Genomic DNA, 288,358 nt, shown 5'->3' on the forward strand with positions numbered 1-288,358 from the left:
CTTGCTCACTTTTTCCCCTTGAGTTTTGTTTCTTTTAGCTGTATGGCTCCAAGACAAGCCTCTGCAGGATGCCAACCAGCTGTACCAGCCAATCATTCTCTGGACCCTGCCTCAATGAAACCCTTGCTTTAATACATTCATCTCCAAATGGACTCTGAAAGACCCAGAAGAATCTGGGTCCTGAATAATTTTGAGGGGGGAATGATGCACTGGCAAGATGAAGAAAATTGTGAATGTAACAAAGAAAATTGGATGGAGATGTAAATTGACTAGAAGTAGAGAAGTATGATTGTAACAGAAACAATTTGTAATCTTAAAGGCTGCTCAAATTGGGTGGAGATCCCCATTCTTGATGTACTATTGATCATTGCTTAATGTAAAATTTGTATCCTGATTTCCTTGGGTTTTACCCTCTACCTAATTCTAGGTTCAGTATAGGAGAAGGGAGCACACCTTTTGCCCTCTGGATGAGAGACAAGACATAAAAACTTGGGTTTGGACCCCAGTTCAGGGCCACAGTCTTCTCTGACCATGACCCAGCCAACACTGCTTGGCTATTCTTTTATCAATCTCTCTCTCTCTGTCTCTGTCTCTCTCTGTCTCTCTGTCTCTCTGTCTCTCTGTCTCTCTCTCTCTCTCTCTCTCTCTCTCTCTCTCTCGCCCTTCCTGTGTCTTGTAACCTTTTAAATACATTTTTGTTTTATTTCCACCCTTGCTTTTCTGAGTCTGAATAATGATTCCTCATAGGCAGAACCGAACTCAAGTAGCCAGTGGCTACAATACCCTAAATTAAATAGTTATGAAGAACTAATACCTTTAATCTGGGACATAAAAGCTGAAAAGACCTAACTTAAACCTGAGTCTGTGAGCACTCTACCTGGTTTAACTGGGCATGGGGACTTATACTAAAGGGGTGACCATTTTTCTTTTCTTTTTTTAACTCAAATCCCACTTTTTAAATTGGTATTATTTTATTTTTCTAACTACATTTTATTAAAGTTTTTCAACATTCATCTACATGCATGTGCATATTTTTAAGTTACTTGATTTCCTTCCACCCTCCTTTCCCACCCCCGTTCCCTCAGCAGCAAACAGTTAGGTGAATATTGTACAAACACATTTGTGTTTAATATGTTTACAGATTAGTCATTTTCTGTATGAGGAATTAGAATTAAGGGAAAAGAAAGCAAACTATGAGATAGGAAACAAATACATATATATATATATATATATATATATATATATATATATATATATATATGATAAACTTTTTTTAAAAGTGAATGTGGGGGCAGCTAGGTGGCACAGTGGATAAAGCACCGGCCCTGAAGTTAGGAGTACCTGGGTTCAAATCCAGTCTCAGACACTTAATAATTACCTAGCTGTGTGGCCTTGGGCGAACCACTTAACCCCATTTGCCTTGCAAAAACCTAAAAAAAAAAAAAAAGTGAATGTGGTGTTCAACTTCTGAAGGGTTTTTGTTTTGATTTGTTTTCTTCCACTGGATGGGGATAACATTGTCCATAGCTGATCTAATAGGGTTGTCTTAGCTCTCCAAATTGCTGAGAGCAGCTGCATCCATCAAGGTGGATCAACTCACAATGTTGTTGATAATTCATTCCATGCTTCTCTGGAGTCTGACTGGTTTTGGTTTTTTATAGAATAGTACTTTATAACATTTATATATCAACTTGTTTAACCATTCCCCAATTAATGGGCATCACCTCAATTTCCAATTCCTTCCCACTACAAAAAGAACTGCTATGAATATTTTGGAACATGTAGGACCTTTCCATTTTTTATGATTTCTTCTGGATATAGGTCTAGTATTGGTATTGCTGTGTCAAAGGGTATGCTCAGTTTTATTGCTCTTTGGGGATAGTTCCATATTGCTCTCCAGAATGGTTGGATCTGGTCACAACTGAGGTGGCCATTTCCCCAGCAGAATTCTCTTTCTTTTCTGTTCAAGAGATGCCATACACATCAGGAACAGACCCAAAGGGAGTAACTTGATATTGCCAGGTTCTGGTTACAAATATTCCCTACGTGTCTCTGTAAGTCTCACCTTAGAGCCCATTACTTTTCTCACAGTTGGCTATTGATTATTCAATTCTCCATGGAGGGGATAGCATTGGTGTTAACAAGAGCTTGAGATCTCAGGAGAGATTTTCATCTGCTGGTTTACAGCTTTGAGGGAGAAGACAGATAGTTCCAGATTCTTTTTCAGAAACAGGTCCTTGAAGAGGAAGAAAGACTCTGAGAAGAAACCAAAATGGAAAGGAATTGGCACTTCAGGCATGCCCTTTTCCCCAGGAGATATTTTAGAAAACTTCTTGCCTAAGATCTGGGATACTCTTTGGGTTGAGTTGAGATATCTTGCTCCTGGTAGAACTTACTCATTTGGTGTATTGTCAGGGATATTCTCACCTTTTCTGATTTCTGTTTGCTATCAGTTTGTATATAATTTGGTATTTATTACTTGTTTTCATTATGAAATTGTCATTTTTGGGGAAGAGAGTTAAGCATCATATGTACAGCTTAGGGGCACTCCTTCTCCATTAAAGGGGATCACATCGGGAGTGCAGCTTGACTCAAAAAATTATTTTCCTTAGACGTAATACTAAGAGACAAAAAAGATATAATTCTAGCCCAGTACCTTTTCTCTAAAGAAAAAAAGAGTGGCCAACCTCCTGCTTTCCCTCTTGGCAGAAATCAAACTCTCCCTTGGAATAGAATAAGTGACTATAAAGATATACCTTTATCTCCCCCTGGGCAACCTAGTCAAGACACACACACACGGGCATATATAACTTCTATGGGCAAAACACACCCTTCTGAAATAAAGTTCATTATAAGTATCTATGGATTGATATCTACAACTATCTCTTAGATCTCATTAAAATTACTAGGACTTAGCTGTAGCAGCAACTTTAGCTAATCACATATGAAAAACTATATTGTAAAATAAGAATTATTCTAATGTGGGATGTCTCTGAAGACAATATTTGAAACAAAACAAGGGTGGCCAGATAGATGGCACAGTAGGCACAGTACCAGCCCTGGGGTCAGGAGGATCTGAATTCAGATTTGGCCTCAGACACTTAATAATTGTCTAGTTGTGTGACCCTGGGCAAGTTGTTTAACTCCATTGCCTGAAATGAAATAAAAAAAAAAAGCAACAAGGGCACACCATGTTTTAAAAAATCAATGTCTAGTGGGGCAGCGAGGTGGCACAAGTAGATAGAACACCTGCCCTGGAGTCAGGAGGACCTGAATTCAAATTCAGCTTCAGGCACTTAATAATTACTTGGTTGTATGCCCTTGGGTAAATCACTCTACCCCATTGCCTTGCAAAAACAGCAATAAAAAAAGATCAAAATCTAGATCATACCTGGATTATTTTGTTGAAATATTAGATAATGTGACATGGAAGTAACCAGGAAAAATGATTCTGGAATGGAATAATTATGGATCAATTTTCCTTGAAGCTAACTTTTTTTAGAGTGGTGACTTTATTGAATCGTTTAAAGCCATTTCACATTATCCATATGTATTTAGTCACAAATTCAATTAAGTTCATTAATCTTTTTCAGCCCTTTGTATTAATGGTTTTGTAACAATAATGAGAAAGGGGAAAACTGATGGGAGCTCAGCTCTGTTACTTAATCTCTGCTGTTCCCAATGGAGACTGTGGGGGTTTGTTAGCTAGGTCTCTCCTTCCAATACATTCCAGGACATTTCAAAGAAGCTTTTATTCAACTCATTCTGAGATCATTCACACCTGTGGGTTGTCCATTAGATCATTATTTAGTAGTTTAGCTTTCAATAAAAATAATAAATTGTCTGCCCTATATACATGCACATATAATGTTCTAGATTTTGCATTTCCAATGTCAGTTAATTCATGTAGGGTAGTCATCAAGATAGTAGGGGCATTTTGAGATAGTGAAATTTCCTCTGACATCTCCCTTGTCCACTTATGAGGTGGAGAGGGAGGCATGGATAACAGACAGGGAATATTTAGAGAAGCATTAGACACCACATCGTCACATTTTTTTCCCTGGGACATTCTTGTGATAAATCAAAAGGGGTGAGTAGGGTCTGGAGAGCAGCCATTTAAAATTTCTATTTCTGGTTGAATGAGCAGTCAATCAACATCAAGGCAGCCAGGGATGCTTTAACAACTAATTAGTTATCACTTTGTGACTGATAGCTCAACTAGCCAGTGAAATTGGTGGAAAAGTGAGTAAATTTTCATTCCTGTATAGTGAATTTTTGTTTTCGAAGAATGAGACTTGAAGCCTCAGTCTGACTTTAAATTCTGACATTTGTTAGCTATGAGTGATTATATTTGTGTGTTTCTCTTATCTATTATTTCTGGAGTTCAATTGGTTAAAAAAAAATTCCAGAGCTAATGTATGTAAAGTCTGCTAGAGGAACAGTATAAAAGTGCAAGACATTAAAATTAAATTTTAATACCTATTCTCTTTTAAAAATATATTTATTAAATATATTTTTTAAAATATAGAATTGGTTAGAAAAATTGAATGGATAGTAAACACCCATTTTTCCTGTTATTAAAAAATGAAATATATATATAATATAACTGAGATAAACATTAAAATGACTATTTTTAAAAATGAAAATGGAGAAAGGAAGAAGTTATTGTTTATTCTTTTTAGACAGCATACTGGCATTCCAACATCTTTCTTGCTTGAATCTTGTGTGAAACTGACTTATTTCCACTTCACTGAATCCCTCATTAGCAAGGTATTTGCCAAGTTCCTGAACTGACTTTGGCTTAATCACAGTGTCCTAGTATATTGGAAAAAACAAACTCTTGTTCATTATATCAATGTGTTTTAAAGGAAAACACAGAAAGGATTTTAGTAATTATATTTGATAATGGTCAGCAAAAAATGTTTCAATTGTAAGGTTTTTTTCCCTCCACAGGGTAATTCATAAGAGGAAACAAGACCTTAAACCATGGCAATTCAAACAAATTTCAATAAATTCATATACTATATCCACTAATCTCATTTTATTCTGTTTTCTTGGCTTATGTTCACATTTCTAAGGAAATTTCCAGAGATTAATAGCGCTGTCTATGCAACCATCTACTTTACATACTTTTTTTCCAGTTTCAATAGAAAGGTAGCATTTTACATTACTTATTTCTGGAGGTAATTGAATACTACTGAACTCTCTAAATGGTCCAATCTGAACAAATTCGACTAGACATCTACAACATTTTTTTCTCTCTTAATTAAAGAAAAAGGAAATCACAACACATGGTAGTCACTGGGGTGTGGCATTAAATGGTTTTGTTCCAAAGTAAGCAGGAACCACAGCAAAAAAGGCAAATAATAGGCTTAAATATAAACTAACATCAAACTTGCATGAAATATTATGCTTATGTCTGACAATGTAAGCTACATTAACCACCTATATTCTACCAATATAGTCTATATTTCCCTATCAAGAGAAAGACATTAAGTTTCTCTTTTGTACCTTTAGAGTCCATTGTAGTCACTGCATTGATTAGTGTTGTATATCAGTGTTGTTTCTTTTTATGTTCATTGATACCAGTAGAGTTTTTAGAGTTCCAGATTCACATTTTTCTATATCATCTGCTACTCACAACAACTCTAGAATATAAGTAATGTGGAAACTGAGTCTGAGTGCAGTGACTTGCTCAAAGTCACACAGCAGGCAGAAGAGTTGGGATTTAAAACCAAGTCTTGGTGACTAGGTGGCGTACTGGATAAAGCACCGGCCTTGGAGTCAGGAGTACCTGGGTTCAAATCTGGTCTCAGACACTTAATAATTACCTAGCTGTGTGGCCTTGGGCAAGCCACTTAACCCCATTTGCCTTGCAAAAAAAAAGTCTTCTGATTTCAGGTCCAAGGGGGGACTTTTGTGTCCTTTTTTAAAATAATTTTTTAAAAATTTTATTTATTTAAGGCAATGAGATTAAGTGATTTGCCCAGAGTCACACAGCTAGACAATTGCTAAGAGTCTGAAGTAAAATCTGAACTGAGGTCCTCCTGACTCCAGGGGTCAGTGCTCTATCCACTATGCCACCTAGCTGCACCTTTCTGCATCCTTTTGTTGAAGTTCAGTTTTGGGTTATGCAGAGTGAAGAACTCATGGGTTTAATTATCCAGAGTTATGAAGGACAGATAAGCTTATTTACATTAGAACAAGGTGTAGCTTCTCCAAGAGTTACAGTTCTAGTAAAGAAATGGAGAAAGGGAAAAAACTTTTAAAGGGAAAGCCAAGTAGGGGAGTGGGGTGGGGTGGGTTTGGGGAGAGATTAGGGAAGGATGCTTTTTGGACAAATGTGCTTTCAGGAATTGTTTCAGAAATATCCAAACATAATTCAGACCAAAGTATACAATTTTCTTTTTTTAAAACTTGTTCTCTTTTTTTCTTTGTCTCAAGTTCTTTTTGACCTTTAGTTCTGATTCTTCTATCACAATATGACTAATATGGAAATATATTAAACTCAACTGTACATGTATAATCTATATCAGATTATTTTTTGTCATGGGAGGGAAGGTAGAATGAAGGGAGGTAGAAAAATGTGGAATTCAAAAAACTCAGAAAAAGATGAATGTTGAAAACTATCTTTGCATGTAATTGAAAAAATAAAATAACATTTAGAAACAGTCAAAGATGATTTACTCATTACTTGGGCAACAAGTGGTACAGAGAGCATATGTTAGAAAAACATAGCATAGCTTTTGTAGGCATAAAGTCAAGAAAGAGATAAGTACAAGTAAACTATTTGCTTTTGTTCAGTATTTCCACAATGTCACTTTCATTGATTCCAGTTTTGTTGTAATTTTGTAGAGGTTAAGTCTATGAAAATCTATGAAGATAAGTTTCTCTTTTGAAGTGGACAGGGAATAAGGATTGAGGAAAATGATCAGAGTAAGTAGAACTAATACATAGTAGAGAGAAACACACACACACACACACACACACACACACACACACACACACACACACACACATCCCAAACCCTCAATACTTCTATAACATTGAAATTTTGTGGATTTGGGGTATGATTTATGAGTTTAAGTATAATTTTCCATCCAAGTAAGATTTGAAGGAATACATGATGTGAACAAAAGAGCTATGAAAAGTAGCATAGTGTACTAGAAAAAGAACAGTATAATTATCAAAAATAATTTTTAATTGCTTAGAATGTGCCAGTTGCTGAGTATACAAATATAACAAATCAAACAATATCTGTTTTTTAAAGATTTTATTTATTTTGAGTTTTACAATTTTTCCCCATCTTACTTCCCTCCCCCCACCCTCACAGAAAGCAATCTGTCAGTCTTTACTTTGTTTCCATGTTGTACATTGATCCAAATTGAGTGTGATGAGAAATTATATCCTTAAGGAAGAAACATAAAGTGTAAGAGATAACAAGATCAGACAATAAAATATCACAAACAATATCTATTCACAAGGAACTTTGAGTCTAATTGGGAAGAAAACAAACACACATAAGTATAAGGAGTGGAATGAAATCTGTGATTTTACAGATATAGGGAACCCTCGGAAATGAAAACTCCTTCCACCAAAGCACGTTGGCCCTAGGCTTAGAGAGTTGCCTAGAACCCTGCGATACTGTGCTTAGAGTTACATGGACAGAGGAGATCACATCAGATTTTGAACACAAGTCTTTCTGATTTGGAGGTCAGTTTTCCATCCCTTGTACCATAGTAGTTTCCTTGTTGTTTAGTTGTTTTTCAGTCTTTTTCAACTCTTTGTGACCCCCTTTGGGGTTTTCTTGGAAAAGATAATAGAATGCTTTGCCATTGCCTTCTCCTGCTCATTTTACAGATGAGAAAATTGGAGACTTGACCACAGTCACACAGCTAATAGGGTCTAAGGTTGGATTTGAACTTCTGACTCCAAGTCTGGTGTTCCAATGCACCACCTCATTGCTAAAGAGAATTATATGAATACAAATAAATACAAAGCACTGAAATACAAGGTAGTTTGAGTGGGAAGTCTAGCCATTGAGGGGATCAGGAAGGGTTCAGCAGCATTTTAAAGGAAGAGAGGAAATCTATGAAGCAGGGGTAAGAGGTGTAAGCCTGGGGAAAAATTTCTGGCTTTCAGGTTCTAGTTCTAGTCTTCAACTACCAGATGATTTCCAAGGTTCGTTCCAGAGAAATCATTTTAATTTTCATCTTCTTTCCTCCTTACTTACAGGTTAAATTTCATACTGAAATAAGTCAGAATTTTGTAAGCAGTTGATGTATCTTATATTGGGTTTTTTTAAATTAAGAAGATAAAAACTAAAAGTATTTACTATTCTGATGGATTCATTATAGAAAATTCACTCAAACCATGTCAACATGCTACCTTTAAAAATTTCTTCTCTGAATTCCCATAACATTTTAATTCTTATGACACTACATTTTTTGTGGTTTTTTGATTATATTTATTTTTTATTCATTTGTTCTTATTTTGTGTACATGTCCTCTAGTTGAATTTAAGTTCCTTGAGGGAAAGGACCATATTTTGTCTTAGTGTTTGTGAATGAAAACATGGCTGGGAAGATGAATATTTATTTAATCAGTTCTCCTGGCAATTAAAAAAAATAAAACAAGATTCTTTATTGCAATGATAAACTTGCCATATAGAGGAATTGCCATAGTTATTTGCATATTGAAACTGTTTTAAATCTTCAATAATAGTTTATAGAAGGGATTAAAAATACTTAAGAACATCTCACAGTGCAGTGGGTGGCTAATTATAAATCCAAAAAACTGAAGAGGAAACATGTTTCTTAACTTTTATCAGAGAATGGGCCAGAGGTATAGGTTGAGGCACATTTTTGGAAGTGGTCAATGAGTGGATTTATTTTGCTAGGCTAACCTTATTTGTCATAAGGCAGGGCTTTTATCATTTAGTGGGAAGAGAATTAAAAGGGAATAGCTGAAGTGCTATGATATCAATGCTAAAAAGAAAGATGAAAACAGACAAATATATAGAAAACAGGAAAGATCTGAAATGGACACTGATAAGCAGGGTAAGATGAGTATGACTGTGTGAAATTTTATACAATCCTCTTTTGCTTTTTCCTTTGTGAATAAAGTTATTTGTCAAGTTCATGATAAAAAAATTTTGAAAATTAAAAAAATAAAAACAGTATTAGATTGAGCAAAAAGATGCTGAAATGGGCTCTGAACTCAAGTGATTTGAAAGTTCCTTCAAATGATATGGATCACAATTTCAGTTCCTTCCCATCGTCTAACCAAGAAAATTCCTTTCTAGAGGCCTTCCTAGATTTCCTCTAACATCAGAAGTGTTGGAGGAGTACCCTGGAGTACCCTGGATATTAACCTGCACCTCTTGTCCTCACTATTTGACCAATTCATCTTATCTTATGTTTACAGGGTCATAGACTTAAATGATGAAAGAAACCTTAAAGGCCATAAAGTCTATTTTGTTCATTTTATAAATAAGGAAACTGAAGCACAGAGATGTCTCAAAATTTTCCCAGAGTTACACAGACAATAAATCTCAGAGCTAGAATTTAACCCAGGTCTTCCTGACTCCAAGTCTATTATTTTATACACTTCTTGTGCCTCAAGAACATAGAACAGCATCAGAAGCAGAATAACTCAGGAGTAAATTAGAGTTTGAAAAAGATAATTAAATACTCAATTCAAGTGAGTTGACATTGCTGCTGTTCCTCCAAATCTATTCTATGGAAGCAACTAATTACTACACACTGATGAACAAATTATTCCATGATGTTGCTTTTAGACAGCTCAATTTTTCATTCAGTTTAACAAGCATTTTTCCAGGACCTCCTATATTTGCAGAACTTTCTGTTGGTTATAAATTAACAATGAAAAAGTTTTTCTTGATGACTTTTTTTGTAAAATTCCTCATATGCTTCATCCTTTTCATATTCCTCGTGTACCTCTCCATTGCCTTAAATGTGATGTTAATTCTTAATTCTTTGGGAAACATTGTACTTCATGTCTTGCTGCTCCAGCAGGAGGTAAAGAATATTGATATTAAAAAGATGGGCCTTTGTTTCCATGGGCATCTTGGGAGTATTAAAAAAGTTTTACAATTTCCTGAAGGGAAGCCATTCTGCTCTTCTCTTCTTATTCAATCCTGAGCCCAATTATCCATTGGTAGTGCATTCCAGACATACATACTGATGGCCTAGCTCTGAAAAGCTGTCCATCCAAATGCATGACATGATCTGGGCAAGAGTAAGACAATCTACTTAGTGTCTTCTATTTGGTTCTACCAGTTAATAAGTATTTATTACTAAGAATAGTTTGATTTTACTCCTTTGCCTTTCTTCTCTTTAACCAACACACACATATAAATTACTGTCTTATAATTTATTTCTTTAATTTTAATTCCCTTTTCATAAATCATCCTTGAAATATGTTTTGCTTGTGACTAAATCTACCCTAAATCTAACCTTCCTCTTAAACTCTTTATTTTTCACTTTCCTTATCCTCATCTATTTTTTTCTATACTTAAAAAAAACCCCGGGGGTGGCTAGGTGGCATAGTGGATAAAGCACTGGCCCTGGAGTCAGGAGTACCTGGGTTCAAATCCGGTCTCAGACACTTAATAATTACCTAGCTGTGTGGCCTTGGGCAAGCCACTGAACCCCGTTTGTCTAAAACTTAAAAAAAACCCCAAACAAACCCTAAGAAACAAACTTTCAATATAAAACATAACACAGGAAATAAGATTATATATGAAATTAAGATTGTCTACTATGCATGTATTCCAAAGATGCTTCTCAGCTCTGGTTTTCTTAACAGGAATGCTTGAGAATTCTATTAAAGGTCCACTTTCTCTTTGTAAATTTTTACTCAATTTTGAGGGATAATTTATTTTTGTTTATAAAACTTTTTCTTTTTGATATATCATATGCCAAGATTTTCTTTCCTTTATAGGAGCTGTTATTAATGTTATGTGTACTGATTGTAATTATTATACTTGATATCTTTCTTATGTTTTGCATTATATTTTTTCTTTGACCTGAAAACTTTGAATATGATATTTAGGAATGTGTTCAGTCTGGTATTTCGTTTTTGTTGTTGTTGTTTCTGCAAGGCAATGGGGTTTAAGTGACTTGCTCATGGTCACACAGCTCAGTGAGTATTAAGTGTCTGAGATGGATTTGAACTCAGATCCTCCTGACTCCAGGACTGGAGTTCTATCCACTGTACCACCTAGCTTTCAATTTGGTGGGGTTTTTTTTAGGTTTTTTGGCAAGGCAATGGGGTTCAGTGGCTTGACCAAGGCCACACAGCTAGGTAATTATTAAGTATCTGAGACTGGATTTGAACCCAGGTACTCCTGATTCCAGGGCTGGTACACCACCTAGGCATCCCTGGTGTTTCTTTAAGATGTAACTGATGGGTTCTTTTTATTTTTACTTTGACCAATGACTCAAATAGTTCTGCTCAGTTTTCCTTTATGATATCTTAAAATATAATTCTAGATTTTTCAGTCGAATCATAGTTTTCAGGAAGTCTAATGTTTCTTAAATTATTTCCTTGATCTTTTTGTAGAACAGTTTTTTTAAAAAGTTAATTATTAAAATAAATAAATAAATGTCCATATACATTTCTTTCCTTTATTCAGGTATTTTTTTTTGCAAGGCAAGGGGTTAAGTGACTCGTCCAAGGCCACACAGCTAGGTAATTAGTGTCTGAGGCTGGATTTGAACTCAGGACCTCCTGACTCCAGGGCCAATGCTCTATTCACTGCACCACCTAACTGCCCCTATTTGGGTATTTTTTTTTATCTCTCCCTCTCATAGTCCCCCCACCCCCGAACTGGATATTAAAAAAAAAGAAAGAAAAATAAAAGCCTCATAATAAATATGATCTAACAAAAATTTTTTCCAATTTGGCCTTATCTAAAAATATTATGTCTCAATGGTCAAAGGATATGCAAAGGCAATTTACAGATAATGAGATCAAAGCAATCCATAGCCATATGAAAAATTGCTCTAAATCATTAATTATTAGAGAAATGCAAATTAAAGCTTCTCTGAGGTACCACCTCAAACCTCTCAGACTGCCCAATATGACTAGAAAGAATAATGATCACTGTTGGAAGGGTTGTGGGAAATCTGGGACACTATTACACTGTTGGTGGAGTTGTGAACTTATCCAACCTTTCTGGAGAGAAATTTGGAACTATGCCCAAAGGGCAACAAAAATGAGCATACTCTTTGATCCAGCAATACTACTACTGGGTCTCTACCCTGAGGAGATGAGGAAAAAGGACAAAAATATCACTTGTTCAAAAATATTCATAGCACAGAAAAACACCGTATACCCTAACAGCAACATGGGAGTGATGATCAACCTTGAAGGACTCGCTTATTCCATCAGTGCAACAATCGGGAGCAATTTTGGGCTGTGTGAAAAGGAGAGTGCCATCTGTATGTGGAGTTTGAACAAAGTTCAAGGACTATTCCCTTTAATTTAGGAAAAAACAGATATCGTATTGTCTGATCTTGTTACCTCTTAGACTTCTTGTCTCTTCTTTAAGGATATGATTTCTCTCTCATCACACCTAATTTGGATCAAGGTACAACATGGAAACAAAGTAAAGACTGACAGATTGCTTTCCGTGGGGGTTGGGGGGAGGGAAGTAAGATTTGGGGGAAAATTGTAAAACTCAATATCTTTAATAAAAATAAATTAAAAAATATTCATAGCAGCCCTGTTTGTGGTGGCAAAGAATTGAAAATCAAGTAAATGTCCTTCAATTGAGGAATGGCTTAGCAAACTGTGGTATATGTATGTCATGGAACACTATTATTCCATTAGAAACCATGAGGGATGGGATTTCAGAGAAGCCTGGAGGGATTTGCATGAACTGATGCTGAACGAGATGAGCAGAACCAGAAAAACACTGTATACTCTAACAGCAACATGGGGGTGACGATCAACCTTGATGGATTTGCTCATTCCATCAATACAACAATCAGGGACAATTTTGGGCTGTCTGCAAAGGAGAGTGCCATCTGTATCCAGATAAAGAGTCGTGGAGTTTGAACAAAGTTCAAGGACTATTCCCTTTAATTTAGGAAAAAAAACAGATATTTTATTGTCTGATCTTGTTATTTCTTAGACATTTTGTCCCTTCCTTAAGGATATGATTTCTCTCTTATCACACTCAATTCGGATCAATGTACAACATGGAAACAAAGCAAAGACTGACAGATTGCTTTCAGTGGGGAGGGGGGAAGTAAGATTGAGGGGAAAATTGTAAAACTCAAATAATATCTTTAATAAAAAATGGAAAAAATAAAATAAAAATATTATGTCTCATGCTGCATTTTAAATGTATCACCTCTATGGATGTTGGAAATATGCCTCATTCATCTTTAGTCCATCGAGCTCCTGGTTTATCATTACATTAATCAAAGTTCTTAAATCTTTCCATTTTGCTTTCCTCCATATAAAATTATTGTTCTAGTTCTATTTACTTTCCTTAAGCCTTCCCAGGTTCCTCTGAAACAATTATTTTTTATGGCAAAATATTATTCCATTGTATTCATGTCTTAATTTATCTAGCCATTCCTCAACAGGTGGGCACTTGGGGCGGCTAGGTAGCACAGTGGATAGAACACCTGTCCTGGAGTCAGGAGTACCTGAATTCAAATCTGGTCTCAGACACTTGTGTGGCCTTGGGCAAGCCACTTAACTCCATTTGTCTTGCAAACCCCCCAAAACAAAACAGGTGGGCATTCCCTTAGTTTCCAGCTTTTGGATAGTATGAAAATCCTGTTATAAATGTTTTTGCACACATGGGCCCTTTCCCTCTTGGATCCCCTTAAAGGGCATAAATTCACTGGTAGTATAATTGAGTTAAGAGATATGTACAATTTAGTAATCTGGGGGGCTCACCCAGGAGGTCAGTGATTTGAAGCACAAATTTGGTGGGTCATACCACTAACTCATTCCATAATGGTGATTAAATTACTGTAATATTTCAAGGAAATCTAATTTTCTTTGTGCATGGACTTCCTCCACTCACCTAAGAAGATTGCTCCTCCTTAAATGTGGGTCTTTAAGAATTGCTCTGGAAGAAAAATTCCTTATTCTGGGCTCATCTGATGGTGTTCCAATCTAAGGAAAGCAAGACACAGAACAGCAACAGAATCAGAATAACTCAGAAGGAATAAATTGGAGTTTGAAAGGGATAAGGAATTCTCAATTCAATTAAACTGAAGTTTGTAGCTTGTTCCCACCAAATCTATTCTGTGGACAACTGATTAACACAAACTGATGAACAAAATATTTCATGATGCTGTTTTTAGGCAGTGATTCAATTTAGTTCTATTCAATTCAACAAACATTTTTCAGGTACCTACTATTTGCAGAGCTCTGTGCTGGCTCCAAATTGAAAATGAAAAACTGTTCTTGATTCTCTTCAAGATTTCCAATAAATACAAAGATTCACATACATATATCTTTTCCCCACTGGACCTGGCAAGCCACTTAGCCCCATTGCCTTGCAAAAAAACTCTAAAAAATAAAGTTCTTAACCTGAGAACTGTGAACTCTTTCTGTGTGTGTGTGTGTGTGTGTGTGTGTGTATATAGGGTTAAATAGCTTGCCCAAGGTCACATGACTAGGTAATTATTAAGTGTCTGACGTCGAATTTGAACCCAGGTACTCCTGACTCCAAGGCCAGTGCTCTATCCACTGCACTACCTAGCCGCCCCTCCTGAGTACTTTTGAAGAAAAATGGTATTCACATTCAGAGAAAGAACTGATGGGAGTCTGAATGCTGGTCAAAGCACACTATTTTTCAGGGTGGCTATAGGTGGTGCAGTGAATAGAGCACTGGCCTTGGAGTCAGGAGTACCTGGGTTCAAATCCGACCTCAGACACTTAATAATTACCTAGCTGTGTGGCCTTGGGCAAGCCACTTAACTCCATTGCCTTGAAAAATCTAAAATGAAAAAAAAAGCATACTATTTTCACTTATTTTTGAGTGTGTGATTTTTTTTCTTCTTATGGTCTGTTTCTTCTTTCACAACATGAGTAATGTGGAAATATGTTTTACATGATTACATATATAACCTATAACAAATTGCTTGCTATTTAGGAAAAGAGAAAGTGAAGGAGGGATGAAAAGAGAAAATTTTCAACTCAAAATTTTTTTCCAAAAATGTTAAATTTTATCTTTACAATTAGAAAAAATGAAATATTTAAAATTTTAAAAATGATAAAGAATATCCATAGAAGATAAAATATGCAATAAAGGACAAATGAAGTGACAAAAAAAGCTTACTGACTTAAGGGTGAGAGCTACACTACTACAGACAGTAATCAATGTATCCTGTAGAATTCTTCCTCCTGTCTTTTCAAAGATTCTTCACAGAGCATCTATCTAAATTTCTGGAGGGCTTCCTCAGGTTCATTTACAAATATTGTGAATATGAGTACAATCATATGGTTCTCCATTCCAATGACTATCATCTCTCATTCTCAGTACATGGTCTGCCTATTTCCTTTTCCAGTTATGCATGTTTTTTTCTGCCTTTTATTATACATCATGCAGACAAATCATCAATGGTAATATTAGTATTTTAATAAATTTTTCTTTTAATGTTTTCTTTTAATAATTTGTATTGCCTCTCATTAGAATCATCAATATTTTAATATCTTTAAATCATAGCCTAGAAATATTCCTTTAATTTGACATGTCTGTTATTAAAAATGAACAGTCTAATCATTTTCTATACTTGAAATACCAAAGTTTGGTAGCTATGAAGAACATAAATTTTTTTCTTGCACTATTATCCCTCAAATATTCTTTTTTATTATTTTTTAGGAATCTTTCTTAAAATTTATTTTTTCTTAAATATAAAAACAATTTTTAAGTTTTTATCATCAAATTAACCAGAGTTTTTATCAATTTTATTGTTTTTTTCATAAAACTAACTCTTGGTTTTATCAGTTCAGCAGTTTTCTTGCTTTTGATTTTATTTCTCCTTTAATTTTTAGAATTTCTAATTGGGTATTTAATTTGTTCTTTCTCTAATTTTTTTAGTTGTATGTTTAGTTCATTGATTTCCTCTTTCTCCAATTTATTCATGTAAGCGTTTAAAGATATATATTCCTTGACACCTACCTTGCCTTGTCCCATAAGTTTTGATATTTTGTCTCATTGTCATTATCTAGGATGAAATCATTCTTTCTATAATTTGTTGCTTGATCCACTCATTCTTTAAAATTGGATTTTTAGTTTCCAACTAGTTTTAGGTCTGTCTCTCCCTGGCCCATTATTGCATGTTATTGCATTATGATCTGAGAAGGATGTATCCACAATTTCTGCATTTTATTATTAGGTTTTTGTGCCCTAGTACATGGGACAATTCTTGCATTTCATGTACTGCAAAAAAAAAAAGTATATTCCTCTCTATCCCCATTCAGCTTTCTCCAAAAGTCTATCATGTCTAGGTTTTCTAACATTCTATTTACCTCCTTAACTTCCTTCTTGTTTATTTTATGATTAGATTTGTCTAAATCTGAGAGTGGGGATTGAGGTCTCTATTCCCAGTAGTTATGCTATGTCTTCCTGTAACTCATCCAACTTCTCTTCTAAGAATTTGGAAGCTATACCACTTGTAGCATACATATTTAGTACTGAAATTGCTTCATTGTCTATGGTACCTTTTAGGAGGATATAGTTTCCTTCCATATCTCTCTCTTTTTTAAAGGTTTTTGCAAGGCAATGGAGTTAAGTGAATTGCCCAAGGCCACACGGCTAGGTAATTATTAAATGTCTGAGGCTGGATTTTAACTCAGGGTACTCTTGACTCCAGGGCCCGTGATCTATCCACTGAGCCATCTGGCTGCCCCCTTCCATATCTCTTTTAAAGAGATCTATTTTTGCAGTTACTTTGTTTGAGATAAGAATTGCTAACCCTGATTTTTTCACTTCAGCTGAAGCAAAATATATTTTGCTCCAACCTTTTACTTTTACTCTCTCTCTCTCTCTCTCTCTCTCTCTCTCTCTCTCTATATATATATATATATATATATATATATATATATATATATCTGCTTCAAATGATTCTTGTAAGCAGCATATTGTAGGATTCTGGTTTTTAATCCAATCTATTATTTGCTTAGATTTTATGGGAAAGTTCATCCCATTCATATTCAAAGTTACAATTACTAACTCTTTATTGCCCTCCATGCTATCTTCTTTCTGTTTATATTTTCCCCCTATTTCACTTTATCCATATTCCCCAGTATTTTGTTTTCTGAATATCACCCCATTCAGTGTTTTTGCCTCTTTGTATCCAACCTCCTCCCCTTTCTTTCCCCTTTCCTTTTGCCCCTTCTTCCTCCTGTTAATTACTCTTCCCCCCTCCCCCTTTCCATATGTGAAAAGTAAGATAAGTTTCTCAATTTAACTGAGTATGTGTATGTTAATTTTAGGCCTAATCTGATGAGAGTACAATTCAGGTGGTTCTCACCTCCTCCTTTCTTCCCCTTTATTGCAAAAAGGTCCTTTGTACCTCTTTATGTAATGTGATTCATTACAATTCATTACCATTCAGTCTCCTGCATCCTCTGGTCTCTTTACTGTCCCCCATTTAAAGGAGATATTATTTTCATTTATTTATTCATTTTTAAAAGTATGATTTTGGTTTATTTATTTTATAAAATTACAACGATCTTATTATAAGAGTAAACATAACCCCCCCCCCCCAGGAGATGACAAACCTCAAGAATAGTTAGAGAAAAAAATGTACTTCAGTCTGTGTTCAGATACCAATGGCTCTGTCTCTGGGGTGTTGCTTTCTTTATCATAAGTCCACCAGAGAAGTTGCTTCAATATTTTCCCACAGTTGTTATTACTAGCTGTGTTTTCCTCCACTCTATTCCTTCCCCACTCTCATTTATTCTATTCTCTTTCTCCTTTCATCCTGGCCCTGTCCAAAAGTGTGTTGAATCTGAGTTCCCTCAATCTTCCCTCTCTTCTATCACCTATTCCCCCCTTACCTCCCCCCCCCCCATTCCCTCTTATCTCATCCCTCTCTTCTCATTTTTCCTCTAGGGTAAGATAGATTTCTATACCCTATTTCCTCTCTGAGCCATTTCTGATGAGAATAAAGGCTCACTCATTCCCCTTTGCTTTTCCCCATTCCACTCCATTGAAAAAACTTTTTGACTCTTAAATGAAATTTCTTAGCTCCTTCTTTCTCTCCTTTCTCTTCCTCCCAGTACTTCTCTTTATCATCCACTGACTCCAGCTTTTTACTATATTATACCATTATATTCTGCTCCTTCCTGTCTATAAATGCTCTAACAGCTCTTATAAATGAGAAAGTTCATATGAGTTATCAATATCTTCTTTCCATGCAGGAATACAAACAGTTCAATATCATTAAGTTCCTCAAAGTTAGTCCTTCTCATCCACCCCCTCTGTGGTTCAACAGAGTCCTGTACTTGGAGTTCAAACTTTCTGTTAAGCCCTGGTTATTTCAATAGGAAAGTGTGAAAGTCCCCCGTTTCATTGAAAATCCATCTTTTCCCCTGAAAGAGGATGTTCAGTTTTGCTGGGTAGTTGACTCTTGGTTGCAAGCCAAGATCCTTTGCCTTCTGGAATATTATATTCCAATCCCTACAAACTACTGCTTTCACACCACCATCTTGGCTCCACCCCACCCCCCTGGAGATATTGTTTTTACATCATTCTATCAGAGTTATGGATAAGTCATGAATGTCCGTTACTTCTGGCTAAGTATACTCTCTCTAACAGAGTTACACTTCTTGGGAGTTCTGAGAATCTTTCTCCCAGGTGGGGATATAGCCAGTTTCATCTTATTGGAAGCAGTTTTTTCTTTTACCTTTTTTCTAACCTTGTCATGAGTTTCTTGACTCTTCTGTTTGATATCCAAATTTTCTATTTAGCTGCTCTTATCATCAGGAAAAGTTGTAAGTCTCCTATTTCATTAAATGTTCATCTTTCCCCCCTGGAAAAAAAAGGCTCAGTTTTGCCAGATAGTGGATTCTTGGCTGCATTCCAAACTCCCTTGCTCTTCAGAATATCGAATTCCAGGCCCTTCCATCCCTTAATGTTGATGCAGTCAGGTCCTGTGTAATTCTTACTGCTATTTTGCCCTCTGGTTCCATGATATCAAGGCAGTTTTCCCTCACTAAATCCTGTAATATTGAGTCCAGGCTTTTTTTTTTCTCTCCAGTATTTTCAGAAAGCCCAGTGATTCTTAAGTTGTCTCTTCTGGATCTGTTCTTCTGGTCAGTGGTTTTACTGATGAGGCATTTTACATTTTCTTCTAGTTTTTTTTTAATTTTTTTGGTTTTGTTTAACAGATTCTTGTTCTCATGAAATTACTGGTTTCCAGATTCCATTCTTTTTTTTAAGAGAAGAATTTTCATTTAATTTTTGTAATTTCTTTTCCAACTGATCAATTTTATTTTCGAAGTTTTCCATTTGCCTAATTGTAGGGTTGTTTCTTTTTTTTGTTTTTTTTGCAAGGCAATGGTTTTAAGTGGCTTGCTCAAGGCCACACAGCTAGGTAATTATTAAGTGTTTGAGGCTGGATTTGAACTCAGGTACTCCTGACTCCAAGGCTGGTGCTCTATCCACTATGCCACCTAGCCTCCCCTAATTGTAGTTTTGAGAGAATTATTTTCTTTTTGCATTTGCCCAATTCAAGTTTTGAGAGAATTATTTTCTTTTTGTATTTTTCCAGTTGTATTTTCCAAGGATTTGTTTTCTTGTTGTGAGATGTTAATTTTCTTTTGGGTTTCTTTTCCCAATTTTCCCAATTGTTTTTTTTAAACTGAGAAATTTTTTTTATTTTTAATTTTTTTAACTTTAATATTTATTCTCATTTTGTACAAATAATGTTTTTTTACATTAATAAAATATTCTTGTTTAAGAGTAAATGAAACCCCCCCCCCATAAACATAGACTTGCTTGAGCAATAAAGGGGAGAGAAAAAAATTAAATTAAAAAAATAATAGTAATAATTGTAGGTATGGCCAGGTGGCGCAATGGACGGAACACCAGCCCTGGAGCCACAAGCACCCGAGCCCACATCCGGCCCCATACCCCACAATTCATTTTTAAACTTCTTCCTGATTTCTTCCAGGAAATCTTTCTGGACTGGAGACCAATTTATATTCTCCTCAGAAGTTCGAGATCTCTCTGGGTTAGGCTCTTTGCCTTAAAAATAACTTTCAATGCCCCCCCCATTCTGCTGGCCTTTCTTCATTTTCCTAAGAGCTTGTGTTGGGGGGAGGGGCTGGTTCATAGACCTTTAGTATTGAATATTCTAGAGGCTTTGCTCAATGGGTTTAGTAACTCCAAGTGGGTCAGCCAATAGGAGGTACTAGAAGCTTTGTTCACTTGGCTTAGTAACTCCAAGTGGGCCAGGGGGTGCTTGTTGCTTTCTCTAGAGTGTCTGTGACCTTGATTTGAGACCCTCTCCCTAGTCCTGGAGGGGATGGGGGGGGTACAGCTGGATACTGTTATCCTTGAACAATGTGGGCTCTAGGTAATCTACCTATTCAGCTGAGGGAGCTCTGCTACTCACACCTTAGCCTTGGGAAAGTGAGGGGGTGGGAAGGCTGTTACTATGTTAGATCTGGGAAGAGGGCTCTGCTGAAAGTATGGAGCTCATGACCTGAGCAGAGCAGATTGATGCCCAGCCGCACTCTGCAACTCGCTGTGTTGGAACTCACCTTCCAGCCCCACTGGGGTTGCCCAGACCAAGCTCCCAAGTGAAAGACTCCATGGCTTAGGTTGGTTCTCTGGCTTTCACCCTGCTGCTGCCCCTGGGCTGGCTCTGCTCTCCGTTCCCGGTACACCCACAGCCCCTGAGATAGACATTGTTGGTAGATGTTCTTCTCCTAGCTTCTTTTTCTGGGTTTTGTCACTAGAATTTCTGTTAAGAGATTTCTTTCATATTATTTCTGAGGGGAAAATCAGGAGATCTTAGGACAGTGCCTGGTTTCTTTAAACCATCTTGGCTGGGAAGTCTCCAATTTTTAACTTTTAAAAAAATTTTGAGTACAGCAACATATATACTGTCACCTTATTTACTTAAAAGCAGAATACTTTTGTATTTAAAAAAAATTTTTTTTACCCTAGCTATATGCAAAACTAAGTTTCAACATTTACTTCCAAATCCTTGAGCTTCATATTTTCTCCCTTCCTCTCATCCCTTTTCCCCGCCATTAAGACTTGGCATAGGTTAAAACTTGGTATAGGTTAAAAATGAGTAGCCATGAAACACATTACCACAATAGTCATGTAAAAATAAAGATAATAATGTCTGTTCTTCATTTTTGAAGAAGATCAAGACATCAGGGAAGTGATGCCATAATAAGTACATGAATTGGATATGAGTGGGGGGGGGCTGTATTAAGTCACCAGCCTCATTTTCTCTTCCAGAGTCATATGGGTCCAGTGGCCAGACAGAAATTAGGATGACTGGATGGTCATCAATGCAAGGCAATCAGGGTTAAGTCACTTGCCCAAGTTTACACAGCTAGTAAGAGTCAAGTGTCTGAGGCTGTCCTCCTGTCCTCCTGACTCCCAAGACCAGTGCTCTATCCACTATACAACCCAGCTACCCCTAGCAGCAACATAATTCCTCTCCTTCCAAAAAAAGAGAAACCCCAAGAAAAATAAAGTGGAAAAAGAAAGTGTCCTTCAGTCTGTATTCAGATACCATCAGCTCTGTCTTTGGGATGGATAGCATTCTTTATCATAAGTGCATCAGAGGAACTACTTCAATTTTTTTTTATCTCACAATTGCTATTGCTAGCTATATTTCCTTCTGTCTTATTCCTCCCCATCCCCCATTTACTCTATTCACTCTCTCCTTTTACCCTCTGTCCTCAAAATTGTATGATATGGGGCGGCTAGGTGGTGCAGTGGATAGAGCACCAGCCCTGGAGTCAGGAGTACCTGAGTTCAAATCTGGCCTCAGACATTCAATAATTACCTAGCTGTGTGGCCTTAGGCAAGCCACTTAACCCCATTGCCTTCCAAAAACTAAAAAAAAAAAATTGTATCTGACCACTCTCTCACACCATCTTCTTGTATCACCTATACCTCCTTCCCCGTCCCTTCTCCCTATCCCTTTCCTCTCATATTTTCCTCTAGATGAAGATAGATTTCTATATTACCCAAATGAGTGTGTATTATTTCCTGAGTCATTTTTGTTGAGAATGAAGGCTCCCTCCTTACCTTCCCCCTCCCTCCACTCCATAGCAAAATCCTTTCCTTGCCTCTTTTATGTGAAATAACTCAGCCCATTCTATCTTTCCTTTCCCTTTCTCCCAGTACATTCCTTTCTCCCTGTACATTCCTTTCTCCCCTATTAACTCCATCTTAATATATTATTTATATATATTTGATATATTATAACTTGCAAATTAAACTCCCTCGTGAGCCTTGTCTATATATGGTCCTCCTAACTACCCTAATAGATGAAAAGGCCCATATAAATTATCAGTTATCATCTTCCCATGCAGGAATAAATGCAATTCAATATCATTAAATCCCTCATAATTTGCCCTTCTGGTCCACCCTCTTTATGCTTTATACCTGAGTCATGTACTTGAAGATCTAGTTTTCTGTCCAGCTCTGGTCATTTTGATGGGAAAGTATATTCATTGAATATACATCTTTTCCCCTGAAAGAATACATTTGAGTTTTACTGGGTAGATGATTCTCGGTTGCATTCCAAGCTCTTTTGCTTTCTGGAATATCATATTCTAAGCCCTATGAGCCCTTAATGTAGAGGCTACTAAATTTTATGTTATCCTGACTATAGCTCCATAACTGAATTGTTTCTTTATGAATGCTTGGTAATATTTTCTACTTGGCTTGGGAGTTCTGAAATCTGGCTATAATATTCCTGGAAGTTTTCATTTTGGGATCTCTTTCAGGAGGTGACTGGTGAATTTTTTCAATTTGTATTTTAGAGTGTTTCTTGCAAACTGCCAGGTTGGATGAATCAAAAGCCAGAATTATGGTTACTGGAAGAAATCTCAACAATCCCAGATATACAGACAGTACTACTCTGATAGCAGAAAGTGAAGAATTAAGAAGACTCTTGATGAGAGTGAAAAGCTGGTTTTTGAAGCTTAATATTAAAGAAACTAAAATCATGACAACTGATTCCATCATTTCCTGGCAAATAAAGGGAGAAGAAATAAAGCAGTGTCACATTTTACATTTTTGGGCGCAAAGATCACTGCAGAGAATGACTGCATCCATAAATTTAAAAGACAATAGTTCCTTGTAAGAAAAGCTATGGAAAAATCTGGATAGCATACTAAACAGCAGAGACATCATCTTGCTGACAAAGATCCACAGAGGCAAATCTGTGGTTTTGCCCAGTAATATATAAGGCTATGAGACCTGGCCTATTAAAGCTGTATAAGTAATCTTTTTGAAGTGTGATACTGGAGAAGACTTTTGAGAATCCCTTGGATGGAATGAAGATTAAATCAGTCAATACTTAAAGATATTAATTCAGCCTATTCAATGGAAAGGCAAATACCAATGTTGAAATTTAAATACCTTGACCACATAAGGAGAAGATAGGATTCATTGGAAAAGATCCTGGAAAAGATTGAAGGCAAAAGGAGAAAGGGAATGGCAGAGGATAAGAGTCATGGCAGAATGACATGAACTTAGTGAACATGAACCTACACAAACTTCAGAAGATAGTGAAGGATAGAAGGGTTTGGTGTGTTGTGCTCCACAAGGTCACGAAGACTATGTATAATCAATATATTATACAACAAAGATGCTTTTTGAATTGAATTGGTGGGACTTTAAATCTGAGATTCTTTGCTATTAAAAAATAATAATAGCCAGGATTTATACAGCTCTTTAAATTTTGCTCTCAGTGAATGATAGCAGTGATACTAATTTAAATATGAGGAGCTACATATAGTTTAATGCTACAATACCATAAAATAAAACATAATTTATATATACATATATATATATAAACACATGCTTATATATTTACACATACACATACATGTATCCAGCAGTTTCATTAAAGAAATTAGTAATTTTAAACTGTAAGGTAAAAAGAAAAGAATTTGTTTAGGACTTTATGGTACAAAGGATAAAATAAACAACTTAAGTGTATGTGATTCAACAATTATTTCTTTTAACTCTGTTTTTGCCTTGGGAAGCCATCATTTATTGTTAGTTTACAGGTTAGGGGGGAAAAAGGATCAATACTAGAAAATATTAGATTTGAGAATTCATCAGGAAAGAAAATCTGCAAGGTGAAATTTTTTTAAAAACATGAAATATTTTTATTTTAAAAAGACTGGGCTTAAAACTCACATTGGCATGGGAGTTGGTTTGAACATCAGACTATTTTTGGTAAACCCAGATTTGTTTTAAAGTCAGCAAGGTTTGCTATATAGGCATTCTCAATATTCCTTACTGATTGTACATTTGGAAATAGTTTTTCCTCACATAGAATGATTTTTTTTCTGGCAGTAAATCCTGGTTTAGAAATTCTCTCTAATGATGTTATACAATTAGCAATTATTTGCAGCCTTAGAGAATTTTTCTGAGGATCTTGGGAGGTGACTTGAGTTGTCCAGGGTCACTTGACTGATGTATACTAGAGGATAACTCTTCCTAACTCCCTGGCTAATTCTCTTTATTCACTGTCATGTGTTTTATTTAATAGTAAAGAAAATACATTTCTGCATTAACATTCTTATCATTGGGGGCAGCTAGGTGGCACAGTGGATAGAGTACCTGCCTGGAGTCAGGAGGACCTGAGTTCATATCCAGCTTCAGACACTTACTAATTACTTAGCTATGTGACCTTGGGCAAGTCACTTAGCCCCCACTGTCTTACAAAAAAAAATTCTTATGAATAATTAAAAAATATACATATCCCTGAAGTTACAGTCTATGGAAATATATAAGTTATTCATGATATCAATAACATTTTATTTGGGATATTGCCTGGTATTTACAAAATAATTTTTTTCTAAGAAATTCTCATATATAACAACATATTGTGGTATTTATACCTTTTTTGGTTGATCTATGAAAAAACAAATCATAACTTCCTAAAAGCATAAAATTAAAATTAACTTCAGAAGAGGCAATGGGTTAAATATGCAGAATGTGACATTGGACAAGGCCAATATGAAAATGTTTGAATTTGTTTTTCCAACTGTCCTTTGCATATTTATTACAAGTTTTGATCTGCTTTTTTTTTTTCCCAATGGGGAAGGGGAGGTAAACAGGAGAGAAAATAAATCTTGCTACTTGAAAAATGATTTAAAAATAAAATCAGCTACATATGTAATAGGTTTTATATTCTATCCTTTGAACCATAAAGACCTGAATAAATTCTATGCACTAACGGATTATGATTTAGTAGTATAAATTTGATAAATCTGTTGTACTAGTACTTACTCTGAAGTAGTTTATTTTTCATTCAGAAGATCAGGGTAACTGTTCGGCCATCCTGCTTCCACGAAAAATGTCATTTTTGTATATACTGATATGGTTGTTAATGTGTATTTACAACAAATCTCAAATTCACCCTGTAAAAATTAAAAATGGTGATATTCAATCTAGGCTCTTTCATCACAGCTCTAGCATGGGGGAAATCTTTCGGTTTTGAAGCAGCAATGGTGACATTGATAATATTTTTGATAATTATTTTAAAAAAAGATCTTGATTACCTCTCACCCAATCAATTCAATAGCTTGCTAACTAATCTTCCTGCATTGAGTTTTTCTTTCTAATTCCTCTTCCATACATGTGCCAAAGAAACATTCCTATGGCACAGGTTTGACCATGCCATTCCAATGCTCAAGACTCAGTGATTCCCCCTCACCCCTAGAAATAAATATATACTCCTTTGATGGTAAAATCCTTCAGAATCAATCATTAGGTTCTTTGAAATAAAGGCTTGGGATTTGTATGATGGGGTGATTCTCAAAAATAAAACTGTGCAGGGAGAGATAAAAAAGAGTAATCATCTCATACAAATGAGGCATGAAAGGAAGAACTGATAAAGAAGCAAGTGTATGTGGCAGTAGGGCTGGTAGGGCTAGAATTGTACTCATCAGAAATGGGCTAAAGAGGGTACAACATATACTTCTTGAAAGGTATAAAAGTCTTCTAAATTTAGAAAGAAACAAGAGGGTGAGGAAAGGCTAAGGGAGGGACTCTTAAGAGGGGCGGTGGGTTAAGGAATATGAGAACAAAATAGCAGGTAGAAGCAAATTAGACTTGTGAAGTGGAATAGTGTGAGAAAGAAAATGAAAAATAGAATGGCAGAAAATACACAAATATTTATAACTTAGAATGTGAATAGGATGAATTTACCCATAAAACAAAAGGAAAGTATAACATATAACTATGTGGTACTGGCTAAGAAATGGAGAGATGGATTAGTGGAATATATAGTAATAAAGGCCTATAATAGCTTTGTGTTTGACATTTAAGATTTAAGTTTTAGGATTTAGAATTCAATTTTTTGGTTAAAAATTGGTGGGAATGCTGTTAAGTAGTCTGGCAGAAATTGGGAACAGATCAGTGTATTAAACATGTACCAAGATAAGGTCAAAATGAATATATGACCTAAATATAAAAGGAACTGTCACAAGAAAATTAGAAGACTTTTGGATAGGAGAATAATATCTGAAGAAACAAGATATGTAGAGCATCGCTGAGGTATAAAATGGATAATTTTGATTATTTCAAATTTAAAAGTTCTAGTATGAATAAAACCAATGTAGGCAAGATTAAACAAATTAAGAAATTAAGGAAATTAGTATTTTCTCAAAAAAATAAAGAATGTTGGGAAACAGAACTCTCTCAGATAAAGATCTCTTTTCTCAAATATAAGAATTTTGTCAAATTTATAAAAATATGAGTCATACTCCAATTGGATAGGTCAAAAGTCAAAAGGACATGAACAGGCAAGTTTTTGAAGAAGTCAAATATATATATATATATATAAAATTAGGTGAGAAAATGCTCTAAATCATTTATAACAGAAATGAAAATTAAAATAACTATTAGATATCATTTATACCTATCAGACTGGTTCATAGATTCTCTTCAATTACATAATGACTAAATAAGCTGCTTTATGATTGTGATGGAATGCTGCTGTGACATAAGAAATGAATTGGTTGATTTAGAAAAACAAGGAAAAGATTTGGACTTATGATGAGAGAGAACTGACAAATAGAAATATGAGTAGTATGATCTGATATTTATGTATGTATGTTTATGTGTATGTCTATATATGCATACATATTTACAATTAATTGTAGTCTTCTCTAAGACAGGGTAGGGGATAAAAAAGTAAAAACAAAAAGTACACAGCAGAGAACAAAAAAAATCTAGAAGGAAACAGAAAAGCTAGGTTTCTTTGAAAAAACTGATTAGCTTTATTACTTAGATTTTCATGAAATGGAAATTTACTGTTTCATATTTAATTCTTTCATGTTCTACTTGTATAATGGAATTTTTTTTTTGTATTTAAGTTTAAAAATGAGTAAAAAAATTAAAAGTTTTCAACCTACCTTTTCAGACTTAATCCATGTATTCTTTAGTTCAGCCAAACTGGCCTTCTGGCTATTATTCCTTTTATGTCATTCCATTTGCCATCCTCATAACTTTGTACAGGTTGGCCCTGGGATCTTGAAATCACTTCCTTTTCACTTTTTAGAATCCTTGACTTCCTTCAAAACTCAGCTCAAGTCACTTCCTTTATTGGCCTTTCCAGAACCCCCTCCTGCTAATATTTTTCCACTGATACTCCATTAGATTTATTTTATACATATTTCATATATATGTACATGGGTGCTTCCTTTCAACAAAATGTAAACACATTGAGAGCAAGGATTTTTCTTTTTCCTTTACTCTCACAGTGTAATGTGTTTAAAACGTTGTAGGAATTAAAAAAAATGTTTGTTAACTGATTAGACTAACTGTACTAGAATGTTGTCTGGTCTTCTAGGTAATCTTTGAGGTCTACTGGTGACCACTGTGTGTGTCTGCAATATACATAAGTCAATAGTATCTTAGGTTTATGGGACTCCTTCGGAGAACTTATAATTCTGAAAAGGAAAGGATCCTGACCTGGAGGGACCTCTCAGCAAAGGGGGTATAAAGTACCGAAAAATGTCGCTTCCTGAAAGAGCTATTTTATGGCAGATTCTAAAGGAATGTTTAAGAATTAATGGATAGATGGTATGGCATTCTAGAAAGGGAGAGAACCCCTTGAGCAAAAATGAAATGAGAATTGTACCTACAGTTAACAGTGAAAAGATTTTCTGAGGAATGCAATGAAGCAGTGTGGCTCTGGCAAATGACAGAGGACTAAATGCTAGGGAGTAATTTCTATTTGATATTGTAAGAGCTCTTGGGTAATGTGACAGATGTCTGAGGATTTTGGTGATTTTGTGGAAGTTATAAACAATTAAGTGCTATTAGTCCAATGCAGGAGAGAAGTAATAAGGATTTGGACTAGGGTGATGAAATTATGAAAACAGAAAGGTAGAATGAGGTGATAGAAATACTTTCATGTTATTTTTTTAAAGCACTCTTTTTCTCTAGTAGTTGCTACAAATGGGATTTTCTTCAAATGATTTCATTCTAAGAGGGTTTGAGAATAGGGAATCTTTAATTACAGAGAAAGTAGTTCATAGACACTTTAACAGAAACTAATTGGCATTTTCTTTGCAATGAAGACATTTGGAACACAGTTAAAGGAGTTAGTAATTATCATGGATTTAGATTTGGTGGAATTTTTTAAAATTATAAAGAAAAATAATATCTAAGATTCATATATTTTAAGAATTGTGAAGTCCTTAACATATATTATCTTAACTTGATGGTAGGTGATGTGTTCTCATCCTCACTTTACAAATGAGGAGAAAGAAACTCTTTTAAGTTTAGTAACTTGTCTAGCAGACAGCTAGATCATGTTTGAGGGAGGATTCAACCTCAGGTCTTTCTGCTTCCAAGTCCAGCAATGATTACACTGTGCCACCTAGTTGATAATCCAAAAGGCAACCCTAAGAGCAGATAACTGACAAATAAAATACAAAACTTTGAAAACAAAAAAGAAGTGAAACCTCATTTTCTCTTATCTGTTGCTGATGTTGAAAATATTCAAATAAAGATGAATACAAATTGTAGCTTTCAAGTATTTCTCTTTAAGACCAACAGATAATTTAGTATGTTTGCTTGACTAAAGCAATGTTTAATACACTGAAAAAGCACTGCCTGAGTCAAATTTAAAGTCAAATTTTCCTTAGGGTAAGGAACCCTGCCACATTAATTTTTAGAAGAATTTATTTTAAAAGTCATAGGTTATATACTTTTAAAATGTATCTTGCAATTTAAAAAAGTTATGGACTTCAAATACTAAAGACATAACATTAAGATTTGGGTTTTTTTATGACTAAGTGCAGGGAAATGTTCTGCCTATGATCTCTTGCAGCTGCAACAACTATCATGCTGATCATAAGACTTTCAGAGATCTTGCCAGATATCACCAAACAATATAAACAGAATGCTACTGTAGTCTGAGTTTGTTATTTATTGGTCCAATTTGGTGAAGAGGTAAAGACCTAAATGGATTACCTTCCCCTGAGAGGCAGGCTATGGAAAGCTGTAAAATGCCTTGATGTCTGCAAAATACTACAATGGAAATCATAAAAATGTCAACCAAATGGGAAAATTCCCAAACCCCACTCATCAAGAATGTTTTGAATAAGATTTGTATAAAAAGAAGACAAAATTAGTATTTTATTCATGCTTTTAAGAAGTTTTAGAAAACAAGCTAGTGTTTAATTCACACATATATATTGTCAATCTGAAAGAAAAAAATTCATTAAAGGAAATTAAATACTGTAGAATTCATTGAGAATATAACTTTCAAAGTTTTTTTTAGGGGGGGGAGAACCTACTCCATAAAGCATTCAATGGGAAAATTTCACTAGTTATAAAAATTAACCAGAATAAAAGAAATTTCCCATTTGCCTAATCCAATACTGAGCATTTTTCCTTGAAAGTCAACTGTTACCTTCTAAAAATGTCTTATTTAAAATCACTGTATGAAACTACAGCTTGCCCTCAAACTATTAATGTAGTTTTAGAGTTTTAGTAGCTTTTAAGCTATGGATAAGCCATTAACATCAAGCTATTGAAACTTAAAACTGTACTAAGTCTTTTGGGATGCCCTAGGGGGGTTAAAGTTTGTAAGAAACTAGAGTTTCTTAGTTCTGCCACATTCTAGTTCGTATAAAATAGGTACTCAGAATATTCATTAGAACATCATTAGACACCAAGACTGGAATGGTCGTGAAGAACATATCTTTCATTTCATCTTTTGACCTTCAAGCACCAATCTACACCCAAATAAGCAAATTTAAGTCCTGGCCCTTATGTTAGTTAAATATAGTAATACAGTAATACATTTCAGCCTGCTGACATATTCAGAATATTTCCCCTGAGACCTGAAGCTCTTACACCACAGAATTGTTACTATTTCTTTTGTTTTTTGTTTTTTGTTTTTTTGCAAGGCAAATGGGGTTAAGTGGTTTGCCCAAGGCCACACAGCTAGGTAATTATTAAGTGTCTGAGACTGGATTTGAACCCAGGTACTCCTGACTCCAGGGCCGGTGCTTTATCCACTGCACCACCTAGCTGGCCCAATTGTTACTATTTCTTAACTCAACTATCAGAGTGCAAGAAAGAAGTATTTTCAGACGAAATAACAGGTATGCTCACGTATATAGAAATGGAGTAGCAGATTTGCTTTTCACATATTAAAAATAGCAGACACATAGCATCTTGAATTATGATGACATAATTAAGAAATTTAAGATATGAACACACTGCATAAACAATGCAACAGAGGACTCCCATTTTAAGAACAAAAATAGGATTCACATAAAAATAAAAAATATTTATTACAATTCACATCTAATACAACTTAGAATAAATCTACATCCTTAGTATCTAAATCATTAAAAACAAAAAAAATAGCTTACAAAGTTAGAAGTTCTTTTTGTCTAAATAGGTCCAAATGAGGTCAGATATTACTTTTGTATTAAATTAAAATTATTGATCACCTCCTCTTTGTCTTAAATTTCTAGATTTTCCATTATCAAATCTTCTCTTTTTGAAGACTGGGGCTACTCCTTCTGCCACATCTCCAAGAGAAGTGACTGTTTTTTCCTTAAATGTCACTTTTGGGTAACTCGTATCAGCAACCGGACCTCCTACGTATTCATCCTCTGTACTTGGAAGTTCCAAATCTATCTTCTCACTAGATTAGAAAGTAAACAAGAACTATTATGTTGCAAAGTAAGGTAGAAACTTTTTCAAATAATGTAATACCTTCAAATCAAGCCCCCAAACATTTATATCTATTAAAAATATACAGTTTGTTAAGAATGTTTTTTATCATATGGTTAATTTCACCAGTTATTTAAATTAACAGTTCTATCAAGTGGGCAGATATGGAAAAATGATCACTTTTTTTTTGCAAGGTAATGGTGGGGGGTAAAGTGACTTGTCCAAGTCATAAAGCTAGGTAATTATTAAGTGTCTGAGGCTGGATTTGAACTCAGGTAGGTCCTCTTGATTCCAGAGCCAATGCTCTATCAACTGTGCCACATAGCTGCCCCCCCCATTACTTCTTTTTTTTTTAAGGTTTTTGCAAGGCAAACGGGGTTAAGTGACTTGCCCAAGGCCACATAGCTAGGTAATTATTAAGTGTCTGAGATGGATTTGAATTGACTATACTTACTATTAGTGACTATAATCTGGCCCTGACTCCAGGGCCGGTGCATTATCCACTACACCATCTAGCCCCCCCATTACTTCTTAAATAATAAAAACAACAACAATACCAATTTTAATATATATTTATGGAACAGATTGTATGATCCAAATGGAAAATGGAGAACATAGTTTTTTTTAAAGGATGCAAGCAAAAACCCAGGGACATCACTCAAAGGCAACTATTGAAAGAATAATGCCTTCTTATCAAAAAGGAGGCAGAGAAATGACATTCTCAAAACTTGTAATAAACAGATTAAGGCACGTATCACTGCAATTATCAAATGTAAACAATTTACTCTGAGTGAAACCTATGAAATGGATCCAAAAACTGGAAAAACTGGAACCAAATGGCACTACCCCATGGAAAACAACCAAGAAAATAAATGACTAAGTAATGAGCATTTGTTTACAGAAATGGAGGGGTTTATTATATCAAGATCGGGTAACTACTACTAGAGATTATCAAAAGGTTACCCTTAAGAAGTCAAGGTGAAAATTTACTACTACTAAATACCAAAACACCTGAAGATTCAAGAATTATAAAGATAGAAACTCAATATATTTTATAAGCAGGCAATGAACCCTATAATACCAAAAAAAAAAAACCCAAACCCACAAAACATTCTTGACAATTTAACAAACTGTTTTGAAAATGAAAACTCATCAAAGGCAAAATTACTGTTTATGACTGCCCAAATAAAACAACCATAAAATATTAGAGCTTCAATATTTTTATTAATCCATATAGAGTCCAGAAGAGAACCTTCTAACTTCCAAATTTGAGTAATGAATTATCTCTCAAAATATAGAAACCTAGTAGAGGTTGAAAACCATGGGAAAGCAACTATTTACCATTCCTTTTGTTTCAAGGTTGGGAGTTGTACCAAAAATGTCCTCAATCTACAGAAGATGAGTTTATATCCCTGTATTTTATTTACAAAAAAGCTATAATTTTATCTTCTTGTATAAAAGACTGAATCTAAAAGATAACTTACTATTAGTGACTATAATTAGCTAAAAAAGACTGGGGGAAAAATAACCCATTTATATGATGTTTTAAGATTTATAAAGTTCTTACGCCCAAAGGGCAACAAAAAAATGTGCATACCCTTTGATCCAGCAATAGCACTACTGGGTCTATATACCCTGAAGAGATGAGGAAAAAGGGTAAAAACATCACTTGTACAAAAATATTCATAGCAGCCCTGTTTGTTGTGGCAAAGAACTGAAAATTAAGTAAACGTCCTTCAATTGGGAAATGGCTTAGCAAACTTTGGTATATGTATGTCATGCAACACTATTGTTCTATTAGAAACCAGGAGGGATGGGAATTCAGGGAAGCCTGGAGGGATTTCCATGAACTGATGCTGAGTGAGATGAGCAGAACCAGAAAAACACTGTACACCCTAACAGCAACATGGGGGTGAGGATCAACCTTGATGAATTTGCTCATTCCATCAGTGCAACAATCAGGGATGATTTGGTGCTGTCTGTAATGGAGAATACTGTCTGTTTCCAGATAAAGAACTGTGGAGTTTGAACAAAGACCAAGGACTATTACTTTTAATTTAGGAAAAAACCCTGATATCTAATTGTCTGATCTTGCTATCTCTTTTACTTTATGTTTCTTCCTTAAGGATATGATTTCTCTCTCATCACACTCAATTTGGATCAATGAACACCATGGAAACAATGTAAAGACTGACAAACTGCTTTTTGTAGTGGGGGAGGGAAGTAAGATTGGGGAAAAATTGTAACACTCAGAATAAATAAAATTTTTAATTTAAAAAAAAAGATTACAAAGTTCTTTTCTCATAACTATGTAGTAAGGCAGGTAGTTTAAATATTACTATTTCTATTTTATAGATGAGGAAACTGAAGCTCAGTTAGAGATAAAGCCATGGTCACAGAACTTATTAAATGTTCACGTCAGGACACAGACTTACGCTTGTTGGTTTCAAACACAAAACTATTTTCTAGTATACCACAGTGCATTGTGTTATAAATACATTAAAGAATACCTCTATCTCCAATGTGTTCAATGGCAATGTCTATGATTTTTTCAATCAAAAAAAATTTATTAATAACTATATATAATGCATTAAGTTGGCCATTAGATATATGTAAAGGTAAATGTAACCCATGTTCTTAATAGGCAAAATATAGTTGGGGTGATAAAATATTCACACAAAAAAACTACGAAGGACAGAATATGACAAAGTGAACAATGACAATAGATTTTAAGTTCAGATGAGAGATCATTTTTTAGTGAGCAAATCAGTAGTGAATTCATGAAATTGGGGGCATTTGAGATGAAAGGATTACAAAAAAAATTTGAGGGAGAAAAAATTACGTGATACAGGATGGAGTAAAGAGCTGGGGAGTCTGATTTGGATAAAATAATGTGATAAGACTGAGGAAAAATGTAGTGATTAGAGGTTATGATTGTCAAACTAGAGGATTTGTCAACATTTCTGTATTAAGGTATTTAAAATTTTTGATCAGTGGAACAACATGAGAACTGTGCATCAGGAAGATTAATTTGGCAGCTATGTATAGGATAAACTTGGGAGAGAGAGGGAAAAAATGGACAGACTGACTAGGCTATTTTCATAGTCCAATCTAGAGGTAAGGAGGCCCTGAACTACGGCATAGGAGGAGAGCAGTAAGACTGATAGGAAAGGGATGGGAAAGCTATTTCTTTTTCTTTTTCTTTTTATGAGCAAAAAGGAAAGTTTACTTTGCCCTTTCTCCAGAAAAGGGCACACTCCAAGTCTCACAAAGGTAGTGAAGATCAAGGAGCTGTCCCGAGGTGACAGTCAAGCAAGATTATGTGGCCTAGTGTGAATCCCCCCTCCCTAACCCCCTCTCTTTCAACCTGATTGGTTAAGGTTTTCAGAGTTACAATCTTTATGGGAAAAATCTACCCAACAACAAAGAGAAGAATAAAAGGTTTTCATAAAATCTTACCTCACCATCCAGATGGCGAGGGTATCAGAAGATTTCTAATGACCTTCTGTTAAATGAATTAATGTCTGAGTATGCAAGGTCTTCTTAGTTTAGCACTTAATCAAACAAGAGAAAGCAGGTTACTGTTCTCACAGTCTACTATCAAATAGGCGGCTAACTAAGACTGCAAGTTATCTGGAAATATTCCAGTATTTCCCTCCCTAACAGAATCAATGCAAGGTCTTTCTGGAAACTGTTTCACTCTCTAGTAGAATCGGGAGGGTGTCTGACTGGGAATGCAAGGTCTCTCTCCCTCTTCTAAGAATAGTCTGTCTTTGTTTTAATGATTTTTTAAAATTTATTTTTATTAAAGATATTATTTGAGTTTTTCAATTTCCCCCCAATCTTACTTCCCTCCCCTCACCCCCCCCCCCCATGGAAAGCAATCTGTTAGTCTTTACTTTGTTTCCATGTTGTACCTTGATCCAAATTGGGTTTGATGAGAGAGAAATCATATCCTTACAGAAGAGAGGAGAAGTCTAAGAGGTAACAAGATCAGACAATAAGATATCTGTTTTTTTCTAAATTAAAGGGAATAGTCCTTAAACTTTGTTCAAACTCCACAACTCCTTATCTGGATACAGCTGGCACTCTCCTTTGCAGACAGCCCAAAACTGTTCCCGATTGTTGCACTGATGGAATGAGTGAGTCCTTCAATATTGAACGTCACTCCCATGTTGCTGTTAGGGTATACAGTGTTTTTCTGGTTCTGCTCATCTCACTCAGCATCACTTCATGCAAATCCTGTTCCTCCTGGTTTCTAATAGAACAATAGTGTTCCATGACATACATATACCAGTTTGCTGAGCCATTCCCCAATTGAAGGACATTTACTTGATTTCCAATTCTTTGCAACCACAAACAGGGCTGCTATAAATATTTTTGTACAAGTAATGTTTTTACCCTTTTTCATCATCTCTTCAGGGTATAGACCCAGTAGTGGTATTGCTGGATCAAAGGGTATGTACATTTTTGTTGCCCTTTGGGCATAGTTCCAAATTTTTCTCCAGAAAGGTTGGATAAGTTCACAACTCCACCAACAGTGTAATAGTGTCCCAGATTTCCCACAACCCTTCCAACAATGATCATTATCCTTCCTGGTCATATTGGCCAATCTGAGAAGTGTGAGGGTGGTACCTCAGAGAAGCTTTAATTTGCATTTCTCTAATAATTAATGATTTAGAGCATTTTTTCATATGGCTTTGGATTGCTTTGATCTCCTCATCTGTAAATTGCCTTTGCATATCCTTTGACCATTTGTCAATTGGAGAATGGCTTTTTGTTTTAAAAATATGACTCAGTTCTCTGTATATTTTAGAAATGAGTCCTTTGTCAGAATCATTAGTTGTAAAGATTGTTTCCCAATTTACTACATTTCTTTTGATCTTGGTTACATTGGTTTTATCTGTGCAAAAGCTTTTTAATTTAATGTAATCGAAATCATCTAATTGGTTTTTGGTGATGTTCTCCAACTCTTTTTTAGTCATAAACTGCTCCCCTTTCCATAGATCTTACAGGTAAACTAGTCCTTGATCTTCTAATTTGCTTATGGTATTGTTTTGTATGTCTATGTCCTGTAACCATTTGGATCTTATCTTGGTAAAGGGTGTGAGGTGTTGGTCTAATCTAAGTTTCTTTCATACTAACTTCCAATTATCCCAGCAGTTTTTATCAAAGAGGGAGTTTTTATCCCGATGGCCGGACTCTTTGGGTTTATCAAACAGCAGATTACTATAATCATCTCCTGCTTTTACACCTAGTCTATTCCACTGGTCCACCACTCTATTTCTTAGCCAATACCAAACAGTTTAGATGACTGATGCTTTATAAGTTTAGATCAGGTAGGGCTAAGCCACCTTCTTTTGCACTTTTTTTTTCATTAAGCTCCTGGCAATTCTTGACTTTTTATTTCTCCATATGAATTTACTTACAATTTTTTCTAACTCATTAAAGTAAGTTTTTGGAAATTTGATTGGTAGGGCACTAAACAGATAGTTTAGTTTTGGTAGAATTGTCATTTTTATTATATTAGCTCTACCTATCCACGAGCAGTTGATATTTGCCCAATTATTTAAATCTGATTTAATTTGTGTGAAAAGTGTTTTATAATTGTTTTCAAAAAGATTCTGAGTCTGTCTTGGCAAATATACTCCCAACTATTTTATATTGTCTGAGGTTACTTTGAATGGGATTTCTCTTTCTAGCTCTTCCTGCTGTATCTTGCTAGAGATATATAGAAAAGTTGAGGATTTATGAGGGTTTATTTTATAACCTGCAACTTTGCTAATATTGCTAATTGTTCCCAGTAGATTTTTGGATGATTTCTTGGGATTCTCTAGGTAGACCATCATGTCATCTGCAAAGAGTGAGAGTTTTGTCTCTTCCTTCCCAATTCTAATTCCTTCAATTTCTTTTCCTTCTCTAATTGCTGAAGCTAACATTTCTAATATGATATTGAATAGTAGTGGTGATAATGGGCACCCTTGTTTCACCTCTGATCTTATTGGGAATGCCTCTAGCCTCACCCCATTGAATATAATGCTTGGAAGGAAGTGATGGGGCTTGGTGGTAACTGACTAGGTAGAAGTGTGGGCATAGAGGGAGGAAGAGATGGTCCATTAATGCTTCAAGGGTAGATAACTGAGAATATTATTAACAGAAATACGCAGGTAATTAAAGGGACAGGATTTAAAAAGGTAATGAAGTTAGATTTGGAAATGGAAGGGGTAAGGTTTATCTAAAAGGAGACAGGTAGAAATTAGGATTTAGACTTCAGGAGAGTGGTCAAAGCTTTCTTGAGTGATGGCAAAAGATTTAGGGGTGGTAAGAAGAGAGAAACAAAAAATGGCCAGGAAGACAGGTGGAAAAAACCAAGACAGTTGAAAGTTATAGTAGTTAAATAAAGAGATAATTTCAAGAAACAGAGGACAAATTCTGCAGAATTTAAGTAACCCCGAAATAGGAACCAAATAAGTGTACTACTACCATGTTCTTGCTCAAATGATAAGATTATACAATTTCAAACAAAATCCTATTTCTAGGCCTCAAGAAAAAGGAAAAAAAAAATGACACTTTCTTTTGCCTTAATTTTTCAACATTTGTAGAGCATACAGATAAATAAGGCTGCATCACAGACAGGGCTTATGATATATAAATATAGTACAATGGATTCAGAATGAAGAGCTATTAGGATGCTAACTTTTCATATGAACTGTGTATAAATAAATTTGTTACTTACTAGGGATCATCCTCTTGTTTAATTTCTTTCCATTCTCCATAAGGGTCTGGCTTTTTAGGAGATTTGGGTTTTTCTCCTAATGAACCTGATGAGTCTTGTTCCTGATTGTCATCACTTTTTTCCTCCTTTGATTTGGTTTCAGTTTCTTCGGCATGATCATTTTTACTTTTTTTCTGAATGAGAGAAAAGATGATTGGTAATTACAATAAAATAACCTTTAAAAAGTATGTACTTAAGTATGTAATTGCTTCAACAAAGGACTGAATAACCACTTGGGCAGATTACAGTACAGATTCTTTTTTTTTTGTGCATGGGGGCACTAGACAGTCAATGCTCTCTCTTCAGTTGTAAAATTCTGTGACTTAATATGCTCCTGGGGCATGGTTACTACTCTCTGGATCTTAGTTTCCTCATCTACAAGATGTAGATGTTAACACTAAAATTCTCTGAATATTAAGGATAGGTCAGTTTTCTTCAACATACATTAATTTCACATCTTGTCTATGGGAATACTAACACATCTGAGGAAGAAGCAAATAAACTCCTGAACTTTCAGGAATAGAAATTTGACAGTGACATGGTTATAACTTATGGACAATTCTGCCCTTATCACGAATACTGAAGGAACTGAAAGATCTTTTATACTAGGTAAATCTTAGTTATCTCCTGAATCCCAAGGAAATAAGGCAATATTATGATAGGGGCAGTAAATATCTAGACTTTATTTTCTTTTTGTCATACAATTTAAGAGAAGCTACACATTGGATTCAATAATGCTAGATATTAAAGAATGCATATTCTACTACTAAGTATAAGGCACAGGGAATTTTTCTGTTTAGAAAATCATGAGTCTACCTTCAGGAGAGGCAGAGGAGAGCATAAAGAATATCTTTCAAAAGGCATCTGAAGGTTTATTATACATCTAGTTCCCAAGGGACCTGAAAGTATAAACTGAAGCTTATACCCTGGTTAAGTAGTTGGGAGCTCCAAGCTCCAAGATATTCTCTTAGTTACTATGATTAATAACCACTCAAAGTACCTTAAAGCAGAGGAATCAAACACATGGCCTGCAGTTCACAAGGCCTACAAACTCAAGGGATTCTTATTCATGGTTCAGTGGCTCCTACATTTTTATTTGAGTCTGACATCACTACTTTAAGGTACTCTCAAAGAGAAGGGTCTGTGAATTCACTTCTGATATATTTTATTATCAGAGTCAAGGAATCAAGGGACTATGGCTTGGCTACTACATTATTCTCTTTTGCAGGCATACTGTTAGAGTAATAATCTAAATCAGTAGTATTGAACTCAGACAGAATTGGGAACCCCTAAACCATATATAAAGATTCCTATGGATGGTATGTTGACTTAGAAAACCCCATATTAATATCTATGTTTTACTGTATTTTATTCTGGTTTGGGCTGTACTTGAGAGAGTTATAGGCTATATGGGTCACATGTTTGACACCTCTCAGTTATCTGGATTTATAAATTCTACTTTCCTAAAGGAAAAACTTTCAGCATAGAGGTAAAGTAATTTATAGGAACCCAGCTTTAATCTTAGTACTGCTTAACTAATAATTCATTGATATGCTGCTTTAAGGTTTACAAAATAGTTTTCCCTCATAAAAACCCTGTTACACAGCACTAAGCAAGTCTTATCCTCATTCAGTAGATGAAGTGCTAGGGCTTAAAGAGCCTAAGTGAACTGCCTGTGGATATACTGCTGTGAAGTAGGATTCAAACCCAGGTCTTGGGAGTCAGGAAGACTTGGGATTCAAACTGTGTTCTTCTAAATCTAGCTCTCTTTTTATTCTAACCTGCTTTATCAACTAGATTATTTTCAAGGCAACATCAAGTCCTATTCTGGCTGCTCATGCTCTTCATTTCAAGACAAGAATTTCTTGAATACTCACATCCTACCAGCAGGGGTCAGGACTCATAATATCTGGTCTTTTCCTCTTTCTCTTTTAGGATTTCTTAATCTGATTATGTTTCCTGTGCTGGGATTTTTCTCCTTTTAGCTTTTACAAATCAATTTTCACAAAAATAAATGCATTTCCATTAGGACTGTTTTAGCCACACAGTAATATCATTAAGATATACAAATAATTGGTAAGAAACAATTGTGTATTCAAGATTTGTTCACATTTATATTATAATCTAGTGTACTAATCTGGACTTTTCATAAAACAAGAGGTGATGCAAAGAAAAACAAATCAAAAAAGCCGGGTTTAGGATGGGAAAATGAGTATGAAGATTTCCTAACGCTTTGGAATATCCTGAATATGGAAAAAATACATCTAGGGGAAAACTTGATTCCTAAAAGTTTGTTAACACTCATAACAGAAATGGAAATAATCCATTAGTAAGAATGCCAAATACAATAAAGTTGAGCCAACAGAAGGTTCTTCATTTTTGTTGTCATATCTACTTTTTTTTTTTAAGGTTTTTGCAAGACAATGGGGTTAAGTGGCTTTCCCAAAGCCACATAGCTAAGTAATTATTAAGTGTCTGAGGCTGGATTTAAACTCAGGTACTCCTGACTCCAGGGCCAGGTGCTCTATCCACTGTACTACCTAGCCACCCCTGTTGTCAAATCTTCTCAGTAATTCAATTCAAAACATTTCGTAGGGACAAAATATATTATACAAATGTATAATTAATAAATGAGGCAGGCCATTTGTAGCTATAAACAAAGGATAAGTATCAGGTAACCCAAGTATTGCACTAAGATGTCAAATATCAAAAGACCCAGAAGATGGTCTCCAGAGTATGGAGGTATAAGAAGGCAGAAAATAATCCCATGAGGGCATCTCTGGAAGGTCATAGGTCATAGTAAGAATTATGTAAGGGGTGGGGGGGTTATGGAGCCAAGATGGCAGCATGAGAACAGCCTTTCCTAGGGGGCTCTCTCAAAAATATTCCAAAAACCTTAAAATTATGGCTCTAACTAAATTTTTGAGAGATAAAACCCACAGAAAGATCCAGTGAGGCAATTCTCCAGTCCAAGATAACCTGGAAATTTGTAAGAAAGCTTTGCTCCTCAGGGGTGGAGGAGGCAGCAGCACAGCCAGGATTATCCCACCAGAGTGAAGGAGCTCCAGTCTTCTGGGAACAGCCCCCTGGGCACCTGGATGCCTGGGTGATGGGAACACTGGGTCATAGGAAGTGCCGGCTCTCAGAAGCAGAAGCAGTTTCCTGACCTGGCAACCCAGTAAACACCAAGCACAACTTGGAAGATCAGCGGGGAAACCTCTGCCAGAGTGAGTGGGAGCCAGCATGGCCCTCAGCGCAACCATGGCCATCAGCATAGCTGTGGCCCTCAGCACAGAACCAGATCCCAGGAAATGGAAGCAGGTGCACAGAGCCACCCAGCAGCTGCTCCCAGAGTGCTCAGCCCAGAAAGGTAAGGGGTAGGGGAAGACTATCAAGTTCTTTCCTCTGGTCCTAGGATAGGACTCTTGTACTTTCTCCATGTTCAGGACCTGGTCACAGTCAGAGCCTCCCATAAAACCTTGAAGAAACTAAGGTCCTTGCAGGGGTGTCCCAATAATACTCAAAAGCTCAGGAAGCACCCCCAAACCAGGGCACAGGCTGGGGAAATAAGTAGACAGAAAAAAAAAAAGGAACCTGACCACAGACAATTACTTTGGTCCCATGGAGGACCAAAACACACAATCAGAAGGTGAGAAAGTACAGCTTCTGCATCTAAATCCTCCAAGAAATATAGAAGTTGGTTTCAGACTATTTCAGAGCTCAAAAAAGACTCTGAAAATCAAGTAAGGGAGGTAGAGGAAAAAATAGGGAGAGAAAAATGAGGGAGATGCAGGAAAAACAAGAAAACCAAGTCAACAGCTTAGTCAACGAGATTCAAAAAATGCTGAAGAAAACAACATACTAAAATGTTATATGGTCAAATAAAAAAAAAAATCCAAAAAGTTAATGAGGAGAAAAATACCTTAAAAACTAGAACTGGGGTGGGGGGGCGGAGCCAAGATGGCGACAAGAAGGGATCGCTTCTTAGGAGCTCTCTGATAAAATTCATCAGCTAAGGACTCTAAACTTTCGAGAGACAGAACCCACAAAGGGACCCAGTGAGGCAGTTCGAGAGGCGGCCCACCAGAGCCAAAGAACCTCAGGCTCCCGGAGGCAGCCCCAGGGCACTGGGAGCCGAGCTGCAAGCCGCGGGGGAGTCTCCGGAGCTGCACCCCAAGGAGCACCAAAGTGGGGGAACAGCAGGGGACCTCTGCCAGAGGGAGCACATGGAGCCTAGCCCTCAGGGCACATAGCAAGCAGCATCTTCTTTCCCCAGACCTGATCCAGGAAACAGAAGCAGGTGGAGCTGGTAAGCAGGAGCCCCCAGGGCATGAGCCCATTGAGCTGAGGGAGGGGAGTGAAGAGAGACAGCAGAGCTCTGTCCTCTGCCCCTGAAACAGGACTCTGGGGCTCTGACCACATTCAGATCCTGATCGCAGTCTAGGCCCCCCATAGAACAGCAGGGCCCCCCCACCTCGGCCCCTTGGCAGAGGGGGGCGCTTATGGTCATTCATAGACAAGGAGGGAGGACAGAGCCGCACACACTGAGACCCTTGTGGGAATGTCCCAAAAGCTCAAGAAACACCCCATACCAGGCCCAGGCTGGGAAAATGAGCAAGCAGAGAAACAAAAAGAAGACTATTGAGAAATATTTTGCAAATGAGCTCAAGAAGGACCAAAATACTCAGTCTGAAGATGAGGAAGCACAAGCTCCTGCATCTAAAGACTCCAAGAAAAACAGAAATTGGAATCAGGCTATGATAGAGCTCAAAAAAGACTTTGAAAATCAAATGAGGGAGTTGGAAGAAAAACTGGGAAAAGAAAGGAGAGAGATGCAGGAAAAACATGAAGATGAAGTCAGCAGCTTAGTCAAGGAAATCCAAAAAAATGCTGAAGAAAAAAAATAGCATGCTAAAAACCAGCTTAGGTCAAATGGATAAAACAGTTCAAAAAGTTATTGAGGAGAAGAATGCTTTAAAAAGCAAAACTGGCCAGATGGAAAAAGAGATAAGAAAACTCTCTGAGGAGAACAAATCCTTCAGACAAAGAATAGAATTCAGGGAGATTGATGAATTTACCAGAAATCAGGAATCAATACTTCAAAACCAAAAAAATGAAAAATTAGAAAAAAATGTGAAATATCTCATTGAAAAAACAACTGATATGGAAAACAGACTTAGGAAAGATAATTTAAAAATTATTAGAATACCTGAAAGTCATGATCAGGAAAAGAGCCTTGACATCATTTTCAAAGAATTACTACAGGAAAATTGCCTTGATATTCTAGAAGCAGAGGGCAAAATAGAAATGGAGAGAATCCACCGATCCCCCAGAGAAAGAGATCCCAAAAAACCAACCCCTAGGAACATTATAGCCAAGTTCCAGAACTCCCAAGTCAAAGAGAAAATATTACAAGCAGCCAGAAGGACATAGTTCAAATATCGTGGAGCTGCAGTCAGGATCACACAGGACTTAGCAGCAGCTACATTGGAAGCTCATAGGGCTTGGAATAGGGCAAGAGAGCTTAGAATGCAGCCAAGAATGAACTACCCAGCAAGGCTGAATGTCCTCTTCCAGGGAAAAAGATGGACTTTCAATGAACCAGGGGAATTTCAAAGGTTCCTTCTGGAATGGCCAGAGCTGAACAGAAGGTTTGATCTTCAGATACAGGACTCAGGTGAAGCATGGAGATTGGAGAGGGGGGAAATATGAAGGACTTAATGATGATGAACTGCATGTATTCCTGCATAGAAAAATGACACTAATAATACTCATATGAACCTTCTCAGTTAATAGAGCAGGTAGAGAGAGAGCTTTTATAGTTGAAGCACAGGAGAAAGCTGAATTCGAAGATAAAATATGGTGTAAAAATGGAGTCAATAGAAAAAAAGGGAAATGGAATGGGAGAAAGAAAAAGGAGAGGGGGAATAGTCCAAGATATTTCACATAAGATTTTTTTTTTATTACATTGAGCTATTGCAATGATATGGAAGGGGGGAGGCAAGGGGGAATGAGGGAAACTTTGCTCTCATCAGAGATGGCTAGGAGAGGAAACAGCAAATATACTCAATGGGGTATAGAATCTGGAGTAAGAAGGAGGGGGGAGCAGGGGGAAGGGGTGGGGATATGAATAAAGGAGGAGAGGATGGACCATGAGGGGAGAGTGGCGAGATATAACACATTTTCTTTTTTACTTCTTGCAAGGGGCTGGGATTGGATGGCCTGCCCAGGACCATAGGGCCAGGTGGATTCTGGGCCTAAGGGGTGGTATGGGGGCTCAGGGCTTCTTGGCCCCAGGACCAGGGTTCTGTCTGCTGCACTACTCAGCAACCCTACAGCAGAGTCAGAGTGAAAGGAGAGAGAAAATAGAGTACATGGTAGTGGAGAAATAAGAAAGGAGGGAGTTGCGATCAGCAATGGCAACGGTGGAAAAATATGGAAATAACTTTTGTGATGGACTTATCATAAAGAATGAGATCCACCCATGACAGAGTTGTTGGTGTTGGAACAAAGACTCAAGCACATTTTCTGTCATGATTATTTGGGGGAGGGTGCAGGGCAAGTAGGGCTGGATGGCCTGCCTGGGGCCACATATCGGGGTGATCTTTGGGTGTCTGGGGCCGGATTTGGACCCAGGTGCTCCTGGCTCAAGGGCCAATGCTCTTTCTGCCACCCAGCCACCCCTACTATTATTACTATTTTATTTTATTTTGGGTCTTTTCTTTCTTTCTTTTTTATTTTTGGTTTTTGCAGGGCAGTGGGGATCGGGTGGCTTGCATGTCACACAGCTGGGTGATTGTTGGGTTTACGAGGCTGGATGTGGACTTGGGTGCTTGTGGCTCCAGGGCTGGTGCTTCGTCCATTGCGCCACCTGGCCATACCTACAATTATTACTATTATTATTTTTTATTTTAATTTTTTTCTCTCCCCTTTCCTTTTTTCGCCCAAACAAGTCTATCTATATTCATGGGGGAGGAGGGGTATTTTGCTTATTTATAAACAAGAATATTTTATTAATGTAAATAAACATTTGTACAAAATGAGAATAAAAAATAAATTTAAAAGAAAAAAAAACTAGAACTGGCCAGATGGAAAAGGAGATAAAAAAAGTTTTCTGAAGACAACAAATCCTTTAAATGTAGAATGGAGCTAAAGGAAGCTTTGCAAGGAATCAAGACACAATAAAACAATATCAAAAGAATGAAAAACCAGAAGAAAATGTGAAATATCTCATTGAAAAAAACATCTGATCTGGAAAACATCTAGGAGAGACAATTTAAAAATAATTGGGCTACCTCAAAGTCATGATCAGGAAAAGAACCTTGACTTCATTTTCAAAGAATTTCTACAGGAAAACTGTCTTGATATCCTAATCAGAGGGCAAAATAGATATTGAGAGAATCCACCTATCTCCTACTGAAAGAGATGCCCCCCCAAATAATACTTAGGAATATTATAGCCAAGTTCCAGAACTCCCAAGTCAAGGAGAAAATACTACAAGCAGACAGAAGAATTATGCAGGATGAAAAAGCAGGTGCATTGTCATCTGCACTGGTAAAGGGGGTACTTGTTTCAGTGAGTCAGTAGATGGTAGAAATCTCTGCAATTATTTAGGAATGGAAATATAGAAATTATTCTGTAGATATTGTTTCTATTTCTTGCAAATTAAAGCATCTCTGAGGTAACACCTCACAATTCTCAGACTGGCCAATATGACTAGAAACGACAACGATCAATGTTGGAAGGGATGTGGGAAATCTGGGACACTATTACACTGTTGGTGGAGCTGTGAACTCATCCAACCCTTCTGGAGAGCTATTTGGAATTATGCCCAAAGGACAACAAAAAATGTGCTTACCCTTTGATCCAGCAATACCACTACTGGGTCTATACCCCAAAGAGATTATAAAAGAGGGTAAAAACTTCACTCGTACAAAAATATTCATAGCAGTGGTGGCAAAGAATTGGAAGTTAAGTAAATGCCCTTCAATTGGGGAATGGCTTAACAAACTGTGGTATATGCATGTCATGGAACACTATCGTTCTATTAAGAAACCAGGAGGGACAGGAATTCAAGGAAGCCTGGAAGGATTTATGTGAACTGATGCTGAGCGAGATGAAAAGAACAGAAAAACATTGTACACCCTAACAGCAACATGGGGGTGATGATCAACCTTGATGGACTTGCTCATTCCATCAGTGCAACAATCAGCGACAATCTTGGGCTATCTGCGATGGAGAATACCATCTGTACCAGAGAAAGAACTGTGGAGTTTGAACAAAGACCAAAGACCTTTAATTTAGAAAGGAAAAAAACCCATGATCTAATTATGTAATTTTGCTACCTCTTATTCTCTATTTTTCTTCCTTAAGGATATGATTTCTCTCTCATCACATTCAACTTAGATCAATGTATACCAAGGAAACAATGTAAAGACTAACAGATTGCCTTCTGTGGAGGGTTGGGGGAGGGAAGCAAGATTGGGGGAAAATTGTAAAACTCAAAATAATTAAAATCTTCCTAAAAAAATAATAAATTGTTTCTATTTCTGTTTTCTAGTAAAGAGAGCCCTTAAATATAAGTCTAGACTTCTATCAATGTCTTAAAGTAGAACTACATCATAAGGTACTTGCTATCACTACACTTTGATTTTCTATCTACTATGAGGTGGAAGTAGCTCTGAGCCTTTATGAAATTTTTTAATATATTTGAGAAAAGTAAGGACCAAGACTTACCCTAAATTTTATTTTTGGCTTTTGTGCTTCTGTAGAGGTCTCTGATTTTTCCTCCTCTTCTGCTTCTTGTATTTCACTGGAATCACTATCTGAATCAGATGACTTTGATTCAACTGGGGCAGCAGGAGTTTCAGTACTATTACTAGAAAGGGGATCTCCAATTTGTGGAACAAAATCCTCAGGCTTCTCCCATTTGGACTCTGTTATGATACAATAATTAAAGAAATTAACTTACTTTGAAAATTTGTAACTATTTATTTAAATCCATCTATAAAAATGTATAAGGTAACTCCTTCCTTTTGAGTTTCTTTCCATTGTCTTGGGCCATTCATCGTGTTTTCTTTTTATATATTTACAGTTAGCGTATATCCTATTAATCAGGTTTGACTTCTTAATCTCACATTATTTTACTATTAAACCTTTCTATATTTCTTCATATTCCTTATAGCGCATTACTTGCATAACTGTGTTGTATTTACACTGATAAAGCATATTGTTGAGCTATTCAACCATAGTTAAGAGTTTTAGGTTGTTTCATACCAGTAACACTAACATCATTGAAATCACTAATTTTCTTCTTAAATAATTCCCAGAATAATATTTGAAATCATAATCATCATAAATGCCATTTTCAAATGACTGAATTATTTAAGCAACACTAATGGCAACAAAATGAAAATTAATTTGTTTTTCTCCTTACTGTTAGATACTATTTCTCCAACTAGCTTCTAAAGATATAGTATTAACATTAGTCAGTCTGTAGGCTCCACTGCTCTTTTTGGGCATCTTGCATTTATATCTTTTAGAAACTGGAAACCACGAGGCCCTGGAAACTAAACAGAGGAATTCAAGATCCTAGGAAAAACCAGGACTTCAATGTCACTTAATTCAACATACACACATTAATAAAGACCTATTATGAGCAAGGCAAATATGGAAAATAACAGTCCCTATCTTCAAGGAATTTTTACTCTATTGCTGGAAAGGCCTGTGATTTCTTCAATGGGAACTCCCTGCAATGATATATTTTAGTGATTCTCAAAGTATGGTGTGGGATCACTTAGAGGTCCCCAAGATCCTTTCAGGGAGTCTGCAAGGGCCAAAAAACTATTTTCATAATAATACTAAGATGCTTTCATTCCTAATATTGTAAATACTGAAATATTCTAAGTCTCTTTGGAATTACCTCAGTAATTTTTAAGAGTATAAAATTTATAAATAAAATTTTAAGAGTATAAATCAAAAAGTTTAGGCTGATTCAGCCTAGCTCATGTGCTAACAGTATTAAGCCCCTTTAGAAATCTCTTAACAGATGATCATTTAACCTCTCCTTGAAAGAGATCTAGTTATACAGATTCTCTCATTTCCCAAGGCTGCTAATTCTAATTTAGGCAAGCTTTGTTAGGAAATTTTCTTTACTTTATCCTATAATTTATCTCTCTGCAAATTTCACCCAATGTTTCTAATTATGCCATCTGGGGACATGTCTAACATTTATTCCATCTAACTATACATATTGGAAATTTAAACATAGCCATCATAATCCTCCTAAATCTTTTCTATATAAAATATCTTCAATCAAAACAACCTATCCTTGTATGGCAAGGTTTATAATTCTTTTACCCTCCTGGTTGTCCTTTTTTGGAAATGATTCAACTTTTTAAGTCCTTCATGATACGTGAGGCTAGGAAGTGAAAGGAGTTGGACTAGGTCAGATTGTTACTTCCTTTATTCTTATATACATTATCATTATGTAGCCTAAGTCAATTTTTTTGTTTATTTCTTTCCCTGCCTTTTTAAAAAAAAATATACTGAATTTGAAGTTAACTAAAATGCCCAGGATAATTTATTACATGACTGGGATGCAACATACACCAACAAAATAAGAGATTCATTGAAGCAGTGGAATTCTGAAAGTAATTTTGGAAAATGTTCTGTTGAAATTCAAGCATTTTGTATCCACAATATTCTCCTGATCTACCTTACTGAAAAAAAGGAAAAAAAAACATGTAGTTAAGAAGTTAGAGTTAAATATTTTTCGATTTTGAGAAAACAAAATAGAATGACTACTTCCAACTGTCTGGGGGCTTATTTCCTGAAAGATTTAAGTAGAGGGTCCATAGTTGAAATTTATATTTGAAATACAGAAAGAAAAGCTATCAATTGAGCTTAGCAAGTAACTTCATTTAGAATAATAGTAGTTCAGTTTGCAAAGTAGTTGAATTAGAGCCTCAATTCTGGTTCTGATGTAGATGTGCAATTGGTGCAAAACATACTGGTTTACACTAGAAAATTGGGAGAATAAGAAAAAATATTAACTGGTCCTTTATCTTTCACATTAAAAAATATGCCAAGTTTGACATTTGCCAGTTTTTATTAAAGTATTAATTTTAGTTAGTTGATCTACACTGACGCCTGGTGGTCCTTCTGATATTTAGCACACTTTAATAATTGGCAATTTTTTTCTTGCTTATTTTCAGATTTGTCAATATGGGGTTTATTCTATGTGTATATATAGATAATGCTAGAAACAATTTTATATATATAATTTTTGCTCCTCTAAACCAGAAATGAGAGGTAAAAATGAGAACTTTCTGTTAAGACAATATGGGGGGGCAGCTAGGTGACACAGTGGATAGAACAGTGGCCCTGGAGTCGGGAGCACCTGAGTTCAAATTCGACCTCAGAAACCTATCAATTGCCCAGCTGTGTGACCTTGGGCAAGTCATTTAAATCTCATTGGTCCATCCTGTTCTGTGCTTACCTGCAAAGTCTTCCCCAGAATAAACATCCCCAGGTGCCCAGTTTTTCAAATGAGTAATGCCATAACTTCCCTCACCAGTTTTGCTATTTTGCCCTGAAACCACTCCAATCCTAAGGCCTTTCCTAAAGGATCTGTAGTACTCAGACCTGAGCACATCTTGCTTTATGTGATTTAGCCCTAGTGAGCAGAATTCAATTCTCTTCATCATTCCGGACAATGCCCCTGTTAATGTAGCACAAGTCCTGCCCTGTATTACTTTTTCTTTTGGCTTCTTTGATCACCCTGTGTCTCACTGAGATTGAAGTTCACCAAAGTACTCAGACAGGTTTTATATGACCTACTTTCTATTCATGTTAACCCAATTCTTTTTATATAGTTTTTAAAATCCAAATGTAGAGTTTTCCACTTAGTTCATTTTTCTAGTTTGATGAAACCCTTTGGAACCTTGATACTGACATCCACATTGGTTTTCCTTCTAGTGTAATATCATCTGGACCAACGGGGTTTAAGTGACTTGCCCAAGGTCACACAGGATGTGGGATATGCTTGCTTGTCATTAAATATTTCCTTACAATCAGAACTATTCCCCCTCCCCCAAAAAGAAAAAAGAATGTCTAGAGAGAGATAATAAATCCTTTGGGGGGGGGTCTTTTTTCAGAAGCTGAGATCACATATTTAGAGTTGGAAGGGAGATTAGAAATAACTGTTCATGTTTTAGGTAGGGTTTGAACTTGACGATCACATGTCTCTTCCAATTCTTTATTGACTGGAACTATGACTTCATCAGTCTTGAGAACACTTTCATAAGGAAACTCCCTTTTATCAATGTACCTTTTCTACAAATGTATATCTTTAAGAGAATTTTTTACAGCAAAGGTCTCTGGTTTAAAACTGACCTCTGTTCTGCTGACCAGACTTGTTCCTGTTTTTAAAATGTTTTTTTTTAATTTAAGACAATGGGGTTAAGTGACTTGCCAAAAGTCATGCACCTAGGTAATTATTGTCTGAGGTCAGATTTGAACTCAGGTACTTCTGACTCCAGCCACCTAGCTGCCCCCAGACTTGTTCTAAGGCACTTGGACAGTTAAATGACTTGCCTGTGGTCATACAGTCAATGTGGTGGGGGCAGAATCTGAACCCTGGTCTTTCTGAGTTCAAGACCAGCCATATTATTTCTTTTGCTACTCTATAATTACATTTCCCCTCCAAGAAAAAAATTCACAGTGCTCACAAAAAGCTTAAAAGAATCTTTGGGAAAAATTGCTATACTATTTCGGTAATAGAATTAGAATGATTCTGTAAAATTAATTTAGAAGAAGCAAAAGTACTATTGTAAAAATATAATTAATTACTAAATCAAGTTTTTAACATTAAAAGGGTTTTTTTTAAAGTAAAACACTGCTGCTTTTTTCAGTATCAAATTTATTCCACCTTATATTTTTATATTGATTAACCAATGTTAGAGAAAGAAAGGTATGTATGGTGGATAGAGAGCCAGTTTAAGTCTCTAAGGTTATATAGTAACTATGCAGAGTAGGTGCATGTCTACATGAGTGGAGAGGGTTTCTCTCTGGGAGAACCTCTATCCTGATAGAAAGGAAGAAGGAAACACAACCAAAAACTTAATATAAGTTTCCACAACCTATGATCTATGATTCTTAATTGCTGGATGTACATTCTAAAAATATTTCACAAAGAATTAAGAGACTCTTAAGTATCACCTAAAAAATAATCTTTCTATAAGTTAGGGAATTTTAATCTTATAGACTTATAGGTTCTTAATGAGAAAATAAAGAAGCTAAACTAGATTAATCTTTTGAGTCCCTTCCAGCTCTAATGCTCTATTTTTATAACTAATAAACAGTGTAAAATAATAAAGACAAGAGTTTAAATGATTTTCTCTTCTCTCATTCTGCTGAGTCTGTTAGCTGGTGTGGGGTATGAGTATAACTATATATAGGAATAAATCACTGCTATAATATTTGATAAAAAGCTTAATATTCATAACCTATAAGTAATTCACTTAAGTTTTATAGGACTTGTTTACTTACAATACATGGACAAAGAATATAAATAGACAATTTTCAGATGAATAACAAATTAGTAATGAACACATAAAAAGATAATATCAGTGAAATATAAATTAATGAATTAATAATTAATGAATTAATAAAATTAAAACAATTCTGAGATGCTTCCTTACACCTATTACACTGGTAAAGATGTTAGTTAAAAATACCAAAATTCAATGTTAGAATGGATGTGAAAAAAAAGTGTACATTACTATAAACTTTTATTATTATAAACAATCTTTTAGGAAAGCAATAGGGAATAATATAGTGAGATCTACAAAATCTATGACCAGCTAAGGATAGGTTTCTTAAAAAAAAAAACAACACACATACATTTTCTTAATAATATTGTTTGTTATAGAAAAAAAGATGGAAATGACTCGCATTCAACCAAAAAAAGTTCACATGGAGGAAAAGTAGTAAAATAATTCAGTTACTACTTTTTAAAAAATTACACTAAGAATGTACATAACTTAAAATTTAGGATTTTATAACTTTGTTTGCCTGTGTATATATTTGAACATATGTGCTTATTAATGGTGAAGTTTATAAAAAACAGTAACCTCAACTTTAGCTAGAAAAATAGGAATTCATATCGTACAAACAAATTCCTTCTGGTAAACAGAGAAAAGACTTGATAATAGCAGGTATTACTTACCACCTGTTTCTGTATTATAATAATAAGTGTAACCATCTTCACTTAAACCTTCTACCCAAAGAGGTACTGCTGCTTTCTAACAAAAACAAACATATAAAATATTTTAAAAATGACTATATTAACAACAACAAGAACAAAAAAAAACCACCGAATAGTTTTAACAAAGGTCTATCAAGATAACTATTCTCTTGGCATACAAGTGTTAAGAATTAGTGGTTGGGATTAGGAAGCTGAAATGCTGAAAAGTGGAGGTTGGGAACAGAAAGGAAATTGAAAGACCAAATTTCTTGGGAGACAGATCACATTAACCACCACTTCTTGAATTAGATAGTAGCTCTTGTCAAACAGGAGATAAAATGGACATTTGGGCCCACACTGGTGTATGAGAAAAAGAAGAGTTATCTCTATGCCCCAGCTTACTGACTCTTGATCTAAGGAATTCATTCTATGAATAACTCTTGGGAGGATTTTGTCACAGAAAGGACAAAAACTTCAAATTGTTACTTGGTTGGTATAAAACAACGTTTAGAAGTACACTCTCTCTGCTGGGCTTTATTGGTAATATTTAGAAATGCTAATGATTTATGTGACATTTCTATATATTACCAACAAAGCCTAGCAGCAAGAGACAGAAAACATATTCCATTTAAAGTAACAGTAGACAACTTAAAATATTTGGGAGTCTACCTGCTAAGACAAACTCAGAAATTAAATGAAAATCAGGATCAAACACACTTTATACAAATAAAATCAGATCTAGCGGCAGCTAGGTGGCGCAGTGGATACAGCACCAGCCCTGGAGTCAGGAGTACCTGAGTTCAAATCTGGCCTCAGACACTAAATGATTACCTAGCTGTGTGGCATTGGGCAAGCCACTTAACCCCACTTGCCTTGCAAAAAAAAAAACCACCCCAAAGTAATCACAAAAAAGGGTAAAAAAAATCCACATGTATAAAAATATTTATTTCAGTTCTATTCCTAATGGCAAAAAATTGGAAATTGAGAGGATACTCATCAACTGGGAATGGCAGAACAACTGTGGTATATGAATGTGATGGAACTAGTGTTCTTTAAGAAATAATGAGGGATGGGATTTCAGAAAAGCCTGGAGATTTGCATGAATTGATGCTTGGTGAAATGAGAACATTGATAGCAACACTGTGTGATGATCAACTATGATGGATTTGCTCATTTCAGCAGTACAATAATCAAAGACAATTCTAAAGAACTTGTGATGGAAAATACCATTCACATTCAAAGAAAGAACTATGAAGACTAAATGTAAACTAAAGCTTACTATTTTCAATTTTTAAAACTGGTTTTATGTATTATTTTTCCCTCCTTTTTGATTTGATTTGATTCTTCTTTCACAGCATGATTAATATGGATATATATTTAACAAAAGCTATACATGGAAAAACTCAGAGTGCTTTCTGTTGGGAGAAGGGGAAGGAAAGGTAGGGAGGTCAAAAGCTTAACAGAAAATGATTGTTAAAAACCACCTTTGCATATAGTTGGAAAAACAAAAATAAAAAAAATTATATTCACACAAAAAATAAAGACATATACTCTATTGACAGATTAAGATTTCTACTGAATAGAAAATGAGTTCAATTACCTTACTATATTTTCCTTGGAATCCTTCAGGTTTCTCCCACTGAGATTCTAAAGGTAAAATCATATTCTAGTTATAGTTTTTCTGCTTCCTATAATTCATATTATTCTTTGGGGAATCACTAAAGAAAAAATCTCTTTCTTCAAAGACTTAAAATTGAAGGGGGAAGACCAACAAATACTTTAATATAACTATTAAATATACCATATTGGTCTACCTCCAGGTTCTTCTTGAACATTGTCTTCCCCCCCCCCCCCCACTAAAATACTCTGAATGGTGAAAAAATACAGGTAAATCCTGAAAAATAACAGTGATTATAAGCTGCCCCAGGTTTTATTCTAATTTTTTGGGGGAAAAAAGATTGTATATTACTACATTCAGACCAATACAGAATATAGAACACATTATGGCTGTATAAAGATAAAAATAAGTGTAACAAAAAGCAGTAAAGTTGAATTTTTTTTAAATGAGGAAATTACTGAAACTATTATGATTATTATAAGTTAGTGATTAAAAGAATCAAATCTTTATGGATTTAGAATTTCATCAATTTTGAAGTATTCAATGTGAAAGATGGAATACAAAACAATGAAATGTAAGAAAAAACTAGATTTCTCTGGAGCACAGGAAAAAGCTAAGGTGTAACATCCAATTACTGCATAACTATTAAAAAACTATAAAACCCAAGATAAATTATGAGTAAGAAGCAGTTTAAGAGTAAGCTATGTGAGAAATAAGATCTGTCACTGCTGTACTCTCTGGGCAGAATAAAGACTACTCAGAACATTTAGATGGTTCAGTGACAACCTACTTCACTGCTTTAGTGACTTCACTCCAGATTCAGATAGAGATTCTGGTATTTACTGGATAAAATTCTGGTATTTAATTCAAAATTGGAGTGATCAAGTGATCAAAGTAGCTATCTCTCTGATGACACAGATACATAGAAATATGACATTTCTATAGGATTTTAAGATTTACACATTGTATTTTATATATTATATATGTATATGTACATTTACACACATACACATATATACATGTTCTCTCATTGGGACAACAACTCTGTGAGACAAAGTTCTACAGGTGGCATCATCATCCATATTTTACAAATAATAAAAACTGAAGCTTGATGAGACTATGTGACCAATTCATGGTCACAAGACTAGAAATCATGAGATATGTGGGATTCCAATGTAGATCTCTCCTCAGTGCTAGATGTACTTATTACACCATGAAGTCTTCCAAGTGAATCAAAAGATCAACTGAAAAAAAAGTATTGTTTTTATCAACAGTATTGAAAGCATAATATACCACAAAAAGGATTTATTTGGTTTATGGTTCTCAGACAAAAAAATATTCCTCGGAATCTCTCACCATAGAAAACTTGCAATCTGAAGAAGTGTGAAATTGTTTATTTTCCTATTAGACTGGGAATTCATATTTTTACAAAGTTTATAAAGGAAAATTAAGCCAAGGGTTTTAATGGGTTCATTGTTAAGACTCAGTTAAATAAGTAAAATAAGTAAAGTAAAATACTAAGTAAAATACTCAGTTAAAGGTCAGACTTCTTTTTACTTAATTTTCTGGAGTCATTATTTATTTTTTGCTTTGTAGGCTCAAATATACTTTCTAGTCTTTTGGGTTGGTTAGAAAAATTTGAAAAGTGTTAGGTCTCAAAATTCAAATATATCACTTCTTCAAGTATACAGGATTTTATCATTGATTATGTTCTCATCAGAGTACAGATTATGTCCCTCCCATTCTTTCGTGCATAGTTCTTTTTCAGGTGCAGAAACTCAGAAAATTATCAGTTAGTGGACATCCTGGGGATAAGTCTCTCTAAACTGAAATAGGTAGGTCTTTAGATCAGAACCATACAGTGCAAGGACAAACTGATTACTTGAAACTTTTTTAGCCTGGTGAAATTTGCTAGAACCTGTCTTCCATTGGCATAGTCTTTGAGAACCCCTAGATAACCCCATGCCATGATGAAGCATCACAACAGACTTTATTAGAAAAAATAATCATTAAAAAAAACCTCAACAAATACAATCCTGCAAATTTTCTGTATTAGATATGGTCTTATATTTGTACCCAACTACTTACCTCCTGTGATGGTATTATAATAGTACTGATAACCCTCTGAAGATATACCTTCTGCCCATTTGGAAGCTCCTACTAAATCTATATTAGAAAGGTCTTTTTTCCTTTTTTTCCTTTCCTTCTTCTGATTTGCCAATGAGACATGTGGGACGGTGCTGGTTACTTGTGGTGAGCTAGATTCTGTATCATCTATAAACAAAATGAAAGAAGGATGACTAATCCAGTGGACCATTCTTAAAACAATGACCAGAACCTGTTTTAGGAAATTTCACTCTAAAAAATTTTTTTCTCTAGATTTAGAAAGTAAATTAAGAGGGTATAATTATTCAAGCCCAACTGGAATACAAATAGAATTATAATCCAGGATAGAAAGAATTTCTGGACAGAGAAATCTTCAAAAAATGACTAAAAGAAATGAGGAGGATGTTGTATTCTGTTGCTTCATTCTCAAAGATCATGCTACCAGGGAAGTGATAAGCATGTGACTTGGATTTGAGGTGGGGAGTAAAGGTCAAGTGTCTGGGGCCAGGATGAACTCAGATACTCCTGACTCCAAGGTCAGTGCTCTACCTACTGTATTACCTAGTTGCCCCATGTTCTATATTATATGATTATTATCTGTCACAGGACAGAATCATTCTTTTGTTACAGAATAAATTCCCACTTAGCCATTCACTACAATCCCCCCCCCTACATAAATAATATCCACAAGGTCAAAGGACTTATAGCTGGCATAGCCCTTAGAGATCCCTTTAGCAGAATGTAAGGTCCTTGAGGGCAAACTATTTCTTTTTTGCTCCAAATTCTCAACATAGAGTTCAGGACTTTCTCAAGAAATTGTTGAATGATCCAAGCCAATCTCCTCATTTTATAGATAAAGAAATTCATCTAAGATGAGAGAGGATAAAGTTTTGGCCTAAGGTCACATCTAGTGAAAAACAAAATACAGATTCTTCATCTCCAAATCTGAACCCAGTGTTCTTTCTATTATATGCAACACGGTATATTATATAACTCTTAGGTTGGTGATGGGAATACAAAAATAGATACAGCACAGTTTCTACTGTAGAAAGAACTTGATTAAAACATAATGAATACTATATTATAAAAGTGAAGTTGAGGGTTATTCACATTTATTGAGTAAACATCCTTTACCTTAACAACAGAGTCAATTAAGCAATTTAAGTTTCTGGTCATGGGTAGATTTAGAAAGTATTGTTACTTATATTGAATTGAGGCTTAAAAGAAGAGGAGATAAAATGGAAGGGCACAAAGTTCTATATCCTCACTTTAGAGAAAAGTTGTTAGCAAAAACAGTAAGAATGTCACTTTAGTGTATGAGCTCCATCAGGGAACCTCACCCATGGAAACAATAAAAGTTTACTCAATATTCTCTCTGATGTTACTTTTAAAGCATGTTGGCAGCTTTTCTACCTGAACTGATTCCAAGCCTTTTCAAATCCTCTTGGTATGCTTTAAGGGCAGCTGCCTCCATTGCTGCAAATTCCTTTGATGCTTTTTCTTCTTCTTTTGCCTTTTCGAGGCTTTTCTGTTTAATCTACAGAAGATATGGAAAGGTTAAAAACAAAGCAAAAAGGACCAAAATTAACATGAAAAATTTATTTAAAAAAATCTAAATTACCTCACTGATTCTTTTGGCCACATTTTCTTTGTGGTTCTTTCCCCGTTCATGAAATTCAACACTCTTGAAAAATGTTGGGAGGTAGAGGGAGAAGCAAAGAAAGAAATCATAAATTATATTTCTTACAATGAAGCAATAGGATCCAGGAGGGAAGAGAATCTAACTTAAAATTTAAACAATTTCTTCAAAGAAGGAAAAAAAAGTGAAAAATGATCAAATTTAAGGCAAATTGACTCTTCTTTCAAAATATTACCAAATAGTATTGCTTTAATTGTATCTTTAACATTCTGTTAAGAACAAGGTTTTACTTAAATTCTTAAAAATGCATGCTAGATCTGTAATGATTTTGTTAAAGAAAAACTATTAATTAAAATATTAAAAAAAAACTTTAGTACAGAGAGAAGTTGGAGGCTAAGAAAACTCTTGTTCATGGGGCAGCTAGGTGGCACAGTGGATAAAGCACCGACCTTGGAGTCAGGAGTACCTGGGTTCAAATCTGGTCTCAGACACGTAATAATTACCTAGCTGTGTGGCCTTGGGCAAGCCACTTAACCACATTTACCTTGCAAAAAAAAAAAACCAGAAAACTCTTGTTCAAATCAAGAACCTGACCAATTAACTTTAAGATACACTGTAAGTAACAAATTTCTAGAGGTTCCCCCCACCAGCCCTCATCCCTTCAAACTCATTTGTCCTTGTGGGAGAAATGAGGAATAAAGCAGATTCTAAGTTTATCCCTCAGGGGTGGCTAGGTGGCACAGTGGATAGAGCACTGGCCCTGGAGTCAAGAGTACCTGAGTTCAAATCCGGTCTCAGACACTTAATCATTACCTAGCTATGTGACCTTGGGCAAGTCACTTAACCCTGTTGCTTTGCAAAAAAAAAACCCTAAAAAAAACCAAAACTAAGTTTATCCCTCAAAACTGGGAGGAAACAAGGAGAATCATAAAATAAAAAATAAAAATTATAAAATAATTAAAAAAACTGCCTGTTCCTTTTTAAAAAAGAATATGTTCTTGATAGATACAATTACATCATAATCTCACAGATTAGATAAAATTACTATTAAAACAATTGTAGTTATTTTTTAAGGGAAGATTATAATGAAATAAATATTTTATTAGTTTTAAGAGTTTAATCTAAAATAGAATTACTTGTATGTGAAAACCACTGCAAACTAAAATAACATTAAAATGTAATTTCTTTTAAAAAATTATACCTTTAAAGTGTAAAGAATATATTTTGTGGTGGTTATCCTGAGAAGCATTTATTTACCATGTGTAGTTATCTGACTTATTTTCTTACATCTCATTTTGCAAACAGTCACCTGATCCGAGCTAAATGATAATTTGTTCTAGGTAAGTTAAAGGGGATACTGATCAATATATACTGCTATCTGGGTTAACTCCAAGAAGTTATATCAACAAATTTTGTGGCCTGGAAAATTGTTAGTAATGTTTGTAAGGATGCCTTGATCAAAACAAAATGGAACACAAAGTTAAGAACCTTAGTAAAGGATGTTTTGAACTTAAAAATTTTTAGAAAAGAATAATTTTTACCCATCTTTTCCAGAATTGACCTAAAATACAGTTCATTTTTAGGTTGATTAAGCAGATACCATTAAAAAGTTCTTTTAATAGTTTCAGAACTCAAAACTTTCAGTGAAAAAAAATCACTATAACCTTTTATTAAAATGGCACAAATTTTTTAACACTTGTTACACTGGTTTTCATCATCATAAAGTACTCCCTTTTAACAAAGTTTTATAGTATTTCAAATAGTAAATTCATCTGCGGTTGACTTAAAGAAATTTAATAGTAAACTGAACTTTGAAACAATTCCCTAAAGCACAGTAACAAAACACAAAAAGGAAGTCATAAAAACAGGTCTAGGCTTGTCAATACTTCAACTTGTAAATTTTGTCTTAGGGATTTTGAGAACAGAAGATGAGGTAAATGATAGTTTCCAATAGGTGGCATAAAATTTACTTAAATACACTATTTCTAGGATTGATTAAATGGATTTTGCCAGTATGCTTTGGAATGCATTACTAAATGTGAGTACAGGAAAAGAAGGAGGCACAAACATTCTTTTGGTCATTAGAAAAGAAGTACCAAGAGTCTCAGAACCAAATAGACAGATTGAAAATGAGTAAAAGAATCTATATCAATAACATCTTCTTGGAAAAGGAAGATACCTAAAAAAAATCTAAGGTATATATATATAGATCTTTCAAAGGTCTAAGTTACAACAAAATTTACGAATCACTTATTATAAAATCAGATTTTTGAGGTTATTTTTTCCCAAAAGACTAATCTGTGAAATGCACATGGGGATTCAGAAAAAAAAATGAAAAGCTGATAATTCTGTACTTTAGGGTTTGGCAGTTCAATCTAGAAGAAGTAACTCTCTTAAGATAGCTGCTACATTCTACCACAGTAAAGTTATGATATTACTCAAATCTGAATGTCTATTAATGGGGGATAAAGAGCTGTGAAATGACTGCTCTATCTTCCCATATAAACAGAACATATGGAGATGGCTAGGTGACACAGTGGATAGAGCACCGGCCCTGGAGTCAGAAGTACCTAAGTTCAATCTGACCTCAAACACTTAATAATAACCTAGCTGTGTGGCCTTGGGCAAGCCACTCAACCCCACTGCCTTGCAAAAAAAAATAAATAAAAGGAACATATGGAAGAGAGTTACTCAGTAATTATAAAATCCCTTTAAACTTTTTTTTTTAGGTTTTTTGCAAGGCAAATGGGGTTGAGTGGCTTGCCCAAAGTCACACAGCTAGGTATCCTTTAAACTTTTAATGTTTAACAGGAACATGTTACAGTGCTGCAATAGGGGTATATCTAATGAATCCTGAGACTGACTAGCCAATGATCTACTTTTAAAAAAATGTGAAATAGGCATCAATTTACATAAAATGTAGTTTAGAAAAACAAACAAAAAAAATCTACCGGTAACATTGCTCATGAGAAAATATGTAATTGAAAAATTCTTGTGTAAGGAATAACAAAAAACTAAAGAAACAACCTTGGATTTTAAGATTTTCTATAATCTGTCTTTTATCTATTTTGTTTGATAACCTTACTGTAACTGATATCTTACTGTCTGATCTTGCTACCTCTTATACTTTGTTTCTTCCTTAAGGATATGATTTGTGTTTCATCACATTCAATTTGGATCAATGGACACAATGTAAAGACTGGCAAATTGCCTTCTGTGGGGGGGAGGGAAGATTAGGGGAAAAATTGAAAATGCAAAATAAATAAAATCTTTAAGATAATCTTACTGTACAGTACTTCTCTTATGTTTTCTATTCTATGGGTTAACTGTCCTAATGGCAATTCTTCATCTCATCCTGATTTGCCTTTGAACTGTCCATTTTCCTAGTCCCTGAATAAACTCATTCCACATTATGAATGAAACTAGACCTGACCCTTCATCCTAAGGCAGCTAAGTGATACAGTGGATAGAGTAGCAGAACTTGAGTTCAAATCTGACCTTAGCCCAGGAACACTTTCTAGCCATGTGATATTAGACAAGTCCCTCAACCCTGACTGTCCCACATCCAGGGCCATCTCCGGTCACCCTGATTCAGATCTGGCCTCTGGACGGAGATGGCTCTGATGGAGAAAATGAGGCTGGGGACCGCGGGGGCAACCCGTCACTCAGATCTAGTTCACATCCAAATCCTGGCACCTCCTCCTCGACAAAACATCAAAACTGTCCAGACGCCACATCCGAGATTCCTCCAAAAGTCGTGGGAGTCCTTCAAACTATTTTGGAGCATTTTGTTCAGATTTCTCTTTTAAGTCCTTATCTCAAGGGATCATACCTCTTTGGATGGCAAACCTTAAAATGCTGTTTATAGGTTCACTCTATCTATATGTAGACACGCGAGTAACTGCTTGTCACAATCTCCTATTTATGCTATCCTTCCTCCAAACTGCATCCTCACACCTGGCAAAGTAACTGATAAAGGAGGGCTCGATAGGCCGGGCCGGGTTCAGCTCAGGAACCAGCCCCGGGGATTTGGTTCTAAGGTCGACACAAGCGGGATCGATGCGGGGCATCATCCCCCAGGTTTCACATTTCCGATAAGGGTGGGATCAGCGTACAGGCCTGTTGTCCGCTATCCAGCACTTGCAATAATCGCAGAACTTCTTGGGCTGTGATTTCCAGTAGTCGGCCCTGGAAGAGACAAGGGGGGACATTTAGGATTAGGATCCCCAACTTCTGCGCCCCTTCTTCACACCCAGGCCCGCCTGGGACCCTCGGCTACAGCGTGGTCAGGGGTCGCTGTGTTTCTGACTCCCCAGGCCCATCGCACGTGCGCTCGGCCTCCCCCCGGAGGCTTCCCCCGGGGCCCACTTCCGGCCTGCTTCGGGCTCCTCTTGGGGGGCGGCCGCCCGGGCCCTCCCCCGTGGGCCCCAGGCCGTGGGTCCGTGGCGGGCGACACTCACATGGCGGCGGCTCCGGCCTGGGCCGGGCGGGGTGCTGAGCGCGCGCCGGGCTCTCGGGGCCCCGGCCGCTTCCAGGCCGCGGGCAGCCGCCACTCTCGGGACCGGCATCCCCCGCTGCAGAGCTACGGGTGCCGAGAGCGCTCAGGCCGCGCGTCGCGGGCCGCTCCCCTCCCCCGCCCCGCGGCCAGGGGCGGCGCTCCGGCGGGGGAGGGGCGGATGGGGAGGTCCGAGGCAGCCCCGAAAGCCTGCAGCCATCGCCCCTCTGCCTTGGCCCCGAGCCGCCTTCGGAGGGGAGGGGGAGGCCCGGGGACGCGGGGCGTCCGCTGCAGAGCATCGCCCTCGGGCCGGGGAGGCGTGGGCCCGCCCCCTCCCCCTGACTCCTCCCCGCCCCGCCCACTCCGCCCTGACTCCGCCCCGCCCTCTCCCGCTGACTCCTCCCCTCCCCGCCCACTCCGCCCTGACTCCGCCCCGCCCTCTCCCGCTGACTCCTCCCCCTCCCTCTGACTCCTCCCCCTCCCGCTGACTCCTCCCGCCCTCTCCCGCTGACTCCTCCCCTCCCTCCCTCTGACTCCTCCCCCTCCCTCCCTCTGACTCCTCCCCGCCCCTCCCGCTGGCTCCTCCCACTCCCCGCCCCCTCCCTCTGACTCCTCTCCCTCCCCGCCCCTCCCGCTGGCTCCTCCCCCTCCCCGCCCCTCCCTCTGACTTCTCCCTCCCCGCCCCTCCCGCTGGCTCCTCCCCCTCCCCGCCCTCCCGCTGACTCCTCCCTCCCCGCCCCCTCCCGCTGGCCCCTCCCCCGCCCCCGCCCCTCCCGCTGACCCCGCCCCCGCCCTCCCGCTGGCTCCTCCCCCGGCCTCCGCGTGGTCCGGCTCCGTGCTGGGGCTGCAGAGCGTGTGGGCGGCGGCCTGGGCTCGGCAGACATAGCAGCTGCTCCTTGTTGGCGGCAGCGGGCGGCCGAGGTAGCGGCGGAGCGGGGAACGGCGACACGTACTTGTCAGGTGGGTCTTGGGAGCGCAGGAGAGTGTAGCTTCCCATATGGTCTAGCGGTTAGGATTCCTGGTTTTCACCCAGGCGGCCCGGGTTCGACTCCCGGTATGGGAAAGGCCAATTTTTTTTCTTAATTATCCAGAAACGTCTTTCCCACTTTCTTTAGTTCCCGAAAGCTCGGGTTCCCCGCCTTTTTCTAGTTTGAGAGCCCCAGTGCCGAGTTTTCCGTGGGAGGCAGAAGCGCGCCGGGCTGCCCCCGTCCCCTCCCTTGGGCCCTTCGGCGGTAGTTTTCCATGACTCGGGGAGGTGATTATTAACTGGGCTCGGCTCTTCTCTCCCCTCCTTCCGCTCCCGGCCAAGTGTTTCACAAGGGACGCTGGGCGTGTTTGCATCCCCACCCCTCGCCGTGACCCCTGCCGTGCCTTCTTGGGGAGAAGGCTTTCTCGAGGGTCTCCCTCCCTCCTTCTTTCTTGTTTTTAATTTTTAAAAAAAATCCCAGAGACAGACTAGGGCAAGGGTCGGCTGGCCTGCCCCTCTTCCCGCCCCCCGCCCGTGGGAGAGCGCCGTGTCCCCGGGGCTGGGGTTGCGGACTTTCCCAGGACTTCTCCCCGAACAGAAAGGGTGCTTGGATCGGGCCGGAGTCGGGGCGTCCCCCCGGGGCTGCCTTCCTGTAAATGCATCTACACGTCAGCCCCAGATTGGCTGCCGCGGGCCCGGGATGTGGATCACGTCCCGAGCAGCCCGGGCCGGCCGCCGCAGGCCGCCAGGGGCGCCCCTCCCACCTCTGCAACTTTGTTTCACTTAGTTGAACTTGACCTTGCCACTGAGCGCTGCGCCCGGGAGTTCCCGGGGGATCTTGTTTCGGCCGCGGGGGAGGAGGCTCGTCCAAATCTGAGGCTGGGAGGGGAAGGAAAACAGCAGGACGGGCAATCCTGGTTTCCAACCCATTCCAAGGGCCTGGAGAGTTTGGGGATCACATGTTTGAGACACACACACCACACACACACACACACACACACACACCAAAAACACATGGAGCGGGGGCGGGGCCCTGTCCTGGAAAGGAGAAAATTGGCAGAAGACTGGGGAGGGGATGTTAAAACAAAGTTTCACTGTATTTTTAAATATAGAGGCCCTGTGTTTATTACAAAGAAGGGGCAGCTGTGTCAGCATGTGAGCTGCGAGTGAAACAAAAGAGTGATCTTAAATTCGAGCTGCAATTACAGAATAGGGTTAGTTACCATGTTTAGTCTGAGGTCCCAAGGAACAGAAGGGAAAAAAGTGACTTTTCTCGTGGTAAGTGTCATCGCTAAGTGCGGGAGCTTTGCTCCTCAGCATTTGCGTTTCTTCAACATTTCTGCGTTGTTTGTATTTGCTCTTTAGGAGGACAGGTTTTTCAAATTGATTCTGAAGGGAATCTGATGGAACAATCGCAGTTTTAAAGTGATTTAATTCGTTTAACTTTTTAGTTTTCCATAAATAAAAAAATAGTTTTGAAACATTATTAAGTCTGAACTGAGGCAACCGTTGGATTAGAAAACATTTTGACTCATTACTTTGCCAAGTCTGGTTTTGAGGGAATCATCTCTGATGTAAGGATATAATACATATCACCTGCATAACTATTATTGCCAAAATTATTAAACTTCTGCTTCCAAAGTTACTGAAGGCAGCCTATCCTTGTTTGGAAATGAGCCCTGGGAACCATCAAAAAAAATAATTTTCCATAGAGTAATATTTCTGTTTTGTCATAGCAGCAATGAATTTATAAAATGGTGCTGAAAAAACTTGAAATACTTAACATTAAGTCTGAAAGCCTTTTGTTTCTAGTATGATAATAGCACAGTTGAAAAATGTTTCTAGAGGAACACAAAGGACAACCTAAAAGAATAAATCTAGTGAAAAACTTTAGCAGTGCTGTTTGTTTTCTTGATTGAAAGTGACCATTTGAAAGCTGCAGATCATTATTATCAGGAAATGTGTCTTTGAGTCTGATAGTATTTGTGATGATTCTGTAAGGGGTCATTCATACTTGCTTATATGGTTGTGTATGATCTGAATGGAATCAACCATTTTCTTTGATATTAGAAGTAGTCAGTAGTCTGCATACCCCTGATCCATCAATGATCCTTTACAAAGCAAAAGACACTGTGATGCAAAAGATAAAAATAAAACAACTCTTCATTCCCAGGAACTTATATAAATATGTTTACTCATATAAGTATGTAGAAGGCAATTTTTGTAGAAAGGTAGTAGTTAATGGGGGTGGATGCAAGAGGCTTCATCTAAAAGGTGATATTTGAGATGAACTGTGATGGAAACTAAGGATTTGGAGAGTGGGAGGTGAGAAGGGAGTACATTCCAGACTGTGGAGGGGAAGACTGTCCGTGCAAAGGCATATTGGCCTGCCTGTGGAATTTGTGTGGAGATTAGAAAGGCAAGTTTGGATGGACTGAAGAGTGTGAAGGGAAATACAAAAACCTGGAAAAAAAGTGCACTGGAGCCAGGCTGTGAAAGGCTTTAAATGCCAGAGAGGTTTCTATTTAATCCTAAAATGGATAGAGCCATTGGAGTTTATTGAGTGGAAGAGTGTTATGGTTACACCTGTATTAAAAAAAAAAATCACTTTGGCAGTTGTGTGTGGGATGAATTGGAAAGGTGTTAGAACTGATAATTAAAGGTTAAAAAGATGAAAGGCAAGAAAAAAGTATTAATAAAAAATAAAATATTGATTAAAAATATCTTTTATGCAAGATTTGAGGGTTTGACAAAAGAGAATTAACTGTCACAGTGTAACTCGACTTTTGACCCAGAATTCTTTGTCAATTCTCTTTATCTGGCTGTAGTTCTTATTCTGGTTCCTAGGTTCTGCCGCTTGGATTAGTCATGGACATCATCCCAGTTTATAGTGCTCTCCCTTTTTTGGTTTGCCAATAGAATATAGTGATTGACTTCTTGTTATTGTCTTCTCAAAAAAGACTGTGACATCAGGGAAGTGATGCTAAGACATGCAGATGAGTTGGATCTAAGTGAGGGGGTGCTCTGCAAATTCTCTAGCCTCACTTTATGAACTAGGATGACTGGCTTCTGATACAACAGGAGACCCTGACTTTTTAAAGCTAGGTCAATCCCAGGTCACAGTTTGACCAAGGCAATGTACATTCAGTCATTAAGGATAGAAAAGAAGAAAATCCAGTGTGTCTAAACTCATAATGTAAACTCTTCAAGAATAAATACGTTTTTAAAAAATTTGCATTTATGAAAAATAATTTCAGATTAGTTACTTATAGAAAAGTCTCTACTTTTGCTTTCTTTAAGTGTCATTTCCCCCATTTTAAGTTCTGTTTTACAGATTTAGTTTCATACAGTCAATTTTCACAGTGTATCTGTAAGGAAACTGTACTTGCTTGTTGAGCATAAGTAGAAGTAGAAAATAATCTACGTGAGGAGATAATTTATATCCTTGTGTGTCCATCAGTTCTTTTCATACACATTTATGCTGAATGATATAGGTATGAGATGCTGTAGGACTCTAGAAGAGGAGGAAATGCCTCTTTTTGGAGTCTTTGGTGGGAGAAACTTGTCACATCCATCAGGTAAGATTTGAACAGAACCTAGAGGAAAGGGTAGGATTTAAATGGAGGGAGGGAGATTGAGCAAATATGGTTGCAAAAAAAATACAGGGTTTCTATGGACAGAGCATTTCATTGAGTAAAGACTCTTCTTGCTTTCTGGGGAGAGAAACAAATGCTGTTCTATTCTCCTGCCTTCAGGAAAAGGGGAGAAAAGCCATTCTGTTAGCTCCCCAAATCTGACGCCTTTATATGAGGTCCCACTCTAGGGGACAGGTTAGATAACCTGTCTGAACTCATTTCTCAATATTGAACATTGGCATAAAACTTCATTCCAGTGATTCCCAGCTTCTCCCCATCATCATTCTCCCTTTCTCACCACCCACTGCCCCCTTATATTTGTTCCCTGCAATCTAGCTTCTCTCCTATCCCCATGCCATTCTGAGGGTACCTACTTCTTCAACAGTGCTTACTGGAATGCCTGCAACATAGGTTTTATATATATATATATATATATATATATATATATATATATACACACACACACACATACACATATATATTTGCTTTCATCTAAAATCTTTCCCTTTCTCACTCCTGGATGTTAATGATGTTTGATTTCCTCCAAATGACCCATTTTCCTTGTCTACCCTTTCTAGAACTAGTCCTTATACTCATTCCCCAGTTCACTGGTTGAGGTGGGAGAATTAGAATATTACATATTTCCCACTGCCCCTTCCAGACTCTCCCTCACCATCCATCCCCTAGTAACTTCACCATTTTTGAGGTTCACTCAATCCACTGCCTGGAGAATCATATCCTGGTAGCTGTTTGTCTTCTGACACTAATAGGGAAGATACGAGGTAGGGAGGGTTTAGGGAGAAAGATAATGAGTTCTTGTGTTTTTGACATATTGAGTTTAAGATGTCTACTGGACATCATCTGGTTGAAGATGTCTGAAAGTTGTTTTAAGAATTATTAGCATAGAAATGGTAATTAAATTCTTTGGACTGAAGTCCTATAGAGAGAGAAGAGAACCCAGGACAGAACCCTGAGCTATTCCCAGGGTGGTTGTCTAACTCTTTATGACCTCATTTGGGGTTTTCTTGGCAAAGATACTGGAATGTTTGTCATTTCCTTCTCTTATTCATTTTACCAATTAGGAAACTAAGGCAAACAGGATTAGCTGACTTGCCCAGAGTCACACAACTAGAGTGGTGTGTTGTATTTGAACTCAGATTTTCCTGACTCTAGACCCTGGGGGTCCCATCTAGCTGCCCACATAGGAAAAAGTAGTTAAAAAGAGTGCCCAAGACAGAACCCTGAGGGTGTGATCTGGAGGAGAATCCAGCAAAGGAGACAGAAGGAGCCATCCAAGGGGACAGTGATCCATGGTGCCAGAGGTGCTGGGAGGCCAGGTCTCAACTTGGATAAAAGTGAACTTCTCCCTGTTCACTATTGCCCTTGGTGATCTTCTCAGCTCCCACAATTCAGTAATCACCTTTATGTATCAGAGGGAGGAGGGAAGGAGAAAAATGAGAACCTCAAAAACCTTAAAAAAAATGACTGTTGAAAACTCTCTTTGCATTTATTAGTTGAAAAAATAAAATATTGGGGGCGGCTAGGTGGCTCAGTGGGTAGAGCACCAGCCCTGGAGTCAGGAGTACCTGAATTCAAATCCGACCTCAGACACTTAATAATTACCTAGCTGTGTGGCCTTGGGCAAGCCACTTAACCCCATTGCCTTAAAAAAACCTAATAAAAGAAAAAACAAAATATTATTAATATTTAAAAAAGGAAAGAAACCTTAAACAAAAAAAAGAAACCACTCCTATGTAGATGATAGTCTGCTTCATTTCTTCAGTCCTAACTTCCGAACCTCCAGTCCACTGTACATGCCTATTGTACATTTCAAACTTAGTATCTCCTCAACACTCAGTCTGTCCAAAACAACTCATTTTTCTCCCCAAGTCTTCCTCCCTTTTGAACTCTCCTATTAAAATCTATGGTTCCAACTTCCTCCCAGTCACCCAGAATCCAAGCATAATTGAGATAACCTGGATTCTTAACTTTTCCCCTCCCTCCATCCTAGGGCAGTCTGCCATTGTTACCTTTGAATTGTCTCCCACGTATCCCACCACCCCAGGGTCACTGCCCCTTTGAGTTGATGGTCTTTCTGTTGGTCTCAGTCTCTTCCCACTCTAGCCTGGCCTGCTCGGCTATTAATTCATCAAAAAGAGCAAGCTGATCATCTGATCCTCTCTGATGGTCACTCCCAAGATCAAATATAAAAATTCTCTGACATTCAAAACCTTTTATTAAACTGGCCCCCAAGAAGTTTACCATCTAATAGGAAAATAGCACACAGAAAGAAGCTGAAAAATAAAAATAGAGTCATGGTGAAGAGTCTGGGAAGTCCCAATGCAATGTAACCAGATGATAATGAGGGATGTCATGACCCAAGCTCTCTCCTTAAATGAGGTTTTTGGAATACATGAATCCACCCTCCAGTCAGGACAGTGCTGTGATGAGCAGGTAGGGCTGAGGATTGATAGGATCTAGCAGGATGATGTTTTTAATGAGCTTTCCCAGGTCCTTGAGGAAAAATGGTGAGGGAATCCAACCAGGCAAGAAATGAGGTGTTCTGAGCTGCTCCCTTTTGGGGGCTTTTGGCCTTCAATGGGAAGGAGGGAGGATAATGATGAGATGGGATACTAAAGGTTCTAGGATCTTGTTAAGACCCCACAGACAGTCCACTTGCTATCCCTGAGGTTTATAAGTGATTCTCATCTCCACCTCCTAGCTTCCGTGGCTTCCTCATTTAGTCTCAGCTAAAATTCCACCTTCTGCAAGAAGCCTTTCCTGACCCCCTCTCAATATCACTGCTTCCCCTCTGATCTTTCCGTATCTTGTTTGTACATAATCATATTCATCTCGTCTCTGCTGTCAGTATATCAAGGGGATGTAGCATAGTAAAGGTTTGTAAAGGAGAATAGAGGGAAATAAGGCTTGAAAGATAGGTGAAGCCAAATTTTGGGGATCCTTGTATCTGTGCTTTACAAAGTAGCACTTTATCCAGTAAGCAGGAGTCTGGGAAAATTTGTTTAAAGTGACATTTTGGGAAGGTTATTCTAGTAGGTAAATTTAATTCCTAATTCTCCTGAATGAATTAGAAGTTGGGACCATGAGGTCGGGAAACTCAACTTATTTCAATCCTTCAGGAAGGTGGTAGTAGACCTAAAGTGAGGGCAACAGAATTGTAAATTATGAGTGAATTGAGACTGAAAAGAGGGAAGTATTCTGACTTGACTGACTAGGAAAATGCTTTACTCCTAATATGTAACATAAAACATATATAATTATTAATTATATATTTTATATAAATTATATGTATAATTTATATACTTTAATATCATAAACAATATATTTATATAAATCATAATTATACAAATATTTGATCATCAATATTTAATTATTAAATTATATAAATAATGAATCATTAAATTACATAAATAAAAATTAATATATAATTTTAAGCCTAGGGGACCCCTTGGGTCCACATAATTCCCTCCTGTGCTGCTTAAATATATAAGAACAATCACAGTCATTGGGAGACCCCAGTTACAAAATTTCTAACACAGAGGTTTGTTTGTCTCTCTTACTTAATTCAAAGCAGTAGCTATCTCTTGTTGATCACAGGCATTTTTGTGAGGCAGAATTCAGGCTATTGGAAATATTTGGGTAATGAATTATATTACAGCATCTGTTGGTCGATAGGCAATGGAAATTGAGGAAAGTGCATAGCAGTCTTTGAGTTTTTTTTAAAAAAGGCCCAAGTCTTTTGTTTTTTGATGATTACAATGCTTGATGTTGCTTTTCTCTGCCACAGCTCAACTCTGCTTGCTCCTTTTGTGATGGTCTGTGCTGCTGCTTCATCCCAGTGGAGCCCAGAATTGCTTTTAGGTGGTAAAAATGGAAAAAAACAATTATAATTGAAGTACAGAGTTGAGACTGCCATCCAGTGGTCAGAATTATGTCTTAAATATTAAATTCTTTTATATTTACCTTCAATTCTGGATCTGTCCTCACTGTTATGTCATTATACATTGAAATTAACTTTTTCATTTCTCTGTTATGTTGTGAATTCTATCTTTGTCTTATGTATGACTCTTGAAAGCAAAAGTACATTTAATTTTTTTTTAAAAATTATCATTTTAGATCCAACATTTAAAATACTATTTAGCCAAGAATCAATGAACAAGAGTTTAACCTCCAGCCTAAACCCCTGTATTGGAGCCTTATATATATATTTTTCAATGAGAAAAAACTCCTTCTGATTGCTATATTTCTTTAATATTTCAGTTATGTATGGGGTGGGTAATGAATGAGGTTTGCAATCCCTAGGGCAGCATAGGTAAGGTCTGTCTATTGGTTACTGTGGCCAAAAAAAAATATTATCCATTGGTCATCTTGTTGGACTTGGTGGACTTTAAATTTAGGCATACTGGACATTGGACCTCTAAGATAAAAGCTTTTTCAGAAGGCTATATTACCATTTAAAGTTGACTGGTATAATCATGTCATGATGAGGCATTGGAGTAAGATTTTTTTTGGACAGGATAATATGTTATGAAATGTAAAAATCAAACTTAACAATGAAAGAAGTTTAAGTCTCTTTCTGAAATTATCTAAAACACTGCCTAATCCTATGACATCGTTTTCTTTTTCATAGAATTATATTTGTTTAAACAAGCCCATATTTCCTTGTTTTCTTCATATATCTTGTTTGTCTCTTATAAGACCATACAAATCAATTATGTTAACATACCTTTGGTTTGTTTTTTGATTTTACAGCTAATTAACATTTAGATTGAAAATTAATTTCTTTAAACATATTGTAATATTAATATATTTGCTAAGTCCAAGTAATCTCCCCTCTCAATTTATTTTGAATTAGGCCTGTTATGGTGCAAGTTGCCCCTGTATTGTTGCAGATGAGTAAAATAAACTGAGTCCAGATGGCACTTATTTGAGCCAACATAATTCAGTTTTGAAGGGCAATCTACTTGAACAAATTAATGGTAAACTTATTATTCAAAATTACAGTGATGGTAAAAACCTTAGTTGCTCTCTAACTGAAGAAATGATTAGTTATTCATCTTGCAAAATGAAATATTTGACATAGTAGATGAGTCATTTAGTAGCAGCTATAATGTTCCAACATGCTCTGTTAAATTCTTTGTTATGTGGAGACTTGATGAGGCATTTAGTTCTTGAGATGTATTCTACAAGTGCTAGGAAGGCTACAGAGACCCAAAGAAGCCGATATAATGGAGGAACATTCAGTATTTAGACATTGCCATTTCATTCAGAACCTGACATATGGAAGCAAGTGAAGAACAGAACAAATAAAATATTAATTGGCCCACCAGATACTTAAGATGTTAAAGGTAAGATAGCCTAGGTATCACATTTTTGATGCTAGTTTAAAACCACTCCATGTCTTGCTCCTGATGCTTTATTATTAGAAAGGTATGGAAATGACTCTGTTGGGCTCTTGAAGACTGCTTGCTAGTTGCAATCTCTGGCCTAGCCTTCCAAAGATCCTGAAAAGACTTGGAGACTGAGGAGGAGACCAGGTTACCCAGTGCTGCCAGTGTGATCTGCCACACAGCATTAACTTAGTTTTGGGGGGGGTCCTACTCCAAGAGCCTTGATCTGCATCTGTGGGGTGTGTGTGTGTGTGTGTGTGTGTGTGTGTGTGTGTGTGTATACACACACATATATATACACCAAGAGGCTTGAAAGAGCATTTCAGTTATGTTTCAAAGCAATCATTTACCACTGTTGAAGAAATCTAAATATTCCACTGAGGAATTTACTGCTCAATAAATTCTTCATAGTGTATGAAGATTGTCATATTGTCATACAATCATTCACTTAAATCAAAAGTTTTAGGATATAAAGAGTGAAAATTCAAATATTTATCTTTTGCCCATAAGCTACATTGTGGCTGTCTCTTAAATTTTAGTCATCAGTTCTTAGGTTAAGTGAATTTCAGGATACATTTTGTAAAATTTCTTTAAAAATACCAAAAAAAGTACTTTAAGAAATGATGCTAAAACATGGGGGCTATGATCATCCTTGATGGACTTGCTCATTCCATCAGTACAAAAGTTAGGGACAATTTGGGGCTCTCTGCAATGGACAATACCATCTGTATCCAGATAAAGAACCATGGAGTTTGAACAAAGACCAAGGACTATTACCTTTAATTTGGGGGAAAAAAAAACCTGATATCTTATTGTTTCATCTTGCTATCTCTTAATACTACTTTGTTTCTTCCTTAAGGATATGATTTCTCTCTCATCACATTCAATTTGGATCAATGTACAACATGGAAACAATGTAAAGACTGGCAAATTGCCTTCTGTGGGGGTGGGAAGTAAGATTAGGAGAAACATTGTAAAACTCAAAATAAATGAAACCCTTTAAAAAAAAGAAATGATACTAAGGACATATATCTTTTTGGGGTATGATTCTAAAGTGTCTTCTAGAATCGTTTGTTAAAATTCATAGCTACAAAAGTTGTGCATTAGGGCATCCTTTTCAACAATCACCTTTTTTGTCTTTTGTAGTTTTTGTCAATCCAGAGGGCATTTCATTTTATTTTTCTTCTATTTGTGATTTAGAGTAGAGATGTTGAAGTGTCCAAACCACATCCCTGATTTAGAGTCTTTTTGGTCCATGGTTTACCTTTCCTTGAGACTTGCCTATTCACATAAAACCTTTTGTTCCAATTAATGGTTTTGTTTCCTATTCTGCTTATTTTACTTGTGTTAGAAGCTTTTTAAAAACGATCATCTTTATGGTTCAACTTCCCTTAGTCATAGTAGTGAAAGAATAAATCTTTCTTCATCCCCTAATTTTATATGATGTCTTTGTGATTCTGATATTATAATAATTTATATTATTGTGATCCTTTATGCTTAAAATGATATGTTTATTTGTAGTTTATTGTGAAATCTGGTATAAGATTTTGTGTCTAAATAATTTCTGTCAGATTCCTTTTCAAATTTCCTGGTAGTTTTTGAGAAATATAGTCTTTCTCCTAATAATTGGTATCCTTAGGTATTGAATACTATGTTACTATGTTATATTGTTTCTGGATCTGTTCTATTGAGCATCTTTTCTGTTTTTTTTTAATCAGCATTTTTCAATTGTTTTTCATAAAGTTTTACTAATACATGTCTTAAAATGTCCAATAAATTATTGCTGTAAAATTTTATTTAACTTGTTCTTTTTTTGGTGGGAGGAAATGTGAAGTACAGAAGAGAAGATAAGATAGGGCAGATAGGATGAGATGAAGGCTAGCAGCCTCTGAAGTAAGTTTATTGGTACATAGTTATTTGATGTCTTTATAGTGATATGAATAAAATCCTAGCATTAGAGGTTAGCTTTACTTTGTCAGTTTCATAGTTTTGTTTATTTTGTCATAGACTTATGTATACAAGATTTTTGTTCTTCTGAAAAATAATTTGTTTTGATTTGACTCTTGTCAATAGAATGATATTTTTTCCTCATAAGACTTATTTTGTGAGTAGAAATTTAAATGTATCTGATTTTTAAAACTTAATTTTTAAATGGAGTTGTTTAGCAGGGAAGAAAATTTGTTTTTTTTTTTTTTATTATCAGATGTCCTTAAAGCAGAACTCTTTAGGATCAGAATTTTAGAATATTACTTGGCCACTTATTTTATCACTGGATTTAAAAAGAAAATTATATTTTCTCGACCATTATGGGAAATCACCTTCTATTTAGTTATTAGATTATTGTTGTCCCTATAAATTCTTACTTATGATTTAACTTAGTTCATTCTTTCATATTTGAATTCTTCTGTGGTGATCAAACTCTTAAACTATGTGGAATTCAGAGTCTCATGTTAAAGACACAATTCTTATCTTGGGTATATAAGCATATTGTTCCTTGTAAAGATTTTTTTTTCTTTTGGGAAAAAAACCTCTTTTAAATTTTAGCATTGATTAGCAGATTTGTTACATTGAATTCTCACAACATTGTATGTTTATTATTTTTCCTTCAGAAATTTTTCTTTTCTGTGTTCCCCTTGATTTTTTCTGAGATGACTAAAAATGTTTTTGCTAATTCTCTGCCTTATCTTTTTTTTTTTTTAGGTTTTTGCAAGGCAAATGGGGTTAAGTGGCTTGCCCAAGGCCACACGGCTAGGTAATTAACTGCCTTATCTTTTTGAAACTTGATTAGCAACAGTGGGCTTTTTTTTTGTTTGTATTTTTGTATTTTTTTTTGCAAGGCAATGGAATTAAGTGACTTGCCCAAGATCACCCATTTAGGTAATTATTAAGTATCCAAGGTCTGGACCAGTGCTTTATCCACTGTATCACCTAGCTGCCCCTGCAACACTGGTTAATAATGATAAAGTTCTCTTTAAATAATTGCTCTTTTGCTTAATGTATATGCTATATAAAATATTTTGCATTTGTCACTGTCTAATTATTTATGATCTTTCCAGTTACACTTTATTTAAGGCTTTTTGCAAGGCAAATGGGGTTAAGTGTCTTGCTCAAGGTCACACAGCTAGGTCATTATTAAATGTCTGAGGCTAGATTTGAACTCAGGTCCTCCTGACTCCAGGGTTGGTGCTCTATCCACTGCACTACCTATCCGCCACTTTCCATTTACACTTTTGTAGTCAGTTATGCATTGTTTTCTTTTATCTGCTTATTTCACTCAGTATTGAGTAATGTAGATTTTCCCATGCTTTATTCATCACATTTATCATTTCTTAAAACACAGTAATAATTCATTTTATTAATATACTACAATTTGTTTAGCCATTCCTCAAATGATTAACATAAACTTTCTTTTGAATTTCTTGTTACCACAAAAAGTGCTGCTATGACTAGTTTGGTATATATGAAAACTTAACTAGGTTGCAGAGTGGATAGAGCACCAGACCTGAGTCAGGAGGACCTGAGTTCAAATTTGACCTCAAATACTTGACTCTTATTAGCTGTTTGACTCCAGACTAGTCACTTAACCCTGATTGTGTTACATCCAGGATCATCTCCAGTCATCCTGATTCATATCTGGCCGCTGGACCCAGATGGCTCTGGAGTGGAGAGTGAGGTTTGGTGACTTAGCATAGCATCCCCCTCACTCAAATCCAATTCACATGCTTGTCATGGCATTACCTCCCTGAGGTCATCTTTGAGAATAAAGGACAGACATCAATCAATCGATATCATTGCTATAAACTGAATAGTGGAATCTCTCACTCCATGGATATGAATATGTTTGTCATTTTATTTGCATAATTCCAAATTTCTTTCCAAAATGGTGACACAGATTTTACACCTTTACTAACAAAGTGTCTGTATAACTCTGCAAAACCTTTATAACCTTGACTATTCCTATCTTTTATTAGCGTTACAATTTGCTAAATGTAAGGTGAAACTCAGGGTTATTTTGATTTGTATTTCTCTTAGTGATTTAGAGTATTTTTTCCTATGATCATTAATGGTTTGCAGTTCTTGTGAGAATTATTGGTTCATATCCTTGGACCACATTTTTAGAGGAATGGCTTTTGGTCTTCTATGTTGGTTCTTGTCCTTCACACATCACTAACATCACTATGTTTGAGACAAAGTAAAATATGTCGGATTGTGACTGATCAGACCAGCACGAGCTCGGGAATGCTTTACCACAGGTTGGGCACAAATAGTCAATGTGAACACCTGGGGTGGGTACTCTAAACTTAGGTATGTCGAGTTTCCTTTGAGCTGCTTCAATTCTGCCTTCCTTATAGAGTGCAGCACCTTCACTGATGGTAACCACTGATGGTGGTCCTGTGCCAGTGTCTCCCAGGTTGTACAATAAATTCTAAAGTTCTTCAATGAGACTTCAGGGTGTCTCCATTATCGCTTCTTCTGACTCCCTTGTGAGCACTTGCCCTGTGTGAGTTATCCCTAAAATAGGTTTTTTTTTTTTTTGCAAGCATACATCTGGCATTCTAGCAATGTGTCTAGCCCATCGTAGTTGTACTCTCTGTAGTAACGGTGGAATGCCAGGCAGTTTAGCTCAAGAAAGGACCTTAGTGTCTGGTATCTTCTCTTGCCAGTTGATGTTCAGAATCTTTCCAAGACAATTTAAATGGAAGCAATTCAGTTTCCTGACATGGTGTTGGTTGACTGTCCAGATTTCACAGGCATATAGCAATGAGGTCAGCACAATGACTCTGTAGACCTTCAGATAAAATATCTCTTCTTTCCTACAATTTTTTTTTGGATCCTCCCAAATACTGATCTATCTCTGGCAAAGTGAGTGTCAACCTCATGTCAATGTGAACTTCCTTGGAAAGGACACTGCCAAGGTAAGTAAACTTGTCCACAGTACTCAAGACATTTCCATTGACTGTAACTAATGGTTCTACATGTGGATGGTGTGGTGCTGGCTTAATGTAGTACCTGTGTTTTCTTGGTGTTAATTGTTAGACCAAAATGAACACAAGCAGCAAAGAAACAATCATATTTTGTTATATCTCAACTTCAGAGGCTACATAGAGTGCACAGTCATCTGCAAACAGAACACCATGTACCAACACTCCCTCCATTTTTGGTCTTGGCTTGTAACCTTTTCAAGTTGAAGAATTTGCCATCAGTTCGGTAGCTGAGCTTGAGGCCACGTTCATCCTTAGTGAAGGCATTTGATAATATGACTGAAAACATGCTAAAAAGTATGGGAGCAAGGACACATCCTTGTTTTATCCTTGGTGATCAGCAAATCTCGAGAGCATTGTCCACTGTCCTCAACCCAGGCATGCATATCATCATAGATCTGACATCCAATACTGTTGAACTTCTCCAGACAACCAAATTTTGACATAATTTTCCATAAACCCTCATGACTCAAGGAATCAAAGGACTTGGTCAGATCTACAAATGTTTTATACAGACCACTGTTCCACCATTTTCCCTTGAGTTGTAGGGCAGCAAACACCATATCAACTATTCCTCTAGCCCTTCTGAAACCACATTGGCTCTCAGGAAGGTGACCAACTTCCAGGTGAAGGATTAACCTATTGAAAAGAACTCTGACAAGAATCTTATCAGCAGTGACTAAAAGAGAAATACTCCTGTGACTATCATAAGAGATGGACAATGGAGGCATCCTTGAACTCTTAGAGGATAATCTTTTCATGCCATATAACCTGGAAAATTTCAGTGAGTTTTTGGATGAGCCATGGACCCCCCCACCTTGTACATCTCAGCTAGAATAGAATCAACATCAGGTGCTTTGCCACTTGAATGGAGCCTAATGGCATTCAAAACTCTCCTTCAGTTGGAACTTCAGCTAGGGACTGATAGACTTCAACTTTTGATTTTTGGTTTTTTTGTTTGGTTGGTTTTTTAAAAAAAAATATCTATTTTCATCCATTTGTACATACATGTTTTCAAGTTACAAAATTTCCCTCTACCCTTCCTTCCCACTTCTCCTCCCCTCAGCAGGGAATAGTCAGATTTAGCATTTTTACATACAAAAATTTTTAAACATATTTACAAATTAGTAATTTTTGGCATGAGGAATTAGTATTAAGGGAAAGAGATATATAAGAGATAATTTTTATGAAGTGTTCATCAGATTTGGAAGGGGTTTTTCCCCCTGTGTGGTTTGTTTTGTTTTGTTTTTCTTCCTCTGGTTAGGGATAATAATAGACCATAACCAGCCAAATACAGTTGTCCTAGCTCTCTGGACTGTCGAGAGGAGTTGCTCCCATCAAGGTTGTTCATCTCATATTGTTGTTGATGTGTACGATGTTCTCTTGGCTCTACTCCTTTCATTCAGCATCAGATCCTGTAAGTTATCCCATGCTTCTCTAGAGTTCAACCATTTATGGTTTCTTATGGAACAATGATATTCCATAGTATGCATGTACTACAACTTATCCAGCAATTCCCCAAATGATGAGCATCCCCTCAATTTCTAATTCTTTGCCACCACAAAAAGAGTTGCTATGAATGTTTTGGAACATGCAGGTCTAATGATAGTCTGTTAAGAACACTGTGGAAGGGGTAGCTAGGTGGTACAGTGGACAGAGCACCAGACCTGAAGTCAGGAGGACTTGAATTCAAATCTGGCCCCAAACACATAATAATTGCCTAGCTGTGTGACCTTGGGCAAGTCACTTAACCCCATTGCCTAAAATTTTAAAAAAAGGACACTATAGAAGTGTTCAGTCCATCTCTCTAGGATCGTGTCCCTATGGTTAATCAATGTGGATCCATCAGCACTGAGTAGTTGAGATGCACCATATGTCTTTGGCCCATAAATAGCCTTCAGGGTATCATAAAAGCATTTTGGTTTGTTACTGTCTGCATAAAATTGAATTTCATCTGCCTTCTTACTGAGTCAAGAGTCCTGCATCTCAAAGTCATGTATCAATCTGGTCTGCAGCACAGGAAGACTTCCTTGAAGAAATAAGGAAGGAGCTTAAAAATTCGGGAGAGACAATTAATACCTTGCAACAAGAAAACAAAACCTTAGAAAGTACAATTGGACAAATACAAAAGGAGAATAAATCTCTCAGATCTTCAATTGGACAAATACAAAATGAGAATAATTCTCTCAGATCCTCAAATGGGCAAATGCAAAAAGAAATTAATTCTCTCAAAACCTCAGTTGGTCAAATGGAAAGCTCTTTCAAAAGTAGAATTGACCAATTGGAAAAGGAGTTGCAAAAGGTTAATGAAGAAAACTCCTCCCCCCAAAAAAGAATGGAGTCTACAGAAACTAATGACTCCATGAGACAGCAAGGGTCAGTTAAACAAAATCAAAAAATAGAAGCAAATGTAAAATATCTCATCAACAAAACCACTGACTTCGAGAATAGATTGAAGAGGGGCAACCTGAAAATTATAGGACTTCCTGAAAACATTGAAGAGAAAAAAAGCCTGGACTTAATATTACAGGATCTAGTGATGGAAAACTGCCCTGATATCATGGAATCGGAGGGCAAAGTAGTTATTGAAAGAGTACATTGATCCCCACCAGAAAAAGATCCTAAAATGAAAACACCAAGGAATGTTGTGGCCAAACTCCAGAACTATCAGATAAAAGAGAAAATCCTGCAAGCAGCCAGAAAGAAATAATTTAAATATCAAGGAGCCACAGTAAGGACCACTCGGGACTTGGGCTGCATCAACATTAAGGGATCAAATGGCCTGGAACGAGATATTTCGAAGAGCAAGGGAGCTTGGAATGCAGCCAAGAATCTACTTTCCTGCAAATTTGAGCCTTCTCTTCGAGGGAAAAAGATGGACATTTAGCTAACTGGAAGAATTCCAAAAATTTTTGATGAAAAGACCAGAGCTAAACAGAAAATTTGGTCATCAAACAGGAGGTTCAAGAGACACTTGAAAAAGTAAAAAAACGGGGGGGGGGGGCGGTAAAAGGAAAAAAAAATGCAATCCAGTATGTTGAAACTGGCTATATCTCAGCATGGGGTGGGGGAGATTTTCATAAATCTTGAGAATTGTAACTCTAACAGAATACACCTAGCTAGAAATGATGGACATTCATGACCTATCCATGAGACTACTCTCTAATGGGATGTAACTGGCTTTAACCCCACTTGGGAGAAAGACTCTAATAACTCTCAGGAATTTTGACTCTATTTGATAGAATATATTGAACTAGAAGGGACAGACACTCAGAATTTTCTATGACTTAGAATGATCTAAAAAAAACACTACCTCCTTAAAAAGGGGGGGCAGGAAAGAGACTGGAGGAGGGAGGGGATTGAATGGGGCAAATCTCATTACACTAAGAGGTACCAAAAAACCTATGGTAATAGAGGGGAAGAAGGGAGCAGAGGAGAAACACCTGAATCTTCTTCTCATCAGACTTGGCTTAAAGTCAACCTACACATACTCAGTTAACTTATAAAACATCTAACCTTTCAAGTATTAAAAGGGGAAAAGGGGAGGGGGGGAAAAAGGGGAAATAACAAAAGAAAGGGAAAGGGGAAAGAAAGGGGAGGGTGTGATATAGGAGGGCAAACACACTGAAGGGGGGTACTCAGAAACAAAATACTAGGGAATATGTATAAAGGGGGGAGGGGGAAAATACAAACAAAGGAAAGACTGCATGGAGGGCAATAAAGAATTAATAATCATACATAACCTTGAATGTGAATAGGATGAACTCTCCCTTAAAACATAAGCAAATAGCAGAGTGTATTAAAAACCAGAATCTTACAATATGCTGCTTACAAGAAACTCATTTGAAGCAGAGAGATACATATAGAGTAAAGGTAAAAGGTTGGAGCAAAATATATTTTGCTTCAGCTGAAGTAAAAAAAAAAAGCAGGGGTAGCAATCTTTATCTCAAAGCAGCAGCAAAAATAGATAGTGTTAAGAGATAAGGAAGGAAACTTTATCCTCCTAAAAGGTACCATAGACAATAAAGTCATTTCAATATTGAATATATATGTACCCAGTGGGACAGCACCCAAATTCTTAGAGGAAAAGCTGAAAGAACTACAGGAAGACATAGACAGCAAAACTGTACTAGTGGGAAACCTGAATCTCCTGCTATCAGATCTAGATGAATCATAAAATAAACAAGAAAAAAGTTAAGGAGGTAAATAGATTGTTAGAAAAACTAGATATGGTAGACTTATGGAGGAAACTGAATGGGGATAGAAAGGAATATACCTTTTTTCTCTGCAATACATGGAACTTATACAAAAATTGACCATGTACTAGGACATAAAAACCTAATGATCAACTGCAGAAAGGCAGAAATAGTTAATACATCTTTCTCAGATCTCAATGCAATAAAAGGTCATATGCAGTACTGGGCCAAGGCAATATAGACCCAGAACAAATTGGAAACTGAATAACTTCATTTTAAAAAATGAGTGGACCAAAAAACAAATTATAAAAAGAATTAAGCATTTTATCCTAGATAATGATAATAATGAAACAACATACCAAAACCTATGGGATTCATTCAAAGCGACTCTCAGGGGATATATTATAGCTCTAAATGCTTACATGAATAAATTGGAGAAAGAGGAAATCAATGAACTAAACATGCAACTAAAAAAATTAGAGAAAGAATAAATCAAAAATTTCCAATTAAATACCAAATTAGAAATTCTAAAAATTAAAGGAGAAATTAATAAAATTGAAAGCAAAAAAACTATTGAATTAATAAATAAAACCAAAAGTTGGTATTATGAAAAAACCAATAACATTGATAAAACTCTGGTCAATTTGATTAAAATAAAGAACAGCTAGAAGATGTCCGGACTCTCTCTGCCTACAGCATTCAGAAAGAGTCCACTCTGCACTTGGTGCTGCGTCTTCACGGGGGCATCATTGAGCCTTCCCTTCGACAGCTGGCTCAGAAGTACAACTGTGACAAGATGATCTGCCGTAAGTGTTATGCCCGCCTGCACCCCCCACGCTGTAAACTGCAGTAAGAAGTGCAGCCACATCAACAACCTGTGCCCCAAGAAGAAGGTCAAATAAAGCCCAACCATGGGGCTCAGTTGTGGTTTGGCTCCCTTGACTGAAGTGCTCTTGAATAGTATTGTAACAACGCCTAGTTCCGGGTTTAATGGGGTTGTAATATCAATAAAATCCCCTTTTAGTTGAGAAGCTAAAAAGAAAAAAAGAAAAAAAAGAAAATAGAACGAAGGAAAAGAAAGAAAACTATGGGATAGGAAGGAAAAATTTAAGAGAAGAAAATGAACATAGTGTTCATTTAGATTCTGTAGTTTGTTTTTTGTTTTGTTTTTCTTCCTCTGGATGGGAATAGCATTGTCCATAGTCAGTCTAATAGGGTTATCTGAACTGTTGAAAGGATCTGCTTCCATCAGGGTTGATCATTTCACAATGTTGTTGCTAATGTGTACATTTTTCTTTTGGTTCTGCTCCCTTTGCTCAGCATCAGTTCCTGTAATTTGTTCCATGATTCTCTAGAGTCTGACCATTCTTGGTTTCTTATAGAACAATAGTACTCCTTAACATTCATATACCAGAACTTGCTCAGCTATTCCATAATTTATGAACATCCCCTCAATTTCCAATTCTTTGTCACCACAAAAAGAGCTGCTATAAATATTCCAGAACATGTGGGAATTTTATAATTTTTTCTGATTTCTTCTGAATATAGGCCTAGTATCAGTATCACTAATAATAAGTTTTGATGACTACTGATTTATATATATTATAATTTGAGATCTCCTTGTAAGTCAAACTTTCCTCTTCTTAGTTCAAAAATGGAAACTTTTCTCCTTCATACTTTTGGTTTTGTTGTAGGCTGAGCAACCAAATCTGTTGGTCCGAATTGTGCTTAAAGTAATAGTAAACAAACTTTTAGTGATGCTCTTTGTTTTCATATGAGTAAAGTCTAGTTTGTAAACTCAAGAGTCAAGATGCCTAGGAAAGAAGAACACTACTTAACTCTCAGTTTCACTACACTTTGAATCCATCCTCACCTCCTAACTGTGTCGTACTGAACAAGTCATTTTAGTTACTGCTGCCTCCGCCAAATATTTCTTCTTTGTTGTTCAGAATAATATCTATGATTTTGAGCCTCAGAATTTTCTTTCTCTGATCACATCTAGTTTTTTTCATATTTCCTGTTTTTTAAGAATAAATGGCTCCTAACCTCATTCACAGGTCCTTTTCCTTGTCTCTCCCAACACTCTTGATTTGAGGTGATTTTATTTGCTCCTGAGGGTTCATCTCTATTCATGGTATACTCAGGTTTAATTTCTCCCTTGAAGCCAAATACTCTTTCACATCTTGAAATCTGCCCCTCTTCTAACTATTTATTGTATCTGACTTTGAAACCCCAGGGAATCTGTGATTTCTCTCTTCCCTCTCCTCCCATGACTAACTACTTACCTGCCCAGGAACAATAGAGGTGTGCTGGTCATGGTAGATACTTAATATATTTTGATTGGAAAAAAATCCATATAAACAGAAAAAAGGACAAATTTTATGTAAGAAGCTGTTAAATGTATGTAGCTTTGAGATTTTAGGGAAGATAGAGCATGCAAATCTATTGGAGTGCAGATGACTGGTAGAAATGCACACTTCCTGCCAGGAGGAAGGCAGTATACCTGGAAACAGGGTAGGAGCTCTGTAGAGCTTCCTTTGGGATGGTATTGTTACTGTCTTTTTGGTGCCAAGTCAAGAATTACTTACCACTTTTAATTCACTTAAATGATTAATATGGTACAAAGAGAGATATATTTTTTTTACAAAAATTTTTTATTGTTTTAGAATTTTCACATTGTTATTGCTTCTTAATGACTTGTCCTCTCCTACTTCCCCCTTCCTTACGTAGATGCCTTCTAACTATACATCTGTGATCCTGTGAATGCTGACGGGGAAATAAAGTGACTCTGACCATATCTCACAAAGTAGACCTCATTTGCAGTCTGCTACCATTGAAAATGAAATAGATGGTAAATAAACTTTGATTGCAAACACTGATTGGTTTGATTACTTTAAATGTCAAGTTCCACTGCATAATGTTAAAATTACTGGAAAGACACAAGCTGAATACCCTCCTGTTCTGAAGAAGCTAATACAATGATCAAAATATTTTTAAAGTGGATGAAACAGGCTTATTCTGGAAAAGGATACCTATCTTTTTCCTTATAAGAAAGAAATCGGGGGCGACTAGGTTGTGCAGTGGATAGAGCACTGACCTTGGAGTCAGCAGTACCTGAGTTCAAATCCGACCTCAGACACTTAATAATTACCTAGCTGTGTGGCCTTGGGCAAGCCATTTAACCCCATTGCCTTGCAAAAAAAAAAAACTAAAAAAAAAGAAAAAAAGAAAGAAATCACTTGGGTTGAGGCAATGCAGATGAGGACTTAAAAGCAATGCTTGTTTATCAGTCTGGAAATCCCTATACTGAGAAGCTGCAACCTCTGACCACTTCCATTTTTTTGGTGATCAAATAACATAACAAAATTTGGGTGACTAAAGCTGTTTTTGAATACTGGTTTTCAAGTTTTTAGTCCAGCTGTTTGAAAAATAGTATAGCATTTAAAGAATGATTGATTTTTAGATAACATCCTAAGTCATCCAGCCAAATTTGGCTCATTGTATAAGTGTGCAATTCATGGACATCAGGAGAAAGTGGTCTGTTTTTACCACTGTACATACAAAAAGTCCACACTGCTAAAATATTTTAAACAATAACAATATTTTTATCATATTATCAGTGTAGATTTCTTTAGATATATTAATTATTTAAAATTTTCCTATTGTATCACACATTTGTCCTCATTTAATGACTAATCCCTTATTTTTGTATTGGCAGAGTTCTCATCTCATTAGACACAGTAGTTGCATAATCAGTCTTAGCCTTTCAAGAATCAAAAAATGTCTGATTTATAAACACCAACTACATTTAAGTATTAGGTTATGTGAAGCCTCAAACTGAATCCAAAAGCAATTCTCAGGATGTAATTTTCACCACTTGAACTCTGAACTTAAAAGCCCTCCTCTCTGGGATTGGCCCCAAGGATCCTTGTAGCCTCACTGAATGTTGCTCCCTCTGCTGAAATCAACAGTCCAGCCAATTTGACCTCTGCATCTTCACTCTCTAGGTCTTTGGGTTGGCTCTACTCCAAGACTGAACTCATTCTCTCCTTACTCTACTTAATAGAGTCTCTTTCTTCTTTTAAAATACAGGTCTAATGCCTATGGGCCTAAAGGAGATCTTAATAACTTGACAGATGAGGAAGTGGAGCACAGGGACATATTGTTCTCTTTAGACCCACAAAACACTGGTCTGTAGTTCCTAGAATAGCCAAACTTAGTTTATCTCATTAACACTCTTAAAATTGTAGAATCTTTGCAGTTAGGTCTCTCTCTCTCTCTTTTTTTTTTTCCTGGCACTATGGTGAAGTGGATATATATTTCTAGGCCCTGAGCTGTTCAACAAAAGATCAATAAATATTTGATTTATAAGTTTTGGAGAGAGAGAGAAAATTTAAATAGAATTTATCCAACCAAATTGGCTTTCAGAGATAGGGAAGAGAGCTGGCCTTAAGTTTAACCATAGGTAGGATTCTCAAGGCTCTCAAAATCATTATAGTATACAGAATATTTCAATAAAATTGAATTAATTATAACAATAAGTATTACTAGCAGGACAGGCACATCATTGCAGAACTATTCATTTCATTATTTAAGTGCATAAATACCCCTTATTCTTATTCTTCTCTTTGCTATAAAATCTAGGAAGTTAATATATACATGTCTTAATTTTCTTTCTTTTTAAAAAAATTTTTTTGGTAGGACAATGGGGTTAAATGGCTTGCCCAAGATCAATCACGTAGCTAATAAGTATTTGAACTCTTAGGCTGATACTCTATCCACTATACTTATTTTTATTTAATGCAATGGGCTTAAATGACTTGTTCAAAGTCACACAGCTAGGCAATTGTTAAGTGACTAAGTATTTGAACTCATGTCCTCCTGACTTCAGGGTCAGTGCTCTAACCACTTTGCCACCTAGCTGCCCCCTCTAATTTTCTTAAAAGAATTTCAGGTAAACAGATCAAGAAGCACTCTGAACAAAACCTTTTATTGTTGCCATCCTTTTGGAAGAGCATGACTAGATTAGATTTAAACTCTGGTGGAGTACTCAATGCTTTTTTCTTTTAAAATAAAGCTGTTGCCCCAGCCACTCCTACTATTATTACTATTTTATTTTATTTTGGGTCTTTTTTTTTCTTTTTTTTTTTTTGGTTTTTGCAGGGCAGTGGGGTTCGAGTGGCTTGCATGTCACACGGCTGGGTGATTGTTGGGTGTACGGGGCCAGATGTGGGCTTGGGTGCTTGTAGTTCCAGGGCTGGTGCTCTGTCCCATTGTGTCACCTGGCCATACCTACAATTATTACTATTATATTTTTTAATTTTAATTTTTTCTCTCCCCTTTACTTTATTGCTCTAGCAAGTCTATATTTATGGGGGGAGGGGGTATTTCATTTACTCTTAAACAAGAATATTTTATTAATGTAAAAAACCATTATTTGTATAAAATGAGAATAAATATTAAAGAAATAAAAAAGAAAAAAGAAAAGAGTCAATAACATATCATCTGAAAAATAAAGCTGTTGCATTTTAGAACTGTCAAAATTTAAAAATAATTAACATTCAAAATGCTTCGAATCTAAATCTTGTCTGATTAAAAAATTAGGAAAAGCATTTCTTTGGTATTTTGAATTTATTCTTAAGAAAATTTTTATTCATGTTGATGGAAACATGTTAAAAATAAGCATAGTTCTTCAAAGGAGCATCTGAAACATAGCTTTTCAAAAAGGTATCTGACAAGATAATCTTTAGGTGATCTCTAGGATATTGAGCACAACATGGTTTTTAAAATTTTTTTAAATTGATATTTTATTTCTCCAGTTACCTTATTATGGAAGTTTTTCAGCATTCATCCACTTACATATTTATAAGTCATATATTTTTCTACCACCTTGCCTTCCTAACCTCTTCCCCTTGGTGGCAATCTGGTAAAAATTGTACATATACTTTTATGTTTGACATATTTCATTTTAGTCATTTTGTGAATGAGGAATTAGAACTAAAGGAAAAGAAAGAAAATCATGGGATAAGAAGGAAAAAATTTAAGAGAAATTTAAAATATACTATCCAATCAGAATCTATGGAGTTTTGTTTGATTTTGTTTTTCTTTGGTTATCAATGGCTTTGTCCATAACAGGACTCCTAGGATTGTCCTAGATCTCTGAGCTACTGAGAGTAGCTGCATGTATCATAGAAAGATGTTAAATACTTCTTTCATGAATCCAAATAGCACATATTTTTAAGATATTAAAGGATAAATAACTTGTATTAGGAGCTTGAAGTGGAGATGTGGAAATTTAATTATTGTTCAGGTTCTTTGGCATTCAGGAACTTTCGGTGAAGTGGAAAATTCATATTTTAGTTTTCTTGTGCAAATTTAAGACCATGCTTACTATTTGTCTTATTTTTTTTCCAAGAGAATTCTTAAATTGGGATCTGTGAACTTTTAAAATATGACTATATTTTATTACAATTGGTTTCCATTGTAATCTCTTGTTTTATGCTTTCAAAAGCATTCTGAGAAAAAATGCATAACCTTTACTAGATTACAAGGTGACACATACAAAAAAGGTTAAGATCACCCCCACCCCCATAGATAGACACTTTTCTCATCTCTTGTCATTTTTTTTTAATTAGCCTGTCTATTCAAGATGTCTCCCACAAGTATGTTGGTAGACTTCATCTCACTTAAAATCCAGTCTGGCATTTCCAACTTATATATATCTGTATACTGTAAGCATTCCCCAATTAACAACCTTTAGTGTTTTTTTTTATTGTTGATGTTGTTGCTGTTGTTTTGTCTTTAAGGCAAACTCTTTAGCCAGAGAATAAATGCCTTTTTCAGTCTGACCCCAGGCCATCCCTCTAGTCTTATTTTTGTATACTTGCTGTGCTAGTGCTGTAACCTGGAGTCAATCTCCTTTTAGCAACTTTACTGTTGCTGCCTCCTCTGGCACTATCTTAGAGACTCAGGTTCACCTGGGGGACCTTGGGTCACCCCTCCTTTACTTGCAGAAGGGATCGAGTGAGATGATCTGGGAAACACTTCCTAGCTTTACATTTACCTACCAGACTATCAGAGCTTCCTTCTTTTCTGTTGATACTAGAATACTTAGTAGAAGAAGGGTCCTCAGGAGCCATCCAGTCTAAACTCTTTATTGTTGCTCTGTCTTTTCTGGCAAAGTTCTCAGATCTGCCAGTCCAGTTCTAACCTCTGCTGTCTTGTGATTCCATCTGCCTCTTGAACTTCTTGAACTGTGGGTACTCAACATCTGAAACTCAACTTGTCCAAAACTGAACAAGATTGCTTTCTTCCCAGCCTCCACCTTTCCAAATTTACCTAGGACCCTAATCCAGACTTTGTTCTTACTCTCCTTATCCAGTTTGTTGCCAAGTCTTCCTGACTTCACTGTCAGAACATCTCTGTCACCTTCTCTCCTCTGAAACTGCCACTACCTTGGAGCAAGCCTTCATCTCCTCCTGTCTGGACTATTGTAATAGGTTTAGCTTTGGGATTTTTTTTTCTCATTTAGTTTCCCATTTTTGAAATGTTCCTTGCTACTCCCCATCTCTCCCTGTTGCACTCTGCCCCTTTTAAGTCTTCCTAGGTGTGCTACTTTGAAGAAGTCTTTACTGATCTTTGCCTCATTTTGAGCATAAGGAACTTCAGGTCTGACTGGAAGTCATTTGCATTAGAATTCTGGCACTGAAATGGGGCCAAGGAAGAGATCCCAGAGAGTCCCTCAACTGGCTTGGGTTATAGGGGCAGGTGTCACACAGTAACACCCAGTAACAGACTCAGGGCAGGTAGAGGGAGAGGACCTGCACAAGGACTGTTGGAAACAGTGGTGTTCACTTTGTATTGAACAATGAATAAATTCAGAAGCAAACTGTAGCTGTGTGGCTCTGATCCCAAGAGCAGAGCATAGACTCCTCTCTAACCTTTAAGCCAGGCTGAAAGCCTGAAGAAGAAAGAGGACAGGGGCTCCAAACCAAAGGAGAAGATGCAATTCAGTCCCACTGAACTTGCAGAGCCTCTCAGGGAGAGGTGGAGTATAGCTGATAGATGTAAACCCGGATCAGTGACTTGCAGAGCTCAATTAGGAACCCAAAAAGATGACTGTGTCCCAGAATGCTTCTCTTAGGAGCACTAAGAGCTTGCAAATCAACTGCAAGAAGGATGCAAGAGATTGGAACTGGGGCCAGAATATCCTCCAAAAACTCACAGAGCCCCGTTCTAACATAAAGGCCAAAGTCAAGAAGTAGGTGAAAAAGAGCTAAAAATGATTAAAAAAACCCCCAAATGATATTGATAGATGAAAAAATTGAAAAAATGTTTACATGTTTATAATGTAAATTCTACAATGAGAGCTATGGAAGAGAAAGGGAATTAGTTTGGAATAAGAAGTATAAAGCTTTACCCAAAGAAAATAATTTCTTGAAAATAAGAATTAACCAAATAGAAATTAATAATGAAACATTGTCTTAAAATATAAGAATGAAAAGACAGAAAAACTAAAGAAACTAAAAACTAAAGATTAAAAAAAACAATGAAAAGATTGGAAAAAAATAACAAGAAAACACAAGGTATCTCAAAATAAAAATAATTGGGGCAGCTAGGTGACATAGTGGATAAAGCACCGGCCTTGGAGTCAGGAGTACCTGGGTTCAAATCCGGTCTCAGACACTTAATAATTACCTAGCTGTGTGGCCTTGGGCAAGCCACTTAACCCTATTTGCCTTGCAAAAAAAAAAAACCTAAAAAAAATTAAAAAAAATAATTGCCTTGGAAAACAGATAAAGGAGGAAAAAAATGAAAAATCATTTGCTGAAATCCATGCTCAAAAAATAGAGCCTAGACAGCATAGTTCAGGATCTTTTAGAATTAGAAGACAAAATAGAAATAGAAATACTCCTACCTCTTGAAACTCCAAAATTAACTCTCAGTAACATTATAGCCAAAATCTAGAGTTCCCTGGTCAAAGAAAAAGAAAGAATTCATGTACCAAGCAGCCATCTTCAGGGATCACACCTGGTTTTGTAGCTACACCTATATGGGAGCAGAGAGCTTGGAATACAATATCCCAGAATCAAAAGATCTCAATTTGCCATCAATAATTATTTACAGCAAAACTGAGTATAATTTTATCGGGGAGGGGAAGAGAAGAAGGAATGAAATGAATTTAATAAAATGGAAAACTTCCACACCTTTCTTATGGAAAGAGCAGAATTAAGTAGAAATTTTGAAATTTGAACAGGAGTCAAGAGAAGCTTAAAATGCAGTTTTAAGGGACTAAATAAGTTACATTGTTTACATTCTTAGATGAAGAGATGATAATGTGTCCAGACTGAACCTGATTATTATCAGGGGTCTTAGAGGGATTCTAATTATATACATAACACTTAACAGTGATAGTATTGCATTGTGATGATCCTAGAAGAATGGAAAGGGAAAGAAAGATAGGATATTCTAGTAAAAGTTTATAGAAATAAGGAATGGTGGGAGGAACCTCACTCTCATCTGAACTAGTCTAAAGAGGGAAGAATATTCATACACAAACACATACACATACACATGAAATCATTGGATTATGTGGAGTTTTACTTAAAATGATCATAGATACTTATCTACAACCAAGAATTTTTGGTTAAGAAGATAAGGTTAAAGCCTTCCCAAAAAGAAGGGTCCATTCTAAGAATTACTATTAATACAGTGCTAAAAATGCTAGCTGTAGCAGTAAGACAAGAAAAAGAAACTGCATGATTAAGCATAGGGAAAGAGGAAGCAAAACTATTACTTTTTACAGATGATAGGATGGTTTACTTAGAGAGTCGACAGTGAGAAAAAAAATTGGAGCATATAAAATAAACCAACACCAATCATCAGCCTTTTTTGCCAACAAAATCCGGCAGGAGAAGATAGAAAAATTCCTTTAAAATAATTGGAGACAGTATAAAATACTTGGAGCGTACCTGTTAAGACACAGGAAATATATGAACAAAATGACTTGACACTCTTTATATAAATAACAATAGATCTAAATGATTCGAGAAATATTAAGAAATACAATAAAATGTTCATGGTTGGGCTGAGCCAGTTGAATTGAAATGACAATACTATCCAAATTAATTTGCTTATTCTGAATCACACCAATCAAACTACCAAAGAATTATTGTACTTTTAAAGTTAGAAAAAATTTATCTGGAGAAACACAAGGTAAGACTTTCAAAGGAATCAGTGAAAAAAAAGTGGGAAAGGGGACCATTAGGATTAGATCTCAAACTATATTTCATAGTAGTAATCATCAAAACAGTTTGTACTGGGGAAGAAATAGAGTGATCTATCAATGGTAATAAATTAGGTTTTACAACAATATACAGAAGAAAATGAGTACAGTTAGTGTATTGTGTTTTATTCATGTTTCAGTTGTGTTCTACTCTTTGTGACCCCATTTGGAGTTTCTTGGCAAAGATAATTGAGGACTGCTATTTCCTTTCCTAGCTCATTTTACAAAGAAGAAAACTGAGGCAAACCGGGTTAAATGATTTGCTCAAGGTCACACAGCTACTAAGTGTCTGAAAGTCAGATGTCGTGATTTCTGTCAGGGAGTTCTATACTGCAATGCAGCAGTAATGTAGTGTTTGATAAACCTAAAGATCCTAACTATGATTTAAACATGAAGGATAACATAAAAAAATTATAGGAGTATGGAAGAAAATAGGGGAGGAGTTCATGGGCAGGAGGTTAACTGGATCTTTTTAATGACAAATTTTAAAAGTTTTTGCACAAACAAAATCCAGCTAAAAATAGAAGAGAAACAGAAAAGGGGGGAAATCTTTACAGGAAAATTTTCTAGTTAATTTCTCATTTTTATAATATATGAGGGACTGATTCAAATTAATAAGAATAAGAACTATTCCTCAATTCAGAAGTGGCCAAAGGATATGAATTGGCAGTTTTCTGAGGGAGAAAATAAGCTATATGACAAAAATTCTCCTAATCACAGATTAGAGAAACAAATTAAAATAACTAAGGAACTACTGAATTAGATAAAGTTGATTTAAAAAAAAGGAAAATGAAGGATTGAGGGAAAACATTAATATGCTTTTCATGGAGTTGTGAACCAGGCCAGCCAGTCTTAAAAACTGTTTAGAACATATATCAAAGGCTATTAAAAGATACACAAGTATCTTTTGACCCAGTAATAATGCCACTAGGACAGGGATCCATTTTTATCAGTGTTTATAGCAGCTCTTTTTGAGGTAGCAAAGAACTGAAAAATCAGGGAGAAATACTCTTCATTTTGGGAATATCTGGAAAAGTTATGGTATTTGAATGTGCTAGAATATGATTGTAGTAGAAGAGATGAAGGAGATGGTTTTAGAGAAACCTGATGAGACATATAAACTGATACATAGCTAAATGAGCAATCCCAAGAGAGCAGGTTTTTATAGAAAATATATAATACTATAGTAAAGACAAATATCTTTGAAAATTAAGCAATCTGATTAGTCCAGTGACCAACTGTAATTCCAGGGGACTCTTCTAAAGAGACAATAAACTCAACAGATTGAAGCAAAAAAATTTTTTTTAACATGACTAATATGGGAATTTATTTTGCTTAACTGTACATGTTTATAATAGGTTGGGCTTTTTGTTTATTTTTTGCATTTTCGAATGTTATTTTTTTCAATTGCATGCAAAGATAGTTTTCAACATTCATCCTTTTGTAAGCTTTTGAGTTCCACATTTTTCTACCCCCTCCATCCCTTCCCTCCTCCCTTCTCAATCTTTTTTGTTTGTTTTTTTTTGCTTTTTTTTTTTAATGGGAGAGTGGTTTAAGGTATTTAGAAGGGACAGAATTCAGAGCTAAAAAAATAAAATCAAATTTTAAAAATCTTAAGAGTGGAGTTACCTCAAGGAAAACATGCTAAATATGGTGTCACTCACTCTTAATTTTGCAATAAATAACCAATCAATCAATAACCAGAAATGAAAAAAATGTCTTGAACTATAAAGCATAAACCTCATTTCTTAGAAGGGTCAACAGCTGATCTCCAGATATGGTTACAATTTCAGTGAGTGGAAGGTTGTTGATACTTTTCTATGCTTCAATATGAACCCACTGTTTATCCTTGAGGAGAACACCCCAACAATAGGCAGTTAAAAACAAGAACAAGGGGAGGCTAGGTGGTGTAGTGGATAAAGCATTGGCCTTGGAGTCAGGAGTACCTGGGTTCAAATCCGGTCTCAGACACTTAATAATTACCTAGCCGTGTGGCCTTGGGCAAGCCACTTAACCCCATTGCCTTGAAAAATCTAAAAAAAAAAAAAAGATTGAGAATATAAACTGAATATTTTGATAGAGAAATCATATCCTTAAGAAGAAAAAAATATAAGAGATAGCAAGATTACAAATAAGATAAAGCACCAACCTTTGCAGTCAGGAGCACCTGGGTTTAAATCCGGTCTCAGACACTTAATAATTACCTAGCCGTGTGGCCTTGGGCAAGCCACTTAACCCCATTTGCCTTGCAAAAAACCTAAAAAAACAAACAAACCATAGGCTGTAGAGAAAGCATTTTGTGTGAGGAACCATCAGAAGAATGTCAGCTTGGCTGGACAGCAGTTTGAATGGAGTCATGTGCCAGAAGATGGAAAGGTAAGCTTGGGGTTCTGTTGTAAAGGACTTTAAATGCCAAACAGAAATTAATATTTAATCCTGAAGGTAATAGGGAGTCACTAGAATTTATTGATTAAAGGAGTAACAGATTTATTGTAATAGGAAAATGTTTGGCAGCTGTATGAAGGATGCATTGGAGAGAGGAGAAACTTGAGGTAGGGAAATCAATGGCTGTAATCCATATATGATGAGATGAGGGCTTGCCTTAGACTGGTAGTTGTCAGATAAGAGAAGAGGAAGAAAGATGTTTCATTGGTAAAATTGGCAAGTCTTAGGTTACAAATTGGACACAGGGTAAGAGAGAGTAGGACCCTGTTTTTACTGCCCATACATGTTGGTGAGAACTAATACTCTATTTTTTCATTTTTTTCTTCTTTTTAAATTGTTTTTATTTACATTATTGCTATTGTGTATTTACTGTATAGTGGTTCTACCTACTTTGCTCTTTATCAGTTTATACAAGTTCTTCCATGTTTCTTAGAATTTCTATTCATTATTTTTATTTTTTTAATTTTTTTAATTTTTTTAGGTTTTTGCAAGGCAAATGGGGTTAAGTGGCTTGCCCAAGGCCACACGGCTAGGTAATTATTAAGTGTCTGAGACCGGATTTAAACCCAGGTGCTCCTGACTGCAAAGGTTGGTGCTTTATCCACTGCACCACCTAGCCACCCCTCTATTCATTATTTTTAAAAGAAAATTTTATTATGTTGTTTTTATATAAACTAAATTTCCCCCTGTATTTCTTCCACTCTTTCATTCCAGGAATACATACATGGAATCTTTTTTCCTAAAAGAAAAAGAGAAAGAGAGAAAAAACATGCAGCAAAATTGATCAACACTAAGAAAAATGAAATCCTATGCAATGTGCCACATGTTTTCATAGTAAAGAATGGGTCTTCAGCTGTGTAGATGAGTTGGGAGGGACCCTATTTATAGGGAGGCTTCAAGTAAGGTAAAGTTTGAGACTTCTACTTTGGAAGTTTGGGTTTGGTAGATAATCAAAGGAACAATAAGATTATTTGTAATGGATAAAGCTAGCATAGATTTATTCAACTGGGTTTAGTAGTGTTTGAATAGGAGTGGATGAAGCAGATAGTGCCTTTAATCCAGATTGGGGTTTGATTGGGTGGCAAACTAATACCCAGAGCAGCAATAAGATTAGTAAGGGGCCCCAGAAATCAAGAATAGAGAATCATATAGAATTAAACCGGACCTAGAAAGGAGGAAACTGAAGCTAGCATGGGAGTAATGGATAGTGTTTGAAGGATGGAATGTTTGGAGGATCATACAACATAAAATGAAAAACTTTAGAGGCAGTGGGGAATAAGAGAGGGGGGAAATGGGATGGGAGGTTACCATTAACTATAATTTGTGTTGTCCTCAATGGGAGTGCTTTTAGTTATGTGCTATGCAGCATATTTTCTTAATAAATAAATGCATATTGATTGATTCATTTTCTGTTTTCTACTGAATTTCCAAGAAGTGTTTCTTTTAAATACAGATTTTTAAAAAAAAGAATCAAATGATTACAAAAATAAGAAGATGAATCAGTGGATATGAATCAGGATTTGGAATCAGAAAGACTTAAATTCTGGGTATAAGAACTTTAAAGTGATAAATAGTGTCTATAGTTATTATTCAAACCAATTACTAAACTGTATGACTTTTTTCAGGCATAACTCTAAGGGACAGACAAAAATTTTGATTAATTTTTAATAACTAGATCACATTTTTCTTGGGCATATTCATATCAAAACTAAAAATAACAGGAAGATTTTCTTTAAATTCATTTCTAAACAGTTGTGATTCTTTATTTTTTATTTTTTATTTTTTTTGCAAGGCAAATGGGGTTAAGTGGCTTGCTCAAGGCCACACAGCTAGGTAATTATCAAGTGTCTGAGGTAAGATTTGAACTCAGGTACTCCTTCAGGGCTCTATCTATTGTGCCACCTAGCTGCCCAACAGTTGTGGTTCTTGATCTACCTATGTTCTACACATATATCTTTACATAGAACAAAGCGTATTAAGAGTGTGTTTTGAGCTAAGGGATAATATTTTTCTTTTTTGTGTGTGTGAAAAATTTTATTTATTTTGAATTTTACAATTTTCCCCCTAATCTTTCTCCCCCTCCCCCACAGAAGGCAGTCTGTTAGTCTTTACATTGTTTCCATGCTATACATTGATCTAAACTGATTATGTTGATAGGTGGTGCAGTGGATAGAGCACCAGCCTGGGAATCAGGAGTACCTGGGTTCAAACCCGACCTCAGACACTTAATAATTACCTAGCCGTGTGGCCTTGGGCAAGCCACTTAACCCCATTGCCTTGAAAAATCTAAAAAAAAAAAAAGATTGAGAATATAAACTGAATATTTTGATAGAGAAATCATATCCTTAAGAAGAAAAAAATATAAGAGATAGCAAGATTACAAATAAGATAATGGTTTTTATTTTTTAAATTAAAGGTAATAGTCTTTGGTCTTTGTTCAAACTCCACAATTCTTTCTCTGGATACAAAGGGTATTTTTTAAATACAGATACCCCAAAATTGTCCCTGGTTGTTGCACTGATGAAATGAGCAAGTCCATTAAGGTTGATCATCATCCCCATGTTACTGTTAGGGTGTATAATGTTCTTCTGGTTCTGCTCATTTTGTTCAACATCAGTTCATGGATAATATTTTTCTTTACCATTTTTTGTATTCCTATTTTTTGGTCTTTGTGTATTGTTTGTTGTGGAATTCTCAGAAATTCTAACTTATGTGATCAGTGCTTATAGTAGAATGTTTTAGAGTTAATAATGATAATAAAAATTGCATTTTTTAGGATGTGATGTTTTGCAAACCATTTTAATAATGGCCCTAGGAGGTAAACTGAGAAGGGAGATATGAGTTGGCCAGGGTCACATGGTAAGTAGCTATTTGAAGTTGAACTCAAGTCCACCAAATTACTCTAGTGAGAGATGAATAATGATGAATTGAATAACTTTCTTCTTTTTTTCTTTTTATTTATAGTTAATTTTGGCTATCACATTTCTAGTTTCTTTTAACAAAGCAAACCAGTTGAGCAAAACTAATGGACCCAACAATTGTTTTTGTCAGTGTGTATTTTCTGAAATAGCTTCTATGCCATTTGATTAATAATTGTCTAAGCTAGTTTCCATCCCTAGTTAAGAGTAATTTAGTTTAATGAATTTGTCACTATAACAGAGTCCCATGGAGTCACCCTCTGAATTTTGGTTCAGAAAACTCTTCCTACTTTTCCCAGATTTATTGCCTAGTGTGTAGTTTTGGGGACAATCATTTTACATTCTGCTTAGCATTATTTAGAGCTATACAAGCTTTATAAGTACAACAGCAAAATATTTAAGATATAAACCAGTGTAAACAATAAAGCAGAAATAATAGAGTGAAAAAGAGAAATAATCAAGTATCAAAGGCATTCCTAACTCTCTTAGATACCAATGGGTCTAGGGTCCAACATTTCTGTAAATATTGGATCAGGAAAACAATTTTCAACTAAATCTTATATGGTGGTAGGAAAAAGGCTACTGCAGTTGGATAAAAGAGATGATAATGTCATTTCTCTCTTTGATTTTCCAGCATATAGCATGATCCTCTGTAACTCCTTCAGGTCAAATACAATGGGCCCTGACTCTGGACTGGCAGAGCTCACACACAGAGAAAATCTTTTGCCACTGTCTGCATTTTCCTCAGCCAAAGTGCATTCTTTATTAGCCATGGATATCTGTTGTTATATAGTCTCCACCCTTGAACATCAGTCTACTCCACTTCTCTTCCTATGGCAGCTCAGAAACCTCTCAGGATTCTTCTTTCTATACAGTTCGCTCTCTGTTTTTGTCTTCTTCCTCCTCTTCTTCCCCCCTACCCCCTTTTTAAAAAAGATTTATGGCTCTAGATTCAACTTGTAGTCCAAGCACAATTTTTAGAGGATTCTGGTATCTTGAACCTTCCACTAGTTGTTTTGCTTTTCCAAAAAAATCAGTCCTTTCCATATTACAGGACTGTAATACTGTAGTATAGTCCTGGAAACATTTAGTGGCTGTTATGACCAGCAAAATTTTACTAAACCTTCACAGTGAAACATTTGAAAACCCCAAATGAATAGCAGGCATCTTGAAAGACCTTGTCTCAAGGGGTGTGTGTGTGTGTGTGTGTGTCTGGGGGGAGGGAATATGTGTCTGTGTGTTTTGATTTATGTTTTTGGTTCAGAGATTCTTCAACTAAACAAATCTTTCCTGTTCCTGCCAATCTAGTAGAACCACATGGAATTAGGCTCAAAATTTAGTTAATTCATCAATATTTCATTTGTATAGTACCCTTCGTTTTTTTATAGTATTTTTTTCTAATTACATGTAAAGATTTTTGTAAGATTTTGAGTTCCAAATTTTTCTCCCTTCTTCCTTTCCTTCTCCAAGATAAGTAGTCTCAATATAGATCATACACTTACAAACATGCTCAGCATATTTCTATATTTATAGTGCCCTTTCAAAGCAGTATTACATACATCATCATACTTATTCTCTATAGTCATCCTTGTGATTGTAGTTGGGAAATAGTTTTATTGTCCTGTTCTGACATATGACAAACTAAAACATGGAGGGATTGTGAGTGGCCTACACAGATTTTCTTAGTATCAACGATTAGGATAATAATAACTTTACACTTATATTACATTTAAATTTTATCCTGCAGAGTAAATGTAATTGAAAGAGAAGTCCTGTGAAAATTTTTAGATATTAATTTTTTTCTTCCAAAATATTCAGTATGAAGGAATACTGAATATTTTAGGTAGTGTTTGTATCAAAATATAATTTGTGTAAAAATTAGTAATTTACTATATTTTTCTCCAAATTTTGTTTTTACTCTTGATCTTGGGTCTATTTCAAAATCCTAAACCAGCATTTTTTGAGTTTGTTAAGTGTATTTTGATCCCATGTATTTTGGGAAATACTTATCTAAGGTGAAGTAATGGAAGAGTTAGGACTACAGTCAAGGTTTCCTAACTTCTACTTGTCTTTCCATTGTAGGATTACATCTTGTTGACTGAAAGGATCTTGGTTATATGGAGAACTACACTTTAAAGGTCAAACTTTAAAAAGTTGAAGACTGATATTGCCTTCCAGGCTTAAAACTTGTAATATTTAGATTCTTTGCAGAGGTTCATTAATCTTAAAAAATTGCTGTCATATTACTGGCTTTCTCTTGAATCATCAATAATTACTTTGCCTCCCAGTAGGGCCAGCTGATGGTTCTTGGTTTTATTAAGAGATTCAAGAGAGACCTAAAGAGTGTGCTGGGAGCAACTGTTAAATTTTCAGTGAGCATTCGCACCATGGAAATTAGCAAACACTACAAATTAGGGCTGGATTTATTGTCCTATTATCTAGAGATTTATTAATAATTCAGATTAAACTTGAAAGTGTGTTCTGTAGGTTTCTTTGGGTTTTTTTTGGAGGAGGGGGAAGAAGACAAGCCTGTTATTAAACATTTACCAGCACAGTTCTGCTTAGATTCCAGTTTGGATATCCTGTTGAAACTATCCAAGTTTAGATGAAAAGTATTCTCTACATATAGTTTATCTGTAGTTATACATGTTGGTTTATTGGTCTCTATTCTAACAAGTGGTTAGAGGAAGGAAAATAGTTTCTGGTTTTTGGAAAGATCACAGGATTATTATAGTCCTCTTTAAAAAAAAACAGACAAAAAAAATCCTTTATGCAACTAGAGGCTATTTTAGGTGACTTAATATCACATGATTTGGAACCCAAAAGAGCCACCATTAGTCCAAAGAATCATTCCTTGTTCAGAATGTATGGTATAGTTTATTTATAGATGTTATGAACAATATTTCTAAATTCTCTCAGAACAAAATATTATTGTGTACATAAAAGTCAATTAAATGTGATGTCAGAACTAGTTAGCCCAGTAGGCTGTAATTTAAATAAATTTTTTCATTTTAGTACTATCTTAAAGGATACTATTGGTTAATTACTAAGGCTTTTAAATTGTTTTTAAAGGACAGCAGTATCTGATGGTTAGAGATAAATATTTTTAGACTTGCATTAAATATTTTTTATATTCTAAGAAAATTAATTTTTAAAATGAGGAAATTAAACTAAAGAGAGGCAGATTATTTAATTATTCATTCAATTTCCATGTTAGATCATATTACATTTTTATTTCTGGCTCTGGGGTTGAAGATAGCTTGATTTCACCTATGTGACCATAGAGAAGGTCTTAAGACCTGATAGGACTTTAAGAGATGATCTGACTCATAATAAAGGGAAAACTGGAGTCCAAATAGTAGAATAGAGTTCTAACTTGAATTCCCACATTCTGAATAATAATAATAATAATAATAATAATAATAAAATAATTCAGTCCTTTTTTTTTTAAAAAAGAATCCTTATGATTTCTCTCAACACATTCAATTTAGATTAATGTATAGCTCAGAAACAATGTAAAGACTGTCAGACTGCATTCTATGGGGGGGAGTGAGATTAGGGGGAAAACTGTAAAATTCAAAAGTACATTTTAAAAAAAAGGATTCTTTTTTCTTTTTTTTTTTAGAGTTTTTTTTTTTGCAAGGCGATAGGGTTAAGTGGTTTGTCCAAAGCCACACAGTCAGGCAATTCTAAGTGTCTGAGGCCCGATTTGAACTGAGGTAGCCCTGATTCCAGGGCTGGTGCTCTATCCACTGTACCACCCAACTACCCCTAAAAAAAAAAAAAAAGGATTCTTAAAACAGGATTTGAATTTCATACAAACAGTGGATTTTATTATTGTTGTTGTTGTTTAATTTTTTGAGACCATAGGTGTTAAGTGATTTGCCCAGGATCACTGAACTAGTAATTGTCTGAGCCTTCATTTGACTCCAGGGTCTCCCCAATTCCAGGGCTGTTGTGCTATTCTCCCTGCCCACACCACCTAGTTTCCTTCCTCTCCCCTCCCGCTTAGGACTTTATAGTCACATCATCTTCTTCTCTGTTAAAGGAATAGAATGTAAGGAAAAGATAGATTTAGAAGTGAAGGGAACTTATAGATCATTAATTTCAGTGCTGCCCCCCCCTTGACAGATTTAGATATTGAGGCTCGGAGAGGTTTAAATGACTTGTCCAAGGTCATCAAGTGAACCAGAATTTACAGCCAGGGCTTCTGATGTGATATGACAAACTCTAATGTGCTCCCTGTTGTTGTTACCCAATACTGGCTTTTTGTGTGTGTGTTTTTTCTCAACCCCCAACTTCAAGAAGTTCCTTTATCTTAGTGGTTCTTTTTCGTGTGTGTGTGTGTGTGTGTGTGTGTGTGTGTGTGTGTGTGTGTACCGCTTTGGCAGGGCAAGTGAAACCCACGAATACTTAGAATTACTAAAGAAATCAATTATATTGATTGATCAATTATATTGGCCAAGATGGCCAAGTAGCACAATGAAGTTTTTTGAGCTCCTTGTCTGTCTCCTCCCTTAATTCCTCAAAAACAAAACTAGAAAATACATTCTGATGGGAACAGGCAAGAGTGAGAAATTTTTCCAGGCCAGGTTGTCAGAGGGAGACAGATTCTGTGGACCCTGGAATGAGATCTGGTCTGGAGTGCTTCTGACTGGGTAGCAGGGCCAGAGGAGGTCCAGAGACATCTGAGGAAGGGCCAACTTTGTCTCTCTCTCTCTACTCAATTCTGGGTCCTAGATGGACAGACTCTGAAGGGGATCTACATCAAGCATGGTGTTCCTGGTTATAAAGCTGTTGGAAGAGCACATTTGGGGCTCAGCTCTAGCTCTCAGATCACTGAAACTTCCTGAGGAATGTCCGAGCTTGCCACAACATCTCCTGTTCAGACCATAGACAGGCTGGGGATTGGCAGAGAGAGCTCAGATTGTCCTGGATCAAGCACTTGGGGAACCCCAGGAACTTTTAGTGGACCTCAGCCCTAGCTGTTCCTGAGGGAGAGCCTGGAAGAGTAGAATCCTCATTATTCCAAGAAAGCAGCAATAAGATTGTCCCTGAGCTTTCTTCTGGAGTCAGGACCACTAACATGTAGTTTGAATTTTAGATGAAGGATGGAGACAATAACCAAAAAGATCTCACGATAAAAAGCTATCTTCTTGACAAGGAGGCTCAAGACACAAACCCAGCTTAAGTTTAAATTCAACTAGAATTCCTAGAAGAGAATGCAACAAGAATTAGGAAAACAAGTTTGAAGATGTTATTATAATGAAATGAGAGTTCTAGAGGGGAAAAAAATGAAAAAGAATTGGAAAGAGAATTAACAACTTGGCACAATAGGTGCAAAACTTTGTCTAAACAATAAAAGCCCTTGAAAATAAGTATGGAGTAAATAGAAGGTAATGATTCCATGAGACAAAAAATATCAAAATCAAAAGGCAAAAAAAAATAGAATAAAATGTTAGGGGTCTCATAGCAAAAACAGCTAACTTGGAAATCAGATCAAAGAGAAAAAATTAATAATCACTGGACTATCTGAAAACCACAAACAAAAGTGAAAGAAGCCTTGATGTCTTTATTTCAGGAACTCTTAAAACAGCACAGATTGTTTTTAGAACCAGAGAACAAAATAGAAATAAAATTCACCACCGTCTGAAAGAAATCACCAAATAAAAACTCTCAGAAACATCATTGCCAAAATATAGAGTTTCTGTGTCAAATAAAAAAAATTGCAAGTATCTGAGGTTGAATTTGAATCCAGCCCAGTGCACTACCACTGCACTACCCAGCTTCCCCCCAAATTTCAAGTGTTGACTAGCCATAGTGAGGATCATCTAGGATCTAGCAACCACCACTTCATTAGAGCAGAGAACTTGGAATACAATATTCCAGAAGTTAATGATATAAATTTATAGTGAAGAATAACATATCTGGCAAAAGTGAGTATAGTATAATATAATACAAAGTTGGGGGATAAATGGATTTTTAATTAAATAGAGGACTTTCAAATATTCTTGATAAAAAGACCAGAACTGGGGAGAATATTTGCAGTTGAAAAACTAGAGTTAAAAGAAACACAAAAAAGGACTAAACAAGGATAAATTGTTTACATTTTAATAGGTATATGGGAAGATGGTGTATGTGTTTCCCGTGAACTCTATCATCATTAGGAGTCTTAGAAGGAGTCTAATTAGACATGTCTGGGAATAGGCATTTTCTTTCTTTTTGTTGGGTTTTATTTTTTATTTTTATTTTTTTGGTCTTGATGAATTTCAGAATGGAAAGAGGAAGAGTGGTAAGTATACCATTGAGGGACAGCTAGGTGGTGCAGTGAGTAGAACCCTGGCCCTGGAGTCAGGAGGACCTGAGTTCAATATTACTTCAGACTCTTAATAATTGCCTATCTGTCTGACCTTGGATACATTTTAACCTCATTGCTTTAAATAAATAAAATTTTTAAAAAGTACGCTGTTGGAAGGAGAATCAAAGGAAAGGAAAGTTAGGGAAAATTATACTCTGTAAACATAATCAGGAGAGGGAGTAGGTTGAACTCTCATATGAACTGGTCTATGGAGAGAAGAATTTATACCCATAGTTGGGTATAGTAATAGATTTTACTTAAATATGAAGAGAAGAAATAAAGGAATTAGATCTAGGAAGAGAAGATTAAGGAGGACTTAGTTCTAAGCAAAACAAACTCTAAGGTTGTACAAAAATATGTTTAGCTCTTTTTGAGGTGACAAAGAATGGAAATCTTATACATTCTGAAATGACTAAATAATTTATGGTATATAAAGATGATGGAACCTGAATGTGTTACAAGAAATGAGGATGGCTTTGGTTTCAGCGAAATGTGGGAAGCCTTATGAACTATTGTGACATTAACTGGATGAAAACCAGGAGAGCAATTCATGACAATAGTATGATAAAGATATATAACTTTGAAAGAATTAGGGACTTTGATCCGATGTAAGGACCAATCACAATTCCAACTAACCTCATAGAGAAGGGAAGATCTTAGAGTATAGAATGAGACTTTTTTGAACAAATTTTGCTTGACATTTTACTTGTTTATCATGGAGGTTTGTTTTTCTTTTGTTTTCAATTAAGAGGCTATTGTTTGCTTCATTCTTATTTACCTGCCTTAATCACTGAGATACTCTGAGGGTCTTGCCATCCCAGTTTAATTTAAAAAAATTTTTTTTTTCCAAACTAAGCAAAAGTGGTTATTCTTGACTTTTGCCTCATTCTTCTCTTTCCTAGCCTTAAACACTGAATGGGCATTGCCTCAGTCAAACGTTAAAACTTAGTTTTAAAAGGCCAGGGTCTCCCACTGCATCCAGGGCCATCTCCAGTCATCATCTAGTCACTGGTCTCAGATGGCTCCAGGTGAGGCTGGTGACTTTGCACAGCCCCCCCCCCCCCCCCCCATGGCTTCACCTCTCTGATGTCATGGTCCTCTTCAAAAATGAAGGTCAAACAATCACAGCAGTTCTCAATTTTGGGGTGAGGGATTGTTCTGAATGGAAGAGAGAATAGAGTTTTTTTAATTAAAGAAATGAAATGTAATTAAAGTTATGATTAAAAGATATTTTAACAGTTCACCAAAAAAAGGGCCCCAGTTTAAGAACCTCTGCTTTTATCTATTTATTTTGCCTTATCACTTAGAAATAGAACCGGAAAAGAACCTTAGATCCCATTGCTAATGTTACCTAGTTAGATTTGGTCTTTATTCCTTTGAACTCTGACCTTGCTTAGAAAGTGATGGGTTATTATTCTTTCAATATACATTAAGCAAATAAAATTCAAAGCAAATTCTATTTAAAGAGGATCCTAATGATAGAGCGATCTACATGTGTAAAACACACTGAAAAGAAACTTTTTTTTAGTTTACAAATTATTTCAGTGTTGAAGTTCTACCTCTGATTTCCTTAAGTTGTCCATGTCTTTAAGAAATAAAAGGAAGGAAGGAAGGAAGCAAGCAAGTAAGCAAGCAAGCAAGAGGTCATCTGCCACCTTGGTCTGGTGGACATTGTAGTTTCCCACCTTTGCTTAGCAATATCAGACTTTAAAGCTGTCAGCGTTTTTATAATTTTTTTTTGTTGACTTTATTAGCAGACATTTGACCCACTGCCTTTTTTCCTGGAGTCCCTTCTTAGGTATTCTGTTGTAATATAGCAACAAAATGTGTATGATAAAAATCTTTCTAAAATGTATTAATCAATTTTACTGCCTTAAGTAAGTAGGGGGTGATGAACATAACAGAATCTTTTCTTTTTAGAACACTCAGCATTGGTTATCATTGTTCTATATGCAGGTTTGAACAAACCATGTAGAACTGAAAGTATTTTATATTTTAATTTTTATGTATGTTCTGTATCAGACAAATGATTTATATCTTTTTTTACAAATGAGCTTTTAAGTCCCTAAGTCACCTTATTTCATTCCTATGGATTGTTAAAATATTAATTTCTAATTAAAAGAACTCATTTTTGAACAGTGAAGTTTCTTTTGAATGCCTGAAGGTTTTTTCCTTTTAAGCACTAGAACTTAAATATTTTTAACCATTTTCATGGAAATATCATGACTGAATCAATTATTGAATTTGACTTTAATATAAATCCAGTTATAGTACATTACTTGTATGACTTTGTGCTTCATATATCAGCATTCTTTTTCTCCAAATTTGTATTAATTACCCATAGGGTGCTTATGAGGAAAATCCCATTTAAACCCTTAAAATTGTGTAGAAAGTTGAGGGGTTTTTTTTGTTTACATGTCATTGAGGAAAAAACTAAAATTGAAATTAAATGTAAAAAATGGTGAGAGTTGCTGTTTTTATTAAAAATCTTATAGAAAGGTGAGAGTTTTTGTTTACATGTAACTGAGGAAAAAATAAAATAGAAATTAAATGTTTTTTAAAAAAAGTGAGAGTTGCTGTTTTATTATTAGGAATGCTTCTGGGTTACTGAAATGTTGGAACTGTTTGACCCTACATGCATGGTCTTGTACTATTGTGCTTTTTTGTTGCCTTACGATTTTCCTGACTAATTACTGCTACTGTTAACTCTTAACATTAGTTCTTATTTCTTGTTTCTTCCTAATTAGTTGCTGGTGACCTGGGAACTAGATAATCACACTTTTTTTAGGATTCTTCCTACTAAGAATGACTATATTGAGTATTGGAGGAATCATTATTATACTGTATGGACTAGAATTTCTGTTCAGGAACTAGTATTTATTTTGGTTGCTCAGAGACTTTTTTTTTAAAAAACATTTTGAAGATATTAGGCAATTATACCCTGAATTGTGGATACTTGCCAGAAAATTGATTTCTAGGTCAACCTTGCATTTTTTGTTTGATTAGAACCTTTGGTTTCATTTGCATTGGTTATTTCCAAATGCAAACCTGCAACTGCTCTTCAGTTTATAGTTGTAGAGAATTGCTTTGGGACACTGAAAAGTTTAATAACTTGTCTGGTTATTTGTGGGAAGTGTGACTTAAGACTGCAGTTTTTCTATCTCAGACAGAGACTAGACCTTCTCTACCTTACTCAAGGCTAGCTACTTCTCAAGCTTTCCAAGTTTGAAATGAGACCAAAGTAAGAATTGTTCAAAAGAAAGTAACAAATTTGTTTTTTCCTTTTCATTTGAAACAGACTTTGTTTCTTCTGGCTTATTTCTTTACTGATACTGAGTTATAATAAGTAAAAGCCCAGTAGATATCTCAGCCAAAACAGTGTTTAAGAAAAAAATAGAACACTTACTCATTTCACTGGTGGGTAGCTCAGCGTCTTCATCTGGAAAAAAGGGGGTTGGACTTGGTGACATTGGAGATCTCTGTCTCGGTATCTTTTAGCTCCACCATTCATTAAATGTACCCATCAGGTGTAAGACAGTGACTGGATGAAGGACCGAAAATGGTAAACCAGCATATTTGTCACTCAGTCTATTGGAAAGGATATGGTATGTAAACACTGGCTTTATAGATTTATAGGTTTATTTACAGATTTAAGATAGAATGGTAATGGGTGCAAAGGAGGAATCTGGAGGAATGTTTTACGAAGGAAAGTTCATAGGATTGTTTGATCTTTCATCTTATGACTGGACTGTAGTCTTAGCCTCTTTTCATTTTGCAAAGAAGGAACAGAGGCTTAGGTAAATTTATATATTTACCAAGACTGCAACTTTCTAGAAAACTCTCTTAAGGGTCTTGGAAGAAAGGGAGGGAAAAAGCTTCACTAGACATATTCTGGAATTACTCATTTTTTTAGAAGTGAGTTTATATGCTAATGATAAGTTGGCTGAATGTAACTTTAATTTAATCAAAATTACCATTCCACTAGAAATGTAATGGTACATTTAAAATAGAATCAGAATCATTTTTTTCCTCCCACTGAACTTTGTACGCCTGCTTTTAAAATCTGCATCTGATAATACTATGCAATCTGGATAGTTTAGCAAATGACAATATACCTTTTTCATATAAGAGTTAATCAGTAGCCAGGGTGGTTTTACTGGTTGATTATATTAGAAGGAAAAGATTTCCCCCCCTCTTATTGTACTTTGTCAGCTTTAATATTTATGTTGTATTGTGTATGAAGAATAAGGGAAACAAAACACTAAAGTCTGAAAAAAAAATTCAAACCCTAATTCATTTTCACTTAGATTCATTTATGTTCTAGTTTTTAGTGAGTTAGACTATTTTTGTTTTGTGTTTAGCTACTTTTATTTTTGAAGAGTAGTTCTTGTTCCCAGCCCCTATCTCCCGTCCCGACTCCCCTCCCCCATCTTTTACCTGCAGATTTGCATGTTTGACCTAGCACAGTAATTGGGCCCACAGCAACATGGGCGTGCCTCCCTTAGAAACACTGAGTTTCATGTGTGACTCATAAGCCGAGGCTCAGGCACCACTTCCCCAATCTACAGGAGCCATTTTAACAGCACCAAACTGCTGCATTTCTTTTATCTTGGAGCCCCTGGGAGCAAACCAAGAGGGATGAAACCTATTTAAGGTAACTGTGTTTGGGCTTTACCTTTGGAGGCTGTTGCCTCTCTAGGATTCTGCACCAGCAAAGGCTTTACCTGTGGAGGAACATGGCTGAGTGGGATCCCCCCACCCCCCATCCCCTTCTCTCTCTGGTAATCTATCCAGTTAGTCACATGCTTGATTGTACTTCACTATCTGGGGAAAAAAAAACAAAGAATACTGTTTCTGGTGGGGTCTGGGCTTTCCTGGTTTATTTCTTGGAAATCAATAGTGGTCAATTGTAATGGAGAAAAAGAACGATTCATTTAATAGTAGAGTTGATATTTGGGAGCTTATTTTTCTTGAAAAGGCAAAGTACTCTTAAGTCAAGTTTCATAGTAAATTTGTTTTCCTTAGATCAAGTGGATCTTTAAAGTGTTTTTATGTAATTCATAATAGATAAATTTTTGCACAGGTATAGAGTATAGAGACAACTGATCAATCTGTCTCTACTAAGGCTGACTTAACTATACTTCCAAGTTAGCTACACTTGAGTTTTTTTGGTTATGTATTCATACCAACCATTCTTCTTCCCTTTTTAAATTTAATTTTTTAATTTTCAAGTATTATGTTCTGAGAAATGTGGTAGCATTTTCATGTCCGGTCTGACAGATGAAGTGAAGACATTTTTGAGGGACATTTCTTTAGGGGGAAAAGAAAGGTTAAAATTAGGTTATTCATTGTTAGAAATATGTTGTTATTATAATCGGCTTTATTCTGGGTTGATAGTGTTTGAGATACCAAATTCTGTAATTTCTTTAATTCTTAATTTGAGATTATAGTTTTTCACAGAGAAGAAGAGTCAAATATGTTAGCCTTTTACCTATGTAGAAACTATTATTAAAATTTGTCAGTTTTCACTCCTGAAAAGAGGGAAACAAGTAATTATAGATTGTAGAGACTCCCTTTTTATTAGCTCTTGAGAAATCTTTATTGACATTTAAAAATAAATTTCATTGAAAAGATGTCCTGAGAAAGCTAGATTAATATAATTATTCTAAAACTTGAATAAAAAATTATTAGTAATAAGAAAGTCAAATTTGATTGTCACAGTATTTAACTACTTCTTTGGGACTTAAATTAATTTTCTGAGTGCTGAAAACCTGTCTGATGCATGCAATTATTGTTCTTTACTCTTTTGAAAGGAATGTTAGGCCTTGCTATTGTGATGTTTTTACAAGAGAGTCATACATGTGCTTTTTGCCTGGAGAGCTGTGAGTAGCAACTTGTTCCTTCTCATTTTTTATGCCTATCAGCATAGTCAGCCATTGAGTAAGCAAATACTTTCTTCTCTCATTCTTTCCTGTGGTGCTTAGGTGGGGGGAACTCCTCTTAATCTTGAGGGCAACCAACCTATAGGGAAAAAAAAAGTTAGTGAAAGGTTACACACAAGGAAAAAATAGATGACATTGACTTTTTTTGAGGAGGGGGTAAGGAGAAAACTTAATTACATACAAACACAAAATCTCTTATATATTAGATGTTAATATATGACATGTTATATAGAAATATAGAAATCAGGTCAATATCTTAATTTCCAAGTCTAATGTACTTTTCCCAAACCTTATCTTTCTTAACCCCTATTTGACACTCTTTGAGTCTTTCCTTTTTGGAATTTGGTGATCCTCTTCTCCCTTGGGTTTTTCTCCTACCTCTGATAACTTTTCAGGTTCCTTTGCTGGAACTTCATCCACTTCATGCCCACAAAATATGGGTGTCTTCAGCACATTATCTTGGGCCCTCTTTTCTCTATTATCTTAGTGGTGGATTTCATTATCTGGTTAATTCAGTTTATATCTTTATGCAAACGAAGTTCAGATCTGTATCACTTGCTGTAATCTCAATCCTGCATCATCAGCTGCCTATTAGACATTGAAAAGTGAGTATCCCTATGCATCTCAAAGGCAACATATCTAAAATGAACTTCTTGTCCTCCAAACCTCTCCTGGGACTAAGCTTCTCTCTTTCTGAAGGGTACAAACTCCTTTGTTTTGTTTTCAAAGGTCTATCCTTTCTCACCTTTCCAGGCTTACCTATGCCCAGCAATACTGACTTCCTTACCCCTCCTCTTTCTGAATGCGGTGTGCTCTATAGTTGCATCTCAGTTTTTGCCTTCACTGGCTATGCCCCATATTTGGAATATTTACTGAACTCATCTCAGCTTATTAGAATCCCTCTTCAAGCCTCAGCTCAGATTCTACCTTCTGCACGAAGGTCTCCTGTGGCCCCCTCAGTTGTGAGTGCCTTCCCCTCTGAATTACCTCCCAAATACTCTGAATCTTATGTGTTATCTATTAATGTGTATGCTGTCTCTTCCTTTAGAATGTAAGATCCTTGAAGGAGTTAAAGCTTACAGAATATTAGTTTGATTGCTTGACTGCAGCCAGCTAATTATCTGCTAGACCACAATGACTATTGTTTTCAGAACTAAAAAAATTGAATTCTTGGGTATTGATTGTGTACTGTCCCTTGCAGTTTAACTTTTTTTATTCTAGCCCAGAGAATCTCCACACCTTGGTAAACCAAGTCTCTGAAAATAAAGGATAAAGAGTCAATGAAAAGGAATGAATTAGTTTAGCATTTCAAAGGCCAATAAGAGATAACATCGTGAAGCCTTTTGCCTGCCCGGCTGACCAGGGTTTAACTGGAACAGTCCTAGGATCATTGATCTAGCAAAATAGCAAGAGACCCAAGCCATCTAGTCCAACCTCCTCATTTTAAGGAGAAAACTGAGACCTAGAAACGCTGTGAAACTTGCCCAAAATTTTAAAGGTAGGATTAAAAGTAGGGCCCCCAGACCCCAGAGCAGGTCCTCTTTATATTATGACATGGAGAGACTTTTGGAACTGAAAAAAAGGTTGAAAAGACCTTTTTTGTGTCTTGGCCCTTTTCAAAGTCTGGTGAAACTTAAACAAATCCTTCTGAATATTTTTTCAGTTTCGTAAAGTAAAATACATATTACAAAGAAAAGCAATTTGTTGAAATACAGTGATCAAAACAATGTCATAGACTTTAGATTAAGAACCCTTGATGCCATAGTCCAGTCCTTATATTGTAGATATCAGGTAGTGGAATCTCAGAGAGATTAAGTGATTTAGCATGCTGGAATAATAGATTTAGTGCTGGAAGGTGACCTGAAAGCTTTTTACTGTCACTTTATAGATGAGGAAACAGTGAGGTTGGTTAGTTAGGGGCCCATAGTCACCCAGAGGGATTGAATCTAGATCTTGCTCATTCCAGATCCATTCTTATTAGTGACAACAGACTCCTCCTCATGGCGTTTCCCTCTGGTGACTGACTTCTGTGGCTTTTTCTCTTTCTTTTTGTCCTCCCTACTTACTGGTTTCTGCTCAGTGTTCTTTTTCTTCTTTTGCTCATATTTGTTTCATAGTCATCCCCTTTTTCTCCTTTTTTGGTTGCTTGGTTGTTTCAATTGTGCCTTCATGACCCCTTTTGGGGTTTCCTTGCCAATGATACTGGAGTGGTGTACAGTTTCCTTCTCCAACTCATTTTACAGATAAGGAAACTAAGGTAAATAGTTACTTGCCCTGGGTTACATAGATAGTAAATGTCTGAGGTCACATTTGAATTCTGGTCTTCCTTGACTTTAGGGAAGCTGGGCACCTCTGTTTACTGTGCCATTTAGCTAAAAAACATTCCCTTTTAGGTCTATTGATTTTGTTAGACTACACAATCCCCATTTTGTCCTAAGGCATTCTTTAGAGGCAGGGGAAACCCTCCTCAACTGCAGGAGCTGATGTGATGACATGAAAATGAGTTGGATTTCATTGAGAGGGACTGTGCAAAGTCATTAGCTTCACTTACTCCTCTGGAGCCATCTGGACCAATGGCCAGATATGGCTTAGGACAACTAGGGGTGGCCCTGATTTCAGTGGGAGGCTGCTGGGTAGAGCAATACACAACTTTTTTTGCTGTATTTTTTGTTGTTGTTGTTGTTGTTGTGTGAATGAGAGGGCAAGTTTCTTTGGCCAGCTGATATGATCTGTATAGCTTTTATGCTAGTCTATGGCTCTTATACTTAGGGGTATCTGGCATGCCTCACTGGTTCTATTTTTTTCCTACAGCCATGCTGAACACTTTACTTAATGGAAATGGGAAGAAAGCCAATAAACTGCATTGCTAGAAAGCCAGTATAAATTGTTTCTATCAGTTATACTTATTGTATTAGTCAGTCCCTGACTGTCTAAGGAACTGTGGCTAATTTGGAGATTGGTACTATATCTCTGACCCAATCCTGCTCTTCAATTATCCAAGTCAAATGGAGTTGATGGGGGGCTTCCATTACAAGAGTAATCTCTACCTTTACCATGGATATAAAAAATATCAGTAAATAGAAATTCTGTTACAGATCTATTTCGGGGTCTTGACTACTAAATCAATAATGAATTTTTGATCAATAAAATTCCTAGTCATTTGCCCACAACAAAACCTCATGAAGCCTATGCTGCTTTGTGTTGTTAATGGAGGGGAAAAGGAGAAGAGATTCTGAATTGAGGTCATGATTCCTGGATATCATCTTTTGGAAATTATGAGAATTTGCTGGACTTGCTGTTGATGGATTTCTGTGTTCTCTTTCATTTTGTTTGTCTTGGAAGACCTATCTGATAAGTTTTAGCTAGTTTACTTGTTATTCACCTTCTGTGCTGACCAGTAAAGAAATTTTCCTGTACAAAGTACCCTGGACCCATTTTATCACTGACACATGCTCTGACATAATAGTTGTATATTCAAAGTACATTCTATTGACTCATTTACTTATTTTTTTAAATCTTTTTACATTTTTTTACTAGCATTAGACTTCTTGAATTTTAGAACTGGAACAGGCCTTGAAGATTATCTAGTTCACTTCCCTCATTTCTAATAGGAAGACATTGAGACTCAGAGGAGTGAAATAACTTGACCAAGGCCAGCACAGCAAGCTGATTAGTAGAGAGCTGATACCAGAACTCCTGATTCCCCTTGTGATAGTTTTTCCTCTATTCTTTTCCAGTCTGACCAATGGAGCCTTCATATTGTTGACACTCCTATCTTTATTTCTGTTCTTCACATAATACAAAGATCCGGCATGTTTACTTTTTAATCTGTATAAGCCTAACAATTTCAGTGATACAAAGTAGACCTGGGTCTAATTAATTGTTGAATTGATTAAAGATTTCATTAGGACTTATAATCCTTGTTGGATAATAACTATTTTCCTATGTCCTTTTGATTGTAATAATTCCAACGAAGGGGGGAGATGAGATGAGATGAGATTTCCATCTGTTAATGGGAACAGGTCTAAGTGAATGGGAAGATAGGGATGGGGAAGGAAACATAATGATATATATATATAATATATATGTGGAACTCCATACTAAGTGCTTTACAACTTATTTCATTTGATCCTCAAAGCAATTCTGGGAAGGGTAGGCACTATTATCAACATTTATAATTTAGGAAACTGAGGCAAAGAGTTAAATGACTACACAGAGCCTAAGAATGGATTTGAACTCAGGTCTAACTGCCATCAGGTCTGGCACTCTAGCTACTTTGCTCTCTAGCTGCCTCTGTCCTAGATCCCTACATTTTAAGAAAAAACATTTCTTCTTTTAAAAAGGGGGTTTTATTGATGTCTCTTAGTTTCCAATAAATCCTTTGCCCAAGAAATCTTCCTTGTAGCAAATAAAAACAATCAAGTAAAGTCAAATGATATTGTGACTAGGTCTGACAGTGTATGCAATGTTCTGTCTCTCTGTTTCCTTGCTTTTTCAAGAAAAGAAGGGAAATTTGTTTTCTTATTTCTTAAGGCCAAGATCAATCATTAAAATTGCATAGGATTTGGCTTGATTGTGGTGTTATTTTCTTGTTTCTCCTTTTCTTTATCACTCGGTTTAATATAAGTTTTAGAGGTTCCTATTTATGTGGAATTTATGCAACTTTAATTCTGATCTTCCCTATTATATGATTGGGTATAACTGTATATTTGTGGTTAGATATTACATATTATGATATATGTTTACTGCTAAAAAATATAGCAATTTTCAGCTCTTTGGGAATAACTTGTTTGATTTTTCTTTAGTTTTGTTTAAAAAAATTTTTTTGGAGGGGAAACATCTATGAATAACATCTATTTTAAATTAAAATTTCTACACTACAGTGAACACTACAGATCATTCTTAAATCATAAAGTAAGAAATGATAGTTAATTAAGTAGGCAGTAGTGGAATGTCCAAAGGTGCTTTTTTAAAAACTGTTCCAGGAATAATAGGAAGGCTTGGTCTGTTAGAGAAAGAAGCTGATTAGTTAGGGTGCTGATGATGCCTCTAGCATGCCTAAACTTCCTGGGGTCTTCATCTTAACCAAATTGGCCTTTTTGCATTCTACCTTCTTTCTTCTCCATACTTTCTTTTTTTTTTTTTAGGTGTTCTTTTTTCTTTTGCAAGGCAAATGGGGTTAAGTGGCTTGCCCGAGGCCACACAGCTAGGTAATTATGAAGTGTCTGAAACTGGATTTGAACCCAGGTAATCCTGACTCCAAGGCAGGTGTTTTATCCACTGCAACACCTAGCCGCCCCTCTCTCCATACTTTCACTAGATCTAACAGGAGGGAGTGCTTCTTTCCTTGACACCTCAGACCCCTGAACCCCCAATCTCTTCCCATCTTAAATGTCTCCTTATTGTACCTTGAATTAAAATTATTTCTGGCCCTTCCCCTCATTGAACTATAAGCTACTTGAGAGCTAAGCCTTCTTCTCCCAGTAACCTAGCTGCATAGATAGCTGTTTAATGAAGGAAATGACTCACCAAACAAACTCCATTCATAAGCTTAATGAACTTCATCCAACCTGGCACTTTTCCAAGGGTTGAGGATACAGAGAAAATGTTAAAAACAATGCCTAGAAGTTTCCTTTCTAATGGGAGAGACAACTTTCTAATAGGCACCCCAAAATGAGGTGGGGGAAGGGGAGGTCACCTTTCGAACCAAAGACCTACAGTAGAAGGCAGAGTTTGATGAACGCATGCTAGGCATGGAGGACATTCATTTACTCTGGTCATATGGTGGACAGTTAATAAATGATTTCTGACTACTTTGATTGCTAGGTGTTGGGAGGCAATCCAGAAAAAAAACCCCAACAAAAAAAAGTTGTATATCTGTAGTCCACTAACCTGATTTTAAATCTCACTTGCCACTGCTTATATGATTGTGGATGTGCCAATTTTCCTAAACTTCAGTTTCCTTATCCATAAAACACAGGGGTTAGTCAATTCCTTCTGAGATGTCTTCTAGGTTCTATGTTTCTGATCCATGGGTACTAGGAGTAACATTTCCAGCTTGATCTTTTAGTAATCAAAAAGGAATTGACTTAAAGTGTATTGATTTAACCTAATTTGAGGAAGGAAGTCAGTATTACAAATTAGACTGAATTAAAAGTTTTAACTAAGTCTTTTATTTAGAGTGATTCAAATTTATAGTTGCTTTTGGGGGTTTTCCCATTAAAAGTTTCTTAACATCTCACTTAAGAAACATAAAAGGGGGTGGCTAGATGACTCAGTGGAAAGAGCACAGGCCCTGGAGTCAGGAGGACCTGAGTTCAAATTCAGACTCAGACACTTAATAATAACCTAGCTGTGTGGCCTTGGGCAAGCCCCTTAACTTAACCCCATTTACCTTGTCAAAAAAAACCAAAACCCTAAAAAAAAAAAGAAACATGAAAGGATGCTTGCTTTTTCTAGATAGTGATTTACTTTTTCAAGAGGTTTAAGGACCTAATGGCAAAAAAAATTTTTTTAATAATTGATTTGGTGGGATCTTTAGAGATACCGTGCCTTTCATTTGCTGAAGAAGAAAGGAAGTATTTTGGCATTAATTGATTAGCTTTGTCATCATAGCAGAATCTTGTCCACTATTCTTTTTTCATTGTAACTTGTTGTCTTTTCATTTTTATTAAACCCTGGTCTTCAGTCTTCCTGTTCTCCGACCTTCCCCTTGACTTTTGAATGATATATAAAAAAAGGGTAGCTAGGGTCGGCTAGGTGGTACAGTGGATAGAGAACTGGCCCTGGAGTCAGGAGTACTTGAGTTCAAATCCAGCCTCAGACACTTAATAATTACCTAGCTGTGTGGCCTTGGGCAAGCCACTTAACTCCATTGCCTTGCAAAAACTTAAAAAAAAAAAGGCAGCTAGTGGCCCAGTGGATAGAGTACTGGGCTTGGATTCAGGAAGTCCTTAGTTCAAAGTTCAAATCTGGACTCAAATATTTATTACTAATGTAACCCTGGACAAGTCCCTTGACCCTATTTACCTACATTTCCTCATGTATAAAATGAGCTGGAGAAGGAAATGACAAGTCATTCTATTCTAGTATCTTTGCCAGGAAAATCCCCAAATAGGGTCATATGGAGAGTCTGAAAGGACCAAACCACAACAAATACTTTAAAAGCCTTGATCTTGAGTACTTTGATGTATCTGTGATCTCATTTGGATTTCTTTCCAAAAATTCAGATCTAACCTAACTAAGCCTACAGGTCTAGTGGAACTAGAGTTTTCCATTCCCTGGAAAACAGTGATCTTAAGATTTAATTTTTTGGTCAAGTTATGTTATCAGCTTAGGGTGATAATAGTTTTAAAACAGATAGAAGTGTGCCTTTTATACTTTTTTTTCCTGGTAATTGATTTGGGAACCATACAATGTTATATTTGCTTCAATGAGGGAGAAACCTATGCTTTGTAGCTTGATGAATTACTAAAAAAGAAATTCTCAAATATTTTTCCTTTCCCCTTCACAAAAAAAAATCACAATTTTGAAAAAAAAGTAGTTCTTTAGAGGCCAATATACAGTTATGCTGTTGAAGATATAATTCATGCATAATAGTATTTACTTTTCCTAGCATTTTCACTTTAGGAAACATTTCCTTTATGATCTCTTTTTTCCCCCTTCCTTGGAGTCCCTCCAGTCTATTGTTTGCAAATGTGGTGTTGGCATTGTATTTGCATGGCATTAACAAATACCAGTGTATCTAGTGTAACCTTTCAGCAAATGAAGGTTAAATATAGCAGCATAGCCAATTTGATCCTGTCACTCCTTAAAACAAGATTATCTCTGGGGAATTTTGATCTCGTAGACTAGGAATACTGAAGTTCCCATAGGTCTAGAAATCTGACACTCATCAATTTAGAGTTACTGGTTCACAGTTGCTCAGGTTAGTCATAATAAGAAATAGTCATATTTCAAGCCGAGCTCCCGAAATATGAGCAAACACCCAAACCAGTGGTGATTTTTTGTTGTTGTTGTTTGTCTGTTTTTGTTTTTTAATATTCGAGTAATTGACAATATTAGAAAGATCAAATTGAATGAGTCCAATTATGCTCATGTGTTCAAAGCTAGTCTCTAGGTTAAGGAGAAAAAAGGGAGGGTAGCACTTAGCTGGATTTTTTGTTTTGGGGTGAAGTTACAAGAGTTCAATCTTCTCAGCGGACACTAAGCAGAGGAGTGTTGTAGTGTGTTCTTAAGATTATTCTTTGGGTAAGAGTGTTTTCATTATGTATGCTAAATTTGGTTTAGACTTAATTCTGAGTTTCTTTTTACATTTTTTTTGGTAAATACTTAACAAATTGTTAAATACTTACCAAGTACTTGTTTGTAAGGCATTATTATTGTTAGGTACTATGAAAGATTACAAAATATTCTCTGTGTGTGCACGCCTGCGAGCCGTGTGCACTTTGTAAATTTCAATTATTTGAACAAATTCAAATATTGTTATTTTATCCTCATAACTACCTTAACAAGAAAGAGCTCATTTCAATTTTAAAGTTTATAATACTCTATTCAAAATAATTTTGAAATGTGATATTTATTTTGCCTGTTGCATATGATTATTGAATGCGAACTGATATATCTCTCATTAGATTATAAGCCCTTTGAGAGCAAAGGCAGCTTCATTGTGGCAAAGTGAGTGAATAGAAAAGGGTGCCAGAGACATGGATTAGCTCTGTGGACATGGATAATCAATTTGCTTCTGGGTCTGTTTATTCCTTTCTTTTTAAAAATGTTTTATTTATTTAAGGCAACTAAGCGACTTGCACAAGGTCACACACAAGGCAATTATTGTCCGAGGTCTTATTTGAACTCAGGTCCTCCTGCTCTATCCATTCCACCCTCTACCTGCCCTCTAGGTCTGTTTTCTCAGCTTTAAAAATCAGACTAATACTATTTACACCACATACCCCATCAGATTCTTGTGAAGCCCAGTAAAAATGGAATTATTATTTTGATGTCTTCCACAGCAGGAAGATTGTGGGGCATCGGGGATAGAAGTTTGTGTCATCTTCTCTGGAGGAGGGAGATAACAGTAGCTTTAGGAAGTTTTAGGTTCTAGACCCACCTCTGTTACTACCCTTTCCGGGTGGGAAGATGGGGTGACTTTAGGCCAGTCCCTTTACTTCTTTTCTGTTCAGATTTGGTCTGGTGAAGGAAACTGAACCTACACAATCTCCAAGGCCCTTTCCAGTTTGGATTAGTGTTTAAGTACAAGTGTGAGATTCTTCATGTTTGGATACTGTTAAGTCTCTTTGCTGAGATTTTGTTTTATTATTCCCTCTTTCTCCCCCCTTCTCCCCCCCCCCCATCTATTCCTTGCTTTTGGAGAATCTTGAGTAAATCCTTTGGAAAGCCAGCAAGTGCATTTATATTGATCTCCTTTTTAGAAGAGAGTTAGATTTCCTGTAATGTTATGGTTTTTTTTATTTTGCTAGTAAATTCAGGCATATGCATGACCTCTTAGTCTTTCTATGATGAGATTAAAATCAGAAATTCCTTATTAGCTTTGCTTGTCAATATCCATTAGTTTTGTCTTTGTTTTGTATTGATCTATGCATTTCTAAGAATTTATCTGGAAAGATAAAGAGATTTGGTTGGTTGCCTTATTCATTGTTTGTCTTGTTTTCTATAAAGTGAAAGCAGATCTTAGGGGTTTCTATTGATTATGTTTTGAGCACTGAAAAACAAGTTTTCTGGACCAGAATAGCCAATATTAAAAGATAGTTTAAAAAAAACTGCAGACCAAGAAAAATGACTGTTGCAATTGATTGGGTGACTTTATACAAAATCTGAAGAAATATAAGAAAATTATTACCATTATTAGCTATTAAAAGGAAAGCTAAAAAAAACCAAATTATATATATATATATAAATAAATTGTAGGGAAAAGTAAGAGGCCAAAGTGGAAACAAAGAATTGTATAGTTCTTTGCATAGGGTGTTTTTTTTTTTTAATATTAGTTAAATTGGGGAAAAACAAGTTAGATAGTCTAATCTTTGATTATTTGAACTAGTAGAATATAGAACACTTAATCACTGAATAATAAACATTTATTGCTGTAGTACTGTATGAAATAAGCTAATGAGGTGTAGGTTAAGGTTCTATTATCCTCTATCTATGTGCAAGTAGACTAATCAGCTAAGGATATCAGTAAAGTAATATTGTTGGATCAAACAGTTACACACACACACACACACACACACACACACACACACACAAACACAGACATTTGCTTATCAAGAAATTGTATGTTGATTTATTCAATTACTATTTCTCAAAGAAAGTGAAATTCAGACCTGAAGTGAATGTGCAGCTGAAGAAAGGGAAGTTGAGAAAGGAGGAAGCAAATTGTTCGTGATTTCGCTACCACTTTGTGAGAGAGATTTGTTGAACTTTGGTTTCTTAAAAAAAATTTTTTAATTGATACCTTTTTTTTGCATTATCTACAGTTTGTTCTATATCCTTACTCTCCTCTTTCCAAAAGAGCCAGCCTTTATATCAGAGGTGGATAGCCTTTTAAAATATTTTGATAACTGTTTCAATATAATTGATTTTCTTTGTAATCTTATGTATTTTGTTTTATGCATTTATAAACTGTGTCCTGAGAAGGGGTGTCAAGCACTTCACTTAGGGCCCTTAATGGTTGACTTGACTTGAAAAAGGGGGTCCTAGATTTCACCAAACCATGGCTTAAAAACTGTTAGAAGAGTATTCCTTATTTATCAGAAAGAAGACATAAAGAGAAAGGGGGGGGATTTAGCAAAACTAATCAATATAGCAAGATCCAACTTATATAAATAGAAAGTTGCTTTGCATTCCTTTTTATTAGACTGTGGATTAACTGAGTATGATAGGGAAAATAACCTCATGATCCCTATTCTTCTACAGGAACATAATAGCCAAATGCTGCTTTGTGCTCACATTTGACTAATTATTCACGTGATCCATAATTTTTTTTTAATAGTTGTTCAGATTGGGGGCGGCTAGGTGGCACAGTGGAAAGAGCACCAGCCCTGGAGTCAGGAGGACCTGAGTTCAAATCCAGACTCAGACACTTAATAATTACCTAGCTGTGTGGCCTTGGGCAGACCACTTAACCCCATTGCCTTGCAAAAACCTACAAAAAAATTGTTCAGATATTTTTCTCATTATTTACAGGTGTATAAATAATATTAGAGATAGTAGCTTCATGAGGGTCACCATCTCAGGAAACTCTGCAACCCCCTTACCCACCCCCGTAATCAAGAGAATTAATGGTCTCTGGATCAAAGGGAGAAGTGACTAGGGGGAGAATTATTAGGATATTTCAATTAATGTAGCCTTTCCTATTTGATTTATATTTACATTTTGAGACTTATTTGAATAGGCTAATCTTTTATGACAAAAGTTAACTATTTCAGGTCACTTAATTCTTTTTTTTTCTTTTTTTTTGCAAGGCAATGGGTTTAAGTGGCTTGCCCAGGGCCATACAGCTAGGTAATTATTAAGTGTCTGAGGTTGGATTTGAATTCAGGTACTCCTGACTCCAGGGCTGGTGCTCTATCCACTGCGCCACCTAGCTGCTCCAGGTCACTTAATTCTTACTATTTATGGTGTAAATAGGTGTTCAGGGACAATGGGCTTTTATTAAATTTGTCTGAGGATGGAGAAGAGTGACAGAATTTTATATATGAAGGAAAAAATACCATTTAAATAAAAGACCATCAGGAATTGGAAGCCATTCCTAGGACCCATGTGATTATTGAGAGATGGGAAAAGGAGAGTCTGAAAGAAAGGTGACATTTAATTTGTGGCTTAAATTTTAAATAGGGATTAAATTTGAGTAAAATCTTGAGAAATTTATTTGAGTGTAGTTGGTGGTTCAACATGTGAGAATGGAAAAATATATCATGGATAATTGGGAATCCTTGTTAACTACTGAGTTGAAAGAGAGTCATTATAAACATAGCCTTTAAATTAAAGAGAAGTTAAATTAAAGACCAGATAATCTTGTTAGGACTCAGTTTGAAGAGGAAATTTCTGACCTTTGAGATAGCCACCTTTTGGCAACCAAATGAGTTTTGGAAAGACTTCTTGATTTAGAGGTATCCACGTTACAGAATCTCTACATATAGGAGTAGAAAAGTTAACTTCATTTTTGTAATTGTGATTTTAAGAATTTTTCTGCAGCTAAAATAAAACTAGTGGAGGAATAAAAACCAAGTGTTTGTTTTCATATTGAAATAATAGTCTCCAACTTGGAAATAATTTTTTATTAAATTAACTAACTGTGATATTTTCTTTCTGACTCTCTCACTGTGATGCAGTAGATCTGAAGATGTAGTAAAGAGGGCAGGAAATAGTTGACATTTGTGTGTTCTGTCTTCCTTTCAGTTTCCTGTCAGTTAAACCACTATTAGAGTAACAAGCACAGATGCACAAAATAAATTTCCATAAGGGAGACTAGTTTTTCAAATATCATCTTATATAAAACCTTTATGTTTTACTTTTATTGCCTGTTTTTGATGAAATATCTTTTAAATTGTGAGAGTAGAAAATATTTTTAAATTTCAGATGTTGAATATTATACACCTCCAGAGGAAAAACTGATAAATAGAAATATGCATAGTATGGTTTTATATATATATATATATATTTATAAATGGTGGCCTTCTTTAGTGAAGAAAGCAAGAGAGTGAAAAACAGTTAAAAAAATTTTCATATGTTGGGGCTTAAATGAAAATTTTTGAATTAATAAAAACTGTACCTTGTTAAAATGAACTGGGGATATTTAAAAATCTCAACCATAGCCCTTTAAAAATTCTAAGTGTCATTCTGGTATGATCCTTGCTAAGGTTGGTAGATCCATTGGACTCTGGAGTTATGACCTTCGTGTCTGACATTAATATGATGAACCCTCAGGAGAGAGAGTGGTGGGGGTACCAGGCTGCCTAAGGTGGGACATTGGGAATGGATCCACATGTAGCTCTCGCAGCATGGGTGAGATAGGGAGACCCAGTCTCCTTTGGTCTCCTCTCTCCCACAAATGCTAAATATCCACATTCTGATACAGAAACATGGTTTTATATAAAAGGGCCATCTGGTTTAGGATCTAAAGAAGGTTTCTCAATTCTGATGTTTATAAACATCATTGGGAAGCTATTTGGTTGCCACCTCATTTGTAGATTTTGCGATCTTTTTTTTCTTCTGATGTGTTTATTTATTGTTTTTATTTTTTATTAATATTTTGTTTTCCAATTATATAATAGTGTCTACCTATTGTTTTTTGTAAGGTTTTGAATTTTACAATTTTTTCCTCCAACCTTCCCTTCCCTTCTCCCCCTCCACAAAAGGCAGTCTGATAATCTTTACATTGTTTCCATGCTATATATTGATCAAAATTAGATGTGGTGACAGGTTTTCTAGCTCTTTTGATAAATTAGTGTCCAATGAGTATAGGGCATCATTAGGAAACTCAATGATGGGAATTCAAGAATATTTTGGAAATAACACATTTATTAAAACAAAGTTCCTGTAAAAATATTGAGGTGGTGTTTATCTGAACATTTGAATTTTTCATGTTGACATAATAAGATAATGAAATATGAGATAACAAAATAATTGTAATAATCTAAAGTCACAAGGGAAATGAAACTTTTGCTTACCTTCTCTTAGACAGAAGTATGCTTCATCTCATATATTCTGTATGAGAAGCACAGATGGTCAGTTCCAACTCATAGAGAATATCTGCAGCTAAAAAGAAAATGAAAGAAAATAAAACTTGTATTAAAAATTCATTACAATGGGGTGGCTAGGTGGTGCAGTGGATAGAGCATCGGCCCTGGAGTCAGGAGTACCTGAGTTCAAATCCAGCCTCAGGCACATAATAATTACCTAGCTGTTTGGCCTTGGGCAAGCCACTTAACCCCATTGCCTTGCAAAAACTAAAAAAAAGAAAAAAATTGAAAAATTCATTACATTATAGCAGAGTACCTTAACAACTGTTTTTTCAGATAAGTTTCTGTCACATCTTAGTTTTTACTTTGTTACCTTATCTTTCAGTATTCTTGCCAAAATGCTAGTATAATCAAGTCAAAGGACGCATTGTTGATATAAATTTTGTCCAATTTTGTTAGAAACAAATTATTAGCAGTATCTTTAACCACGTTAAATTGCCTCAATACAAAAAATAGTAACAATCATGCAAAACTCTAAAATAAGCTTATCCCTCCAATCAGAGGCAGAAGAAACTGCTGAGGTGTGAAGGAGTAAAGTTGAGTTATATATTATAGTGCTAGGTGAGGGGGGTGAACTAAATTGCATTTCATTCTGATGTGTTCATTAAGGTCCTCCCATGAGAAAAACTCAAGATGAAAAATGATACAGTTTCCATTCTTCAAGAATTTGTGGTTTTTTGTTTGTTTTGCGTTTGTGTTTTGGGTAGGGAGGACAAATGTACAGTGAATTGAACTTAGAATTATTCAGAAGAAAGCAGTCTCTGTGCCAGAAATAAAAACCCATATTTTTAATAACCAGAATTCTTTTGGGAATGATATATGGCTAGAATTAAATATTGCAGTCTCATAACAGTTAAAATTAGTATTATTTGGCAACTGAGGGACTGTGGCAGTTTGGTCAGAATTTTTGACATAAAAGAAACTTTGAATAGCAGGATTTCTTCAAGAAAATGAGCAGTAAAGAAAGACTGATCATGAAATCAGGCCAAGGGATAGTCACTGGACTAATGTGTACTATTGTTATCCTGTTAGGTGAGGATAGGTGATTTGCTTGTGGGTCAGATACTCCTCTTTCTCTGGGAGACCCAGGTAAGAGCTGCCTCCACTAGGCAAGCTTTACCACATGGGAGGAGTCCTCATTGCTGAGTTTAGGAGATTTATCTGAGTATGAAGATCAAGGCTTAACTTTAAATTCAGGCCTGCTCTTGCCTAGGAATATGTATTGATAGTCTACCTCTAAGTAGTCATGAAATAGATCATCCAATTTAAAAAAAATGTGGTTTTCCCCAAAATTTAAAGGGAAAAAAAATCACTTAGTTCTACTTAATTTATGGGATGAATTCTTACCAAAATTCTTTCTTGATTGATATTTTATTGTATTTTTTAATGACATGTTATGAAAGTTTTTCATCATTCATCCACTTACATATTTATAAGTTACACATTTTTCTAGACTAGTAAAAGATGTACATAGTCATTTCTTTTTATCATGGTTACATATTAGTCATTTTGTGAATGAGGAATTAGGACTAAGAGTAAAGAAAGAAAACCATGGGATAGGAAGGAAAAACTTAAGAGAAGTTTTTCTTTTTCCCAAATGATATTTTATTTTTTCCAATTATATGCTATAAAAGTTTTTCAAAACTCATCTACATACATGTGCATATATTAGTTGCATAATTTCCTTCCACCCTCCCTTTCCTCCTCCATCTTCTAGTGAACATTGTACATATACATACACATATACAGATTGTCATTTTATGTATGAGAAACTAGGACTAAGGGAAAAGAAAGAAAAACATAAGAGAAAATTTTTTAAAAAAAGTGAATGTGCTGTCTGTCCATTCAGATTCTTTAGTTTAGTTTAGTTTTGTTTTTCTTTGTCAGAATATGGATACCATTGTCCATAATAGGTCTCCCAGTCCTAGCTCTCTGAACTGCTGAGAGGAATTACATCCATTATAGTTGATCAACTCACAATGATGTTATTAATGTGTACAATATTCTCTTGGTCCTGTTCTCTTTGCTCAACATTAGTGCCTGTAAATCATTCCATGCTTCTTTAGAGTCTGACCATTCATGGTTTCTTATAGAACAATAGTATTCCATAGTATTCATGGACCATAACTCAATTTATGGACTTCCCCTCAATTTCCAATTCTTTGCCACTACTAAAAGAGGTGCTATAAACAATTTTTGAACATGGGAGTAGTTATTAGTTATTGCATTGGTTGGAGTTCTTAGGTCTTTCAAAGTATTGCAGATTGCAGATTGCAACTTTATAGTCTTAAGGAGTTGGCTAGAGTACTGAAAGGTCTTCCTGGTTTTTTAACTACTATTTCATAGTCATGTTTTAAATTATTCTGGTTCTGTTCATTTCACTCTAGGCATCTATTATTATCATCATGTAATTTCTTATGACATAATAATATTAAAACCAGTTTATTATGTTACGATTTATTCAGACTTTCTTCTGTTTCCAATCTTTTGCTAAAACAGTGTTGCTATTAATATTTGATGCTGAATCTTTTCCCTCTATCTTTAATTGTTTTGGACTATTTGCCTACAAGTGCTAGTGCTATGACTAGATTGAAGGCTATACAATCTAGTAATTTTGAGGGGATAGTTCCAAATTGTTTCTAGAACAGTTGAGTCAATTGGCAGCTCTCTCAATACTGCATTAGTGTGTTTGTCATCCATATGCACATTCCTCATTGAAATTTTTGATCAGAATTGTTTTAATTTGCATTCTTTTTATTAATGAGTATTAAAAAAGAAATATTGATATATTTTGTTTATTATCTCAGTTTTTTGATGGCTCTCTCTCACTTCCCTCTTCATAGAGTAGTCCTTTGTAAGAAAGAATAAAGGAGGAAGAAAGTTCAGCTTAATAACCAACATATTAAAAAAGTCTGAAACTGAATATGTAGTGTTCTACCTCCCTATGTCCCTCTTGTTGCAAAAAAAAAGGTCCTCTCATATCTCTTATTTGCAGCCATCCTTGATTATTATATATGTTTTTTTTTTTAGATTTTTCAAGGCAATGGGGTTAAGTGGCTTGCCCAAGGCCACACAGCTGGGTAATTAAGTGTCTGAGGTTGGATTTGAACCCAGGTACTCCTGACTCCAAGGCCGGTGCTCTATTCACTGCGCCACCTAGCCGCCCCATCCTTGATTATTATGTCACAGCATTCAGTTTTAATTGCTTTGTCTTTCTGTTTACATATAGTCATAGACTATACATTACTTAACTGGCTCTAATTATTTGATTTTTAAAAATATGGTTGTTACTAGCTTTTTGGAAATCTTTTTCCTTTTTTGTGCTAGAGTGGTTCTTGCTCTTATATGAATCAATTCCTTACATGTCTTGAATCACCAACTTTTATCAGAGATATCTATTGCAAAATTTTTTTTCCCGTTGTTGCCTTTTCCTTTTAGTTCTGACTGTATTGATTTTACTTATGCAAAAGTTTTACAATTTTATATACTCAAAATTCTCCATTTTCTCTGACCTCTCAGGTCTCTCTTCCAGTTCTAAAGTCTATGATTATTATGAGAAGGAAAGAAAGGAGCAATTATTACCTCCATTGTGCCAGACAGTATGCTAAGGGCTTTACAAATATTATTTCATTTGGTCCTCATAACAAGCTTGGGAGGTAGGTGCTGTTATCATCCCTGTTTTATGTTTGAGGAAACTGAGGCAGGCAGAGGTTTAAGTCTCTTTGAGGCTGAATTTGAACTAATTCTCACCATTGTGTCATCTCTGTGATCTTTTTCTGGTGTTTGGTTAACATTTCTTCCCTTTGGTTATAAAAGATACCTTTTCATCCTTTAATTTGTTTATGGTATGATCTTTTTAGATTAGATTATATCTCCATTTGGAATTTTTTGTGGTGTTTTTTCATTAAGAGAATACAGTGTTTGCCAAATTTTTTTTTTGCCAGTTTTATAAAGGCTACTCTTTTTGCAAGGCATTGGGGTTAAGTGGCTTGCCCCAGGTCACACAGCTAGGTAATTATTAAGTGTCTGAGGTCAGATTTGAACTCAGGTACTCCTCCAGGGCTCTATCTACTGTGCCACCTAGCCACCCCAAGGCTACTCCTTATACAGTTTCTGAGTGTTATAAGCTTGTGTGGGTGTTTTCCATTGAATGAATGACTTGGTTGCTTTTATAGAACATGTGAAATCCTGCATGAATGTTCTGCATTTCAAAATTTGAGATTGTACTTTGTATTCAGATGTGTATATGATTATGTGGTATATGTCATATCAATACATGTTATATCCTATTATATCACATTCTATAATATAACATGTTACATATTATAATTTATATAGAGGATGTCTTATGAAAAACTTGACAGGTACCACTTGAGGTAAGGAAATTTCCTTTAATGCTTGTCATACTTTCTGTACATGAGCTCTCAAATCTCAAACTCACTTGTGCTCCCCATATAATGTAGAATTCTCAGAATATTAGGATTTAACCTGTATTGAAGAAATTTGAACAGGTAAAATTATTTTATAGAATAAAACTTCATAACTTTATACCACATAGGCATCAACATAACTTTAGAAGGATAAGTTTAATGTTAACAAATGGAAGATGTTCTTTTACTTTCTGATTATCCTAGGTGTTTAATATAGAATACTCCTTAGAAGTTGTATCTTCATTTGAGTTACTTTCAAATTCTAAAACTATTGTTAGGCAACTGCTATGAGTTTATGTTAGGCATCATGGGAGATGCAGAATTGTGAGATTCTAACTCCTACTCTGAAGTAATTTAGGATCTCAGTGGAGACAGTACTGGAGAGTAATGGAGTTGGAGAGCCTTGTGCATTTTTGCTTCCAAGTTGGACTTACTAGATGATCGTAAAATTCTTTTCTGGGTCTTCTAACATTCCATTATCTTTTTTTAATCTTTATTTATTTATTTATTTAGGTTTTTGTAAGGCAAACGGGGTTAAGTGGCTTGCCCAAGGCCACACAGCTAGGCAATTATTAAGTGTCTGAGACTGGATTTGAACCCAGGTACTCCTGACTCCAGGGCCGGTGCTTTATCCACTAACGCCACCTAGCTGCCCTCCATTATCTTTTAATTCAGAAACAGCACAAGAAGGTATACAGTTAGTTCTAAAATATGTGATACAGATTAAATAATAGCAGAAATTAGGAATGAAGCTATATTATGTTGTTGTTACAGTTAGAATGTTTTTTTCTCATGGACAAAAAGTGTTTCTCAACCCTAGACCCCAAGAATGTCACTCCCCGCCATGCTCCCTGGGGTAGAAGTGTGTTATATAGGAGTGTGTGTGTGTGTTATATAGGAATATGTATATTCCTAATATAGTAATAGCTGTTCCATATTTTAAAAATAATTTTTTTGTTACTTAGAACCTATTTCCCCTTAGAAATAAAACAAAAGGTGATTATAATGTCTTAAAGTGTTTTGAACCCAACATGTTTCTCTGTGCAGATGATTCCCAAATCTCTTTGTTCAGCCTTACCCTCTCCTGATCTCTAGTCTCCAGTCTGGAGGGTGGCTCCAGTATCTCTAAATGACTATTGGACCTTTGGAACTTGATATTGCATTGGTGTATTAAACTTGACCATCCGAAACCGCACTCCCTATCTTTTCCCTCACACCCTTCCCCCTTGCCAGGCTCCCCAACACCAGCAGGTGTTCCTCCAACCTCCCAGCCACCCTTGACTCCTCCTCTCCCTAGTCCCCCCATTTCCAAGGTCTGTTATTCTCTTTCCCAGCCTCTCTTGGGGTGCAATCCCTTCTTTCCTCTGACCCCACCTCACCTTGGTGCCTCTTCTTCACTCTTCGCTTAGTCTCCCTATTCCCAGTATCTTCCCACAACCGATCACCCTCCACTTAAGGTGGTCTTCCTATGTCCCTTTCTTTGACAAACAATGGATCAAATATAAACTCTGTTTGCTTTTAAGTCCTTTTTACCCTTCTAGTCCTCTTGCATCTTCTGCCCTCCAAATCCTCTGGGAACTGTTGACATTGGCTGCCTTTTTGTTGACATTCGCCCTCCTCCTCCCCTCTTCCTCTCTTTCTTCTGGCCTCATCTAAAGTCCAACCTTCTGCAAGAAACTTTTCTCTCTTCTTCCGAACCTTGTTTTCCTTTGAGATTCTCTTTGCTTGAACATGTCTATAGTTTGATGTACTAGGTTATTTATCTTCTCTCATTATATTGGGAGATTCTGAGGGCAGAGACTAGTTTTCCAATCCTTTGTCACCCCAGTAGAGGCCCTGCCGAAATCTCTACTTCATAAAGACTTGTTGACTTGGTGGATTACTGGAGGGAAGAACTAGCACTGGCAGGGTTGTTCGTCTTGTTCCCGGAGATGTGCCCTAGGCAGTTTCAAAGTGTGAGAAAGTTGGGTCTTTTTTTGGGGGGGGCAGGAATGGGGATGTCTTTTTTACTTTTCTTTCTGCAGCCCATTGCGGATTAAATTCATATTATACTAAATTAACCCTGTTCCTCCTTATGTTGGAACCTGCACTTCATGCTGTTGAGCTGTTCCTGGCTTTCATAGGTTCTATTTTTGAACACTTATTTGAACTCTCTCAAAGCCCCATATTTGCTCAGAACTGGTACATCCCAAGACCCAGATCATGGTCCCAAGGTCATTGTCTTTTCTTAGTTTAATTGTCCTGGGTGTGGGTGGTAAAGAAAGAGAGAGAGTCTGGCTTTGGGGGGTGGGGAGTGGGTGCTTTGATAATCATTTCTATCTGGGTGTCCTAAGTATTTGTCAGGGACATACTTTATTGACTCCATAGATGTTTACCTGTGAGACTACAAATGTTTACCTATGAGATTTGAAATCATCTGGCCCTGAGGAATTTTTTCTTAGGGAGTTCATTGATGGCTTATTCAATCCCCTTTTCTAAAATAGTTATTTAAGTATTTTATTTTATTTTCTATTAATCTATGTAATTTATATTTGTGTAAATATTGATTTATTTCACTTTGCAGATTTATTGACATATTGTTGAGCAAAATAGCTCCAAATTATGGCTTTAATTTGCTATTCATTAGTGGTGAATTCACCATTTTAATTTTTTGATAATTGGTAATTTAGTTTTCTTTTTTAAAAATCAAATTAGCCAAAGCTTTATCTATTTCATTGGTTTTTTTTGAGTAAAAGCAATTCAGTTTCATTAACTTAATAGTTTTCTTCCTTTCAGTTTTATTAATGTTTCCTTTGATTTTCAGAATTTTTAATTTGGTATTTAATTGGAGATTTAAAATTTGTTCTTTGTCTAGCTTTTTTAGTTGCATGCTCAGTTCATTGATCTTTTGATTTTATTTATGAAAACATTTACAGATACAAAACTTCTAGAGGGGATGTTTCTTTTTTTAATATTTCTATTTTAATTTTTTGTAATTGATATTTTATTTTTCTAGTTACATATTATGAAAGTTTATCAATATTCATCAGATGCATATGCATAGTTATAAGTTACATAATTTCCTTCCACCCTCCCTTCCCACTCTCCTCCCCTCAGCTTCTAACACTCTGGTGAAAATTGTACATATACATTTGTGTTTAATATGTTTTACAGATTAGTCATTTTCTGTATGAGGAATTAGAACTCGGGAAAAAGAAAGAAAACCAATGAGACAGGAAAGAAAGAAAGACATAAGAGAAAATTTTTAAAAGTGTTTATTCATATTCTGTAGTTTGTTTTTTGTTTTGTTTTGTTTTATCTCCCAGAGTTATCCTAACTCTGAACTACTGAAAGGAATTGCATCCGACAAAGTCGATTAACTCACAATGTTGTTATTGTGTACAATGTTCTCTTTTGGTTCTGCTCCCTTCACTCAGGAATCAGTTCTTGTAATTCTTTCCATGTTTCTCTAGAGTCGGACCATTCATGGTTTCTTATAGGATAGTAGTATTTCATATTCATATATCATAACTTGTTCAACCATTCTTGAGGGGATATTTCCTAAGAATTGAGAAGGTGATTGTAGCATTCTTTACAGAAACTACAATGAACAGAGTTGGAAAACAATATTCACAAAAAATGCTTACAGTAATATAAATGGAAGGAATTGTGACCACAAAACAATCAAAATAAAGATTTTAAAATTAAAGAGAAGAAAGATGAGAAGATACCTTCCTGGACTCTTTTTTAGAGGTGAAAATTCTATAGGTGTAGAACACTGCATATATATTAAAATTTTTAAATGTATGTTTTCCCAATTGTTTTTCCTTTTTATTTCTATTAAAATTAATTTGCAATATAGAATGACTCTCTTGGTAGTGGGGAGTGGAAAGTGTAGAGGAGGAAGTTTACAGGCTATGCAATCATGCTATATTACTTTTTAAAAAAAAGATAACGAGGTAAATTGCAGTCATGTGTTGATCTAAATTCCTCAAAAATCCTCAGTATAAATTACTTAAAGGTAATTTAATTGATATCATTAAATTATTAGAGCCAAGTTCATTTTTTATTTTTCAGAGGTAATCAAAACAAGCCTACAAAATAGAACTATATTCTTAATAAAGAAATGATCCGGGGTCAAATAGTTTGTCCACTTAATATTGATCAGATTTTTCACAAGCATGAACACTCCTAGATCGAATGTCATACTCTCCAGACCAATATAAGTATCTTTTGATCAGCAGACGTTATGAGGGTAGTGAGCTTTGACTTTGTCACAGAAATCTTATTCAGCTTCTTGCAACAGTTCAATCACATCACTTGACATGATAAGATCGCACATGCCAAGTTCTGGAATGTAGCCAGTCTACTAGTTTCAAAGCTTCCTTAGTGTCAAAACTCTTATTTGACATCACCAAAGCATCCTTCTCTCTGATGAGTGGCAACTGAAGAAATATCATGTGACAGTGATTCCTACTTATTCAACAACCTATCCTTGGAGTTTTATTTTTTTATTTTCATCTTCATAGTTTCATCCTCCTTCTCCCTTCTCCCCTACCCATTGAGAAAGGAAGATATAGGATAACCTATCATACATAATGTGATCATTTCACTGAAGTTTGTAGCATTGTCCTCCTACCATTCCTAATTTCTAATTCCCTTGGTGTTTTTTTTTAATTATGAAATGCCCTGGGACAGTCTTTGAAAATTGACTTGGGGGGCAGCTAGGTGGTGCAATGGATAGAGCACTGGTCCTGGAGTCAGGGGTACCTGAGTTCAAATCCGGCCTCAGACACTTAATAATTACCTAGCTGTGTGGCCTTGGGCAAGCCACTTAACCCCACTGCCTTGCAAAAAATCTAAAAAAAAAAAAGAAAAAAGAAAAAAATTGACTTGGGAATCACTTTTTTAAGCCTAATGCTTAGAGAATATATATATATATAGGTAGAGCCCTTAGTGTTGTGGCTGAAAGATTTATTGCTTGCAACTGACTTGGAGCTAAGTCTTTCTGACCTGAATTAGCTGGGCTGGTGCTTGGACAGAAGACATATAGTTCACTACCAGATTGTCCTCCAGGATTGCTTAGAATTTGTGTTTTTTTTCAACAAAGTTTGAAAAATTTAGTGTTATCTTTATGCCTTGATATGGAACACTGGAATAGGATTTTAATGGATAAGTACCTAATGAAGAAAATATTTATAGGGGCAGGTGTGGCATATACATTGGCCCTTGAAAATTCAATCAAATAACTTCCCTTTTACGTCAGGTAAATTGTAAAATGAAGAGGATAGAAATAAGGCTTGCAGCAGGAATAATTGAAGTTCCTTAAGTGATAAATCACACATGTACTAAATATAATCATATGTCATGCCTTGACCTTGTAGTCATAAACAGCGTAAACTTTTGCACATAAAACTAACGACCAAAACAAACCCAAGAAACCAGCCCCATAAACCAAACAACCTTCCATGGTTTCATTTTCCCCTATAAATTTAAGCTCATTTGGACCCAACTTTATTTACCCAATTTTATTTCCTCTTCAAACCAAACCTTTTTTGCTCTTGTCAAGCTGGTCATTTTAACTGTCCCATGAACATGGCTTTAGTCATTTCTACCTTCATGTTTTGCTTACATTCCTGCTGGAATCCTGCCCACTTCTTCCCCATTTTCATCCAAGTCTTCTTTTATCTTGTATCACCTAGCTCAAGTTTCTCTCTCTCCCTCCTTTCTTCTTCTCTCTCTCCCCATCCTCAGCTCTTTAATATTTTTATTTATTTTATTTTCCAACAACATGCAACATTACAAAGATTTAAGTTCTACATTTTTCTCCCTTTCTTTCCTTTCCCCTTCCCCCTGACAAAAAGCAATCTAATATAGCCTCTACATGTATAACTATGTTAAACATAGATCCATCTTATCATGGTGTGAAAGAAGAATCAAATCCAAACAGAAGAGAAAAACCAGAAAAATAATGACATAATATAAGATTCAGTTCAATAAGAACTGTAGATTGTAAGCTTTGAGCTGCATTTAAACAGTTAATTCTCTGGATTTAGATGGTATTTTTCATCCATTTTCCATTTATTATTGAATAGGGAGTTGACACAGTCAGATGAGCTGTAAGCGTGACTGGATTACTTTGTCAACTGAGAGGAGGGTGAACTGTACAGGAGGGAGACTGACCAGCAAGGGTATTGCAATAGAATTACAATTGTCCTTGATTATTATACTGCTGAAGTGAATGAGTCCATCATAGTTGATCATCTATCACCCAGTGTTATTGTTAGTGTGTATAATGTTCTTCTGGTTCTGCTCACTTCACTCAGCATCAGTTCATGTAAGTCTTTCCAGTCTTTTCTGAAGTCCCATTCTTCATGATTACACTTTTGCTCTTATCAAGGATTCCCTGATGGCTCTTGCCCTCCTTCCCCTTCCTATAGCATTTTGAATGCAGATTAAATTTAATTATAGAGCACTGTCTTGTTTTTAGGTTTTCTCAAGGCAATGGGGTTAAGTGGCTTGCCCAAGGCCACACAGCTAAGTAATTATTAAGTGTCTGAGGCTGCATTTGAACTCAGGTACTCCTGACTCCAGGGCTGGTGCTCCATTCACTGTGTCACCTAGCCGCCCCTAAAAGAAAGATCTTTTTAACACTGTCTTTCATTGTTGGATGTGGGTCTTTCCCCACTTTTAATAGTCTTGAGTTGCATCAATTATTTTAGAAGCAAACAAGATAGGGGCCGGATAAAATGGGGAGAATCAATTGAGGAATGTTACTAACATTAAGGGATAATCTAGAAAGACTTCTTGTATAAGATGGGATTTGAATTGTTACTTGAAGACAGAGGCAGAATGAAGGTGAGAGAGCCCTGCAGGCATGAGCAGTGATATGCCTTTCTTTGAAAGATCTTTCTTTTAGCCTAGGATAACTGTAGAATCTGGAGTCTTTGTGAAAGGGATAGCCAAAAGGTCAGGGTCATTGGACAGCAGCTTTTGGATGGATGTAAAATAACATAAGACTGCAAGGAGTGGCAGGTTAGGAAGAACTTTGAGATGCAACAGAGGATTTTATATTTGATTCTACTGGTGCTCGGGAGCCACTGGAATTTATTATTGAGTAGGGGGATGACATGGTCAGATGGGTTATCAGACAGACCAGATTACTTTGGCAGCTGAGAGGAGGGTGAACTGTTCAGGAGGGAGACTGGCCAGTAAGGGTGTTGTTACAATAGTGTAGTCCTTTCTAAGGGTGGTGGTAGTGTTAGAGGAGATAATGGCGTGTATTGGAGAAATGTTAGGAAGGTAAAAGCAAAAGACATCATCCTAGTGGATATGGGTAGTGAGAGTAAGGACCTGAGGATGAAACCTAGGTAAACATTATGAGGGAAGTTTAGGAAGAGGGAAGAGTATGTTGAGAATAGAGATATTTAAAATACATAGTCCAGGGTCTAGAGGTTAGGACTGGTTAGGTATGTCTGAGGATCATCCTCATAGAGATAATAATGGAATTCATGATAATAATTGAATGGTAACTGATAAAATCACCAAATGGAATAATTATAGAAGAAAAGAGGACCCTGGACACTCACCTTTAGAAGTGTAACTTTAATGAAGATCTATTAAAGGGAAAGTGAGGAGTGGTCAGACAGGTAAGAAGAAAAGGAGAGAAGTGGTTTAATGAAAACCTAGTGAGAAGTGGGTGATGGACCATGTCAAAGGTTGCAGAAAGATCAAGAAGTTTGAGAACTGAAAAAAAGATCATTAGATTTGGTAGTAGGTAACTTTGGAGAGAGCAGTTTTGGTTGAATGATAGTCAGAAATCAGACTGGAGAGTACAGAGGTGAGAGCACAAGATCTTGTCTGAGACTTTCTCTTTTTTCCCCAAGACCTTCTCAAGGAATTTATCCACAAAAAGGAGAGATGTGGGAAGATAGCTCATTGGGGATGGATAGATTGAGATTTTTTTGAGAATGAGAGATATGGTACATGTTTGTAGGAGATAGGGATGCAGTCAGCGGAATATGGATAGATTGAAGATGAGAAGGTAGTGATGATTGAAGGGGGGCAACCAGGCTGTTGGAAGAGATTGGAATGGGTCCTCTTTTGCCTATAGAGGCTTGCCTTGTGAAGGAGACACCACTTTTTGAGTAAGTTATTTGCAAAAAGATGAGGGGGAAAAAGAGGGAGCTGTTGGTGAAAGACCTCGGGTTTTTTCCCCAGTAAAATAAGGAGAAACATTCGCAAATTGGTGGTAGAGTGAGCCATGGGGAATTTTTAGGAAAGATAAAAAGATTTGGGAAAGCTGCTGTGCTGGGGCTGGTAGTGAGGCAATTAGGGAAGTGTAAAAGGGCCCTGATGAGGTTATGTAACATTTTTTTAGCCAACTCAGCATGATTTACTCTGATTTTTCTTCATCCTGCAGAGTGAAGGAGTGAAGGTAGTCTGTGGAGGCTACTGATTATATTCAAATACACATACACACTAAGAGTATCATTCAGTAGTTCAGATGCAAGATTCTAGCTTAGGATAACTGTTAAAAGCACTTTGCCTAGGGGCTGATGTGAGGACTAGTTTAATCTCAGTTCAGAGATACCCATTTCATGCTGGCAAGATGATGAATTTTTAAGATCATCTAAGTTACAGAGGGATTATCACCATCTGCACGAGTGGGAGGAAAACCCACATTAATAAAATCATGGATGTTTGAAGTATTTATAGTTGGTGAATGACTGCTTTAATATTTGTAAGATCCTTTAGGGCAGTGTGTTTGTGGTTTGTGTGTGTGTGTGTGTGTATGTGTGTGTGTAGCTTGGTGTTAGTTCTAGACTTCAAATCAAGAAACCTAAATAGTTTGTCTCTAATTTGCCATGTGACCTTAGACAATTTAAATCTCTTTCCTTCTCTGGACCTCAGTTTTTTACAATTTTGACATTATAAGTAAGAGTTTTTAGATACTTACAAATGGCAGAACAAATAAACCAATTACAAGCAAACTTGGGTAGTTTCATACAGGGTAGTTCCTATTTTTAGGAGAAAAGATCTCTGCTTTGACTGCCCAAACAGGTTTGCTGTGGAGGGCATTTAACAGGTTTATGTGTTCTCTGAATAGTGTGCATTCTTGTCAGAGGTTTATTTTGGATTCCCATGAGAGGCAAGTTTTTTCCAGATAGGTAGAGGGGCATCATGAGAAAAGCAATGCTGGATACACGTTTGATTATTAATTCCTTTAATATTTATCCTGAATAAAAAGTTTGGGCTGTGTGACTTTATTTTTTTATAAAAAAATCTTCTCTTTTGTATGTGATAAGCTTCTCATGCTTTATGTTTTAATATTAGTCAGATCCAGATATATATCCCCTCCATGTGCTCCACATATAACAAAGAAAAATTATTTAAAAAACAACCGAAATGGTGATCACTTATTTAGATGTTAACATGATGACATACTCTTCTTGCAAAAAAAAAAAAGTTACTTACTAAGCTATTTACTAGTTACTAAAGAAAGAAGGGGGTTGATTTTTTCTCATGTTTGTTGTTCTATCTTGGTCATTACCATTACTCAGCATTTTATTTAAGATGAGTATTTTAATTTTACCTTCTTGTAATTGTGCATATTTTTTTTCTCTTTGGTCTCCTTGTTAAAGTAACTTGGCATAGTGGAACCAGCCTTGAGAGTCAGGAAAACCTGGCTTCAGATTCTAATTCTTATAACCCTGGTAGTTTTGGGCAAGTCTCTTCAAATTCCTCTCTCTAAGACTAACTTGCAGAGAAAGTGCTGGTTGAGGAAGTTTACCTTAATTGAGAGTTCCTTGTAAAAATGAAATAACTAGCCCAGTTCCTGACCCTACTCAATTCTGCTTACTTCACAATGTGCCCGTCCATATGAGGCTAAGCTCTAGCTTCCTTGGCAAAGCCCTTAACAGCTCTAGGTCTCAGTTTCCTCTCTTGTAAAATGAGTGAGCTGGAATGTATGTCCCCCGAGGTTCCTTCAGGTCCTAAATCTGTGTTCCCTGTTTCTTGTGGTTCTCTGAATTTTTGGTTTTTGTCATTTATAATTTTCTCTTTAGTTCATCTATAATAGTTTGTTTAGTCATCCTCATTTCAAGGGGGACTTTCACTCTGTTTCCAATTTTTTGCTGCCATGCAGATTACTTTTGTGTTAATATATGCGTGGCTTTTCCCTCTGTTTTTGACTTGGAGGTTTGAGCCTTGTATAGGAGGAGCCCTGGAGCAAAAGTTATGAACAGACTAGTGATTTTTCCTGTGTAATTCAACTTATTTTCCAGAAAGATTGAACCAGTTTACAACTCTACCATAATGCCTATTTAACATTTGTCTTCCTGAAGTCCCTCTAATATTGACTGTTTTAATCTTTTCTGGTCAAACTTTAGAATTGTCTTAGTTTACATATCTCCTGATTGATTATTTGGACCAGTCTTTCATATGGTTATCAAATAGTCTGTAATTAAAAAAAACTGCTTATTTATTTTTTATTCTATTGTGGGGAAAAAAAAACATTTCTTAATGACCCGGTAAGTATAACTGCCCTTGCTTATTGTGGACTTTTGCTGGTAGTTTCTTTTTAAAGTCTTGCAGTTTAAGAATAGAGTCTTTTAAAGGGTTAATTCTGAGGCCAACAGGTATAGACAGATCTAGGTATGTGATATGTTTCGCTGTTTTGCAAGGTGCTACAAATGCTGGTACTGTGTAATCGGATCCGAGGTAGGCCAGGCAGTCAGATGAAGGAAAGAGAGAGCAATGCAAAAGAACTGGAATTTCAGGTCCAGACCATGAGTCATTGCAGATCGCCCTAAGAGTGTTCTGGGGTTGTTCAGCCTGGCGTCAAGGAAAGGAGAAAGTGTTGAAGGGGAGCTGACTTATTCTCTTGGATTTCACTGATACTTAAAAAAATTAAGGTGATCAAAGCAAAGGTAAGATGGCTACAGGCTCTCTTCAGGCCGCAGAACTGTGGGGCTTCATTGTCAGCCGAACTGGTTGAAGGGGAGGTGACAGGAAGATAGACCCTCAATATGAAAACGTTTGTTTTTCTTCTATAAAAAAACTAAATTGTACACTTCCAAAAAACTCAAACTGTTTTGTGTTCTCAGTGAGTGAGAGAGGAAAGTTTTAAGTCTTGATTTAAAAAGAACCTACATACAGGTAACAAGTGGTGTTATAAAAGGATACAAGGTATCCCCCAATCCCTCAGTTTTTTGAAATGAATGTAAGAAGGTATCAAAAGGCAGGGTAGAGAAGAGGAGGCCCCAAAATCATTGATTCACATGAAGAACTTGAAGCCCTGATGCCAGTATCACTGTAAATGGGCTTCTCTTCTGATTGATCTGTGGAATGACTTCATTTAAGCTGGCCAGCCAAAGCTCATGTACTAAGGGAGCTTTCTCCTTTCTCCTCTCTCTGAGAATGGCAGGTTAGAGCTGCCCAAGTTGGAGTCTGTTACTTATCCCAAGGGCAGTCCAAGCAAAGAGCTTTTTCTGTGACCTCATTTTGATTTGTTCCTTTTGGTTATCCTTAGCAAATTAAGTATTTCAACTCCTACTTCAGCAATGTGCCTGTTAGTAACCAGTTTAGCTGAAGAGGTAGAAACCTAAACTTTTATTTTAAAAAAATTTAGAAACTTTAATGATTTACATATAAAATGATATCCTAGACTTTTACATAAATGCTTTCTCAAGTGCCTCTTTTGTGTTAATGGATGTAGATGGAGAGAATGTGGTAGAGAATGGGGGAAAAAGCATTATTAACAGTGAAAGAAGATAATAGTCTGGAAATCTATAACTTTATAATTAATTGTCTTGTGACCTTGGGAGTAATTAGCTTCAGCTTTCTGTGTAAGTGTCTCTCTGTGAAAAAATATGGTTGAAAATGACTTGCTGTGTTTTTTCCTCATGAGGATGTTGTCAGGATTAACAGAAAACAATGTAGAAAGCATTCTGAGCTCAGTAGAGACAAAGGAGTCATATCATTTGTGAGATTGTACTGATGCTTACATTTTTAGCCACTGTATTCATTTGGGGGGAATTCTTTAGTTTTTTTACCTCTGACTTCCTATTTCCATCATTTGCATTTTATAATTTTAATGTTTAAAAATTGCTAGGAATATTTATTAAAATAGATTTAATTATTAGAAAGAGCAGTGAACTGGGAGTCTATCTTACTGGTTATATGATTTGAGAAAATGTCAGTGATCTCTCAGAGAGTTTTTTCAATTATTAAAGGAGGATGTTGGAATAATTAATCCTGAAATTTCTGTTAATTCTCTTTAAGTTTCAATATGGGTTTTGGAATAGTTAGAGACTCACTCATATCATCACTTTGCCTTACCTGAAATTTTGCTTTAATTGATTAAGCGTTGGAAGGATCAAATAGAGTTTTTCATAAAGAAATATAAAAAACTCTTATAGTATTTTGAGCAACACTCAGTTCCTTGACCAACTGATCCCATTTATAGTCCATTATAATGAAGTGTCATGAACAGACCTTAGAACTTAAGTTGGAAACCTTGTTTTTTCATATGTAGTTTAGGAAATTGGGTGATCTCCATATATCATTGCATGAGGAGGTTGACAATTAAAAAAAAACCTTAAATAGTAATTTTGCAAATGTCTTGACATAGTATGTGCCTGAACTCTTAATGATTACCAGTTCTTCATAAAATCCATACAAGTAAGAGGATCAATATTAACATTATAAATTACAGGTGATTTGTTTATCTCTAGGGAATTGGAGCCTTATTTTCCATGAAAGACTTTTTTCTGATGTCAGGGAATAGGTCCGTTTTGGATTATTGACAGCTTTTTGAAAATTATTGGAGTCAGGAGGACCTGAGTTCAAATGTGGCCTCAGATACTTGACATTAGCTGTGTGACAAGTCACTTAACCCTGATTGCCTTATCACCAGGACTGTCTCCAGTTATCCTGATCCTTACTTAGCCACTGAACCCAGCTGGTTCCAGAAGAGAAAGTGAGACTGATGACTTAGCACAGCATCCCCTTTCTCAAATCCAATTCATATGCATGGCCTTCTTTGAGAATGAAGGACAAACATCATCTAATTACAGAGATAGTTAATCCACAATTGACTGTGTAAGTAAGTAGAGACTGACATTTTAAAAATGTTTTATTTTTGTTTTATAGAATATCATTTCCCAGTTTTCCTCTTCCAATAACTTCCTTGTGAAGTAATGAAGTACATTTAAATAAAACAAACTGACACATTGATCATGTCTGATGGCATATAACCAACTGCTTCCCCCCGGTAGTCTCTACTACCTCTGTCCTGAAAAAAATTCAAGTATGTCTCTTTATCAATCATCTGTAATTAAGATTCATCATTTCATGGTTGCTGAGTTTTGACATCTATATTGCTGTTTACATTTCCTAAATTGGCTCATGATTTATGAGCCATTTATTTAGTATTTTTATATTATATTATTATTTGCAAACTACTGCAGATATAAAAGGCCATTCTCTCCTATGTTAGTTTTAAACTCTTATCTACTTAAAGCTTATTTTAACATATTGAATGAAATTTTGATGTAAATGTAATTTCTGCCATTCCAAGTATCAGATATCCTAGGAAACTTTTCTTCTTACCCCCCCCCCCCATTCAGTTTCACTTTGCTGGTCCGGCATTCAAATCCTACCTCAGTGTGGGTATGCCCCAGGGACTCCAACCTGGGACCTTCTTTTCTCCCCTTATACTTTCAGAGACCCTGTCAAGTCTCATGGGCTTCATTATCTTAGAACCAGAAATTTAGAGCTAGAAGGGAAAATGAGGTCATTTAGTCCAATCCGTTCATTTTACAGATGAAGAAATTGAGACATAGAAAACATAAATGATTTCCCCAAGTTATCACAGGTGGCAAGTTGACAAGCTAGAATTCTAACCTATTGCTCATGCCACTCAGCTTGAGTTCCTCCAACCCTGATGTATATCTCTACTTGAATATTCCAGAGGCATCTCAGACTTAACCATCTTCCATCTAAATCTATAATCATTATCATCCTCCTAAGACTTAATCATCTTCCTAAGTTATTGTGAGAATATTGCCATCTAGTCACCTAGGTTTGGTCCTTTGGTATCAGCCCTTCACTCTCTGTTTTTACTTTCTTTACTTTTCCCAGTTAGTGACTGTCTTGTTTCCCTCTACAGCTTGTCTCACATCAGTCCTTCCCCCCCACCCCTTTCATGACCTCCACCTTGGTTTAGCAGATCTTACTTGTACTACTGAAATAGATCCCTGATCCTTACTTTGTCTTCTCTGTCCAGTTAGTCTTCCACACAGCCACACTATCAATGGATATTCCTAAAGCAGGCATGATCCTGTTCCTCCCTGTTCAAGTGGCTGTGATCAATTCTAGTGCTCTTTTCAGCCTTTGACTCTTTGATTTCTCTTTCCTCATGAATACTCTTCTGGGATTTTATAACAGACTTTTCTGTAGACTCTCCTCTTGTCTATGTATTCATTCTCAATCTCCTTTGCCTGATGATCATCCATATCCTACCCCCATATACGTTGATATATATATATATATATATATATATATATATATACTATCTTAATTCCTCTTCTTTATTTTTTCAGAGATCTCATCATGTTATCACCTTTAGTTAGACAATTCCCAGATCTATGTAATTTACAGAAATTTTTCTCTCCCTTGAGCTCAAGTCACAACTAACCAACTGCCTCTTTGATGATTTGGACTGGATATCGCATATATGTCCTTTATTCTTGAGGAAGACTGTGACTTCTTCACGGGGAGGTGATGCTGTGACATACAAGTGAATTGAATTTAAATGAGGAGGTGCTGTGCAAAGTCATCATCCTTGGGAATCCTCTGGTCCAGTGGCCAGATCAGGATGGATCAGGACGACTGAAGATGTCCATGAATGCTTTAGTAGACCTTGGCTTTTTAAAGCCAGGTCTTTCCCACATAACAGTTTGACCAAGACAATGTCCATTCATTCATTAAGATTAGGTAAGACACAGATGAGGCCAAGAAGCCAAGAATGACTTCTTCCAAAAAAAAGAAGAGAATCCTACAGATTTCTGAAATGGTTATTTTTCTCTCAAATATACCCTTATTTTTAACCTTCATATTTCTATTCAGAGTATCTTTCCAGTCACTGAAGTTCTAAACTTTGGGATAATCCTTTTTTTTTTACACTTAACCACACATATCCAGTTGCCAAATCTTCTTGTTCTACCTTCACTACATTTCTCTTATCTGTCCTTTCTAGTCACATGGACACTGGTGTTTTCATCTCTTGCCTGGACTTTATTTATTTATTCTTATTTTGTACAAATAATGTTTTTTTATACATTACTAAAATATTCTTGTTTAAGAGTAAACATAATAACCCCTCTCCCCAAGAAAATATAGACCCCGCCTAAGTGATAAAGGAAAGGGGAGAGAAAAAAATTAAAATAATAATAATAATAATAATAATAATAATAATAATAATAATAATAATAGTAGGTATGGCCAGGTGGCACAGTGGATGGAGCACCAGCCCTGGAGTCAGGAGCACCCAAGCCCAAATCTGGCCCCAGATACCCAACAATCACCCAGTTGTGTGACCCCATGCAAGCCACCCCAACCCCATTGCCCTACAAAAAACAAACAAAAAAAGACCCAAAATAAAATAAAATAGTAATAATAATAGTAGGGGTGACTGGGTGGCAGACAGATCACTGGCCCTTGGGTCAGTGGACCCAGGTCCAAATCCAGTCCTAGACACCCAATAATCACCCAGCTGTGCTTCCCCAGGCAGGCCACCCAGTCCAATTTGCCCTGCAACACACCCCATAAAATAATAATAATAAAAAATGTTCTTCAGTCTGTGTTCCAACACCACCAGCTCTGTTGTGGGTGGATCGCATTCTTTATGATAAGTCAATCATAAAAGTTACTTCCATATTTTTCCACCCTTGCCATTGCTGATCGCAACTCCTTCCATTCATACTTCTCTACTCCCATGAACTATATTTTCTCTCTCCTTTCACTCTGTCTCTGCTGTAGGGTAGTTGAGTGTCTTACCTGGACTTTTGCAGTACTTTACTAATTCTATCCATCACTTTCAGACCAACTTCATGCCATGATGCTTTATATATTGCTCTAGTCTCCTCCACCACCTTCCCCAGGAGACTCTATTGATACTTTACTCTTTATCTAGTAATAACTGTTTCAGCTGACATATATAATTATTAGGTTGAATTCCCAGAGTTCATCTAACTATGTCTTTTCTTCAGAATTCTAAAGGCTACTCCCAGGGGGTTAATGGGATTTTTCTAATGCTGTGAGCATTAGATATTTGCTATTGTGGTTCTCCCACTGCACTCAATATCTAATAATCAATGTTATTTACAAATGTCAATATTTCTCCAATATCATTTAACAAGTTGATATCTCCTCATTAACACTGATAAGCAATTAAAATCAACTAACTTTTGCAAAAGGATGTTTACTGAAAAGATGTAGGAAGAAATAAGATGCAAAAACATTCCCTTGAACTAGTGCAAACCTTTTCTTACATGGGCATATTTTACACATCTTACATGGGCACATCTTAATCACTGAGATAATTGACTTAAAATGGAAGCTTCAGAATATTTCTATTGCTTTGAGCTTTCCCCAAAATTATGCATGAAATTCTGACTTATCAGTAAAAAATATTGTCAAAAATTATTTAATCTCTCTTTGGCTAACTCCCATATCTTTTCATCCTAAGTGATTCTTGTTTATATTTCTTTGACATCCTCCATAGAAGTTCATTTAGTATTTTGGAGACTTTTTCTGGTTTTTTAAAATATTTTGTTGATAAGAGTGTAACTTGGCTCTATGATCCCTTGTACTGCTTATACAAGCTGCGCATCTTCCATTGTGCTTATTTCCTGTATGATATTGCTTATACTCTTCTCATGCAGAAATCATTCTTGATAATAGGCTGCAGCCTAATCTACTAATGCTCTTTCTTTTTTTAAAAAAAAGTGTATAACATCCTTTTTCTGATAAATCTCTATTGCCTTTCCCATCCATCCATTGTTATAAGAAGTATAATTAAACATAACTAAGCAGCAAAATGATTATGTCTGTTAATTTCACAATTATAGTTCATTATATCTCTAAGGAAGGCAGCAGAGTATTATCCTGATATTTATCTAAAATAGATTGTTTACAAATTCTCCTATTGATCATAATTTATGTTTTCTAGTTCTGTGCTACCATGAAAAGAGTTGCTTTAAAATATTTTGCTCTATATAGGACCTTTAAAAAAAATCATCGATCTGCTTTTGTACTTTACATAGCACTGGGATATCTGGGTCAAAAAATATGGGCAAATTGCTTTCCAGAATGGTCGGACCAATTTTCAGATTGAAAAAAAAACCAGTGCAATTAATCTCTTTATCTTGCCAATGATGATTGAATTAATTCATAGCCTTTGAAACATTTACAGTTTGCATCTTTTGTCATTTTTTCTTTCTTGGGTGTGAGGTGAAATTTTAGAATCATTTTTATTCGTATTTCTTGTACCATTAGTGATATTGGGAATTCTTTCTTGATATTGTTTACAATTTGCAATTCTTTTTAAAATTGTTTATTTGGGGAGCGGCTAGGTGGTGTAGTTGATAAAGCACTGGCCTTGGAGTCAGGAGTACCTGGGTTCAAATCCGGTCTCAGACCTAGCTGTGTGGCCTTTGGCAAGCCGCTTAACCCCATTTGCCTTGCAAAAACCTAAAAAAAAATTGTTTATTTGGGAATGGCTTTTGGTTTTATATTGAGTATTTTACTACTAAACATTTGTCATAAATATCGAAAGTATTTTTTCTTTGATTTGTTTTACTTTTTATCCCAGTTACATTGTCTTATGCAACATCTTTTAAATTTTAGTTAATCAACATTATTTTCTCTTTTGTGGTTTCTTCTATCCCTTGTTAGGTTAAGAATTTAGCTCCCACCTATAGCTATCAAAAGTACTTGATCTTTCTCTTCTAATTTTTCATTGTTAAAATCTTTATTATTCAAAAATCATATAGAAATTTAGTTTATTCTATCATATATGAAATGTTTTTTCTAGACTTAATTTCTGATTTCCAGTTTAGTTTTCCCAGTAATTCTTGTCAAACTGTGAGTTTTTTTCCTAGATAATTGATGCTGTGGGGTTTATCACATAGTGAATTTTAATTTCAATATTAATCTTATTTATTTTGTTCCATTCATCTACTTTTATTTTTTTAAACAAGTACAATATGGTCTTGATGATTATTTGTAGCATTGTTTACCTATGGTTAATTATTAGTTGTTTTTTTATGTCTCTTGATATGCTAGACTTTTAAAAAATTTTTCCAACAGCTTTGATATTTTATCTAGCTTTCTGAAGTATGCTCTTGGTAGTTTGATTAGTATATTAGTATATTCATTATGTGATTTTGCTAATATGCCTATTAAATATAAATCTGATAATCTGTCACCTCTTTGGCAGGAAATGAATACTACACTTTATCATTGGTCCAAAGGAATGCTGTGGCTGGTTATTGATTTGATCAGACTACATATGGCATTCAAACTTGTTTTCACAATGTTGTTATTATATAAATGTTCTACTGGTCTGCTCACTTTATTTTGATTCAGTTCATAAATCTTTCAGGATTCCTCTGACACTATCCACTTCATTATTTTAATAGCAAAATAGTTTTTTCTTCCCTTCATATGCCATAATTTCCATAGACTTAGTATTGGTATTACTGGATTATAGGGCATGCACAATGTGACTCTTTAAGCATGATTTGAAATTTTCTTTCCAGAGGAGTTAATTCACAAAAGTTTAATGAATAGTACATCATTGTGCCCCCCCCATTTATATATTGGGAAAATTTTTATATGCATTATTTATAAGATTTTGAGTTCCAATTTTTTCTCCTTACTTTCTTCCCTTCTTTTCCCTCTTGTGAAAATGATGGGCAGTTTGATATAATTTAAACATGTACTATCATATATGACATATTTCCATATTAATTTCATGTGTGGGAGAAGAAACAGATCAAGAAAATATAATCATGAGAAAGAATAAAATAGTTGAAGCAAATATGCTTCAGTCTGCATTCAGAAGCCACCAGTTCTTTATGTGGACATGTGCTTGTCCTGGATCATTGTACTGCTTTGTTCATCATAGTCATTCATGGTAGATCATCAGACAATATCGCTGATCCTGGTTCTATTCATTTTGCTTTGTATCAGTTCATGTAAGTATTTCCAGGTTTTTCTGAAATCTGCCTGTTCATCATTTTTTATTGCACAATAGTATTCAATTTCATAACTTATTCAATGCTTATACTAATCAAAATGCCATAAAATTATTTGATTGAGCTAGAAAAAACAATAATAAAACTTATCTGGAAGAGCAAAAGGTCAAGGGAATTAATGAAAAAAAAATGAAAAGGAAGGTGGCCTAGCAGTACCAGATCTAAAACTATATAAAGTAGCAATCACCCAAACTATTTGGCCCTGGCCAAGAAATAGAGGGGTGGATTCAAGGAACAGATAAAGTATACAAGACCCAGTAACATATGACTATAATAACCTAACTATAATAACCTAGTGTTTGATAAACTAAAAGACTTGAGCTTTTGGACTAAGAATTCATTATTTGAGAAAAACTTTTGGGAAAACTGCAAAACAATAGGACACAACCTAGGTATAGATGAATATCTCACACCATGTACCAAGATAAGGTCAAATTGGGTTCATGATTTAGACCTAAAGGATGACATCATAAGTAAATTACAAGAACAAGGAATACTCTATGTCTCAGACTTACAGGGAAGAATTCATGACCAAACAAGAGATAGAAAGCATTACAAAATATAAAATAGATCATTTTAATTATGTTAAATTAAAAAGCCTTTGTACAAACAAAAATGTAACCAAGATTAGAAGGAAAATAGAGATAGGGGAAACTATCTTTATAGCAAATATGTCTGATAATGGCTGCATTTATTAAATATATATATATGTATATATATATATATATATTTATATAACTGATTCAAATTCATAAGAACATAAGCCATCCCCCTACAGGTAGTTTTCAGATGAAGAAATCAAAGTTATTTATAAACATATGTGATAAAAATGGAAAATGATAAAAATTAGAGAGGATGTGGTAAAATTGGTACACTCAAGCACAGTTGGAGTTGTGATCTGATCCAACCAGTCTGAGGAGCAATTTAGAATTGATCCAGCAATATTACTACTAGGCCTGTATCTCCAAGTGATCATGAGAAAGGAAAAAGGACCTCTATGTGCAAACTTATTTATAGCAGCCATTTTTTGGACTGCCAAACTATTGGAAATTGAGGGGATGTTTGTTGATTGGGAAATGGCTGAACAAAATATAATTACCAGTACTTTTTCTTTGATCATTAGTCAATTGGGAGCTAACGTGTATTTTTATAGATTTTAAGTTAGTTCCTTATGTAGTTTGGAAATGAGATCCATATTAATGAAACTTTGTGCAAGGATTCTTCTCTTTTCTCTCCTCTGTGAGACTGCCTCCCCCAAACCCAATTCTTTCCTTCTTAATTTTAGCTGCATAGATATTTATGTAAAATTTAAAAATTTTATATAATCATAGTTGAGCATTTTATCTTCTTTGAATTCTTTCTCTTTAGTTAACAATTTCCCCTTATTTATAATCAGAAAAGTAATTTCTTCTTGCTTTTTTTTTAATAACAAACCAGATGTTTCCTTTTATATCTATGTCATTTATATATTTGGATCTTGTCCTAGTATATAGTGTGGTATGTACTCTTCTGCTTTTAAACTGTTATATAATTTCTGCCAGACATTTTCCCAAAGTAATAAATTAACTTAGTGTTGTCATTTTTATAATAACATTTCTCCAATTAGTCTACCTTTATTTTTTAAAATTTATTTATTTTTAGATTTTACAATTTTCCCCCTAATCTTGCTTCCCTCCCCTCACCCTGCACAGAAGGTAGTCTGTTATTTTTTTTACATTGTTTCCATGCTATAGATTGATCTAAGTTGAATGTGTTGAGAGAGAGAGAGAGTATATCTTTAAGGAAAAATAATAAAACATAAGAGATAGCAAAATTACATAATAAAATAATGCATTTTTTAAAATTAAAGGTAATAGTCTTTGGTCTTTGTTCAAACTCCACAATTCTTTCTCTGGACACAGATGGCATTCTCCAATGCAGATACCCCAAAATTGTGCCTGATTATTGCACTGATAGAATGAGCAAGTCCATTAAAATTGATCATCAACCCCATGTTACTGTTAGGGTGTTCAGTGTTTTTCTGGTTCTGCTCATCTCATTCAGTATCAGTTCATACAAATCCTTCCAGACTTCCCTGAATTCCCATCCCTCCTGGCTTCTAATAGAACAATAGTGTTCCATAACATACATATACCACAATTTGTTCAGCCATTCCCTAATGATGGACATTCACTCAATCTTCAATTCTTTGCCACCACAAACAGAGCTGCTATGAATATTTTTGTACAAGTGATGTTTTTACCTTTTTTTCATGAACTTTTATTTGCAGTAATTAATGTTTTGTAATTGTATTCATAGAATTCCCATATGTATCTAGTAAATAGCTCTCATAAGCATCTAGTAAGTAGTATTTTATGAGTTTCTGTAGTTATTTTAAATGGAATTTTAAAAAAGTCTCTTCCAGCTGAGTTTTGGTGTTATACAAAATGATGATAATTTTTATGGACTTATTTTTGTCTTATAAATTTGTTCTAGTACTTAATTGTTTAAATTAAATTTTATTTGACTCCCTATCCTGTCATGTCATTTGCCAAAAGCAATAATTTTGTTTCTTCTTTGCTTCTTTGCTTTCACTATTCCCCTCAGTTTCTTTTTCCTATCTCAAGGTATTGCTAGCAATTTTAGCCCTCTTTCAAAGAGTGGGTGGGGCAGTGAACTATATCATCAGCTAACACCAGGAAAAATGAGGTATCCTTGCTTTTCTTTTTTATTTAATGGAGAAGTTTCTAGTGCTTTTCCATTGCATGTAATGCTAGCTGCAGGGAACAGTTTTTTAAATGAGATTGGATGAGAGTGTTCTATGATTTGTAGCAGTATAGAAAACAGACAAAATAATGTAGTTAAAAAGATGTGCTTTTGGAGTCTGTGAATCTGAGATATCATCACTGTAAAATAAATGATTGTAATGCATAACATATATAGTAATACTATGTGAAAAGACATTTAAAAAGTTTTCAAAAGGATTGATATTTTTTGAACTTCACAGGTTCATTTATTATTTAATATTCATTTGTTATTCAATATTATTTAACCTATCTTTCTGCAAGTAATTTTTTTAAGGTTTTTGCAAGGCATATGGAGTTATGTGGCTTGCCCAAGGCCACACAGCTAGGCAATTATTATTAAGTGTCTTAGATCGGTTTTGAACCCAGGTACTCCTGACTCCAGGGCCAGTGCTTTATCCATTGCGCCACCTAGCCACCCCTTGCAAGTAATTTTCTTTACTGTTTTTGGATATTTGTGTCCCTTTCTTTGACTTAGTGTATTTCTCCTGCTATCTGTGAGATGCTGTCCTATTTTGGGGGCTGTTGGATGGCACAGTGGATAAAGTACAGATTCTGGTTAGGAAGACTCACTTTCCTGAGTTCAAAGCAGGCCTCAGACATTTACTGCCTTGTGACACTGGACAAGTCACTTAACCCTGTTTTCTTTAGTTTCCTCATCTATAAAGAACTATAGAAAGAATGGCAAACCACTCTAGTATTTTTGCCAAGAAAACCTCAAATGGGGTCACCAAAAGATGATGGACACTACTGAAAACAACTGAACAACTATATAACAATTTAAAAATTTTTTTAACTTTCAGAAAAATTTATGTTAAAAAAAAGAATTGTCAAGCTTTTATTTGATTAGAACAATCATTTGTGTATAAGCTATTGATACTTTGAGGTCAATGACAACTTTAAATATTTAGTTCTCTGGAAGCAGTATCTTGAAGTTGTAGGACTGGAATCATTCAAAGGGTTAATTCAGCCTATCCATTACTTCTTGTCCGTTATTGCCATCTGCTCTCTGCCAGGATTAAGGGAGTCTTGTGGTAGCTGGATCTAGTAAACAGAAAAAGGAAGTGTAACTCAAATTTAGAATGGAGGTAAACTTCTAAAGCAGAACTTTTTGGGTGTTTGGTGTGTTTGCCCCCTTCTTTGTGGGTTAAAAGTATAAAAGGACCCTTTCACTGAGCCAGCTGTTCTATGACATCTGGGTTCTAAGTTTCAGGTCATCCATATGCCTTACTTTTGCCAGAGAAGCAGGGTTATTAGTCCCCCCCCCTATTATTATTAGACCCCCATCTCTTTTTTCTTGAGATGGTAGTCCAGCAGCTGGGAACAGGGAACTTCCTGGGGGGGGGGTGATTATAACTGTTTCTAGTGATAGTTTCCTGTCATTCATCCTTATTTCTAACTGGATAAGATATTTGTCCCTGCTTCAAGCCTCCTTAAGATTTAGGACCATAGTCTTGATTTTGATGAAGTGTTCTTGCCATGGGAAAGCCCTGAGCTCCCATATCTGTGACTTTTTAAAGGTACATAAAAAAGTTTGCTATATATGGCTAATAAAAGAACTCTCTCCCTTGAGTCTTATGAAGATAGTGATTACTTGTAAACTGTGAGTATATATTGCTTCATACAGTAAATGTTTTCCTGATTGTTTTTATTGTGTATTTTGAACTTTGACAATAATTCAAGAATCATTGAAGTGCCTGCTCTGAGTAGGCATTTTATTAGTTATGCCAGGGATATAAAGACAAAAGTGAAGCTATCCTGGTTTTTTACCATCTATTTGGAGACACAACTGGTACCTAGCTTTTTAGAGCAGTTTTTCACATGATAGCTGTTAGCATGTCCAATTTTCTCTAATCCTTCAAATATACTAGGGTCACAAGACATTCTGTTTAACATTGGTAGTAGGGCTTTAGGAGCTGGGGGGAGAGGCAAAGAGGGAGAACAGCCACTGCAAAAGTCATGGAGGCAGGAGATGAGTCAGATTTTTGATCCTCCAGGGAGCCACTTGAGTTTGTTGAGTAAGAGATTTGCATGGCAAGACTTGCCCCATTAGGAAAATCACTTTGGCAGCTGAATTGTAGTCTGAGAGCTGGATTATTGTATGAGAGTCTTGAAGCAGAGGTCAATTAGTAGTTTTTAAAAAAATTTTTTTAGTATTCATTTTTAAAATTCTGAGTTTCAGATTCATCCCCTCCCTTACCCTTCTCCAACCTATTGAGAGGCAAAGCAATATGATACCCATTTTATATATGAAGTCAAGAAAAACACTTCCAATTAGCCATGTTGGCTAAAAAAAAGTGAAATAAAATGTGATTTAATCTGTGCTCAGAGTTCATCAGCTTTCAGAGATTGATAGAATTTTTCCATCCTCTTTGCATAAGATCAGTGAAGTGTCTTTCACTGTTGATCATTGTTACAATATTACTGTTACTGTATTCAATGTTCTCCTGGTTCTTCTCATTTGCTTTTCTTCAGTTTATATATTTCCCAGGTTTTTCTGAAACCAACCTCCTCATTATTTCTTCTAGCACAATGATCTTCCATCCCAGTCATATATCACAACCTGTTCAGCCCTTTCCCAGTTGATAGGCATTTCTCCAATAATGTTTTGGAGCAGTTTTTCACATCATAGTTATTAGTTTTGATTTCCTCCTCTGCACACTATCTGTTCATGTCCAATTTCTCTATTCCTTCATTATAGTAGTTGCTAAAATCTTTTGTGTGATCCTGACTGCTCTTTTTCAGAGTGTTCTGGGGGTTTGGAAATTTTTGGTGCTTTTAAGATATTATCACCTAGGAAGAGGAATGGCCACTGCTCTCCTGGTCTGTCCTCTGTTCCCTTGCCTACCCCGAAGTTTTCCTCTCTGCCCTGGAACTATAAACGTGGCTGGAAATGGACAGTGGAGTTATCAAACAGTCCCCAGCCTAGTGGCCAGTGCAACCATAAGGGGTCCCCCATCGTTACTTTGTGACAGGTGTTCCAACCCCCTCACCTTTTCTGTCCTGGAAGTTCTCAGAGCTACTGTTGCTGCTGGCCTCACCTCCCAGCCCTAAGACACACAGTTGGTGTTGCCATCTTGTGGGTCACCTTCTGGGCATCCTCCACCCTATGTCCTGATCTTTCATTCCAACCTCCTAAGTTGTTTTGGACTGGAAAAATGTCTAAACCTGACCTTTTGTTGGCCTTGCTGCTCCAGAATTTGATTTGCACTGATTCTAACATTTGGGAATGTTGGGAGAGCCTGCCTGGGGTGCTACCTCTACTTCAAGACTTCTTGACTCCACCTACTTGGGAGGCTGTTGAAATAGTCCAGGTCAGAATGCCCAGAAGAGACCAGAGGAAAGGTTAATGGGAAATACAGACAAGACACACAACTTTGAAATTTGATATGTACTTGATGTGCTGAATTTGATACTTATTTGGAAAAAGCACATTGTATATAGTTCAGATTTGTGTCCACTCATGAAATCATTTTCTGTTTTACATTGTTTAGAGGAATGCTTCTCTTATTTGGTATTTAAATCCAAAATGAAATAAAAGACTTGGCCTAGGTAGTGACAGGGTGAATTGTACGGAGAGTATGTGTTGGATAGATGTAGAAATAGGCGCAATCACATTTGACAATGGATTGGGTCTATGTGGTCAGGAAGAATTAAGAGTTTAGGACAGGGGTGGCTAGGTGGCTCAGTGGATAGAGCACCAGCCCTGGAGTCAGGAGTACCTGAGTTCAAATCTGGCCTGAGACACTTGCCTTGGGCAAGCCACTTAACCCCATTGCCTTGCAAAAAAAAAAAAAAACAACTATAAAAAAAAGAGTTCAGGATGATGGAGGTTTGTAACCCAGATGATTAGAAAGATGGTGGTACCCTTGCCAGAAGTAGTGATGTTTAGAAGAGGAGTGGGTTTTGGAGAACAATAATGAATTTGCTGAAATTGAGATGCTCTGTATGGTATCACCAGGGCAAGGTGTCCAATAAGCTGTTGGTCATTTAGAACTAGAAATTAGAGATGAGTATAGAAATATGAGAGTTAATAGTATAGAGATGATGGACACATGGGCTGACAAGGGACAAAGTTAAGACTGTGTTGAGAAGGGGAGGAGGGAACTGGGTGTTAAGACAATAACCCCAAGAAAGGGGATGAAATAATGATGAAGAGCTAGCAAAGATGACTGGGGAGTGATAGGTCACCCAGAGAGAATGAGAGATCAAGAGCGTTGTCTGGAAAACTTGAAGAACAGAGAGTCAGCAGTGTCAGATTCTTTGGAGGACAGGAAGAATGAGGACAGAGCAAAGGCCTCAGTTTTGGCCGGTGGGATATCATTCATAGTTTGAATTCCTGATTTCTGAGCTGCAGGTGTCTAAGACTATCTAAGGAAGGATGAGCTTGTTTGGGTCAATAATTGAGCAGGTTAGCTCCCATGCCAGTTTGTGTGGTGAGATATTGGGCCTGTCACTGCCTTTCTAGCCTAGGTGAGATAAAAAGACCCAGTCTCCTTGTGCCTGCCCCTCCCCCCAAAAAACGAAAACAAAACACAACCAAACAAGCAAAAACCCAACTATTTTTATCATACTATTTTGTAATTTTATTTATGCAATCCTGAGTGAGTCTTGTTGGCTTCTAGATAGTTTAATCTTTTTTTTTCTTTTTGCTGAACATTTCGAGTGTAATTTTCTCTTGGTTTTTGTTATGCACAGAAATATTAATCTTTTGCGTGCGTTTATTTTGTGTTTTCTCTTTTTTGAAGTTAATCTTTACAAACCTTTGTTTACCTTCTCTACTCTGACCACACTGCTAGTTATTTCTCCGTTTAGTTCTGTCTTTCCCTTGCTTCTCTACATTTATGCAAATTGTCTTCCATCCTTTTAGAGAACTTATGCTGTGTTTGGAAGACAACACCCTTGTCTCCTGTGCACATAGTTTATTCACTAACTTCATTGTAAGCTCTTTAGGAATAGGAACAGTGCATCTTTCATTTCTGTTTGTGCATGTTTCATTTCTGTTTCTAGTACCCAGCCATATTTTTTACTCTTGGTTGGTATTTATTGAATACATTTGTCTAAAGTTGTAAAAGCTGTACTTGTAATTTTAAAAATAACTTATTCAGTTTTTATGTAATGTGTGTGTTTGCCATGTAAAATTCTATGCCACACTATTTTCTTAGATCTCCTATCATTATACACATTTTTAAGAGAATAATTTCCCAGTTTTGTTCTCCTCCTACCCCAACCCCCTTTTAATTTGCCTAGAGTTTTATAGAAACTTATAACAATGTTAGAAAATATTGGAAATCTTCTGTATTGCAACCCAGTGTAGGAATTGTAGTATTTGAATGAATTCTTTCCCATCTCTTATTTTGTTGTAATTGCCAGTTGGGGAATTCCAGTTCTGTGCTGATGATCTCTAGTGAACAAAAAATAGATGAAATGAGTTTTACTTAAGTTAGAAACAGGATGGGTATATGACTTGGCACCATCTAGCTAGTTGTTTTTTTTTTTTTTTTTTAGTTTCGAGGGTGATTGATTCATCACATCAATGTGTTTTTCTAAGTCCCTGGCCTTCTTTAAAAACAATTAAAGAGTTAATGACATTCTCCTATCCCTATCCAACCATTTTTATATTATCAGTACTTAACATCTAAAAACACTGTATAAAATCATCAAATGTTAAATGTGTCCTAATTTTCAAGTTGCTTATTTCATGTCGTTTTTATGACCAACAGTACTTTAGGATTTATTAAATATTTATTTTCCCTTTATAAACACCAAGGTAGATTTTATAAACATACACCTATTTTCTGTGAATTGTTTTAGTTCTTGAGTTGCCTTTCTGCTCTTATTATGATGTGCAGTTCTTTGCATGTTCTAATTTGCCATGACGTGGTCAGTGCTGTTTCCTTCCTGTTGCTTGCAAGCCTGTGCTGGAGATAAGGGCACATTTCAGTACATTAAAAAAAAACCCAACTATTGAAGATCAGAAAAACACAGTAACTTGTTTTTAAACCATCTTGTATCTCAGAAGATTTTTTTTAAGGGCCTGAAGTTCTTTTTTGTCTTCTGCTTATTTTCAGAATAAGGTAAAAGCTGCTTAAATATCTAGAACGAAACCAGAAAACCTGACTTAAAATGATTGTACCTCTAGAGCAGCCTGGGCAAAGATGTTCTGCTAAGGGAGAAATGACTATTATACAACTTCTAAGTGTACACAAATTAGGTGGAGGCAAAAAAATGAGTTTGTCTAGGTTGCTCCTTTTATAGTAGTCATATATTTGCTAATCATAAATATTTTAAAATTAAAATATTGTAGACAAAATGAAATTTTGGAAAATGTTTATGAAAATCCAACTAATAATCAAGCTCTCTTAACAAGAAAATACTATGTGATTGGCTTGATCATAGCTTTATAGCTAGAAGGCATCTCAGAGACTAACTAGTCCAAGTCCCTCATTGTGTTATATCCTTTTAATTGCTAGGTGTCCCTAGAATTGATTTGACTTTTTTTTCTTTTTTGGACATGACCTGCTCATGTGTTACAAGAAGCTAACCACGTGATTTTTGCTTTATTTTCAGGGGAAGACATATAAATGAAGAAAAATAAGCCAATAGAAGGTATCCTTTGTTAAAATTAAAACACTGGAAAAATCCAGAAAGTTCGAGTGTTTGGACATCTGTGATTTGCAAGTTGAGTACTAGAATCTTCCATCCGATACTTGAACCTGAAATTTTTCTCATGAAACATTAAAGGGAATGCTTTATTATGGCTGCTGTTGTACAACAGAACGATCTAGTCTTTGAATTTGCCAGTAACGTCATGGAGGATGAGCAACAGGTATGAGAGATGAAGGAAATTATATTTAAATATCTTTGTCTTCTTTATTTGCATTTTGTGAATTTTTTTAAAAGAGAAAATTTAAAGATATCAGTTTAAAAACATCAAAACAGCAAGTCAGTTTATCAATGAAAGTGAAACTAAAGTTTGAGGGAATGTGAACTCAAATGTTTTGAACATTATTTGGATTCCAAGTTACTGTTCTCCTCTAACATGGGTCATAGGCAAGTGAATTAATTTCTTGTCTCAAGTTACCCATTTTCAGGGTGACATTTTATAGTGATTGTAAAATTTTGGCTTAAATACTGTGTAATAAAGTGTTAGAAAATACATGTCAAAAAGATTTAAAAAAACTTACTGACTTCCCTGTTGCTTGTGATCGGTGGGAATAATACAGTAATATAAATATAATACAGTAATATAAATATAAGTCAGTCTTGATAAGTTTTAAATAAATGTGTTGTATAACATTTTAAAAATAGGCTTTTAAAAATAATGATCTAAAACAATTAAAAAAGAGATCTGTGTGCCTTCAGGCAAGCCATTCAATCTCTCTGTGCCTCAATTTCTTTGTTTGTAAAATGAGGGGGTTTAACTTGATTTCAAAGATTCTTTCTGGTTCTAACATGATTATATGTTTCATTGGTGACATACAAAATATGCAAATGAATATGTGCCAAAAATAGTTTGGTGGCTCTTCTAAGAGACATGGCATTGAGTTAACATCAGTGAGCCATGCCTCCTTTCCTTTCCCCCCACCCTAGAATACGAATGTGAATGTAGTAGATATGCTTTTCTTTTGCGTGCCTGCCCCCCCACCCCTTTTTTTCTTTTTTGGATCCTGAGGAATTGAATTGGGTTTGGGTTTTCTTACATTTGATCAACTTTTTCTTATCTCACCTCTGTGATAGAAAATGATTTTTCATTTTTCTCTATCCCCATTATCTGATGCCATGCCTTGCTTATGGTCAGCACTTAATAACTTTTAATTCACTGTTTTGTATATATTGGCAGAAAGCCGTGGTGTTTGAGAGGAGGTTCATGGAAACAGTAGTCACTTAGTGGGGGGATAAAATGATAGAACTTTGAAATTAGCTCTTACTTTTTACAGAGTTGGAACATAATTAGGAAGAATTGGTGTTGTCACTGGAGTAATTAGTTGTGGCAAGGTCAGGAAAGGGGGTTGATTGACAAAAGTCTTGGTAGCCCTGTAAGCATATGCCAAGGACAAGGCAACCATGCCAAGGTTATGATTATGTTATTCTTGTTATAAAAGTGTATATTCATGAGTAAGCGAACCATGTTATGTCAGGCTTTTATTTTCATACAAGCGTTTAAGAGAACCTAATACTATCATCCCAATTTGTCTTTGTGTTTTTTAGATATGACATGTAAACCTTGAAAGAAGTAGTCAGAGGTAGTCTCAATTGTGATCTAATCTTATGAATAAACCTCCTTTTTTTTAGATAACATTGAGGTAGCATTTTGCTTAATTTTCTTGTACTTAGACAAATTAAATGCTTTTTGAGAATATTGATTAGACCTTTGGTCTAGAAAAAATTGAAAGTATGTGTTGGGAGGAAGAGGCAATTGGAGAATTCTTAGAACAGATATTTAGTACACTGTGCTATCAGACAGACAATTTGGATAAGCCAGTCCCTGCCCCTATGGACTTTATAGCCTAGGAATTACATTATGTGTACATGTGAGGTTTCTCACAAGGACTATGCATGGTACTGTCCAAAGATGTTGAATGTTCAGTCTGAGGACCCAGGGTAAGATCCTGATCTTGCCACTTGCTGCCGTTATGAGCTTGGGCCAGTCTCTTAACTTTTCTGGGCTTCAGTTAGTTGCATTGAAAGGGAACAAACTGGTACTAAACTAAGCACTACAAATATTATAAAGTTTTGACCTAAATCCTTGACTTAGACATACACATAAGATCTCATCTCAGATAACATTTTGACAGAATTAGGCTACATTAACATTGGAAGTCTTATTGAAGAAAATGTAAGCTTCAAAATTCACTTAAGAAAATTGGTACTATTTCCTGCAAGACTGGTTTAATGAGAAGTTACTGCTTCACAGCTTTCTCTTTCTAGGATGATGTGTGCTTTACAATACACATGGTAGCAATGTATTTCCTAATGGGTGTTGTGTTAATTGGGCTTTGTGGGGTTCCATTATTTTGTTTTGTTCAGTCATCCTTCTCCAGCTCATTTTTACAAAGAAGGTGACTGAGGCAAATGAGGTTATGTGACTTGTTCAGGGTCACACAGTTAGTAGGTGGCTGAGGTCTAATTTAAATTTCTGTTGTGCCACCTGCTACCTGTTAAAGATATAAAAAGCCAGGTATTTCATCAGCGAATTTTATATTCTAGGTAGAATAAAGTTTGATGATATAGAATGGAAGCATATAGAATTATAATACAGTGTTTCTGAAAGATAATACATTCTTATGAGTGGGGAAAGGATGATGAAGTTGAAAATATCTCTGGACCAAGCAATATGCTTTAATCTTCACTTATTAGCTGTGGGACCTTAAGAAAATCACTTTTCCGAGCCTGAATTTCCTTATTTGTGAAAAATTATATGATTGTATTATAGTTCAATACAGTTAGTGTTTTCTTTTCATAGGATTATAGCTGTAATATAATGTTGATCCTGGATCTGAGAGGGTTAGGGGCTTGTCACAGCATTTGAAGTGGAGAGTAATATCCCTCCTAAGGTGCACATATGCATGTTTATACATGCTGTAAGATACCTTGCACAATTTCTCCTTGTACACAACTAAAGGGGAACCACCTTGAGTGACGCAAAAGGTGTGGTTCTTCTCAATATTTTATCTTCCTGCTGTGATGTCCTTTCTGGTTCCTCTGAGACCCAAGTCTGGATCAAGTCTAGTTTAATTTTCTCAGCCAAAATTTTGAACAAAGATTTGACAAAGGTGTTTTCTCTTATACTATGTTATGTTGCATTGAAATATATTAATTTTGAAATTAGGACTAGATTTCTGGGATTTGTTGATTTTTTTTGATGTTCAAGGACCATTCAAAAAGATCTAGAGAGGGGTGGCTAGGTGGCACAGTAGGTAGAGCATCAGTCCTGGAGTCAGGAGTACCTGAGTTCAAATTTGGCCTCAGATACCTACTAATTACCTAGCTGTGTGGCCTTGGGCAAGCCACTTAACCCCATTGCCTTGCAAAAAAAAAAACTAAAAAAAAAACCCCAAAAGACTAAGTAAAAATAATAATTAAGATTTTTTTAAGATCTATTTAACCATATATATAAAATATATATATCATTCTCTTGTTTTATTTGATTAGAACATTTAACTTCATTTGTGCTCAGTCTGTATTTAGTTCATGATAGTTCTAATTCATTTAGATGAAAGCATGGCATGTTACAATTGAATGACATCTTTGGTTGACGCTTATGACAGACAATGGGCAGTAAAGATGATATTCTGCTTTTTAGTGACAGGATACTATTGATGCATCATCAGTAGGATTAATGGTGTTGAACATATTTGGTTTGATTCATCTTCAGATGGTCAGGGTTAATAGTTCCATCTATGACCCATGAACAGAAAATGGACTCATTTTGGAGGCATTGAGTCTTATGATATTGATGTCATTGCTATCCCATCTTAACCTAAGGGTATTGCCCTTATAAGAAATGCCTTTTAAAAGCATAAATCTGAATATATTTTAAAAATCTCTTCATTTAATTGCTTGGAGAATCTTTTTCTTTTTTTCTGGGTATGTGATGTGAATAAATTTTCTGTTTTCTAAAATTGCAAGTTTATAAAAAATAGTCTGAATAATAGCACCTACCTCACGAGGTTGTTGTGAGGATCAAATGAGGTAACATGGAGCATGCTTGGCAAACATTTAAGGACTCCTTAAATACTGCTGTTTCCCTTCCAAACTCACCCAGCTTACTCACTTCCCTATTTCTCTTCAAGACACTAACAACCTCCCACTCACCTAGGTCCTTCATCTATGTCTTAGAGGTTACTCACCCCACCCACATGTTCAGTTAGTCGATAAAACTTGATCACTTTATCTCTTGCAGACATCCTCAGATCTGACCACGTGCACTCCTTGTTCTATCTGTCTGTCTGTCTCTCTCCCTTTTCCCTTTCTGTCTGTCTGTCTGTCTCTCTCTCCCCCTCCCTCCCCTTCTCTTTGTCTCTCATACTTTCTTAATCTCTCACTCTCTCTTTGTCTCATTCCCTTCTTCCCCTTCTGTCTCTCATACTTTTTTTAAAAAGATTTTTGTAAGGCAAGTGGGGTTAAGTGGCTTGCCCAAGGCCACACAGCTAGGTAGTTATTATGTGTCTGAGGTCAGATTTGAACTCAGATTCTCCTGACTCCAGGGCTGGTGCTCTATTCACTGTGCCACCTAGCTGCCCTCTTTCATACTTTCTTAATCTTTCACTGTCTGTCTCTCTCTCTCTCTCTCCTCTTCCCTTCTCACCAGCCCTCCCCAACTCCACTAACTTTCTTACCTCTAGAATCAAGTATAAACTCCTCTGTTTGGCATTTAAGTCTTCACAATAAAACTACCTTCTTCATCTTGTTCTATAGTACTCCCCTTAATGTGACCCAACTAACTTGCTGTTCTTCACAGACCCTAGGTGCCCCATGCTTAGAATTGATCTCAACACCCTGCTCAAGGACCACTTGGTATATGAAGTCTTTCCTGCTCCCCCTTGCTGCTAGTCTGCCCCTCTCCCCCAATCTGCTTGGTACATGGCTTTGTGTATGTATGCATGCATGTGTGTCCATGGAAGCTCCTGTGTTGTCTTCCCCTTTAGAATGTAAGCTCCTTGAGAACAGGGACTATTTTACTTTAGTGTTTGTCTCTGGCTTATTTTGCTTATTCATTAACAATAGCCATACATTGTTGGTATTTACAATCTCTGCAAGAAGTTTTACCAATTTCTTCATTAATGGTATATTTGTGGAAGATGGGAGTAAATAGCAAAATGTTCAATATTGAAAAAATTCTAGTAGTAATGAAAAACTGGACTTGTGTCTGAAGCACAGGTGACTCCAAATGCCCGAGACTGGGCATGAATTAGTTTATCTGACTTGGTTTTTTTTTTCCTCTGAGACTTTACTTTTAGGTTGCTATGGGTTTTTGCTTTTGGCATCCTTGCCTCGTATTAACTTTGTCTTTCTTTGTTTAGCTATTCTGGGTGAGCCAGCATTCCTGACCAGCCCTTTCCTCCTTCCAACACCTGCTTTGCTCTTCCAGGTGCCTCTTTGCTCTGCCCCAGAGGGAACCTGAGTCCAGGATCAGTTCTGGGGGGGGGGCTCTGAGTTCTTGGGGTTGAGTTGGCTCTCAGGATCCCCACTCCCGTTGTCTCTTCTCACACTCCTCCACTTTAGTTCAGGCCCCCATTACCCCTCCCTTGGGGTAGTAAAATGATGGGGAGAAGAGTAGGCTGGGTGAGGAATCCTGTGAAAGGGACCAAACTTCTCTGGTGGCAAGATCATAAATCTATAAGATTTTATAGGATCAAGCTGAAAAGGATGACAGAAGTCATTGTGTTTTGTGTCTTACTTCCTGGTTGAAGATTTAGGAGGCTGGAAAGATGAAGAACTAGATTGTGTTAATATTAAGACCAAGATCTGGCAGAAGGAATGTGGAGGAGAAGAAACAGCAGCAGCAGCAGCAGCTGACCTCTCATATTAAAGTCCCTCCTTATGTAAGGCTAAATTCCCAAACTAAACCCACTTAATAAATTACGTAACATCTCTTTTTAATTACTACTCAATATTCCATACAGAACAGAGAAATTAGGCAAAGAGACAATTTTTGCTTTTAATTGAGGGAGGGGAATGAGTTGTTGTACACAGTTTTTGGGTTGAATTTCTAAGTTAACTTTGTAGGTGATGAGCACAGAAGCATGGTCTTACTGCTGGAATAAGAATTGGAGGAACCATAAGAGATGAATAGAAGAATGCAGAAAAAACAAACTCTGCCTCCTGATGTTTACTCACATTTGGTGCTGAAGTCTGTAGTCCATTTGAGGTCTTGATTGTGCGTTTTGTTTTTTTTTTTTGTTTAACTCATCTCAGTTGTGCAGTAATGTTGCTAATATAAGAAAGGATGAAGTCATTCTCCAATAAGGCAGAAAATCTTGTAAATTTTTGCTTATTAACAGTCTTTGGGTATGGTTAACATTAGATCAGGTAATGAGTGAGGCTTATTTCCAACTGGGGACCAGCTGCAGCAGTTGGAAAAACAGATCAGGTGTGTCAAGCCACATTTAATTATATCTTCATTCTTATTGGGAAGTGAAAATAGTAAGCATCCCAATTTGAAAATGTATAATGAGTTTTTGTAATGTTACTAAGTCCTACCCTATTACTCGAAGGAAAGCCATATACATATTTGCATGCTGTTGTCTCACACATTAGATGGCAGGTTCTGTCACTTAGCACAATGCCTGGCATGTACTGTTGTCATTGTCCTTTCGTTCTTGAAGAAGACCAGGATATCAGGGAGGTTATCCCACGACAAGCATATTAATTGGATTTGGGGGGGGGAGGGTGCTGTGCAAGGTCACTAGCCTTACTTTCTCTTCCAGAGCCATCCAAGTCCAGTGGCCAGATAATGAGTTCAGGATGACTGGAGACGGCCCTGGATGAGAGGGAATCAGTGACTTGTCCAAGGTCACATAGCCAGTGTCAAGTGTCTGATATCAGATTTGAACTCAAATCCTCCTGACTCAAGGACTGGTGCTTCTATACTAGATACTTAATAATTGTTTATTGACTGACTTGCTCTATTGGGCAAGGGAAAAAAACCCCAGCTACCAGACAAGTAAAAGGAACTGAAAAGCTTATGGAAACTCCCTCCCCCCCATACATGCTCTGTATTAATCTTTTAGGAGGGAGATAGGTGACAGATTTTTATATAAAGATTTGCTTGAAAACCAAAGAATTAGTAAAGGTTCAGAATACTCTCTTCCACTTTGCATTAATGGATACTTTTTAATAATGATTGCAATATTCTGCAGTACCTTCAAGTAATATCAAGGTGTGAATTGATGTTCAGGGTAGTTCTAGTGTTATTCTAATTATTTGAACATCCTCATCCCTCTTTGAATCCCTCATTAAGGCTTATAGATATTGGAAATATTCAATATTTGTACGAGCAAGTTCACTTTAAGTCATAGGCCTCTTGTAGATTCAGGAGTCAGTCACGATTATACTGCTTATAAATGTTGTTTGCCCTACTTTTACAGATTCACTCGACACGGCCTTTAATGATGTAATTTTGGATGAAATAGAGAAATGTGACTTGGATAATTAGAGTTGAGTGGTTCTATAGCTTGGTTGAACAGCTGTCCATAAGACATTTATTATTACAAGTACTTAAAAGTAATGTCAGCCTGAAGGGTGGTGCTGCCAGCTTCTTCTTACCTTGGCCCCTCTCTTGTTCAGTACTTTTATTGATAAATGGTTGTTGAATAGATAATTTAATTAAGTGCCTCCTATGTGCATATAACATGTCAGATGCTGGAGAGATGCAAAGATAATTGAATTCAGTTCAACAAACATTGATTAAATAAATGTGCTCTTGCCCTAATGAAGCTTGCAGCTTAAGGAAAAGAAAGGGGATGTGCAGCATAAGCAAATAGGACCCAGCAGGTGTGCTAATCAAGTCTGTGGATGACACTTAATTGAGAAAATAATAGCGAGCACATTGTGTGACAAAGTCATGATTGAGAAGGGTTTCTTTGCATTTAAGAGCTAAGCTGATACTATCTTCATTTCATTTACTCCAGTTGTATTTCAAATCCTATATTTAGGTTTTAAATAAATCAACATAGGATGAGAAAGTTAGCTTAAAAGCAGAGTTCATATGAAAGAAAACCATCATGATTTTAACTGACCACAAGTTCAATAAGCAGTTATGGGAAATTGTAACTTAAGCTTACTCTATATTTGTAAAAATGATAATGTCTATAATATGGAGGTTATAAATCTGCTTTGTTCTGTGCTAATTTAGATAATATCTGGAAATATTATTTTTCTCTGCTTAAAAAAATTTTTTTTAGGTTTTTTTTTTGCAAGGCAATGGGGTTAAGTGGCTTGTCCAAGGCCACACAGCTAGGCAATTATGAAGTGTCTGAGGCTGGATTTGAACTCAGGTACTCCTGACTCCAGGGCTGGTGCTCTATCCACTGTCCCACCTAGCTTCCCTGCCTTTTTTTATTTTGTGCTAATCAGCTTATATTTGGAATATTTTTTTCCCAGATGTGATATCTGCAAAGAACTTAGTATATTTATATTCCTTTTCCCTTCCCACTTTCATTTTTGACACACTCTTTATGTATCAAATTTTTTAAAACCATATTTTATGTTTGGATATCACCTTCATTTCCAAATATACAACCTTCCTTCTGTCCCCAGTGAAGCATTTCTCTTTCTCTCTTTTTTTTTAAAGAAAAGAGGAAAAAACATTTTAGCAAAACAAATCAGCTATCTGACAGTATATGGCATGTTCCACATGTGCAACCACCGATCCCTACAATGATAGCTTTGCTTTACTGTCTTCTTTGCTCTACTCTCTTCCCATCTAGGCACCACCTTTTAAAATGGGATCTTGAGAAACCAGAATCCATCTAGAAGCGACTGGCTTGATTGATCTGGAAACCATATTATAGGAGTGGTTGCAGCACAAGTGATGTTTGGCCTGTACAAAAGATTTGACAGTGGCAGAGAGGATTTATGATGGTGCTCTCCATTGTAGGGGTGTTAAGGAGTATATACTTGCTCTGTGTTGTTGCAAAAGATCTAAGTTAGACTAACTGATGTTAGTTTTTAGCTCATTATAAGAAAGAACATTTTAATGACTAGTCCAGAATGGAGTATCTTTCTAAAACTCCCTCAAAGTCCTTTTCCACCTTCCCTTATGGTACTTGTTAATTATCAGTCTCATGCCAGTATTTACTTTTCAGGTAATGAGTTCTTCATTCTTTCAAGTAGTAAAATGTTAAATAGTTGAGACCTTGGAATTAAAGGTTTTTAAGAGCCCTTCCAATTCACAAATTCTATGAGCTATAATGTCTCTTCATATGAATTTTCCATTTTTTTTTTTTTAGTGAACTCTGATAATTAGAACATCTGTTATAGCTAGAATGGTTGAGAATAAAGTACTTGGAATTATTTTTTCCTGACTTGTTTCACCTTTTCTCAACTTTTTTTTTTTTGTACAGCCTTCTGAGAACAGCTGGCATGGTTCTCAAATTGAATAAATAGTCTTGTCAGTTTTAGTTTTAATTAATCAGGCTGCTTAGATGTCATAGGGCAGCACTCCCCTTTAATATGGCAGTACTTATCAGGTAGTGCTTAATTGGTTTAACATGATGGAGTTCCTTCTATCATTAATTTGGTCAATCTCTTATGAAGTTGCTTATTTCCTGGAGCCTTGTGGTAGAACTAAACTATTTCATGCAGGTACCAGCCTCATTTTACTTGCTATTTAATAAAATGACTGATAAAGTTCTTGTCATTGACCCTTTTGCTAAAGCATGAGGTGTTCTTGACTTTTTTATTTTTTTATTTTAGGTTTTTTTTGTTTTTGTTTTTTGTTTTTCCTAGGCAATGGGGTTAAGTGGCTTGCCCAAGGCCACACAGATAGGTAATTATTATGTGTCTGAGGGCAGATTGGAACTCAGATACTCCTGACTCCAGGGCCGGTGCTCTATACACTGCTCCACCTAGCCGCCCCTAGCTACTCTTTTTATATATTATTCAAGAGTCAAGGGGAAGGTCAGAGAACAGGAAGACTGAAGACCAAGGTTTAATAAAAATGAAATTATTAAGTGTCTGAGGTCACATTTGAACTCAGGTCCTCCTGACTCCAGGGTTGGTGCTCTATCCTGCGCCACCTAGCCGCTCCTGTTCTTGACTTTTATTGTGAATTTCTATCAGCAAATCAACTAGTATATACAATGAACTTACTGATTGCTAGGCACTATGTTGAGTACTGGTACAAGAGTACTGCTCTTGTACATGTAATCTAATAGGAAGAGACAATATGCAAACCACTGTGTACAAACAAGATTTTATCTAAACTTGGAGGTCATATTGAAGACAAGGTATTAGCATTGGGGTTGGTTGAGTTTGTAGGTGAAGCAAATCTTAAAGCAAACCCAAATACTTTCTTACTCTTACTGTTCTTGCTGGGGCAGACCCAGATTCCCAGTTTGTTTTCTCCACTTTATTGTTCCCCTGATGGTGCTGGAAATATTCCCTACATCAGACATGCCAATGCTCTCCCCCCTCACTGAATGTGATTGAAATGCATTTGGGAAATATTAAACATAACAAATTAAAATACAATAAAATATAGAGAATGTTCACAGGTGGCTTTCTGAAACATTATATGGTTTCCAGGATGGTTTAGTGGCCCTGTTTCTTTTTGAGTTTTAGACCACGATAGTTTCTCACACAGATTGTTTTTGTGTGGAATTTAATAATTTAATAAGAATATCTTTGGTTTGTTACTAAAAGATGGTCATTTCAGGGCTTGTCACGTCCCAGGTTCAGCTACAAGGACATCACTCATTCTATCAGTAAGCATTTATTTGGCACCTGTATGTTAGATACCAAGGAAAAAAAGGCAAATCTGGCAACCCCGCCCTTGAAATGTTTATATTCTGATAGGGAGGCAAAGTTGTATATAAGCAGTCACACTGCTATGTAGGGAAACAAAGCTGTATATCAGCAGTCTACACAAAATAAACCTCAAGTCACTGGACAGGATTGAAGTGAGGGCATTTAGACTCCTGGGGAAGGTGAAGAAAGGCACCTGAGAAGGACTTACTTGGGCTGAGTTTAGAAAGGGTTAGGAGGGATGGGGGCGAGAAGGACTTGCAGTCCAGAACTGCAGGGTAGCAAAGGCACTAAGGACTGTGTAGTGGGTAAGTGTGGGTGATAAGGCAGCTTGGGGCCAGGTCATGGAAGACTTTAAGGTGCAAAAAGAAGCATTTATATTTAATCCTACAGGTCATAGAAAAGCCACTGGAGTGAGCTAGGGTGATGACAGCCTGCTAACAGTGTGGAGAGGAGAGGAAGCCGGGAGAACCTCACCAATCTAGGGGAGGGAGGACCAATGCTTAACCCAGTAGTGAGTGGGATAGAGAAAGGGGGAGATGCTGCCTTCCTAAAATGTGACTATGGCAAGTGATAGGATAAATGGAATAAAGGAGAGGGCTTCTTGGAAGACCCAAGGATGGCGAAAAAAAGGATGTTTGGAGGCATGTGTTTGGCCCAGTAGGAATAAGAAATTTTTTTTTAGCATGTTGAGTTTGAGATGCCTATCCAGTTTGAACACTCAGTTTGAAATTCCCAGCAGGCAGTTGATGAGTTTGTCTGTGAATCATCTGCCTAGAAGTTCTACCTCAAGAGAGCCAGAGACACCAAGTGAGAAAATGGAGAGGAAGAGTCGTGTGGACTCTGGAAGCTCAGCACCTTGGAGAGTGTAATGACATTGGGTGGGTGTGATGTGCTGAGGCTCCAGAGAAAGTCCCAAGAACACCCCAGAGAGAAAGGTCTGATGATGATAGTGGACAGAAGGTGGTCAGCAGGTCAGGTGCTACAGAGAGCTCAAGAAGTATGAGCCACAGCCTAAGAGCATCCCATACAACTTACTCTAAAAAACTTAATATCCATCTGGATCGTAAGGAATAAAGTCTTTTGGCCTTTTGACCAGTAGACAGTTTGCCCTTCTGTGAAGCTGTTCTCCCCCCCCCCCCCCCCCCCAGTCTCTCAGACTTGAGAAAATTCTTGTCTTTAGGCCTTTTTATCTTATGTAATGTTGGCGGGAGAGAAAAATAGGGACTTGAAGTAGAGATTTCAGTGGTAGGTGAAGGGGGACAGTCCTCTGGAGCACATTGAAAAATTAATATACTGACACAACCTGTATGTGTCAAAGTCAGAATCTGGGCTTGAATCTTCTTGCCTCCTCGGTGATTTATAAAATTAATAACTCAATCTTGTTTTTATTTTAAATAATTTTTGTTTTAAACATAAGATAAAGAATAGATTTTATGTGGAGTGTTTGATTTATCTTTAGTGGCCTGTAATGTGGATCAACGAGGATCCCTCCCTATCCATTTACTTTTATTTTTTTCAACCATCTATATCCTGTTGCTAGAATCATCTTAATATTACACTTTAAAACAATAGAATCCCATTGTCTGACAAAGCCTGCTTTGAAGGATCTTGAGATTAGGCTAGGGGAGAGCAATGGGATATATTAGGTAGTTCTTTTAAAAATTTTGAATGGTTGTCATATGGAAGAGAATTATGGGGCAATGAGTTGAAGTCTCCAAGAGACAAAATTTAGATTTCACATAAAGGAATACTTTGCATCAATTAGGACTGTCCAAAAGTGGAATGGTTTTCTTAGGAATTTAGTGGGGACCTCTCCTCATTGAAAGATTAAAAGTAAAGGTTAGAATGTCCACTCCCCTGTAGAGGTATGGATTGAAATAGAGGTCTTCTAAAGTGCCTCCTATCTTTTTGATTCTGTGTAGTTGGAGAGAATATGTCACCTCAGATAAGACATTACCTCTTTTTGCCTAGTTTCCTTTGTAAAGGCAGGGACAGGGGCAGTTGTTGGACTGGGTGATTTAAGGCTCCTTCCAGATCTGTTATTCTGTAATTCTAGTAGACAAAGCATTGAAATTTTGTCTTTTATTGACTCTATGGATTATGAAATTCCCTAAAATTTTACCCCCCTTAAAATAGAAAATGTTCACAGGGACCTTCAGCTAATTGATAGTAATACTCCTGCTTGAAAGTTATGGATGTGACCTTTAAAAGGATTTGGGCAGTTTGGTGGTTAGGAAAATAATTTTCTTAATAAAGGAAACTTTGTCTAACAACTCCATTTTTCTTTTTTACCTTTGGAAATTTATAGTATTCTCTTCCATTCTTCTTCCAATCCTTCTCCCACCCCATTCTATCCCCACCCCAAATAAAACAAAACAAAAAACCCTACAAAACCAAAACCTGGTCATGGGGAGCTAGAGACTGTACATTATTTTAATAATGAGCACAACTAATAAATTGTATATGATATCTTGATCATACTTCTCTGAAAAGATTTTTGTTTCTATTACATAGGACTCCCAGCCCATGAATGCTGGCTATGATGAAGATAAGGAAACCCTTGTAAGTTTAATATTCTGGTAACTAGTAACTGAATAAGCTAAGTTTTATAAGTGTTGGCTCACTATCATGATAATCAAATAGTGAAAGAATCATTTCCAGTTTTCATGTAGTACATTTGCTACAATGAGCTAAGATATTGTGGTTAAAGTGCTAGGCACTTCTGATGTTTAGTGAGAACCTGTTATTTTCTAATTTTATGCTATCTAATTTATGTTATCAAAAGTGAATATTGTAATTTGAAGAGAACACAAAGGTCTTCAAAAGTGAAATGAAAGGGGGGGTCTTTATTATAAAGTAATTGTAATTAACTGCTTGCACTTTAAGGGAAAGCCTGGATAAATAGATGTTTCCTTTTAAGTTGCTTCATAAAGAATACTGACAGGATATTACACAACACACACACATACCAGATTGAGCTCTGTTGCTAGAGAAATTGGGCAAAACCTAACAAGTTATTTGGACAGCTCTCAAGCATTTTTATTTCCACATGTTGGGGGAACAAATTTATTTACTCAGTAGAGTTGGAAGGATCATGCATAGTTTCTTGAAGACTCTCTTAGAGCCTAGATTGAATTGAGTGAACAAAGACACTTTGAAGTTCCTATTGCTTAACTGATTTTCACTTTGTCTTTTAAGAAAAGATATTAACCGTTACAATTGATTTTTGCATGTGACAAAGGAAACCAGTGTTAGTTATCATGCAGTTTGAGTAAAACTTCTTTATCTTGTAGATTATGGTTTTATTTCTTGGTAAATTCATTTTTTAGTGTGTTTAAAAACTACCTTTTGGGCTAGTATTTTTAGTTTCTTTGAAAAGGAGAAAGATTTGTAATAAAAGATTTGATTTTGTCACATTTTAAAAATTATTTGTAAAAACAACTTTGAAAATTCTTATTTTTTTAAAGTTTTGAGTTACAAATTCTATCCCTTCCTCTCCTCTTCCTCTCTCCCCTCCCTGATATGGTAAGCAGTCTGATATATGTTATCCATGTGCAGTTATGTGAACATTTCCATGTTGTCGTTTTGTGAAGTAGTTGAGAAAGAAAGAGATTTTGATTTGATTATTCTTTTGCAACATCATTAATGTGAATATATGTTTAACATAGCTATATCTTTTTAACCTGTATTAGATTGTTTTCTGTCAGGGTGCCTCAGGGGAGAAAAGGGAAGGAGGGAGAAAATTGTGAAACTCAAAACCTTACCCAAAAAATGTTTGCTAAAAACTACCTTTGTGTGTAATTGTTGTGTGTGTGTGTATGTGTATGTGTATGTATGTATGTGAAGAGATAGAAAATCTGTATCACATAGCATCAATCCTCTGGAGATGGATGGCATTTTTCATTTCAGTCCTTTTGATACTATCTTGAATCTTTGTATGGCTGAGAATAACCAAGTCATTCACAGTTCTTCCTGGTACAATAATGCTGTTGCTGTGCACATTTTCTCCTGTTTCTTCTCATTTTGCTTTGTATCAGTTCATGTTAATATTTTCAGGTTTTTCTCAAATCATTTTTCTTTATCACAGAAGATGTCATTATAATTATATATTACAGTTTGTTCAACCATTCCCCACTTGATGAGTACACTCTCAATTTTCCATTCTTAGCTACCATGGAAAGAACTACTATAAATATTTTTTTTTGTATAAATAGCCCCCCCAAAAAAAATTCTCTTTGGGATAAAGACCTGGCAGTCATATTTCTGGATCAGAGTATGTGGTTTTTCCAAATTAGTTCCAAAATGTTCTCCAGAATGGTTGGATCAATTCACAACTCCACCAACAGTATATTCGTTTTTCAGTTAACCCATATCTCCCCTGCATTTGTTTTCATTTTTTTTTCACATTAGCCAATATAATAGGTGGGAATATTGTCAAACTTTTTACAAGGCAGGAGTTCTTTTGGGGGGAAATGTAGAATTTTAGAGTATCTGGACCTGTGATTTAAATTGTGTATGGGGACTTGCATTGTGTATATTATCTCCAATGATGTAGAGCACTGGAATTAAATCTATATGGACTACATGATGACTTCACAAAGTAATATTTTCTGATTTATATTTTTACTTATTTAGTTTAATAATGCCCAATTACATTTTAATCTGCTTCAGACTACACTAGGGTGGTCTTTGCGTTTGCAACTTCTGATGCCAAATTCATTTTTGATTCATTGTCAACTCTCAGAGAGTTTTCCAGGTCTAGGACACTAAAGTGTCAAGTGACTTGCCCTCAGTCACATAGCTAGAATCTATAAGGAACAGGTTGCCCTTTCTTTTCCACTGCATTAGGTTTCCTCTTGAGTTTGGCAATAGCAAACATAAATGGTATTTCTATGCTGTGTGAACTTTCCTGTTGCACAATTTGATCCCTTGCCTTTCTCTGCCACCGTGCTTTCTAGATTATTTCCTCTTACTTTCACTTGGTGTATGTTTCAGGAATGTTAGTTATAATAGTAGACTGAGCCAAACATAATTGAACAAATAAATCTGCCATTTGTGCAAAATTACCCCCCCCCCAAAAAGAAACAAATATACTTCCTCCTCACCCCATTGTATGGCAAAGGAACTGAATTGGATATGGCATCGTTTGTCTGTTTCAGAATTTAAGGTCATAGCATATAAAGCTGAAAAAAAGGGACCTTATAGTCTCCATTTAATTCTAACCTCCTCATTTCATGGATGAGGAAACTGAAATCCAGAGAAAAGAAAAATAATCATAGGATTACAGTTATTCCTTTCCACATTGAGGTTTTTGGTATATTTCTGATCAGCATAAGAAAATTAAATGGGAAGTTTTAGGGAGTTTTGCAGAAATTGCCAGATGACACGGAGCCCGTGACCAAGGGTTTGTTGAGTAGCAGATGGCATGATCAGACTTGTACTTTAAGAAAATCACTTTAATGGTCAAATGAAGGATAACTTGGGGCAGCCTACTCCAATAGCCAAGGCCTGAATTTATACTAGAGTAGAGGGTTAGAAGGGAGAGATGGTTGACAACAGCTTGGTTGTGGGGGTGGGGTGTGGGGGGATTGCCAGAACTAGAGATAATGACGACTTGAGGGTGACTCTGATGTTGCAAGATCGAGGAACTGAGAGGGTTGCCTTTTTACAGGAATAGGGAAGAGAGGGGAGGAGGCTTTAGGGGGAAAGAAAATGAGTTCAATTTTAGACATATTGAGTTTAACTTGTCTACTGAACATCCTGTTAGAGATGTCTGAAAGGCAGTTACAGATGTTATATTAGAGGTCTGTAGCGAGTGTTGGGGTCAGGAAAAATATATTTGAGAATCACTGACATAAAGAATGGTAATTAAAGTCCACAGGAGCTGATGAGATCACTCTGGAATTGTGTGGAAGAAATAAGAACTCACTGTAGGACCCTGAAGGGCATGATCCAGATGAGGATCCAGCAAAGGATTCTTAGAAGGAGAGGTCAGAGAGATAGAGGGAAAACCAAGAGAGGTTGGGATCTTGAAAACCTTGAGAAGAGAATTATCAAGGAAAGAAAGGATGAAAAATAGGGTCAGAGGCTACAGAGAGGGGTTCTGAAAACCTAGAGAAGAGAGTTAGCAAGGAAAGAAAAGCTGAAAAACAGGGTCAGGAGCTCCAAAGAGGTCAAGGAGAATGAGGAATGTTTGCTTCACTCAAGAAAACACTTTTGAATCAGGTGAGGAACTTATCTTATGGTTGACAAAAATATATATAGAGAGAGTTCTCAGCCGTGTTTTATTTTTACTATCTCTGTGAGTAGCCAATATAGTGCATTGATAGAGGAAACGTCTTCTCAGGAGAGTGCCAATGAGATCTCCCTCCCAGAGTCTTCCTAATGTATGTCAGCCAAGAAGACAGGTTGGCATCGGCCTCCTTTCTGCCTTAGACTTAGGAAGCAGATAGTGACATTACCCTTCAGTGGGACAGCTATTTTCTGGATGTTAGATAAAAAAGCAAAGATGGTGAAGATCAGGAAAATCTGTGATATAATGGCTAAGTTGTTACTTAATGGGAAAAAAGAGGTGTGTCTTTGTTACTTTTGGCCAAAGAAAGTATTTTCCTAGACTTAGATAACTTTCAAAAAAAATTTTTTTAAACAGTCCTTAAGATAAATTCAGAAAGCCACATTAAATGCCTATCAGATACTGGGCTAAGCACTGGGATACAAAAGGAAGTAAAACTGTCCCTTCCTCAGGGAGCTCAATCTAAAAAGTCAGTCCAGGCTTAATTTTTATCCTTTTCAGGTGTTTTATAGTAGGAGAACGCTTTCAGACATATTTCCATTCAAATTTTAAAAATAGGATATTAATAATTGAAGAGACTGCATGGTATAATGGCCTGGAACCCAGAAGACCTGGTCTCTTCTCCTGATTGTCTGACTTTGGGCAGATCACATTGTTTTTTTTTTTTCTTTGGGAAAGAAGGTGGTACCTCTTTAATGGAAATGAATATTCCTTATCAGAGGCTATGCATTTATGAGAATGAATGAATGAACTTGTTTTCTCTTTTGGAACTGGAGTTTTCCTCAGAAGGCAACAGGGAATCAGGGTCATCAATTCACTTAATCTCTTAGTGATCTTTAAGTTTCTGAAGAGCTTCTTATCTGAGCCAGTGGGGGACTTTCCGCGTGCTGAGTCACACTGGTAGCTTCCTTCCAGTCCTCCCAAATCACTTTGATTTTGCCCCATGTAACTTAACAAAGCATTTTCAATTTTGATAATCCTGTGATAAGTAATAGTTTCTGATCATTTTCAGGTACAGGCATGTTTGAATTTAAAATAACCTTCTTGGACAGCTAGGTGGTGAAGTGGATAGAGCACTGGCTCTGGAGTCAGGAGGACCTGAGTTTAAATGTGGCCTCAGACACTTAACAATTACCTAGCTATGTGACCTTGGGCCAAGTTACTTAACTCCACTGCCTTGCAAAAACCAAAACCCCAAACCAAAAACAAAAACAAAAATAATCTTCCATAGCAATAGTTGGAGTGTTTATTTTTTCCAAAATTTGTTAAATTATATTGACTGTTATTGAGAAGATTCTAGTTTTGGGATCTTGTTACATGAAAGATGGCCTTCTTTCCAGTTTTTTGTATATGGCCACATTTGGGGATTATCTGAATTTAAGCAAGAGTCATCATGTTTGTATCTTTAGGTTCAAGAATTGGATAGTTGCCTGCAATCCTGGCTCATGGGAATGCTGGGTTTGCTTCTAGAGGACAAATACTGGACAAATACAGATACTTATAGCTACTTCCCTGAAATCTCAGAAGAACATGTCTAAGTAGAAAAAGGAGAGGAATGATGAAGGGAAATTTTAGTTGTTATCCCTAGATGGACATAAATTACAATATATATGTAATAAAAGTAGGGCAAAACTGATGATGGAAGCCTCAAAGAGGAGTCTCTGGAAAAGATGAGATAGAAAGAAGAGACTCTTGTATTCTTTTTTTCTCTTCCATCTAGCTCAGAAAAGATGAGATAGGAAAACAGCATCATACTTGAATAAGAATTTCTTTTGTGATACAGCTAAAAATTTAATAAACTTAACCATGCCTGTCTAATCTAGCCTTTGCTTTAAGACTTCTGCCACCTCCAGAGGCTAGGTATTTGACTTTTAGGAAGTTTTTCTTTATTCTAGATGACTTTATCATCTATTTGTTGTTCCCTCTTGGATCAGGCAGTCCAAGTTGAATCCTTCAAATGGAAATCCTTCAAATTGATGAAGATAGCTAACAAATCCCAACTCATCTTCTCTTAGTCAGACCTCCTCCTTCTGAGGTGCCGCAGATCTTCAAGCTTTTCACCATCTTGGGTGTCCTCCATTTTCATAACATCTTTACTCAGATGTGACATTCAAAGCAGACTAGGCCTGTCTCCAGTAGTACCAGGAACTGGACTGTCATTTCCTTTGGCCTGGAAATTTGTGCCTGTCTTAATTTGATCTGGGATTGCATTATTACCCTGTTGGACTTCCACATCTCATCTGACTTAAATTGAGTTTGCCTACCACTGAATCTTCTAGATATTTTTTCAAATTGATTGTCTTCCATCTTCACAATCCTCCATTTTGCACTGGTGAAGTTGACTTTGTTGGTTCTAAATTTTATTATTGTTGTTGATGTTTGGTTTAGGTTTGTGATTACATTGTTGTTGGGATGAGGAAAATCTTTCTATTGTTGTTTGATTGCTTCAGTCATATCTGACTCTTTGTGACCCCATTTGGGATTTTCTAGGCAAGGACAGTGGAATGGTTTGCCATTTTCTTTTCTAGCTCATTTTATAGATGAGAAAACTGAGGCAAACAGGGTTGAGTGGCTTACCCAGGGTGTTTGAACCTGGATTTGAACTCGGGTAGAAGAGGCTTCCTAACTCCATCCCTGGCACTCTACCCACTTCTGCCTCTGATGTTACAGGACTATAACTTTTTTTCCTTTTTCCTTTTGTAGTCTCAGAGGACTGTTTTGGGCATTAATGTCAGAGGAAGGATTTAAATCCAGGATTTGCTTTCTTGAAATTTAATAGAAATATAATTTGATATCATGCTTCAGCCCAGAGTTCTAACTCATCAAGATTTTTTGTTGACTGGCACTATGACTGGCACAATATCTTAGCATTGTGTCGTCGCCATATTCAATAAGAAGTTCATCATTACCTTTACCCAAGTCGTAGCAAAAAAATATTGAATAGAAAAATTCAAGGACTAGATTCCTTGAGGGTCTTTCATATAACCATCCAATGTAGTGAGCCATTAATTTTATTATCATCTCTTCTTTGTCCATTCAGTTTACCTGACTGACTGTCATTTAGCCCAAATCTTTTATTTTTGCTTGACAGAATAAAGAATTAGAAGACTTTGTAGAAGAAAATTGCTAAATTTATTGCTAAAACTTGGGTAAATTATAGCATTCTCCTGTTTTACCAACTTAGCAATTCTATAAAAAATTGAAATGAAGTTAAATTTCTCACTAGTTTTTATTGCTTCCGTAAAATTTCTTTCTAGGAACAGTCATATTCACAAGTCTAAAGTTGTGTTTTTTTTAAAGCTTCTTTGTTCTCGCTTATCAACTGCTACCCTCAACTCCAGCCTCCCCCAAGAGATATTTGCTTCTTCTCTAACCTTTGGTACCTACCTCTTTTGTTCCTCATCACTTTTAAACATCACAAGTGGATACTTCAGTTCTACTTTCAAATTCTTTTAGTATCTGAGATGTTCTTCAGAGTTTGTTGATTTAAATTTATCAAAGGCAACAAAATACTCTTATCTTCCTACTTAGAGTGTTATATTACCCTACTCCATATTGGCTTGGTCTACTCTGCTACAAAGAATTATTCTTCTCCACCAAAAAAAGCCAACCCATAAAATTTGAGTAGTTTTTACATTATCTCTTTGATCTGCTATTGTTCCATCTATCTCTGAGTTAAGGCCTTACCTCTTTGCCCAATTATTTTTTTTTCTGACTATAGCTATTCAACTGAGTCAGCACCTTGATAGAAGTGGATAGAGGACTGGGTACTATCCGTGTGACATTGGACAAGTCACTTAGCTCTTCAGTGTCCCAGTCATCAATTCATATTGATGAGTTGCTGATCTGCATCAGTGGAAGGAGTTTCCTAGATTGGTTCTGTAGTGAGTCTGGACCATCAGTCCTTCCCCCCATTAGTTAGCTTTATCATGATCACCTTCTGCTCATTCTTAATTTTAGTTCTCCATTCCTTTGCATTCTTTCTATATTACTTCCCCTTGATTTCATCTTTTACAAATCTAAATTGGTCTGTCAATTCATATAGATCTGATCTCCACTAAGAACTTCCTTTCTTTGTGTCTTCAGAATTTCATTTCTGAGCTTTTCCCATTTCTTCTGTGCTTATGTCTTCTGAAGCATTTGGAATCTCTTCTTCCGATGTCTTGGAAACATATGAGACAAATGGAGCATTTCTGCCAATCTCTATCACAGTTTCTAAGATGAAATCTTCTCTGCCTCCCAAGGTTCCTATCATTTCTACCTTAACAACCAGTTCCTCTGTATTGGTGAGGATCAGTTCTAGAATATAACTTCCTTTCTTTGCTTCCTTTACCTTTTGAAGGATGAAAAATTATATTAAGGTAAACCATGATATTATTAGCTCTGCTCACTTTTGTCCAATAAGAGGGCTCTAAAAGGTGTCTGGATAATTGAATCCTCTATCAATGCTTCTCTTACTGCAGATAACAATAGATCTACCTTTCATGGCTGCTGTGAAGATCAAATGGAATATTATATGTATAGCAAACATTCAAGGGATACATAAATATTAGTAGCTTTTATTATTGCTGTCATTTTTATTCCACTCTTATCATGACCCAGTGACTTGTGATATATTTCCTAAATGCTTCTATTTTTTTCTTTCTTTTCAGGTGCTTTTAAAATATTCATTGATGACAAGTTAGTTTATATTTAAGCTATTCATCACTCCACCCAAATGTCCTCTTCTTGCCAACATACCCCTCCTTTCCTTTTCCATTTCCCATACCCATATCTTATGGAAGCAGCCCAAAAGTCAGCTCTACTCTGGAAGCAACCCAGAAGTCAACTTTACTCCCTTTCCTTAAATGTGGCAGATATGACTTCAATGAATAGGGAATTAATGAAGGACCACCAAACTATTCCTGCTCTTTAGGGACCACCATCTCCTTGGGCCTTCCAGATTTCTGAAAATTGCCCATTTGCCTCTCTGTTGTGTCCTCAAACAGCTCCCTCCAGCTGAATGCTATAAGGACTGTGGGTCCTGCTATTTATTCTGGGTTTGAACCCTAATGAACATTTCTATAGAATTGTAGTTAAACCTTCCTAGACTGTGTTGTCATCCTAAACAGATTGTGAACTTCTTTTTTAAGATAAATAGTATTTTATTTTTTCTAATTATATGTAAAGATTATTTTCAGCATTCATTTTTAACAAGATTTTGAATTTCAAATTTTTTCTCCTTCCCTTCCATTTCTCCTTCCCAGGACAGATAGTAATCTGATATGTTATATGTGTGCAATTGAATAAGTAATCATTTTTACTTTAATAGAAATCATTTAGACTGTGAAAGAAGACAGAACAAAAGGAAAAGCCCCCCAAACCAAAAAAAAAAGTATATTTCAATCTGTATTCAGGCTCTCAATGTGGATAGCATTTAACATCATGAGTCTTTTGGAATTGTCTAGATTATTGTATTGCTAAGAAGATATAAATCAATCATAGTTGATCTTCATATATTATTATTATTGTTACTGTATACCATATTTCCCTATGTATGAGACGTTCCCATGTATAAGATGTATCTTAATTTTGGGGCCCGAAATTTGAAAAAAAATTTTATATAAAATTATTGAACTCAAGTTTAATTCATCATGAAATTCACGGACCTTCTGTCATAGCTTTCAGGCATCTTTTGGGCAAGTCTGGTGCATGGACAACCACTTAGTCCGTTCCCTTTCATGAACCTGAAGGAACCAACTGTGTCCTCCTTTGAAATCAGTCCCTTCTTTTTCATCAGCAATTCTTCTGGCCTCCTGCTGAACCATCTTTGTGGACACAGGAATTCGAATGGCCCTTTGATTTTCAATCTTTCTCTTCAGTTCCCTCTCTAACTCAGATCATTTTGGCTGACTTGCCTCTCATGGCCTTCTTCTGCCAGGGTGTTTTCAGTGAGGTTTCTTCTTCTTTGTAGCCAGTCTCAGATTGTTTTTTCAGTTGGAAGAGGACCAAACTGACATTCAGCAGCATGATTTCCATTCACTTTTGCAGACTGAATCACTTTTAACTTGAGTTCATCACTGTACAAAAATTGTTTTAAGCAGAATGTGGCAAAACATAACCTAATGCGAAACAATGAGCACAAAGACAACAAACATGGAAAAAGCAGAAAATACAAGTTAAAAAACAACCATTGTATAAGATGCTCCTAGTGTTTAGACCCCCAAATTTTTCAAAAAAGACTGCATTTTGTACATGGGGAAATATGGTACTATGTTTTCCTAGTTCATCTCAGTTCACTCAGGATCAGTTCATGTAAGCTTTTACTGACATCTGCATGCTCATCATTTCTTGTAGCACAAAAGTATTTTTTTGCAATCATATCCCACAACTTGTTCAGCCATTCCCTAATTGAGTGGTATCCCCACAGTTTTAATTCTTTGTCACTGATTGTAAACTTCTTGAAAATGCAGAGTGTTTTCTGTTTCAGTTTTCTGTTTAAATCACTAGAACTTTACTGCAGTACTTTGGTGCATATTTGGCACATTTTGACTGTTTAAGAAATGTTTTTTCATTCATTTTTACATCTTTCTTCTTCCCTCATCTCACTCTCTATTTTCCTCTGTCCCTAGAATTCCTTTCTTGAATGAGAGAAAAAAGTTTAAATTTAAATTTAAAATTGCTTTAAAATGTACAGTGCCATTCTATTTCACCCCACTTTTTTTGTATTTTGCTACTTTTAAAAAAAAGGTATATCCTTCCAGAGCCATATTCCAGTAATTATCGCATTCCATGAAGTCTTGGTGATATCTGGAAGGCCAAATTTACTTCCTTGCATTAGTATTTCTAATTTATTCTTTTAAGTTACTTATTTTGTGCTTTTATTTACAAACATGTAAGATGATGAGTTTCATTTCTAACTTTTTTTATTTTAATTTTTTAATTTAGTCTTTCATTTTTCCCTAGCTACATGTAAAAACAATTTTTAACATTTGTTTTTTTAAACTTTGAGTTCCAAATTCTCTACCACACCCACCTCATGGAGAAAATAAGCAATTGTATAGAGGTTATAAATGTGTAGTCATGCAAAACATTACCATAATAGTCATGGTGTGGGAAAAGACACACACACACACACACACACACACACACACACACAAACACACATGCCTCTTCTCTAAAAGAAAAGAAACCTCAAGAAAAATAGTTTTAAAAAATCTGCTTCAATCTCTCTTTGGATACCATCAGCAATTTCTCTGGGGATGCTTAGAATTCTTCATCATCAGCAGTCCTTCAAAGTTGTTTTGGTCATCTTATTGCTAAGAAGAGCTAAGTTGCTCACAGCTGATCATCCGAGATGTTGTGACTATGTCCATAATATATTTCACTTTTTGTCAGGTTTTTCTTTTTTCTTTCTGGCAAGGCAATGGGGTTAAGTGGCTTGCCCAAGGCCACACAGCTAAGGTAATTTTAAGTGTCTGAGACTGGATTTGAACTCAGGTCCTACTGACTCCAGGGCCGGTGCTCTATCCACTGTGCCACCTAGCTGCCCCCACATCAGATTTTTCTGAGAGCATCCTGCACCATTTCTTATAGCAGAAGAGTATTCTATCATAAGAAATACCATAGTTTGTTCAGCCATTCCCCAGCTGATGGGCATCTCCTCAATTTCCAATTCCTTACCTCCAGAAAAGAACTGATATAAGTAACTTTGTACAGGTAGTTCCTTTTCCTTTGAGTTTTTCATCTCTTGGGATACAGACCTAGTAGTGGTATTGTTAGGTCAGAGAGTAAGCATGGTTTAATAGCCCTTTGGGTGGAGTTCCCACTTGCTCTACAGAATGGTTGAAATGGTTCACAGCTCCATCAACAAGTCCATTAATGTTTCATTTTCCCTACTTCCTCTGACTTCTTTCTTGAATGTGGAAATCTTTTGAATTTCTAGCATAATTTCTGTTTTCTTCTATTATTTCATACTCTGGCTTGATAGATTTCATATGAAACTTCTTACTTTCTGTTAAAATATGATCTGATTGACAAAAATTTAGGTGAATACATTTTAAAGGATCATAGATTGAGAATTGGAAGGTGCTTGTTCTTTCCCTGCTCCCCCTGAACCTTCCTGGCCACCCTTTCTGGCTGATTCATGGATTGAAGTGAAGGAGGTGGAATACTCTTTGCTCCCCATTGCTACTTCCACAGTCACCCCTACCATCATTTCCTCCTTTGAGGCTTACTAAATCTATATCTACCATTCAATCAAAATTTTGGCAGTTATTGTTTACCTTTCTCCAAGACATGTTGTTCTTTCTTCAGTGAGGCCAGGGCCTTCCCCCCAGAATCAAATGCAACATCCTCATGTTTTAGAGCCTTTGATGGTCTGACCTTTCCCCCCTTTCAATCTTCTATGCTTTACCTTCCTTCCTTCTCTCCCCCTCACTACCCCAATACTTACTCTGAGATCCAATAATTCCTATTTCCTTGTTATGCCTCAAACAAGAGATCCCATCTCTCAATTTGGGGGCATTTTCACAGCTTGTCCCCATGCCTGGAATGCTCTCCCTCCTCATTGTCTACTTCCTGGCTTCATCTCACCTTCTAAATGGATCCTTTTCTGAACCTCCTTAATGCTAATGCCTTCCTTTAGTTGATTATTTCCAATTTATCTAGTATGTGTTATGTTTGTAGTTTTTTGGATGTTGTCCCTTCCATTAGATGACAAGTTGTTTGGGAGTAGACAGTAGGCTTTTACTCCAAAGGGGTGTTGTTAGAAAAGTTAGGTGAGAATACTGATAATAACATCAGGATGAAATTGATCTTTGCTGGTAAACTGGTCTTTTAATTTCTACTCTGTTAAATTAGAGTTAATCCTTGTCAATCCTTATTTTCTAAAAAGATTATTCTTTTCTGTCTTAGCTTGGTGATCCTGCTATTTTCCCAGCTGTTATTGTGGAACATGTTCCTGGTGCAGATATCCTCAATGGGTATGCTGGTCTAGCCTGTGTGGATGAGCCTAGTGATATGATTACAGAGAGTTCACTGGATGTTGCTGAAGAAGAAATTATTGATGATGATGATATCACTCTTACAGGTAGGTGGTCATAGTGTTCTCCAAATCTTGTGGTTTTGGAAGGGTGAGTTCCACTGGAGTAGATGTATCATTACAATATAAGGTGTAAGTTAAATAGGAGTAAAATATATTCTTTTGTAGAGGTAAGAAATAAGCATCCTATAAAATTTCATAAAGTAAGAATGGTGTGAAGACAAGTTTTACCTAGTTTCTTTATCTATATTGTAGTTGAAGCTTCCTGCCATAATGGAGATGAAACAATTGAAACAATTGAAGCTGCTGAGGCCCTCCTCAATATGGACTCCCCAGGTCCAATGCTGGATGAAAAAAGAATGTGTAAGTTTTTAGGTTATATAAGAGTTTTATGTGTAGGTGAGATACATCCTTAGTAAAAAGTATTGTGTAGCAGAATTTTAAGTTACTTGAGTGTATTGACTATATCTTTCATACCTACTTATGATGTCTTCCCTGTGTGTGTGTGTGTGTATATGTTATGTGCTTGATAAATATTTTTATTTTTAAACGTTCACTGTTTCCTTGTTAATTGCTTATCTCTGCTTCCCTTCCTCCTTTAAGTATTCTACCTTTAGTGCACTTCCTAGAACAATACAGTGTTAATTGTAGTATTCCTTTTAACACATATTAAATTTGTCCAGTACAATGTTTTGGATGTACAATATTTGATTTTTTGTTGTTGTTGTTGTTGAGGAAGGTGTATCATACTTTTTAAAATGAATTTTCTAGTATAAAATTGGTATAGAATTCCTATTTTAGCCAAATTTTTAAAAATTTAGGTCTAATGTGAATATAATCTTGGAGGTTTAGTAGTAATTTGTATGAACAGCTTTCAATATGTAGGCACTGTATCATGTATGAAAATATATCCAAATTCTGCTTATAACATTCTGTTTCCCTTTACTGCATTTTTTGCCATGTTTTATTATATACTTCTGGCATTCCTACAAGAATACTAGTTAAACTTGGAAATTTAAATTGGTAATTATAGTTTTCTTTCACCCTAGTTAGTTTTTCTTCTGAAAATAAAATTTATTGACTTTAATTTTCTTTAAAGGTAATCACGACTTTGTTTCCCTTAGCTAATATATTTGCTTCACCAGAAGATGAAATTGTTGTTGCACCCATTACCCATGTATCTGTCACACTGGATGGGATTCCTGAAGTGATGGAAGCACATCAGATTCAAGATTCATACATAGAATCCCCAGAAACTACAATACCAGAACAACCTAAGAGAAAGAAAGGTGAGATTAAATCATTTTGACAAAACTTACTTCATTACTTTCTATTAAGTTCTTCCTTACATTAGCTCAAAAGTAGAATTTTAGAAACTAATGGTTTTATTCATTAGTCTTGTGCTGGTACATACATGTTAGGGTAGCTCAATTCATATTTGGCTCAGTAATTCAGCAGACTTCTTGGTCTTTGAGTCTTTTTTCAGATAGGATATAGATACATCATTGTTATTGTCTTCTTTCTTTGATATTACCTTACATAACTCTTTTTTTTTGTTTCTACTCATTTTCAATCTTAATTTCTATGAGTTCTCCTCATAGGAGAACAATTATCAGACTTAGTAATGCATTTTCTGCCACTCTATCTCTTTATTTAAATGTTTATTTTAAAATATAATTTTAATAAAAATACTTTAAAGCTTCCTATATCCTTGTGTCTAATTGTTGAATTGAGCTTTGTGATCACATCATTTCAAGCTTTGTATTGATGATGCATCTTAATTAAAAATAGAAACAAACTATAAAAAATGCTTCTCAATAATTGTAAAAAAATCTAAACCAAAGTTTTAATGGAAGAATTATGGCTAGGGAGTTGTTTGCCATATGGAAAATTAGAGAATTCTTTTTCCCCTCAGTGAACCTGCTTAGCCCTTGTCTTTTGCTAGTTGAGGCATGCTATTAAATAAAATCTTGCAAGCCGACGGCAGTTTTTTTCCCCCAAAGCACATCATGAATTAAAGAAATACCAAGTTACTGAGTGTGCTGTTCCCACAATTTGTTTAGTCACACTAAATTCTTATGGAGGTGGTAACAACTACTTTTGTTAAAAAAAAAAAGTAGTTGAAACTGACCAATTGAATGCCAAATTTGAATAAATTTTAAAAAGAAAAAGTATGTTAGTTTTAGTTGGAATTATGATCAAATTTACAGAAACCATAAACATATTAATTTAAAATATAATCCTACTTAGTCTATAGAAGGAGAACCTGAAAAGATTGGGTAGAGGTAATGTACATTTTTTTAAAAAGAATACCTTATGGGACATTTACTTTTTGTAATAATAAGGCAGCAGAAGTTAGCCTGAATTTGCCCTTCTTAGTGCTTGCAAAGATTACTTTCAATTGTTCCTATGGATTTCCAAATATTCCATTATTGCATCCTCTCCCTGGATGATGCCTTTCCTTTTATTGGCATCTGTGTAAGACAATCCTGGAACTTTCATCAACAGACTTCACTTCATTCTGCTTTTTGTTTCTTTTTTGTTGTTGTTGTTGTTGGTTTTTTTTTTTTTTTGCAAGGCAGTGGGGTTAAAGTCACACAGCTAAGTAGGCATTAAGTATCTGAAGTTGCATTTGCACTCATGTCCTGACTCCAGGGCAGTTGCTCTAGCTACTGCACCAGTGAACTGCCCCAGTTTTGCTTCCTTTTCCAACTTTGTGGCACTGTGTAAATTTCTGAGCACAATGTCTTTTTGCTCAGTAAAGGCCTTCCTTCTTCATTTACCCCTCTAGTGTTGATTCTAAAGTCTTCTGGAACTAAGATATAACAGATTTATTCTTTATTCTGTAAGCCTACTTATAAAAAAAATGCAGTGTTTGGAAGGACACCTGCTCTTTTCCCTTATTATTAACCTGCCTCTCTTAATGTTTTATAAAACTCGAAGAAAAAAATAATATGACTTTAATAAATGTTAGCTTTGGTGTTGGCTAGGATGGTGAGATCCTTCTCCAAAAGGGTTGATGCTGGTTGTCTGGGAGCCCTCCAACTGAGTACTGAGCACAAGTTCCCCCAATTTAGCTGCGTCACTCTGATCCCAGGAGTTGGGGAGTGACTCCGTTCTCACCTTTAGCTCAGTGCAGACTGCACTAGTATAGTAGCCAAGGGCATGAGACCAAAGGGAGCCAGCCAGTTGGGTTGCTCTGAACCTGCAGAACCTTCCCCTAGGCTAATGGTGAGTGAGGCCAGTAGTGTTCTACTGAAACTCAACCACTCCCAGCCAACAAACCCAACCCTGGGTCAGCACTTTGCAGAGCTCTCCTAGGGATCTCACTGCTTTGGAAGCACCAAAAATGTATAGACCTCCAGATTGTGTTGTGAAAGGAGCAGAAGCTTAGATCAGATTGCCTCTTCCCCCACCCCCCTCAGAAGTAAACAGAACCCATCTCAAATATAAAGTCCAAAGTCAAGAAGTGGGCTGGGAGAATGAGCAAACAAAGAAAACAAACAATGTGCCTATAAAGTTAGGATGGTGACTGAGGAAGCTCAAGCACAAAGGGAGAAAAAAAATGACCCTAGAGCATCAAAGAAAAATACAGATTTGATGAGAATTCTAATTCAAGGACTAAAGCAAGAGATTAAAAAGAGAGCCAAAAAAGATTTTTAAAAAACAAAAATGGTAGAGGAGGAAAAAAAATAAAATATCTGATAGAATGGTAGAAGTATCATTTTTTTTCTTTTTATTAAAGATTTTATTTATTTTGAGTTTTATAATTTTTTCTCCCCCAATCTTACTTCCCTCCCCCCACCCCCACACAGAAAGCAATTTGTCAGTCTTTACATTGTTTCCATGTTGTACATTGGGTATCAATTCTTTTAAAGGTTATACCTGTGTCATCATATAAAATATTTTCACAATAGTCATATTGTGAAATGAAACCTAGACATCCTCTCCAAAAAAAGAAACCTCAAAAAGAATAGTTTTTTAAAAAGTAATGTGTCAATTTTTATACATGTACACATTGTACATGTATACATAGACATATTTACACAGTATATATACATATCACATCTAACTTCTTAAACATTACCTTCAGGATTATTTAAGATATTCCTTTTAAATTATGAGTGTACATAAGGATAAGTACCTAATATGCCTTTTTTGCTTTGTTTACTTAGTGATGTTTACATGTTTTAAGTTGATTTGTTTCATCACTGACTTTCCCTATATTTCTGTCCAGTTTTATCAGACAACTACTTCACTGGGGCATCTAAGGAAAAGAGAAGAGATAAAAAGGAACTTCTCAGATGGAGTCAGGTAGTGATTTAGGGAGGAAAGATAATCTCTGTTCTTTGTTTGATACAATTCATTTCCTTCTCCACTTGGAGGAAGTCAGCCAGACTCCTCCCTAGACCCAGAGACTCCTTTCCCAGAACCAGAAAAATTGGCTCACAAGGTGATCCTAGGTCCCTGGAATTGCAAAATGAGCTCTGGGGTTTTTCTTCCACCTGAGCTCTCGTAATTCTCTTGAGAAATGTTGCTCTGATCCTGGCAGGATGGGAAGCCTTTGGACAGAAGCTGAAAGAACTTATCCTGCAGCCAGTGGTTGAGCCAGGTGGTCCCTCGGGCCCCTTTCAGCCCAGGATTCTGTAAAGAGGGTGAAGCCCATCCTTGAATCCGACTTCATGATATCTAGGGAAGGTATAACCTCAAAGGCTAATTCATGCCTCTTTAGCTGACATCATGTGGATCATACAGTAAGAAGATTTTCCCTCAGGAGTGACTAGTTGAATTGTAATATTTATTTAGCACATAGTTCAATCTATTACCTTCTTATTAAAAATACTATATTTAAATGAATCTATATATTTCATTTTTTCACTATAATTACTACATAGAGACCAGTAGAAAATGAATAGCAGAATTTAAAGACATAAACCATTCAAAAAGTATATAGTATGTGGGTGGGTAGATCCAGCTATCACCAATCCCAGCCCAACCAAATTTTAGCTTTTCTGCCTGTTTATAGGAAACTTTTACTTTTTGTCCCCTCTCAGATTTAAAAGGATTGGCCTTGCCATTTAGACATTAAAAGCCCCTACTGCATTTCCTTTTTCTACTTGAATTTAGTCCTTTGCTCACCCAACCCTGGCCATGCTTGACTTTTACTAATGAGTTTTTCTGTGTTATTCTTTGTTGTGTTCTTGCCAGATCATAAAGGCATTGAAAAAGGAAGAGCTGTTTGGTTATGTTCCAATGCATGCAGCCCTGGTCCCTTTTTTGTCTTCCAGTCAGCACAGAATTTGCCTTGCTTCAACCTCTCCAGGGCATCCTTGCCCCTGTGGGACTTCCCTTGGGAGCTTAGATCTAGTGGAGGAGCAGCTTGCCTTCAATATTTTGAGCTCTCGTTCATCATTACTTTGGATGTTCTATAGAAGATTGTCTCTAAAAGAGTCTATGGATTTTTCATCATTTTCATACACAATTTTGAGTATAATATCACTATGCTCAGTGAAATACTGCCCTTTAGTTACCCCAGTATTCCCTCAACTATCAACCCTCTTCTCTCCTCCTGAATCCCGACCCCATGCTCCTCAATTTTGGCTTAGTAGTCTATGCCATAAAATTTCTGCTTCCACCCTTATTTTATTTTTTTTTGAAGGGTGAGGGAGTTCTTAGGTATAAATTATAATCTGATTAACTCAATTAACACTAGTGTAAATTTAAATTATTTTCTTTCTGTCTTCCCATCTACCACTCTTTCCACCACTCACTGCTCTGCTGGTGGTGCATTTTTATACCATAGTCTATTGTTGTTTAATCATTTTGAGTCAGTTCTGACTGACTCTTCATGATGCCATTTAAATTCTCCTTTTTGTTTTTATTGAGTCATTTTTTTCAGTTGGGCCTAACTCTGTGTGACCCCATTTAGGGTTTTCTTGGCAAAGATACTGAAGTGGTTTGTAGTTTCCTTCTCTAGCTCATTTTATACATGAGGAAACTGAAGCATCTAGGGTGAAGTGACTTGCCATGGGCCACACAGCTAATAAGTGTCTGAGGCCAGATTTGAACTCAGGAGATTAGTCTTCCTCATTGCAGGCCCAGCCTTAGGTTAAATGAAAAGAAGTTCCATGTACAAATCAATTTATTTTTATGTATCCTCCCTTACTATATTATCAGTCGTATCACATTTAAAGTGAAAGATCCAGCTTAGTTGACCTTCTTATTCTAAACCAATGATCATAAAAAATGTTGAAAAACTTTAAGATTCTGCCACATTTGAACTGAGGCCCTCCAATTTTAGAGCTGGTATTCTTTTTAATGAACCATAAATAATCCTGTAATCTGACCCTTGGGCAAGGAAGTAAATTTTTTTGGTGGGGTTCACTGGCCTTGATGTCTGAAAGAGGGGTTATCAGATTTTATTTTCACCTTTTTGCCTAATCCACCAGTGGTGTTCTCAGGTTATCTGATGTGGACCTAAATTTTTTGAAAGAGGAGGTACTATTTATTTATCCTATGGTGATGCTATCTTCCAGATATTTAGATATTCTCAAAGCCTAGCATCTGTCATAGAAAAAGGGAGAGTATTTGCTAAAAAAAAAAATCTGAGAGACATCATGTTTTGGAGCACCTGATAAAGGATCTGGGATTCTTAAAGGGCCACAGAGATATTTCCTTTATCTACCTTCCCCCTACCCTGCTGACCCCAGAAACATTTTTTGTTATCTTGGTTTCTGCAACCCATCCGCTCCTTCTCCTGGCCTCACTTTCACCCTTTTCTGTTACTTGGGTGATATGAATACTTTGTCCAGACTTTGGTCCAATTAGACCCATACTTGTCTTTGTAAAAATCCACCATAGGAGAAATATCTCAAGATCCAATCTTATCATATTATTTTTAGGGAATATTCCAAGGGAACAACATGAGCATATAAGTGCTTTGTATGTATAGCTATATATATATATATATATATATATATGTGTGTGTGTGTGTGTGTGTGTGTGTGTGTGTTAGTATGTATATTATAAGACAAGATCTTCATCAAAGAACTGAAATATAACTAATTTGCCAGTTTTTAATATGACACAAATTTGTCTGTCAGAACACTCTACAAGTTACCACCTAAAGAACTGAAAGAAAATGTGGATTGTTAAATACATATGGAATGCTAGGAAGTATTGGTCAGTCTTAGCCTTACTTGTCCTATAAACTATATTAAACAATATTAGACACTTATTGGGAAAGAGAAAATTGAAAGTGAAATCTCTCACTGCCATTGAAGAACTTCCATAAGCAGTAGATGAAATAAACTGGTCTAATGAAATTAGAAAGGAATTGGTTTATTTTGAGACCAGAGAGAGACAGAAGCATACATGGGTCAGGAAACAAACACATCTGCTTTTACCATATACCTATCCATAAGTATAATTGGCAGTTCCAAAGTAAAAAAAAAAACCTATTTTACTGGAGATAAAGAGGTTGAGTAACTTTTGCTCGCTAATTTTATTTGATCTTCTCTTGTAACTTTTTCCTCTGAAAAATGTTTTATCCATTCTTATGTTCAGTTTTGTGAAAATGATTTTTAACAGTAAATGGATATGATTGTTGATGGTAAAAATACATGAATTATTTAGAAAGAAATGAATGATTTGTCTTCTTTTTTTTCCTTGGAATTTTGAAAAGGTATTTATGTATAATTTATAATTGACTTGGTTTCAGGGAGAAAAACTAAACCACCTCGACCAGATTCTCCAGCTACTACTCCAAATATATCTTTGAAGAAGAAAAACAAAGATGGAAAGGGTAAGTACTGCATGTTATTTATAATATGTACTTTTCAAACAGCATGCAGAACTGAAAAACCTTTTGTGGTAAAATAGAGTAAGTCCACCAGATTTCCTGACACTACTGCCACGAGCTCATTGATACAGTTGCCTCTTTCCATCAAGGAAAGAAAAGCCAATGAAATCCTTTTTGACTCACTTTCTCTGTTATCAGAATAATTTATTCTTCAGCCTAGTTCTTGGCAGAATTATTCAACTAATTGTATGTTTAATTCAAAGATACTTTTTCCATGTATCTTTCATTGTTGATACTACTTTTGAAAATATCATCTGTCCATTTCTATGAGACAGATTGTTGAGGCTGGTTACAAGGCTAATTATAGCTGTAGGAGTAGCTTCTGTAATTTAAATGTAAATTTTTAGCAACAACTATTTTTTATCTATGATACTTTTTTCTCATTTAAAATTAAGCAAAACTGGCAAATAAGGTCATGTTCTAAGGTCATCACCCCAAGATTGATGCCTTAGAATCTTAAAATTCAACTGCAACTATATTGGATACTAAGCCAATGTAAACTGTTGAGTCACTGATGAAAAGTCATGAAGTGCAATTTGATAAACTCACAGAATTTTTTTGAGCTGGATGAGGCCTAAAAATTGCTTAGTCTGGTTCTGTCTTTTAAACCATGAAATGAGGTAGCCCAGGTCAATGCCCAAGAAATATAGAACAAGGATTAGAATTTCAGACTCTTTTCTTAGTTTAATTTCTCAAAAAAAAATTCCATTATGTTATTCTAGAAGATCTTTTTTTTTTTTTGATGATGCTTGGGGGGGGCAGGGAAGGAAAAAGCTTAAAAAAACCCTCCTTTATTTCAGGAAATACTATTTATCTTTGGGAGTTCTTATTAGCACTTCTTCAAGACAAGACTACCTGTCCCAAATACATCAAGTGGACCCAGAGGGAGAAAGGCATTTTTAAACTAGTAGATTCTAAAGCTGTGTCTAAATTATGGGGGAAGCACAAAAACAAACCTGATATGAATTACGAAACTATGGGAAGAGCTCTCAGGTATGGAAAGTTTTAATCATTTGTATATGTTTATCGGTGCTAAAAACTGGTGCATTTCAAAATAGTCAAGCATTATTATAAGATGTTATTTCTATGTATTAAAATATTATTACTGTGGAAAACAGCATATATATATATATTTAAATTAAAATATTAAGATTCTTTTTCTGAGGAAAGGAAGTAAGGCTTTTATAATAATACTCTATGTCCTATGAGATTGTGAACTTAATCAGTTTTATGTCCTAGTCCTGTTTTTCTCCTTAAAAACAGGAAATAATGTGTAAAGAAATTAAGTTGTGGTTGACATTTTGTTTGTTTAGGGGTAAGAAAATTCTGAGCTGTGGTCCTCAAAGGAATTAAGAATCAACCACAGTGTTCTAAAATCTTGTACCATTAAGCTGTATCAGCATAAAGTACAAATGGAATGGCAATATAGAGTAAGATGTGATTACCTAGAGGTAATTTGATTTTCAAGAACAACATTTATATACTGGATTGGAAGAAATAATGTGTTAGATGTGATACCTAATTGTTTTGGTTCTCACAAACTTTTAAAAAAATTATCAAAATTTTAACTGCAGAAATTTACTATGAATTTTAATGTTTCTGAAGTTGGATCATTTTGTCAAGGGCTATAATCATTCTATATTTGAAGGACATAAAATGATCAGTGAGTTATCTTTTTCAGGCTTTTTAAACTAAATAAAAATTGTTACAGTTATCTCTTTTTAGTTCATCTGAAAAGTCTTGATTTTCTTGGGAAACTATGATGAATCACTGCTTGCTATATGGCTATATATTTATGAGTTAATTTCATTTTCATTGGAAACTTTTTTGCACTTAATATTTTTTCCAATTATATATAAAGATTATTTTTTTATATTCATTTTTGCAAGATTTCGAGTTCAAAATTTTTCTTTTTCCTTAAGACAGTAAATAGATGATATAAGTTACACATCATATTAGGTTATAGGTTACAATCATATTAAACATATTTCCACATTATGTTGTGAAAGAATAATCAGAACTAAAGGGAAAAACCACAGGAAAGAAAAACAAAAAAAAGTAAATATAATATGCTTTGATCTACATTCAGACTCCATAGTTCTTTCTTTGGATGTGGATAACATTTTCTATCCATGCCTTGGATCATTGGATTTCTGAGAAGCATTAGTCTATCATAGTTGGTCATCACACTGTTGCTGTTACTGCGTACAATGTTCTCATTACATTCATATACTACATGTTCAGGAATTACTTAGTTGATGGGCATCCTCTCAATTTCCAATTCTTTGCAATTGTAAAAAGAAGTATTATAAATATTGTTGTATGTGTTGGTCATAAGAACCATTTTAAGCCTAAAAATGAATATTTACAATCTGTGAAATAGCAAACAGGCAGGGCAATAAGGTGGAAGAGAGATGGGAAACTAGAGATTGATATAATTTATGTTCTGAATTCATTTTCTCAATCAGGAATCAATTTTAGATTGGGTTTTTGTGTGCATATAGACAGACGAATAATGTCTTTGTAATTATGATAATGGCCTAATTAAAGAAAAGCTTCTGATAGTTCCCAGAATGCAATTTATTTTTTTTTCAAAAATGTGCCAAAATTCTTGTGGTGTGGATAATGTTTTTATGATAATTCTTTACTCAATCTGATTTCTTTTTGTATTGAAATAGGTACTATTACCAAAGGGGTATTTTGGCTAAAGTGGAAGGTCAGCGCTTGGTATATCAATTTAAGGAAATGCCAAAAGACCTTATTTACATAGATGATGAAGATCCCAGTTCCAGCCTAGAATCTTCAGATCCATCATTGTTATCTTCCACAACCACTTCTAGTAGAAACCAACCCAGCAAATCCAGAGTGTCTTCAAGTCCAGGGATAAAAGGAGGATCCACCACTGTTCTGAAACCAGGGAATACTAAATCTGCCAAACCCAGAGAGCCGGGGGAAGCTGCCCAGACACACCTGTCCAGTCTGTCCCCTGAGGCAGTGAGGACGGTTCAGTCTTCACAGGCTCCACATCCTGTCCAACTCTTTCGGACTGTTCACCTTATGCAGCCGATCCAAGCTGTTTCAGAAGCGCAAGGAGCTGTCTCCAGTAATATACAAGATGAAACATTAAATTCTTCGCTTCAAAATATCAGGTAAAAAATAAGTGACTTAATTATAGATTGTACATAACAGATTTTTGGATCTTATTTGTACGTGTGGGGTCTGTGTTCTGAAATGACAATTTTATAGATCTCAAGCCAGGTAATAGAGGCAACAAATCTTTAATCAGGCATTAGAGCTTGCCTTACTTGTGGGAGGTGGGTGGGAGGGGGTGGAAGAGAAGGGGCAGACAGGTATTTAGGATATTTATTGTGGCTGCCATGAGTATCAGTTTGGCTTAATTACATGATTTTCATTTTTTTAATTTATTTTTTTATCTTCTTAGTACAATTGTGCATACCTGGATTGAACCAGACTCGGTATGATACAAATACATAAAAATTCACATACAGAGTTTCGGAGCTTTCCTTTGTATCAGGTAGAACTGGTAAGGTTCTCAGACACTTCTGCTGCTATGTGACCTTGGGGAAATTGTTTAACCATGTGCAGTTAGGAGGCAAAGTGGATAGAGTGCCAGGTCTGGAGTCAGGAAGACTTATCTTTCTGAGTGCAAATTTGCCTCTAACATTTATTAGTTGTGTGACCCCAGGCAAGTCACTTCACCATATTTGCCTCAGTTATTTCATTTGTAAAATAAGTTGGAGAAGAAAAGGTCAAACTGCTTCATGATCTTTGCCAAGAAAATCCCAAGCAGGGTCATGAAGAGTTGTGCACCACCTAAAAAAAACACTAGCAACATATCCTTATAAATTATCTTTTTTGTTTGTTTTTTTGCAAGGCAATGGGGTTAAGTGGCTAGGTAATTATTAAGTGTCTGAGACCAGATTTGAACTCAGGTACTCCTGACTCCAGGGCTGGTGCTCTATCCACCGTGCCACCTAGCTGCCCCTATAAATTATCTTTATTAGTAACCTTTTGATTTATATTTAATTCCAAAATATATTTTTTCTCAGTGGAGAGATACTATCATGGCACTGCTCGAAGGTTGCGATAAACTAGATAGTCATTAGGGCCTGGTAATCAGGGTTGAATCATATTTCATTCCTTTAAAGAGAACCTTTAATTGTTCAGTATGAGTTGAATGAAAAAAAAATTTTGAATATCTAAAAGATTTATTTCTCAGTTCTAGATAAAATGTGAGCCAGCACAGTGGCAGAAAATCTATTTCTGTTTGAACTAGTCTTTTATTTAAATAAGAGAAGCAACATGACATTGCCTTATAGATTTGGGGAATGAAAAGAAGAGGAAAAATAAGACAATGGATCTTTTAGTGTGAATTTGTTAATTTTCTCTGTTATCAACTATCAGTGAGTTCAAAGATTATTTTTTAGTGGAAAAATACTTATGGATTATTCCATATTAGTTTGGTGATGAAAAGATTACTTTAGAGTCCCACACTTGTGTGTTCCAGAACATTTCAATATATAAATATTAGATCTGAAGAATCAACATTTGAGTCAATCTAATTTCAGGTGTGGAATTGAGGGTGAATGACATGTGAAGTTAAGTGTGTAAATTTAATTTCATTTTATGGTACTCTAAGCTAGAGGCTCTACCAAAGAATCATATTTTTCTCATTTTAACAAATATTTTTTGATCAAGGATATGTTCTCCCTGATAGAATGTATACTGTATGATTTTTATGTTTTAACTCTAATACCTTAGTGCCTGCTACATAGTAGACCTTAATGCTTATTGATTTGTGATTAAAAACTGTCACTTTATTGAAAGAAATTTCAACTTCATTATGAATGATAAACTTTGGGTACTGGGAAACTACAAAAAGGAGGGGAAAGTCAGATTCCTTAGATTTTTGGTTCAACAAGAAGGAAAACTTTTGTTATTTGTGGAGTACTCCTCTGTTACTCCCCTTCTTCCTTTCATTTTTGGAGGTTTTATTTTCTGTTTTTTTAAAGAAATTGCTTGTTTTCATAGAAATTGATTGATTATTTAGTAAGTAGTTGCTATTCCTTCCCTCTTTATTTCTTGGCATTCTGAACCTTTGGAAATATTTGTGCTTTTGCGGGGATATAGTGAACACAACTGGTCACTTCCTTTTCTATTTCTTCAGTTCTCCTTTTGAACATAATAAAAATATTTCTTCCTCAACTTTGAGAATAAATTCTAGTTTTGAAAGAGATGATTACATTGTAGTATAGAATATCATACTGGGTGAGATAGTAAAATAAGTCAAAAATGACATAATTGTCATATTGGGTCATACTCGGGGGTGGCTAGGTGGCACAGTGAATAGAGCACTGGCCCTGGAGTCAGGAGTACCTGAGTTCAAATCCAGCCTCAGACACTTCATAATTACCTAGCTGTGTGGCCTTGGCCAAGCCACTTAACCCTATTGCCTTGAAAAAAAAAAACCTAAACAAAACTATATTGGGTCATACTTAGTCTGACAAAAACTCCCTAGAATATCAACTCCAAATGTCAAGAATGTTTCCCCTCAAAATATTTTAGTTTTTCCAACCAATTATGGGTCTGTCATTCATTAATTTATCTCGTCTTATTTTAAGGCTTATTTATTATTTCAGCTTTTTAGAGTAATGATTGCTGAATTTCCTGTTTGTTTATATGAAGCATTATTTTATATCTAAAATTTCCCTCTCAAGTTTCAAAGATATTCTTCTAGTTCTAATAAATTATAACTTAAAAACTTTTTTATTTGATCTTTTCTATTGTTTTCTTTTGGATAGTTGTATATGATTCCATTGTATTTTTCTGGAAGTAGATTATTTACTACATTAATTTTATTATTTTAAGAATATGCATTAAACAAAAGGACTCTTTCAAGATTTACAATTACATAAAGTTAGAATACCTATAACTTTAACTTAAGATAAATTATAGGATATTATATTTAATGCCTTATTCATGTTCTAAGAATTATAATAATCTGGGTGACTTTTTTCCCCATTGTTCTTCCTTTTAGATGTAAAATTTAAGGTTCCAGAGGACAGCATTTGAATTATGTTCCAGATGAAATAAATGTTGCTTTTTTTTCCCCATAAGGCAATAGGGTTAAGTGACTTGCCTAAGGTCACACAGTTAGGTAATTATTAAGTGTCTGAGGTTACATTTGAACTCAGGCTCTCCTGACTCCAGGGCCGGTGCTCTATCTAGCACTTAGCCACCTAGCTGCCCCAGGGTATAGAACAATCTTAACAATTTTTTTAATGTATTTTTGTAATAGCTACTTTTCTTCCTTTCTACCCTTCCCCTCCTCACTCCCCAATCTGGTTAACCAGAGAGTACTTGTCAGGAATGTGGTGGAAGAAGACACAAATGGTTGGATGAGATGAGCCTCTGTGGAATACAGAGAGGCTGGGGCAGCCTTTCATCATGTCTGTTTGTTTTAATATAACCTGTTAAGCATTATTTTTCTTTACGTATCTCTCTTAAATTGTTGGCTCCAAATTATTTTTCCACATTGCATAAGAATGAGGCTTTAGGGGTGGCTAGGTGGCGTAGTGGATAAGACATCGGCCTTGGAGTCAGGAGTACCTGGGTTCAAATCTGGTCTCAGACACTTAATAATTACCTAGCTGTGTGGCCTTGGGCAAGCCACTTAACCCCATTTGCCTTGCAAAAACTTAAAAAAAAAAGAATGAGGTTTTGCAACTTTGAGGATCCCACATTACTTGCTTTTCTTCTAATTTATTTATCCTTCCTGCTTTGTGGGACACCAGATAAAAATGCAAATATGGGGGCAGAGGATACTGCTTCTGGTACAACCCTGAAACTTTATTGTTAGAAGTTATAGGTACAACTCCTGGGTATGGATCTGACTTCTGACTTTTCCTTCTCCTTACCTAAGAAACCTCCCTGTACCCAAGACTTTTTAGCTGATAAATTATAATCTATATCTTTTAGCATTTATTTTTTGAGTCCCTTCCAGTAACCTGTTTCAGAAGAAGTATATCTCAGACTTTGAGATATATTTTTTGTCTCCCCCCACTACAACCTATCATTCATTCCCCTTTAGTTCTTCTGACATTTGTTCCTCTTATATGGTGTCTCTATTCCAAAAAAAAAAATCCACATTTTAGTATGATATACTTAGAACTGGAAGAGCCCTGAGAAAATTGGGTCTAGACACTTTTAAAAGATACATAGATTTTAGAGGGCCAGTGAATGGGTAAAAATAGTTTATTTTCATTAACCTCTAATTGAAATTTGCATTTCTTTTCATTCAATTAAAAAAATTCTGTTAACAGGGTCATAGACCTGTGATAGATAATCCTGAACTCCGGTCAGTCTGATCAGCCACAGGCTAACATTCAGTAACTTGTCTCTAACATAGTGATGCTGCTTTGGTCCTCTTCCATTACTAAATATAAGAATCACCAGGTTTCTAGTAGACTACCAAAGGAGTGACCAAGACAGAAAAGAGTTAAAAGAACCCTGATACATTCCAGGCCCCACTTTGAACATAATCATTTGCTACAATTTGGCAAAGTGCCATATTTTCTAGGGATGGTCCTCTTTCTTTTATGCTTTTATCATATATAATCATAGTTAATACCTGTAATTTATGAGAATTTGAAGTTTGCCCCAAAGTTTTATAGTTTTATATGTATATACATATATATATATATTATATATATAATATATATATATATGAAACTTGTAATCTTATTAAAACAATTTAATTAATTGTAAGAGTAGCTTGTTAGCTATTTAAATTATCAATCATATAACTTTCCTAAGTGACTGATTTAGAAGAAACTGAGAACCCCAGACTAATTTGCAGTGGCAAGTGACAGCTGGTATATGATTGCAGATCCACAATTTTCACTTTGTATCTAACTAAAATAAATGGAACCCATTTAAAAATGTTTCATTTAAAAATGTTTCAAGCAATAGAGAATGTAAGTGAAATCCATCTTAACTACCCATAATAATACATACAGAGTTGCTAGTAATACAAACCAAATACAAACATGGTTAGTTTTCATTACAAAAACTTTTCTTTGGGTGGAGCAGTAGATAGAGCACCAGCCTTGGAGTCAGGAGTACCTGAGTTCAAATCCGGACTCAGACACTTAATAATTATCTAGCTGTGTGGCTTTGGGCAACCTGCTCCATTGCCTTGAAAAATATAAATGAATAAATAAATAAATAGAAACCTTTTCTTTGCTCATTTTCTTAGGCTGATATTACAGATATTAAATTTTATTACAATGTTCCTTTGGGTCAAAAAGAACACTAAGAAATGATTTGGGAAACCTGAAGTTAGTAACACACCTGAGTTCAAATTCAGCCTTGGCCCTTACTAGCTGTGTTATCTTGGCTATATAGTCACCTTCTGTTTTTTTTGGTTTTCATTGTAAAATAGGAATAATAGCATTTGCCTTCCAGAGTTGTTGTAAGGATTAAATGAGACAGTAATTGTAAAGTCCTTGGCAAAGTACTTGGCACTTAATAAGAGCTATTTAAATATTTGTTTATTATTATTATTATTATTATTATTATTATTATTATTATTGATGAATAAGGGGAAGTCAGCCAGGGATTAGAAACTTGCTGAAATCACTTGCTACAATTTGGCAAAGTGCCCATTTTCTTTGGATGCTCCTTTTTCCTTTTATGCTTTTATCATATAATAGCTGATACCTGTAATTTTGGGGAATTTGAAGGAATTTGAAGTTTATCCCAAACTCACATATAGAAAACTTGTAATATGATTAATACAATTTAATGTAATTCTAAGAGTAGCTTAACTGTTAGCTATTTGAATTAACATATTTATTTGTAAGTGTAGCTTAGCTGTTAGATATTAGGAAGTTAGGGAGTATTGTTAATTCAAATAACACTTCCTAAGTGACTAATTTAGAATAATAAACTGTCTTTGCAGAATACTTCCTTAATGATTTTTGGGGGAGGGGATCCAACTGAGTTTCAGATTCTCAGCTTTATCTAATATCTTATATTTTAAAATGCCTTTTCACAATTTTGATTCTCAGCAGTTATGCTCTTGTGAATGATATTGTTATTGGTTATTTGGTAGTTATAAAGGCTTTTTGATCCATTTTGTGAGCCTCTAGTAAGGATAGCAGAATTAAATACATTTAATGTAATCAAAAAGCAAACCAAATAATCCTGCCAAAAATATGTTCTTAAATAAAGTTATAGTGATTGGTTGCTCTGCAGAGGGGAAGAAAAGAAAGTGAGATTGGAGCAAGGGAGGGGAGAGATTCCAGCGATGGAGAGTAGACAGTGGAAAGGCATAGTATGGAGATGATGGATTTTTTTCCAAGCAGTAGCAAAGAGACTGATAGTGTCACTGAATCAGAGAGTTCCTGGTAAGAAGACTAGAAGGGTAGGAAGGGGTCATGCTGGAAGGACTAAATGCCAGAGTTTACTGAACTGGGGTGGGGGTGGGATGATAAGGAGGTGACCTGACCGCTGAGTGAAGGCTCGATTCTAGAGGGGAGAGACTTGGGCCACAAAGACCAAACAGAAGCTTATTGTAATAGTCCAGGCACAGGATGATGAGGGCCGGCCTGCATTAGGATGGTGGCGCATGAGTGAAAAGAAAGATAACACAATGCAATTTAGGAATTAGAAAGTGAAAAAAAATTTATTTGTAATGAGAAGTCATTATTTATGTTTTCTCAGTTTCCTAAATTTCTCATTCTTAATGGTTGTCTTCTTCAGCATTCATTCAGGGGCGTGGGGCACAATAATTATGCCAAAGAATGACATTTAAAAAGAGTCTGTCTAGTAATCATAATTTTTCATTTAAAAGACATTAACTCTGCCTGGATGGGTTTTGATTTTTCTTGTTTCTGTTCTGGCATTTCCACAGGACTCTGCAGACTCCTACCCAAGTTCCTGTGGTGGTTTCTCCTGGGAATCAGCAGTTGCATACAGTCACACTCCAGACAGTGCCACTCACAACAGTCATAGCTAGCACAGATCCAGCATCAGGAACTGGGTCTCAGAAATTTATTTTGCAAGCCATTCCATCATCACAGTCTATGACTGTCCTGAAAGAAAATGTCATGCTGCAGTCCCCCAAGTCAGGCTCTCCTCCTTCATCTATTGTTTTTAGCCCTGCCCACGTACAACAGGTTCTTACTAGCAACGTCCAAACCATCTGCAATGGGACAGGCAGTGTCACTTCATCTCCATCCTTTAGTGCTACTACTCCTGTGGTGACCTTCTCCCCTCGAAATTCTCAGTTGGTCACTCACCCATCTGGCACTGTGATCACTTCAGTCATCAAAGCACAGGACACAAAAGAAACTGTTATACAAGAAATGATGAAACAGGAGGTAGAAGATAGCAGGATAGAAGACCTGGAACAGCCAGAACAGAATATTGAGCTGCAGCCCCAGCCCATTGTGGTGATGGTTTCAAGTTCCAATGGATTCCCTCCCCAGGTGGCTCTGAAAAGAGAAAGTGAACAATTGGAGACACAGTCTTATTAATTTACCAAACGAATTATGGATGATCTATTTTTTTTAATTACTGCAACATTTTGTGGTTATGTATAAAGGATTTGATTCTGAAGCAAATGTTATAAAGCCCATAATTTTGACAATTAGTCATAACTTAGTTGTGCTTTTCTCTTAAGTGTTAAAAACAAAAAAATGCCACACCTGCTCTAAAGAACATATTTTAGAAGTAAAGCATGAAGGAACATGCATTTTATATTATGAAGGCTTCCTTTTGAAATCTGTCTCAGTTGCTCAATATACTTTTTTAAAAAAATTCTTATTTTTCATCATGTTAACTTTTTTGTTTCCAATGTAAATATTTTAGTTAAATGTAAGGCAACAATGAATTTCTATAGAAATTATGTTCATTCCACTTTTATAAAGCTTAATACTCAAAAATACCAAGTGGCCTATCTTGTGATATATATATATATATATATATATATATATATATATATATATATATATATATATATAATTTTTTTTAAATTTATATATTGCCCATCTGCTTCCCATCGGTAACACTGTGCCACAAAGAATTGGTGTGTAAAATGTAAAATGGAAAGTAGGGGTGGGGGTGGGGAAGAAACTCTGCTTGCTGGGGTAAAACGTTGGGCACATCAATTACCAGTTTCCTCATCTGGGAACTTAGATCTTTAAGGCTCTGGCCAGTTGTCAAATGATGTCATTTCCACACTCCTGTAGGTTGAAAAACATTGCTATAACAACATTTTATCAAGTTGAGCTCTAGGTCCTTTTCTAGCTCTAAAATATTCTGATTTCAGTAATCTTATACTAAACATTTTTATTATGCAACTTAAAACATCAAATTATTGTAAATAAATTATATCTGAGGAAAAACTGATGAAATAGTAGTTCTTGACTAGCATTTTTTGCCAAATATATATATTCTCCCTAGATACTTTGGAGATTCATTAACCCCTTAGACTACTGAGTGGCCTTTGGTAAATGCTGTTCATGATTTACTATATGATATATATATATATATATATATATATATATATATATATATATATATATATATATATATATGTATCAGTGGTCTGAATAAGCAGGGGTAACTTTCCTAAGTGCCTACTTAATTTTATTGAAAATTTTTAAGCTTGGACCGATCTAGCTCATTTGTCTTTAGCTAATAAAAATTTAACTTTTCTGTTCCTGATCTTTATGTAATGGAGATGGGAAATAGGGGTGGGGATTGTATACATATATATGTGTGTATAAAAATATATACACACACATGCACAAATGCAAGCACACATAAATACATATATATCTAGGCTTATAAAGATGGAGTAGTTTTAGAATACAACTGTAAATATTGTACATTTAATTTCACAAGAAAAAATAAAGTTTTCAGCAAATTTATTTCCTAGTATAGATTTTTATAGATGAAAAATCATGTTTAGAGGCCTAATGTTATATGTATTCATATTATTACAGAGTGGATTTGTATTTAAAGACAAATTTAAAAATTTTGAAATTTCTAAATTTTTTGTATTTTAATTGGTTTATACTGAATAAATCATGTAAGAAGTTCAAGTATTCTTGTTTATTTTTAGGGCAGGATATTTATTTTGAAAAATTGTACAAAGCATGTCTCCAATATAAAACTTATACACAGGGGCGGCTAGGTGGCGCAGTGGATAAAGCACTGGCCCTGGAGTCAGGAGTACCTGGGTTCAAATAAGGTCTCAGACACTTAATAATTACCTAGCTGTGTGGCCTCGGGCAAGCCACTTAACCCCATTTGCCTTGCAAAAAAAAACAACTAAAAAAAACCTTATACACAGTAAGCTATTAAGCAGAAAGATCTTGTTAACTATAGCAAATAAAAAAAAGAATTGCATCTCATATAAGATTACAGGAGGTACTTGAATCAATGAAATCAACCATTCTAGATAGTGAAATTCAAGTTTATAATGATGCAAAATACGTTTTCCTCTAATAGTTTCAAGCAGCCTATCTCTAAAACAAATCCTCTTTAACCTTTCACTCAGAAAGTTTGATACATATCTTAATTTTTTCCATGCATTTTTTTAGGATAAAATTGGACACCCTCTCAAGATACTCTCCAGAATCAATGATACAATGTAGGTTTTGTCAAATTGGTTTTATTTTCTTATGTCAAAGTTGTCTAAAACTTAAGAGTAGAAAATCAAATGTGTCAACATGAATAGAACCATTAGAGGTTCACTAAAGGATCGATCACTTTGACAAACCTGAGCATAATGAGAAAGGTCTTTTTAAGAATGACTCTGTTTATAGTCCTGCCTTCTGGTGGCAAAAGCAGTTTGAGAAAACTGCACCAGGAACCCGAGATCATCTTTCTGCTGCTTTAGGGGCATCCTTTCTAGGATTCAAACCTAATTACTACAAATCCAGGGGTCGACAGACCAGACTCAAAAACTGATAGGTTCGGGCGGCTAGGTGGCGTTGCGGATAAAGCACAAGCCCTGGAGTCAGGAGTACCTGGGTTCAAATCCGATCTCAGACACTTAATTACCCAGCTGTGTGGCCTTGGGCAAGCCACTTAACCCCATTTGCCTTGCAAAAATCTAAAAAAAAAAACACCTGATAGGTTCGATTCCTTGGTTTGGTTCCGACCCCGAAGGTTGTTTGACAATGTGTCCCCCATGATTTCGAGCAGTTTTAAGCAAGGTCTAAATCGAGTGATGGTGTGCCCCAGACTGCCTTATTTTATGGAATGATAAGATTTCAAGCTCTGACTTAGATACTGGAGACTTCTGAGGGGTGTGTGTGTGTGGGGATTGGGACCCGCAGAGCACGAGGCTTCACCAGGCTCACTGTGCTTCGGGACACCTTGGTATCATTGAAACGATAAGGGTTCCTAACAACACCCCCCTCCCCAAGTTAGGGATGAGGCACACTCAGTTTGGATCAACGTACGCCAGCGAGACAGTCAAAAGATAGACAAATTGCTTTCTGTGGACGGTGGGGAGAGGGAGGCAAGATTGGGGGGAAAATTGTAAAACTCAAAATAAAATCTTTAAAACAGAAACAAATTAGGGGTGAGGCCCAGCAGGGGCGAGGTCGGCCAGGGAAGAAACCGAACCGGGGCTTGACTCGTGTCCTCCACCTTCCCCTTCTCCTTTACTTTTTTTCCTCCGTTCCCCTGCATTAAAATGCCATTTACTGCTTCTATTTCTCCGAAAAGTAGGAGAAAAGTGGCAAGAGCGCGGCTCCTAAGGGGGTGAAAAGCGGAAAGCCGGGCCCCAGACCCGCATCCCAGACTGGGGAGGAAAGGGTGTAGGGAAAACCGGAAGCACTAGAGACAGTACCCGGAAGTTAAAAAGCCTCCGCCGCCCCCCTACTCCGCCAGGTCCCGGATGTGCCCGGGAAAACATGAGATTGTGCCATGGGTGATGGGTGGCGCCAGAGGTTGTCCTAGCGCGCGCGCGCTGTGAGCCGTGACGTACAAAGATGGCCGCTATGAGGCCGGAAGTAGTTTGTGTTCCCTGATAACTCCAACATCCGGTGCTGACTACCGTATTTCACTAGGGAGCCGCACGCGCTTTCTGTGTGTCTGCCCTTTTTCAGCCTGCTACTTTTTTTTTAAGGTTTTTTTTTTGACTGTGCTGCTGTCCACTACTTTTACAGCCTGCCTGTCTGCCTTATCTGGCTTTTATATATCTCTGCCTCTCTCCTGTCTCTTCTCCCTTAGTAACTGGCCTTGTGACCTTATTCCGTCTGCTTCAGTTTCTTCAGGTGTAAAATAGGAATCCTAAAAGAGCTGGTGTGAGGATCGAAGGAGATATTACTTGTAAAGCACAGAGCAGCCACTAAGTAAACATCTGTTCCTTTTCTTTACTCCCTTTGTCTTTCCTCAAAAGACTCAAAACCATTCTTTTCACTTTCATCTTTTTTAGAATTATTAACTCTCTTCACATAACTTGAGATTGCTTTCGTAGTTTTTAAATTTTATTTTCCAATTACATGCAAAGATAGTTTACAATATTCATCCATTGGCAAGTTTACGAGTTCCTCATTTGTCTACCACTCTTCCCTCTCCCTTCTCCCCTCCCCAGTCTGGTAAAAGTTGTACAGGTACAGCCGTATTTACCTATTTCCATATTATTAGCCAAGTTGTGAAAGAGGAATTAAAATTAAGGGGAGGAAAAACCATGAGGAAAACAAACACACACAAGAGGTCTCTTTCATAAAAAAGCCTTTTCTGAACTCTGGTAGCCAGTCAACTCTTTTATCACTACTCTGCAAGTGTCTATTTACTCTGTTCCCCCCAAATACTCATTTGTATTTATTTTACCTCACTCATGTGTATGTTATTTCCTTTATAAAATATAGGAAATACATGTATAAATTTATAAATTATGTTTATATTTATAAAATATATGCTCTTGGGAAGGATGAGGGCTAATGAGGAACTTAATGATATTGAATTGTTTGTATTCCTCATGAGAACAGTTAGAAGGAGCATATATAGATAGGACACAGGAAGGAGCGGAATATAATGGTATAATACAGTAAAAAGATGGAGACAAGTACTGGGAGGAAGGACATGAAGAAGAAACTAAGAAATTTCACATAAGAGTCAAGAAAAAGCTTTTTCAATGGAGTGGAAATTGGGAAGGCAAGGGGGAATGAGTGAGCCTTCATTCTCGTCAGAAATGGCTCAGGGAGGAAACAACATACACACTTTATAGGGTGAGGAAATCTATCTTACCCTGGAGAAAAATAAGAAGAAAGGGATGGGATAAGGGGGGATAGGTGATAGAAGAGAAGGAAGATGGAGGGAACAGGTACTCAGATACAACATACTTTTGGACAGGGCCAGGATGAAAGGAGAGAGAGAGAATAGAATAAATGAGAGTGGGGAGAGATAGAGTGGAGGTGCAGCTAGTAATAGCAACTGAGGGAAAAATAATAGAGCAACTTCTCTGGTGGACTTATGATAAAGAAAGCAACTCACCCCAGAGACAGAGCTATTGGAATCTGAACACAGACTGAAGTACATTTTTTTCTCTCTCTCCTATTCTTGAGGTTTCTCTTTTTTCTTGGGGGGAGGGGGCTTTATGTTTACTTTTATAACAAAATTATTGTAATAATAGTAATAATAAAGTTCACTTGCAAAAAAATAAAATATATGCTCTTTATAAGCAAGGACTACAAAGTTTGACACATTGTAGATATTTAATGTCTAATGATTAATTTGTCCTGCTTTTGAGTCACTCAGCTATGTGTCCAAAGTAGGCTCTGGATCGGCCTTCCGATCACAATTTGTCCAATTTTCTTTTTTGCCCAGTTTTACGATTACGCACACAGAAAGCATTGCAACAAATATTTTGATGCATTTTTCCTGTTTGACCTTCGGTTGGAAATACTTCCAGAATTATAGGTTATTTTTTCCCCTATGGAAAAAAATGTCTATTTTTACAATTTCATGTAAAAACAAAGCCCAAAGTTTATGTGTAGTTCCGCCTCATCATTTCAGCTAAGTTACCACGATTGGGCCGATTCTCAACTGCGACCATCATATATTTAGTGTGCCCGTGTGGCCGCCTACCCCGCTAACTCTAATGCTCCAATATTTACTATTCCCACTCTTGCCCCGTGATGTCCGTTTTTTTAAGAGTTTTACTTTTTTACTTCTCCACCTAACTAGTATTTTTTTTTTCATTTCTTCTGGCACGGACTTACAAGCTTTGCCCTTTGATCTCCGGACTAGCCTAACAAACAACTCCGATCTCGGGGGCTGGGGGCGGAGCGAGGCGGCGCCCCGGAAGCGCCGGCGGTTGCCGTGGTAACACGGCGGAAGGCGGAGCCGCCGGTCCTCCGGGTTCCCGTCAGCCCACGCGCTCGCCGCCCCCTCCCCCTCCTCCAGCTCCTCGGACGGAAGCTCGCTGGGTGTTTCTCCAGAAGTTTCCCCCCCCCCCCCCCCCCCCGGGCGGCGGCGGAGATAGAGAGCGCGAAGTATGGCGGCGGAGAAGCCTGCAACGGCGTCGGGGTGAGTGGCTCTTGCCCTTTTTTTTTTTTCCTCCCCTCCCCCGACCCCACCTCTAATTCTGGTAACCGCCGCTGACGCGATTGTCTCCCGCCAGGCTGTTCCCGCCCCTGTCGGATGAGCAGATGGACGCGGATCCCCGGGCGGCCGTCGAGGTGAGAGAAGCCGCCGGGGTGCGGGGCCGGCCGTCCCCTCCCCCCGCCCCCGCTGACAGGTGTCAACGCCCGGGCCCCGCCCCCCCGGCCCCGGGCCTCGCCCGCGCGCTTCCGGCTGGCACCGGCGCCCGCCGCCCCTGCCCCCGCCCAGCGCCCGCCTCTCGGAAGGGGCCGCTGTTCCACGCGTGAGCGCGGCTGCGCGGGGCCCGCGTGGCGGAGGCTGTTGTTGGCCTCTAAAGAAACAAACTTCAAGCGTTTTAGAAATCCACCGTGGGGCTTTAACTCGAGGCACTTTAACGTGTCAATCAGTAAAAATATTCAAATAACGAGAGTTGGGCTTTTCCCTCTCCTCCGCCCCCCAGGAAACACGTATAAACTAGACAATCTAGGCCGGGCACCTGTGTGAACTTAACTTTTCAGAGCCACTTTCTCCCTTTGCAAACTAGGTGTTTCTCTCTCTTAGAAAGTTGGGAGGAAAGAACTTTGTTCAGCCGGAAGTACTTCTAGAAGTAGAGTTTTTTTCATTGAAAAATTTTATATTTTTACAATTTCACATAAAAAACAATTTCTGACTTTTTTTTTTGCAAAGCATTGGGATTAAGTGCAAGGTTATACAGCTAGGTAATAATTGTTAGGAATACAGGCTAGTCTGCTTCTGTAGATCAAAGGTCAGAAGTTATAATTAAGGATTTGAACTCAGCTCCGTCCCTCACTTAACTGTCCCCGTGACATTCATTATTTATTTATTTGACATTCTTTTTTTATTTTTATTTTTTTTATTTTTGGGGCCTAAGGGGGGGTGACATTCATTTTTTTAGTGTTTTCAGTTTCAAATTTTCTTTCTCAGTCCCCTCTCCACTCCTTGAGTAGGTAAACAGTTTGAAATAGATTATAACAAATGCAGTCATGCAAAACATTTTTCTTATTATTCATGTGAAAGAAAACACCAAAAAAGTCCAAGAAAAATAAAGTTAAAAAAATCCAAGGAAAAAAGTATGCTTCAGTTTGCATTCAGACTCCCATCAGTTTTTTTTTTAGGTTTTTTTGGTAAAGCAATGGGGTTAAGCGACTTGTCCAAGGTCATACAACTAGATAATTATTAAGTGTCTGAGGTGGGTTTTGACTCCAGGGCGGTGCTTTATCCACTGTGCCACCTAGCCGCCCCTTCCATCAATTCTTTTTTTTTTTTTGGTTTCTGCAAGGCAATGGGGTTAAGTGGCTTGCCCAGGGCCGCACAGCTAGATAATTATTAAGTGTCTGAGGCTGGATTTGAGCTCAGGTACTCCTGACTCCAGGGCCAGTGCTCTACCTACTGTGCCACCTAGCCACCCCCTCCATCAGTTCTTTCTCTGATTATACATTCTTTAGAATTGTCTTGTACCATTGTATTGCTGAGAATAGTTAAGTCATACAATATTGTTGTTACTATGTTTGATGTTTTCTTGGTTGTATTAACTTTGCATCACTCAAAGAGGTCAAACAGGAAAAATACATTCCTAGGTTTTTCTTTTTTTTTTTTAATTATTAAGTCAGGGTTACATAGCGAGGCAATGATTAAGTGACTGAGGTCAAATTTGATCTCAGGTCCTCCTGATTCCAGGGCCAGTGCTCTATCCACTGCTCCACTTAACTGCCCCCAATTCTCAGGTTTTTTCAAAACTGTGCTGCTCCTCATTTCTGATAACACTTGGTATTCCAACACAATCATATATTATAACTTGTTCAGTTATTTTCCAGTTGATGGGCATCCCCTCAATTCCCAATTCATGCCAGTGCCAAAAGAATTGGTATAAGTATTTTTGGTATACTATACAGAATGTGGACTTGGAGTCAGAAAGACAGGTCCAGAGCCTACTTTTTGTTAAAGCATTTAATTATTTGAGCCTAAGCATAAGACTTTACGTTTTCCCTATAAAATTCCTTCTTGCTTCCTTGAAGAACAGCTACTTCATTGATCTAACATTTCAACTTCTCAGATACTGATGTTATACTGTGTTATTTATCCAGATCAAATTTGTGTCATCTGAAGATTTGATACAATACTACCTACCTATTTTTGCTCATGTCATAGATAAAAATAATGGGTAGGAAAGAATCAAGAAGACATTCCTGAGATTCTCACTCTAGCAGAGATTTATCTCCAGATCGATATTTATAGATTTATTTCCAGATTGATATTGATCTCATTATTCTTTGGATCTGTTCTATCAATCAATTCCAAATTCTTTTGTAGTTAACGTTTGTCTTATGATATTAAGTATATGAACCTTTAACAGAATTGTACAGATATTCAGCAGTTAAGTAAAAAATGATTTTCAAATATTAAATGAAATGCTCTTTAAGTAAAACTTACTGAGGGCTAACATTTTAAAAAATTATTAGAAACTTTTTCTACTTTGGACTTTCCTCTGTCAAATCAGTACTGGAGGTTCTATTGGAACAATCTGCAAAATTCCTTTGTCACTTGGAGAAATTATAGATTAGGAGAATGGGATACTTTTCAGGCTTAAGTAGAATTTCCTCTTTGTAGCATGTTCAACTTTATTATGTTTCTAAATGCATTGCATAATAGGACATAGCAAGTGTTAACACTTTTTCAGATCTTTTAAAAATTCGAAGGCATGGAAGATAGATGGTATGGGCTAGTAGATACAAGCTTTTAGGTTTTTGTCTTTAAGTCCAAGAGCATTATTACATCATAACTAAGGATTAATTGTTCACAGCCTATATTGACAGAAGCTCATTTATGTCATCTGCTCTTTCCCTTTGGACTGCATTCAAGCACCATTGAACCAGCATCTCTTGAAAGGAGTATAATTGTGACACTGTAAATTTTATGTTTGTAAAAAGCAGGTTAATTTGGAAACCTCATATATTGCTGCACTAAGCAAGACTTTAATTCTATTGACTGAAATTTTGGTTCCAAAGTACTTCTTGTCCTTAGATATATATCAGTGTATGTTTTTAGTGTAGTGTAGGCAATAATAACCATTGTCCCCGAAACACTGGAATTCTGAACAGTCACTCTGGACAAAATCCTTTATGAGAAGTTTTCTGAATTACTTGTATTGACTGGAATTTTTTTTGCATTGTTTGCTTTTAGAGTCATGATTTCTTAGTCTAATTTACTATATTGCTAATAAGGAATTCAGCATATGTTCGCGTATGCTAATCTAATTTTAATTTTATTTTTTTCTAATGATATATTAAGCTAGTTTTCAGCATTCATTTTTGTAAGATTTTGAATTCCATTTTTCTACCTCCATTCCTTCCCTCCCCCTTCCCCATGACAGTGAGTCATCTTATACAGGTACACTCATGTTTAACATATTTCCATATGTTATGCTCTTTTTACTTAAAAAAATCAAACTATTTCATTTACTTTCCTGAAATGTAGACAGTGCACAACTTATTAAAAACTTCAAATCATCAAAGAAAATTAAATTCTGTTCCATATATTGTGCTTAACTAAGGCAAGGATAGATTTAGTCTAGTGGAGGAAGTCCTGGACTGTGAGTCAGAATTGTGTTTCATTTCAGTTTCTGTCATTAAATAGTTGCAAATCTAACTGGGTTAGATAGTCCTAATCTATAAAATGAAGGGGGGGGGGCACTGAAAGGGAATTGAAATAAATGATTAATAATATCTTTTTTGACTCTTATTTATGATTTTTGGAAAGATGTACATTCTGATATACTGAGATTTTACTCTACATTCTATATTTTTCTTAATCTCAAAGAAATTTAGGTTTCTTACCTTCTTGTTTTATTTTGTTATTAAAACAGTATTTTTCAAAAAAAATTATTTTTTTAATTGGCAAAAATTTGCTTTTTTTATTTCTTCTCACCCTATTTGAGAACAAAAGTACATTTAATCAAGCAAAACAAATTTTGCTCTTGGCCAGGTCCAAAAACTATTTGTTTTCATTTTGAACTCTGAGACCTTACCCTTTCTAGGAAGAGGTGTTAACTTGTTTTGTTATTAGTCCTTTGGAATCATGGTCATTACACTGATCAGAATTTCTAATTTATTTCAAATTTGTCTTTACCATATTGTCATTGAATAAATTGTTCTGGTTCTGTTTAATTTAAACTGCATCAGGTCATAAAAATCTTCCCAGGTTTTTCTGAAACTGTCCTAAGTTATTTTTTTATATCACAGTAATAATACTCTGTCACATTTATATGTTAAAATTTGTTCAGCCATGATATACTTTTTTTTTTTTTGCAAGGCAAATGGGGGTTAAGTGGCTTGCCCAAGTCCACACAGCTAGGTAATTATTAAGTGTCTGAGACCAGATTTGAACCCAGGTACTCCTGACTCCAAGGCCGGTGCTTTATCCACTATGCCACCTAGCCGCCCATGATATACTTTTTAATAATTAATTGAAATATTTTGATTTTTTAACATAATCATAGTTTTTCCCAGTTTTCATTCTTCTCCCAGAGAGCCATCATATATAATAGAATTTTTTTTAGAGACAGTGAAAGGAAAAAAAATGATCAGTCTATTGAAAAAGTCTGAAAATAAAGACAAGAAAGTGCATCTTTTTTTCAGATCTCTCACCTTTGTGAAACCATACTTTAAAAAAAAAGAATTTAGAAATACTCAGTTTTGATTGTGTGTATCATTTTCCTCTTATATTGTTGTCATTGTTTTTAAAGATTTCCTGACTGTGCTTACCCTACTCTGAATTAATTTATGCAGGTTTTCCCATGTTTCTCTGTATTCATCACATTCACCTTTTCTTCTTGCCAGTAATATTCCATTATATTCACCTATCACAGTTTGTTTAGCCATTTCCCTTCCCGTTTGATGAACATCTTCTTTGTTTCCAATTCCTTTCTATCACAAAAATTGCTTATATATAAACATTTTTAACCCCCATCATAATGGGGATTATCTTGAGTCTTCTTCAATAGTAGAGATCAAAGAGTATGAACATTTTATTTAGTTACTTTATTTGCATAATTTTAAATTGATTTCCAAAATGGTTTTATATTGTTTCATGGTTCTCTAGGCAGTATGTATAATGTCTGACTTCTCAGCACCCCTCCAGCAATGACTTTTTGTCACTGATATTTTTTTTCTAGACCCTTTTTTACTTTTTTTTTTAATATTTAAACATTTTATTTGTTTTCCAATTATATACAATAGTAAATTGTACCCATCATTTTTTTTCAAGGCTCTGAATTCTACAATTTTCCCCCCCTCCTCCCTTCCCTCCCCCCCCAGGCTGTCTAACAGTGTCTACATTGTTTCCATGCCATACATTGATGTAAATTGAATGTTATAAGTGTAAACATAAGAATAAACATAAACCCCCTCTTCCCCCAAGAAGATGGGAAACCTCAAGAATAGAGAGAGAGAAAAAAAAATTGTACTTCAGTCTGTATTCACTAACTGATATTTTTAAAGATACTTTTCTTCCCTCTTGTCCCTGCTTTTCTCATTGGTTAACCAGAGAAAGGAAGGTGGATAAGAATATAAAAGTTGAGGGAAATTGTGAGGAGAATTATTTTTAATCATTTTTATATTGGGTAGACAAGAGGATTTTCCTTTTTTCAAGGAAAAAATTTGTAATCATGATAAATTGGTTCTTTCTCTGAAGTGGAAATTTAGAAATAAAAACTGTTCTTCTCTGAATTTTTAAAAAACCAGTGTCTTTTTTTAGTGAAGCATTCTTCATATTTTTTTTATTTGAATTTATAGGCACTGACAAGAGCACTGGAAGAGAGACCAGATGATGCAGAATGTTACTGCCAAAGAGCTTATGCCCACATTCTTCTGAAGAATTATAATGGTAATTCCCTTATGAAACATAATGTGTTTAGATAAATGATAAGATCTTTTTAACATATGCTTCATGTATTAGTGATTATCCTTAAAAGTTAAAAATGTTTTTTCTTTATTTGTTAAGTAACAGATAAATTATCAAACATTTTTATAAAGAACTGCAATTCATTTAAATTTAAATTATTGAACAGCTATTCTTTCCATTGGATGTTAGTCGCCTCTACTATGCATCTGGCACTGTGCTAGGCTCTGAAGATAGACAAAAGTGAACCAATCCCCTCTTCTCAAGGAACTTATTTATATTTATAAATTAGTACATGCCATGTAAAATACAAGGTAAAATATTGGGTAGGTTCCCCTTCATAACTGGGACAGAGGAAACGAAGATAAGGAAAAATTTCATGTAGAAGGTGGTACTTGGGCAATTTTGAAGACTTAAAGAGTGTTAACAGGAGGTGATTGGACATACATTCTAGCCATGGTGGATGGTCAGTGCAGAGATGTGGAGATAGGAGGTTGTGTGTGAGGAACTCCAAGAAGACCAGTTTAGATGAGTTGTAAGATGTGGAAAGGGGGAGTACTGTACAGAATTGTAAAGAAATGTGTGGGTTAGGTTGTGAAAGATTTTAAATACTAAAAGAAGTTTACTTTTGAAATGAGCTATTTGACAGCTGGTTGCTATTTAGTTTCTTTTTATAGTGTCTCAATATGTTGATATAGAAGACACTTCCTATACTTTCTAATTTTGTATCATAGAATTTTTTAAATGAAAGCTATAGAAAATACTGTTGTTCTGTAGTTAAAAAGTTCTAATAGTAAGAAGGCAAATGATTGGAACTAAACTTCCATAGCTTAGAAGATAGTTGGAAATATGAATTTAATTCTTTTACTCTTGTCTTATCATTTTTAACATTTTATTGGGAACAGCTCTAATGCTTCAGAAATGTTTTAAAAGAAAGGAATCTAAAATCTTAAGTTGGAAGGGATCTAAGCCCTCTGGTTGGATACCCCTTAGTAACAGCAAACTCACTGCTACTTGAAGTAGTCTGGTTAATTTCTTTCTTTCTTTCTTTCTTTCTTTCTTTCTTTCTTTCTTTCTTTCTTTCTTTCTTTCTTTCTTTCTTTCTTTCTTTCTTTCTTTCTTCCTTCCTTCCTTCCTTCCTTCCTTCCTTCCTTCCTTCCTTCCTTCCTTCCTTCCTTCTTTCTTTTAAAGGGGAATGGTCTTAATATTATTAAGTGTCTTGAGGTTGGATTTGAACTCTGGCCCTCCTGACCCTAGGGCCAGTGCTCTATCCACTGCGCCACCTAGCTTCCCTATCTGGTTAATTTCTAGATATTGATAATGATTCAGAAGTTTATCCTTATATTGAACTGAAGGCTTTCAGCTAAATATAAAATAAGATCTTTAAAAATGTCTTAAAAAAAGTCTTTCAACAAAGACTTTTGCTTTATTATTGCTGTTATGTCTCTTGTGCTGAAAACCAATATCTGAAAAATGATTTTTTTTTGATCACTACTGTCAAGAGCATGAATTGAAAATATTCCCATATAGGAATCAGAAATTGACTTTTCAGGAGTACTGGAAACTCACTGATGATTAGGTCTGATCTGTGATTGCTGTCTTGCATTAGGAGATTATAAAAGGTTTTAACATATAGGTTGATCCTAGCCTATGGTTTAATTAACAAATTATGTGAGACTGTAGAATGGCTAATGAATGGGGACTTTTATATATCATCATTGATTTGATTCTAGAAGGGGTCTTAGTAATCCTCTAATCCAATCTCCTCAACCCAAATTCACATAGATAGTAAATAGGTCAGAACTGCAATTCAAATCCAAATCTTTTGGTTCTAAACCTAGCACTTGTTAAGGAATGTTGAAGGATTCTCCAAACTTGTTTTTTTTTTTTTGAACTGCCATGTTTTCCAGAAACATTGGGCCCAGAGTATGGAGGAGGCCCTGAATGTGTCAAGGACAAATGCCTCCTCCATAATTTGTTCTGCGCATCCCAAACTGAACTTCTGTGTGTCCTTGAGAGTCAAGACAGGCACCAGTCAGTCTGCACTAGACTGAAAAACAACTTGTTACAACTGGCACCTTTGTAGATAACCAGACCAGCATATTTTAATGGACTTAGTAATTCCCAAAGGGAAAGAATGCTACTTTTCCATTGCATTGCCCTTTCCCTTCAGGAAGGTTTTTTTTTTCCCTTTTCCTACTTTTTGCAGTACCTTTCTCCCTTCTATGTCACACACCTTTTTGGGTGAATATTTTCTCTTTCTATTTATTATAATTATAAATTTGCAAACTTCTGTATGAATTGTGAACTCTTTGAATTCCATGTTTATATTTCTTGCTCTTATAATAAATCCAGTTTTCATTTAAATTTCTTGAAGTTATGCTTTCTTGACACACTTTTTTTTGTTTTTGTTTTTTGCAAGGCAATGGGGTTAAGTGACTTGCCCAGGGTCAGCTAGGCAATTATTAAGTGTCCGAGATCAGATTTGAACTCAGGTCCTCCTGACTCCAGGGCTCTATCCACTGTGCCACCTAGCTGCTCCTTGACATACTCTTTAAAGCATCTTACTCTTTCCATTTAGGTCTAAGGCCTATGAGGGTTAAGCTGCTCACAGGGCTCTGGTGTCCCATTGTGCGTTTACTAAAGACCCATCCATTGTTTTTTTGTTTTGCTTTGATTTATACATTTGTTTAAATCCCTAATAAAACATGGAGCAGAAAAAAATTGAGAAATCTTAGTTTAATGTAAAATAACACCTCCAGGGGCAACTAGGTGGCACAGTGGATAGAGCCCTGGAGTCAGGAGGACCTGAGTTCAAATGTTACCTCAGACATTGAAGACTTGCCTAGCTGTGTGACCTTGGGCAAGTCACTTAACCCCATTGCCTTGCCAAAAAAAATTAAAGTGATGTAAAAACAAAAATCAGCAAAATAACATCTCCATCAACTCTGATGTAAGAGAGGTAATTCTGCCCTATAGAGTTGAAAGAAATATATAGATCTATGTAAAAAAATCTATAGATATTTGAAGTAACTATAAATTAGTTTTCTTTTTTCTCCAAATTAAGTATCATATAATTTGGATTTCAGTTGCCCATTTCATCCAAGACATATTCTTTAGGGATCTCACCATAATATCCCTAACAAGTAGTTGTCCAGTATGAAGACCTCCATTGAGGATATGGGTACTTTTGGACAAATCTGATTATTATGAAACAAAGCTTCCGGGAAGAGATGATATCCCTAATAGATCTTAACTAGGATACTATGTTCAGTTAAGGATACTGAGAAGCTTGAGAGTGTCCAGAAGAGGACACTTAGAATGGGGAGGAGATTTGAGGTCCTCTGAGGATCTATTTTAAAAAAACCCAAAAACCTAGGATAAATGAAACCTTAAGGTTAATTATAGTAGTTTCCTAGTATTTGAAAGATTTACACATTTTAGAGGGATTATACTTTTCTTGATAGCCCGGGAAGAATTGGGATATGGGATTAAAGTTGTGAGACATTGTTAATCTTGATTGATATCAAGGAAAACTTGTAAATTGCTAATAAAAATGTTAAATAGCCAAGGAATCTGGTACAGCTCCACTGGAGACCTGTCCCATTGACACTGATTCATTAATTACAATTTTCTGGAATGATCTTTTCATCCTACTTTCTAATCTCCATCATTGTATTACAATCTGGTTCATAGTGCCCTTAGCTTTTCCACACTTCTTTTATATCTATACCTATCTGTCTATTTATTTTGTCAAATATTTTGCTAAAATCTATGTAAACTTTATGACACTCCCAGTGTGTAGAGTCTATGACACTGCTATTTTTGGAAATGTCTGCTTCTGATTTCTTGCATGCCATCTTTTTGACTTGTCTTGTTTTCTTGATTAAGTTGGAAAAATCTATTTTTTTGTTATTTCTCCTAGTTCTGTTAGTGCTTTCTCGATCTCTATTCCATGTTTCTTTAGTTCTTTTTGTGTTTGTTTTTTTTAACCATGAATTAACCCTCATCTTTTAGCTGACTCACCTTATTTTTCCTGTTTTTATGAAGATACTTATCAAGTCTAATGAAATGTGGAGAAGAAATAATATAAGATGTCATAGTTGCGTGCACACACACACACACACACACACACACACACACGCGGGTAGTGACTCTATCTGAAGATTAATGGGCCATCTGATACAATGGTTTTAACTTTCACTTCAACCTATCTACTTTTGTAGAAGCTGTTATTGATGCAAAGAAGTCTCTTGGACTCAACCCAAATAATTCCACAGCTCTGCTGAGGAAAGGGTATGTAGGAATTCTTTATATAATCTTTGAATAATCATATTCATAATATTCATGGTATGATAATGAATTTTAATGAAATGTTTCAAGTGAGATAGGTGATTAACTTAATTTCTTTTTTTTTTAAGATTTTATTTATTTAAGGCAATGGGGTTAAGAGTGATTTGCCCAAGGCCACACAGTTAAGTAATTATTAAGTGTCTGAGGCCGGATTTGAACTCAGGTCCTCCTGACCCCAAGGCTGGTGCTCTGATCCACTGTGCCACCTAACTGTCCCCCTAACAATTTCAAATACAATTTACAGTTGTTTTGTATGTTAAAGTCAGTAGTACTTTGATAACATAAATTTATTTGCTCTAATTTTTTTTCCTTAAAGATGTCATGAATTTAGGTATTGTTGAATGAATTTAACCCTTTTTTGGTCACTATCCACTTTGGTTCACTCTGTCCTTAGATGTTTCTTCTGCTCTTCTACCATTAACAGTGAAAAGATATGCATATTTGGGGAGAGGTAACATGGCATAGTAGATAGAGGGCAAGACTTCAAGTCAAATCTAGCCTGTGACTTTGAGCAAGTCACTTCATCTGTCTCTGAGTCTCAGTTTCCTCATCTGTCAAACAAGGGTAATAATACTTGAGTGCCTATTTAACAGGGTCATTGTGGGGCTCATTTATTATAAATCACTTTGATGTCTTTAAAGTGCTGGGGAAATGAAATATGCTTTGTAACCAGGGAATTCCTTTCATGATGAGGTCCTACTTTTTTTTTTTTTTTTGCAAGGCAAATGGGGATAAGTGGCTTGCCCAAGGCCACACAGCTAGTTAATTATTAAGTGTCTGAGGCTGGATTGGAACTCAGGTCCTCCTGATTCCAGGGCTGGTGCTCTATCCACTGTGCCCCCCGGTTGCCTCCTTGATAGGTCCTTCTTGAAAACTGCTGTGATCTCCTAATTTCAGATGCTATGTTTCTGGGATTGTTATATGATATGGCTCATTATTCCACTTTCCTTATATTGAGTCAGATTTGAAAAAAATAATCCCTGGGGATTGAGTAATCCATATCCTTGTGTCATTTAAAAATATTTTGAAAACTGTATTTCAATATAGTTTATTTTGTAAACTTATTTTTTTATGCATGTAAAACAGTCTGAGTAGGGTTTCATAAGTTTTCCCAGACTGCTAAAAGGGTCCAAGAAAAGTTAAAGAAAGTTAAAAACTCTTGCCTGAGGTGCTCACTATAGCCCTCTTCTGTATATTAAAAGTATTCTTAGTTCTTTGGTAGTACTGAGAGAAATCAGAGGAGTTCTAATTGTAAGTGAGCCACTGGATTGAGGGGCTTAGCCAAAACATTTTTGTGACCATGCTATGTAACAAAGTGCAGTGTCACAGAATATACAAAATGCATACTTTCTGACATTAAACTTCTATGAAGACAGATCACTTCATTTAGTTTTGATGCCGCACTTTATTAAGTTGGAAATATAACCCATTGTCTTCTAGGCAAAGTGATCTAGTAAAAAGAGAGCTCAATCCAAGTCAGGAAAGAGAGTTTGTTTGGTGTGTTTTATGGCCCCCTCTCCCCTTCCCATACACACGCTAAATTTAGTTCAGCCTCAGAGGTTGTGAATAAAGTACTTTGTAAATATTAGAATGCTGTATATAGATTTGAGCTTTAATTAACTAGCATAGAAGGAGAAACCTTACAAACTTCTTTTTAAAACCTTTTTCCCCCATCTCAAAATGGTATTTAATGAGATGACAAAAGGAAGGTTTTGCTGTTTTTTATAAATGTGTTTAAAATTGTAATCAGGGTATTGGTCTTGCTCATTTTGATTTTTTCTAAGATGCTTTGGAAAATAATTTTTCATATGAACCTGCTGGAAAAAATACTTTCATCATTTGATAAGAAAAGCAGCTAACTCTTGTTCTCTTCCATGTTTTGTTTTCATATTCTCATGCCAGGATAGGTGAATACCATGAAAAAAACTATTCTGCAGCTCTAGAGAGTTTCACAGAAGGATGTAAATTAGATGGTAAGTAACTACACTAAATTCATCGAATATTTTGGGTTTTTTTTTTAGTACCTTTTAAAATTAATTGCAAAGTAGGACTTATTTTTTTTTCTCTTCATGGCATTTCATTTTGATTATAAAACTTGAGGTTGCTTTTAAAAATAATTAGCATATGGGTCTTTCTCTAGCATTTAAAGCAATGAGTGAATTTTCTAGCTTTAGAAAACAAAACTATAAAAATTCAAGAAATGTTTTTTCCTGTTTCAGACTGACCATTATTTAGCTTGTGCTTTTTTTTGTTAGCAAAAATTCATTATCAGTTTCTGCCCCTGATATTTCAGCAAGGGATTTTCCAGAGAAGCAAATTATGGATTCCAGCAGTAATTATAGTAAAGGATAAGGAGATGAGGGGAACCAGTAAATCAGAATAGAATGGCATTTGTCATCCCAACTCTTTAAAGTTGAGATGCGTATATGGAATTTATTATAGAGATTTTTTTTTCTTTTTCTTTTCTTTTTTTTTTTTTGCAAGACAGATGGGGTTAAGTGGCTTGCCCAAGGCCACACAGCTAGGTGATTATTAAGTGTCTGAGACCGGATTTGAACCCAGGTACTCCTGACTCCAAGGCCGGTGCTTTATCCACTACGCCACCTAGCCGCCCTATTATAGAGATTTTGACAGTATCATTTGTCAACACTGAAGAGCAGTTTTGACTAGAACCACATAAAAGAAATGGTGGAAGCAGAGTTGCCCAGTAACTATTTTTGAATTTGACTGTAGATAATTATAAAATATGAAGTCCTAACTTTTCAGCACTATAATGCACTTTTTTGTTCTCATGATATAACAATAAATTATCCCAAATTCCATGGTATTTGATATATTTGCTATTCTAGAGTACTGCAAGAGTTTCTTTTATCCAGAACTGTCTTCTGTTCCTGTCCTGCAAAAGGGCTTGATTCAATTCAATAAGTATTTATTTTTTATTGAATATGAGGGAAATATGTCTTAAATCTTTAGGTCTGAACCAGGCTGATATGAAATAACTTTAGAAATCATTATTTAGGAAAAGTACTAAAGTGTTGATACTTCTGTTAATAATGAAATGTGCTGTCTGTTGAAAGTATGAACATTTTAAATATCGGAAAGATTATTCAGTTTTAAGATCTATTCTTTCCTATGGGCATGTTACATTTTTCGTCTCTATTTTTTTTTAAAATTTTTATTAAAGATATTATTTGAGTTTTACGGTTTTCCCCCAATCTTGCTTCCCTCCCCCCATCCCCACCCCACAGATAGCACTCCGTCAGTCTTGACTTTGTTTCCATGTTGTACCTCAATCCAAATTGGGTGTGATGAGAGAGAAATCATATCCTTAAAGAGAACAGAATTCTCAGAGGTAACCAGATCAAACCATAAGACATCTGGTTTTGTTTTTTTTTTTTTTTCCGAATTAAAGGGAATAGTCCTTGTACTTTGTTCAAACTCCACAGCTCCTTATCTGGATACAGATGGTACTCTCCTTTGCAGACAGCCAAAAATTGTTCCCACTTGTTGCGCTGATGGAATGAGCAAGTCCTTCAAGGTTGAACATCACTCCCATTTTGCTGTTAGGGTGTACAGTGTTTTTCTGGTTCTGCTCATCTCACTCAACATCAAGTTTATGCAAATCCCTCCAGGTTTCCCTGAAATCCCATCCCTCCTGGTTTCTAATAGAACAATAGTGTTCCATGACATACATATACCACAGTTTGCTAAACCATTTCCCAATTGAAGGACATTTACTGGATTTCCAATTCTTTGCCACCACGAACAGGGCTGCTATAAATATTTTTGTACAAGTAATGTTTTTACCCTTTTTCCTCATCTCTTTAGGGTATAGACCCAGTAGTGGTATTTCTGGGTCAAAGGGTATGCACATTTTTGTTGCCCTTTGGGCATAGTTCCAAATAGCTCTCCAGAAGGGTTGGATGAGTTCACAGCTCCACCAAGAGTGTAATAGTGTCCCAGATTTCCCACATCCCTTCCAACAATGTGATCATTATCCTTCCTGGTCATACTGGCCAATCTGAGAGGTGTGAGGTGGTACCTCAGCGAAGCTTTAATTTGCATTTCTCTAATAATTAATGATTTAGAGCATTTTTTCATATGGCTATGGATTGCTTTGATCTCATCTGTAAATTGCCTTTGCATATCCTTTGACCATTTGTCAATCGGGGAATGGCTTTTTGTTTTAAAAATATGACTCAGTTCTCTGTATATTTTAGAAATGAGTCCTTTGTCAGAATCATTAGTTGTAAAGATTGTTTCCCAATTTACTACATTTCTTTTGATCTTGATTACATTGGTTTTATCTGTGCAAAAACTTTTTAATTTAATGTAATCAATCATTTAATTGGTTTTTAGTGATGTTCTCCAACTCTTCCTTAGTCATAAACTGTTCCCCTTTCCATAGATCTGACAGGTAGACTAGTCCTTGATCTTCTAATTTGCTTATAGTATTGTTTTTTATGTCTATGTCCTGTAACCATTTGGATCTTATCTTGGTAAAGGGTGTGAGGTGTTGGTCTAATCTAAGTTTCTTCCATACTAACTTCCAATTATCCCAGCAGTTTTTATCAAAGAGGGAGTTTTTATCCCGGTGGCCTGACTCGTCTCTATTTTTGTATGTGTGTGTGTGTGTGTGTGTGTGTGTGTGTGTGTGTGTGTATATATATATACATATATATATATATATATATATATATTCAGATAAATTAATATACATTTGCTGCTTCCCTATCTTGTAACTCATTGGACAACCCTGCTTCCGCCATTTCTTTTATGTGATTGTAGTCAAAGTTTTTTCCTCACTATTGACAAGATGGCAAAAACCAATTCACTTTACAAGGGCAGGTAAAACCAGTAGGAGAGTTATAGGAAGAGAGACAAGAGGAAATAACTGCACATTAAGAAACTTAGAACCACAGAAGTTCCCTAAGACCCAGTGGGAAAATGAGGAATCCTGCTGCTAGATGTCAAGTCCCCTTGCTAATCCATTTGAATGATTGAGAATCCTAATGTAGGGAGCAGCATTTTATTTGTGTTCCAGCAGTATGGTAGGAGTTTTTATGAAGGCAGGTGGTCAGAAGAAAAAAATATAGATTATCTAAATGTAGTTTATTTAGGGAGATAACTTGTAGTTTAAAAAATTATGCTGATAAAACATTTTTTTACAAATTACTGGATATTAAATTGATTTCCTATTTAGCTATATCAAATAATAACAGTTGCTTAAAGGACAAATGCATGTTTTTTTTAATATTTTATTTACATGTAATGGTAGTTTTCAGCAATCATTTTTTGTTTGCAAGAGTTTTAAGTTTCACATTTTTCTCCCTCCTTCCTTTACCTTTAGATCTGACAGAAAGCAAACTAATATAGGCTATATATGTATAACTCTACTAAACATAGTTCCATATTAATAATGTTATGAAAGAAGTATCAAATCAAAATGGGAAAAAAACTTCGAGAAAAAAAACCGTAATACATAAGACAACTTCAAAAATTGAAGATAGTAAACTTGGATCTACATTCAAACTCCACAGTTCCTTCTCTGGATATAGATAATATTTTTCATTGCAAGTATTTTAGAATTGTCTTTGATTATTTTACTGCTGAAATGAAAACAAGTCCATCATAGTTGATCATCAACCAGTGTCGTTGTTGGTGTGTATAATGTTCTTCTGGTTCTGCCTACTTCAGTCAGCATCAGTTTACACAAGCCTTTCCAGGTTATTCTGAAGTCCTGTCTCTCATGATTTCTTATAGAACAGCAGTGTTCCGTTACATTCATATAGCACAATTTCTTCAACCATTCCCCAGTTAATGGGCATCCTCTCAATTTTCCATTTGTTGCTCCTATGAAGAAAGCTGCTTTAAAAATTTTTGAACATGTGGATTTTTTACTTCTTTTTGTAATCTCTTTGGGATACAGACTTATTGCTGGATCAAAGTTTTATTGCTCTTTGGGCATAATTCCAAATTGCTCTCCAGAAAGATTGGATAAATTCACAACTCTGCCAACAATGGCGCTAGTGTCCTTGTTTTCCCACATTCTCTCTACCATTGATCATTTTCGTTTTTAGTTGTATTGACCAATATGATAGATGTGAGATAGTACTTCAGAATTGTTTTAATTTGTATTTCGCTAATCAATAATGATTTAGAGAATTTTTTCATATGACTGTAGATAAAATGCTTGTGTTTTTTAACTGGTGATATAGTATATTAAAATGAATTAATTGCTTTTCAGATACAGATAATACTTTCAATATCTGGATTAAAAGATGTCAAGAAACTAAAAATAGTAAGTACAGTTTTGTATATTTAATATTAAACTACTTAGGTTTATCAAACAAAGATTTTTGTTTCGGAGTAATTTTTAATGATTTCTCTGGCTTTGAACTTAATATTTTAAAAACTTTGATGTTCTCAGATTTTTTAAATTATGTAAGCACAATATACAGAGTTGCCCTAACCAAAATAGTTTTGCAGTAGGGTTATTATTTAAAAAAAGTTCTATACAGTTTTTTATAAGTAAACTCTGTTGTAAAGTTGTGAATGTTTATAATGCTACATGGCTGATTTTCCATTTATAATAGTTTCTGTGGGATTAAATTCCTTCTGTGATGTTTCATCTAACAGTTTTTGAAACAATATTATATGTATTAAAGATGTTAAGTGAGATTTATATACTCTTTAGGTATTCATGGAAACAGGCTTCTTAGTTTCAGATTTGTGTATTGTATTAGACTGACAATTGAGTGACAATAGAAAATTACTTGAATTGATGTGTTATGTTATGATTATATCAGTGAACTAAAGATAAACCTTTTGTTTTTAATGTCTTTTTCACTCAATTGAAAATGCAGAAATGATAGACATAAACTGTGTGGATTATATGTAATTGTTATCTTGACCCATAAAAGAAATATATTTGCAGTTGCTTTTAAGCATGTCAGTTGTGCCTGAAAATGTGTCGTTTTATGTTTTAGAATTAGCATCAGAACCTGGAATGGTAAGCTCTACGTTTTTATTTTTATCATGTTTGTTTTAGTTTTATTTTAAGTACTAAATATATATGTGACAATTTAGAATGAACAAATTCTCAGTTGAATTGTTAGTGTTTATGGTATAATAACTTCTATTATTTAAAAATTGAAATTAAATTCTGTTCTTGGCTGATAATTTTCAAAATATAGAAAATTATCTTGGAATGTTTTAATGCTGTTGGTATACATGAAACAAATTAATTTAATGTTTTGATGTTTTGAAATATACCATCTTTTTTCTTTTTTCTCCACTAGTATATTAGTAAGATAGTTAAATTGATTCCTGAGAAGCATTTAGTAGGTTATAATTCACATTTTAAAATATGTCTATATCTAATATTTAACCCCTTACCTTGTATGTCATCGGTTTTCAGTTGGTGTTCAATGAAATTGAAATAGCATGCTCAAATTTTTGCCTTAGATTTCTCCTGTCTTTATTGAGTTTAGTTAATGTTAGAGATGAATAAAATCTCCAAATCTCTACCAACTTTATCCACCAGGTGCTGATCAGAAGTCAGCACATAATTCAATTAATTTAAACTAAAATTTTCTATTTCTATTTGATTTTTAACTAGCATTAATTTACTTTGAAAAAATATATATCATCAATAATATATATCAACCCAAGTTGATATATATTTTCATTTATTTATATTAATTAAATTTAATTGTTAAATATAAATATGATTTAAAAATCAATGTTATAGTTGCTTTTAGAGTAAATATTCACATTTTCTAAAGTCTAAGCAATACTTTAATTACTGAATATATTAAAATTGAGATTTTATAATTTGTTTCCCTTTATATTGAAATTGTTTTATTATGTGATCTTCTCTTTGCTCTGTCTTAAATGAGGTAGTGTGTGATAAAGAAAATAATACAGCACAGAGATTGGAACTAAAAGCCCAATTGTAGCATATTCTTAGCCTCCCCCCCCCCCCCGGGATTATTATTTTTGCCACCATCTTTATATGCTCTCTTTGTCACTCTTGTAGCCTTACTTTTTTGATTGTCTTTTGAATTTAAAAATTTTCCCCCCAATCTTGTAGCTTTACTCTTTTAAAATAATCATATTTCATTTATCTCAACAAGCATTTAATTTCTCTTCCTCCTATCCTGCTACCCTATCAGTGGGGTAGGTGGGACCAAAATCCTTTTAATGCTATCTCTTATGTCTATCTTTTGTCCTTTCTGAACTGATAATTATTAAAATGCCCTTTTATGTTTGATTAATTCTTAATCTCTACCTGTAGCTGTTGAATGGTGATAACATTTTTGTTAATCATAGGAGATTTGCATACCCACTAAAATTTAGTGTTATAAGTGACCTATATGAGCCCAGCTCTCTCTTTTTTCTTTTGGCAAGGCAACTGGGGCTAAGAGACTTGTCCAGAGTCACACAGCTAGGATGTAACAAGTGTCTGAAGATGAATTTGAAAGCTCATGTTCTCTTAATACATCTAGAAATGTACAGCATTTTTAATGAATTTTGTCAATTATAAGATAGCTTTGAATTTAACTCTGGTCAGTAGTTCTAGGTTAGATCCATATTTGGATTCATCCTTCTTTATTCCTCTTCTTTCCTACCTAATGGAACATTATAGGACTACAGGGTTTTTACAGGCTTTATTATAACTAATCTTTAATTTCATCCCAACTTGATTGAGAGGCATGACCTTGGGAGCCTGGAGAATAGTCATATTCTATTCTCTAACCTGTGTTTAATGATGGACGAGAGAATATTTAGTTGAGTAAGATATTGTCAGGGTTACTATGGAGATATTTCTGTTTGTGTTCATAGCAACTTTATAATGTCCATATATGTATATGTAGAAATTGTGACTTTTGAATTTTAGTTCAGGAAGTTAGTGTATCTTCCTTAAAATTAACATTTTTCTATTTGTTGCTTCTCTTGTACTTTTTCCATTTTTTTCACATGCCCAATTTCTTATTGCTCAGAAGAAAAACAGTCTATGAAATTGAAAGATATTTATAAAGTCATTAAAATATTTTCCATTTGAAGATTCCATTCTTTATTCTGAGGATACATATGTAGGAAAGAATAAGTGTCACATTTTAAGAGTCCTTGAATACTTAGCTTCCTTTTAAAATTTTTTTATAGAAATTTTCCTTCATTTAAAAAAATGATTTATTAGTGCTTTGTATCACTTTTATTTCCTCATAATTTTCCCCTACCACTAGAACCCTTTTTTATAATTGAATGAGTACTATCTAGCAGTTGCATATATGCAGTGTATACTACATTCATAATTTATCATGTCTACTGAGAGGACAGAAATATATACTTTATTAGTAACATTTGGAGAACCAAGGCTGATCACTGTATTAACTCCGGATTCAGATTTCTTTTAGTTTGCTTTCATTTACATTATAGTCATTTTTATTCTCCTTACTTTAGAAAAATTTTCTTGTTTCTCTGAGTTTCTCATTTTCCATATTACTTAGCACATATTTCATTACATTCACAAACTTCAGTTTGTAAGCCATTTTTCATTGTCAACCAGTGAACATCAGGCCCTGGGGATACAGCAATAAAGTCAAGATCAGCTCTACTTTAAAGAAAACTATTGGAGGGATTCCACGTGTTTACAAATAAGTAGAAAAAAGATATTTTGCAAAACAAATGCAAAACAGTGTTTCCAGTTTTTTTTCCTAAAACCAGAGATCTTTTATTTTTGAGTCAAATTTTCATTTAGCTTTCTCATTATCAATGTAGTTAAACTTTTAACTATGAAGTTTGAAAGTGAATGCATTTTAATGTACAATTGTCAGTCTAATATATAAATTCTTTTTTTAATTTAACATGCCACAATCAAATTGTACAACAGCAAACCCAGCAATCAAAAATCAAGTAAGTATTTTCTTTCTTTTTGTTCAAGTATATAATAAAGTTTGGTTTTATTGGCAAATATATTTGAAAGAAAATATTTTGAATAAGACAATTTTTTGTCCTTTGAGATTTTTATAAGTTTTTATTCTTCGATTTTAGGTGACAAATCACTTCTTTTTAACTTTTTCTCTTTTAAAAAAATATTTATTTATTTTGAATTTTACAATTTTTCCCCTAATCTTGCTCCCTAAGTATTTTATTTCTAAAAAAGTGTTAAGTTGTTCAATAAACAATTTTTTCTTATTGGGAGGTGGGATAGGACAGGGAAGATCTTGAAGCAAGGATTCTATGATTTTAAAATAACCTTGTGCTTTTTTATTTCACCCAGATTTTTTAAAATTAATTCCAAGGGTGTTTAGTGATTAGTATTAGTGTTTCAATTTAGTTTGAATAACTGCATCTTGAATTTTCTTTAATCTTGAAGTTATTTCATCAGCTTCATATTTATTCCTTTATCACCTTTCCATAAATTAGGAACAGTTAACTTGCTTCTCTTTAAGTCTCATAGTTACAGTAGCTAAGCAAATTAGTAATGTCATGGTTAAGAAAACTGATAGTTAGGCCTGTGAAAATTTAATAAATTATGCCTCTCATTTTGTTTTCTTCACTGAAATTTTCATGGAAACACTTAGCAAAACAAGGGCAGCAGATGCTCAGGGCCATTCTTGATAGAAGACTAATTGTTATGTATAAGGATTAGCATTATAGGGATGCTAAACTGCTTATGAGCAGGTCCTCCCCCTGACATTGTAGGGGTTGCTGTTCTGGGTCCATTATGCTTCCCAAACCTCTGCTGATAAACCAGTTTGATAAGAGGTTTTTCTCACCTTTGGAAGAGCAAAGAAGAGGGGTATAGAAAAATGCATATCATCTTGATTATTACAGGTACACAACTTTTCCAGTAATTTTATATTTTCATGAGAATTTTTTGGGGGCAAGCTTATATGTATTTTACAGATAAGTGGAATAAAGAGTATAGGAAATATGGGAGCAGCATTGACAACAAAAAAAAAAATTTAAGTTGGTAAAATTTGGTAGGTGATGATAGAAGACTACCAAACAATTTTTTACGAAATTAGTCCCTCTTTGTATATTTTGAACTGGGAAAAATATACCGGTTCTAGATCTTTTCTGTTTTTTAAAGAAAGATTTGGAATTCTTTTCCAATATAATCCATTTAACAAAGCTACATTTCACCATAAATTAGTACTAGGTTGAAAATATTAACAGAGTAATTCGCTCTTGTCATGTTAGCAGAAGAGAAAAAGCTTTGGATGAGATGGTCAATGGAGGAAAATGGGCCCTTGGGCTTGACAGAGAACAACACTATAAGTACCACAGAGTATTTATGTACATCATGATTGTTTAAGCATTTAGTGATAAAAAAGTTAAACATTTTCTTAGTATTGACAATTTTGAGGCCAAAACTGGACAGAATTAGAACTCTACTTTGATAGCTCTGGTGTAAAAAGAGGAAGCACTCAGCATTCCTTAAAGTTTTGAGCTAACTACTCAGCTCGACCTGTTGATTAGTAAATCATTTTTAGTTGTTTCTAGTTATATCACTGAAACACTTTTTGAACTTCTATCTATCATCACTTTATGTCTTGAAGGAATACAAAGAAAATAATTTAATATTTAGCTTAAGCAAAACAAGATTTGGAATGCCACTTATAAAATCACAGTAATGATGGGTTTTTTTGGATTTTCTATACTATTCTTTCATTTAGATATTACCTACAATAACCAGATACTTACTTTGCTGTTTTGTTCCTCAAGGTGGAGCCCTTGGTATTTTTAAGAGTATAATTTTTTTTCTTTGATAAAATGTCAGAGAAGCAGTGATTTTTGTTTGTGAATTAATTGGTAACTTCCTTGTTTTGGGAGCAAATTCTTTTAGTGATCTTATGATGATGAGGGAACAGACAGAGAACTAAAATGCAGTGTCTATTTCTCCATTATAAATTTTTTTTTTTTTTTGTTATTCATAGCCATACAAATGAATTTTGTGTTTACTTTTTTTATCCTTTTAAAACTTTGTATTCTTTTTTTTTAGGTTTTTTTTAGGTTTTTTTTTTGTGTGAGGCAAGTGGGGTTAAGTGGCTTGCCCAAGGCCATCCAGCTAGGTAATTATTAAGTGTCTGAGACCAGATTTGAACCCAGGTATTCCTGACTCCAAGGCTGGTGCTTTATCCACTACACAAAACTTTGTATTCTTATATATCAGCAAAGCAAACTAAAGTTACTTAGTATTTACTTGTATTTTAACTTAATTTCAGTTTATAAAGTTACATAGAATTTTTTCAGTTACTCTTTTAAGTGCTTCAGATTCTGTTCATTCTCATTCTCTTTTCCTCTAATATTCATAGTTCATATGTACTCTGTTCCTCTCAGTTTGATCTTTTCATTTCACATTATTTCCTAAGTCTTTCTAGATTCTTTGTCTTCCTCATACTTTTTTAGTCTTAATTTCATTAAAGTATTCCACTTCATTTGATTCCCTTCTATTTAACAACTCCTCTGTTATTGGATATTAGGTTGTTTCCAGTTTTTTGCAATGTTATGTAAAGTTGTTATGACTATCTTTTAACATATTACCCCTTTTATTTTTTTTAATTTTATATTTATTCTCATTTTGTACAAATGTTTTTATATATTAATAAAATATTCTTGTTTAAGAGTAAACAAAATACCACATTCCCCCCCCCCCCAATAGACTCGCTTGAGTGATAAAGGGGAGAGAAAAAATTAAAATTAAAATTAAAAAATAATAGTAAAATTGTAGGTATGGCCAGGTGGCGCAGTGGATAGAGCACCAGCCCTGGAGCCAGGAGCACCCGAGCCAACATTTGGTCCCGTACACCCAACAATCACCCAGCTGTGTGACATGCAAGCCACCCCAACCCCACTGCCCTGAAAAAAAAAACAAAAAAAAAAGGGGGAAAAAGGACCCAAAATAAAACAAAACAGTAATAATAGTAGGGGCGGCTGGGTGGCAGACAGCACTGGCCCTTGAGCCAGGAGCACCCGGGTCCAAATCCGGCCTCAGACACCCAACGATCACCCTGCTATGTGGCCCCAGGCTGGCCACCCAGCCCCATTTGCCCTGAACCCCCCCCAAATAATAATAATATTATTTTCTTTTTTTTTTTTTAGGTTTTTGTAAGGCAAATGGGGTTAAGTGGCTTGCCCAAGGCCACACAGCTAGGTAATTATTAAGTGTCTGAGGCCAGATTTGAAGTCAGGTCCTCCTGACTCCAGGGCCGGTGCTCTATCCACTTTGCCACCTAGCCGCCCTAATAATAATATTTAAAAAATGTGCTTCAGTCTGTATTCCAACACCATCAACTCTGTTGCGGGTGGATCACATTCTTTATGTTAAGTCCATCACAAAAGTTACTTCTGTATTTTTCCACCGTTGCCATTGCTGATTGCAACTCCCTCCTTTCGTCTTTCTCCACTACCATGTACTATATTTTCTCTCTCCTTTCACTCTGATTCTGCTGTAGGGTAGCTGAGTGGCACAGCAGACAGATCCCTGGCCCTGAGCCCCCCCTACCACCCCTTAGGCCCAGCATCCACCTGACCCTATGGTCCCAGACAGGCCATCCAATCCCAGCCCCTTGCAAGCTGTAAAAATGAAAATGTGTTATATCTAACCACTCTCCCCCCATGGTCCATCCTCTCCTCCATCACTCACATCCCCCCCCTTCCCCCTGTCCCCCCTCTCCTTCTTACTTCAGATGCCTATACCTCATTGAGTGTATATGCTATTTCCTCTCCTAGCCACCTCTGATGAGAGAGAAGATTCCCTCATTCCCCCTTGCCTTCCCCCCTTCCATATCATTGCAATGGCTCATTGGAATAAAGAAAATTCTTATTATATGAAATCTCTTGGCCTATTCCCCTTCTCCTTTTTCTTTCTTCCATTACATTTACCTTTTTTCTATTGACTCCATTTTTACACCATATTTTTATCTTCAAATTCAGCTTTTTCCTGTGCTTCATCTATAAAAGCTCCCTCTACCTGCTCTATTAATTGAGAAGATTCATATGAGTATTATCAGTGCCATTTTTCTATACAGGAATACATGCAGTTCATCATCATTAAGACCCTCATATTTTCTCCTCCTCCGATCTCTGTGCTTCACCTGAGACCTGTATTTGAAGATCAAACCTTCTTTTCAGCTCCGGCCATTCCAACAGGAACATTTGAAATTCCCCTAGTTCATTGAAAGTCCCATCTTTTTCCCTGGAAGAGGACATTCAGTTTTGCTGGGTAGTTGATTCTCGGTTGCATTCTAAGCTCTTTTGCCTTCTCATATATTATATTCCAAGCCTTACGAGCTTTTAACGTAGTTGCTGCTAAGTCCTGTGAAATCCTGACTGTAGCTCCATGGTATTAGAGTTGTGTCCTTCTGTCTGCTTGTAATATTTTCTCTTTGACTTGGGAGTTCTGGAACTTGGCTATAATATTCCTAGGGGTTGGTTTTTTTGGGATCTCTTTCTCAGGGGGGATCGGTGGATTCTCTCCATTTCTATTTTGCCCTCTGCTTCTAGGATATCAGGGCAATTTTCCTGTAGTAATTCTTTGAAAATGATGTCAAGGCTCTTTTTCCTGATCATGACTTTCAGGTATTCTAATAATTTTTAAATTATCTTTCCTAAATCTTTTTTCCATATCAGTTGTTTTTTCAGTGAGATGTTTCACATTTTCTTCTAATTTTTCATTCTTTTGGTTTTGAAGTATTGAGTCCTGATTTCTCCTAAATTCATCAGTCTCCCTGAGTTCTGTTCTTTGTCTGAAGGATTTGTTTTCCTCAGATAGCTTTCTTATCTCTTTTTCCATCTGGCCAATTCTGTTTTTTAAAGCATTCTTCTCCTCAATAACTTTTTGAACTGTTTTATCCATTTGACCTAAGCTGGTTTTTAGCATGCTGTTTTCTTCATCATTTTTTTGGATTTCCTTGACTAAGCTGCTGACTTCATTTTCATGATTTTCCTGCATCTCTCTCCTTTCTTTTCCCAGTTTTTCTTCTAACTCCCTCATTTGATTTTCAAAGTCTTTTTTTGAGCTCTGTCATAGCCTGAGCCCAATTTCTGTTTTTCTTGGAGTCTTTAGATGCAGGAGCTTGTGCTTCCTCATCTTCAGACTGAGTGTTTTGATCCTTCTTGGGCTCATAGGCAAAATATTTCCCAATGGTGTTCCTCTTGTTTCCTCTGCTTGCTTATTTTCCCAGCCTTAGCCTGGTTTTGGGGTGCTTCCTGAGCTTTTGGGACACTCCCACAAGGATCTCAGTGTGTGAGGCTCTGTTCTCCTTCCTGGTCTGTGAATGACCATAAGTGCCCCCCTCTGCCACGGGGCCGAGGTGGGGGGGGGGCTGCTGTTCTATTGGGGGGGGGCCTAGACTGCTTTACCGGCTCCGCCTTCTTATGTTTCCTGGATCTGGACTGCCTTGGCCATGCTGCTTGATGTGTGCCCTGAGGGCTGGACTTCACATGCTCCCTCTGGTAGAGGTTCCCTTGCTGTTACCCCAATTTGTGCGCGGTGCTCCCCAGGGCGTAGCTCAGGAAACTCCCCCACTGCTCAGTGGCTCCTAGCTCTCTGGGGCTGCCTCTGGGAAGATGAAGTTCTTTTGCTCTGGCTGGCGGCCCCTGCAACCTCGGGGAGCAGAGGAGCCTTTTTTGCTCTTTTCCAGGTTACCTTTAGTAGGAGAACTGCTTCACTGGGTCCCTCTGTGGGTTCTGTCTCTGGAAAATTTAGAGTCCCTAGTTTGTAAGTTTTATGAGAGAGCACCTGAGAGCAAAGATCCTCTCTTGTCACCATCTTTCTCCGCCCCCCCCAGTACTTCCCTTTTATTGTTTTTATAATCCTTTTTACTTTACATCTCCAATCATGGAATTATTTGTTTTTTTTTTTTTTTTTTTTTTGCAAGGCATACAGGGTTAAGTGGCTTGCCCAAGGCCACACAGCTAGGTAATTCTTAAGTGTCTGAGACCTGATTTGAACCCAGGTACTCCTGACTCAAGTGCTGGTGCTTTTTCCACTATTCCACCTAGCCGCCCCAATGGAATTATTTGTTCAAAAATTATGATTATTTTTGAGTTACCAGATTGCTCACTAAAATGGTCATGCAGGTTTGCATTTTTTACATTTTAAATGAATATATGTGTTTCTTTATAATCCTGCTAAGATTAAAATTCTTTGAACTCAAGTTTTATTTGAGGTAGAATCTTTTTTTTTTTTTGCAAGGCAAATGGAGTTAAGTGGCTTGCCTAAGGTCACACAGCTAAGTGTCTGAGGTCGGATTTGAACTCAGCTACTCTTGACTCCAGGGCCAGTGCTCTATCCACTGCACCACCTAGCCACCTTTGAGGTAGAATCTTAAAGTTATTTTAATTCACTTCTCTGAATATTAGTGAAGTTAAGCATTTTAAAAATATTTCTTAAGAATTTATGTTTCCTTCAATGTTTTGGAAACAGTGTTGAAACAAAGAATTTATTTCTTTTGAAAATTGTTGACAGATTTTTGCCCTTTACCTCTTATATTTTGGAAATTATCGCTGTGAATTTTTTTTTGCAATATGATTTTTTTTTTTGTTTTTCAAGGCAGTGGGGTTAAGTGGCTTGGGCCCCAAGGCCACATGGCTAGATAATAAGTGTCTGAGGTCGGATTTGAACCCAGGTACTCCTGACTTCAAGGCCAGTGCGCTATTCACTGCACCACCTAGCCGCCCCCATTATGATATATTTTAGATGAGTTTTTGCTGTAAATATATTACCCAGTTTATTTTCCTTTTCTTTGTATTACTGAGTTTTGATGCATATAAATTTTGATTTTCATGTAGGAAAGTATATCAGTTTTGTTCCTAATGATTCCTTGCATTTGTTTCAATGAAAATAATTCATTTCTCCACCACAATTGTTATAATTGCCTTATTTCATTTCTCCTATCTCTTTTGCAATTCCATTTTAAAAGTCTCTTATTTGGTTTAACTTTTTTGTGCTTACTTTTAAGGTATGACTGGTACCAAACAGAATCTCAAGTAATCATTACACTCATGATCAAGAATGTTCAGAAGAATAACATAAATGTGGAGTTTTCAGAAAATGAGGTGATTCCTTTCTTTGAATCTTATTTACAGTTGCTTGTTCATCTTAAATAGTATCAACTGCAAATATAATATGCACATTAATCTTTATTTTTAACCTGGTCATTTAGGCATTATTTTTTAGTTTAAAATTATCTTGGGCTCAATGACTTGACAAATCATATGAAAGTTTAGGTATGCTTTTTAAAAACAATTTTTTTCCTAGCTTTGAAATTTGGTGTGGAAATAATTTAGCAGTGCTGAGAAATGTGTTAAGTTAGTCTGTTCAGTAGTATGTTTATGTATAATGTTCTAGTTTTTATTTTCATATCTATAAATCTTAGTGTTTTCTTAATGAATATGTAGTGACTTGGTGGTTGTTTTCAGATTAGTTTATAATAACTGAATTTGGTCGTGAATAATGTGAGACAATTTTAAGTATTTGTTTTTGGTTTTGAGATTCAAAAGTGAAACATAGGTACTTTTTATCGTTTCTTTCTATTCATATTATTTTAGTATAGTAGAAAAAAATTTTTTCTTTGAAATGTTTTCTATTTTTTTGTTTTCTAGTTTACATTTAAATGTATATATCTGATACCAAATTGAAAAATAAAATATTTTTTGAGATTTCCCCCTTAGATCTGAAATTTTACTCAAACAGTACACATTATCCCCAGGAGTATTCACGTTCTTTGAGCTAAATTTAATATGAATATTTTACACTAAAGTTTAATAATATTCTTATTCAATAGTTGTCTGCGGTGGTGAAACTTCCATCTGGAGAGGACTATAGTTTAAAGCTTTCCCTTATTCATCCTATAGTACCTGAACAGAGCACCTTTAAAATACTTTCAACAAAGGTAAAGCATTTTGTTTGTTTGTTGTTGTTGGTTTTTTTTTTAGGATTTTGCAAGGCAAATGGGGTTAAGTGGCTTGCCCAAGGCCCCACAGCTAGGCAATTATTAAGTGTCTGAGGCCAGATTTGAACTCAGGTACTCCTGACTCCTGGGCCAGTGCTCTATCCACTGTGCTACCTAGCTGCCCTGCAAAGGTAAAGCATTTTGAAAAGGTTGATTGCTAATAATACTTTTTGAAAAAGATAAAAACTATCAAAGCAACTTTTCTTTTGCTTTTAATTCTAAAAGGCAGCATTAATATACTTTAAAGATATGAACTTAGAAATAGCCTAGTTTGAGTATCAAAAACTTTGTTAAGCTCTGTTACTAAATAAAGTGATTTTTTTAAATTGTTGCTGCATTTTTGGATTTTTGTGTAACTGTGGTGAATATAATGGTTAAGGATTGAGGACAGTAATGCCTATTTAAGAAATTGAATTCAACAGATATCAAATATCCACTGATGTAAATCACTGCATGTACTGTGTATGGGATAGAGGAAAATAAGTCCTGTCTCTTATGAGGCATGTGAGAAGGGTTAGTAGAGATGAACCAAGATAAACTACATTTATATTTAGCTTTGACTTGGAGAGGTACAACTAAAGCCATGATAATTCAGAAATGAGAAGTATCTTTTTTGGCAGGGCAATTGCAGAAGGCCTTGTGAATTATGTGGTCTTTGAACTGGGCTTTGAAATATAACCAGTCTTTCAGCAGGTAGTGGTGGTGGGGAGGGCAGCATAGCCAAAGGGGAATGGCATACACTAGATATGAAGGTGGGAAAGTAGTGGATTGGTAAGTGTTTCATTTTGTTGGTTTTTTAGGTTTTTGCAAGGCAATGAATAGGGTTAAGTGGCTTGCCCAAGGCCACACAGCTAGGTAATTATTAAGTGTCTGAGGCTGTCCACTGCGACACCTAGCGGCCCTAAGTGTTTCATTTTGAATGGAACATATTGTGGTTTCAATTGTGGAACTCCTTGTATGTAAAACTAAGAAGTTTGGCTTTTATTTCTTGCCTATCACTAAAAAAAAAAAAACAACCCTCTTTTTTCTATGATTTTATAAATCTGCTTGTTTTCATATATTATCTTACTGTCTTTGGTCATTCTTTTATAATATTAGGATGACATTGTTCCTTTTTATTTTTAATTATAGTAATGATAACATTAATGATAGTAATAGAAGTAGTAACATTTATATCATATTTTAAAGTTTGCAAAGAGTTTTGCAAGTTTTACTTATTTTAAAAAAATTACTGTAGATAACACTTTGAATTTCTTTTGCCTTAATTAAATGAGAGAATAGCAAATCATTTAAATTATAGTTTGAATGCAGGTTTTTTTTTTTTGAAGGGGGCAGCAATTGGCATTAAATGACTCGCCTCAGGTTCTTCAACTAGTAAGTATCTGAGACTGGATTCAAATTCAAATCTCCCTGACTTCAGGGACAGTGCTCAATCCAGTATGCCTCCTAGCTATCTCTACACGTTACTTTAATTGACTCTTACAAATTTTGCATAAACATATTCAAGTAATTGTCACCATTCAGAATTACAATACAAAAGAGATGACAGTCAAAACATGGAGACTGATATTCTGAGATAAGCATGAAGTGAAAGTCAGTTGACTTGGATTCTAACCCTTGCTCAAAAACAATTAACTATATGGGGATGTCATACATCCTCAGTTTTTGACCTCAGTTTTCTTTAAGTGAAGGAGTTGAACTTGATCCATTAATAGCTTTTATTAAGCCCCTTATAATGTGTCATATGGGCCCTGGGGATAAGAACATAAAGTTAAAACATTCTTTGCACCCAACTCTGCGGTCATGCAGTCAACATTGTATCAAGGAAGCAGTGTTTATACCTATATATGTGTATAAATGTATTTGTTTATATGTACAGACACATGCATGTGCACTCAACTCGGTGTATCTGTATGTATTTGTACATATATGTAACATATACACATGCAGAAAATCAATACAGGGTAATTTTAGAATGAAAAAAAACTAGAATTTAGGGGTCAGACTGATTAAAAAAAGCCTCATTTAAAAGATGGTGCTTAGTGGGGAGCTGGATGACTCACTGACCCTGGAGTCAGGAGGATCTGACTTCAAATACAGCCTCAAACACTTAATCCCATTGCCTTGTAAAAACAAAACAAAAAAAAAGGTGATGCTTGATCTAAGCTTTGAAGGGATTTAGGGTTTCTAAGAACCAGAGGTGAGGAGGAAGTCAGTTAGGAGGTTAAATGGACTATCTGTTCAAAAGGATCAAGGCAGGTGATGGAATGTCTTGAATGAGGAAGGTCAGTTTGGGTGTGGCAGTGGATTGAGTTTTGACCTTGGATTTAGGAGGACAGGAGTTTGAATTTGATCTCAGACTCTTGAATCTTAACTAGCCTTGTTACCTTGGGCAAGTCACTTAACCTTGATTGTCTCACATCCAAGGCCATCTCCAGTGGTCCTGATCTGTATCTGACCACTGGACTCATATGACTGGAAGAGAAAGTGAGGCTGGTGACTTAGCACATCATCCCCTCACTCCAATTCATGTGCTTGTCATGGCATCACCTCCCTGATGTCATGGTCTTCTTCAAAAATAAAGGACAGATATTATTAAGGCAGAATGATTAAAGGGGAGTTTGGAAAAGTAGATTGGAGCCATATTGTGAAAGACTTTAAATTATAAACCAAGGAATTTGTGTTGGCTACTAAGGATAACAGAGCCACTGCAGTTTTTTTGTGAACAGGAGAGTGAGAATCACCTGTGGCTCTATGGAGAATGAATTGAAGAGGGTAGAAACCACCTGGTGGGGAGACTAATTAGGAGACTATTACAATAATGTAGTCAAATGTAAACTAGAGTTTTGACTTTCTCACCTGTTGGTATATTGATTGGTAGAAGGGAGAGTTTCTGACAAGGTAGAATTGACAACATTTGGCAGCTGACTGACTACAGAGGTAGGTGAGGGAGAGTGAGGAATTGAGGAAAGTCTCCCTGGCTATCAGCCTACATGATGGAAAGGATATGTGAAACCCCTTCTAGCTTTAAAATTCTGGCTATAAAGTCTAATAGATTAATGGGAATGAATAGCTCAGTTTCTTCAATAATAATATTATTTTAAAGATGTTTTCAGATAGCTTGTCAATGAGAGGACAGTTGAAATTACTTACAAGGGTTTGATATTAATATGCAGGTTGTTTGAACTTGGTACAGAATAAATATGTACATCATTGTGCTGACAATTCTTGATCAACATAACTTGATCCATTTCCATTGTCTGTATCTTATCTTATGGCCAGTATTCATTTGAATCCACTGAGGAGAGAAAGATTTCAGTTCTGTTTCTTTAACAGAAATCTCTTGGCTCTGAAAATCTTATGAGAGGATATGATGTCAGTATGCTGCTTCTACCACAATGTTAGGATGAGCAAAAAAGGGGAGGCATGTTGTTATCAGTGTTTTATGGATGAGGAATCTGAGACAGAGAGGTTGAGACCTATCCAAAGTCACATAGGAGAGGAGAGATTTAACCTCCAGTTTAACTGACATCAAATGTACTGCTCTGTCCACCACACCATGCTCTCATCTCCTTAGTCCTGGACTCTGTGCCTCTTTAAATATAACCTGAGCACATTAATTTTTCTGGCTACCATTCTTTAATATGGATTCATGTTGAGCTTTCAGTTCCTTAAAACTTTTTTTTTTTTTGCAAGGCAATGGGGTTAAGTGGCTTGTCCAAGACCACACAGCTAGGTAATTAAGTGTCTGAGGTTGGATTTGAACTCAGGTACTCCTGACTCCAGGGCTGGTGCTCCATCCACTGAGCCGCCTAGCTGCTCCTACTTTAAAACTCTGAGATCTTTTCCCCATGAATTTCAGTCTAACCATACTTCTGTCTTAACTTCAAAATTTCTTCACCATATGTATGTCAGATTCAGTCATGATGCCAAATCTAAGTTCTTATGTAATCAAGGGGAGCAGGATATTTTTCTCTCTCTCTCTCTCTTTTATTTTTAGGCTTTTGCAAAGCATTGGGTTAAGTGGCTTGCCCAAGGCCACACAGCTAAGTAATTATTAAGTGTCTGAGATCCGATTTGGACTCAGATTCTCCTGACTCCAGGGCTGGTGCTCTATTGATCTATCCATTGTGCCGCCTAGCCACCCCAAAATCAATACTTTCTTTTTTTTTCTTTTTTCTTTTCAATTTTTGCAAGGCAGTGGGGTTAAGTGATTTGCCCAAGATCACACAGCTAGGTAATTTATTAAGTGTCTGAGGCCGGATTTGAACTCAGATCCTCCTGATTCCAGGGATAGTGCTCTATCCATCACACTACCTAGCTGCCCCAGGATGTTTCAAACAAATCTCATCTTTGTTACTTTACAGGTTCCTTATTCAAAGAGACTAAAGGCATGCTGAGGAGGCTTGGAGAGATTTATACTTTTTTATTGTACAGCTTTTCTGGTGAGAGGCTATAGGGTCAAGTCCACTCATAAATCTGTCTGCCCAAGTTTGCTTATCAGTTCCCCAAAACTTTGGTCTACATCTTCCCCTTGTCTGCTCTACCTTCAAGCCATTGCCTGCTTGATCTAATCACAAGCATGGTCTGTCCCCTAGCCTGGATATTTATAGGGTTTAAAACAAAGCCAGCATCATGCCAGGTCTGAGACTTTAAATTAGCAAGTATCTTAAACTATAAACAAGGTGTATAACTGGCTACCTGGACTCCATCTAAGGGACATCTTTTTTTTTTTTATATATAAGTATACCATTTATACTTTTCTCAAAATCACTGATAGAAAAGTTAAACAGCACAAGACCAAGCACAAATCCCTAGAATACTGAGTAAATAAAGAATAAAAAGACATTTATTAAGTGCTTGCTATTTGCCAGGCATTATGCTAAACCCTGGGGTTACAAATGCAAAAAACAAGACAATCCCTGTCTTTTAGGAACCTACATTCTCATAGGAAAGACTACACAGAAATAGGAAAATGGTGGCCTTGGGGTAGGCATTTTGTTTTGGAAAGTCATTGGAATGTTAAGTGGAAGGATAGTGTAATCATTTTGTCATGTTCTTTTCAGAAGTGGTCATATTGATTTGAATATTATTACTATAGCTAGAGGTGTGGGAAGAGAGAGAAGTAGAATGAGAAGAGGAGAGGACATGTACTATGCAGAGTCATGAAGTTGGAGGGAGAACAGTGTGGGGAGTCTGAGTCAACCTGAGATATGACAAATTCTCATGAAATGCTGGAGTGCTGCTATGGATGCTGAAAGTATGAAAGTGTCCAGAAAGCATCCTAGTAGGTCTGGTCGGAGTTTGAACAGGACTAGATATGGCAAATGCTTAACTTTTCAGGAGCACAATCCCCAAGGGCAGGAGCTGGAGTGTTGAGTTGAAGGTTCATAAATCTTGACTGTCAGAAATATGGGACTGTGTTTTGTTCTTTGCAACTCTCTCTTTTTTTGTTTTTTGAGAAAAGACAATTAAATGACATTAGTTTTCTTGTCTGTAAAATAAGAAAAAAAAATTTTACTTATGAGAATTCTTCATACTCATTTCTGAAGGCATGGTAATCTATCACAATTTGTTCAGCCATTTCCTAATTGATGGACACTCATTTGCTTCTAGTCCTTTATTGTTGCTATAAATACTTTTATACATATGAGACCTTTCTTTTTGTCTTTGATGTCCTTGAGGTATATGCTTGAGGTGACATTTCTGTGAAAAAGGACATTTGTACAGTGTGATGATTTTTCTAGTAAAATTCAAAATTGTTTTACAGAGTGGTTGAACAAATATATAGCTCTATCAGAAGTGTATTTTACCTTTCCAACATTGATAATTTGGATTATGTATGAGATGTTGGCATGTGATTTGAATAATTTTTCATATGGTTGTTGATAGATTCCATTTCTTCTTTGGCAAACTGTTTTGTTAAAGCCTTTGTAAGGAGTCCAGCTTGATTAAAGTTTTTAGGGGAAGTAATTGGAAATTATTTTCTAGGGTTAGTCACTGCTAGGCCTTGGTTTCCTGTAAAATGAGGGGACTAGTCTACACTGTAAATTCTTTCTAGCTTTAAATTCCAAGAAACAACTAGTTGACAGGAATATAAAAGTTCTTAATTGTCATAGTAGGGTATAGAGTTTGGGCCTTCTTTTTAGAGAATGCTCAAAGACTATTACAGATTTTTGAGTGGAGAAATAACATGATCAGAGCTAGGTGACAAATGTAGGTACTAAGTATATCTCTGCACAAACACATTGCTAGCTTTGGTGGTGAAGATATCTTGACATATTTCTAGACCCATTCGTGGGTTTTTTTTTTTTTTGCTAAAAAATGGAGCCATTTTCACACAGGTACAGGAACTTTGTACAATTATAAAAAAATTTAAGTGAAATTTTAGTTTAGTTGGAGAGGACAATTAGAATACTAAGTGAATTAAAGGAAGAAACTCTCAATACCTAGAATTTTATATGGTTTCTGTGTTTAGGAGCTAGTATATTTTTGGGGAGGCAGAATTCTTTTTTTTTTTTTTTTTTTTAGATTTTTCAAGGCAATGGGGTTAAGTGGCTGGCCCAAGGCCACATGGCTAGGTAATTATTAAGTGTCTGAGGTCAGATTTGAACCCAGGTACTCCTGACTCCCAAGGCTGGTGCTCTATTCACTGCACCACCTTGCTGCCCCCTCACTGTGCCACCTAGAATTCTTAAACATTTATGAGGAGCAGGAGTACTTAACTTGGGGTTCATTTCAGGGGATCCATGAACTTGGATAGGGAAAAAATTACTTTATTTTCATTAAACTTTTATTTCCTTTGAAATCCAATGTATTTTATGCATTTAAAAAGATTATTCTGGAAATGGGGTCTTTAGGATTCACTAGATTACCAAAAGGGCCCATGATGTAAAAAAAAAAACAACTCAAGATCCCTTGATATAGAGTTAACTTTCTAAGCCTTTTCTACTCATCTGTGTTTTGTTGCATCAAAGAATGTGTTTTTTTTTTTTGACACATTTTGTCCTCCTCCAGTTAGAAAAGGAGCCAAATCTGTGATTGAATTTTGACCTAGTAGGTCTTGAGCCTTCCATCACCTGCTGGGTGATGTGTGCCCTCTGATAAAAGGTGGCAAAGATCAGGGCCAGCTTCCCCTGTCCCAAAGGACTTTTCCCTTTGTAGAGGGAGTCTGTCACTTCTGATGCATTTTCATCTCTAGCCTCCTCAGTTGAGGAGTCAGATATTCTTCATCTAGCCATCATCCACAAAGGTACCATCTTGATGTTCAGGAATTGTGAAATCCCTTTCTCTGACCATAATCTATTGACTTTGGATCTCTTTTTTTTGGTTTTCCCCTTACAAAACACCTTTGGATCTTTTCCATTCAAGTGTTGCTGAATGAAGGGGAGGGACAACTATTTTGGAAAGAATCATGCAACCATTTTTCCTGAGTCTACTCCAGATTTATGTGACACAGTCTTAAACTGGGCCCTTAATCCTCCTCCTTCTAAACTTGCCTTAACTCACTATCTCACTCTCCACAGCAGCTTTTCCTAATCTTTCATCGGTCCTCAAATCTCCCATGTCTTCCCTTCTAGGTCACACTCTCAACTGAAGACTTAGTATCATATTTTACAGAAAAAAGTGAGACCATTTGTCAGGAGCTCCTTTCCCCCCCTTTCCTTTTTTTTTTTTTTTGCTTTTTTAGTTTTATTTATTTAAGGTAATGGAGTTAAGGGAGACTTGTCCAAGGTCACACAGCTAGGCAATTATTAAGTATCTGAGGTCAAATTTGAACTCAGGTCTTCCTGACTCCAGGGCCAGTGCTCAATCCACTGTGCCATATAGCTGCCCCCCACTTTCCCCTTTTCTTTATTTCCTATTATTCAGGTACTTTCTGCCACTGTCTCTTCTATCCCTCTCTCACATTATGAAATAGCATTCTTCCTTACCAAGACTAACCTCTCTACCTGAGCAAGTGATGATCCCATTCATTTATTACAACAGAGAACTACCCCCCATCATCTCCACTCTTTAAAACTTATTTTCAGTTTCTCCTTGTCTGCTGACTCCTTTTCTATTGCCTACAAACATGTCCCTGTCTCTTTCCATCCTGAAAAAAATTTATCCATTTCACTTGATCCATCTACCGCTGCTTACTCTCATCTTCTTTCTCTGCCCTTTGTGACTCAACTCAAAAAATTGTCTACAATTGTGGACTCTTACTTTTTCTCCCCTCAATTTCTTCTTAACTTCTTACAGTCTGACTTCAAGTCTTATCTTTCTACTAAAACTGCTCTCTACAAAATTACTGATGATCTTTTGGTTGCCAAATCCAATAACTTTTCCCCAGTTTTTCTTCTTCTTGACCTCTCTTCAGCTTTTGAACCTGTTGAGCGCTCTCTTCTGGATACTCTTCTCTCTAGGATTTAAGAGTTGAATTCTCTCCAGTTTCTCCTCTTTCTTGACAGCCCCTTCTCTGTCTCCTTTGCTGGATCTTTGCCCAGATCACATTCTGTCTTGGATCCTGTTTCACTTGGTAATATCAACTCCCATGGATTTAATGACCTCTCTCTTTTTTTTTTGTTTGTTTTTTTGGCCAGGCAGTGGGATTGAGTGACTTGCCCAAGATCATACAGCTAGATAATTATTAAATGTTTGAAGTTAAATTTGAACTCAGGTCCTCCTGACCCCATTGTTGATGCTCCATCTACTGGACCACCTAGCTGCCCCAATGACCTCGTCTTTGTTGACAATTCTGACTATTCTCTCCCAACTACTTTGCTAACTTTCAGTCTCACATCTCCAGCTACCTTTCTGACATCACATATTGTCTAATAGATAATTTAAACATGTCAAACAATTCATTAGTTTTTCCTCCAAATCCTCCTTGCTCTCCTACCTTCCCTATTATTTTAGAGGGCAATACTAGAGGACACTCCCAGTGCCTCAAGGGGCCTCACAACATAGGAGTCATCTTCAATTCCTTATTATCTGTTAAATCCTCCTACAACAACCTTCCTCCCTTCCCCCCCCAACCATGTTCAGTCAATTGCCATGCCCCCTTCTCTTCTGATCTTGCCTCCACTCTAGTACAAGGCCCTATCACTTTATTTCCTGAGTACTAGAGTAGCCTTTTTGGGAGGGGGGGGGTGTCTGCCAATCTCAGTTCTTCCCCCCTCTGAACCGACCTCAATTCAACTACTCATTTTCCTATAAAAAAGGTCCAGCCATGTCACCCTCTACTTAATAAATTCTAGCTATACCCTGTTATTTCCAGAATCAAATATAAAATACTCTGGCATTCAAAGCCATTCATAACCTAGCATCCTTTTAACTTTCCAGTTTTCTTCCACTTTATTCCTCAACACATATTCTTTGATCCAGTGACACTGACCTTGTGGCTATTCCACAGACAAGAACCTCAATTTCTTGATTAAGGGTATTTTCTCTGAATATCCTTCATTCCTGGAATACCATCCCTTAACTTTGTCTTCTAATTTCCCTGACTTCCTTTAAATCCCAAGAAAAATTCATTTATAGGAAGCCCTTTTCAACCCATCTTAAATCTTTAGTGCCTTCCCACTGTTATTTACTGTTTATTTTGTTTATAACTTGTTTATACGTATTTGTCATCTCTCCTATTAGATTATAAACTTGAGTGCAGGGACTGTCTTTGGTCTTTTTTTATCCTCAGAACTTAAATTTATTTCATTTTTTTTTTTTTTTTTTTGCAAGGCAGTGGGGTTAAGTGGCTTGCCCAAGGTTACACAGCTAGGTAATTATTAAGTGTCTGAGGCCAGATTTGAACTCAGCTACTCCTGACTCCAGGGCCAGTGCTCTATCCACTGCACCACCTAGCCGCCCCTGTTTCATTTTTTAATGACAGTATTACATACTTTAGATTTACCAAAATAAATTTTATTTGGACTATTTACTTTTATTTGTGTAAGAAAAAAATGCCTACTATTCAAAAATAGAGCATTTCCTAGCTGTTATTACAATGGATGTGGGCTATTATTTTTCTTTGTCTCAGAAATTGTGTCATAATTATTTTTGGTTTACATTTGTTATTTTGGGAGTTGACTTGGAAGCAGCATTTTATTCAAAGTAAGTTATAAAGCATAATCTCCCCCCCCGAATCTAATTTGAAAATGTCAGACTGCAATGTTTCAATTTGAGTTTAACCAGGTAGTGTTATAATTAAATTGCATTGGGTAAATGATTATGCTGTAGAATTAAGGATGAACTGCATTCTTAGGTACTTTGATTTCATTGAGTTGAGTATAGATGTTAAATGACAGCCCTGAACATTGATGTTCACCAGTAAGGAACATAATTTAAGCCAGTATTTAGTAGATTATTTGAATTTTAGAATTAGAAGTGACTTGAAGTTCCTGAATGTTCACTTAACTGTCTTTTCACTTAACCTACAGTTCTGTGAAGATCTAATCTGGAGATGTAGGCCTTATTAATATTGGTTTATTTTTCTGGGCACCAGTTTAATTTCTAACCATAGAGATTTTGTCTTTGGCCTTAGGGCTTTGAGTAATTTTTAAAGAACTCTTGGTACTGAATTGCCCAGACCTTTCTGCTCTCTAAATCCAATCCCAATCCGTAATTACCTTTGCTCTTTCTCCTGCTGATAGCACCATCACATTTCCTTTCATTTTCTTCTTACACACACAGACATACACAGACACACACAGACACACACAGACACACAGACACACACAGACACACAGACACACAGGCACACACACACACACTTTTCAGGCCAAAACACAGAAGGGTTGTGTTTGTCTATGGTTTCCTTAAAAAGGGAAAAGAGGGAGGGAGGGAGGGATGAAGGAGTATGAAAATTTGGTAATGATACTGCAGGGTGAGATAATTAGAAACATAAAAATGAAAGCTACCTACCATCTGACTGGATGGAAGGTAAGCTTTGTTACCTAACTATTAAATAAGATAATAAGATTTGGAGTTGGAAGAGACTTTAGAGATGTTTTTGCCTCACTTCTTCATATAACTGATTGAGGTGTCAGGCATGGAAGTAAAGAAACTTAGTTAAGGATAGGCAGGTGAATGAGGAGCTAACATATAACCTATACTCATTGCAACTCAGTCTTTTCCATTCTTCTGCTCCACTGGGTTAACTAAAGACTTTAAGTCCATAAAGGAACCTGAAATGAAAAGAGTCTGATATACCATTTAAAAGCATTTATTGCCTGAGAAAAAGGCTTGTACAGGAAAGAAACTTCTACAAGGGATCAGAGGGGAAGAGAGTCCTCAGCTGCTCAAAGGGAAGTGGGAAAAAGGGTTAGATATTAAAAGTTCTGGAGGTTTTCAGGTAGGGAGTGGGAGTAGGGATTAAGGGATAGTGCATCTATAGACATAGTTAAAGGAGAGAATATCTGTAGACACATAAATTTAGAAAGTCCTGTAGGAAGCTACAGATGTCTCCAAATTCGATCAGAGTTTACTTATAAAGGGGCACTGGTATGTCAAGCAATTTTGGGCAGCGATTTTGATTGGCTGTTTTTTGTGTAACTTCATTGTCCTGCTCCTCTGTGAAAAAGAGAAATTCTAATATGTAGTATAGTCATTATAGAACTCATGTTGACAACTTCCTTGAACTCAACCCCCTCTTTTCTGCTTTGATAGCTTCTCTTTCTCTTGTCTTGTAGGGCCCTAACACAAATGTCTTCTCTTTATTCCATTATTTTCTTTCTGGGGGTCTGGATGGGAGCGTCCTGGCTTTTTCTTCTTTCTTGGGAAGTAGTGTTCCCTCAGAATACTTCATGATGATTTTGGTTTCCTTTTTTTTTTTTTTGAGTTCTAGATCTAACACATTAGCCCATTCTCTATTATTAGGCAAACAGGAAGCCTGCTGAAAGGATGAATGAATGAAAAAGCATTTGATTAGTGCTTATTATGTGTTACATACTGGGCTAAGTGCTGGGGATAAAAATACAAAATACAAAGCCAGTCCCTGTCCTCAAGGACCTTTTAATAGTAAAAGACAACACATTGGGAAGTAATGACTAGGGAGTAATATTTTCATTTGTAAAATTATTGGGACACTTGAGTCATAGTGAGTATATAAGAGCATCAGTGCACACTTTATTCAAGAGTAGAATCAAATGAAGCATGGTTGGAGTCAGGTCCTGTTGTAGTTAGTAGCAACTTTGGGAGTCTTATCTCTCTTATTCTATAATCACAGCAGTACTTTCCTTTTCTCATTGTATCCAAAGAGGAAGAGGAAGGATAAAGAGAGCTGTTACCTACAACTCATTTTTCTCCATCCCTACAGAAATGAAATACAGCAGAACTCTCCCAAAAAACTAAGTTGAATCAATCTGCAACTGACTCTAGTTCCATTTTATCCATGTAGTCTGGAGACCATTCTAAAGTTATTACCTAAGAATTATTCTTTACCTTATTAATGCCATTCAATTGCCAAATTTTGCTAATTGCTTCTCCTTGACATTTCTTGAATCTACCCTCTTTTCTTTGCTTGTACCACAGCCACCCTAGTGCAAGCTGCCATAACCTGGACTATTTGTGGGTCTCATACCTTTGGTCTCGCCTCTTTAAATCCATCACTCAACATAGATTGATATTCCTAAAGTGTAAGTCTAATCCTTTCATTCCTTTGTTTCAGGAAAGCTTCAGGGATTCCCAGTTACTGCTAGGGCAAACATATGGGGGAAGGCGGTTGAATGTCTGGTGGTAGTGGTGGTTAAAGGCAGGAGCAGGAATGAAGCAGATTACGAGGAGGGAGCAAAAACAATACAGCATCAGGAACAGGGTAGAAAAGAGACTAGGAAGGATAGTGTGAAGTCATCTTGTTCACAAAACTGAACCATTGATGCTGGGTCTGTAGATCTTTGACCTCAAGAACCACAATTTATGCACAAGCTGGTACTACTCATACAGCAATATAGTGCTGCTATTCTGGAGTATATTATTTCAGGGTTCAGAATTTGTGAGTGATGGCTTGAAAGGTTTCAAAAAGTAAAGTCTGTCATTCCCTGCCACTAACTTGCTATCAGTGGTAATGAAACATCAAACTTAACCTAGTTGATCATTGCTAGTAGCTGTAGGATTCCTTACACTGCAAAAAACTACATAGACTGGTTTTAATTAATCTTTTTCCTTCTTGTAATTGTACAAAATATCCATACCTCTGTCATTTAGAGCCTTCAGAATCTGACTCAAATCTATGTTTGAGGCTTCTTATATGACTTCCCCATTTGCTCCTTGCTTTTCAGCCCAGTTAATTCCTTATTGTTTCCCAGACACGACATTTCACCTTCATTCCCTTCCAGTATCCCTGGAATACTCACTCTTCTCATGTCCATCTCAAGTGACTTCAGATTCGTTCATAGTTACCAATCTTAGCATTTTGTCTTTATTGGCATATAACCTCTAGGTACTTAAATGTGAATATGTTGAATCTTCTTGAAGGTAGGAATTGTCTCATATTTTTTATTTGTATCCCTAACATCCAGCACAGTGACTGACAAATATATAGGGGCTTAATAAATTATTTTTTGTTAATTGTTTGGTTTTTTCCTCTGAACATTGCCCCCAAAATAGGCCCTTTTGTTTTCTGCTAAGTCCCAGTTTCCTACAAGCTATAGCTAATTCATAGTTCCAGGTTCATGTCTTTCTTTTATGTATTCTCTTGGTTATATGTCTCTACTTTCACCTTTTAAACTTGTCTTTTTTTGAGTCTGAGTTAATCATAGAACCATATTCCATCTTTTCTTCCTTCAAAGGTACTATCATTAATTGTATCATTCATTTCAGTCTTCAGCCTCCCTCTTCACTTTTAGTATTGCAGATCATAGAACCACATTTGACCTTTTTGAAATATGCTTCTCTAAAAGCTGTGATATATGTCTGACAGTATCTAACATTGATTCTTATAAATGATGGCATAATGTAATTACTATCTTTCAAAGATTCTGCTGCACTTTTACATTACTAACTACCAACTCAACTAGTCTGTCCAGATTATTCATTCTTCTTCATTATTCTTAGGTTCTGAGAAATGAAATTCATGGGCTTAAGAATTAGTATCCCTAAGTCAGGGAACCCACTGTATGGTGTCACACTCACATACTACTTGTAATATCAAATGTGCTTTAATTTAAAAATTAACTTAAATAATTTTCTCTTGTGTGCAGCAGGGGGAGCCAAATTGTCATATAAAATTGTATATAAAAACTTTCTCCAAACTCTGTATTTGAGTCTCTCCATTCCTTAAGTGAAGCCACATTAAACCTAGGTTCCAAGAAGCATAAAGATAATTTCCTTACAGTATTCTCATTAGCATTTTTAAACATTTGGTATGGTAGGTGAATATATTTTTACTTAACACAGATTAAGAGAAATTTGTAACTTCTTGAGTTTGTTTCAGGGCCTCATTTCCTTTTTTTTTCTGTATAGCATTTTTAATCCTGTTTGCTTTTATCTTAAAGGCTGAATGAAATTTACTTTTTTTTTCTTTCATTTATAGCTATCCAGTGATTGATTGGAATGAAAAATTTTCTATAAGGAAACCAGGAAAAGATAAAATAGATTTTATTAGTGAAGCAAAATATGTCACTATTTAGGCAGGTTAAAATTAAATTACTTAGCTAAATGTCAGATTACAAAATTATCTTCCTTCTTAACCATTTTATTTTTAAAATAAATTTTATTATCTTTTTTCTATCACCTGCACTAAACACTGCATCATTCTCTTCCCCCACCCTAAAAGAAGAGTTCTTTACAACATATATCATATATATAATATATCTTATATATTTTCAATTTACTAATTGAAAAAAAATCCCAGATATGTATTGTACCATACTCATAATCTCTTCCCTTATAAAGAAGTTTTGGGAGGACCTCTCATATCTCTTCTTTGAGCTCGTCTGGTTATTGTAATTTTTCTTACTTATTGATTTTCTTGGATTTATTTGATTTTTTATTGATTTTCCCCCAAAAACAATCATAGAATTATGTCTTTAATATATACAATGGACAGTGAAATAGTAATTTAAAAAAAATGAATATTTGACTTCTAAATAGACATGAGAATTAGCAAAATTTGTCAGTTAACTTTGCTTTGTGGAAATGTTACTGCATTTTTGGACTAAAGTATTTTGCATTTTTCTTTCTCCTTACTGCTTATATTATAGAGAGATGAAGATTCTTATGAATAATTTCTATAATTGTAAATAGGAACATCTAGTCATCCCATCTTCAATGACTCAGCCTTAGATCATTAATTTTTTTTTTAATTGCTGATGATGTGTCAAAAATGTCTTTAGAGCTAAAGAACTCTAATAGGAACCCTCTTTTTTCACCTTTGGTTACAATAGGCTATAGTAGAATAGTAGAACCTATGGGAAGATTAAAGGATATAAGATCCTATAAGATGTATGTGTATATTTCCATATATATATATATATATATATATATATATATATATATATACATACACACACACACGCACACGCACACGCACACACAGAGAGAGAGACCTAAAGTCAGGATGTTGATGAAGGGGAGATTTTGAAAGGATTTTAAAAGGCTTCCATTCTGTCCAGCAAACATTTTTTAGGTACATACTTTATATACAAGGCATTATACTTGAGGTATAAATAAGTACAAAACTTTCTTTATCCCTGAAGAGCTTATGTGTTAATTTCTTGCCTCAAACTACAAATGATAATAATTCTTATGAATTTATAGAACTCTGCTGAAATTGAATTTGTGATTTTATTTTGTTTAAGAAGCCTGTTTATTCTAGGGTACTATAATTTAGGGCTGGAAAACTGAATTTTTGCATGCTTGCTTTTAGTTTTGTTAGTGATGATAGTGCACTCTTGCCATCTCTCTCTATCCCCTCCATCTTTAGCTATTTAGGGAATTCTTATTAGAACTTTTGTTTTAAATGTTAATTTGAATATGTTTAGGTATGTACCCATTTCTGAATATCCTGTGAGCACCAAACTAGAAATTTAGGGTTAACTTATGATTTATATTTGAAGCAATTTAGTTTACTAAGAGTTTTTAATAGGATTATATGAAATAATTAGAATAAATTTCTGTACTCCTTTGAAGGAGAGAGATTGAAATTTGGTTGGTGATAATTCTAGGAATGTTCTGCCAAAATCATTAAGATTTAAAACCATAGAATTTTCAAGTATGCAAAATGTCAAAAGTGATGTGTAGGCATAGAAAAGGGATTCTTGGAAATTTAGTCTTTTTCTTTTTCCTTATACTTTCAAAAAGCTTCTTAAATTGATAGTTACCTGCAGCTGTTTTAATGAATAGATTAACTGTAATTTGAAGTTCAGGTCAGTACATTGCAGTTTAAACAGCTTGTTGCTAGGAGCTTTGACTTTGGATTTACAAAGGCCTTTTTGTTCTTAGGTCTGTATGATTCCCCAGGTTTTAGTGGCTTTAGGTAATATGACTATTTTCCTCTTCAACTATTCAGGTAAAACAGGAAACTTTTAAAGTATGATTTAGAAGTAAGACTATAATATAAAGTATGTGTATGAGGAAAGAAGGGACCATGAAGAAATAAAATGAACTCTTCTTTGGTATTCATTTCCTATATGTTATTACTTTATATCTTATATTCATATTTCTACTGAGACAGGAAACCAAGGCATCAGATTCTATATTTCAGAATGGAAATAGTCTAAAGTAGACTCTTGAGTATCTGTAGCTGTTGGCACTCTCATGTATTCTTCTAAATTAGCTAATAGATAGTAATTGTATTTATTGATGGAGTTATATAGTCTTGGAATATAGTCTTTGGATATTAAGGAGATTTGCCAGGTGTTAGATCCTGTGATTTTTTTTTTTTTAGCATACCTTGGTCAGTGTAGTTTACATAACTTAATAGACATACCTCATTTAATATTGTAATGACAAAAAATTTTTATTTTTTTGCAAAAGATTCCTTTTAAGATTGTTAAAAATACAAATAAAGGTAGATTTATTAAAAGAGTATATTTATATGTATAATTTCAGAAATATGTATTACATAAAGTGAGATGTGTTTGTGTCATTAATATTGCCATAACTGGGTTGGTATGTAGAGACTCAGTCTTGTTCTAAGCTCCTGGTTCAGGTGGGCAGCGACATCTTTCTCGTAGTTGATGCCTACATCTGAATAAGTCCCTAATTGGATGCTGTGGTTGTTCTAGATGTGTTATCACAAAACACTTTCTGGAAGGAGAGAGAACCAAGATACTTAAACTGGTTTTTTAAGAGGGAAGTGGAGGTGATGAAATTACTTAAATTTAGTTATAATCCTTGTGAAGGTTGCCTGTCTTAAGTTCTCTATCCTTTGTTCTCTATCCTTTTTATAGAGCAAGTTTTAAAGAATAATGAAAGCAGATTGTAAGAGAACAGATTGAAAGAAAGATTGTTGTGTGCGCGCGCGCGTGTGTGTGTCTGTGTGTTTTTACTAAAAAAAATGTTGATAGATTTTATTTTGACACAGTAGTTAACACATCTGGACAATTCTACAGTTGTTCAGAAAACTGTCTTAGAAGAAAATTGTCTTAGAGCTTGATTTTGATTTTTCACAATCGCCACTTCCCATTTTTGTAGTTTGCTGAGACAGTATAGTAATAATAAAATCCATTTTGTGTGTGTGTGTTTGTGGGTTTTTTTTTTTGCTCTTCATGATAATTCTTTGCGGCAAGTGTTACAGCTATTATCCCCATTTTACAGTGGATATGAAGTTGATAAACAACTTAGTTCCTACTTTCAATAACTTATAATTGCATGGAATGGGGGGAAGATATATGTTGAAATATGTCTAAATGAAATTTATATTAAAATCCTGCTACGTGTGAGGTAGGCTATGTTAACTTTGGGTTCTATTTTCAGCATACGTTTGATGAATAGTTTGTCTTAAAGTTCACAGCTCTTCACAATTAAGCTTCAGTCTTTATTCTGATCATTAACTAAAGAGGATAAAAACTTTTTTTTTTAACTTTTCTATCTTGCTTCCTTTACACTCCTTGCTTGAGTTGAACATACTTTCTTCTTAGAATAAAGCACAAAAAATAACATGTCAGTTGATGCCTTCCCTGGATTAGAGAAAGTTACTCACTGTTTAAACTTTTTTTAGAAAGCAAGATTTTTTTCCCCCCCCAAGGTGATTAAGTCTTAGGTTGATAAAAGTCTCATTTCTCCTTTGGTAATATTCAAAAGATGTTATTTTATTATTAAAGAAAGCAAAAAAGGTTTAAAATTACAAAAATGCTATTTATTACTTTCTGTTTTTTACTGCTGTTTTTTTTTCTTTTTCTTTTCTTTTTTCTCATTTTGTACAAATGTTTTTTTTTACATTAATAAAATATTCTTGTTTAAGAGTAAACAAAATACCCCTTCCCCCCATGAATATAGACTTGCTTGGGTGATAAAGTAAAGGGGAGAGAAAAAAAATTAAAATAAAAAATAGTAATAATTGTAGGTATAGCCAGGTGCCGCAATGGACGAAGCAACAGCCCTGGAGCCATGAGCACCTGAGCCTACATCCAGCGCTGTAGACCCAACAATCACCCAGCTGTGTGAGATGCAAGCCATCCGATCCCCACTGCCCTGCAAAAACCAAAAAGAAGAAATAAAAAGACCCCAAATAAAATAAAATAGTAATCATAGTAGGGGTGACTGGGTGGCAGACAGAGCACTGGCCCTTGAGCCAGGAGCACCCGGGTCCAAATCCAGCCTCAGACACCCAAAGATCACCCTGCTATGTGGCCCCAGGCAGGCCACCCAGCCCCATTTGCCCTGCACCCTCCCCCAAATAATCATAATAATAATAAAAATATGCTTCAGTCTTTGTTCCAACACCAACAACTCTGTCATGGGTAGATTGCATTCTTTATGGTAAATCCATCGCAAAAGTTGCTTCCATATTTTTCCACCGTTGCCATTGCTGATCGCAACTCCCTCCTTTCTTATTTCTCCACTACCATGTACTATATTTTCTCTCTCCTTTCACTCTGACTCTGCTGTAGGGTCGCTGGGTGGTGCAGCAGACAGATCCCTGGTCCTGGGGCCAAGAAGCCCTGAGCCCCCAATGTGCTATGTTTTAACAAAGTAATGTGCTTGTCACTAAAAATAAAGAGTGCGGGCATTATGTCCAATCTATGCCTAAGAAATATTTCTTTGACAATAGTTTGTAGGGTGGCCTGGAATGGTGATAGATTTGAAGCAAGGATACCAATTAAGAGACTTTTAATATAATCTTGATGAGAGGTGGTGAGGACTTGAACTAAATTGATAGTTGGATGAAAGGACAAGAGTTGGATTTGGGAGATATTGAGAAGATACAAATGGCAAGATTTAGAAACTGATTGAGTATGTAGGTTGAAGGATCCAGGGTAACAATTATGAGCTTGGACACTGGTAAGAGGAGGTTTTCATGAGAAAGTAAATTCATTCATTTTAGACATACTGAGATATCTATTTTGAAATGCTCAGTAGGCAGTTAGATGTGAAGCTAAAGCTCAGGAAAGACACTAGGGCTGGTTACATTGACCTAGGAGTCATTTGCTTAGAGATGATAGTTATACTCTATTATTATCCCTATTTTACAGTGTATATGATGATGAAAATAAAACACATTTCTGACTTTCAGTAGCTTTCAATTGCATGGGTGGGAGAAGATATATGTTGAGATGTGTTTTTTTATGAAACATATTAGAATGCTGCTAAGTGTGAGGTAGTCGCTGCTTAGGTTATCAAGAGATTAGAAGAACAGGGCCCAGAACAACCTTGGAAAACCCCCATAGAATGCTGTTGATGATGAGGAAGCAAAGGAGATTGAGAAGGAACAAGCTGGATAGATAGTAAGAGACAAACCTAAATACAATCATAAAAACCAGAGAGGAGAAAGTATTCAGGAGCAGAGAAATGCTCAGCAGTTAGGTATGGATTAATGGAAATAATGAATAATATGAAGTGGTTATATAAATTCAAATTTATATGATTTGAAGTTACAATTATCTAAAATATGGCACTTGGTTCTAGCTAAATGGAAATTTGTAATGTGAATTTGAATAAAGTGACATATATAGGATTCATTATTTATACTAATTAGGATTTAACCTGTGGAAAGAAGATTACTCGTATACCTCTGTGAAAGGGTAGGTGGAGCTTTATATCTCTTTTTTTTTTGAGACATACTTGTTCTTTAAAATTTTGCGACATTTACTTTTTTTGATATTTTCTGGTAACTCTTAACATTTATATTATTTCCATTATTGTGTCTGTTGTTTTCTTTGCTCTGTTTTCTTCATTCATCAGTTATATAGGTCTTTTTCATGCTTTATCCCATATATCATTTCTTAAAATACAACAATATTCTTACAGTTTAGCTGTTTCCCATTTGCTGAGTTTTCTACTTTTTTTTTTTCCAATTTTGTGCTTTCACCAAACTGCCACTAAAAATATTTTGTCATCTATGAGAACTTTCTTATTGATGACTTCTTTGGTATATAAGCCTAATACTGATATCTTTGCTGTCCAGTGAGGGAAGAGTATGGACATTTTAGTTACTTTATTTGCATAATTCCAAATTGCTTTCCAAAATGCTTATGCTGATTGACAGCTACAGCAAAAATGCATTAATGTTCCTATCTTCCCGCAACCAATACTTAACTATTCCCATCTTTTGCCATTTTCAGGATGTGAGGTGAAACAGCAATGTTCTCTTATTATTAATGTTTAGAGCATTTTTTCTTATGGTTGTTATTTGCTTATAATTTTTTTGAGAATTGTTGGTTAATATCCTTTAACAACTTATCTTTTTGGGAAATGACTTATGATCTTAAATATGTTTATTTTATTTTATTCACTTGGAAACCAAACTTTGAACAGAGAAGTCTGATGCAAAAATTTTTCCCATTTGCTTGCCTTTTTATTCTATTTGGATTTTGTTTAAGCAGAACAAAATCTGTTTAATTTGATCAAAGTTACCATTTGTAATTGCCTTTCCTTTGTTCTATTAAGAATTCATCTCCTATCTATAGTGTGACTGGTATATGATCTGGGATTCTTATTATTTTTTTATAATATGACCTTTAATATTAAGGTCATATCCATTTAGAATATATTATGGAATTTAGTCTAAAACTGATTTCTACCAGATTAATTTCCAGTTTTCTTAGCAGCTTTTATTAAATAAGAAATTTCTTCCTGAACAACTTATGTTTTGAGTTTATAGGAAACTTGGTTTTTTTAGTTATTTTGTTTTTGATTCTCTATTTGTCTAGTTTGTTTCATTGATCTACCTCTGTTTATTATCCAATAGCAGATAGTTTTGATAACTGCTGTTTTATAATATGGTTTGAAATGTGGAAGTGCTATTAATCTCTTTTCATTATGTCCCTTGATATTTTAGATCTTTTTTCCCCCAAATGAATTTTTTTTATTATTTTATTGAATTCTGCAAATCATCCTTTTGAAAATAGACATTAGTAATATTGTGATTTTTATTATATTGACACAGTCTAGCCATGAGTCCTGGATATTCTTCTAGCTAAGCTAAATACTTCTTTATTTAAGAAGCACTTTGAATCTATATAAGTATGTTTTATATGCTTTGGTGTATTGATCACCAGATATTTTATACATTTTGTAGTTATTTGGAATGAAATTTTCCATTCTGTTATTATCTCTTGGGTTTTATTCTTTCTTACTTTCTTTTTTTTTTTTTTTTTTTGCAAGGCAAACGGGGTTAAGTGGCTTGCCCAAGGCCACACAGCTAGGTAGTTATTAAGTGTCTGAGACCGGATTTGAACCCAGGTACTCCTGACTCCAAGGCCGGTGCTTTATCCACTATGTCACCTAGCCGCCCCTCTTGGATTTTATTCTTATGTAGAATGCTGTTGATTTTTGAGTTATTTGTTATGTTTTCTACAACTTTGCTGAAAATAGTTTCTCAATTACTATTTTTACTAATTTCCCTTGTTTTTCTAAGTAAGTTGTCATATCATTAGCAAGTAGGGATACTTTTATCTCCTCTTTACTAATCTCTATGCCTTAAATTTCTTTCTTGTACTAGATAAGCTTTTTTCCAAGGAGTTTGAGAAAGGAAGGTGAGATGTAGGAATAACTCAAGGAAATTATTAGGTCTAATAAAAATTTTTGAAGAATAGTACAAAATAATCCTCAGCCCTTTGATTCTGATAGAGTGGTATATACAGAGCAAAGTTTATTAAGAATTAATTTTTATACTGTGAATTGATAATGTCAGTAAGTATGGAGAGCCCTGTCTTGTTTCTAACTTTATGTGCATGGGGGAAGTCAATTAATACTATATTAACATTTTTGCTACAAATTAAGTTAGAAGATAATAGGAAGTTGTGATTAAGTGGAAAGATGGTTCTCACTGTAAATTTTCCTTGCAAGGTTTTTTTTTATTATCTCAAATGCCCTTTAATTTTTACATTATCAGCTCCTGATTTATATCTTTTGTCTTATTCCTATAAAAATTAAAGGGCAAGTTTTTTTAAAAAAAATGATAAGTGTCATCACATCATGGAATGCTTGTTTATCTCCTGTTGTAGTGCTCTTGATTAAATATTTGTAAAAAATCCATTATGAAATTAATCACAGCTTATAAGAAACTCTACAAAGTACTTGATAGAAACCTATAAATTAAATTAATCTTGTTTTAGTACTAGGTAATTTTAATGCTAACGGTGTGCATGGCATGCCAGCTAAAAATATTTTAGAAAATATGGTTCTGGAGTAAAAAACAAGAGAAGTTATTATTTTAAAGGTTATATGAAAGATTTATGCTTATGTGTTTTGAAGGAAAATAAAGATTGTGAATAATGAAAATTACTGGAAGTTGTACATTCCAGACATGGAAGATAGCTTGTGCGAGTGCAGGCAGAGATAGAATGTCAGGTTTAGAGACTAGATAGTAAGTAATTCATTTTGGCTGATCATATGTACATATATATATGTCTGTATGTATGTATGTAGTGTATTCACTGTCCAAGGTTACCAACCATCTCTTAATTGCTATTATAGTCTTTTTTAGATCTTAACTTCATTAACTTCATCATTTTATACTGTCAGTACTTTTTTATCCTTCTTATTTCTGTGACACCGTTCTCTCCACTCATAACTGTTTCCTTAAATCAGACCCTCCTCACCTTGGACAAAGATGATTGAAGTACTCTCCTAATTGATTTCTTAATTTTCATTCTTTATTCTCAATTTCTGCATGTTATCAAACTACTCCTCCTCCTTAAGCACAGGTCTAACCATTGATCAAAACCTTCAGTGATTTCCTATTATATATAGTTTCTTAAAAAAACACACTTTTCATTGGCAGTTATGCTTTGACATAATGTGACTTCTGCTTATCTTTTCAAATTTATTTCATACTATTCTTTTCACACTTTGTATTCCAGCCAAACTGGCCTACTTTCAGTTTCCAGACTTTAATATAGTCTGTCTTTACCTTGGCTATCTTTCCATGACTGGAATGTACTTCCTCTTCCATATGTGTCTCTTTGAATCCTTTTTTTCCTTAAGTTTTGGAAACTTAAAAGCATTTTACAAACAATAAATTCAACAATTATCATTTTTAGCAACTGATTGCAGATGACAATAACTCCAAGGTTATGAACCTCTCTTTGAGAGAATAAAAGGGATCTCACGGAAAAATAAGAACTTTATTTATAAAATGTGTATTATTAATCAAATTAATGTGATTATATTTGATCACAAAGAAGCAATGACATAACAGTAGATTAGTTGCTTTAAGGAAGGACCTATTTCTGCCTAACTTTTTTTTAAATCTTTCTTTTTATTTATTTTTAGTTTTTCAACATTCAAACATTTGCAAATTCAATAGGTTATACATTTTTCTACTACCTCCCTTCTCTCCCCCCCTCCCCTTTTTGGAGAATAGTCTGTCCATCTAACTTTTAACAAATTATCAAACACTTATTTAATCAATTATAAATGGTTCAGTATTAGGCTTTCTAATGTATAAATTGCTTAAACAGTAACTTGGGAACCAATCACATGTGTATTTTAATATGACATTGTTTCATCAAATACATATTTTTGTTATCTACTGAACTTAAAAAAAATTCTTCATTATTTCTGCTCTGTTTTTACCACAACATATTAGAATGTGTACAACAACTTGGTTAGTATTATATAATTCAAAAGGAATTCTCTTATGCAAAGAGATTTTAACAGGTTATCTTTGGGGAGAATTAGGATCCCTTGGTATCACTTTTCGAAATATATGCAGAGATACATGATTTTTCTGCTTTGTTTTTCTCATTGCATTTTTCTCATTCCTTCGGGATGAATAGATATTAGAAATCTGGTTATTGGTAATCTTTGCTTCATTTGAAAAAATCTTTTAGTTAGTTCTCTTATGCTACAGTCTCATTATTCAGTTAAGTAGTTATTAAACTGCTGTGTTTGTTAGCAGGCATTCAAAAACAGAAATGAAATAGTCCTTGCTTGCAAGGACTTTATAAATCAGCAAGGAACTTATTTCTAGTGGAGGAAATAACATGCATATATTTTAACACACACACACACACACACACACACACACACACACACACACACACACTATAAACAACAGATACAAGTAACCATCAAGGAGAAGCACCAGTAGCTGGAGGTATCAGGAAAGGCTTGCTGCATAAGAAAATGTTTTGAGATGAATCTTGAAGGAGGGAGAGCTTTCCAAGCATGGCACACAGCCAATGCAAATGCATTGAAAATAAGAGCTGGAGTATTGTGTATGAGTGATTGCAAATAGTCAAATACCATAAAATGTTCGGAGGGGAGTAAGGAGTAACTTGGTAAGAAAGGTAAGTTGGGGTGATATTTTCAAGAGCTTTAAATGCCAGAGATCTTTTTATTTCATTAAAGAGAAAATAGGGATCTAATGGGATGGCTAGGTGGCGTAGTGGATAAAGCACCAGCCTTGGAGTCAGGCGTACCTGGGTTCAAATCTGGTCTCAGACACTTAATAATTACCTAGCTGTGTGGCCTTGGGCAAACCACTTAACCCCATTTGCCTTGCAAAAACCTAAAAAAAAAAAAAAAGAAAATAGGGATCTACTGAAGTAGGGGATGACGTGATTAGATCTATATTTTAAGAAAATCCCTTAGGTGGGTAACTGGAGTTTGGATTTGGATTCATAGAGACTTGAGACAGGGAAACCAATAGTTTGGAAGAGAGATGATGAGGTCTCTGAATCAAAATTATTGTGACTGTAAGAAGAGAGAATGGGAAGTATAATAAAGAGAAAAAATAATTTGACAATTGATTAGATATTTGCAAATAAGGAAACAGGGATGACAATGACTTCACTAGAAGAATGAGGACATCCATGACAGAAATATAAGGTAGCTTGGTAGAAGGGACTGGCTTTGGGAAAGAAAGATAATGTGCTCTGTTTTGACTCTGAAGTATGAGATGCCTCTTAGATTGGAAATGTAAAGAGTCTATTAATCCATGGGTGTTAAAGGAGTAGAATGCAGGAGAAAGACTTGGATTAGCTATATTGATCTCAGTAATTTTTATCGAGTTAGTAATTTAACCCATTGGAGCTGATCAGATTGTCAAGTGAGACAGTTATAAAGAGAAATGAGCCTGAGAATATATCCATTGAGTCTTTGTTATAAGGATGATAATATAACAAAGGAGACTGAGAAGGAATGGTTACATAGAATGAGGACTGAGGGCAGTCTGATGATGTTTGTCTTTTGTTCTTGAAGACTACAACATCAGGGAGATGAGACCATGATGTAAATTGGATTCTGAGTGAGGGATTGCTATACTTAAGTCACCAGCCTCACTTTCTTCTGGAGCCATCTGAGTCCAGTGGCCAGAAATGAATCAGATAGATTGGAGATGTCCTGGCTGTGAGGCAATCAGGGTGAAGTGACTTTCCCAAAGTCACACAGCTACTAAGTATCTGAGGCCAAATTTGAACTCAGGACCTCCTGATTCCTGCACTGGTGCTCTCTCCACTGCAGCATTTAACTGCCCTGAGGGGGGGGGATCTATGTCCCATGTCACACACGTTTTTTCTCAAAGAAGAGAGCCTGTCTAGGTGTAGAGAGTGGCTAGTAGTTATAAGAGCTTCAGAGAGGTCGAGAAAGATCAGCACCTATAGCTCTAGATCTGGCGACAAAGTAACTGGGGTTCACATCTGCCTCTTTTACTTACTTATGTGGTATTGGTCAAGTAAATTATCCTTGGTGGACCTTAAGTTTCCTTATCTATAAAATGAGGGAATTGAAGTAGGTTACTTCTGAGGTCCTTTCCAGCTCTTAAATTTTTGATATATATGAATATGAGTGATAACATTATTGAATTTGTCATTAGAATTTGCCTTCAGATATAGGTTATTAGTTGCATCATAATGTCAAGTTCATTATTTAATGAACATTCTCCTTAGCCTGCTACCTATCCCCTTCCCCCTTTCCTTTGCATACTTTGTAGATCCTGGGGATATGGGGCTGTTTTAGGCTAGAGGGCAGGCTGCTGTTGAAGCTGGAAGCAAGCTTACATGGAATTTATCAGGACATGCATTGATTCATTGTCTCTTCCCTCTGTATTCTCTGTCTCTGGTGAGTCAGTCAATCAGCTAGTGCTTTCTATTGTGTTGGGCATTGAGTTAAGTGCTGGTTATCCAAAGAAAGGCAAAAAACTCAGTTCCTCTCTACATGGAATATACATTTTATTGGAAGAGACTTTATAAATAACTAATAATAGATACAGAATATATATGGAATAGATAAATGGAAGGTAATCTGAAAAGGAAATTTATCAGTAGTTGGAGATATCAAAAGAAGCCTTCTGTAGAAGATGATGAATTGGTTCTTGAAAGAAGCTTGGGAAACTTAGGGGTAGAAGTGAAGGGAAGAGCATTTCTAGGAATGGGATGTCAGTGGAAATGCTGGAAGTTGGGAGTTGTGCGATTATATATTCTATATGATGTTGGTCTTAACTATAATTGTCACTGTAGATGTGGAGAGAGAAGGTTGTATATGTGGGAGATGTTGTCAAGATTATGCTAGTCTGTCTTTTAAATGTGTGAACCAACTCTTAATTGAATAGAATTTTTCATTTTTTTATCTTTTACCATGTTTTTGCTTTTGCTTCATAGTGTTAAAAAGCCTCAAAATTTGGCTTGAATTGTAGGTGAGCTCAGAGGCACAGAATATTGAATTTGATCAACCATTTTAAGGGTTTGAATACAATTTGGCCTTGGTCAGTCCTTTAAAGCTTTATTTTTTCTCATCTCTAAAATGGTGAGGATAATAGCATTGTACAGTAAAGGATATTTGGGATTGGTAATTGGAATCGGGATTTGGAACTTGGGCTTGGATTAGATGATCTCTGAAGACCCTTTCTAGTTCTATAATCTATGACCCTATAATCTAATAGTTAAACCGTAATTCTTCTGAGAATCATATGACATAATATGTTAAAATATTTTGTTACTAACTTTATAAATATAAGCTAATTTTATGATGGTGGAGATATGAATTGATTGAGCCTAGTCAATTGAATCATTGCAAATCAAGGACAATCCATATTAGAACTTTAGTGATAGCTCTACATAAAGTTTGTTAGGCAAATAAATAATTCCTGAAAAGTGACATTTCTCTCTTCCCATGCACTGTTTGTTAAGAACATTCTTCCTCTTTTTAAAAAATGTGGCAATTCTAGTAATCCTTTCTTAAGTTAGAAAGGAAATGATTATTAGCTCCAAATGATTCCTTGAAGTTTTCCTTGCATTATCTCAAATCCAATGTAGTTAAAATAGATTTTATTTTTTTTCTAAGCCAATTTTAACTAGCTTTTTTTCATCCTTTCCCTAAATCTCCCTATTTTTTCCAGTGGCAATATCAAACAGAAATATAATAAATGTAAACCGAGTGAGTTTTTCCTCCAAACTAAAAATTTCAGATTCATTTTTGAGTCTTAGTAAATCATTGTTCTATAGATTATTCCACTAAAATGTTTTCAACTTAGAAAATGCACAGCTTTTCCTTTTTTTTTTTTTGCCTTTGTTACTGATCTAATCTAGTTTAGGCCCTTGTCATTTCACATTTGGTTTCTTGCAACAACCTTAGAATGCTCTGCATATTGGAGAGGAGATATCTTAGAGATTTTCTATTTCTGTACCTCATATAGCTAGGTGGTCCCAATGGATCTAGCACCATACCTGGAGTCAAGAAAACTCATCTTTATGAGTGTGAGTTCAGTCTAAGATAACTTAGACTAACTGTATGACCTTTGGTAAATCATTTAGTCCTGTTTGCCTCAATTTCCTCATCCTTAAAATGAGCTGGAGAGAGACATGGCAAAAAGCACTCCCAATATTTTTGCCAAGAAAATTCCAAATGGGGTCATAAATAGTAAGGGAATTAAGTGATTTGGCCAAGGTCATAGTTAAAAAAGTAGTAAGAGAAAAAAATTATCTCTTTTTCCTATTAAAGTGTTCTTTGTCTCATGTGACATATTCAGTTGAAGCCCTGTGTCTCCCCCCTTATTCTTTCTACTACAGGGTTCCAGAGATCAGTTAAGTTTTCTTGAATCAGTGTTTTTATCAGGGTATTACATTATTTTAAATTTTCATTGATTACCCCATTGCTTATACCCTTCTGTCAGGAGGTAGCATAATCTATCATTGTTCCTCTTGAGCTGATTAGTAGCAATAATCAGAGTTCTTAGACTTTCAAAATTATTTTTCTTTACAGCGTTATTAATGTATAAATTGTTCCCCTCTTTCTGCCCTCTTTGTTTTGCATCAATTCATATAAGTCTTCCCAGCTTTCTCTCACATTTCTTTTCATAATATCTTATGGCATGGGAATGGTCCATTAAGTTCATATACTGTGATTTTCTCAGCCATCCCCCAGTTGATGGGCATTGTCCTTTTTTTGCTGTTCTCTCAAGTGTCATCCTACTTATTTAAACTTATTTATAACCTCCAAATACCCAAATTTTGCTCAAGGTCAGTCACCCATGTACATACTGATTAAAACTCATGTGTTCTAATTGTTCACCTTCCTGGAAATGTTTTTCTTCCTATCTGCCTATTGAAATTCTTTCTACCTTTTTCTATAAAGTTTAGCTCAGATCCAGTCCATAGTGATCTCTTCCTTTTCTGATCTCCTGTTAGGTTTATTGTCAATATTACAATTTTGTAGTTAATTGTTACCAATTGTTTCACAAAATTTAGTTTCTTCTTCCAAATAGATCTTAAATTCCTTAGGATAGGAACTGTGCCTTACATTTCTTTTGCATTTAGGACTGGACATACAGCAGGCACCCACATTTTTGATTTAATCAAACTGTTGGCAGTCTACTAAGAATTAAGATTGGTGTGATTAAGCCCAAGATTGTTATTGTTGGCAATTCATTTTATTATTTCATTGTCTTTGCAAGCTGATTTTGACATTTGACATTTCCTTATGAAATTTTTAGGAAGATTTGACCTTGACATTTAATTTAAAAAATTTTGTATTAGCCCAGTAAACACTATTTCAAACAAAAGTGTACTGTCAGAAGATACTAGTAATTCTCATATGCTGCCTTTTATGTACTTGGCCAACAACTCTTAAACTTGATTGTGGATTGTGTTGACTACACTGACTAATAACTCTTGATATTCTTGCCATTTACCTAGAGAAAGAGTGAATGGTCTGGAAAAATAATAAAGAAGGCTGATATTACTTTAGACAATTAGTTCCAAGTCTGCTTTAGGAATAAGAAGGTAATTATATTTCAGATTCTCGTCAGCTGGGGGTTGTGGAGAACCAAATTTTCTTCTTTTACAGTGAATCATAATGCATTGTTACTGATTTAGACTAAACTAGCATAGTAAAATATTCCACAGTATTTTATAGTGTCAGACTAAGAAACTATTTTTTAAATAGATTCAGTTCAAATACAAAGTGTTACAGTCTTTATTTTGATACATTGTTCATTGGAATTGTAATAATGTACTTGGTTTATAACAGTACATAATAGCTGTATATCTTGGTGTGAGCTCCCAGGAAAGTTCTTTGTTCCAACACTCCATTTTTATACTTGGAGCATTCTGAATCTTGGGTTATAATTTTATCATTAGCATCAGAATTTTAATTTATGAAAATTGGCAGTATTAAAATCATTATTCTAAAAAGCCAAGAAGTTCAGATTCTAGTCAGAGATCATAGTAATATAGATTTAAAGTTGGAAGGGACTTCAGAGGTCATTTGTATCTTTGAGACCATTAAGTCCATCCTTTCATTTTACAAATTAGGAAACTGAGGCACCCAAGTTTAAGGCCCTTCCCAAAGGTCATACAATTAGAAAGCAGTACATTTGGGATTTAAACACAGATTCTCTTTCTCAAAATCCTGTCTTATTTTACACTTTCTCTCTTCTTATTTAATTCTGAACCCATTACAATTGGACTTTATCACTCATCTGAAATTTAAATGCTAAATTACTTTAAAAAATTTCTTAGTATTCTTTCTTTTTTGATCTCTGCAGTATTTGAACTATTGACTTGGCCTGCTTGTCCTGAATACTTTGTCCTCTTTGAATTTTTATTCTCTTTAAATTTTCTTCTTACCTGTTTGAATGTTTCTTCGTCTTTATCAGTTCATCATTCAACTCCTGCCTTTTAAACACAGATGTTATCTTAATTGAACCATCTTCTTATCCTTAAAAATGACACAATCTATATATTCAAAGTGATCCTGCTTGTCTAGAGCTTATTTTGAACTTTTTTTTTAGGTTTTTTTTTTTGCAAGGCAAATGGGGTTAAGTGGCTTGCCCAAGGTCAAACAGCTGAATAATTATTAAGTGTCTGAGGCCCAAGTTGAACTGTAAGTCCTTCTGACTTCAGAGCCAGTGCTCTAACTGTGCCACTTAGTTGCCCCCATTCTAATCTCTTGCTTCATTTCTTCTAGGTATTCATGTGTTTTTGTGAGGAATTCATTTTTCCTTTGAACTTCTACTTGCCATTGTGCTTTTTTGGGGGTATCTCTAGATTTGCAATACTTTTAATATTGGTTTTTTTCTTTAATTTTACTTATTTTACTTATTTCTACAATTTTAGTTGGATTCTCCCCGATCTGGTTTGGATAAAATGGTTGACTGTTTTTTGGTCTTGCCTTGAGTTCTTTGAATTGCCTACATTGACCTCCTACTCCTGGGATTAATTCCTTCTAGATTTTTGAGGTTTGGGTGATGATCTTTAGGGTCCTTTTGATGATTCATGACAGAATACCAGGATCTTTGGAGACTCTGAGCCTGGGTTATCTTTATCTGAATATTGCAGTTGCAATTCTGGTTGTGTCCTGATACTGTTTTTCAGGGCTTTAAAGGTCTCTACCCTGGAGATTTCTACCCTTCCTGGAGCTTTCTCAGAGCAATTCTCCACTCTTGTCTCCAGACCCAGAGCCTTGATTGCAGGCTATAATAAATCTTGCAGGCTACTTATTCTGCTAAAAGATCTTCTTTCCTATGGCCCCTGGATTTCAAAGTGACTTTTTGTACAATTCTGGAAGAGAAATCACTTAGTATAGTTTCTTTCTGCATTTCTTTGTCAATATTCATTATGTGAACTTAACGGTTTTGCTGGAGTAGAGCAACCTATTTCTGTCCAGGCAGTCGTCTTGTCTAGACTTGTCTGGACTTCTCAAGTAACCTTCCAATGGGCTCCATTCCTCTAGTTACTGTCATCTCTTATCTCCTCTACAAAGCTATCAAAGAGATACTCCTAAAGTACAGGGAGGACCATGTCATTCCTGCTCCACAAGCTTTAGAGACCTAGGATTTAGATACAAACTCCTCTGCTTGGCATTTAAAACCCTTTACAGTTTAAACTTCAACTTAGCATTCTAGGTTTATTATACTTTATTCTCCTTCAAACATGCTGCTCTTTACCCAAATTGAAGTACTTGTTGTTCCTCACAGCATTCTATTTTCCATTCTATGCCTTTATACAAGCTGTTCATGGAGTATGTGGAATGTACTCTCTCTCTTCACAAAATCCCCAGCTCTCTTCAGAACTCAGCTCAAGTACCATCTCCTCCTACTGACCCCACCATAGACTACTCAAATACTTACACATATTTCAGTACATGTGGTACTGGAGTACATGAACTCCTCGAATTCAGGGATTTGTATTCCAGTGCCTGGCCCATGACACTTGCTTAATAAAATCTTGTTGATTTACAGATTGATTTTTAACACAGTGGTTTTTGCTGCTGATTTGGAAACTGGTGGTTAAGTATTCACATCTCTAGGTATCTATTTGCAAAATGTTGGAGATTGAACTAGATGACCTCTCAACTTTTTTAGCTCTAAAATGCAATGCTTCTGCCTGGAAATCTAATTTAACAAGGTAGAATTTTTGACTGACATCCTGATTTTTCACATGTTTCTATGAATTTTATATGATTTATTCATTATAATAGTACAGATTTAAGTTTTTTTAAAGTTATCATTTCATTGGCATCTATCTGATATCTCAGTTAAATATAGTGTTAAATTAATTTGTGAATTTGCAGTGTACTCTGGGAAGCAAATAAATTTGCTTTAATTTTGCTAAAATATGTGAATTCTGGCTCTCCTTCCCCAAAATATGGTGTTAAATATGTTTCTCTAAAGATGCTGCATCAGATAAGACCATCTGTCATTGGAGAACAGGCTACTGGTTTAAAATTTTTATTGATATATTTTGTTTTTTATATATATCATGACTTTTTAAAAAAAATCTAAGTTGTGTGTATATTTTGTGCTTCAGCCTCCATTTAAGCAATATTCTAAAAATCTTCCATTGGAGTTGGCATAAACAAGGTGTTAAAAACATTTTCTCTTCATTTGAAACTGAATTCCAGTACTGGATACTCGCCATTTTCACAAGAGCAAAAGAATATTTATTCTGTAATATACTCTAATAAAATGTTGTTTAATGTTTTTAAAGTGGAACTGCATTGTAGAGGGAGTTTACTCTTATAATTAGCATAAAACCAGTGATTGAACAGCTGTTGTTCCCTTTATGTTTTTTAAAAATGTCGAAAGGAATTACTTCAGTATTAATCATTCTAACGTTTTTTTCAGTTTTTAAAATGGAAAGTTATCAAATAATTAGAACTTATTTCTTCTGTAGGTTACTTTTAAAGTTAAAAGTGTTCATTCATTCATTACCTCTTATCAATATTGTCTTATTTAAAGAATCTTCAAAGATCCTTATTGTAGTCCCCCTCTCCCACTCTTTAATAGATAGGTTAATAACTTCCCATGGCATCATTTGGAGGCCAATATTTTGATTATAATTTTTTCCAAACTTAGGTTTACTCTTGTTATATAGTAAGGTGCCTAACCCATAACTGGTAGCTTTTCAAGTTTTATAGAATCTGCCAGAACACATACCACATACTCTATTGACATTGCCTTTAAAGACCTAGGATTAGAAAGGGAGGAAACAAAGGAAAACAAAAAAAACAGCATTGGAAGAACTATGAGAAGGAGCAGCTAGGTAGCACAGTGGAAGCACGGGCCCTGAAGTCAGTAGTACCTGAGTTCAAATGTGGCCTCAGAGACTTAATAATTACCTAGCTGTGTGGCCTTGGGCAAGTCACTTTAACCCCATTGCTTCACAAAAACTTAAAAAAAAAAGAACTATGAGAATACATTAACACTTAATATATTGTTGATAAAGCTGTGAATCTGTCCAGCTGTTTCTGGAAAAAGAGTTCAAAGACTGCAAGGAAAAAAAATCACTTCATATTCTGGTGAGTTCACTTTTGTGTAAGCATTCAAAAAAAGGTGGGGGGGGATAAAAGGGAAGAATGGGACAAATAAGTAGAAAAATATAAATAGCTATGCTTTTTGTGGTAGCAAAGTAGTGGAAACAAAATGAACATCTATTGATAAGAATTAGCTGAATGAGCACATGAATGTATTGGAATATTATTTTTCAGTAAAAAATGTCAAATAGAAGTTTTGTTTTAATCGATACAATGAGATAAATAAAACCACAACAATGTACACATTGACTACAACAATGTAAAGGGGGAAAATCACTAAGAGGAAGTGAACATTACAGAAAAATGACAAACGATCTCAGTGCTAGAACTGACTTCAAGGGAAGAATTTTTCACATGGTATCAGAAGTGTGTCACTGAACTGAATGGGAGTGGTGGTACATATTCAGAAATGATAATGATGTAAAAACATTTAAAAGCAAAGAATATAGGATCCTCTTCATACCATGTTAAGTATCAGTGTAGAACTCTAGGATTCATTTATATAATTATTATCAGTTTGTATTATAATATTATATTCAGCAAATTTAATTGTTTTGAGCACTTTAAAAAGCTATTAAAAATTAAACATCAATCAACAAACATTTATTAAGCATCTACTATGTTTCCAGGCACTGTATTAAACAGTTAAGGATATAAAAAGAGGCAAAAGAAAGTCCCTTCAAAGAGTTTTACAATCAAATAGAGACACATGTAAACAAACATATACAGAGAAAGTTATATATACACAGGATAGATAGTAAATAATTAACAGAGGGAAGGCCCTAGGATTAAGAGGGGATGGGGAAGACTTTCTTTTGAAGATAGGATTTTTGTTGGAACTTGAAGAAAACCCAGGGAAAGTTGGTATTCAGAATAGAGGAGGGGAGAGCATTCCAGGTATGGAGAACAGTCAGCAAAAAATGTCTGGAGCCTGGAGATGGAGTATCTTGTTGGAATAGCCAGCAGGCCAGTTTCACTGGATTGAAGAGTGAGATGTAAGGAGACTAGAAAGGTAGTAGGTAAATATAGTATAAAAAGTTTTGAAAACTTAGCAGAACATTTTGCATTTGTTTCTGGAGGTAATATGGAAATCCCTGGAGTTTATTGGTAAGGGATTGACATTATATGACTGTGTTTTAGAAAAACCACTTTGTGGCTGAATGAGGGATGGATTGGAGTGGGGAGAGATTTGAGGCAGGTAGATTCCCCTAGCAGGCTGTTGAGTAGTCAAGGCATGAAGTATGTGTTGAGGCCTGCATCAGAGTTGTAGCAATGGTAGAGGAGAGAAGAGGACAGGTTCAAGAGATGTTGAAAAGATGATATTGCCAGGTTTTGGTAACAGCTTGAATACTTGGAGTGATATGGGGGTGAGAGATAAGAATCCAGGATGAGAGATAAGAATCCAGGTGCTGAACCTGAGGGACTGGAAGTAGGATGCTCCTTCTCGGTACTAGGGAGGACAGGAGAGGGAAGGGCCTAGGAGAAAAGATTAATAATGAGTTGAGTTTAAGATGTTTTCCTGGCTTACAGATGAAGATGTGATTATAGGGCAGGAGAGATAGATTTGAGAATCATCAGATGTCTGGTAATTAAATCCATGGGAGCTGATAAAGATCACCAAGTGAAATAATAGGAAGAAGAGAGGAGGACCCAGGACAGAAACCTGAGGGACTCCTATGGTGACTTAACTCCTCTTCAGGTGCCTACCTTATTTAAAATGCTTTAGTTACTCTGCTCACATGGTACCTGTTCTAAAGTAAAATTATTTTCTGAAGGAGACTTTTTAGTTCACTTTCATTGCTGTAAGTATATGTGCAGCATAAGATCAGATTATTGAGTATTCTTTGGAGATGAATTCTTCTGTCCTGTGTATTATTTTCAGTTAACTGTTTTCACTTTAGCCTCATGTATAGATCAGTAATATCACTTCTTTTACTTTTGTAATAACTTATGCAATTGTATTGTTTAGTCTCCTTTTAGACTAATCACTTAGCACAGTGCCTGGTGTCATTTCCTTTTGTCTACTAGTCTAGTTTATATAAACTTTTATTATTTAAAGAGCTAACAGTATGTAGTAGGGATAAGCCATTCCCGTGAGAGGTACCAGACTAGGAGAAAATGAGGGGTAGGATAGGCCCAGATAGAGAGCAAAAAAGGAACCATTTATAACTGCCTCATTGTAGGATTAATTTGAAATCCAAATTTCCTTATTCTAGCATGTTAAGATGCTTCATGATCTGCCCTATATCCTCCTTTCTAGTTCTATTCTGTTCAATTCAACAGATATTTATTAAGTACCTAATGTATGTTTTAGGTTAGGAATCAAATGACAAAAACAGTCTTTATCCTTAAAGAAATTATATTTGAATTGGACTGAAATTTTTTTTACAGCGTAAATGGCAATTACTTAGGGTGGGAGGGCACTATCTGAAAATTTCTTCCATTTTAGTTTTTTTACTCGGCTTTACTCCATTCCATTCAAATTGGTCTGCTTGCCTTATTTCAAATATATTTCTCTCTTTTCCACTTTGATATGTTTATGCCATTCTCTCTTCATGGATTGTACTTTCTTTCTATCTTTACCTAATAAAATCTTCATCTTTGAAATCCAGTTGAAATAACACTTCCTCATTGAAACAGCATCATCTCCAACCAGTCAGCTCTTTTTTTTCTGACAGCCATTTAATGTCTGTATTACTCATTTGCATTAGCTTGTAATTACTTCTGTACCTGTCCTGTCTTCTCTACTAGATTATGTGCATATAGAGGGCAAGGATCATGTCTTAAATATGTTTGGTATCTCCTGCAATTCTTAGTATAGCACCTTGCTCATGGTAGACTTTTTTTTTTAGATTTTTTTTCAAGGCAATGGGGTTGAGTGGCTTGCCCAAGGCCACAGGGCTAGGTAATTATTAAGTGTCTGAGGTCAGATTTGAACCCAGGTACTCCTGACTCCAAGGCCGGTGCTTTATTCACTGCGCCACCTAGCCGCCCTCATGATAGACTTTTGACAGACATTTCCTAAAGGCATACATGAATCAAGTGAAATTCTTATTATAGGTATCAAAAAGTCATTGTGACTTTTATACAGAGGAAAAAAAGTTTCCAAAATAGTGCTATGACCATTATTCAGGGAGTAGGCATAAAAGCAAATGAATGTGGAAAAAAATGAATATTGATTGCAAGACCTATTTTATTAGTACTTATTGGTATGTGGACCCATTATTTTGATTCTGCATTTTTGAGAGATGAGTTTTTAGTCTGTAAACAAAAGAATGAACAGGATATAGGTATTTTTAAATATTTTATTTAAGGAAAAGTTGCTAAAACCATGTAATTTATCTCATAAAAATTTGATGATATTTAAAGAAACTTAAATTTTTGTGGACTGCTGTCTGAGATTTGTATATGGAATTTTTTTGTTTTGTTTTTGTGTTTTCTCTAGATTGAAATAAAAATGAAAAAGTCTGAGGCTGTAAGATGGGAGAAGCTGGAGGGACAAATTGATGTACCCAAACCCAAACAATTCATGCCAGGTTTGTTTTCTGACCTTGATGAGCTTGAAATTCAAACATTGACATTAAACAGTAATGAGCATTCTTTCCACTTTCATTATTTATATCCTCCAGATGAAATACATTGAAGATAATAAGGTTGTTCTGGAAATGAATACAAAATTGTAATTCTTGTAAAGGTCCTAACTTTATAAGCTATAAAAATTGAGAAATATTCATTCTAAATAATGAATGCTGAGTGAATGACAGCAGACCTCCAGAGGGAAGTTCAAGTCTTTATATTGTCCTAAATTGTTGTCTTGGCGATTCTTTTTTTTTTTTTTTGTGGTTTTTCTCTTTGGCTTGTTTATATGTATTAGTTCCTGACCTTGTCTTTTTTCTTTTCTTTTTTTTAAAAATGTTTTCCACCTTTTCTTTATCTCTGTTTCTTTGCTGAGGTAGTCAGATTCAAATTTTCTGGAACTTCAGGATTTTTACATTTCACTATAGTACAAGTTCCCACCATTCAAGGATTCAGTTTTAGGGAAGTGAATCATATTTTAAGGAACTTTTAATTCAACAAATGGTTTTTAAGCTGCTTTGCAGTGTACTGGGTTAAGTGTTAGGTTGATGAAGAGATGCAAGAATGTGTAGCACAGTTCTAACAATGGAAATAAAAACTATAATTGTTCAATAATGTTGTTCAGTTGTTTCAATCATGTCTAATTCTTTGTTATCTCATTTGGAGTTTTCTTGGCAAAGATGGAGGAGTAGTTTGCTATTGTCTTCTCCAGGCTGTTTTACAGATTAGGAAACTGAGGCAAACAGAATTAAGCGACTTGGTCACATAGCTAGGAAGTGTCGGACCAGATTTAAACTCAGAGAGAGGAATCCTGACTTTAGACGTGGCACTCTATATACTGTGTCACTTAGCTGCCCTTTAAGGTATATTAATACAGGTATAATAACAAGTATGAAATACTCTTGTTATTTCAAAGGAGATGAGAGATTATTAAGTGATTATGGTGAAATCAGAGCTCTTGCAATAAATAGAGCATTATCTGTTATTTGAAGAAGTAAAATTCTGTAATTTTGTAAGTTATTTTGTAAACTTCAACCCCTGAAATCTCAAACTGTAGTTAATAATTAAAATACATGGCATGACAATAGTTTGAACTCTCATAGTTCTGCACATTTCTCACAGAAAAATGCCATATATAGCCAAAATAATCAATTTTTTCATTAAACCATTGCTTGGTTATTTATCGGTTAAATAGTTAATTCTTAATAATAAGTAAATCTTGTTAATCTCCTATTTCATATTCCATTCACCAGAATCATGTCTATGACCTAATCTCTTTTGCTGCTTTCTTCTCTTGGGCTTACTTATATGTTTCTATATCTTCAGTAATATAATTTTTGCGAGATTGCCTTTCTTAAATTTTTAATATGAATAAACTTATATTTTATTTTAATGTGAATAAACTTATATTTTATTTTTAATGTGAATAAAATTATATTTTAATTTTAAATAAACAAACAGTAATCTGAAATTCAGTGATTTCCAGATAATTTTCTTGTGATCAAAATTTTTATATCAGACATAATTATGATGTTAAAATTCATTTTTAAAAATTACCTAATCAAAGTAAAACGTATATAGGATACTTTGTCTTCTTTGTTTCCTTTTGTCCTAAATTAATATGCTTGTCAGTGTACTGCATGCTGGAAGCTATAGATAAGTGCAAATCACTTAACCTGTCTTAGTCAGCTGGGCCAATTTCTTTATCAGTAAAATGGAGATTGTAACTTTTGCTCTCAGCTACCTCATGAACTGATGTTAGTATTAATTAGGTTAGAATTTCCTGGTCCATTAACTATCAAATTTGTAATTTGCTAAGCTGACTGGTGGAAATTGGACAAGGAATGAGGATTAGAAGCTGGTGAAGGAGTGAGTAGAAGTTTGAAAAGAATATAATGTGAATAAAAGTATATGTGGGGGTGAGAAGAATGGGACAAAGAATCCAACAAGTAAGTTCCCATATTTAAAGTGAGAGGCAGGAAATGTGAAAATAAGGGCTTATGTTAGGATAAATTTATGCTATATCTATAACTCATTTTGAGCATCCAAAATCACTTTATTTTTTATTGACTTAAAACAAATCACCTTGCCTCAAAGAGCATTTATAATACCTGTTTAATCCCCATAGCCCATGAGGCAACATTTACTTTTTATTAGCACTTGTGAGAAATGTGTATCTCACATTTAAAAGAGACTTTGTTGTTTGGTGGAGGAAAGGATGAACTATTAACTTCTACTTTTAAATGGTATAAGTAATCGTGATTCATTTATTCCTGGTCTCAAGAGTTATTTGAGAACTTCAGATAAAGGCATTAACATTTAATATTCACAAATGTCCTGTTAACAAAAGACAAATTCCTCAGTGGATAATCTATTTCAAATAAAATGTTTCAAGTTTACTGTTATTAAGTACTGTTTACTTTGGGATAAAATTTCCAGGGTTCAGATTTTGTCACTTGGTTGAAAATTTTTAGATGTTCAGAAAAATTTACTTATTTGGGTGATAGAAGAAAAACAAAATGCTATTAAAAATGTGAAATTCAGCTGCTTAGATGATTTACTAAAATTTTCATTCCACAACATTTAAATATTCTTGATGTGATCAAAATCTGTTGTTAATCTCTTATTAAATTCACAGATTCAAAGCACATGTATCCATCATCTTCTCATTATACAAGGAATTGGGACAAATTAGTTGGTGAGATTAAGGAAGAAGAAAAGAATGAAAAGTTAGAAGGAGATGCAGCTTTAAACAAATTATTTCAGCAGATCTATTCAGATGGTTCTGATGAAGTGAAACGTGCCATGAACAAGTCGTTTGTAAGCTCATTTACATTTTTAAAAGGAATTTTACACATATAAGAAAACTTGGAGTGTGCTAAATATATCCTTTTTGTTTGTTTTTGTTTTTACAAGGCAATAGGGTTAAGTGACTTGCCCAAGGTCACACAGTAAACATATCCTTTTTGAAGGATAGATTTTTCTTTTCTGTCCAAGATCTTTTGCATAGACTTCTTCCTATAAAGCCTGGAATAATTCCTCTAGAAAGGAAGCAGGCATAAACCAGCTTTCCTGTAAAGGATTCCATAAGAAAATGGATTAGATACCTTAAATGTAGGTTATTTAGATTTGGAAAAAAATTCAAGAAATAATTGTACTTCATCATTAGAGAAAATGTTGCCTGCTTAGTTTTTAGTCTTCAGTCATCTTATTTGGTAATTAATTTCATTATCTAAATTAATAACATTTCTTTGTATGGAAGTTTACATTGGAATCTATTTGAATTGTATTGAATTCTTTTTGAAATAATTGGTCATGACAGTTCAGCTTACTGGGATTACTTGAGGCTACTCTATTAGTCTTTACTTTTAAGGCTATCAAAATCTATTACCTCTTCAGGTCATGTCTTAAGTTACATAGAATATTGTCTTTATATATTTAGAACTTTATTATTGCTCATGTTCAAGAATGTGTATATTCAATGATTTTAAGTAATAAAGACAAAAGTATAAAAGACAAAGTATAAAGACAAAAAAAAAAGACTTTTGATCCTTGGCTCTAACACAATGTAACTTTGTATCTTATTGCAGATGGAGTCTGGAGGCACAGTTCTGAGTACCAACTGGTCTGATGTAGGTAAAAGGAAAGTTGATGTTAATCCTCCTGATGACATGGAATGGAAAAAGTTCTAAATAAATCGGTTTCCTATCAATGTATTGAGTATATTCACCTAATGTCGACTATGTCTATATACATTGCATTCTGAATTTGAAAACAGAATATTTCTTTTAAAAAATAACATCTCCTTCTCTACTTTAGAAATTTCTTTTTCTGAGGTTATTCTAAGGGGTCTGATCAAGTATGAAGTTCACATTTATCTTCTGTCATTAAGGGTTTCAAATGTACTGAAATTCATCTGTCTTGTTTTTTACTAGATAGATTAGTTCTGTACTTAGGGAGGGGGAATCATTCAATGGATATCTAGAATTCTTGCCTTATTTTTGATGGACAGTATTCACTTAATTTATTAGATTGGCAACCTTGGGTGAACATTGATTTTTTTTTTTTCAAATTGAATGTTATATTGTGTTTGCTTTTTAACTCTGCTTCTGAGTGAAGATGTAAAAATACTTTTTTCTATGAAGAAGTTTGGTCTATTTGTTTTTGAAGAGTTTTTAAATGAGAACTTAAATTTATTATATAAAAAATCAAAAGGAAGTTATTGTTTGGTTTCTTGTTGAAATCATATGAGTAATTGAGCTGCGATTTTAGTTCATACTTTTCAATTTATGTTGTATGGAATAAAATATAAGATCAACTATTTCTTCCTCATTGGGAGCTGAGGTAAGGACCCCCCAAACAAGCTTAAATTTCACTTCTTACTCTTTTGACACATCATAACTCCAAGACCATGGTAACAGTGGCTTCTATCTTCCCCATCCAGTCTCTAGAGATTGGGGGAAGTTGCATTTTCATTTAAATGAAAAAGTATTTATGTAGCATTATCTTTGTGCCCAATCCTGTGATAAGTGCTATGGATAAACAAAAGAAGTACAAGCTTAGTGAAGCTTAACAACTCAAGGAGACATAATTTATACATGAGATAGAGAACAATGAATGCTGAAACTGTATTACTCAATATGATTTAGTTCAGAGAAGGAAAAATTGCTTCCTAAATGAAAATTTTAAAACCTCATCAGGCTTCCTAGAAGTATGGGATTCCTCAACACCAAAAGACCATGGGAAATCTATGGGTGTTTTGAGAAACTGCTTAGTTTCTCACCTAAAACCCAAGTATTAATTCTAGTGAGACTGTTGGGATTGTAAAAGACACTGACTTGAAAGTCTTGTTTCAGTTCTTTAATAGCTTTTGTAACCTTGGACAAGTCATGTGATTGTCTGTGCCTTGATTTTTTTGTCTGAAAAATAATAGTTGAGCCACATAGTTGGCAAATTTTAACCATTTACCATAATCTCAAAATATATTCTAACTAGGTTTTTCTTTCTGACTTATGAGACATTGTTCTACTTACAGTACTCCTTTTTCTTTAAATTTCTAATCTTTTTTTTTTAAATCCTTTTGTTGTTTAAAAAGGAATATGCAGATATGACTTCTTACATCTGATAATCTGCTTTTAGAAAGCCTCTTATACTGGTAAAAAATGAATTCTTAATATGATGGAAAGCAATATAAAAGCATTTACTTATCAATTAATCCACCAAAGTTTATTCTGTTCCTGCTCTAAACCAGGCTCTGTGGGAGAAATGGGAGGAGATGCACAGGCAATAAATGAAGCAGTGCCTACTTGAATGGAGTTTAAATTCTAAAATAACAGGGAGAGTAATGCATCATTAGGATGATTTTCCACCACGATGTTGTTGTTGGAAATTTCTTTGTCTTCATAAAGGATCAGGAATATTTGAATCTAGGATCTCTTCTTCCTTCCTTCCCTATTCTCCTGTATTGTAATAGACATTGAGTTGATATCACTTTATGGGACACCTTTTGGTGTCTTTTTTCTTGTGGACTCTTTGCTCTTTGAAATTCCACCTTTCCCAGGCACAGCTCTATTCTTTTCTTTTTTATATTTGGAGAATGCATATAATGTCATGGCTTCTATTACTTGCACGTGAACCAACTTTTTCTTTTTCAGTACAGTCTTTATGTATTTTCATTTTCATTTATTTCTGAAACTGTCATTATCTTCATGTTATCTTTAATGGCCTGTCTTGTTTCTTGAGCTCTGTTATACAACATTGGAACCTGGCAGGTCTATCAGTCTCTCTTTGTGAAATGATCTGATTCCTTCTTTTTCTTTTTTTTCTTTTTATTTTTTTCAAGGCAATGGGGTTAACCCAGTGACTTGCCCAAGGCTAGGTAATTATTAAGTGTCTGAGGCCGGATTTGAACTCAGGTACTCCTGACTGCAAGGCCAGTGCTCTATCCACTGCGCCACCTAGCCATGCCCCCCTGATTCCTTCTTTACAGAGTTGACCATACTTCTGTATTCCTGCTGTTAGATATGGACTTTGGTTATCTTTATTTTGCATAGGCTATCAGTGCTTAATCTATTTAATTGATCTATAAAATGAGTGGAGTACTTTGGGAAGGACCGTATTTGAATTAGCAGTCAAAGTATTGTTGGAACATATTTGCACTTCTTACATTGACAAGAATGAACCAACTGAAAAACAATTCAATTCTTACCACCCTCCTAGGCTACTGGAGAGAATGTTAGATTTCTATTGGAAGACAAAATGAGCAACAAGTATTATTTTTAAATAAACAAACAAACAAATAAATAAATAAAATTTATTATGAATTTTACAATTTTTCTCCTAATCCCCCTTCCTCCACCCCCTCACAGAAGGCAGTCTGTTAGTCTTTATATTGTTTCCCTGATATACACTGATCTAAGTTGAATGTAATGAAAGAGAAACCATATCCTTAAGGAAAAAAAATAGTCCAAGAGATAGCATAATTACATAATAAGTTAATGGGTTTTTATTAAATTAAAGGTAATAGTCTTTGGTCTTTGTTCATACTCCACCTTTCTTTCTCTGGATACAGATGGTATTCTCCATCACAGATATCCCAGAATTGTTCCTGATTATTGCACCGATGTAATGAGCCAGTCCATTAAGGTTGATCATCACCCCCATGTTGCTGTTAGGGTGTACAGTGCTCTCCTGGTTCTGCTCATCTTGCTCAGCATTAGTTCATGCAAATCCTTCCAGGCTTCCCTTGAATTCCCTTCCGTCCTGGTTTCTAATAGAACAATAGTGTTCCATCACATACATAGGTACTTACATATACTACAGTTTATTAAACCATTTCCCAATTGATGGACATTCACTCAATTTCTAGTTCTTTGGCACCACAAACAGGACTGCTATGAATATTTTTGTGCAAGTGATGAAAAACAAATATTTTTTAAAATGGAGAGGTATAGCTGCAGTAAAAAGTGAAAATCTATATTATTTTGACCTTTGTATGTATTTATATTATAAGACAAGGAATCAGTACTGAATTTTGTCATGTAAAATTTTTGGATGCATATCAGAAAAGAACCTTTTGAAAATGCTGCAATATCCATATTATAGGGGTAGTTTAGATAAAGTGTTGATTTGTTTTGAAACTCAAATAAAATTTTTCTTAAATATTGCCTGAAGTTTCTCAGTCAAATTTCCCAACTTGCTTCTGGAGTGTATCCTTTCCTAATGCCTGTGCTCTTTTGAATTGTTTAGCTATAATCATTTAAATGGGCCAGCTTATCAGCAAAAGGGAGGAGATTGTGAATATTTTCTTTTAGTACTTAATCTTTTTATTAATGATTATTCTAGTTTCCATGATTGTAGCCACATAGTAGGATTTCATTTTGTTCTCAAATATCAGAAAAGGGAGGTATGAGAGTAAAGAAATGGACAGACTATTGTTTTCTATGCAAAAATTAATCTTTAAAAAGACAAGAAAGTTTTAGAAAGTATCAATGTAATACCAGCATTAATATAGCCTTTTCTGTATTTTCAAGTGTGACATTTTATTTTAAAGTTACTTCTTATACATTGAAAACCTTTTATTCCACCTATTTGCATCTTGCCTTTTGTTAGGAAATTTTTCAGTCATGTCTGACTCTTTGTGATCCTATTTGGCATTTTCTTGGTAAAGATAATGGAGTGGTTTATCATTCCTTTTTGAGCTCATTTTACAGATGGAAAAACTGAAGCAAACAGGGTTAAGTGACTTGTCCAGGGTCACACAACTTATAAGTATCTGAGATCAGTTTCAAATCACGAAGATGAATCTTCCTGACTCCAGATGTTATACTCTCTCCACTGTGCCACCTGACTACCTTTGCGTAGTGCCTTGCAAATTATAAACAATAACTACTTATGGATGGACTATTTTGTTTCAAAGTCTAAGGAGTTAGCAGTGGCATCTTTTTACTACTGGATAGATTTTTCAACTTCATTGCAGTCATATTCTGGCTATTAATGCATTATCTTCTCAGTATTCTTTCCTATCTTAGTTTCTGTTTCAGTTTCCTATCTTAGTTTTCTATCTCAGTTTTTAGGACTAGTGTCAAGAAAAATGAATATAAGGATTGGGCTCCTTTCCAAATAGTGAGATGGCTAGTAATGAGTCTGAACACAAAATGAGTTTTCTTGAAACACTTGAAAAATATTCATTCAAAGTATTATTCAATTTTGATAAATACAAAGGTTGCACCAGCATATACTTTTAAGATCAAAATGTCAATCGTAAGTGACCTAAGTGGAAAAGTTTAGAAATGTGATTCTCATGCTTTTTATAGAGTAACTTAAAAAGTACCTTTTAATGCAGAAGGTTAATGTTTTTACTATATTAAGTAGTTCTTATTCTTAAAGTTGATCAGAATGCTTGTGCAGAAAGGTGGATTTATTTTAACTGAATTCATCACAATTACTCTTGTATAAAATGTCAAGAAACTTTTTCTATAGCATTTTATTAATTTTGGATGAAATTGAGCATATTTTCTGTTTGGTGTTGTTTAAATTTTTGCATTGATAGAGATGTTATATTTGAACTTTAGTTTTACCCAATCAAGACAGTATAATACATAGTAATTTTATTTTTTGACTTTTCCAAGAGACTTTTTAATATATTTGTTTTTTACTGTGAAAAGTCCAATTCTTGAGTTATTGGATATATTTCCCTTTTTGATTTTCAAATACATTATTGATTATATATTTAATACATTACATCATAATACTTTTCAGAAGAGTGTTAAAGAAATAATTATCAGTGTCTGAGCAGTTTTAAAAGTAGATTGTATATTAAAAAGCTGAAAATGATTTTCATTATTTGTAGTGTATTTTTAGGTCTGAAGTTTTAAATTCCAGCATAAAAGAGAAGCTTGAAGTTTTTTTTAGGATCAGGAGAGATTGTTTCAAAATTCATCCTGTCTCATTTTTTTTTTCTTCTTTCAGTGGAGAGAAGGGTAAACCTTTTTCCTTGATAAACTTATACTTAATTAAAATTTATGTTTTAAAAAATCATTGACAGTATTTTGTGTTAAACTTGAAATTGATGTCTGATTTGTTTCAAAATACAATAATTCAGGTGAAATGTTGCAGGTTAATTTAATATTTATACATTCTATGTTAGTCATAGAAGGTGAGGATTTCCCTGTTCACCTCCTCTGCTACTGCATATTTATTATATTGTTTCTTCTTTACAATAAGCAACTTGTGGTGTACATAATAACAATTTCAGATACAGAGAAATAAACAAATGATGTATAGAGTAAAATCCTCCCTAAAGCAATAATACCCTAAATATTTACTTTTTTCAAAAAAAAATTGTAAACTTAACAGCCATTTGCTGTTTCTCCTTTAGATTTCTTTGTACATAAAAAAATTTGTGTTTTTTGTTGTGATCATTGCTATTCTTCACTCTTTATTTTGCATCACTTTGTAATAATTTTGCCTTTTTGTTTCTTTTACAATCATCACATTTAAGTATTCTCTTAATTTATGTTATATAATTTGTTAAACTTTTTTTAATCATTTAATAGATGGTTGCTTTATGTTTTTTCCCTTTTACAAATCAAAGGAAATTGGTTATAGTTCTGTAGAAATAGGTTTTTTTGGGTTTTTTATTTTTGTTTTTGCGAGGCAGTGGGATTAAGTGACTTGCCCAAAATCACACAGGTAATTATTAAGTGTCTGAGGTTGGATTTGAACTCAGGTTCTCCTGACTCCAGGGCTGGGGCTTTATCCACTGAGCTGCCTAGCTGCCTGAAATAGGTTTCTTTTTAAAGAAATAGGGTATAATCCTGAAATCAAAAATTATAATCAATTTCTTAACTTTTATCATATATTGCCAGATTACACACCAAATTGGTAGTTTTACCCAAAAATATAATAACATCCTGCTTGTAGTTTTAAAATATTTGTGCCAATTTGATGGCTCTGAAGGAATCTCAGAATTGTTTTAATCTTCATTTCTTTGAATGTTAAAGATTTTAATAGTTTTTAAAATAACTATAATTTTTTGCTTTTTCTTTTGAAAACTGTCCTTATATTTCTTTGACTTTTTAATCTACTAGGGACTGTAAAATAGTTAAATAATTAAATTTTAATGAAAATTGACAGTTGGTAGAAAAATAACAACTGACATAAAAGTGCTTTAAATTTTGCAAAAGACTTGTACATATAACCTCATTTGAACCTTAACAACCCTTTGTTGGAAGTGCAGATGTATTGCTATTTCTAATGGGGAAATTGAGGATAAGAGAAGTTAAATAATTTCCCTGTGGTCATATGGCTAGTAACTTCTGTAGGTGGGATTTAAATGAACTTATCCTGACTGAAGAAAAATTGGGCAGGCACAATCAACATTAATCTTAAATTCTTTATGGAATTTGTGGAAATATGATGATTTAACCCTAGTTAGATCTGTACCAGTGAATAGTTGGGATGGTTAGGGTATTCTTTGAATTTTTGTTCATAAGACTTTTAAAAGATTTATTTTATTCATGCCAGTGGTAAAGATTGTATCATATATTTAAGAAAATGTCCCATAGTCACTGTGCTTTTGAGGATTTTTTTCTCCTTGATAATGGTGATTTATTTATCCATCCATTTTCTTGACTAGGCCCTTTTGTGAAATGGCTATTTTGGCTATGTTCATTGACTCAGAAAGGGCAGTCATTTAACTGTGTTGCTTTGTCAACTCTGACTTCTTTGAAATTCCTAATCTGAATTAATTTTAATTAGAAGTTTTGAATTTCCTACCAGTTAAAGCTTTTTCCAGAGAAAAATTACTGGCTTAGAATATCTTTGCCTTTTCTTTCTAAAAATGCTGTTGAACAAATGAAATTCTTCAAAAGGTAAACAAGAATTCTGACTCATCCCCAAATTGTATAATCAGCACCTGAATGACAGAAATTCACTGCCTTTGTAGTATTCTAGATTTGAAGTCCACTTGAACAGAATCTAATTATGACTAAATCTTAATTAGTTGTGTAAATGGAGAGGAGCTATAGTATGGATAATTCAAAGGAAGAAATAACCAGAAAAAAACCAAAATAACTTTTTATTTAGCTTATTTATTATGGAGGATTTCTTTTTCCTAGAAGGTTTATATTCCTAAATATGTTCTAAATTAGGATAATATAATACCATCAGCATATATTTATTGCCTAAAAATAGGGGGAGATAGAACTGGTAAAAGTACTTGGTAAAAATTAAGCTGTATTAAAAGTTGGCTGTGAATAATTTATGAATAATTAAAAAAATAGCAATGTATTTGTACATAAATGGGATATTGCATAGAATTTTTTTTTAATTGTCTACTCTCTTTTTCCTCCAAATGATTCTTATGAAGGGCTGAATATAGTAAAGTGTGGAGGACAGGGAATTACCAGTGACTGAGACCATTTCATATATATAGGCACCAGTTTTTTAGGTGGAAGAAATATCAAGCAGAAATATTTTAAATATATTAAATATATATTTTAAATATTTTAAAGCAAAAGAAAACACTAAAGAACTGTTGTGTAGAGTAATCAAGGATAGGAAACTGTATGTGTATATTTGGTATAAATATATGTCATCACAATAGAGCAACCATCATTTAATGATCCCTAGAAAAAAGGCAGATGAAAAAGTGTTTTCTTTGTTTGATAATATAAGAATGCGAGAGGTAAAAACAATAGTAAGTCTAGTCCACACTTCAACCAAACTCAATATCTGCTTATACCTTCATTCCAGCTTAATGTAACATTTCTTTGATTTGTTCTTTATGGAATTTATTGTTTTAATGCTTCATTCCAAAACACATTTCAGCATAGAAGACAAGGTGAATATTTCTATGTAAATGTGAATGTTTGAAGTCTGTTCAATTGAGAAAGTGAAATTCAAAGAAAGAAAGAAAGAATATGGTACTGTACTAGGACACACTAAAAAGGCCATTTCTTGCCCTTGAGGAACAGATGTAAAAGGCTAAAAAAAAAAAAATGCAACCAAAACTATTCCATGGTGTTAGTAGCTCTGACATCAGAATATTCTTTTTTCTTTTTTTAATTTAATATTCTCATTTTGTACAAATAATGTTTTTATACATTAATAATATATTCTTATTTAAGAGTAAACAAAATACCCCCTCTCCCCCAAAAAATAGACTCGCTTGAGTGATAAAGGGGAGAGAAAAAATTAAAATTAAAATAAAAAAATAATGGTAATAATTGTAGGTATGGCTAGGTGGCGCAGTGGACGGAGCACCAGTCCTGGAGCCAGGAGCACCCAAGCCCATATCCGGCCCCGAACACCCAACAATCACCCAGCAGTGTGACATGCAAGCCACCCCCAACTCCACTGCCCTGCAAAAACCAAAAAAAAAAAAGGGGGAAAAAAAGATCCAGAATAAAATAAAATAGTAATAATAGTAGGGGCGGCTGGGTGGCAGACAGAGCACTGGCCCTTGAGCCTGGAGCACCCGGGTCCAAATCTGGCCTCAGACACCCAATGATCACCCTGCTATGCAGCCCCAGGCAGGCCACCCAGCCACATTTGTCCTGTACCCCCCCCCCCAATAATAATAATAATAATAATACAAAATGTGCTTCAGTCTTTGTTCCAAAACAGCTCTGTCGTGGGTGGATCACATTCTTTATGATAAGTCCATTGAAAAAGTTACTTCCATATTTTTTCACTGTTGCCATTGCTGATCGCAACTCCCTCTTTTCATATTTCTCCACTACCATGTACTATATTTTCCCTCTCCTTTCACTGACTCTGCTGTAGGGTAGCTGAGTGGCGCAGCAGACAGATCCCTGGCCCTGGGGCCAAGAGGCCCCGAGCCCCACTACCACCCCTTAGGCCCAGCATCCACCTGGCCCTATGGTCCTGGACAGGCCTTCCAATCCCAGCCCCTTGCAAGAAGTAAAAAAAGAAAATGTGTTATAGCTGACCACTCTCCCCCCATGGTACATCCTCTCCTCCATCACTCACATCCCCCCCTTTCTCCCCGTCCCCACCTCTTTCCTCCTTACTCCAGATGTCTGTACCCCATTGAGTGTATATGCTGTTTCCTCTCCTAGCCACCTCTGATGAGAGAGAAGATTCCCTCATTCCCCCTTGCCTTCCCCCCTTCCATATCATTGCAATAGTTCATTGGAATAAAGAAAAATCTTATTATATGAAATATCTTGGCCTATTCCCCCTCTCCTTTTTCTTTCTCCCATTACATTTCCCTTTTTTCTATTGACTCCATTTTTACACCATATTTTATCTTCAAATTCAGCTTTCTCCTGTGCTTCATCTATAAAATCCCCTTCTACCTGCTTTGTTAATTGAGAAGGTTCTTATGAGTATTATCAGTGTCATTTTTCTATGCAGGAATACATGCAATTCATCATCATTAAGTCCCTCATATTTTCTCCTCCTCCAATCTCTGTGCTTCACCTGAATCCTGTATTTGAAGATCAAACCTTCTGTTCAGCTCTGGCCATTCCAACAGGAACATTTGAAATTCCCCTGGTTCATTGGAAGTCCATCTTTTTCCCTGGAAGAGGACATTCAGTTTTGTTGGGTAGTTGATTCTTGGTTGCATTCTAAGCTCTTTTGCCTTCCAGAATATTATATTTCAAGCCCTACGAGCTTTTAATGTAGTTGCTGCTAAGTCCTGTGAGATCCTGACTGCAGCTCCACGGTATTAGAATTGTGTCCTTCTGTCTGCTTGTAATATTTTCTCTTTGACTTGGGAGTTCTGGAACTTGGCTATAATATTCCTAGGGGTTGGTTTTTTGGTATCTCTTTCTCAGGGGGATCAGTGGATTATCTCCATTTCTATTTTTCCCTCTGCTTCTAGGATATCAGGGCAATTTTCCTGTAGTAATTATTTGAAAATGATGTCAAGGCTCTTTTCCTGATCATGACTTTCAGGTATTCTAATAATTTTTAAATTATCTTTCCTAAATCTGTTTTCTATATCAATTGTTTTTTCAGTGAGATATTTCACATTTTCTTCTAATTTTTCATTCTTTTGGTTTTGAAGTATTGAGTCCTGATTTCTTGTAAATTCATCAATCTCTGTGAGTTCTGTTCTTTGTCTGAAGGAATTGTTTTCCTCAGAGAGCTTTCTGATCTCTTTCCATCTGGCCAATTCTGCTTTTTAAAGCATTCTTCTCAATAACTTTTTGAACTGTTTTATCCATTTGACTAAGCTGGTTTTTAGCATGCTATTTTCTTCAGCAATTTTTTGGATTTCCTTGACTAGACTGCTGACTTCATTTCCTTTTTTTTTTTGTTGTTGTTTTTTTTTTATTAAAGATATTATTTGAGTTTTACAATTTTTTCCCAATCTTGCTTCCCTCCCCCCACCCCCACCCCACGGATAGCACTCTATCAGTCTTTACTTTGTTTTCATGTTGTACCTTGATCCAAATTGGGTGTGATGAGAGGGAAATCATATCCTTAAAGAGAACAGAATTCTCAGAGGTAACCAGATCAGACAATAAGATATCTGTTTTGTTTTTTTTTCCCCCCCCAAATTAAAGGGAATAGTCCTTGTACTTTGTTCAAACTCCACAGCTCCTTATCTGGATACAGATGGTATTCTCCTTTGCAGACAGCCCAAAATTGTTCCCAATTGTTGCACTGATGGAATGAGCAAGTCCTTCAAGGTTGAACATCACTCCCAGTGTTTTTCTGGTTCTGCTCATCTCACTCAGCATCAGTTCATGCAAATCCCTCCAGGTTTCCCTGAAATCCCGTCCCTTCTGGTTTCTAATAGAACAATAGTGTTCCATGACATACATATACCACAGTTTGCTAAGCCATTCCCCAATTGAAGGACATTTACTGGTTTTCCAATTCTTTGCCACCACAAACAGGGCTGCTATAAATATTTTTGTACAAGTAATGTTTTTACCCTTTTTCCTCATCTCTGCATGGTGTAGACCCAGTAGTGGTATTGCTGGGTCAAAGGGTATGTGCATTTTTGTTGCCCTTTGGGCATAGTTCCAAATAGCTCTCCAGAAGTGTTGGATAGTTCACAACTCCACCAACAGTGTGATAGTGTGCTGATTTCATTTTCATGTTTTTCTTGGCATCTCTCATTTCTTTCCCCAGTTTTTCTAACTCCTTCATTTGATTTTTTTTTTAGGGTTTTTGCAAGGCAGATGGGGTTAAGTGGCTTGCCCGAGGCCACACAGCTAGGTAATTATTAAGTGTCTGAGACCAGATTTGAACTCAGGTACTCCTGACTCCAGGGCTGGTGCTTATCCATTGCACCACCTAGCCACCCCCCCCCCCATTTGATTTTCAAAGTCTTTTGATCTCTGTCATAGCTTGAGCCCAATTTCTGTTTTTCTTGGAGTCTTTAGATGCAGGAGCTTGTGCTTCCTCATCTTCAGACTGAGTATTTTGATCCTTCTTGGGCTCATATGCAAAATATTTCTCAATGGTGTTCCTCTTGTTTCTCTGCTTGCTCATTTTCCCAGCGTAAGCCTGTTTGGGGGGTGCTTCCTGAGCTTTTGGGACTCTCTCTCACAAGGGTCTCAGTGTGTGAGGCTCTGTCCTCCCTCCTGGTCTGTGAAAGACCCATAAGCGCCCCCCTCTGCCATGAGGCTGAGGTGGGGTGGGCCCTCCTGTTCTATGGGGGGGGCCTAGACTGTGATCAGGATCTGAATTTGTTCAGAACCCCAGCATCCTATCCCAG

General features: G+C 35.7%; 3 protein-coding genes, 1 long non-coding RNA gene and 1 other non-coding gene across 13 annotated transcripts; 3 read left to right on the forward strand and 2 right to left on the reverse strand.

Annotated features, from left to right (window-relative positions):
* Positions 1 to 7,355: 7,355 nt before the first annotated feature.
* On the reverse strand, positions 7,356 to 26,780 carry LOC141491128 (uncharacterized). The gene is made up of 3 exons (XR_012469469.1): positions 25,507 to 26,780; positions 14,071 to 14,162; positions 7,356 to 7,964 (listed from the first exon to the last, which is right to left on the reverse strand). It is a non-coding gene; the product is annotated as an uncharacterized LOC141491128 (long non-coding RNA).
* Positions 26,781 to 27,044: 264 nt separating this feature from the next.
* Positions 27,045 to 63,364, reverse strand: WBP4 (WW domain binding protein 4). Of its 3 annotated transcripts, none has more exons than XM_074191761.1 (10): positions 63,257 to 63,364; positions 61,924 to 61,996; positions 57,791 to 57,853; positions 57,583 to 57,706; positions 56,152 to 56,337; positions 54,046 to 54,092; positions 52,428 to 52,503; positions 46,934 to 47,133; positions 38,159 to 38,331; positions 27,045 to 31,393 (listed from the first exon to the last, which is right to left on the reverse strand). In XM_074191761.1, exons 1-10 carry the CDS (start codon positions 63,298 to 63,300, stop codon positions 31,186 to 31,188), a joined length of 1,194 nt encoding a protein of 397 aa, XP_074047862.1. In that variant the 5' UTR covers positions 63,301 to 63,364; the 3' UTR covers positions 27,045 to 31,185. The 3 variants fall into 3 exon arrangements, with proteins under 3 accessions (XP_074047862.1, XP_074047863.1, XP_074047864.1); XM_074191762.1 differs by lacking the exon at positions 63,257 to 63,364 and adding an exon at positions 62,269 to 62,461 and having other exon boundaries at positions 61,307 to 61,996; XM_074191763.1 differs by lacking the exon at positions 63,257 to 63,364 and adding an exon at positions 62,269 to 62,371 and having other exon boundaries at positions 27,046 to 31,393.
* Positions 63,161 to 201,376, forward strand: ELF1 (E74 like ETS transcription factor 1). 7 transcript variants are annotated; one of them, XM_074191755.1, is made up of 10 exons: positions 63,161 to 63,263; positions 156,290 to 156,548; positions 169,709 to 169,756; positions 182,382 to 182,556; positions 182,764 to 182,871; positions 183,633 to 183,797; positions 190,229 to 190,312; positions 191,170 to 191,362; positions 193,048 to 193,518; positions 200,307 to 201,376. In XM_074191755.1, exons 2-10 carry the CDS (start codon positions 156,477 to 156,479, stop codon positions 200,929 to 200,931), a joined length of 1,941 nt encoding a protein of 646 aa, XP_074047856.1. In that variant the 5' UTR covers positions 63,161 to 63,263; positions 156,290 to 156,476; the 3' UTR covers positions 200,932 to 201,376. The 7 variants fall into 7 exon arrangements, with proteins under 7 accessions (XP_074047856.1, XP_074047858.1, XP_074047854.1 ...); XM_074191757.1 differs by lacking the exon at positions 63,161 to 63,263 and adding an exon at positions 64,047 to 64,548; XM_074191753.1 differs by lacking the exon at positions 63,161 to 63,263 and adding an exon at positions 105,661 to 108,154.
* On the forward strand, positions 63,295 to 63,366 carry TRNAE-UUC (transfer RNA glutamic acid (anticodon UUC)). The gene has a single exon. It is a non-coding gene; the product is annotated as a tRNA-Glu (tRNA).
* Positions 201,377 to 206,870: 5,494 nt separating the features above from the next.
* Positions 206,871 to 276,368, forward strand: SUGT1 (SGT1 homolog, MIS12 kinetochore complex assembly cochaperone). Its single transcript, XM_074191764.1, has 13 exons — positions 206,871 to 206,947; positions 207,042 to 207,099; positions 212,812 to 212,902; positions 217,144 to 217,213; positions 219,173 to 219,243; positions 223,518 to 223,571; positions 224,260 to 224,282; positions 227,166 to 227,188; positions 234,247 to 234,343; positions 235,072 to 235,179; positions 272,522 to 272,612; positions 275,291 to 275,472; positions 276,243 to 276,368. The coding sequence occupies exons 1-13, from the start codon at positions 206,916 to 206,918 to the stop codon at positions 276,342 to 276,344; spliced, it is 1,002 nt and encodes a 333-aa protein (XP_074047865.1). The 5' UTR covers positions 206,871 to 206,915; the 3' UTR covers positions 276,345 to 276,368.
* Positions 276,369 to 288,358: the final 11,990 nt, after the last annotated feature.

This window comes from Macrotis lagotis, chromosome 6, assembly GCF_037893015.1.
Source record: "Macrotis lagotis isolate mMagLag1 chromosome 6, bilby.v1.9.chrom.fasta, whole genome shotgun sequence".
Lineage (NCBI taxonomy): Eukaryota > Metazoa > Chordata > Mammalia > Peramelemorphia > Peramelidae > Macrotis > Macrotis lagotis.

Excerpts from the sequence above, each read along its gene's own strand:
- WBP4 (XM_074191761.1), bottom strand. The coding sequence starts at position 63,300 with ATGGGAAGCTACACTCTCCTGCGCTCCCAAGACCCACCTGACAA. Across the intron at positions 47,134-52,427 it reads TTATAATACAGAAACAGGTG|AGTCCAAATGGGAGAAGCCT; the intron begins GTAAGTAATACC and ends GTATCATAACAG. Across the intron at positions 38,332-46,933 it reads AGCCAAAAATAAAATTTAGG|AAAAAAAGTAAAAATGATCA; the intron begins GTAAGTCTTGGT and ends TCTCTCATTCAG.
- ELF1 (XM_074191755.1), top strand. The coding sequence starts at position 156,477 with ATGGCTGCTGTTGTACAACAGAACGATCTAGTCTTTGAATTTGCCAGT. Across the intron at positions 156,549-169,708 it reads TCATGGAGGATGAGCAACAG|GACTCCCAGCCCATGAATGC; the intron begins GTATGAGAGATG and ends TCTATTACATAG. Across the intron at positions 183,798-190,228 it reads ACAACCTAAGAGAAAGAAAG|GGAGAAAAACTAAACCACCT; the intron begins GTGAGATTAAAT and ends ACTTGGTTTCAG.
- SUGT1 (XM_074191764.1), top strand. The coding sequence starts at position 206,916 with ATGGCGGCGGAGAAGCCTGCAACGGCGTCGGG. Across the intron at positions 212,903-217,143 it reads TCTTCTGAAGAATTATAATG|AAGCTGTTATTGATGCAAAG; the intron begins GTAATTCCCTTA and ends CTACTTTTGTAG. Across the intron at positions 275,473-276,242 it reads GTGCCATGAACAAGTCGTTT|ATGGAGTCTGGAGGCACAGT; the intron begins GTAAGCTCATTT and ends ATCTTATTGCAG.